This window comes from Colius striatus, chromosome 13 (genome assembly GCF_028858725.1).
Source record: "Colius striatus isolate bColStr4 chromosome 13, bColStr4.1.hap1, whole genome shotgun sequence".
Taxonomy (NCBI): domain Eukaryota; kingdom Metazoa; phylum Chordata; class Aves; order Coliiformes; family Coliidae; genus Colius; species Colius striatus.
The window spans coordinates 18840035-19092772 of NC_084771.1; the positions used below are offsets into that span (position 1 = coordinate 18840035).

Below are 252738 nucleotides of genomic sequence, written 5' to 3' on the forward strand. Positions count from 1 at the left end.
GGGGGTAAAGAAAATACTTTTTAAAATCAACAGAGAAAATACAACTTCTTATGTTGTGTGTAAATAACAATGTATTTTCCATTCATCAAGTGTAGGGCTCAGGTTTGATTCTCAGATGCGTGAGCACCAATTCCTAGAGAGCCTCAGCCACACAGCATGGTTTCCTCTGGCATAAGAGGTGTCCCCACAGTAGCCTGCCTGGAAAAGCTGCTCTGAGCCTCAGCTGTAATGAGGGAAGCGTTCTAGGAGAAAAAGAAGCCCAGGCAGGAGACATTTTTTACACAGAAACTGCAGCCCATGGGGGATCCAGGCTGAAGCAGTGTGTTCCTGAAGGACTGTACCCCATAGAAAAGACGCAAGCTAGAGCAGTTCTTGAAGAACTGCAGCCTAAGGGAGAGTCTCCAGGCTGGAGCAGGGGGAAAGTGTGAGGAATGAGCAGCACGAGATGAAGTTTTATGATCTGACTGCAACCCCCTATTCTTCATCTCTTTGCACCACTGAAGGGGGAAGGAGGTAGAAAAGCCGAGAATGAAGGAATGAAATTGAGCCTGGGAAGGAGGGAGGGAGAAAGGTGGTTTTAGTTTTGTCTGTTTCTCACCATGTAGCTGTATTTTTAATTGTCAATAAATTAATTTTCCCCAAGTCAAGTCTGTTTTGCCCGTGCCAGTCACTGGTAGGTAATCTGCCTGTCTTTATCTAAACCCATGATCTTTCCATCGTATTTTCTCTGCCTGTCCTGTTGAGGGAGTGAGGGCATTTGGTGGGCATCTGTTGGCCAGCCAAGGACAGGCTGCCACAACTGCCTTGTGGAGACTGAACTGAGAAAACAGGACACCTTCACCCAGATCCGGCTTTGGGAACAATTAAATCTCTTCCTGGATACTCGAACCTCAATTAGATAATGAGGGTTTTTTCTGACGTTATATTGAACTGTATGGATTTTACAGTTCATGATGAGAGACAACTAGGTTTATCTCGTGTAAAAATTATCAGTGAGTATCTGTGTTTTAAGTTAAATTATATCAGCTCTGTTCACATCCCCTTTGTTCTGCTTTCTAGAAATACTCTAGCAAGCATAGTCAAAATTGTGAATGAGTGTTTGACATGTGTGTTCAGTAGCATTCAGAGCAATCTTTGTGGTTTTCATTCTTTCTTTCTTTCTTTTTTTTTTTTTTCCCAAGAATACAAGTGTTTTCTCCCAAATCTGATTCTTAGAAGTCATTCTCCTCCAGGCAAAGAAGTGAAATACACTATGTGACTTGTGTGTCTTCCCAAACCAATCCATACAGATCAGCTTTCAAATGAGCAGCTGAGTAATGTCACTCCCTGCTGATGTACTACTAACAGTTAAAAATTATTGCCAGACACTATGTAACGTTTAATACTTTACTCAGCTCTAGATGTCAGTCTATTACAGAATTTCATTGATTAGTTCAGGATTTTTTAAAACTTATTCCTCATCCTTGAAGCATGCTTTTTGAATTTTGTGACTCACAGTCATGTGTCACTTAAATTCACAGTGAAGAAACTATGAAAACCTGCAGTGTGTACCATATCCAGCGCAGATATTTTTCTCTCACCATGAAATACTTGAAATCGTATTAAAATCAGTCTTAAGTTGCAGCATTAGTGAACAACCACCATTGTTCTACTCGTATCTTTACCTCTGTGCCGTACCTGCTTGCTCATGTTCATTCATTTGAAAGGCAGGCACAATATGTTACAACACAGTATCTAAATGGCATGTACAGTATGCCCATAGGGCCAGGTTGGGATCTATTTGCTTGATGTACAGTGTACATTTTAAGGCACACTATAGGGATTGAGTTTACATTTTAATAACTCTGTCCTTTTATTTGCAAAGATGGTCACTACCTGGAAATGTTGCAAAAATAAATGTCCATCTCTAAGAGTGGCCAATGTTTTATGTTTTCATTTTGTGTTTTTCTCAAGAAAAGAATGTGTGAAAACGTGAACTTTAGGGCATTTAAAAGTAAATGTCAATGACCTTCTGACATTTTATATACATAGATATGTCTTTATCTGTATCTAAATATATAAAATGATTGTAGGAGCTCATACTATAAGCTTAGTTTGAGTACAGTACTTTAAATATACTGGTATTTATTTTCAGTTACACTTCTGCACTGCTTCTTTCTAATGCAGAGCTTGATACGGACATCAGTTGATAACAGCAAACAAAAAAATGCATAAAGAATATTACTGTCTTATCATGCAATGTAGTAGGCATCCTGTGGCACTATTCTCTTACCCAACTTATTTACAGTACTGCTGAGTACATTATCAATAAATATTACACTGTTTGTCTTATTTGCTTTTTGTGGTACCCAGCAATTACTCAGGATACGAGTCCTGTCACACGTGAGTTTCAATAAACGAATGTGTGTGTTTCAGCATTGGCGCTGAGGTGGTGTGTTCAGAGGCTCCGTTTTGAGATTTCACAGCAGCACTGTACTCACAAATGTCCAGGAAAAACTCATAGTTCTTTAGTTTCCAATCTTTAAACTTCTTTGATGTTAAATTGGGATCATCCAGAAGGCTGTTGATAACTGTGAGGTCCCCTTCCTTCGCCTAGCAAATTCCAGAAAGACACAGTACATGTGAAAATGAAATTTATGTCCTGCTTTGTATTTCGGCACTTTATTTCTTCTTTCATTTTAGTGGAAAGTGCCAGGGAAACTGCTATGGGCACTGGAGTCTTTTACCAATATATCAGAACTATTACAGCTTAAACTGTTTGACAGCTCAATCTTTGGCACTTTCTACAATGTGACTGTAAAGAGTGCCAAATAATAGTCCTTTTTCCTTAAGCTGGAACATGTTTGCTTTAGAGTATTTTTCATTTCTTTGGAACTTAATTCTAAGGCTACAAATAAAGCCTTATTCATGGAAAATCTTAAGAGACCATACTTTTACTATTTTGCATTGCTTATACACAAAATTAATGATAAGGCCTTACTTTTAAAGTGCTCTTGAGAACTCTGATGTGGTGAAGCTTTTCATTGATAACTGGATCATTACATCGCTTTACAAAAGACTTGCGGAACTCCTGCTTGGTGGAAGGACGCTGCTCTCCAAAAGCTGACAAACTAGCTTGTTCCAGAGATTTGTATAGCTCTTGCAGACCATCTGTATTTTCTCCACTTTCTTTTATGTTTTCTGAAATAAAATAGATAAAAAAGCCTAACAACAAGTCTGACCATTCAGATGAAGTCTCTAAACCCAGCAAGCAATACTGGAAATTCCTGTATAAAGTAAATCCTGTAACTCAGTTTTCCACTTTTTGTTTTGGTGAGGCAGGAACATTTTGATCAGCCCCAAAGCTGTATTCTTAGCACTACATCCAAGCATTTCAAGTACACACTCCTGTGTAGTTACTCATGTGTTTGCCAACATATAAGAGTTCAACCACAAAAACCTTGCTGAGAATACTGGCAGTATTGCTCTCACTTTTAGCGGCAGTAGGGAGAGTCAGAACATCTCTGAAAGCTTACCTTCTGCACAGAAACTGTTATGCCTTCTAATAGGAACTTTCTCATCTAGCTTGTCATCTGTTTCTTCTATGGACTTTACATGTCCTTTAGCCCTGACATCTCTGTTTCGGGGAAGGCTTTGACTACGTTGCTTCTGTGGCCTGCTGTGAGGGCTGTGTCCCCTTTGGCATTCCACCAAAGGGAAAGGCCCATCCTGCTCATAATTGTGTCGCCTCTGTACTGGTAGCGTCGCTTGTCTTCTTCTGTCGGGTGACATTCCAGGACGGCCACTGGCATACTCTGTGTCAGGAGGGACAGTCTGAAGGAAATGGAGCCCTGAACTGGTTAATGGAGTCTCTATCAGATCCTGCCACGAGCGTCTTTCTCGGTAGGGAAGTCTGCATCCTGAGGAGTGTGTGCTTCCTGCTACATCTTGTCGAGAGTCCTCAGCAGAAGAATGAGAATATGTTGATTCACTTGAAAAGTGTCGACCATGTTGGGCTTCAGGGAATGGACTTGAAGAATTCACCTGAAAAGACACAAAAGCATCAGACTATGAGACAACATTTTGAACAGGCTCAAGAAAATGACTACAGCATAGAACATTATATGATATACACTAATAAATGGACTGATGTGTGTGTTTTGATATGTCATAACATGAACCTCTGTAAACAGAACATAATTAGTGAGAACTTTTATGTTATGTTTCAACCACTCCCTATTCTTGTTTTGCACGTTCTCTGCCCATGAGCAACTCCTGCTGAAAAGGACAGTATAATCCTGGTACAGGTTTCCTGAAGACCTGACCAGTCTATATTCAGTGCAGCAGTGTGCTGTGAAGACATGAAAGTCCCCCCAAAAAAACAAAAACAGGATTTCCTTTCTTTTTAAAGGGATAAGTATCCAGCCAAATGGAAAAAAAAAAACCAAACAACCAAACCAACTTCAGCACCCAGGAAGATTTTTGAATTTTGAGGGACTGATGAACTTCTCAAATTATTTTAATTAATTCTGCTGGGTCTGTGTATAATTGTAATTCAAAAACAAAGAGAAAGGCAAAAAAGTGGAAAAACAGAAAGGGAGGGGCTTAACCTGTATCCCAGTTGATAAAACAGCATCACATGGGTGAAAATCAGTCTGAACTTCACCCATGTGATGCTGTTGTCTCAGTCACTCTTTCTTTGGTTCTGGCTGTATGAGGATCGTGTCATTCACGCTGAAGAAAAATCTGAAAGAAAAATAAAGAACAGTCCTGTCTGCGCTTAGAAACACAGAGTAGTTATCACAGCCTATGTTCTGTAGCATAGAAATGTTATTTCTTATGAAATCGTTGTCATATGCAAAATGTGGGTTTTTTTTTTCCTCAGTCACCAAAACCTGTCTGTACACGATATACTAGAAGTAGTTTTATCAACTACTTAACATCTTACAGAAAATACTGTCACTACTGTGGTATTGCACACGATGTATCATATCCCTGCCTCTAATGATATGTTGTTACAAAAAGTGTTTGTACTGTTTTACTGCTTGAATGCGATCTATCAATCTGCAGCATCGGTATCCATCCAATACTCATCCTGGAAAAGCAGTCCTAGTTTATATGAGCAATCCCATCTACCACATTCTTTTCATATTCTGCATTAAAGTCAACATTCGAATATTCTGTTTGCATTATCAGGTGTAGCCTCCCAAATCCTACAAAGGGTGTCATATTTACAGTCTAGTGGCATATCTGTGTAAGGAGACATTTACCTCTCTTTCCTTTGTAATTAACTTGTTACACAAACACTCAGGTCTCAGCTCACTCTTGCAATGAGATCCATCTTTTTTTTTTTTGCTTTTATGGGGATTAAATATTTCTAAACCAGGAAAACACAAATCAAGGCATACAGATAAGTTTTGGTGACCTACTGTCAAATGCAACATTTATAACTCACTGAGGGCGTTCGATGATAGGTGTCACACAGTGTTGAGGAGCCTTCCTGCTTCAGGGTTAAAGAGCCATCGATGTCATCCTGGTCACTTTCACTCCAGTAATCTGCTAACAAAGTGTTCTGGGTTTCACTCATGTGCTTTCCCACAAGAAAGCGGGTCCCACATTTAAAAAATCGCATTAGCATGCCAAGGTAAACATTTCACAGTCTCCTGTGTGGCTTGGCAGTCACTAAGGAACAGACTCGTGAAAAGGTCTGGCACCAAAGATGGACAGGTATGTAGAAGAACCTTCAAATGTTTTAGGAGAGCATTACAGAAAGCAGCTTAGGTACTTCATTGCCACTCTGCATAAAAACCAGCTTCTGGTCAGGCTTTCAAAGAGAAAATTCTAGATGCCAAAGTAAAGCTGAGCCTCACAGCTTTAACTATGTTAACATTACAGCTTCCACCATGGGCAATGGTGAAAAACTGTCACCTGAGCTCAGGAGATGCAAAAACAGTTCTAAAGCACATACTGACCTGTGTTTGGTATCTGGGAGATCACTCCTAACCCTAATCTTGCATTATCTGTATCACTTGTTTTAGATGTTTTTTAAAATTATGACTCAGGATTTGATTTTCTTTGGTGATGGCACCAATAAATATAGTGCCTCAAGGATACAGATTCTTATGAAAATGGGTATTTTAAAAGATGTGGCATGTATGTTAATAAAGGAGTCAATTATGACACCTTTAGCTTTGTTCAAATAATGAACAGATATGTAGTCTTTGTTCTGTTCTCCTAATTATACTCTGAAGCATTACCTTCATCTGGGTGTATATCCTTGTCATCAGGTGTGTAACCGATTGCTGCGAGACCCAAACGATTCATCCATCTGATAGAAGAAGAAAAAACAAGAAAGAGAGATACATAAAAGAAACATCTAGTTTAAATCTGAGGGCATACACGTTCTTAACATCTGGAAAGGTCAGTTATAATGCTTAGTCCAAAAATTGAACGCTGTTCAGGCTGATAAAATCATGACTCAGATGTGTTCAGCAGTTAATAATTTTAAGTCAGTGAAGGATAATCCAGTTGATATACAATGCAGATGTGCTTCTAGACTTCACACCTGCTGGAAGAGGATGCTTGCTGAGTGGAGTATCAGACTCATTACATTTTATTCTGCTGCCTAGAAAAGTGAAGACTCATGACATCAAGTCTTCCTTATGTCATCAAGAAAGTGTGCTCCACACACACTAATATACTAACTTCTGCAGTGACTAAACGAATGTTTTATAATAGTTTGTGTAGAACAGAGAATGTCCGTCTTCATTTCCACCTTAAGCAGAATCAAATCCTCTCTAAGCCGCACCTGCAAACTATTTGTGTGAAATGGTTTCCAGAGGCTTTGTGTAAAGCAGCATATTGCATTTATTCTCATTTCTACTGCTATTAATTTCAAGGTCTTGCATGAATTGCTGAAGTACTATGCAATAAAAAAAGGAATTATGGTATTAATAGTATAAAAATCTGTATTAGGAAATAAATTGTGTTACATTTCTATCCTCAAAAAGCTAAACAAGACTATGGCAGTATTCTGCTGGTTATTTGGTAGTCTATATTCATGACAGTGGTAATGTAAATATTTTTGATTTTTTTCTTTTTAAATACATAATCTCAGGTTTCTAGAACAAGACTCAGTAAATTGAAAGTACTTCAATGCTTCCATTTTGCATTGGATGTTTTGGTTTCTGTCTTTGTCACAGAATTATTTAGTTTGATAAAAAATAAGAACCTTTGTTTCATTAGCAAAATATTATAGTTTATTTTGGGGAAGATACCTTTAGAGTTTTATTTATGTAAGATTATTGGATATCTATCATAGAATCATAGAGTGGTAGGGGTTGGAAGGGACCTTTAGAGATCATCCAGTCCAACCCTCCTGCAGAAGCAGGGTCACCTAGATCAGGTCGCATAGGAACATGTCCGGGTGGGTCTTGAAGACCTCCAAGGAAGGAGCCTCCACAACCCCTCTGGGCAGCCTGTGCCAGGGCTCCCTGAACCTGAACAGTGAATTAGTTTTTTCTTACATTTAAGTGGAACTTTTTGTGTTCCAGCTTCACCCCATTACCCCTTGTCTTGTTACTATCTACTATGGAAAAGAGGGATGTCTCAACCTCCTGACACCCACCCTTTAGATATTTATAAATGTTAATAAGATCACCCCTCAATCTCCTCTTCTGCAGACTAAACAGCCCCAGTTCCCGCAGCCTTTCCTCATATGAAAGATGTTCTATACCCTTGATCATCTTAGTGGCCCTGTGCTGGACTCTCCAGCAGTTCCCTGTCCCTCTTGAGCTGAGGAGCCCAGAACTGGACACAGGACAGAGTAGAGGGGGAGAAGAACCTCCCTCGACCTGCCGGCCACACTCCTCTTGATGCATGCCAGAATGCCATTGGCATTGTCTATACAATATAGAATCAAACTACAGGAAAAAAAGAGGAAAGCAATTTCTTAATGTTCAGCAAATGAAAAATCAAGAAACAGCTTATTTTCATCGACAAGGAAAGATAACCATGAAAAAAAGGCCCTGTTAATAAACATTTGTAACGATTGGGATGCATTCTTAAGTATTCCCTTACTCAGTGCTTAAATTATTTACCATGTCATTAATTTCCTAGCATATTGCACCTTAATTGTTTTCTAGAAGCAGCTCTTTATTCTTTTTTAATATTACAACATAAAATTTGTTAATAATTATGTTGTTGGTTAATAAATCATATAATGACAAAAACATATTTCAAAGACTTCATGAAAGACAAAGGTAAACAATATACACTACATCATGGGGATAAGTTTTTGCAGATTAAAACAAGAAAACTATTCAGTGTCATTCTTTGCAACTTGTGCTAAACCAGAAAATAGCTTCTGAGGCCATATGTGAATGTACTGCTGGTCTAATAGTACACAGAAGATGGTACACACAGCAAGGAGGCAAAAAATGAAGGAAAAGTGAACCCTCCACTAAAAATAACCACAGTTCAGCATGTATTGATCTCCGGATCTAGGCAACGCTCTGCAGCTCGTCAAAGCAATGATCTTAATCTGTAATATTGGATATAGCACTGACTCATTGCACGGCCTTCAGCAAATTGCTCTACATATCTTCTGTCTTTCGTAAGCATCCGGAGGGACAAAAACATTTACTTGTTACTCACTGGGAATTGTTAGAGGGCTTAATTTACTTGCAAAACTATGAAAATGTAAAGAATTGTACAATGATACTGCTTTGCCTTTCAGTACTGAACCAGAAGTGAGCAAATTGGAAATAAAAATAGAAATGATGATTTGTTTTTACAAGTATCAACTGCAGCTAGGACTGCTTACAGAAACATTGCCTATATCAGCGTGGCAATGACTCCTTTTTATCCTGAAGGAAGTAAATTCCAAATAGATTAGCAGTTTACACAAAAGCTTTTCTAGGGTGCTCAGCAGCATTGTTTCATTCAGCACATGGCATGCTGATCGCTTGACATTTGCTTCTCTTGAAAGGCATGTTCTTTATTGCAGTAATTGAAATGACATCATATCCTTGCTCATTATTAAGTATTTGTATTCACTATTTTATCAACAGTTGTTCCTGATTTTCTGAACTCATTAGAATTGGAGCAAAATAGTTTTAGTCATACTTTACCATATGCCTTTGGCAATTAAGCAGAATGCTTCAGCAACTACAACTAAGGTTCTGCTTAAGCACCAGTGATAAATTAGGACTCATTACCATTCCCAAAGCTAAAACACACTCAGCCATTTTGGTGGTCAGTGCATGAAAATTTATGGTGCCTTAAATTTCTTGCCAAATTTATCATTGTTAATTTGAGGGGTTCCAATTTTGGAAGCATATATAGGCAACAGTCAAAATGTTAGTATTAACTTTAAGGGAACACAGATTAAACAGAGTATCACCTTTACTCATATGGCCTCAATGTCCAAATCTGGATTTACCAGAAGGTAATCTTTCCTTTCTAAGGCTGATCATGTAAGAGCAAGAAGATCCCTAGCTATAGTTACAAGAACCATCCTACCTCATTTGTCATAATTTCGAGTTAGGTCTTTGTCAAGGCAACAAAAAGGGTTATCAGATGATATTCAATGGCTTATAATGATAAAATCTCTTTTCATCAAAGGAAAAGAACCTCAATTTTAGGTTTTGTGTTTTTAAAAGAGCGGGGGTGAATGATTTTGAAGTTAATCAGGAGTTATTGAAATGCTGAGATTGCAGATCCTTTTCTTACAGTTAACTTTTTTTTTCCCCAGGGAAATGCAAACTCAGTTCAAAAGGAATGCTGTGCAAACTGGATGAATTTACTTGATGAGCAAACCACTTTAATTTTTAAGAAAGCAAGCAAGCAAGGTTATAAAAAGTTCTCTGTGGAAAGCTTTGAAACAGCCATTTGGTTCTGCACTCTTCATTGAATGCCTTGTAGGCAAATGTCATCTTTTGGGAAGGCAACAAGGGTATGTGTCAAAACTGGACTCTCTAAGGGATAGATGGCTGCATGTTTATTTGAAGGTCACGCAGTGTAAGACTGTATGCTATACCTGAAAAGCAGCTAGAGTGAAAAAAACCCAGGAGATCATTTGTCTAAACTGGTTTCTATAGTTGTATCCCAATAGCCCTTTGAATTTCACATGACCCCAAAAAGACATGAGATACTGTCAAGGAACATGTATAGCCATCTTACATGTACATCTCTGAGGCTAAAAGTTGGACTCCTCTTTACCTCCAACCCCTACCTCGTTCATTTTTTTTTTAATGTCTCTTTTGATAATTTAACAACCTCAGCAGCGTGTTTCACTTCGTTTGAGTCTGGGACACTCAGTGAACCACATGGTTTATATTCTAGATAGAATACATGATGACGTGGAGCTGTACTAAATATCTCAAGGGTACTTTGCTACAACATTTTACCTTCAATATTGCACATCTTCATAAGATAAAATATCTACCTTTCTAAGGTACATTTTAACAACATGCAAAGGATCAAGAGTGTATTATTTTTTTATTGCCTTTACCTTAGTGAACCAAATGCAGGGAAGAGTAAGCCTCAAGTCATCTAAATACATATGTAAGGTTTGTACTTTGTCTCAATGGCTTAAAATTCTAAATAAATTGCACTTGGCTTTAATTAATTCTGTTGATTACAAACAAGCATTCTTGTCATTGCTTTGGGATAAAACAGAACTGCATTGTAGGAAGTGAAGTTAAATTTACTGAGATAATTCTGGTTAGTACCAGGGGATTACAGCCCAGGGCCTCTTCTGGGAGTCTGAGTCTACCCCCAAGCCTGGAAAGGGATGATTGCAAAGGCACTGAGGGCACTGATGAACTAAGCAGCTGTGACAATAATCAAAACTTGATGCTGAAAAGTGAGTCATGCTTGAAATGTCCTGAATTGTCAGGACTCGGGAGCACATTCGCTCACTGATCATTTAAGAAAAACACTGTAAAATGTTGAAGGGGACCAAACAACCGAGGAAACAATTTCACACAGCTTCAACTGTTCTAACACACTATATTAAACCCAAGAATATGCCATTACTCGTTGTACAAATGCAGTAAGTTTCTGTTTACTGACTGTTATAATTGACTCCTGCTGAGTATGATGATGAGCCAGTCGAGGGTCAATGTGAGGATCTGGGATTGAAGGCAAAAAGAGTTTTCACAGAAGCGTCACACTTCACTCGCCTGTTCCTTTCTACAGTCCAGACTAGAACAGCATAAGTAAAAAAACCCGAAACAACTTGTCAATGATAATAAATTTGGGACAACTATTATGTTTAGTGTAGGAGAATGAAAACCAAAGGCAAGAGGGTAAACAGTTTTTTTAAAAAAGAGGTGCAAAGCTATTATTTTTAGGGTTACAGCCAAAACAGTTCCATAAATCCATGGAGAACAAGTCAGGAAGTAACCTTCAAATAGGCTTTATTTGCTAATATCCTCAATGCTGGATACTGTTTATGCATATACAAGATGACAGATATATAAGAAACTATTTAATACAGGTGAAAAGGTTCTACGAAGAGCCTATCACTTTCACTATTTCCTTCTGGTTTGTGTTCCCTTAAAAATTAAACCAATGAAATACTGAGGCATTAGAGGATAGAATAAATAAATAGTTATATATTTCCCAAGTTTCTTGTGTCTTTTCATCAATTAAAACTTGAACTTCTCTGTCATCTTAGGTTTATATTATGTTTCAGTGCAGGACTATATCTGTCTTTGCTTTTGAGATTGCATCTACACTTAAGATTATTTAGTTAAAAGGAAAAACCAGAAGTAAAGTGCAAGTTAAATTTGACTAAGTTATCTTTAAGTCTATTAAAATACGCCTTGAACCATTTGTTTAATACATAAAAGTTATTCAGTGCAAATTATATTTAATTACTGATTAAAAAGTTTGCATTATGTTTTTTTACATCAGTAAGATTACAGATTACAGAATTCACTGTGAAATTCTCTGCAATACAGAATTAGATTTTAAAATTGATTTTGTACTTGTTATGCTGGCTTCTTCCTGAGCAGTCTTTGTTACTTTGACATCTGAAAAATCAATGTTTCTCATTTTAGTTCATAAGGTAGATTGTTTTCACTATTTTCTGAGGTCACACAGGTGATATATTCATTTAATAGAAAAAAAAGGCTCCTGTAATAGGTATGGCTAAAACGATGCCTTGATTTTCCTCAACACAAAGGAAGTCCGAAAGCATAACTGATGTCTCACAGTGAAATATATCATGGAAGAATATCATATATTCTTCTCAATAAGCTCATCTCTCCAAAAGTATCAACTCTCAGCAGTCCATATTTCTAATATTTTGTCACAGTTGCTGGAGTTTGTTAAGTAGAATCATTCATGGGATAAACTGTAAGTTCTCTCTGATTTGATAATTTGACATGACTCTGTTGATCTTGTTTCATGCATTGTCTTCTTAGATTTGTCAGGCTGGAAAAATATTAAAAAAGCCTCAGACAGCTTCAGAATTGACAAGTGAACCATGGCAATTTGTGCTCTCTTTGGATGTGCATCTATTTCGTACATTTAATGGGAATTTGCAATCTTTATTTTTTTTTAGCTTCACCTTGTCAACCAAATGCTCAGCTATGCCTTTGTAGTCAGATGTATGGTTTGGTGTTTTGTTTTTTTTTTCTCCTCCAGTGGATTGTAGACAAAAATATTTACTACTTCTGTAGCAAACAAATTACCCTTCTGGTAACAAATGAAATAGCCTCCTACTATATAAATATAGTTATTTATCACAGAGAATATTCACACAATAGTTCTATGATAGGCTATAATTTAAGATAAAACCAATAATAAAATCTAAGGAAATCTACCAAAGGAGTCACAAAAACACACTTAACTGGAGCTTCTCTTGCCAATTTTCAAACAGATTTACAAACGTGTTTGTGGCAGCACTAGCACCGCTTAGGCAAATCAAAAAGGAATAGTCATTGTTATGTCAAAGTTGGAGTTTCAAGTTGATACCTAAGGGAATATATGAAGATGACAGTGAGATATTTTCTTCATTAGTCAAGCTGCTGGCTTTCACCCTCCTGCAGCCTTGTCCTACTGGATTTACCATTACTCTGGATAATTCACAAAACTTCCTGGACATCCACTTAAAGGCAAGGATTAGCTGCTGCATGCATCTACTGCTTCCTACCCTGACCATGACATAAGATATATTTCGGCATGTGCAATCACATCGTATTCTCCAGATATTCCCATTCCTATGGAAGTACAGGTAAAGGATGAAAAACTATAAAAGTGAATCATAGCCAAGATTTTCTAACATTTGACACATGCTGTAATTTTACTGTTATTCAAGCTTTTACATTGGCTTTCACCAAATGACTGGCCCAAAAGAAAGCTTTGAAGAAATAAAACATTCTTTATGAGTGAGAGAACTGAATTTAGTATGACCTGAAAAGGTAAGGGGTTGTTGGGTTTTAGAAGGGAATGGTTTATTGTGAAATTATATAACTCTACTTCCAAATACTCTTAAAGAAATAAAATCAAATAGGTCAAGCAATACTGTTAAATGCACAACTTATTTAATTATGTCTATTACTTATTTCTATTACTAAAAACTTCAGACTTTGTAGCATTAACTTGTGTCTCCAGTATAACATCATAATATGTGACTGTACTGCACTGTAATCACCAAATCTGCTGTATTAAACACAGTTGAACTGTTTGACTCCTGGAAGAGCTACAGCAATTCACAATGGTGTTATTTACCACAGAATTTGATTAATTTAATTTTGTAATTTAAACTAGTACAGAAAGTCAATGCAAATCCTAATTCCTGTGCATTAGGGATACGTTCACACCTGAATGCTGATTTGCATTGCATTTTAGATCATTGCAGTTGTGTATTGTAGACTCCTTTGAACTCCTTTAGTATAATGCTATAAACCAGTGGCTCTTAAACTGTATTAAGGGGGAAATGGCAGGTCACACATCTATGGCAAGTAGTCTATAAACCATAGAGAGGAGAAGTTAGCTTCCTTTTGTAGTATTTACCCCAGATGGAGCACTGCAGCTCTACTATTGCACTGTTCAATCCCATGTACGTCATGGTTTCATCCAGTCCCCAGAGCCTGCAGCTAATTCTGATCAGAAAATTGTTTCACTTGTGCTGCAACTTATGAGTTTTTATGTGAGAACAATAAATTAGATGACTGAATTGGCCTTAGGTATGGACTATTTTTCCTGGATATGAAACAAGTTTATAGGAACATATAGGAAGAAGGGGGAAACCTGCTGTTTATTTTTACTTAAAACACCACTGAGAATCCTTTTCAGGGATTTCTATTTGAAAAGTAGTTCTTATATTCTACAGAACTATCTTCTTGCTTTTCATCAGGGAGGGGACTGAGGAGTAAGAGCTGTTTAATATTTTACCTCTATTTGTTAAATAATTGTTAAATTAGTACAGACAGATATGTCATGGTTCCTCTCCTGCTCACTTCTCCAGGAAATCTTATTTAAGATGACAATGCCTAATAGGGGAGTATGTCTGGATTTTTTAGTTGTCAAGACCTTCACTTAGGTTTTAGCTTATTTGTAAGTGAAGACTGAAGTGAAGTAAATTAAAACTGTAAAAGATGCATTAATACTTGTCCACCATCTGATTTGGCCAAGATCTGTCAAGGAAACTAACACACCCCAAATTTATGGAAGATACCTGAATGAACTTTGGTAATAAGAGAAACATGTTAGAGTCTTTCAGATCTTTAGTTGGAAAATATTGTGACTCCTTCAATTAATCATCATTCTGTTTCAGTGGGCAACAGATATTTGTTATATTTTTTGATGAATGCAAAAGATTTATGGAAGTTATTAAAATTGCAAAGTTAACCCAGTTATACAAATCAAATATGATCAAATTATTCAGCCTAAAATAGGAACTTTCTAAAAGTTTAATATTTGGAGCCTGTTTGGAGGAGATCCAATGCACTGCATCACGTATTTCAATCACATGAAAGTTTAAAGTAAAGTAGATATTGCAAAATAACAGAATATTAAATTCAATGCTAATTTCCTTAGGAGTATTAAAGCCATAAACAGGTTATGCATAATATGGTAATAGATGAAGCACTTCTGGGAAATAAGGCCTTTAACAAGCTTGGAGTACCCTGTGGCCGTGGCAAGCAAAAGATGAGCTCAACGATTTCATTATTAATTCATTTCTAAGAACACAACTGTGCTCATGTAAGCCCTGACAAAACAGCATGAGCATTAATTTTGCAAACCAAAGTCTGTCTGCACCATGCAACACAGCAGGCAAAATTCATCTGCAACAGAGGAACTCTCTCTGCTACATACAAATCAATTACTGTCCATTGGTATACAAATCTTTCAAGAGCAATGCAGTATTACAAGTGGATTAAAATATTCTGGAGCAGAAAAAAGAGAGACTAAACAGTGAACCAGAAATAAACTGTAAAAAATCAGCTGTCAAAACAGAAGATGGTGGTAAATGCAGTTGAAGAAAGGGTACACATTCCCCACATAGCAAATACAGAAATGCTATGCTCCTCTCCATATTAGAATGCCCTCACTTTTCAGCATGAAAGATCTACCTTTCTGTCAGCATAGAAAATCCAGTTATATTTTGTGGTGACAGCAGGAGTGTGTGACACCATGCAGAATATTTGCCCTATTTCCTCAGATTACACAGTTAGCAATTTGCTGGGAAGACAGAGATTTGTGAAATCAGTATTTTAAATGCATCTATGAATCTTGCTTACTCTTTTCAAATTTCACACAGGACATCTGGGAGAAGGAATTCCAGGAAGCATGTAAAAGCTGCAGGGGATGTCCAGGGATTTTACAGAGGTAGCATAGTAATCCATCATTTGGGTCAGGGAGTGAATTCCAATTACTCTACAGCATTTCTGAAGGAAAAACCCTGCCAAAATATTTCAAGTGAAAGTTCACCCCTTGTCTTCTCTCGTAGGAAGCACACCCAAAAAGTCAGGGAAAAGGCTTTCAGATTCCAAAATAACATGGCAGTGTGGTATGAAAATCTATCCTGGCACCTTTCCAAATGATCCTTGCCACAAAGGCTTAAAGACGGCATCGTTGGGTCCCCAGTGTAGAAAAATCAATGAATACTGTAAGAGCAGTTTAATGAATGTATGTCAAGACTTCTTGGTTTTCCTTAAGTCAGAGAATTTTATGGTATAATAGAAAGATATGATCAATGACACTTCACCAAATCATAGCTTCACAGTAGCTAAAATCAAGAGAGAGACCATACTTAGTTAAAAATAGCACAAGATCCTCACTTCTGCTTTGGATCAAACAAATCTCATTCATGTTACATAACTGAGCAATGGAACATTAACAACAGTAGAAAAAATATTTTTCAGCCAATTTATATCCCAAAAATGACAACTAAGCACAGTGAGAGGCTCATGAGAACTGGACATCATCATCATCCTCCTCCGTGGATGTTTCATTATACATTGATTATACATCAATATGTTATTTCTTCAAGGGCCAGGTAAACCACAGAATATAAATGTTCAATTTAAAAATCATTTGAGGATATTAGTATTCCAAAGGAAAAAACAAATGCAGCTGTATCCTGAGGGAGTTGTGTCTTTCTAAGTCTATGAACAGAAAGAAATAACTACATCTCAAAGTTTTAGCAGCCTATGCCAGGAAAGATTTAATACTTCAAAATATGGTAACATTGTCCCAAATACGGTAGCATTGTCCCATGTGTCCTTGGTTTTTACCTCAGCTGGGAATAAACAAATTACTGAAGTAACAGGAGGAGGTAGAACATTTGACTCTGACTTTGAGGATCAAAGGTACTGGTTCACCTTTTTCTAACCCCTGCCTTCATCACCAAATCGCAGAAGAGATTGAGTGATTGAGGTTAGAGGAGAGCTCAGGAGGTCATCTGTTCCCACACCCCACCCATGGAGGAGCCAACTTTAATGTTGGATCAAGGTGTTCAGGGACTTGTCCAATCAAGTCTTTAATGCCTTTTGAGCACAGCCAAGGACATTTAAACACAGACAGCAATGCCAAAGATTGAACTTTGCTAGTCTCTGTTCCTTGTTGGGGTAATGATGTGATGAATAAAATTAATGACCACTGGGTTTGTTGTTGTTTCTTTCTTGAGAGGAGAGGTTTGTTTTTTTGAGAGGTTTTTTGTTCAGATTTTGGTATGAAAAATAACTGCATCTCATTAATTCAATCCCACTGCTGTTAAAAAAATTACTTCAAATTACTTTTCTCTGGTTTTGGTAATGTTACGTCACTCTGGACTGTCACTAACTTTAAAATATCTTCTCCCATCATGTGACTATACTCTGAAGTATGAGCTTTCATATGGATGCTTTGTGTTTATATACCAGAAGCATTTATCCCACATTAATATTTCCAACCTAAATCAGCAAAATATTAGAAGTGTGATAAATGTTATGTCTATTAACAAACAAAAATTCGAATGAGCATACACGAGACCAACACAGCTTTCCTAAAACACCTTTGCAGAACTGTGACATGTGGCATGACAGAAAATTTCAGCAAAGTGAGCCACACAATATAATGTAAGTACTAAAATTAATGGATGACTAAGTGGATTAGGTACTGAGAACACTATCAATCAGCATTACATCATGCTCCAAGAGCATATTTCTGTGTGAGATGAAATATTATTTCCAATTATTAGAGTACCATGATAAAGAGGAAATGTAACTTACCTATTCATTTCTTCTAAGCAGTCTGTTGCAAAGTAGAAGCTCTTTATTTTGGGGTGGCATGCTTTGAAGGCACTATAAAATAAACATAAAGAATAAAAAATACCTTTTCTCTCCAAAGGTTTGTCTGCAAATACACAAGGCTGACCTGCTCTGAGATTCTTCAGTGTGTTACAGGTCTCGTAGACATTTTGAGTCTTGAGATTGAATCTTGCTGGATAAACTTGTAGATGGATTCTTACTGGTCTGATTATATTTACATTTCCAAGCCTAACTGATATTTTCTAAGCATGTCAATAGGCCTATCCTTCCAGTGACCACTGATGTTATATGTACAAAAAATTCTTGGGTGAGTGTGCAAATTACATTTGAGTATGTTGAGTATAAATCTTAGTTACACTCCAAAGATCAACTAAAGGAATAAGAGTTTGATCCCACCATCACTTCTTGTATATTTAAATGACTGGGGATTGGACTGGATGATCTCTAAAGGTCCCTTCCAACCCCTACCATTCTATGACCGTGTTTTATGTCCTACTCAAAGAAATACAGAGGCCTGCCAACTTATGTTGCAACTTTCTTGGATCTTTAGTGTAATTTCAGTTCAGAAGATATGCATGTATTTATCCAATTTTTATTTGATGCTGACAAATGAGAAGGAATATAAAGATGAATAATCAGCCAGTAACTGCACTCAACTGGAGACATTTAAAATACAGCACATCCAAAATTTCTTTCTTTAGCCTTAGACTGTAAGATTTCTAGACTAAATTTAAATAAAGGAATGTTTTCTAAATTTGCTACAATATTTTTTCAGTCACAGAAACACAGAATCACAGTATCTCAGTATTTTAATTGCAGCGTGTTCTCATAGACAGCTCTTGATTCAAGAAATCCTAGATCCTAGTTGCTTGCAATCTCCTCCTTTTGGTGATATTAAGGTTAACTTAGAGAATGAAGGTATTTGAAAAGTGCAAGTTAAATTAGAAATCACTGGAATAGTTCCAAAAGCATATTACAACAGGTTTAACTTAATTTTAAAAGTCTGTACTGTTTTATTTGTGTAACTACTACAATATTAGTAGTAAAGTACGCTGTATTCTTGGCTGCACTGCCCGGAGGTACTGAATAGTACCCTGACAACAGCTGGCTGTTAAAACTGACTTTGCTCTGTGCATTGCTAATATTCCCTTTCTTTCTAAATATGTCAGTTCCTTCACCAGCCACTTGGCCAGTGAAATTCAATTCCATCTGACTGATTTCATGGGCCAGGTTCTGATTCTCACTTCAGGCTGTCAATATAAACATCACTACATTGCATTGCCATCTCTTCAGACTATATGCACAAGGTACTAAAGCTCAGTCTCTGACAGTATGGGTGATAATAGTTCACTTGAAAAGGCTTTTTATTGATGCTTTTCTGTGGTACAATCACTAAGCTCTCCCTTGGCTGAGCAATTATTTGAAAACTGCTGAGAACAATAATAATATATTTTACAAACTTTGTGAATATAATTGAAAAGAGTGTTGCTATCAAGGAAACTACAAACTCTAAGCATTAAAAACTGTCATTGTGATTCATTGGCAAATGCAGATGTAAGAATTAGATTAGGAATCATTACACTTGGCATTGTGAAGAACCTGTGATGCAACATTTCCACTATTAGTTGTTTAAATGCAAATTAATGTTTTATTAATTACTATGATTTATTGCAGTTTATAGAGACTAAAACAAAAGCTGAAGAAACTTCTATTGGGCCTACTGATTTCCTTATGTATATTATTAATACAAATGCATACAGTGACAGGTTTTCCTAACAAAAGTTCTACAGAAGAAGGAGATAATGGCAGAATAATATTTCTGTGCAATTTCCTTTTTCATGAGATGTGAGGTACATTAGGAGTAAGTTTACCTTTGCACAGAGGGTCATAAAGCATCTTCATTCCATAAAAGAAGGTTTGTGGGGTATTTAAGCGTTGTTTTGGCATCTGTACATTGATAATTTCAGCTGCAAATCCTCATTGCCTTAGCTACTTGTATTTTCCCAATGAAAATAGTGGCCGCTTTTCTGAGGCCACTAGATGGCATGTGCCCGTTAATGATATGTACTACACGTTAAGATTTAATGTAAGAGATTTTGATCACTGTATAAATACAGTTTTAACTATGGTGAAATTTATGATTTCTTTGACCTGATTAGTATAATGTGATTTTAATGTCAAATATTCTTATCATTCTTAGTCTCCTACTTCTTAATGAGGAACTTTTTACTCCCCTTATTCCAGCTGACAACCATCAATTCCAACTCCTCTAGTGAAAGAGATGATATCTGTCTGTGAGTAAGAAATGTGAAGTACCTTTGTATATGAAAGAGATGATATCTGTCTGTGAGTAAGAAATGTGAAGTACTTTTGTACATATCCTTATACACACACAACACATCAGTGGTATGATACACATTGTTAATTACATAGTAATTAAGAAATACTATACCTCCATACAGATGTTCCTTACAGAACTTCAATTTTAATACTCAAAATAGTCATTACTAACCAACTACTGCACTGTTACACAATTTAAGCATGACCTGCTGTTTTCACGGGTGTATCTTGTCAGCATGTGGTTATCTGTTGTTCTGAACCCTGTGCAACACCTCAGCCTTCTACTGCTCCATTTGCACAACTGTCTTCCAGTTCTGGGCTCTGAGTATTTGCTCAAATTGGGGAGGATTACATGGTAGATCTAAAGAAAATAATCCTCTTGATTAATCCTGTTAGAACGTCACATGATGGAGATTCTGCTTGTAAATAGGATTCTTTTCCTAGACAGTAAATTTACACATATAAAATTGTTAAAATGTCAATTTTGGGGTTTCAAAGTCAACCTCTGAAAAATTAGAATATGTCAGAATTAGTGTGATAAACAGGACTTAAATTTGACTCCACTATGCCCTTGTAGTGTGATACAACCTATGATTACATGTTTAAATATTACATTCTCACAGAAAACCACCTCAATGAAGGGACAAAGAGAGGGCTTGTTAGAGAGGTGAATCAGGATCATGCTACAGATAAGGCTACTTGCTGTAGGACTCCTGTCTCAGTTGTTATGGAATTTGTAAATGTGTCATAAAATGCAGAAAGAGCAAGAATTTTTTCAAGGGTAAATCAGTGAAACGCTGCAGGACTTCCTGCTTATGCAAAAGAGTTCTCAGTGCCAAATCACAGCAAACAGACTTAATAATTGGTTACCATATGAATGTTCCTTAATATCTTTTTGCCTGATTTTCTGACAATTTACTGAAATGGTGAGTACTTACAGCTGTGATGATGTATTGTACTGTTACATATTCACATACAATGAAGAAAACAGGTCGTTATTGTTATGAAATGGAGATCTCAATTCTGTGGAAATTTTTGATTTAAATGTTTTGCAGTTCTATTTCTGGGCTGCAAAACATGACAATAAATCCATCTTCATCTCCCAGAAGTGTCACAAAGATTATCGTTAGAGAAGCATTTAGGTACACCAGCATTAAAAACTGCAGAAAAGTCTCCAGGGAAACAATTCTAGATGTATAAATAAATATGAATAATATAGAAGAACAATACCTATATTTATACCTTTGTCTTGTGTTTTGGAGGACTCAGAACTAGATGCATTAATCCAGATGTGGTGCAATGACTACCAAGTACAAGAGGATAATCCCTTCCTTCCTCTGTTGGCTGCACTCCAGTTAAAGCAGCCTGGGAAGCCATGAGCCCTGTTTGCTGTGGGGGCCCACAGGGTCCAGTTTGGTTTGCTGTTGGTCAAGTTTATTTCAGAAGTAATAAAAATTACTGAAACTGTAGCACCTTCATGTCTACCTATACAATATTAATGACATTTATATAGAATCCTGACTGCACAGTTTCAATATGAAGTGCCAAGGGTATGGCATATGCTCCTAAAAGCAGTGGAAAGTTTTTCAGTGTAAATGCATGAGACCTCCTCTTGCAGGAACAAGGTCATTCTACATCCAAATATAGCCTGGAGAGCTAAACCAGTCTGAGATAATGCCATGATTCGTATAATAATCAGGGTACCTTCATTAAATGCATTAGAGAGGCAAATCATCAAACCATACACAATAATGCATTCAATAACTACATATTCCTGTGAAAGCTTTCTTAAGGCTGTTTCATTCAATGTGTACTATAGACATCAGTAAGAGTAATTCTTTAAAAAAGCATTCTCCAGCTGACTGAACAGTAGAAAAGACAAATCTATTAATTATTCTAGTAAGACTACAAGTTCTTTTGTTCAGTAAGGTTTGAACATCTCACATGAATGGCTCTGAAGATAACAGAAATTTTGAGGAGAAATCCAAGCCTAGTCCCCAAACGTTCTTAATTTTGCTTTTTGAGAGCTGAAAGAAAATTAACACTGAGAAGTTAGCTGGACTCTTTTATGCACTAAATACTAAGTGTACTTTCCAAGTAATTTTAATTTCAGCCTATCAAAGGGGAAAAAAAAAAAGGAAAGAACCTTTCTCCTGTCCTTATTAACTGTCAAGGTAACTGCTCTGCTAGCTTTTGGATTGATGTTATATAGAAGTGAGGAGGAACAGAACCAGATTTATGTTTTCAGATTACAAGCTTGCAATGAATTTTAAGTTACATTCCAGCACCTACTAAAAACCCATCATTAAATGAAAAAGGCATCCTAAAGTGGAAAGAAATGAGAACTAATCCTGTAAAATCTGTCTTTAGCTCTCTGAAAAGGAGGCAAGAAAATCCCAACTGAAATGTTTCCCTCTAGTCTAGTAGAAAGAATGTGAGTTAGAACTTTTCCAGAATATGTTGGGTCAAAATGGGTCACCATCACAATTTCATTTGTAGAAGAAATGCAGGAGAATCAAACCACAGGCAGTTATCCCTAGGCTCAGCAGAACCATTAGCTGTCCAGTGTAATCAAGGAACAGCAGTCAGGCTCAGTCCTGCCCTTGGTCAGAGAGCCGGGAAGAGGACAGGTAAGTGCTTTAGAAGGGCAGTTGTAGGGTCTGTGGATTCGAGCAGGGCCCACCAATCACATCTGCTGGATGTAAGGAAATGTCAGTGAGGGCACCACTGGACTTATTGTCATTGCAGTTTTTGGAGAAGCAGGTAAAATGGTGGCAAATGTAAGGTGTGTTTTTTATGATGGATGAAACATATACATGACAGTGTATGAGGGAAGAAATCAAAGGCAAATTCAGCTCAGTGAACAAAGGGAATACTATTAATGTCTTCATTATCCTTTTACTCCTGGACCTACCTCTTTTTGAACATACCCAAAGCCTGAAGGTACTCAGTTTGCAGTATTGTGCAAAGTTTTAGTTAATCAGACTTTTTTCTGTGCATATACCCTACAGAAATTATTCTCTAAGAAGTGTTTTGTGGAAATATGTTCTAATGCTTAGAGCAAAGCTCTGGGAGCTATTTCTAGCTGTGCACAATGACCTTCTGTTTGATCTTGGTTAATTCATTGAAATTTGTTAAGTGTTTTATACTCCAACAAAAGCATATTACTTTTCCAATATTTTTGTTCAATATCATTATTAATATCTACTCATTCCTCAGAGGAATTTATAGTGCTCAGTTCATGTTTAATTTCTATAGTGATACCCTCAGCTGAAAGGAGTAATAGAAATATAAATACAGTCTTCTAATTCTCAGATAGATAGTGATAATACCTCCAGACAAGAACAAGCAATTGAAGAGGATTGATTTTCTGATGAGTAGTCTCTATTGTAATTCATACCTTCAGTATTTTTATTGTAAACACGTTCATAGTTGTTGGACTTGTATTTCTCAGACCAAAACTGCATTTAGTCATTGGAAAAGCACATAAAAATTCAGGATACTGTTATAAATAGGAAAGCTTTAGTAAAATAATGTGTTTAATGCTATTCTATGTAGCTCCTCATGGTAGCAAGCTTTAAAAATCCAGATGCAGCATACAGAAGACAGATGCAAATAAATCAGGAGATACCAGCAAAGTACTAGTCTCAGAGCATTGGAGTTGTTCTGTTAAACCTGTTGTTTGACAGAAAAAAATCCCAGCAGTGTTTGCAAACGATTTCCAATGAATGTCTGTTTTTAAATATGCCTTAAGGGTGGCAAAGCTCAGCATATGCTTTTTACTGGGAGCATAATGCAGTGCTAGCAATATGCACATAAGCAATAACACAATGTTCATTTTGCATATGGAACCTAAATATTTTAGCAGTAGAGAATAACACAATATTGGCTCAGTAAGCTTCCTCCATAAAGGAGAAAATGGAGACTATATTCACCATCTCTTGCTATTGTATTTCTAATGCTATTTCCTACAGTATTTATTTCTTGCACACTTGATTCTTATCAAGGTTATCATACTGACCCTAAACAAGTTTTATCTCTTGGGTAACATATTCATTATTTTTGCTTTATTTATTTAACTGAAGCTGTAACTGCACGTTCTGGAAAGCTGACCAATGACTTATCCAATTCTTTCTAAGACATTGTACAGAATTTACATTAAGTTGCATCTCTTATAATAAAGAGAAGCACTAAAGCTTAAGTGCATCTATTACGTATGACTTCAAGATTTTCTGTGTAACTTCCTTCTCTGGGCTTTGCAAATTTTCAGTACTATATACAGTACACCTCAAATTGATTCCATAATTGATAAACATAATTGATATATTACTTACTGTTTTCTTCTGCACTCAGTTGCTCTATCTATTCTGAACTCGGGTAAACTAATGAATCCTTCTGCCTTTTCATCCTACCAAAAGAGAAAAGAAAGTGACGGTGAAGAACAGAGCTAAGGAAGAGAGAAGTGAGCAGTAGCTATTTGGGTCTTAGACTAAAACTAAGCACCTAATCAACTGAAATACTGACCATATTTTCCCCACACTTTTTTAATTTAAAAATGTATTTAGCTCATGATACAATGTCATTAACTTCTATGAAGCAACGAAACCGACAGTTTCTTAATGGAGTTGTGGTCATCCTAAATCCCCCCAGCTGAAAATACAGGAAACCTTTCAACACCAAATACAGCACTTAAAATAGCATTCAAGACATCAGCAATGAAAGAGAAGGAATTTTCTGATTCTTCATCATATATTCTACATTTTAAGCTCTTTTGTGGCTGCCTCCTTTAAAAGTTGTGATTGTGCAGACCATCTGCCCTGCTAATAATTATGTGGAGGTTCCCACAGTGAGCTCACCAGTGATTAAATGGAAAAGTAATAACTAGAGAGTATCTCTTGTCACTTCTTGCTTCTTTTGAAGTAATTTACCAGGAAAAGCAAGGAGACATGTTAACAGCAGACAGATTTTTGAAAAGTATTAGCAAGTGCACTAGGAATTATATCCTGACTGTAAACAACAGACCGAAAATCAGTGGGGGACATAGTGACTACCACCTTGCATGTAACAGTGGCAAACAGACAAAACATGCAACACAGAACCTGAAGGCTTTTCTCATCCACAGCCTGAAACAATATTGTTTTGGGCTGACAGGAAAATACTAAAAGTCAGCAATCAAAGTAGGCTATATGCAGACAGACCAGGCACTGAGGCTCAGTGCATGCAAATGGAAGAAGAGCAGTTTAACGATTTTTAGCTTTCCCCTCAAGTGTTTTTTCCCTACATATATGCAGATGGCACAAGTGTAGGCCCAGTGGTTCTCAATAACATTTCGCCAAGAACAGCGTTTTACAGATGAGAAACTGCAAACTCCAGACTAATTCAGCAAAAAGCAAGAGGAACATCTATTTAAGAATAACTTCCAGATAAAGAGATCTACAAATTCAAATTTTCACATCTGCTTCACATAATGTCTAACAAAATTGAATGGTTACTTTGTATACATCCCTCAACACAACTGAAATTAAGGAGAGCAGAGAGTGAACACTGTGTTAGTCTGAATAAATACTATCGGCAGAGAAGTGTTAACTCCCGGTGTATTGGTATCTTTAACAGTGCCATGAACATCTGCTATTTTATTGAGCTTAGACATGGACTTGGAGACTAAAAACCAATTTCAGTTGAAATATTGCCTTCTAGAATGACCCAGACCTGGCAATGAAAGTGGCAGTTCACTAACATATCCTACCAAATAGTAAAAATCAAAAGAACCATAAAGCTTCAGGTTTAATTTTGCCTTTCTCTATGCATCGAGTATACTTACATTCTGATTTGTGTACCAGTACAAGGATGAATCCTTCAGAATAAACCAGTACTTTTTCCATTTCTGTGTGAAATAACCTTTGGCATCCTTTTTCTTCCATAGCCACCCTTCACAATCTCCATGCCCCAAGTCTTTGCAGGAAATCCGTCTTCTGCTCCCAGTTGTTAGAGAGCTCCCTGGTAACGTGACAGTTGTGTGAGACATCTCAGTGAATGAAAGAGTGAAAGAACTAGTCTTCTCAATATAAACACACTACTAATTTTTTTTTCTCCAGTTTCAGGGAGAGGAGATTGAATGAACAATTTCCAAATTCAACAATGCTCTGTAATATTGGTTAAGCTAAAATTAAAAAGGCTTCATTTCTGTAATTGTTTGTTTAATCTCTAGAGGGTTCATTCCTCTTAGGGATATATTTTTTTAGGATGGACATCATCATTCCAAAGTAAGAAAGCATCCACTTAACCCTCAACCTGAAACTCAAGAGTATGACATAATCTGAATACAGCTGTAAACACCACTTCTTCCATATACCTTCTGTTACTACTTTTAGCTACAGAAAGTCTGTGAAATTCTGAGATTTTTTAAGTCAATTTTTATAGTCAATAAAAAAGAATGATCATCCACTTCCATAAAAATGCACAAGCTTACATTTCTTCTGTCCTGAATTTAAGTGAATAACAATATTTTAACTTTACCCCGTTGCAAGGCACAGCACCAGGAAAAGAGTTTTTTTGTCGTTATTTCAATGCTTCCTAATTGGAAGGCTTAAAATTTTAGTGTGCCTTGTAAATATCAATGAGAGCAGCTTTTTTTTTTCTTAAGTATGGTATCATTTTTCATGAAAAAGAGTCTGTAGGTAATTTCATTAAAATAGTAGACACTTTTCTGACAAAAATCAAGGTTTACACTGCTACAAGAATTATATTTGTCCTACAGATATGAAACAGTGAAGAAATTTAACATCAAAACACCATCCTTTGCTCTACAACATTCCTCAGCTAAGTTCTTAACATCTTTCCTCTGTTTAGAATAAGTTACTGTGTTGTGTCCTGATCAGGATTAGAAATATTAAAAATGTGTAGTACAAGAAAAGGAAAGTGTTCAAAGAAAAGGAGAATAAACAAACAAATAGAATAGAAAGAGGTTACTGGCCATATATTTTCATATGAATTCATTATAATGTAACTTTTGTTCATATGTTATAATAATAAACAGTCTCAAATAGGCCATGAATAGTAGAGAAAGAGTGCAGAAGGAAATGGCAAAATGTATAAATACTACCTTTCTTCTGCTTAAGTCAGGGGAAATCTTACCAGCAAGTCCAACAATATTATACCTGATAACACACGTATTTAGTGTTTTAATTTGGTATTTTATTTTGGTGTTTACTACCTCATTTAGAAATATTTGATTTCAGATAAATTATCCAGATCCCTTATCATCAGAGAAGCCTGTTTTTCTAGTTTCAAAATGTTAACTTAAACAAGTTACCTTTTGACCATTTTCTGCTTTTTACCCTGAGGGAAGCGTAATGGAATGACTGTAAGGGAAAAAAAAATATGAGAAAACAGAGTAGTAACTTGAAACAGCTGGAGTTCACTTCCATCTGCATGGCTATCTTTGGGTTAGTTATCATAGGAACAGTTGTCATAGGATCTCATTTTTGTTATTTTTCTGTTACTGCTGTTATAACATAAACCAAGGTGCTAAATCTGCAAATTAAAATCCTGTTTGTTTATTCAGTTATTAATTACAATTGGAATAAAATAATTAAGGACTCTTTGCATGAATGGTTATGTGGTAGTTTGAAAACAAAGGATGTAAACTCATCTGAATGACCTAATAAATAAATAATACTTGAAGATTATTCTGAGTATATATGAGATATTTACAGAAATATTCATTCAAAAATAAACATCCACCACAAGTTAATGTAAAGTCATGTCTTCCATGATGTGTTGAAGTCACGGTCTTTAGTTGTTTCCAACCACAGGAAACAATGAGGTTTGTTAGGTTGGTAGCTTGTCAGAATAACTCTGAGGAGAAAATAATTCTTTCTTTTGTGGCTGCATTATAAAATCATTACAAATTCCTGTGAAAAACCTAAAGCATCTCATTTAAACCTTTTCAAAACAGAACTGCTGCTCAAAAGATGGTAAGGATTTACCTCAAACATGTAAATGCTAGATCAAGTAGAGGAATTTTACTAGCAGTAGAAAACCCAGTAGATATTCACAGTGTGATAAACCAGCAGATCCAGGCAGAGAGGAGCATAGAAAGAGACATGCTTTTAATTTTCTTGTTTTTTCCTTTGTGATAGATAACACTCAGCTCAGTAGAGGGCCTAGAAGAAGGGCATCTCAGTCACTGACAGAGATATCTCCATGCTGCCTGAACTACTGGTGTAGCTGCAAGTAATTACATTCTCCATAGATCATCTGACTGCTTACGCTACCTTATGGCACCTCCACATCCTGTGGTAAAATGCAGCTACATGCTGCAAAAAACTTTATTAACAACTGTGGTACAACATGTTAAATAAGTGTTTAAATGTCACAATATTAAAATCTGAAACAACTGAGGATTAGAATTGAAATTTAAAAGAATTGAAATTAATATTTAGGATAATGAGGGATTAGAGTTTAAGCATTATAGAAAAGCAAGAGGTGAAAACAGGACTCCAATTGTTGGACATGCAAACTTTTATGTTAAATAAAAGTGGAGAAGGGAGGAGTTTTTCACATGCACAGGCTGATTTGTAACCTTTCTGCAATTTAGGATTTCTAGTGACTACAGAAATCAGCATTCTTTACTCCTGAGAGAACTGGCACAGAGAACACCAGCTTTTTGTGTTCTGTTATATCAGACTGCTCTCCCAGTCAGTCACAGTATATGAATGCATGACAAAAGTATTGTAATGCTGTCAGGTGACAAACTCTGTAAGTGTGTGTGTGTCATATCACTCTAAGACAGTACATAGTCTCCACTCAAAGTGATAGCTGCAAATTTATCTCTTTGTTTCAAGCACTAGAGAAGACAAAGATTAATGCTTGCTCCTGTGCTACAGGAAATGAAGTAAAAACCAGTCAGAAAATAAAAAAAACCAAAAGTAAGTCTGTAAGAAAGTATTAAAAGTTCACAGGAACATTGAGGTTTTATTGATGGATTGCAAGGTGCAACAGCAGTATTGATCAGTTATATTGTGACAACTGGAGTTCTGTGGTGACTGACTGCAACAATTGGTTCAATGTTCCTCTTTCTGCATAAAAGTGCATTAGGATAGAGCAAGTATCTGTTTCTGAAAAGAAGATCACCAAATTTGTCCTCAATTTAGGCTAAAAAATATAGCGATGGAATCAAACCCTGTAATTAAATTGCAGTTTTCATTTGTGATTAAATTGAAAGAACTAAAAAAAATGGAACAACTGGAGGATATACACATTAGGATACTCAACAGCAACTCATATGCATCATTCAGTATAAAAGTTTCAAAAATAGTGAAGATGCTAGCACAACAAATCAAGGAGAACTGAAAACATTAGCTCTTCTAGAAATCTAAGTTAGTCTTATGTTTTGTTTACACACACATACAATGTTTTCAAAGCAAGAAAGCTAGAGAAAGTGAAAAGTTTACAATATCTTGGGAATCAGTATTTAATCAGCACTGCTAACTTACGAAATTTGAGCTTCATATTCTAAGAGACAGAGTAACTACTATGTAATTAAAGTTGTGGTAAACACTGTAAGAAAGCAGGCAGAACTTGCAACTTCAAAATGACTCAGAGTTGCTATGGGAAACAGATAGATGATGTGAAAACATACTGTGATTGTCAGCATTTAAGTTCTCATCTCAAAACCATAAGACAAAATAGAATGTTAAACCAAATGCAATGCCTTCCCACCCCAACCCAAAAAGAAGCACGTCATGGGAAAAAAACCAACGAAAAGTGATAGAATTGAATCTGTGCTATATGAAGCTATATGTGCTAAATTAACGAGACCTCAACATAATCAGAGTGTTGTAGTAGGAGCACTGACACAGAATGAACAAATGAAAACTTACACTATGCTTAAAAAATGCCCTGGAGAATAGCCATTCAGTTACCTGTCAGGACTAAGGGATCCAAGGCTATTAATGCAACACTGGTTATATGTACTTCTACTATTTTGAACCTCAGGAGTTTTTAAGGAAAACCATTAACAAGTTCTAAGTAGCCATAAGAGCATTTACCAGCAAAGACTCAAATCACAGAGGACATAGTGCTGATTTGCTCAGATTATGTGTGTTAGTTTCTTTGCAGCAGCAGGATCTCAGGGAACAGCCACAAATCCAAGTGTCTACCAGCAGAGGCAGAGGGAAGGTATGGATCGGCAGCTCACAAACTGTCAAAAATGTAGTCATACATCTTCTGCTATTGTCACTGCTCTTTACTGTTACTTTATAAATATTTGGGAGGCAGAACAATTTTCAAAAGTTATATAGCATCTACTTAGTGAAAAAAGTGCTAAGTCAAAATGAAGAAACAAGCATTCTGTAAATCAAGGTTCACATTTTTTTCCTTTGTATGAAATTTATGCAAAATAAGAATAAATTAATGTCCAGCTATTTTCCATCAAAGATCTTCAATTGGTACCAGAAAAATCTTTGAAAACCTAAATCCTGTATCTGCCTATCATAGTATTCATAAATATTTTAAGAGTTTTAAAATTTTGCTTTACCTTCAGAGCAGCCTTCCCTCCAGAGTTCCCTCTCAACCTAGACATAGTCTATGATTCTCCTCCCAGAACTGGTATATAATTTAGAACACATGCTAAGGTTCCTCCTAAACTTAAAGTACTACACACACAATGATTTGCTGTGGATGCAGTATTCAGTTTTCTGAATATGAAAATTATTCCTGGCTTTTTATTGTCAGATGTTTTATAATATAGACAAATTTCAAAGTGTGTGATATCTTAAGCTTTTTTTACAAATACAACAATGAATTGAGTAGTTCGGGGTTTTGTTACTTCTTTATTTAAAAATATATTTATAAATCATTACCTTCCTCATGGATGTGCTTCCTTGGTGGTCAATGGCACAACTTGCATACCTAGGATAGAGAGAAATTAAAGATGTCAAATAACCACAGGAAAAAAAAAAGGAATCTGAATAAATAGTGCACATACACACAGAGTCTGTGAATTTCCAAATGTATGCCTATAGATGGAATCATTTATCAAACTTGTTTAAAGTACAGCTCTTAAAAACAGGATGCTCTTTGGGAATTTACCCATATTTTTCAATGATAGTAAGAAACACAAAACCATTCTTAATATTCTGATTTGAGAGCACACAGATCATCTGGAATATTTGGTTCTAATTCAGTCACTGGCCTAAAAATCTCAACCCTGATCCACTAAGATTCAAAAGCAACCAACACATTTCTTCCCTCCAAGGGACAACTAAACGTTCTATTTAATTCCTTGGTTCTTTGTTGTAGAGCTCACTCTTATTTTAGCCTTTGTTTCAGGTATAATGGATTCTTAGTGTCCAGACTAAAATGGGAAAAAATGAAGTATTTTAAACAAGAAAAAAAGTAAAAATACAAATAAATAATTTATCAATTTTGTTTTAAGTATAATTTGCATTTTAAAATGTAACAGCTTACAGATCAGTATTTGAACTGCTACTCTGATCTTTTGGGAAAGACTTGTATGTGTTCCGTATTTTGCAGAGTTGGTTCCTTTACCTATCATTTCAGAATCAGATCAAGGGTACCCAAATTACTTAGTATTTGTCTTCCTTTGAATTATTTTTGGGGTATCTTAACTGTAGCAGTATGTAAGCATGTGTATAAACACCCAGACATTAATAAGAATGTAAGTATCAGGCCAAATTTGACATGAATATAGATATGTTTGTCAGGTACAAAGAAAGTTTAATATTCCTTCTCTACCACCTCCTCTTTCATATTCTGGAAGCACTTAAAGACAGGAAATTCATAAAGACCATAGCTATCTAATACTTGATTAGATCATTTATATCATCAGGAAAACAGTAGTATTTTTGCAATGTACTAGAGAAACTGGTATGCTGCTTAGTTCTCAGAAAGGCTCCTGCAGAGCACAGCTTGAAGTTCTAAATCCCTGGAGAAGGTCCAAGGCAAAGTTTTGCTTTGCTGAAACTATGTGATTAGTGTCCTGACAAAATCATATTGCAAAACATTTTATGTTAGGAGGGAAAATTCCTGAGACAGTCCCTGTTAAGTAGGCCTGTCTGTGAATTTTTCACTTATTAACGGGACATTATCTGCATATCTTTCTCATAGAAAGACTGTGTATACAATAATTTGTCTCTACATAGTTAGTAGCACTTGCATTCCTAAATCCTTTGAAACACTGCAATATTGAAGGTGGTTAGATAGGTACAAACATAGCAGTAATCTTCCAAAGTTCTCAATAGCATACAGTTCTAATTCCTTAGCATCAAAGAGGACAGAGGGAAGCTGAAAAGAAACTCATCTACTGTGTCTCAAGGCAATTGAAGGCAATGCTGTGGACCTTTATGAGCTCAGGAGTGTTCTGAAGAGAATAGAGAGGAAATAAATATTCAATATCTCCTTGAATAAAGGTGTTATTTAAGTTATATAAAATTAACAGCTTATTTTATTTTGAAGCTTCATTCATTAACACACAATTAAAATGTTTGGTGTTCACAGCATTCTGCAGCAAAGAATTCCATAACATTTTCTACAGGATACTGTGGGTACCAAAAATCTACATAGACTTTAAAATGCAAAACCACTATTTATGGTACAGGTGACTTTTTCTCCCAGAGTTCACAGCACAGCAGGGAAACTTCACTAGAGGCTTTTACTTACAAACAATATTGGCCATTGATGGAAACAGGACACTGAATCAGGGTCAGCTTTGTTTGATCTAGCACAGAAATCCTTAGACACACAATTCCCCCTCGTGTTTTCAAAAATAAGAAAAAGGAGAAGTGAGAAAACCTTAAAAATGTAAATGTTTTGGTGTACGTTGTATAAATAGAAGTGTAAGAATGGGAAAGAAATTGAGGGGACAAATTAAAAAGGACTAAATGGATTGTGGACGTTTTTAACATATTCCCAAATTCTGTTGGTCATAATAATATGTCTTAAGCCAGCAAGACAGGAAGGGGGTATTTCCTCATTTGATGATATCCATTGTTAGGAGAAATAAAATTTGGCATTTATCAGTCCTGAGTGAAAGGAAATTTCCAGGCTGCAGTGAAAACATGGGATGCATAACACCAAAATCAAACTCATAAAAGTTAATAGGCAAGAATTAGAAGTTCTGAGCTCTCTTCACATTATGAGGATTGAAAGAAACAACTGAAACCCCAAAAAGTTCTGCTCACAACATTTGGTAAAGGAATGGACAGATGCCCAAACCGCTGCAAGGCAGATTTTGTCATTAATGCTCCATTTCTGTCTGCCCATGAGAAAGCCATAAATGCACTCCAGTCCCGCTGGGCATTTCCCCCCGGATTTCTGGTCTGTTTCTTTAATCATGTCTTTGACCCATCTGGGAAGTGTCAGTTTCAATGCTTCCATTCTTTCCCTCAGCCAATATACAAGACAAATAATACATCTGTGGTTTTATCTAGAAAGCCCTTTGTCGAGTTTCATTTGCTTCCATGCAAACACAGTAATGTGCCTCCTTACAGCAATCTCACATCTTACAGCAGAAGTTTTATAAAGTTAGAGGAATCTGCAATCAAGCTTTTGAAAGCTCTTCAGAAGCTGAGATCTTAAGAGGCTCAGAAATAGGTGTTCTAATGTACAATGAGCTTAATTTTTTTATTGGAGAAGGGTTTTCAGTCTGCAGAAGTTTTGAGGTCTTTTAAAAAAAGATTTTTATGCCTGTCAAATACTTCTCCCCAAATCCAAATATTCCTCAAATATTGAGATGTACAGATTGTAGAATAAGAAATGCTGATCTTTTCTACTCCTTAGACGAGTAAATTGTCTGTGTGAAAGTGACAGAAACAATTAGTTTTGACATAGCAGAACCACAATGTGTTGTCTATTCTGGTTGAAATACTGTGTCATATTTGGTTGAGTTATTCCTCACTTTTATTTTTTTGAAAATAGTTGTTAGTAGAAGGGTGACAGGGAGAGGAAAGGCCTGTGTAGTGATATGGTTATAATGGCCTGGACTGATATGTCTCAAATCAATTTAAAATGGTTATCTGCTACTAAATGCTTGCTTTCTTGTTCATGAATAATGCTGTTTTTGAAACAAACTGCAGAATATAAAAAAAGGAGAAGCAACCACTTATGAGTAACTTATATAAATTAAAAAAATACCAAACAAAAGAGTAAGTGTAATAAAGCACACTCTAAAACATAAATTCCATCCTACAGCCTAGCATTTTGTCATATACTGGAATTTCTATGAGTAAGAAGGTTGCCTCCTTCCTTATGCATTCTTCAGAACTTTGACTAAATTATGTTGTGAGCAAACTGAAACAAATATGGAATGGGAAGAAAAATTAGAGAAATACAAGTAATAAGAAGCAAACACAGATCAAGGTTAAATGCAAGCTGTCTTTGGTCTCAGGACTAGATACATATTGAAAAAAAAGATGGAAATTGCTTCGACCTAGGTGGGGAGAATTTGCCAAATGACTGCTTGGTGCTTAGTTCTCAGCTGGGGTTGAGCCACAACAAATATCTAGTGCAAATAAAACAAATATCTACTGAAAACAAGGACCAGTTTAAACCATCTGCATGTAAATGACACATCCCTTGATCACACAAGCAATGCTTAGAAAGAAGAGTAAATAACGTGGCTCTGTCAGTGCTCTTAATTACAACATTCTCATCCACAGAAGCTATAAACAACTAGAAAATGGCATCTATCATGCTACTCTTTTTCATGTGACAAATACTTGGGAGATGTAAGTTTCTAGATGAAAAGGGCAAGCAAAGCTCTCATCAGCTTTCACACCTCACATTCTGAGTTACTTCAAGTGCAATCTGGTTGCAAGTCAGGGTCAAGGACAAGTAACTTGAGCAAGAGAAATATAAAATTCAGGGTATTAGAAAACATATTTGTGCAGGAAAGTATTGTGGGCACAAAGTGAAACTGCCTTATGGCTCATTCACAAGAACATGTACGTAGCAATTTGGATTTATTTACCTGGTCATAGGGATGCATTTTTAATCACCTTGCCTGGATTCATGACTCAAATTCAGGTTTTTAGAACCTCCATAGCATATGTAACATATTTCTGTCACAACAAACAAATTCTCATTGCAAATGAATTATTGAGTATTTTGTAGTGAAATTTCAAAACCCTTCTCAGTTCCATGCTGGCACAGCTCCTGGCTCAGAATTATGCCACAGGCTATTATTTGATACTTCAAGTAACAGCCAGCTAGCTCAGTGCATCTGTGCTATCCTGCAGTCACTACAATAGAGGTGTAACTGTACAGGCAAATTTGACATAATAATGTCAAGACTAAAAGTTGTTTTCCAAATATTTACCTCTTCATACCTCTTCACCACAACTGAGCAAAACATACTTTACAAAGCATGCATCTGTGGGCACTATTCAAACAGTTTTTTAACCATTGATATTGACAAAGACAAAATGTGTTATGAAAAAGAGCCTGAACAGTATTTTCACAGGGAAACTAAATGAAAATGTTCAGAAAACATTGGTTATTCAACTAGCAGTTGGATAAGGAATGAATTATACACTTCTGCCTTCTCTTTCCCTATCAGGCCTGTGTGGTTAGCTAAGCAGAGTTAAGATCTTCAAACTCAAGGCCTCTGGAATGAAGTCATGGTTACAGTACACGTGCATATCTAGAACCCACAGATGTCACGGTTTCCTGTTAAGATGAAGAACTAAGAGCAAGTGAACCCTCATAAGCATATAGTCAGATGTCTGCTTGCAAAAAACCTGCAGCAGTGACTGCATGTTAGGTCCACATTACTCCTTTCTCATCTGTGAAACAGTAACAAAGAAGGTAAACTGCTTTCAGTAAAAAGGAAAACAAATAGGCTGCTTTCTCAGGAAGCATTTAATTTAGCTTGCTTTCCTAAAACCTCAGAACACTCACATATTTAGTGATTCCACTTCCAATTGCAGACTGTAATTTCCTAAATCATGACACCTGCTCAGAAGTGAAGTCACAACTTGCCTGGGGCTGCCCTACTTTTATAGCCACAAGATTGCCTAAAAAGTAGAGCTCAGTTTTTTCTGCATTATCTGGCAAAGAGTGGTAGTGTTTAAAGTGTGAATGAGCAGTATCTGATAATGAGGGGTGTGAGTGCTCTGCATGGACAGTGAAGTCCTGCTCTGTGCATAGTTTGGACTGAATGGAATGTGTGATCTACATGTGCTAAAAGTTTGGAAGAAACCAGCATCATAATGCAGAAATATCAAGCTTTTATTTTGCTCAAGGCTACAAAAGCTGCTAGACTTGCTTTGCATTCTAACTGTCCGATGAGTTAAAAAAGCTAGATATTCATAGTAATGTTCTGTACTCTCATATTTCTCACGTAGTATGCCAGTGATTTTGGTACATATTCCCTACAACCTTTCAACTATGTACAAGAAGCAAGTCTTCTGTTTTTTAGCTTTCCATTCTTTTTTTTAAACAAAGGATGCTACCAGATCTCAAAAACTCAATAGGCAACTGTACAATTAATGAAGAGAATGTTCTTTCATCCAAATACGTGAATCTAGCCACACAGTTTATCTCCCATTACCCAAAATCTAACTATATGGGATAAGCATCTGAAATGTTTAAATCACTCTAAAGAAAGTTATTAGGAGAAAGAAGATAAAATTCTGCCTCTTTTAAAATATTTTTCAACACATTAGAAAGATATAATATGGTCATGTTTTGGACCTGAAATTTAAATTGTGTGAGAGAAGGATTAGGAAAGGGAAAGTCGTTCTATGAGAAAATATAAAATAATAGCCTTTTGCTCTGAAAGTTTGCCAAAATTTCATCAAATCATATGTCCCTGGAAAATATCTCTTGGCAGATGTCCAGTAGAGACTTGTGTCCTGTACACCAAGGATTTTCCATCTGGATTGTTATGTCCCTGCCAAAGTGAGCATGTGCAATCCACTTAGGATAATTAGACATGCTTTACTCTGTGAAGAATAAAATTCCTTTGCAATTCTTGTGGCTGCAAGAAAGGATAAGTATGGAGAAGGAAGACAAAAAAGAAGTATGACTTTTGTTTTGGGAGGGGTCTGCAACGTCTTTCTGTTGTAGGAAGTCAGGTAAGAAGGGCCTGAGAGATGGAGCAGCCATACTGGAAGGAAGAAGAGTGCGAAAAGAGAGTAACAAAAAAGGAGAAAATATATGAGGGAAGGACAGGACAATAGCAGCTGTTGTGAAAGAGTCAGGAAGCTGTGTGAAAATGGTAAACATGCAAGGCTGAGGAAAACAATAAGCTCCGAAAGCTCCAATATAAAAGGTAAAGGTAAAAGGAGAAATACAACTGTTACTTAAAAGGCAACTGAGAATTACAGTTTTTCCCTCTATGTAACCCCTTTTACAAGATGGATGCTTCTTTGGCTTTGAATTGGAGCAAAATACTAAGTGGCACTACACTGAAATTACTGTAAAAATAAGCATCTACATTAAGCTGAGGTAATGGATGGTGAGGTAATGGACTACTACAGTGGTGGCAATGGAGAGATAAGACTGTCATAATATAAAACAGGATTTTACCCTAGAAAAGGTCATTTGAACTCCATCTTTGCCTCACTTTCATCTGTGATAATGGTGCTGCTCAGTTTAGCCGAATGACATTTTAAACATGCACAGCACCCTACAACTGGGGAAACATCAGTAAGTTCTTACCATTACAACTGTCTTTTAAATGAACTATGATTCATATATAAAGAGGTAAAAGTGATGGTAAGGCTGAAAAAACCAGGCATGAAGTGATTTGTGTTTGGTGAATAACTAATATTGTTGTACCTCAGACTCTGAGCTGTAATGTAGTGGTACTTATGTCATTAAAAAAATCATCATCAATTGTAAATCCCTTAGAAAGCACTCTAAAGGTAATGAATTATTTTATATTCAGTGCATCATTTAGTTTCTTAAAGCTAAATGTAATTAAGTAGGTTTGGGCTATATACAGAATGAAAAAAAAAGTGAAAAAGAAGAATTATCTATATGAAGAGATTCAATTAAGTTTAATTATGGCATACTACGATACCCAAGTATCTGTTATTTCAAATTTATTCTTCTAATATGACTTGGATGGAACTAGAATATGAACATTCTCAGAAAAACTGAAAAGTAAAGGAGGACAAAATCACTATTTTATATTAGTTGATTAAATTGAAACCTAAGGGATAAAGTGAAGTCTCCATTCTTGGTATTTATCACATATAAGCCACAAATATAAACAGTAATTTTTATACTGCCTGTTATTTCTGAAAATCATGCTAGGCATGCATTATGCTTTTCATCACAGAGTGATTCCAAAACATTGCATTTCTCAATCAAAAAAATCCAAAACAAAGAAAAGGACAGAGTAAAACATCTACTTTAGAGCAGAATAATTTTTCCCCTCAGTAATCTTTAATAAACTTGTATGTGAAGCATTTTTTCAGTCTCTGTAATTGGTATTTATATTTGATGTTAGCAAATCAAAGTTAAGAGATTTACCAAGTGATATTCATACTAATATAACTAAATCCCCCAAATTTATTCCTCAAACATTGCAACTGAATTTCTAAAAGTAAACTAGTAAATATAATTGATAATGTGTGTGTATACAGATACATATTTATCTGTATATGTGTATAGCTAAATACAGAATTATGGAAGTAATTACCTTTCAGTATCTCCACTGACCACGTCCCCTGCTCTCTGTAGAAGAAAAACAAAAAGTGTTAAGTGCGACTGTGCTTCTTTGGTGCACTCAACATAGTGACATCTGCAGCAAAAGAAATCACAGAAGTAAACCACAGTAGTCATTCTGTAACTCTAAGGAAAAGGAAATGGAAAATATATTTCAATTTCTAACTAAATGTTATTTCACAATGAAGATCATGTTTAAAGCAACTTGTATCTCTACTTATTTAATAGTTGCGATATAATTGTCATCAAACTTCTTTAAAAGAAGGGAGCTAAAAATTTGTTACAATTTGTGATGATGACAATATTTGAAAGGCAGTTTAAATGTATTCACAAGTATTACAATTTATAATACAGAATTCCAGGAGAATGAACTGTGATAAAACTTTTCTTAATACCATTCTTAGATAACTTTACATAAATGGATTTACTACACTGGTTATTCTTCTGAGGTTTCAAATGAATGTGTCTTTTAGTAATAAGTGATATAGTATGAAAAATAAAATCTTCAGACTTTTTGTTAGTTTAAACCAAGCTTTATGATGGAGAAGTTCTTCCTACAGATAAGGAACAGTTTTTAATATTGAAATTACAAAAATTTATGTTTGAAAACTAATGCATATTTGTTTATAAGTGCAGAAATCTACCCTTGAAAAATCTTGTAGTATGTTTTCTGAATAAACAAATAGGGAACAGATTATTAAGTATAATGTTTGTGGTTTAATATCACTACGTTAGGCATATTCAATAAGATATTTAATCACACATGACTTCAGAGAAGAGTTACAAGACTGAAACGAATGTTGCAGACTTAAGAGGCAGGAAGCCTGCTGGTTTTGTGTAACCACATGGGCTGTAACACAGGCATATTAAAACAGTGTGCATTTCTAAGAAAAGTTTGAAATGTTCAAGGCACAAGCTTGCATTTTGCCACCTCCCCCCACATTTCCCCCCCAGTGTATCCATATACAGAATCATTTCTTTTACCATACTATTTCTACTACGGGCTCTAGATGATTTGCTACGTGAAGCAAGCAAAAAACCCTGAAGTTATCAAGTTATCTTGGGATTGATGACAACACAATAATAATAAAATACCTCAGGAATCTTGTTTGTCACCTGCTTGCATCTGATCAGACCAGTTATTTAACCTAAGATCTCAAAGGTATTTTTCCTGCAGCAGGACCAAGTAGATCTACACAACTACGTTTTCTTCTTTCCTCTTAAACATTCTTATTATCCAAAGTACTCGTCATATTCAAAGGAGAATCAGCCTGCTGCAGGAACATGGTGAACATACAGTAGCATTATTAATGGCAAATATTTATTTTCAAACTATCAAGCAAATGAGGGTACTGGCAGCCTATATAAAGTCAAAAGTAGATCACTAAATCACTACGTGGAGTTTCATAATGATCACTGTAATGATCATAGGGCTGAAAATTAACGAAAGGTGAGCACTCTTCCTGATTTTGCAGCTGATACAGTCTGTGGCATGTTCCTATTTTGAATAAGACGTTGCCACAGTCAACCCACACTCAAGACAGACAATGTATCGTGGCAAAACTGTCTACAATGCAACATAAATTACACATACTCTAAAGTTTTCACTTAGGTTTTTCTGTCTCTTACTCTCCACAATAATTAGGATGTCACAAATTTTACAAGGAACTTTTCATTTTCTCTTGTTGCTACATTAAATATCAGCCTTTTCTTTGTTCTGGTAATTGATTCAGCTAAAACATTCCAGGAAATGCTAGTATCAAAGATGGTTACCATTCAAATAAGAGAACTTAACTAATAAAAAGTAATGAAATGATGCCCTTAAACTTCAAAGCAGATTTCTACATATCTTATTGAAACCAGGCGAAGGTAGGAGCTCCCCATTGAGTAACAGTACAGAAAACTATAACAGACTTTTCTGAGTGCTATAAACAACTGAATTCTCTTTAGAGTACACTGAAATTTTGCCTAAAGGTCGTACAAAAATGAAAATATATTGTCTAGAAATATTTCTATTTTCTTGAAGCTGACTGTAAGAGATACCAGCATACAAATATGCATTTGAAGAGCTTCAGTGAAGTGCTGCATAATAAAAGTCAGATTTCTGCTGCTGTTAAGGCTTTCTGATAGCATATATGGAAAAAGTCACAAGCTGGTATTTCTATAAATGTGTATGTATAGCTACAATTAATTTCCTTGTGTAATTGTAATTACATACACAGATACAATACTGACAATGACTTATATGTGGGTAAATTTCTATCTGCAATTTCAGCAACCTTATATACTTCTTTTTTCCCCAGCAGCTGCTTCTTAACGTTTCCGGGTATCAGGAAAAGAAATTGTCTTATCCTAGTTCCCAATCTAGAACTTTGACTTACTAAAGGGCTACTTTCATGACTTGTAAACATGTGGGAGGCTCAGGAGGCACAAATCTTGTCATGCTGTCACAGATGATAAGGTACAAATCCTGTGAAATTCAGGTCACTGGCACCTATCAGCCTTCTTTAGTCAGCTTCACATTTGTATAGCTCTAGGGATTTCAGTGGATCTACTTCTGACTTGCACAAGTAGAAATGAAAGGACAATAAAGGCCGGTATGACCTAAGAAGAAGATCTGATGATCCTCTCACAAAGCAAATCCTGTAGAAACCCCCATTTGCCTGAAATGTCTATAAATAATTGATAACAAAAAAAAAAGGTTTTCCCAAATCAGGATTTCATAAGGAAAATAAATATTTTCTCCAAAGAAGTAAAAGAAATGACATAAACTACAGAAAACAAAAGAACCCTGAACTTCAGTGATAACGTGAAAACATTCAGTTCATAGATTAATGAAGAGTGTTGTTTAGAGAATCATGTCTGAACAGAACCGTAAAGAAACAGATTATTGGATACTGATACTGAAGGACCCCTCTTATAGTACCAGCTAGTTACTTGTCAGCTCAAGCCTTCATGGGCACAAATATGGTACAGTACAAATGCAAAACAGTCTTACAGTCAAAACAACTGGACAGAAGCAACTCGAAGCTACAGAAGTTAGAAAGATTTATATTAGATCCTCTGAGCAGCTAGATTCCACACAACTGCCCTCTTAGTGATTTCTCAACATGCCTGCACGTTAGAGAAAGGTGTTCCACAGTACAAATACTTAAATAAAGAGCAAAAATAGAATGTACTCTGCAATTCAGAAAGGAAATAAAACTCTGAGGAAAAGAATTCTCATTCTTGACTGTTAGCACAGTTCTGCTTCTTCTTGCAAAACCAGGAAGGAAAAAATAAAATATGAGCAGTTTTCCTACAAAATTGGCAATAACAGACTTTTTCAGTCATATGGAGCTGAATACATATGATTCTCCCAGACTATCTTAATTATTATACTTATCATAGGAGCATTCAGACTGCTATCATCCAAAAAAAGTGTCTGGAACATCTGGCACATCTCAGCATGCATGCGTTACAGAACAAGCAGATCTTCATTGTTTTTGCACACATTTAGTTCTCAGTATGTACCATTAAACTTTATATCATTTGTCAAGCTTCCTTCTGCAGCTCCAAGAACAGTTAAATAGCATTTACATCATTCTGTGCTAAAAGGCATGCATTGCCAACTTCCTATGATCAGCAGGAAGTTCTATGAAACACTGACTAACCCTAAACTATGGTAATGCTTCAAATTATCTTTAAAATAAAAAGCAAGTGCTGTAGTAACATTCTCAGTAACTACCCTACAGCAGTCATTAGTTCTGTGAAATATATAATATTGAAATGAAAGAATCTCTCTTAAAATTTGTTAAACCTGAAGTCTCTTCTATACACTGAATTCTGATTCACAAAAAATTTAGACGATTCAAATACGTTATAATCCAATATCTTAATATAGGATATCACAAAATAAAATATCCAATCAATTTGTAGACAACAGGTCCAGAACATTTATTGCCAAGTAAAACCAGATGAGAGATCATTATCTGCTTTGAGAATTTAATGTAGTGACCAGCAGATTAAATTTCAGAGCTTCAAAATCTAGTGTAAATCTGAGACAGGGAAACTATGAAGTTGAATACCTTGTGGATTTTCAGAATGGATCTGGAATAAGAACTGCAATACTCCTTTTAGACAGAAGCTGATTCCCATAGTGCAAATGAAACTGAGCGTCAGAAAACGTACAATTCACAAGGGTTTTTAAATCCTGGACATCAGTTTAAAGGTGGAAAGTGTTTTCCATTCAAGACTTTCTGTGGTTTATGAGGAAAAATGCAAAATAAAAATTTCTCATGTACATCTGGTCTACTGTGTCAGAGTCCTACTTTATAGGTTCATTTTCCTCAGCATGAGCTCTGGTAATACAAAATAAAAACATATTTGGATTTTGGCTCTATTTTGTAAGCACAAGGTCTACTCCAATAGTGTACTTCAGCAATGCTATTATGGAGACACTTTTGTGATATTGACATATGCCCCACTAGTTAGGCTTAATCTAGTAAACAATATTACTTCAGTCAGAAGTGAAACATTAGTAAACATAGGCATTCATGTTCTCAGAAATACTCTATTGATTAATATAATTTATAACAGCCTTGTTAATTGTAATTGACTCTTTTTCAGATTCTGTGACATGCATTGCAGAATTGCATATCAATTATATTAGTTCTATAAATACATCCTGGAAGGGCAGACTTTCTTGAGAGTGATATTTGACTACAATATAGCTTTAGCCATCATTTTATATCCTGGGCACACTGCCAGTAGTACATTACCTAAATATCCATTTTATACAGTAACTCTGCATCCTCAAAGCAACTTATGAAATCAGTCTAATTGTTTAATTTTAGGTTCCAAATCAACATACCCTCCAAAGCATGAATTATAGAATCATAGAATCGTTTCAGCTGGAAGAGACCTTTAAGATCATTGAGTCCAGCCTTTGTCCCAGCCCTATCAACCACTAGACCGTTTCCCTAAGTGCAGCATCCACCCATCTCTTAAACACCTCCAGGGCCAGTGACCCCAGCACTTCCCTGGGCAGCCCATTCCAATGCCTGACAACCCTAATTCCTCCTAACTGGTGAATCTAGTGAATTTATGCAATTACCAATTAGATAAAACTTACATCAATGCCTGGTAATCTAAATACTGCTAAGTGCCTTGCTTTTGGTATGTATTTAGGTAGCTATGCTTAGAAAACAAAGCAATGACTAAGTGCCACTGCCATTGTGTGTCTCAGTTTCTCTTTACAGTATGCTACACTTGTTTGCTTACAAGGCACTATCACCTTGCCTTTACTAAAGATAGTTAAGATCCCATTTAACATTATAATTTACTTTTTCCAAAACATTTATCTGCATTGAAATTTTTATCTATATCCAGAAGTTGTTCTAGGCATTCATGGAAATTTGATTTTAATAGTTCTGCAGTTTCAATTTCTGTATAAACAAACAAAAAAATCCAACAAAACATGAAACTAGTTTTGTCATCTAACAGTGCAATGTCCAGACAACTGAGAAAAAAGAGAATACAGACAGAAGTCCCCTTCAGACAGTTTTTTTTCCTTTTTTTTTTTTAATAGAAAAGTAGCAAAAGTGTGTTTATAGTGATTTGGTTACGTGAAGTGTAGTAAAATTTTTTATTAACCTTAGTCTTGATACAGAATGAATTCTTGATAGAATAAGATCTCACTATCCAAATAAGTAAATACATTAAAATGCTTATGAAAATCCTGGTAACATCTCTAAAGGAAAAGCGATGATCTACTTAAAACCTAAATTTCAATATTTTTTGGTATCAAAAGCTGACAAGTGCTCTTTGATTTTTCATTCTAGAGATATATGTTTCAGGACAGAAACAAAAAAGGTTTTGTTTCACTTTTCAGAATTCTTCAATGGTGGAAAGACACTGTTAATATGAAGGATTCTCTGCTGACAAGAACCCACAAAACTTGTTTCAGCAACTCTTGGATAGCTGTCAACTCAGTTCCCCTTGTACATTTATACGGCAGTTGACTAGGTGCCTGAGATATTCCGATTCTTATGACTATCTTGTGAAAGACTGCAAGGTCTGTCTCTAATATGGTTGAGAAAATTGATGGTGATAAAAAAAATTATTCTACTCTGTCAGTGCATGAATAATCATTTCGTATATGTAATTAAGAGCATTATTTTAATTAAAACATCTGATATCAAATGGTCCTTGGCTTACATTTTTTCATTCTGTCTAAAGTGTTCTCATATGAAAGCCGTGACTATACTGATGTTAAGCAACTTTCTCGGACTATAAAATACAACATTGTAACATGAAATATAAGAATATACCTTTTTTACCTGTATCAATCCTAAAGGATATAGGATAAAGGATTGAGTGTTTTCCATGTACTTTATGCAATAAGGGGTTTTGTTATGTACTTACGTGATAAAGTGGAACTGTATTATTTTCTGCTAGTGAGAAGTTCAAGGCATCTTGCTGTCCCGGTTCAAGCCTAACATTAATAGTAGAAGTCAATACAGATGGACTAATAGGGTAGTTTGGATTGAATGTGGTTTTGCCCTTTTTTCTTGACCTATGACCTGTGTCTCTTTTGTTGTCTTTTTGTGTCAAAGGCTCTTCTTGGATAACCAGTATCTTGTCGTCACTCAGATACCGCAAGAGTGAATTCTCAGAGTCAGTTGTTGGAGGAAAAAAAGGAAAAAAGAAACATTAGTAGGAGGAAAGAAAGAGAGAACCATTTTGGCTGCATCTGTATTATCAGCTTAGTTAATTCTGCACTTCATCTGAGGCTCTTTCCTCTGAAAACAAACTTATTTGTACCAGGGTCCCAATCAAGATCTATCTAAATAGTTGGCATAAGGCGTATGAAAAGGTCGTGGTGCACAACCACATCCTTCACAAGAGACTGTATGAAGCTAGTCCACATGATATGGCTTGTGCAACAAAGGGAATATAAATAGAGCCAAAATGTTTCTGCAAAATGTCAAAGACCATCACGTAGCACTATTAAACTTGAAAGAGTTCTATGAATGTCACATTGACATTTGAGGTTAAAGTGAGCTACACATAAGATATTTGTAAATTGCATCAGGAGGGGATCATCTCTATGATCATTCCAGAGACAAGGGCTGTGATTTCTGATAAACTGCAATAATGGTCTTAGGGAGATATGAAGTATACTTGGGCACAATTTCAAAATGGGAATCATCCAAGCAACAATTCTTAGGAAAGGAATCTGTAACAGTGAAATACAAGCTAAACATAAATCAACAGATTTCGAATAAATCAGAAGAATCTTGTGTTTTAAATGAAAGTACTTTTCCCTTGCAACAGAAGATTACTGAAAAAGGTAGTTTAAAATCCTGTATTAATTTTCAAGAATATAATTCAATTTGTCACGTTAGAAGCAGTAAAGTTGAACCCCTCCCAGCTACTTGCACTCTACCTGAAAGATTCATTAGTATTTATTTAAGAATCTTTAACAATTGGTGTAACAATACAAATATTTGTGCATTTGAACAATATTCTTTTGCATGATATAATTGCTTTTTAGAAAAGTAAAAAATGCAAGAAAGGAACTTTGCAATTATTATGCTTTCAAATTCATAATTCCCACTGGAATCAATGGAAATTTATATGATTAGGAATGCTAGTGTGAACACTGGCAGTACAATTGCTGATTCTGGTTTCAAATATTCGTTCATGCTAATCAAAATACATCTCAAAGGACATTACCTTACATCTATATCATCACATATTGTTTTCTAGAACCATGAAGATTAAGACGTGATTGCTATTAATTTATATCTGAATCTTATAAATCTATTTTCCTTTAGTGATTATCTATCTATATACTAGAACTGAATGGAGTAAATATTTCCTCCTGATACCAAATTTTAATTTTCCTGAAACTAGCCAAACTCTTTTCTATTCTCTATGGCACTCAAGAAAAATGGATTTAATTTCTGTGATGATATCTTCATGCTTCTTGAGTAACAAAGAAAAAAAATCCTGGAGAACAGCAGAGAAAAAAAAATACTCACCTCTGCTTCCCCTCTTGTACATGTTTTGTTCTTTTGACTCCCCTATCCAACTGTACTCAGTAGGCATAGAAACAGGCCTTAAATCTCCTGGAAACAAGTCAAGAGAAACCAATATAATTTTTGAAGAGTAAATGTAGAAAGCTGCAGGGTAAGTAATGCCTATAAATTACAGGCATGATACAACCCTCAGAGAAATCCTTTTCATCACCACCTATAAGTTGTCAAAGCTGTAGCATTCAGGATCAATTAAACACCATATATACTGGGTTCTCTTCTTCATGATATCAATCTGAAGGAAAGTGCCACTGACTTTGGTGAAATTACTTATAAATGTAAAGCAGATGACAAATTTATTCTGTAAATTATTCTGTAAAAACTTGCTCATTCATTAAATAGGTGTTTTGGAATAAAGAGAAAAGCAGTTTTCAAATGTACTAATATGCTTTAGCAAGACTAGAAAGACTACAAATACAGATATGATTTTACATATCTGTCAGTTAAATAGTAAAACCTATTTGACCTGGGAAATCACCTGGAGAGTAATGAGTGGATCTCATTTCAAGGAACATTCATTTCAAATACCTTAAAAAGAAAAACAGCTTGTGCAGTTTGGTAATAACAACAGACAAAAAAGGAGATTCAGACACCAGGGTTTTAATTAACACAATGGCTGTAAGATATTAATGTGCATTAATCGTTCCATACCAGGGTATCAGTGGAACCTTGACAGCAGGCCATTAAATGAGGAATACTACAAAACTGACTATAAAGCATTATAACTTTGGCCTTGTCAGTGTGCATTACTGTCACAGAACACAGAAACACACCCTTTAGATTATGGGTTAAGTTCTGTCTGACCCATAAAGCCAACGATTCCTTTTTTCCTTATGCCAGCTGACTAAATTTAGTGTGTTTTTTTGGCACTCAAGCAAATTTTTTAGTTTCCCACTGTTCTAGTATAATTACAGAATTTAAATGTAAACAAGTTTTGTTTTCATTATCAATTTCCTCAGATTCATTAGAGTGACAAAGTATTTTCTGTAGATGATTTGTTTGCTAATATAGGTTTTTTTTATTAACCATTCTTCCAAAACACAGCTTTTTAGCTACTAAAATGTTACAAGGATTTAAGAACAAACAGCTGTATAAGGCAAACATGCCTCTGGATAACATGATTTTCTAAAAACTGAAGGGGTAACATATACACGGAATACCGACATTTTCCCATGTTACACCTTTGCTCGTACCTTAAAAGTTAGTGCATAACTAATTGTATGGAAAATATATGTAATTTTGCCTGTCTACCTAATGGTTGAAATTACCTATAACTACAAATGTATTATTCAACTCCTCAAATTTCCCCCTAGAAGAGTAATATTGAGGAAAAAAACCCCCTCAATATGACAAAGTGATGTTCAGTAATATAGAAAAGAACAAGTAAAGATTACAAATGAAACCCCCAAAATATGAAAATAAGAATGAATATAACAAATGAAGATCAACATAATAAAACTTAGCAGTATTTCTGTAAAGAAAAGTCTGGAGCTCTGAAGAGATTTTTAACACAAATGCCAGATGCCACTGCACAGTTGACACCAAAAGTAGAAACTTAGGACAGGAAACAAAGGAACTAGTGATTTTGTGTAGTGCTTATTTTACTTCCTAGTTATTTTCCAAACAAATATAACTTATAAACCAATTCAGCATTGCAACTTGGATGCTTTTCTGAGGAGCAGAAAATTGTTGTGTATGAGTTTAGCAGTATAAATTGAAAGACAGAAAAATATGCTTATTTATGGTGGTTTTGCCTCTTTAACACATAAAGAGAAGAGATTTGATATGAATCGCCACATGAACTCTAAATAATATACCATATTGGAGTCAGACTAACACTCGTAATAGAAAAAAAATTGCACCGCAGGATTGATAAACACAAGCTTAACTTTCACAAATGGTTTGAGAAAATGGGCTGATTATTTGCTGTCTTGGAGTCTGTATATATTATCTGTAGTAAGAGTCTCATCTGCCTGAGCATCCTTCCACCTAACAGCTGCAACACAGATTGTTTTCGAACAATTGCTTTAATTCTGTTAATTCTGTGGTGGGAATCTCTGAACTGTGGTTCATGTGAATCCTAGTAATAACGAAAGTGTCCGCTCAACCATAAAAGACTTTAGAAGTTTTATTTTCCTTCCTTTGCCCATGGCTATCTGGTTCCAGCATCAGATACACGTTTATTGGATCTACCATAAATGCCATCTTTCCACTGAAAGACGTAGTGTCACTTTGCTAGTTCAAATGTACATCCTGAAGTCAAGAAGCGTGAAGCACTCTACTAAAGTAAAACAAAATCTGAATTTGAAAGTCTGTTAATTGACAGATTAATTTTATCTGTAGTAAAAAAATGTGGTTTAAAAATTGTTTTTGAAACAAAGGTGTTTTCCTGAGACTTTGAAATCAAATTCCTTCTAGATTTTCAAAGTTACAGAAAATCAGAACTGTTCTTCATGAACACAAGAAAAACCTTGCATGACACTGGGATTGGGCACAGAGCCCAACACTTTAAGTCATCATAAAGCATAAATTGATGAAAGTAAGCCAAATACATCCATCTGGCTCTAATTTTAATCACAGTTAAGATTTATCTTTTATTCTAATTTTATTATAAAATGATGTCACTTATCGGGGAGATAAAGACTGAGTATTACTAGTCTTAAGATGGAATCCCGTTCTTCAGCGTTACAGTTTTTTCAAGCATCAAGTATGTGATGGTACAAGTTACCAAAAATATCCTATATGTGACAAAGGTCTATGAATATTTCTCTGTTCTGAAAAGGCAGTGTATATATATACATGATCCTGTCCATTTTACAACTGATATTTTCCCATTTTTTTACCATAAATAGATCTGTAGTTATTAAAATAAAAACCAAATGGACAAAAGTTCTTTTTAAATGATAAAGATAAAATCAGATTGCTTTGAAACTGTTAGAATGATAAAATCAGAACAACCTTTGGAAAGCTGGATGATCTTTGTTGGGCAAGTCTAGCTACAGTGAAGTACCACTCCCTAGCTGCAGTGAGCCACCACTACCGTGAAGTACCACTGCAGCTTGAAGGCTTTTAAAGTTGTTTAAAGGAGCCTTTTAAAGTTGCAGCTGTCCATTTCAGACTTGAATTCTACGCTCTCAGTGCTCACAACAGCAGGTGAAAAACCTTAACCCAGGGTAAGTTGTATAAATTATGCCATAGATATATAAAGTAACAAAACCTCCGGAAATATTTACTGACAGAGGAAAATGCTTGTACATCTTAACTATCCAAATCTGTTTTGGCTGCTGGGGTTGTCAATTACCCTCTCTTAACATCTATGGTATAAAGAAAACCTCAGTCTCAGAACAGGGAAGAGAAAGCCACATCTCTAACAACTGAAAGAAGCACAGGAAAATATAGTTAAACGTATCCATGGTATCAACTACTGCACCAGACTAATCAGTTCTGTTGCAGATCAACAGAATCAGTGCCTGGAGGGCTTAAAGATTTTTTTTTTCCCCAACTGTGTTCCACTTCAGTTGCTGTTGGATCTTCCACTGTAACTGCCTTTCCTATCATCTCCAATGAACTGCAGCATGTTTGTGTTACTCATGTTCTTCACAGATACATTTTTCTTTAGTACTCTAGGCTTGTGAGAGGTTTTCCCTGTCATAAATACCAAAAGAAAAGGAATAAAATGAGTGAAAGGAAAAAACCTTGGTCTCAGAGAAAGTGAATGAAGTACTTACTAATAGCATCACATATATATATTTCACATTATATATAGCTCAAAGGATAGCACCTATCCATATAGAATGCTATGATCAGAAGGATTTCTCCGAGGCTCAGAAATAATGTCACTTTCAAAATCAGATAGAATGACAGTTTTAAAAATAAATAGTTTATCTTAAGTCTGTAAACGTCACAAAAACTACTTGAAAATAAAACTGCTTTAAAGATATAGAGAATATACTGCTGTATTTCAATAGTATTCTTCTAAAATTCACCAAACATCAAGAAAATCAGGTAATAGGCAAGCAAAAGAAAATTTCATTTTCAGCAATACCTTTCATACAGTTACATATCGACAAGCACATGAGTTTATATGCCTATACACTTGTGTGGATTTACATATAAAAATATTCTATATAAACTAAGAGTTAATTGTTAATTTATTTGCATGTTATATATTTAAGCAGTTCTCATTCTAAGACTGTGAAATAGGAGACCACTCATGTAATTATATCCCCTTAATACAGCACTGAATTTTGGAGTGCCTTACATGTTACAGACTCTTTCATATCACAAGTAAGTCTTTTCAGGCCCTCCATTGAATCTTAACAGCCCAGAACCTTGCAACTAGAGTAGTCTCCAAGAGTCTGTGAATGAAATTCACTAAATCAAGATGCTGGATATCCAAATAAGAGGAGCTTAAGTATCATTCAAAATTATGATTATGGAATGCAGAGTAAAATTATAAATAACTTGCATGCTTTTGATAATGAATGTTAGTTAATTATTGCTTCACATAAACTTTTGTCTACTATTCAGAGCCAATAGGTCATAGCCTAACAACCAATCATAGGTATTTGGGGGTGTTGCAGTGTTAGTAGCACTATCTGTAAACTCAATCAATTTAAAAACATTAAGGAAATCAAGCCTACCATGAGTGGGTGTTTTTTCTCTTCTTCGCACTCCTCTGTTTCTCTCATACTCAGAGCCCACAGGGTGGCCTTCACCTTCAATTAAGGTGTAGTATTTCCCACTTTCATGCTCCAGAAAATAGCTTGGAGACTCAGAGCCTTTCATTCCAGACTTTCCAAATTTGCTGATATCATCACAAGACATTATTCCAATTTCATCCCTAAAAACAGTAAACCAGAAGATTATGGAGAAATGAAATATTTTATGATAAAGCTAAAGCATACAACAGTCTCTACTAAACACTGCAAATAAAAACCCCTGTCGTTGAAATGCTAGATGTGAGAGCTTTCACAAAAGTGGTTCAATTTAACAAATGCAAATTAATGAAATCATCTTTAACCAGAAGATATAGTTCATGAGTTTTCTAGGGTAAGGGAGCATAAGGAATTGCTATAATGTGAGGAGGTAAGGGTTACTCATACAGAAATGCATGTTTTACAATAAGATACAAGTGGTCACATAAAAGTAAATAAAACTAAATTATTAAAGTCTTGTTTAAATGCTTTCTTGGTTGAAAGTGTAAAACTTAGTTTTTCAAAACCTGAAATTCATTAGGATGTAAATACCTGGGGCCATAAAGTCCTGACATAGGAGACAGAATGAAAACATCCTGGAGTGCAGAATTCTCTATTTTTGAGGATATGCCCATTGTACTTGTTGGTGTTGTAGAACTGCTTGTTGGACTGGTTGGAATTACAGGCTGTAAAAAAAAAAACGACCACATGAAGAATAAATTAATGGTTTTTTGTGCTACAAGGAACAGAAAAGTAAATATGCATCATTTTAAGAATATAATGTATTATTAGTCTTTTTATTTGAATTACTGGTTTCTTCCAAAAACACTGTTTTACCAGAGTTCAAGAGTAGTTTTGCAAGAAATTGATAAAATACCAGTGACATAAATTTAAAAGCATCTTCATGGGAAAATCTGACACAAATAAAAACATGGTTTTTAATCAGTGTAGAAAATCAGTTAAATGGAGAGGAAGGACATATACCATTAAATATATACTATTAAATGTCATTAAACAAAAATTAATTACAGAACTGTGGAATCTGTGCACTGAATGAAAGTGTTCATAACCATAACGTTGGTTTCAGTAGAAGTTTTATGGTTAGCAAGGAGAGAATATTTAGTTTTTTAAAACAAAACAGGATTCATGGTAATCTATTTTATCTTACTTTTTTAATGAAACCATATCCTGATGTCTGCATCAGGGTGATTCAAATACAGATTCTATAGTGACTAGCAATGAAATGTAAATTAAACTAAGCAATAAACATGAGTAACACCAGTATTAAAAGTAATGATAAAGTATGGGGGCGTCTCTGGTTTTTTGTTTTTTAAAATTTTTAAATGAAGTTAAACATAATTTTTTTTACCCAAATGGCAACGAGAAGCTGAAGTCAATGGCTATAAGGGCTGTAACCAGGTGTTTTGTGCAGGATGTGAAGATACATACACAAAGAATATTTTCCAACCAAGTACAGTCTGTATTGTATTCAAGAATAGAAAATATTTTTATTTAATATTATAGTTTAGATTATTTACATGAAAATTCTCGTTCAAATACAAAATTGTGCTTCAATAGACACAGCTAGTTTTTTACAGGTGGAATAAAAACACATTGACCTAGACATTGGACAAAAGCTGTGAACCTTTTTCTAAATACAGACTTTCTAACTTCTAAACATTTAAATTCTTTTTCTGGAAGGCAACAAGTAAAAGCAAACCTTTTCAAAAAAGGATTTTTTTTTAATGAGAATATCAGTCTGTATAGAGGTCGAAATGATACTACTCTTTTGTGCTTGTTAAGCCTCTACATTCTGATCAAATGTTTTAGGTTTCTTTTGTATTATCAATATAAATAAGAAGTGACTGCTAGACACAAGAATCATTCTCTACTCACTTTCTCATACCTTTCAAAATTAGGACCTACCACCTTATGCACAGTACTAACCACTACATTTAGAACGCTGTGGTTATTTCTGCAGTTTTAGTGTGGTGGTATTAGTAAGGAGACTAAATAGAAGATGTTCTAGTAATCCTCCCAACTTAACTGCAGCTGGGTACAGTTTCCCATGGCATAAATTGTCACCATCACAGAAAGACAAGCAGACACTTCATTTCAGAATCAGAAATTATCTATACTGAGAGTCTTGTGCTAATGTCTTTTTAGTGATTGTACATTCAGCAGCCATCAAGGTTACACAGTTTAGTCAATGAAGCTGACATCAGGAAAAAGGGTAAGGACAGCTAGTACAACAGTTCAATTTGCCCTGAAGAGGCTCACAGCCATGCTGTTCCTGATGGATTTTTAAAAAATCTAACCATATATCAATGTAATCTTCTTTTTCCTTCAATTACTGTTCTACCTACCCCAGAAAGGGAGAATTTTCATTTTCACTCTTCTTTAACTTTGACATTTTTTTCATTCTGGGTACTATCTGTTTCCTCTTATTTTGGCTAGAAAACAAGAAAAAAATCCTAATGCTTCTCTTACAGGGCTTGTTTTCTCAAACAGTAACAAATCATAGTGGGCTCTGTACTTTCTCCAACTGATTGAACTGTGAGTACTCAGTGTATACTACGTGTATTCAACACTCAGATGAGATTGTACTAATACTGAATATTAGTGCTCATGAACTGTTCGTGCATATTGACTGACTTAAAATTCCCTGGCTTTTTTATTTCCCCTTTCTGAAGACAAGCATGATACTACTTATTTTTCTACCCTTACTCTAATGTTTGCATGTCTCACAATTCCACAAAAAAGATGTTGAAAAACAATAGTCAAAGAATGCCCCCTGCCCCGAAATACCAGCTCATTTTATCTTCTCGATTGGCACACTGTAAGAGCTTATCCACTGAGTTTACAGAAACACATGCTCTTGTTCACTTTCCCTATACAAGGACTGTAAGTTTTTAAGAAGCACTACTTGATTTCTCTCAGATAAGCTGTCTCCTGCCTTCTCCCTCTCAGCTTTATGTATATTCTCCATATTCTTCATCAAAAAATACCATCAGTGCTTTCCAAGAACCTGCCAGCCAGTGTGTCTTTGGAAAAATGGCTGTTAGTCCTTTCTCAAAGGATGCACCCCATCCGTATACACTGGATTGGGTGATTCTGCTAGTGCTCACAATACACCTTTTTCGGTCATCTGGTCTAGGAGCCATTAAGGAAGAGAAGAGAGCATCTGCTTTCTCCTTCTCTATTATCACTCAAATCATTTCAGCAAACATAATCCTTCTGCAATCTGGAGTTTAGAATGAAGGTAGCAGAGATGTATACCTTCACTCTGAGCTCCAGACATGTCTGTGAAATCAGACATGGAATTTCAGTGGGTTTAGGTATCTAAAATAGCACAGGGATCTTTTAATATTAATAAAACACTATTTTAATTAAATACCAGAGTATTTAATATAATATTTTAGTATTATACTAAATTTAAGAAGTTAATTTTAATAAATAGTGAATATCATCCCAACCAGGACTACCAATTAAACAGACATAATCAAGTCTTTATGTCTTATACCTCAGTTCCAATCAAAGTGCTTAAAGAGATTATGCTGACTATGTGTTCACAAATGAAAGTTTGATGAAGTGCATGCAAATACATGCACAGGAGAAAAAAGCCCCCAGGAAAACACAGTTGTTTATAGACGACTTCCAAAAGGTGACACGTTAGGTGCCTGCTGTTGTTATGAAAAGTTTTTAATGAGTGGCTAATTATCAGTAAAATAATTAAACAATGTTGAAATACCAGAATAAAAATGAAAGACAAACATTAAATTTCACACTCATCAGAAACAAACAATTGTTTACCAAATAGAAAAATTCAAACTGTTTAAGAAACAAGATACACTGCTGTGATTCTAATTATGTTTTGAAAATAGTTGGGATAGTTAAATATTGTATCTATTTTTAAAGTGCTGTTCAAAACAACATGACCCCAGTACATCCTGCAAAAGCCAGAAGGACAAGATGCAGAAAGGTGGTAAAGCCCCATGGCAGAGCAATGAGAGGCTTGAACAGGGACATCCCTTACCTTTTGAGGGGGCATGAAGACTAAGGAGGGGGTATTGCTTTCTCCCTTGAAGGAATAAACTCAGTCCCCAGAATTCCCCTGATGGGTGAATTCACAGAAAACACACAGGTGTCACTCTTCTACATGGATTGCCTGTGGTGAGGGAAAATGGGGCTTTGTAACTGCAGATTACCCTATAAATTCCTATAGTGTGTAATTTTTGTCAGAATAGATTAATTCACACCAGTGATACAGATGACAAACTGGACAAGCTGCTATTCAGAAAAATTAAATGTTTAATAGTATAAATACAACTCATAGTAAGAAGCAGAACTCAGTATGGTTGAGTATCTCCCAGGTGGGTAAATTGGTATAGTTGTGCTGTAAAGTAGCAGGTATGTCACAGTGTTTTCAAGACTTGTAGACTTTTTCTTTTCTGAAACTTCAAATATATATCTTTTTCACGCCCCCAGAGCAAGAGATTACAATGAAATACATAGGAAAACAACAAAAATAAATAAAAACATGAGTGGCATTAGGATGAGAAGGAAATAACTCTTCACCATCTCCTCTACTATAAGATGTTTAAGAGTACAGAACACAACTTTCTTGCTGCATTTTCTTTGTCTGGAGTGTTACAAGTCTTTCCTTGCCCAAGATATTTCTCATCAAGATAATAAAGTAAAAAGACAGCACATGAGTTCATCTGAGTCAGGGTAAAGTGCCTGAATTATAAACTGCAAGCCAACTTGAGTGGTATACAAGAAGTGTTATACACCTACTTGTTATTTTCCTTTTTCTTTCATTCTAGAAGCACCTGTTCTCATAAGGCTTTAGAATTTCTCTTTTGTACAAAGCAACATCTCTTCAAATTAAATTGGTTTTCGAAATCTGAAATAAGGTACCTAGCTAGAATTATTCTGAAGATACAAAGTTGCAGAGCATAACATGGATTTTCAAGTACACAAGAATTATTACAGAATTGTCACTGTTGACATAAGCTTTGCCATTCATATCGCCTGACAGATTCTATAGCTCAAGCTAAATAATAAAAAGTGTAATGCTCTGGATCAAGCAGTTGTAACAGGGATGAGTATTAAAATTAGAAAATGTCTGCAAACAAAAAGAAAAAAATACAATAAATGTTGTATTTTATTTGAATAAAGTGGCTGGTGTGCTCACATTTGTAAAGAACAGAGCACTATTTGCCATTGCAGACAAAAGAAACATTTTATATTGAGTGGGAAGATAATCACAGAGTTTAAAAAAGAAAGTAGTCTTCTAATATCACATAATGCCAACTAGAGACAAAATGAGGAAATTAAATGACTGACATGTTGTCTCACAAAAAGATAATTGTAACATAGAACTTCTTTGTATGTTGACATTCAGCTGTCATTAATTAGGCATCAAGAGAAACTACATATAGTAAAGGAATACTACAGCGAGACCAGAAAAAATTTTACAAAGATTTACAGGTTCTGCATTATTAATAATTAATAAATTAAATATATGGCATAATTTTAAACAAAATGATTGTGGAAACATTAACACCACCACATAGAGGGGCTTTGGCATAATATAAATCATGACAAATTTTATGTAAAAAATTCTTGCTGCACACCAACCCGAGTTAACAAATATTATTTCTAGCCTCTGAATTTCAAGTTAAATCCTACTTCCTTTGTTCCTTCTCTAACTCTGTACAGATTCTGTTTCTTCTTTTAAAAACAGTAAATAAGAATGGAAGAATTGCTCTGCATGTGTTATTTGTCATGGTCCTTTACATATAGCCATGTATGTAAACATATATGTAACACCCTATGAAACATAGCACATCTATATACACTGTCCTATTTTGTGACACTCTGACATCTGCTGAATTGTTTTCAGTTTTGAGCTACTTTAGCTGAGATTTTTTTCTACTGATTGTCGTTTAACTGGTCATTCCAAATACTACATTGGTTACTTTCATCCAAATTGGAAACCTCCAATCTGTGCTGAGTGTCTTCTGCTTATTTCTGAAAGTTTGTCAATAACCTCTGACAGCACCAATGTAATTCATTAGTGGTAGAAAACTCTAGAAAAATAAATAAAACTAGAAGCCTTCCTACCAATTCAACAAATTAAACTGATCTAGAGAGTTTAAAACAATGCCAAAGTCATACAAAGGCGGGGACATTCTGCAGCCAAGAACAGGGAGAGGGAAGTGAGATCACTGCTTTCCAGCAGCATCAAGCTGTTATGTCAGCTGTCCAGGAAACATAACCTTTAGTATCATCTTGAAATTGAATTCTAGTAGTTCCAAGTCATTAATCACAATAATAAATTCTACTAGATCCAGGTGAGAACTGTAGGAAACAGACAAACTCCAAAACAGTGTCCTTAAATATATACAGGTCCTAACACTTGAACTTGCCTCTGTGGCATGAAGACTAAAGATGCTAAAGATGACCTAAAGTTGGTTTTAAATATATTGTTACAAAATCTACTATTAAGAAGTAACAGTGTCAGTACTCTTTTTGTTTTCCAGAGTGATTTATATTCTCTGATGTAGAAGAAACACATCCTAGTGAGGATAACACTTCAAGCATTCTTTGATACTCAGGGGTTCTTGTGTTCTGGGGCATCAGAAGAGGACACATTACCAAAACAGAATCTGTTGATTCACACAAAACCAGTTCCGTGTATTTTCACTTACTTTATTACCTTATTCTTTTTTCAGTAATAAATATGCAGAAAATAACAGGGGTCCTATTAGCACTGTTATCAAAAACTCAAACTGGGTTAGAGATGTGGAACAGAAGCAAATTTTTCCTGAAATTTAAGGTATGACACCCTTGATTACAAAGAAGTAGTTCTAATAGACTGTGAAATAATGGAAACTGAGCCAATGTTGCCTCTATCAGTTAAAACAAGCTACTGAATTTTAAACTGTCTTTTTGTTTGGTAACCCCATCTCTAAATTTTCTTTCCTTCTATGAATTCCTGTGGCTCGCAACTTCACAAAAGATACAGAGAAAATCAATCTATTTACACATATAGTATTGCCACACATACTTATCTCAGCACCTGTTTCAAAGGGATTTGGGACTTTTTACAGGATTCTTTTAACTGGAAGGAAAAATTCTAGTGTTTTCTCTTAAACAGAGTAACAGAGTTGCCGTGACACCAGCTTTGTGACAGCTTTCTTACCTGAAGTGCAAGAGGCTTCCACCTCACATTCTTCAGAAGGGCAGGAGCAGAAACCAGGGTATTCTGAGGACGTTTTTTCAAGGTTAAAATCACTCCATTTGGGTCTTCCCTCAAGGCATTCACTAGGTTCTTTAACTGCCAACCAACCTAAGGAAAAATTCCATAATTGAATTTTGAAAGCTTTCTGTTTAACTTTGAATGTGAGGGAAGTCTTCTGTTAACCAAAATAAAGGTCTATTACATCCCACTCTTTGCAAACATAAGCAGTTTTTATGAGCTGTGTCTGATTGCTTCTATTGCATTGAAATGATGCTGCTGAAGTTTCTTTTTTTTAAGCTATGTTTCTCAATAAAATAAAGTGTCAGTGAACACTCTCTACCTTTTAAGAATTTGTGAGATCACTTTACATTTTAATTCAAATGATGAGGATGAGAAGTCATGAAATAATTTCAACTTGGATCCTGATTTGAAACATTTGCTGCCAAAGAGGAAGACAGGCTATGTTATAGCAACATATGTAATGTACATGTAACAGCTTTAAGGTCCTAACAGAAGACAAATGATCATTTATTTGATATATCTATACAGTCCCTGCTAGAACTGAGTAGTTCAGGTCCCTGTAAATTGTAAACAGACATAAAAAGAACATCACTAGCGCTGCAAGGTTTTTATATGTACGACTCAAAAAAAGCTCTTGAGATTCTGTGATTCTTGATTGTTTAAACATGAATTTAGCATGAACCATTTATTTATGAAAACAAAAAATGTATTTTTATAGGAGTTTTATAAAAAAAGAATGTTTACACTATCCTATTGTCCTGAATGGTTGAGATTTTTAAAAAACAGAGCAATAATTTAAATAACAGCATATAAAGATGTTGAGGATAAATAACTTCTTACACATTGAAGTGCTGCTGAATTTCTATCCATATTTGCATAGGTACACAAGAAAAAACAAACAATAAAAAAGGCATCAAAACAGTCAGATATGTACCTTCATAAGAGAAAGTAAATCAATAAAAATTCACATTTTTCTTAACCTCAGTCACTCTTTCTTCAAGTTACATCCCTGAAATCAGTGAAATTGCTTGAAAGGAATTACTTGAAGGAGTCACCACTTGCAAGTGACAGTTAGGCTCCTGGTTCACATTTAGATCTTGGGAACAGTAAGACATGAATAACTATTTATAGAGAGGACGTATAGGATTTTCCTAGCCTTATTTATTGACACTTTCTTCTATTCACTCATGATTTCTAGATTTGCCATTCAAGGAAATTGAATAGGTGTGGGATAGACCCTCTCCTTACCTTTTTAGGTATTGCAGCCTTTTTAAAACATACTTAGGTGAATCAGGTTTTAATTTGAACACTGATGGTTACTTCCTACCAACAGTTCTGCTTAACCAACAGTTCTGAATCTTTTTTTCAAAAGTCAGTTTATTTTACAGAAAAGCTGAGCCCTCAGCATCTCTAAAAGTGCTGCATGAAACTATTCCCTCCATTTTCTGTTCCAAAAATGGCTGATTTTTATAGTAGTAATAAATGACCACAGTAAAGACCTGTCATAAATGTTATAGCTACCACAAGTCTTAAAGCCCTAGTGTCAAGCAGAATTGTACTGAACAGGAATTAGAATGCTGTGTTGGTACAGCACTTCCACAGACACAAACTTTCTAAGGCCAAATTGCAGCAGCCTTCAGGTGAATATTTAGGAATGAAAAGCTTAGGGAGTAGAAGAGTAGTAACTGAACAAGTATATGCAAGCATTATATGCCGTTATATTTGCAATGCTTTTTGACTATGTTTGACTTGTCAGAGTTCACTATAACATCTTAATTATAATTGCCTTTCTGACCAAAGTTTGTATTCCCATTGCTATTAAAAACACAAGGAAAAACAACCCAAGCAAACAAGAGAAGGATTTCGGTGCCAGAATCAGAGCAGTCTAGATATATCACCATGTTATATCAGGTATAATTAATAATTAATCTTCCTCTTTTAGGGGAAGATAATATCTGATTATACATAAAGGTAGAGAGAAAATAATAAAGGCAACCTTGAAGAGATTTCCATCAAAATCCTCTTACAAGGGCTGAGGAGAAGCTAAGATAAAACCTGTAAGGTACTAGCCTGTCTCCACAGTGGGCCAAAGCCAGGCTTCCAAGTGTGAACATTCAGCTTGGAAAGCACTGCAATATGTGTTGTGATTCTAAAAAGGATTTTAATTGCTTTTTAAAGTCCTATTGTTAATATTGCTGCTCTATTGAAAACTTACTAAAAATGTACTGGCCACAGGAAACCGGAAAATAGTAGGAATTAGAAACAGGCCACAGCCAAACAAATGCAAATATGTCAACTTGCATTCCAAACAACCTCTTCTCATTTATTCTTTGTTCATAAAATGACAGAGGCTATATCTTTTGATTCAATTATAGAATTAAAAAGGAACTATTTTTTATTTTTGTAGATCGATGTCATTTTCAGAATGCTGAAATCTTTAAAGTTCCATGAGCTTCTTTTAGAAAAAAATGATAAATAATTAAGTTAATGATAAATTATTCCAATGAGAACCTTAATGACAAAACCATTAAATAGCAAGATCTATTAGAGAACAGTCTGCAGTCATTACTACTAAGCGATGATAAAATGCTCTTAGGAATTTGGACATGTTATTATAAATTGTATTACTAAAAATATCTTTGAAAAAATAGAAGTCATTACAGTGGATTAAAGATCTTAGTTGAAAACCAATCCTTGAGATGGATTTTGACATTCATTCTTAAAGATTCAGTCTTTAATAGCAATTACTGGCTTCTAGCTATGGTAAGATACATTAAAGAAAAGGGTATGGCACTCCTTTAAGATTTTTAACATATACAATCAGTTAATCAGATTCTATGTTTCAGATATTTCACTCATCAGTGAAAGTTAACATTAAAATTAGACTAATGAATAGAAAAAAATACCCTATTTTGGTACTTTTGAAATTTTCCTGAAGAAATTAAATTGGAACAATTAGGATAGAGATTTCATTGCAATCCATAAATTCAGGACACCACTAGGTCAAATTTACACATCATAGTAAGGCTCTAGACATGGGGTAGTGTTCTTTGCTAAACATATTTTCAAAATAAGGTGCCTTTTTTGTTATCTCTTTATAAACTGGGCCTATGAAACCTAAAATGTGGAAAGCTACTTGCCTCTATGGTCTTACTTCATAACTCAAAGAACATACAAAACACAGTCAGGTGCCAGCAATAAGAGTTGCTACCACAGGGATATGCACATAGTTGATTAGAATCATAGCAACTTTGATATTTACTGGTTTAAAATGTTAGGCTTCTTAATTTTAGCCTTTAAATAAAAAGTTAAATGCCAAATATGGAAGAAATTGGAAGAATGCAAAACATCTCACTGAAGAGGATTAAAGGCAGGCTGAAACTTGGGAGTCCTGATTGATAATAAGCTAAACGTGAGCCAGCAATGTGCCCTTGTGGCCAAGAAGGCCAATGGCATCCTGGACTGTTGAAAATGATGGTACTTACCTAAGAATTCCAGTAGTCAGAATTACCTAACAGCTGTTCACCTCCATGCCACTTTCTTAAAAAAATCATACAGATTTGTTATGGTACCAATTTAGAAGACACAGCTCTGACGGTGTAGAACACCTATATTCCTTCCCCTGCTTTTCCTGAAAACTCTGGGCATGAAGCAGAAATGTGGTTCCTCAGTTCCTTCACTGCCTTATCAAACTCTAAATATCTATCAGGACTCTGAATAATTAAAAAGTTCCTAAAAATGCAAAAATACAGAGTGTACCTCCCAGGAGAGAGGGAGGTTACCCCTTAATCTGTGAGATTTGTGCATTTTCTACTCACTGTATCCTATGACAGCTTTAATGTTACCTAGGATGGGGAGAGAGACAGAGAACTAACTAAACAGGAACTTAAGAACTACCTTGTGAGGCATTTGATCCAAAAATCACTAGTACAGAATATTTTCTAAATATTTAGAACACACTATATTGCATACCACCTGAAAACAAGTAATTCTGCCTTAACTGCAATAACCCTTACGTGAACCAGGACAGATGTTTCCCCTCAAGGCTCTTCAGATACATAAGCAAAGCCATCTGGATACTGACTTGAATCTCAAGAGTATGACCTCTCTTCACACTTGTATTAAAAAAAATAAAGGGCGGCTTGTGCAAACTACTTTTTGTTAAGGAAACAGACTATCATGCTTTCTTATTTTAAGTCTATAATTCACTTAGGGAATTAATCAAGGGAATTGCTTTGATTAACATGGAAATAAGAAATTATTATTAGACAAAAATGTGCTGGAAGATCATAAGACTACTTTCTGTCGCTGAATGGGAAGCTCATCATTAATACCTGTAGCAAATTGACTCCTAACAGTTACTAACAATAAATGATCATGGAAAAACAAATGTTCTCCCACTATCTTACATAATTATTTTCATTACCTAATGGAGAAATACAGCAGGATTCCAAGAAGATGAAAAATCTGCTACTGGAAGACATGCATTATTAAACCTTTTTGAAAGGCAAATTCCTGAGAATAAGTAATATGGCAATTTGGTTGGAAACAGAATGACATCTTTTGTCTTTCCATTTCATTCAAAAGAATAACATTGAGTATAAAAATACAACTACATTAGTTAAAAACAACAGCTATTTAGAGATAACGTAACAAAACCTTTACACAGCAAAGTAATAGTGTTAGAACTGAAAGAGGCATTCTAGGTTACTGTATCTATTTGTTTACTCCTTTACACAACTGCAGACAACTATGATGTAAACACTTTCATCAGTTCTTCAAACACCATCATAGTCAGATCTCTTAAATTACATCACAGATTTACTTACAGATATTTGTATGGAGGCTTGCTCTTGCACAACATAGTTTTTTATCTTAAAGAGTTCTTTCTCTTTCTAGTCTTTATAGCATCTGTCTAAAAAAAGAAAGAGGAATTCTACCTCAGACCTAGCTGGCTGAGTTAAGTAAATGGAGATCCTTAACAAAATTCTCTTCATATGAGACAGATGATGCATTTTTCTTTTTACCCATTACATTTCTAAATATTCTGCACACCTTTGATGACTGTAAATGACCTGAATGTCACACAGTATTTCAGACAAGGTATTACCAATGTCAAGACAATGGCATAAAAACTATTTCTCCCAGAAACCTCTTCCTGCTTAATTCCAAATTCATCTTTGCCATTTTCAGTCACATCACCTTTATGATACTCAGTTGATTTGGGATTAATTGCTACATTCTGACTTCTGGAGTCTTGCCAGTTGCTCCTGAGTAACATCTATCTTTCATCAGGAATTACTAAAAGCACTGTTATTGCTCTCTGTCCTATCAAATAACTTTCATATTCTAATCCTCAAAAAAACCCAATTTTCATTTTTCTGAAAAGTCAGCTTTCCTTAGTTTATCAAACACATTTCAATACAGAAGTACACCAAATACTTTACAGATGATCAGGCAGCTAGATCAATATTTGTTTGGATCTTTAATATTTCTGTTTGAAGAATTGTGAAAGGTAGAACATTAAGACAATTAAATTTTCATAAATTGATGTTGCATTTCACCTAACATTCCATTTTCCTTCGTAACTTTACTTATCCTTTCCTCTCTAAATCACCTACAAATTTTTGCAAAGGGTTGAGTAGTAAATTTTGCCTTTTTATATCTAAGGTGTAATGGTTAATTTGCAAACACATATATGTATAGTGACATATTCAGCACTTCCGTATAGTTTTATAAAAGACAAAGTAAGCATCTCCACAGCACTAGCAGACAAAAATAAATACTACAGAGCAAAATAAATACTACAGAGCAAAATAAAGTTAGTGTGACAGCAATTTAGCATGTAAAATTTTAAAAATAAGTTTCTTACCCTGTTTTCTTAAAATCTAATAAGCAAGAAAGACAAGCAGAAAAGCAAATAGGGAAACTGGATAATGATTGAATTATTTTAACAGCAAGTGGTGAATCCCCTGATTTAATTAATTTCTTGCTTAAAGTACTATTATTTTTTCTTTGATCTTTATAATTGTATTACAGAATGTTCCTTGGTTAGACCAGATTGCACATAGTAAATCTTTTATTTCTAACACTTCCAATTGTTATGTTATATAATGACTGTTATATCCTGACTCCAGTTAAATGTGGGGATGGTACAACTATTTCCAAGTCTGCATCATCTTAAATTTGTTTAAAAGATTATTTCTCTCATAGTTTCAAAACTGGGAATGAATCTTTTCTTAAAATGGACTTCCTGGTGGAAAGTAAAAATTAAATTTAAATGAAGAAACCAAAGTCCTCTTGGTTTTATTTTTGCCTATGTATGAATGAAAACTGAACACAAGCCTTTTAAAAGGAGAAAATGTCTAGTTGGTAATGGGAACACCGATGTGGTCTCATTTATACTATTTTAACACCAGATTACTGCACTACCCATGAATGAATGCTTTCATTGGCCAGCTCTGTAACTCAGCGTTAAATATGCAAAGTATTAGAGCTGGGAATGTAAAGAGGGTATTGAGAAAGGTCATGCATTAGGATGACAGACTGAAAGTGCTCAAATTATCTAGCTTACAAAAAAAAAGTGAAGAGGAAATGTGATTGCATCCTGAAAATAGCTAAATGAGAAACCTACTCTCCAATCTAATAGATAAAAATATATCAAGATCAAAAGACTGGAAGCTTGTGCCAGACAAATGTAGACTACAAATAAAAAGACTTTTTTTTTCCTCCAGCAATGAGAATAATTAACTACCAGAAGAATTTATTACAGGTTGTGTGAACATCAATGAAAATTTTAAAACTGAAATAATCTCACTAAATGAGTGAATGTGAATTTATCTAGGAAATACATTGGCCTAGTTCAGTCAAAATCAGATAAAAAGATGCCAGGAGTCAGTTATAGGATTAGAATCTATTAAAAGAGAACTATACTTTCTCTAATCAGGAAAGTATTCTCACTAGTGGCAATACAAAATTACTATATCTAGTCATTTTCAGAACTAGATTCTTTCAAAACACTTTGTGTTGAATGGGATTTATATTTGATACATTGCGAAAATGCTACAGAAGCTTCAGTCTTAATAAAATGTCTTCATTAGGTCAAAGATAAAATCTATTGGAAGTAGAATCTCTGAAGCATACAAATATCTGAAGAAAGTATATTTCTGCATCTTTACATTGTATAACAACCTGTGAATACATTTTATGAAAGCATGGAGCCTGGCTTACCAATGAAAGGTAAAAGCAGGAATAACACCAACACCTCCATTTTTATCACCTAGGTTTTTAATGTTTTAAGCATAATCTGTATGGAAAACAATCATGAGACTGAACATCATAGATTCCATCAGATAGATATATGGTAAATAATATTTTAACTATCAATGTTGAAAATTCTGTAATATAAGTAAAATTCTGGGAAGTACTTAGGGTATGAAACGTAAGAATTTTCTTCTTCACAGGGCAATGCCAAATGATTCATATGAAATAAATTGAATAAAAGAATACATTAGAGAAATAAAGAAACACTCTACCTGTTTTACCTCCAGAACAAAGCAAAGGGAAAAATCAAGCCTGGTTACAAACCAGTGCAAACTTTTGTTGCACTTTTATTTAAAAAGTGAATAAAATATTGAATAAAAGAAAGAGAGAGAAAGGAAGAAAAAAAAGATAAAAAGAAGCAAGAATTTAATCTCTAGTCTAGAAATCAAATTAATGGCAAAAATGGCATTACTAATTAGGCAAGAGAAACACCTTGAGAACATGGTGAGAGAAGTACAAAGTAGGTGAGCTGAACAACGGCTAAGTAGAATTTTCAACTGCTTTGTATCTCTCTTTTACAATTTTACATCTACTAGTACTCGTTTTCACTAGTCTGTGGAGACAAAGGCTAGTAGGAGGAAATGGTGGATTGTAGGGAAGACTTTATGCACACATAAACCCATGATCCTCTTAACTAGGTGAGCAAGACAGTTTTTAGCTCTGGAAACCCTGCAAGAGTACCACAGGTATGCAAGACTTTCTTTTGTAAGGTTACTACCTTCCACCCCTCCACTCTCAGTCATTAATTGAAAATGCCTTACACCTCATTTTATCATCTAGTCTTGCTAATATTAAAAAATCGACTGCCTGGAAATTCAATGACCTGTTGCCTCTGAATTATTCTAGTCCACTAATGGAAATAATAATTATGAGCATGATATTGATCATCACAATTTGTGATAACTTGAGTGAAAAGGGAACACAGCTAAGTGTAGTTCACAGCAAGACATACCAGAACTGACTTAAAGAGCACTCTGAATATCAAAGAGATCCTTAAAATATTAAAACTTCCCCAAGAGGATTGGACATATACCTTTGAAACATGCAAACAATATTACTGTCTGACTTTCCAAATCCACGGCGAAGACAGAATGAGACTTTCCCAGCCATTTCAAAGGCAGAATACGTTTCTGCCATTTCCCTTTTAGCCTGTTATAAACTTCAGAATGAATAATGAATACTGATTTATTTTTTTTAGAAAAAGATGTTTCATTACCCTTGACTCAGATGCTGGTGATGTACCCTTAGCTGGAAAGGGATTACAAGTATCAAACACCTTGGGCCTGTTGTAATAACACACATGAAAAGAGTTGCTATTCAGAAAGCCAATTCTTGAATAGGTGAATAAGAGTATTTCATGGGAAGAAAGATTAAATCAGGTTTGTCACTTGAAGAGTAGATTTGATAGAGGAAGCGTATTTCAACTTGTAACTATGACAACTTATAGAACCTCTCTAGTATAGATGAGATGCATGTTCCATTAACATTTAAAGTGTGAATGAATAAATTATACTTCTTTTCAAGAAAAAAGAAATTCTCTCTAATCATAAGATTTTAATATACTTTTATATTTCCATCTCACACAAACGACAGAAACTTTGCTGCTGCTGAGTTTGGAGATGTGGTTAAGCAAGGCAAAGGTACATGGCTAAATTATGAGCACTTTGTCATTGTCGCAACACTACTCATGCCTGAGAAACAAATACAAATGGTCTTTTCACCTGTAGTTCCAGCAGCACTGCTTCTATCCTTCTGCAACATGAAATTGTATTTCTTTTAAAAGAGACAGTCTCTATGACATAAGATAGTACTGGGACAAAATATAATTGCTTTTTTTTCAGTCATCATCAACATTGGAACTAACATCACTTATAAGGAAGCAGCTTGTGTCACCACAAAATAGAAAGAAAAATATAATCATTCCACCTTGGATGAGGCTCTGATAGGCTTTTACAGCTCGATTAAAAAGAATTTGATCTAATAAATAAATAAATAAGTCCTTCACATGAAGTCATGTGTGTTTTAAGTCAGGACAAAATTTCGTGAATGCTGCAGAAACATGCTGGTCCAAAATTTTTACATAAAATGAAATGTAGTTTTGTATACATACAGTAAACAGTGCATCTGTGAACAAAATGCAATGGTAGGCACATTTAACTGTACCCAAATAATTTATTGGAATGCACTAGGCTCAGTATACACTTCATATACATGCTTATGTGACTTTAAACAGATTAATAGTTTCACTAATTATATATATATAAAGAAATTTATGTAATATATATATTTATGTATATAAAGTCTGCATGCAAGAAAGCACAAAAGCAAAATCGGTCAGATATCTATCAACACTTTAATCATTATGGTCCTTTTTCCCCAACAGATTTCAAATGTTATGGAAAAAATGGAAAATTATGGCTGGTACAGCACTTCTACATTTTAAATCTGAATCCTGTATTAAAAAGAAAGCAGCACTCTGTTTCAGAGAAAAAGTTAAAGTAGCTGGCATATTTGTAATGAGAAGTCTAAGAACTTCAATGAAATATTCTGGGATCTCCTCGTATAAAGAGTATCACATTGAAACAGCAGCTGTGCAAAATGTAAATTTGGCTTAATCATTCTGGGCTGGTTATTGATTCAACTTGTGCCTTTTCTTGTTAAGCATAAGCAGTGGTTATTACATTTTAATAATTTAGGTTGGCAAAGTTACCTTCCAACGAAAATGATTACCTTTTTAGCAATGGGAATAGGCAAAGCCTGCAGAATAGAATTTCCAAAATACTTACCACAGTCTGATGGTTGACCTGGATCACCTCATCACCAGCATGGATTTTCTTACACTGGTCAGCAGGAGACTAAAACAAGAGATAATAATTAACTTTACATGGCAAGTGTGGAGGGGGAAGAGTAGCAATTTAAGCAATGAACGTTGAAGGAGGCAAGAAAGCTGTGCCCAAAGTATTATGGCTATCAAATACCAATAAGTGCTCATATTTATAAAATTTGCATCTATAAGGAACTATTTTTTCTCGTGACAGATGGTAATTTGATGAAGTAATATAAAATCCCGCTTCCATTGGCTATGAACAATCCTTTTGACTAGTTGAACTATTCTACCTTTACCTCTCTGTGGGGAGTGTAAGCAGTCACAGTCTTGCTGGGAATACATAGTGAATTTACATCACATAGAAGTAAATCTGTTAAATCAAGAAATACTTAGTTTAGTACATGGCCAGGGACAGGGCCAGACCAGCCATGCATGTAGGAGCAAAGCAGGGCTCTGAGTCCTTTATAGAGCAGTTTTACTGCTTAAGTGCACTGAAGATACTCTGCAAATACACTACAGCTCCAGCACTTCCACAACAGAACTGTATTAACCATTTGAAGACAAGAAGTGGTGATTTACAAATGGGTAATGATGGTAACAGACTAGCTCTTTAGATTTTATTTTTATATACATGTATACTCACACTGTTCTATATATATCATCCACATACTTTTGGGATTGATGAGCTGAAACTCCTTTATCCTAGATTTAGGCATTTCAGGTCACATTAAAATGGATTAAAACCCATTACAAAGCCGCTTGAACATGGTTAACTGCTATTTAGCAAAACATTTTCAAATGCTTAAATGAAAACAGATCTGATAAGATATACAGGACACCGACTATCATACTCAGAAGCAAAGAACTGAGAATTCAAGACACCTTATTTGGAGAAGGTTGAATGTTTACTCTACTTGTTAGATATGGAGTCAGAGAGAGGGTAAGAAAGATTGTCCCATCTCAAAATGCAGTAACATTTAAAGCAAAATACTCTTTCAGTAACAGTTCAAGCTCTCTGTCCAAGTAAGCAGACTCCTAGGCAAGCCAGAAAAAGAGCCACTAGCAGCTAGGGATTGATCTAGCTCTAATACATTTGAAGGAGTTCCTCTTTTGGATGTCTTTTGGAGCTAGCCTATAACATAAATTGCTTGTGGCATGAGAGCCAGGTGTCAAATGAGAAAGAAGAAAAGATTTATCTAAACTCAAGGTGACTTGTAAAAGATTATTTTCATGACCTCACTGTGTACCAATCAATACTTGCAGTAAAGTCCTTTAGTAAGGGCTTCTGTGTCTTCTGTAGCGGAGAGTCCAGGCCTTAAGCTAAACTACCTGGTCACTACAGCCAGATACCAACTCCTGCCATCTGAGTCCTTCTGCAGTAACATAAACAGGCTTTTACCTATATACTTTATAGGATGCTGTGAAAATCTACCTGGCTCCAGTGTTACCTTCTCCTTCTAGTGGAAACTCGCAGCATTTTGGGAGATAGCTCTTTTACACAGGACTAAACTTGTAGCAAATACATTTCTAGAAGTCAAATACAAACTTGATTGTTTTATACAGTGAATGAAGGGTAAGCAGGAAACTGAAGTAAACATTACTATTCATAATGTTTATCTCTAGTTGACATTGGCTGGAAAAATAGAGGCCTGATTCTTTCTTCTTAGTTGCTTGTATGATTTTGATGAGGCTGAGCTAATTGTTATCTTTTAAAATTAAACATTGGCTCTGAGGTCAATTATCCCTTCAAAAAGAATGAAAAATCAATTTGCTGAAATGCCAGAAATTAAACATCTTTGAAACTGGTCTATCTGCTCCTGTGATTACACTTTTAGTAAAAACAAAGAAGCAACCTCTTCTAGTGGTGTCTTATCAAAAAGTTTTGATGTCTGAGGTTTAGTCAAAATGAAAAGAAACATTTTAGTGGCTGGCACTTTGGTAATTCCTCTTGTGAATTTCAATTATAAAAATATAGAAATATTTTCCCTACAGACTGCTTTATATTTCTAAAATGAATTAGAATTACAGTAGAAAATGTATTAATTATAGCATGAGTAATTCAATCTACGAACAAAATATGTTCCAATGTAATCATGATGGATCATTCACACATTTCAAGACCCAGATACACATATAGTTATTTTAAGACTTCTTACTGCCGCCAGTGGCATTAACATAAACAAGCAAATAAAATTTAAGTGTAATTTGCATTAGGCTTATCTTCACAAATTGTGACACAAAACATAAGAATTTCCATGGGTTTGCAGTGTCTAAACAAAAACTATATGATGCAATACTACTCAATATATATGTATAAATCAAATAGAATAAATATCAAACATGAAGCTCCCCATTATAGGCCAGCATACCACTGATGTATGCCAGCAAGTATCTGCATGTTTGGCTAACTACTTAGGGCTGATTTTATGTTCCTTGAGTGTCAGCATTACATAATTTCAGTATTAGCTGTATAAAAATCTACACATGTAATTTATCCAGCTATACAATGTCAGACAGATCCAAGACTGAACAAAAACAGCTATGAAAACACTATGAACAACAGAAGGGATGGATCCTATTACAAAGTCTGTCAGAGTAATTAGATTGCAGCAGTTCAAATCAATTTGGTTTTTTTTACATACATATAATATCTTTTTCTTGGTTTCTTCTGTATTTTTAACACAGTTGATGGAAAATATGAAAATACAATAGTGCTTGACTCTTCCTAATACAATTCTTTCAGGAATGGTTATTCATATAAAATAACTTTTTATACATGCTCACACAAGAATCATTTGGATTGTTAACTAACATGTCAAATCATCAGTCTCCTTCTATTCATGGACCAACATCTGTTTGTTGACTTCCAGTTTCCCCTTTCTTAATGATAGTCAGGTCAGTAATTGCTGTTAGCTTTGACAACTTCCTGGTTTATTGAAGATAATTCCATATTCTGTCTGATACCAAATATTACTTTTTAAGCTTTCTTCAGTACTTGTGTTTTTTTACATCCACTCATATTGCTGATAATGCAACTATTTTAAAATCTCTTGTTTTACAGTTTATTTTACTGAATTACTTATACATGCAGAAGCTACTGTTTTTCTATGACCTAATTCTAGGGCAGACATAATCTCTAAAAATATTATTTTTCTGACATTATTTTAAAATTAATTTGATAATTAAACCAAACAAATTCATAAGAAAAATCCCATCAAGGAGAAAACAAAAAATTCTTGGCAAAATACATTAATTTTTGTATGGCCATATTTACTCATTGCATAAATTAAGCTGTCTGCACATACTAAGGGCTGCTCAGAGAAAAGCTACTCTGGTCAATATAAACACCTGAGGCAGATTCTTTTTTGTCCTGTTACATTATTTCTAGTGTTCCACTGACAGGAAAATACTGCTATATTTTTATGAACCTGAACTGTCCCATATTCTGAGAGATTTGTCTGAAGTAGGGAAGAAAAATTAAATACTGCAGGTATTATTTTAAACTAATGATGATGTTGTTACATGAAAAAAAAGTACTTAAAGGGAAAGAAAAACTCCAGTGCCAGAGAGAACATATACATGAACACTATTAGAGAGGTGTATTTGAAGAGCGATTGAGGACAGAAGATCAAGATTTTCATTTCATTATATTGTTAGTTATTAGTCACTTATTCATAGATATTTTTATATGTCTATTTTCAAGGGTTCCAACTTTTTACAAAGGTAATATATGTACAGAAAAGTATTGACAAAGAGCAGCTTGATTTAAAACAACTTTCCATATTACAAAATGCACTGCTGATGTACAGAAAATGGTAAAACTCTGTTAGAATAAAGAAGCTTACATTTTCAGTTGTTCCTGTGATTACATGTAGTCCATCATATGTTGATTTGATATACATTCCCTGAAAAAAGAGCAAGAAAAGCAATTCATATTTCCAGGAAACAAATAAAAGGTGTTTGCATGATAATTAAAATAGTATGTTTATTCCAGTTTAAGGACCACAACATTTGAACAGACTGGAAAGAACCACAGTCAATTAACACATGTAAATCTAAGTCAAACAATTATGTATCAAGATCCATTATAAACAGGATAGTTTTTTCACTTCAGGCTTTTTAATATTTCAAAAAAGTGTTTTTTGAACAGAATTCAACACTGAGCATCATCATAAAAGCCTGTGTCTTTTCACTACTTGAAATATTTAACATGGCCTCTTTTTAATACTAGTGACATAAAAGAAGTATTGAAATGGAAATCACAAACAGGAATAGTGTTTAAACTTAAATGCCCTGTCTTTAGAGAGCTACTGGTTCAAAAAAAAAATGAACCTATAGCCTAACTCAGAAAAGACGTGAGCCAGTGCTCATATTTCCAGTTTATGGAGAAGAATGAGCTTGGTGAACTAGCAGGATCTTTTTAATTAGTCCAGCAAGAATTTTACTTCAAGGAGACAATTGACAAGATATAAAGAGGCAACCTAAGTAGGTATCTATCTACTGCACACACACATACACACACACACACACACATACACACACGCACACACACACACGTCAGTGATATTCAATTGCTTGAATTCTTGCCTCTCAAGTATAAGGTCATAGCTTCATATCTCTCCATATAATATGGCTATCCATCAAATTTTGAAATCTAATTAATCTAATTGGTACATTGCACTGCTGATTCATTATTCTTTCTGCATCACCTTGGCAGTCAAAATGAAGTTTAGAGCCCCTAGAAATAAGAAAGAACATTTTGTTCAGAGAAATCAATTTCAAGATTCCTGAACAGTAATGAAGATCTTCAGTCTGGATGTTTACACAAACACACTCCCCTCCTCTCTCCCAACCCCCTCACACACAAAAGGGAAAAATACTACTAAGGTAAGATCATATTGCTCTCTACAACTACCTAAATTGTAGGGGTATAGAGAAGACAGAGCCAAACTCTTCTTGAAAGTGCACAGTGGGAGGATTAGAAGCAAGAGACACCCGTTGGAACTCAATAAAAAAGAATATTTTCTTGAACCCAATTTTATCATGAGGATGATAAAGTCAGCAAGGCTGTGGAATGTGTGAATTGGGATGATCCAAACTTGACTGGACAAGGCTCTGAGCAACCTGCTTTAGTTTAATCTGGCTTGATTTTTCATCATGAGAAAATGTGACTTCTACCTTAATGTAAACTAATTCCATTTCAGAAAATTTATTTAAATCTTAACAGTAAAGTCTGGCTAAAATGAATAAGATTGCTTAACTCTTCTGCATTCAAACTCCATTTTAGGTTTGACTCACTGTGAATACTTGTTCTCTTAAACAAGACTGATTTATAAGCTATTTCATTTGTAAAAACCAAAAAAATGCATATTAATTTTTACAAGTATTAACATTCCTTTCATAAAATGTGGTTAGATGGAAGAGAGAAGTTTCTGGGGAGTCTTCCCCTATTTCCCGCCATACAGTTGGCTTAATTTTGTCAGTGTTCGCGATTCTATTGTCTCTGTAGATCCTTCAGCTGTTACTGACAAATATCAGACTCTCTCTTTGCCAACTGAAAGACCTAAGCAAGAGCACTAAATCATGAAAAACACTGAAGGTTCTTATTGAAAATGCCATTGAGTCTCTATTAAATATCTTAAATAGATGTTTAAATCCATATAGTATGTGTTATACTGGTTTTCCACAGTGAACTTTTAGCCAGAAGGTTACACAACATTGTTGCATCCATCTCAGAAGTCCATTATTTTAACACATAACAGACTTCAGTAACACATTTCCACCCACACTTTTAATATCAAATTTAATATCACATTTCTAACACCCTGCTTACTTTGACTTTGCTTACTTTACTTTCCCCACTTAACAAAGATTTTTAAGGCCAAAACAGAAGTGCTACATTTTTCACTAAGTTTTATCACTTTTGTTTCTTTGTAAAGTCTTTATCCTCTTGCTAAGCTATGTGTATTTTTGGAAAAAATCAAATTACAATTTTATCTCTTAGTATGTCATCTAAGAGACTTAAAAACTGACTGATTACTAAGAATTACCCTACATATTGTTATCTGATCTTTCATCTTAGTTATTAAACTTTAAGAACAAACTACATAAAAATAAACACATTTAGTGAACGACTCACAGTCTTCATATTATCTATCTATAGATAGAACTTTCATCCTTGTTTTTCTCAAAGGAAAATAATGAAAGTGTTGGTTTCTTGTTGATCATTACAGTGGCACTGTATCTCCCTGACATATCTGTTAACTGAAACCCTTGAAAGACTACATTCTATGAAAAAAAAAATTGAAAATTGTTTTATTAATTTTTCATTTTATATATTTCAGAAGATTTTTAAAGGACAATGTTTTTTTCAACATGAAAATACACTGACATTTAGAAATATATTGTTTCTGAACGACAATTTGTGTCAATCCTGCTTTAGTGACTTGTATGTTTCACCCTCATCCTCATTTTCATTTTTAAAGCTAGAATATTTTAAGCAATAGGGGCACAGGTTAGCAGAACATCTCAAAAGTTTAATTGCTCATAAACACACAAAATACTGTGATGTAAATTAAAGACTTTAAGTGAATAAGTTTCATCAGACTTCCAGAGAAAAACAAAAATAATCTACTGTGGTTTATGAAACATCTCTGGGCAAGAGTTGAGTATTCCCCATCACTGTGAAGATGGCTCAGACTATTCAACAGCTAACACCCTGACAATTTTGGGACAGTCATGTGTATTTCCACAAAAAATCTGCCTTCATATTCTACTTTTTCTTCTTGCACTATCTTGCAAGTCCTTCAATATAAAAATAGAATAAATTGTCTTCCATCACTTTAAGTTACAACTCCACATAAATATTATTTGAAAAGGTAGCTGTATATTAGATAGATGAATAATCCTTAACAAAGGGTCTTTGCCTCTGGTAGCTTGTCTTTTTGATTTCTTTTTCTTCAATGATATATAGCTGGTCTTATAAAAACATTTATTCCCACAGCCTTTGCTACCCTTAAATTCCTAAAAGAAACAGTAAAAGTTCTCTTTGCAGAAAAAGATAATAAAGCACTGTATATCTTAATTGAAGAGTGACAGATTACACTGTTTCTATCAGGAGATAGCAAAAGCTCAGATACAAGAGAGATTAGCAACAACAACAACAACAACAAAAAAAGTGAAAGGAACAACAATAAAAGCAAAATATTAAAAATCCAACAGTCTGTTTATGTAGAATCCTCTGCTTAAGAGTAATCATTGATCTCATCAAGGAAGATTAAGTTGTGTGTTACACAGAAGTATCTTCAGATATACATACAGCACATCAAGTTCAGAAGATTAAAATAATAATAAAAGAGTTTAGCCCAAAATAATACTGCCTTTAATTAAAAAAAAAATCTTTTCTGCTGACAGTCCCTGATTATTCAAGAGCAAGAGGAGGGAAAAAAACCCCAAGCATCAAAAATCCATGCGTGTTCCTATCTTATGGACAGTCTCCATATACATTATCTCAAATAAAACAGTGGTTCCCCTAGCCTGCCTTTGCTTATCTGACAGCAAAACTGCTCTAAAGGTGGCTGTGAGCTTAGCCTGACATAATTAATAGGAAAGGCATAGCCTTTCTCTTACCCTCACCCTCAAGCATTTTAGCAAGACATTTGGGACCTACACCTCTTCCCCTGCAAACAGAAACACAAACACATCTCTTAAAGGCTTTTTGCTTATGCCAGCTCTGTGAAGCCAATGGAAGAGGATGCTGCTGCATCAGATCTGTCTAGTCAATAAACAGAAATTTTGTGACTCCTAGGTATAGAACTTGGTCTACAGACTTCTGAAACACAATAAATTCTGGAGACTAGATTTTTCAGATATAACATTTTGAGTTAAATCTTGCCTGGTACAGAGTTATGTGCAGGGACTAAAAATTAAAATCATGCCGCGGTTTTATTTACCACAAGTTATTGTAACTTCACATGGGAGTTTATCATGAGATGCAATGAAACCTATGTTTCTCTAAGCAGAAAGAAAAGTAATTTGTTAGTAGTGGTTGTAGGTATAAAATGATCTAATTTCCTGTTATCCTACAGTTGACACCATACATAAAAAATTTTATAAAAAAGCCAAGGAAGGGAATCTTCTTAAGTCTTGAAGTGAAAGTTATTTTATTCTATCCCATTTCATAAAAATTTAATGTATGCATGCTCAGAGCTGACAGTGGTTTTCACACTCTAATGCTTTTTCAGTACTGGAGTTTATCTCAAGTTTGTCAAATTGGTAGTTTGAAATAGTTTTGCCTTCCAGACATCTTATTCAGGCTGATCATGCAGTGCACTCCAGATGTAAATGGTATTATCATACTCAGCACCACAATTCAGGAGAAAAAGTGTTTGGAAAATTTTAAAGCTATTTTAAAATGCAATAGGAACTGTGTGGAGAGTGCCTTAGTATTTACCACTGATAATTCAGTGGATAAACAGGGAAAAGGAGGAAGAAATTTGTCTGGGAAGGAATAGAAAGAGAGAGAAAAAACCCAGTATGTTTTTGGAGGCCAGCAAATGGCTACAGAGATCAGGAGACAAACACATTCATCAGCAATTGGAATAGTGCTCACACAATGTGCTTCCCAAAGCAAATGCTTTTGTCCAGTAAACTGCCATGAAACTACCAGCAGAGAGCATGTTCTGGGGAATGCATGAAGTAAGACTATTTTTCAAATAAAGCAGACTGAAAAAAAAGATAGAAAGGGAAAAATAAGGAAAAATACTATTAAGTTCATAAAAGCATGGACAGAAAGTTAGCAAATGCTGTAAGTGAAGATACACATGCAAATTACATATGGTCCCTTTGTGAAAATGCTTTATGATTCAGAATTTATTTAAACAATTAAACAAACAGACACTGCTCTGCAGGAGTTCTGAATCCGGGCACCAACTGTATGGACTTGGACCTGGAAATTCATTCTGTTTATATGTAAGCTCATGCAATGTCTGTAGGTTTTCTGGCTCATTTCTTGAAGAAATTAGAAGGCATATAATAAAAGCAGTTTTGCAAAATAGAGGAAGACCAATAATTATGTCAACTGAATGTCATTCCAGATAATGGAATTCTCCTATATATCTGAGTAATTTACAACACATTTTTCACCAATGGCAAATAATTGTGTGCACTCTCTAGATAGCAATGCTGTATGAAGCTGAAGCTGGAGTTCTCAGAAGCTCTGAAAACCTTAGCTACATTTAAAACCAAGAGAGACTGTATTTTAACTTCTGCTATAAAAGTAGCAAGTGTTGTGAAAAATTGTATGGCAAGCTTCTCGTGAAAAATAGCTTTTTTGTGATTTTGACACAAATGCTCTGTGCATAAGATTTTTACCTATAAAACTGAAATTAAAGTATCATTTTCACAAGTGTGTTGTGAGGATGCACCTCTGAAGCCATATAGAGAATCCTATCCAATTCACAGTGAAATTAGTAACTCCAGGGAACACAGAGCTTAGTTGAAGTGTGGTAAATAAGACCTCAACCCCTACACTGAATGATATGGATAAAAATGGAACTCTGAATACTTTCCATTCAATGAATAGTGCTCATTTTTCTCTTGAATGGAGCAGAGATCCTGTGGAAAAAAACTGCTATACAATCATGAGAAAGTCATTTGTAATTCATTACTCTGTTCTATATTTGATTCTGATTAATGTTTTCTTTTCCATTTCACATGATTTTTCTTTTATTCCCATTTATAGTCCATTTTCGTATTTTGTTCTAAACAGAACATAGTGTCAGCAAAATTGATTATAAGGAAATTTCCAACCTAACATGTCATAGTGTCTTCACAATTAAGCACTGAAAACTCACTCATTCACTGTGATTTCATCTAAAAAAGAAAAAAAGAAAAAAACCTGATGGGCATTTTTGATTGCAGTATTTCTCTCATGCTCTCTGTCACCACTGACTGCTCACTGTAGTTTTGTTAAATGCAAGCTGACAGATATACTGTGGATGAAGAAGTACACCATGGTTCTTCCACCCACTGCCAGAATCCAGCTTGCAGCATTTTTACAGCCCAGGATCTATCTGTCTGAAGTTTTATTAGAAGACAGAGTGATCCAAAGGAAAGTATGGACCATGTGATAGGCTGCAACAATACAGCCAAAACTCACCATCTTGGTCACTCACACCTTAAAGATTTGAATTGCACTTTGACACTTAATGATAAACTGCTTAGGAAGTATAAAATTCACATCCAGGAACTCCTGAAGTAAACCTAGGTTGCACATCATTAAATCTTCAGCTCACTACAGGACGTGCCATTTTTGAAGCAGGTTACACTGTTCTACATCCTGGTCCTAGATCTAGAGCTGTCACTGCATGGGAAACACCAGCAATGCCAAGCCCTGCATGCTATGTTCCATCATCTCTCAGGAAAGTGCATCCTATCTGTGTTCATGTTCCCTTCAGCACTGACAGTCAACTCTCCTCTAAGTGGACCAGCAGAAACACATTTCTGGATAGAAAGGAAAGCTATAAAGAGATGCAGACTGCTAGCATGCAGGATGCAGTAGTCTTAATGCAAGCCAAAAGCACTGACAGATTCACAACATATATACTACACAAGCTATAAATGATACTGAGCTGACAGTTCCTGAAAATCTCTACACTAATTCAGAAACCAGACCCTGAGTGGAAACTAGGCTCCAAAGGGAACAAATTTAGCCATTTGGATGTGGCAGCACAACAAGTAAATAGTGTCTGTCTTCAGGATTACACACTGGGCTAAGCACCTGTAACACCACAGAATTAAAATGAAATGTTTTATGCTGTTGTAATGTTCTTTGTTGTCTAAATTGGTCGAAGAATAAAGGAAACTCTAAGTAGTTCAACAAAACCTCCTTATATTATTAAAATACATTATTCTCAAATTAATATGCATACCTCAAAATAATTATGCTCTTGTAACTGACAGGATTTGCATAAGATGTTCACTGCTATTCAACACCAGAAGAAAGAGTAACATATTGAAATAATACAAAACATCTCTACTAGCAGAAATTTGAAATAAATCTGTCAATCATGCTGAATTCCAAACAAGAAACGTGCTACAACGTGTGTAATGACACTCAAACGTGCTTTAATTCATCAGTTCTGGCATTGTCAGCAGATAAGCCTCAAGGATACCAATTTCTATACCCTCTTCCCGCATTTTTCCTCCTTCAACAGTGTTCTTTAACCCAGGAGCAACATTCCTGAGTTGTTATTCTTGTAGGGGAAAAAAGGAATCCTGAGAATGTAGCTGAAGGCAGTGTAAGAGATGGTACTGGGAAAAGTAGTCTGTCTCTTGAAGAGAATGTGCATGAACATCCCAGTGCCTGCAGTTCTACCTCACGCTTGAGCTTTTATTAGGATCCTAGATTCCCAAGTAAGACCCATATTCTCCTACAGCCCACCAATGTCAGTCTGGTTGTAAGTGAGGAACTACCGAGGGAGACGGAAAACTTTATCACTGACACCTAAAACTTCACAAAAACCTCTTGTTCAAAAAATCCAACAGTACATCAATATTTAAAAGTGATAGGTAAATAATTATCAAACTATCATGTCTGCAGAAAATGGTAATGGTGGGATTCATTACTAATGCAGAGCTACTGGGATGTTCAGAAGACACCTAACTAGTCTGCTCAGTGAACAACAATCTACAAATAATAAGAGATTTATTTTGTTTCCAGGATGATACTTCTGAAAGTTTTATTTGAGCTGAATCATTAGGAAGGCATATAACTCTTTTTATGCAAGCCCAAGACACACACTTTCCACTAATAATTTTCAAAGCACATTAATTGTATTTAGTTGTTTTTGTTTGTATATGTATGTATATGAATGTACTTTAGTACATTCCAAAAACTGCAATATTACTATGAAGAGACTACAACTTTTCTTTAGCTGCTCATATAGTTTCCAGTTGCACATGAAGCTGTGGCTAAAACAGGTTTTAACAGTTTTTTTAAAATAGTACAATCTCTTTATTAAGATAAATATTAATTAAATTACTTTCAGATATGTGATTCAGCTTACCAAAAAAGCAAGACTCTGAATGAAAATACTTTTTGATTTCTTGATAAGTTAAAAAAGAAACCACCCTAAAGAACTGAGGCTTATATTCTGTATTCTAACGGTTAAACTTTGAACTGCTTTGCTACTTACCAAACCCTCACTGGGCATAATGCTGGTGAGATGAACTACCTCAAGATGTGCCGACTGTGACACCAGAGAATCAGATGAGAGCGAAATGATGTGGTCACAAATCCCAGACAAGGTTTTACACTACAAAGAAAAACAAATGAATATAATTCCTCATATTAAACTGGATCTACTATCAAAGAAGTTCTTTTTCTGAGAACTAAATGAGACTAAACAGATCATTTTACTTAGCATTGTAAAAACTACAGGTATACAAAAACCAGGGATAAGAGATTAAAGGAACAGAAAATACCCACAAACATCAAGAAAATGTACATGCATGTACAATTCTTCTGATAAAATGTTTTATTGTGCAATGAGAACATCTGCATATCCAAGTGATCTTCTCCATTCCAACTATATGCACTTTTATTAAAAAAAAAAAGCCTGATGAACTCCATCTTATCTGTCATAGCATTAAATAAATAGAGTGCAAGCTCAAAAAAATTGGGCTTTTCAAGAAGTCCAGTACCTGTTGCAGAGGAACTCTACATCCAGTTTTACAAGCCTTCCAATATCTGAACCCATCTATTGTATTTGTCTGAATGGGCCACAACAACCAGAAGAGAATTTCCAGGAAACCACTAAGTACTGAACAAACCATATAAACTTATACATCACAAAGAGTGTTTTTAGTATGGCGACTACTGCTGGGTTGATAAAATAGAAGTTAATAATCTGTATTTACTGCTGAGAGGAAGAACAACTAGTAGGCTGCAATTTTTAATTATCATGGGTATACTATGTTAGTCTAAAGAGTGGCCACAGTCCTGACAATCACGTTTTGCCGAGCAGGTATCCAAAACCCCCTGAGTCAGAATTGCAGTATAAATGATCTTGAAGATCACTCTCTCACAGTGCATCTTTTCCCACAGTAACCAGAGTTGCAGAGTAGACACAATCTATTATATGACTAGTGAGGGAATGGAAACTGGGCACCTGTAATCACATATGAGCATGTTGCCTACGGATCACCATTTTATAAATCCACCTTTGCTTCTATCTTTCCTAATATCTTTCAGAAATAAAACAAAACACCATCTGATTAGGAGTTATAGATTCTACCTGTTAGAAAAGTAAAATTTTACTTTAGGGAACCATAATTATTTTTCTTGAGCATTATTCTTTATTTTTCCAATATTTTTATAAAGAGACCATGAAAGAAATTAACAATTTACAAGGCTTATTCCTGAATTCAGTATCCTTGAAGACAGAGGATATCCCTGTTTTTTTGTAGGATGCTGTAAGAAGGAAGGTGATTCTTCTCACTTCACACAGAGTTACAATGATAAACAGGTTGATTCTGAGAGCCTGAATGCTCTGAATCAGGTAGTCTGATGTTATTCTGTTCAGGCTAAGATGGTATCTACTGCCTTGGAATCCAGGTTTCTTAAGGTTCATCCCACTTTCACTGATGAGTCTGGAGAATTATTTGGAAACTTTTTCTATCTTTTTAAACTTCCGTTCAGAGCAGATAGTCAAAAGTAACATTCCTGTTAAAGATGTCTTTCTAGAACTTACAGGCAGTTACAATTGTGGGTCACCAAATGTGTATATGTTTATATATATATATAGATATATACACACCCCAAATCCCAGAAGATTTCAGGTAATTTTAGAAGTTATTTTTAGAATCAGGTTTGCAATAGTAAGCTTTTTTTTCTAAAAGTCACTGCATGCTTTCTGAATTTAACAACACATCAATGTTTTACAGCAAATTTTAATCCTTGCTGGAAGCAGAGTATGTATAAAGAGCTTAAAAAAAAAGAAAAGAAAAAGTCAGGCACTTGGCTAGAGCTTGTCAAAAGCTTATCTGAACTTGTAAATCCCTTGCGATTTCCCTTTCAGCATAGGCTTTAACTCTGTTTTGGTGTCAGTACAAGTTTTGAGTGCCAATACCAGAACAAGATAAAATATTTGAACTTAAAGGCCAGTATCTAATGAATAACTTCGTATAAGATTTTTTCCATTTCCCTTTGTCATTAGACTTTTTGAGTGCTCTGTCTGAACACCAGTGAACTTAGTAATGCAACAAGTCTGATAGATCTATTACTGGAATTCTGCACCAGTAATCTTAACAGGAATATTACAGTAGTAAAAGAACTTTGAAGCTTCTAAAACAACAATCATATATTTTTAATTAACTCTAAGTATAACAGTGATCATTACTGCAGTAAGCTTTGAGGACTGAAAGGAAGCTGACCTTGCCTGCTACATAAACAAGCATAAGTTAGGGAACACCAGAAGAAATCTGATTCATAAGCCTTTAAATCTGAAAGCCTTCCAATTTAGGAAAAAGTTAAAAGGCTTGGTAGGAACATTTCTGAAGTGAATGACATCATAAGCCTCCAATCTTCAGAGAAACTGGAAGCACTGTCTTGGGTAAAAACCAATATTTATTAATACTCATGTAGCATCTCTCCATTGCTTTATGTTGATGCAAAAAAGACATTTTTGACTCTTAAATCTAGAGTACTGAGGAAGCCATTAAACTTGGTAGTAGAAGGCACAACTAATTTGTGCTGTCAATTTCAGTACAAGGCATGTAAACTGCTATCTCTCTTGCTTGTCTTGAAAATATTTTTTAACTTTTCAATTAGTTGAATATATTTATGAAAATATTAACTTTTAGCCACCAATATAATTCATCAGAAGTTGTGTCAAATAGGAAGGAAATTTATTTTCCTATAGTAGCCTTATTTTTTTTTAAACTATATAAGTGAATGAGGTAGGCTTACAGAATACTGAAGCAGAATACTTCAGATTACTTACCACATGAAGAATTTTATTTTCTGTTTCATACACTGTACAATCCTATGGTAAAATTAAATAAAGTCGATTAATGCACATTATTTTAAATTTCCTGTTAAGAAAGAAAAGAAAGCTTTACACTGATAACTATTTCTTAGACAGGTACATGTAAAGACAAATGATTGAGTTTTGCCATGACCAAAGGGTTACATTACAACCTTAGAAACTTCTCTTGTGGCTGGTTAACCTCAGTGATCTATATTCTCAGTACAGTCCTCTATAAAGCAAGACACAGTCAGGACAAGACAGGAGAGAGCCCAAGTGCACTAAGGCAGCTCTACCCCACATCCAGCCTGTCAGCACTCCAAATCAGGCTATTTTACTAAAACATAAAATTAAAAGGAAATTACAGAAGACTCATGTTTGATAGACACAGTGAGGTTAGAATAGACTTCCCAAAACACTCAGTGATCTCTGAGGCTTGTTGCAGCCAAGGTCGCAGCTCCAGGCTGCTTTTCCCCTCAGCCCGGGAGCTACACAACCTTTCACTACTCGCCTGAGGCAGGCACTACACTCCTACACAGTGAGCACCTACCTGCCATCAAAGAAGTGCTTTTCTGTAATAAAATCTGAGTAGAAAATATTTCTGAGGGAACCCAGCATCTCCCTGTATTTGGGGAGACTGACAGCTCGGCTCTGGGGCCAGTGGGCACCGTGACAGGGGCAATGAAGAGGGGGACGGCCACAAAACCTACTGAGGAGCAGGTAGAGTGGGATTCTCACCTCACCAGGGGCCTTGATTCTTGTAGGACTATTGTTTATAGTGCCATACTGGCACTGATTATTTACATTTAAGTAAAGGAATGGTTAATAACAAAAAAAATTGCTAAATACTTCTCCAAATGCTATATCAAATAGGAAAAAAAGCTTTCTACAAAGCAAAATAAGGACTTCAGAAGACATTTTTAAGGATGAAAATATGACAAGCAAAAAACACTGTTTTGTTCATTTGAGTTTTAAAGTAAAATTTAACCTATCAATATACCTAAAAGATCATCGTAAGTAATGCAAGATTCCCTATAGTTCTCAAGATTTCTTATTTCTTTGATCTTAACATGTTACCAACGAGTTAATTGCTCTAAACTTCCCATGAAATAGTGCCAACATCTTTTTCTCTAGAAGTAGATTAACTATGTGATCAGCTTAAGCTCTGGTACTCTTTGCAATAGAAATAGCTAACTGGCAGACCTCTGCTCTTCTTGTCCAGTAGCTCAAATCATCATCTATATCCCATCTACAGAGGCCTCATGTTCAGCTCTCAAATCTTCTTCCTTGGTTGCTGCCTTGAGAACCTTGTCCTTCAGCCTGTCTGGGGCTAAGGCAGAGCAGGTTTAGCCTGTCAGAGCCACCCAGTCCTGGACACAGGTAACTGTTGCTAAAGATCATGTTTATTTTGGAGGATTGTCACTTTTGTAGAGAAATTAATTTCTAAATACTGTTTAAAGAACATTATTACATAATAAAAAAGTTAAAATCAGAAGATTGAGAGTGCCAAGGAACACAGAGAAGAATTTATATTAGCATTTCATGCTCAAGTATCCCTTTGATGTTCTTTTTGTATTCATACTGTTATTTTCTACAGCACAAAAAAGAATTCTATTAGTCAGTTTGATTGGCAATGCACAAGGCAGTTTTTCCTACAAGTTTTACACCCTTCAAACAGCACATCCACAATCTCCTTTTAACCCTCCAAGTACCAAGAGAACAAAATGATCACAGTAGGTCTTACAGCTTGACTTCAGATCTAATGTTCCTTTCTAAATTATTCCTTTAATTTCTGTACTAGAAATACAATATGAGCTTCATTCTGAACAAACTTAATTACTTCAGGTCAAGGAATAAAAGCCTCATGTGTAGTAAAACTGAAATGTTACTGTTTTGTAGAGCAGAATTAATGTTAGCTATACTTATGTTGCACATTCAAGATTATATTAGCATTAAAAATGTTAATGGCTTTGGGATTCCTTCCAAAACAGATGCATATTGACTTTCTTAAAAAAATACATCAGACTAGTTTAACTGAGATGTTAAAAACACTTGCAATATTATACTAAAAATATTAATATCTATAGGTCACAATAATATTCTAATTTCTTTTTCTTTGATACATAGGAATGCACTAGGGAGCTAATTAAGAAAATATCTTTCAGGACTAACATTTACATAATTTTGATCTGTTTTTCTTAGAAAATAAATAATAATTATAGTGGTATCCTCTCTACATCCTCCACAAGCAAGATGACTCATTAAAAACGTTTGTTCTTAAGAGTTTAAAAATATATTTAAAAATCAGTAGCTGCATTCTATTTCCCTTTGTAGTTACTATTGTAAAATACAGAAATTACTAAAAGTCATGGCAGCAGTGTTGCATACAAGCCACTTTCTGCATTATCCAGAACATCCTACCTTTCCAAGGTATAGTACACCTTCATAACTGACTGAATAAAACAGCATAAACCAGCATTCTTTTGAATATTCATAAAGGGGAAAGGTCAGTGTGACTTGTGCTCACTCATATTATAATTTTACTTTCTAATCCTCACAAAAAATGCAAGTACTACTTAAATTTTCAGATACCATAAAGAACATTTTATGATAGGTCTTGAGGACAGTTAAATAACATATAAAAATACTAATATACATAAAATATTTAGTTTATTACCTTAGCACAATAAAACAGTATGAGTTAAGTCAACTACTGAAAAGAAACAGAGATCCTATAAAGGAGCAGCTTGGAAGTGAACTTAAAACTTTGATGTTTACCAGTTGAATGCCTTTTCCCAATATAACACTGCAGTAAAGATCTCCTGCAGTTTTTGAGTGGTGCATACGAAAAAATGATACTTAAAAAGATATTGCTTGCATACACATGGTTTATATTTAGAAAACAGTGAACAGATGTTTGATAACAAGATGTTCTTTAGCAAATGCAAGCAAAACGAGATTGAGGGTCTGAAACCTGAAGTCTGCAAAGTTCAAACTGAAAATAACACCCGGGTTTTTTGTGGCAGTTGCTGAATCACAGAATAATTCAGGTGGAAGGGACCTCTGGAGGTTATCTAGTCCAACCACCTGCTCAGAGGAGCACTAATCTAAAAGTTATACCAAGTACAGTAAACTGCTGAGAAACAACGATTTCCATCAATTGCAGTACAAACTAGATAGCTTTAAAAAAACACAGGATTAATCCTAAACACCAAGTATTTGACTAAAACTAGGGTAAAAATCTGTGATATGGTCTCTGATGAGAGCTAGTCTATCTTGAAGCTAGAGCTATACTTCAAAATGAAGTCAGAAGATAATTCAAATGTTTCCATACTCTGTTCCAACATGCTTTTTGCACATTATCATCAAGACATTTTGATGGGACATTTCACCTAAAATCAGGATGTTTCTGTAGCTTTCTCCATAATGCTATTCTTTTATAGTTTCCCTACTTGTTTTAGTGATGTCAGGTAAGAAAACTGAGTAGAATAAAGTACATTGCCAAGTATAAATATAGAGAAATAAAACTCCTCTTAAACCACAGAATAAAGATGAGTGTTCTTATAAAGAGTAGGAGAAAATATTGTTTACAGATAAACAAGTGACTGTTCATTCATCATAACATTTACATGGTATGTAAATAATAATGCCCAACATTGCAATTCACCTTTAGGATTAAATTTCAAGTAAAGATCTCATCTTCACACAGAGAAAGTATATGACCTAAAAGCTGAAAAAGCTGCTTCCTGATCAGATGTCGAAGTACACCAGTCAGATATGTACAGTGCATCCTAGAAAGGAGATCCATAAGCAGTGTCTATACAAAACTAAGGTTACATAGCAATGCCCTCTATTTAGAAGGAAATTCACCTTGAGTGGCAGTTGGAAGTTATGCACACAAAGCATGATCATTTTCCACAAAATAAATCTTCAAGTTGAAGACATTCCTCACTTAATGTGCCAAACCTTGACTGCTACTGTCACACTGACTACATTAAATGTCTAAAATTTATATCATTCATAAAACAAGGAGTATCTGAAAGGATCTGAGACCTAGGTTCCTATTAGTTATGCCTTTCAATTCGTATTTTAGCCTACAGCTAAGACTGCAATACTGGTTTAGGTGAGACATTTCTGCTTTCATACATTAAGATCAATTTTCCTCAGATTTAGTAATAGCAAAACTGTCTCCCTACGGATGATTTTGTTTTATCTACTCTCTCTGGTCTTAAGCTTAGTATACTGTAAAAAGATCTTAATAACTAACTGTCAGACAACTCAGATCTGACAATAACATAAGCCAAATCAATGATCTTAAGTGTCTTTTCCAACCTAAACGATAATATGATTTTGTGAAAAGACAAAACTTGATTTGTAGCCAATCTGAATACAATTGTAAACAATCTATAGCCAATCAACTTGACATTTTTAATCTTGGAATATCTTGGATTTTATGCCAATAGATACATGATTTTTAAGTTGTCAAAAGGAAGACAGATTTGAGAGTGCAGTTGAAGAGTTAAAAAAAAAAAGCACCAAACTGTTTCTGGCAGAGGACAACTGAATTTTATCCACTAAAGCAGTGAAATGAACAAGAGAACAGGAGACAGCAATTCATAATTATACTATTTTCACCTAGACCACAGGGAAAAATCAAACTCACACAAACAAAGTGCAGTATCAACTGAAGGGCAGAATCAGTATCTGAACTTTTTATACTGTAGAAAAGTTCATTTTGCTTAGTCTGTAAATCAAAAATAGCCTAGTGCTATAAACACCTTGTAAGAGAAAGCTTAATAAAGACACATAAATAATTAAGTGTCTACATAGGAAGTTTCAAACCAAGAAAAGAAAAAAAGGTCATTGTTTTGCACAAATGACAAAATTTCTAAAAGGAATAAAGTTGACTATTATAAATTAAAATAGTGTAAAACACAAGGATTTACATTTATAAGCCTTAGTGCTTTTTTTAAAGAACTAAAGTGAAATTGAAGACAAAAAAAAAAAGAGTCTGCTGAATGTTCCTGCTCCAGAAAGCTTTTTAAATTAAATGAATTCTATGATTGGTCTGCTGTGAGGTTACATGGAAAACTGTGCCAGCATTCTGGGTATATTAGTAAGTATTGTAAGAACTTATCCCTGAAAGACTTTTGATCATTTATATTTTGATCTGTAATAAACTGTTAGCAGTAGTTAAGCTGTTTCCTAGTGTGGCTTTGGTCTTCTGTTTAACACTTCCATGGTGGTAGATAACCTGACATGAAATTGTCTGCTCAAAAGCAAAATGGATTATTTTTAGCTTCACATTGTCCTTCAATCTATACAGGCATACGAGAATAATCAAAGCCCAAGGATCTTCCTGTCACACACAGAGAAAGAGAATATGCAAAGAACAGAGAGGTAATGCTCAAACAATTGTACTGGTGATGTGAAAGTTTAGCAGTGTTTTTATTATTGCAATTTTTAGGCAATAGTAGGAAGAAGAAGCAGAACAGAAGCTAACTACCCCTACCTGTTGCACAATGGTTGTTAGTTCCAGGCACAGTTGAACAATGTTGTTTTTCAGCAGTGAATATTCTGTCACGCTGACAAATGGAGACCTGTGACAAAGGTTTATGCAGCATTAAAGATTATAAGTTCTGTTTACAGTATAAGCAGATGTGTCACACAGAGATCAGTTCTACTGCACAGAAACACCTAATCATGACAATCTCCAGAAACATGTCACACAAATTTTGTAAAGTATGCCTCAGAAACAAAAAGCAATGTAGGCTGGAAGGATGTTAATTGGAATTTGTCCAGAACATTAAAAGTTATCACTCTTGGGGAAGGTGGGAGTAGGACCTTACAAATAATTTTAAGTAGTCCAGATTTCTTTTGCACAGCTCATTAAAAAGACAGCATTTCTAATATGACATCACTCTTCAGTAGCAGTTCGCACCTCCATTCAGAGAACAAAGTAATGCTTACTTAATCACTAACAGCTTCCTCACACTTGGATTTTCTTCAGGCTTTAGAAATTCTAGCTGAATCTGGCCTCATGTGAATTTATAAGAACTGACAAGGTCATAGCCTGAGAGGATATGACTGCTAGCATTAGGTTAGGAAGATGTCACCAGGATTATACAAATCCTGTAAAGGGAGTGATTCACTCACACTGTGATTTCTAAGGTGTCATTTACACAGTCAAGAGCATTCAGATTCAAGATACAGCTATCCATTGCTGAAACTCCAAAGGAAGGGAAATAAAAAAAATGCTCTGAAGCTATTTTATGTTTCAGTTTCTGCCTTTCCACAGCCAAAATTTTAACTACATTTATTCAGAGAGTTACTTTTAATCAAATTCTCAACCGATAGATGAAAAAAACCCTAGCAGTTGATTGCTGAGCATTATCCATGCCCTTGATGAAACTCTAAAAAGAAAATTTAACTCTCAGACTAAGAAAGTACTATCATTTATTCCAAATAATCATAATTAATTTACTTAACTCCAGATTTTTTGTGTCTTTTTGATAGCTGAAGTACAGTTAAACCACTACAATCTTCTCTTCCTTGCCCTTCTTTCACAAATTACTGATGATGTTACCACTTGTGGCAGTGAGATGTCAAATTGGAATAGCCTAAAAGTATTCATTTCACACAAAATACTATCACACTGAATGAATCTGAAAAATTAACTAGAGACAACTTTACACTCTCCTGACAGAAAAGGGCACTACATTTTGCCTCCAATGTTTAAGAAATTTGAAAAACAAAGTTTAGAGCTAGAATTCCTTTATAACATTAGACTAAGGGAGTGCAAGAGAAAAAGAACAAATATAAAACAACTCAGAGAATTATTCTCATGCATTAAAGATCAAGGAATAGTAAATTACCTGTCCAGCCAGGCTAGTAAGTTCTTGGCAGCACCAATCAAGTCAACTACAGAGGTAAGAAAATCATTTGGCAGTCGTCTGGAGGCCCTGCCATCATAATGGCCACTCCTCCTTCTACCCGTTATAAAGTTCTGGAGATTTTTGGCTGAGGCATTCAGCTTGTGAGACAGAGTTCTCAGGTTTTCGGTCTCCAAACCATAATTCTGAGGGAAAAGAAGATACACAAATAAGTGAAACATAGTGTCTTCTGCTAGAGCAAAATGGTGAGGTTAAACATTCCGAATGGCTGAAAAGATAGGTAGGTATAGATGCTTGGTATTAGACTAAATAACAGACTACTTTATTCAGAACATATAAGATATATTCATCCTGTTAGCATGACAACCGCTGCTGTCATCAACACATATGCTAGAGTCCCCAGACACAATGTCCAACTAGGTCATTGTGGGGAAAGCAAAAAGTCCCCATGTGCTGAGTTGTAGGGTCTTCCCCACTTCCAAAAAGTGAAGATATGTCAGCCAATGATTGCCTGTCTGCTACAGTGCAGTGTTGAACAACTCTTTGGTGTATTTGTTACCCAGGAGAGCAGGTCTTTAGCAGTCCCGCTGCACTGGATGGCTTTCACTCAGGTTTGTGTTAGTCCTACTAACTTGTAAAAAAATTAGCCTTAGCAGAAGTTATGCTGTGATTAAGGTATTAAATCTTACATGGCCTTGGTGACAGGCATATTTGGTACATACATTTCAGTTTGAACTTCTGTTTTTAAAAGAAAGTGGGAAAACAGAGAAATTTCATTATCCATCTGAGAATACAACACATATGTTCTTTACATATTCAAAGGAGCAGAATGAAAAAATCTTCAACTATGGCTTAAGCTGTTCATATCTTATTAGGTATGTAATAACATCACAAACTGCTATTTTATGCTAAAAAGGATATGCATGAAAATTTTGGATAGTAAGATAAAGTAGGCTAAATTATTGTAGCAAATGTTAAGATAGAAAATAACAAGGATAATGGAAAATGAAAGATAAGTGCTAATCATTTTTTTGTAAACACTAACCCCTGAAGATCAAAAGCAGAGTAAGAAACATCTGCTATATAAAGAGAGTTTATTTCTCCTGTGGAAAAGAACTCTACCATTATATACTCAAAGGTACTAATAAAATTAAATTGCTTTGCTATAATGTGACAGAGGTAAAAAAATGTATACACATCAAAGGTCATTTGACACAGGGTATAATTTTAGCTAAATAGTTTGTATTGCACAAGTAATGACTTTAACTTGCCTTAAAACCCGATTTATTTTTAATTACAGTTTCCCTTGATGTTGCCATTCATATAAGTAGTTGGTGTAGTATCTTTATAAATATAAACTCTTCAATGCATATCCAGCTTTTTGTGTAGGTGATATTTTGAGACTGCTACAATTTCCATTGAACTGTAGGGTTCAGAGAAATAAAAGTGTGGAGCAGTAGATCTGACTGAGGAGATTAAAGGAAACAACCTTGACTGAAATTCAAGCACCTTACGTGACATTCACCATGTTAAGGCATTTAAAATACCACAACCTAAATATTGTGCTATACTTCCATTTCTGTGTTTCATGCACAAACTTAAAAGCATCCCCACTGTTTATGAGTCAAGAAGAGCCACATCCCAGCTGGCTGCAGAGGTGCAGGCCCAGGGCTACCACTGGCTATATGGCTGACACCTCTCCCCAAGGGTCAAGTGCATGTTCTCTCACAAAGTCACTGGTTTGGGATACATCCCTCTAGAGACCTACTGACTACCACAATGCCTGCAGGAATCCTTGTGCATTTACTCTTCTGCTGAGTTTGCCTAAAACTTTCAAAATTTACTAGAGGTGCTACAGGAATGAATTGGTACAGACATGGGAAAGACAATCCCCAAAAATTCCTCTGCTTTGAGAGTCATTCACATTTGAATGGTTCTCAACACTCAAATATGAATGTTAATTCAAATAGCTTTGGCATAGAATTTTAATAAAACATGCTAAGTCGAAATTATCGATTTCAGCTGGCAAATGGATTTAAATTATATATTAAGATGTTTAATGCAATAGTGTACAATTAAGCATTATGTAGCAATACACCAAAAACATGTTAATTTCTGACAGAAAGGATAAAAGCCCTCTATGCTGCAAGTCATAAGCACAGAAAAGAAATGCTTTTCTTCCTGGTACCCTGCTTAAAGTATTATTTCTGTGTTTGCAATAAAAGATCAGAATGGAAGAGATACCACTGAGTACTCCAGGATTTAGAACTTCAAATCACTGAGTTTAACTATTGTACAAAAGGATGGTGTTTTAGTTGCATTTTTTTGTGAAAACATACAAGATTTGTATTTTTATGCTTTACTGAATACAGCACTAACTTCCAAAATCTCATGATGGCAATAGACAAAAAATTTCCAATCGAGTTTCTTGTGACAATGATTTGAAGTCAACAGTAAGAAATATTTAATGTGAAGCACATATCTATAGTGGTCTTATAAGTATGTATAAGACAACAAAACATAGAACTGGAAAGTAACTAGTATTGAATGAGCACTTTTTTTGCCACTGCTAGTTTTCTCTTTCTTGTAAATGAAGAATTCAAACAAGATGGATAAAGACTATCTAAGTCATTGCCATGAGACTTATAAGTCAGTGCACACATAGACGTCTGAGCACAGTAAATTAAGGTGGATTTGCATCAGCAACCAGTAATTATGCTTTATATCAGCCAGTAAAGAGCAGAACAATGAATTCCTACTGTCAGAGCTGCATTATATTCAATTGCATAAAAGTTGTACCTATTCAAAAATTAGATGAGCCAACTAAAATATTTTTAAAAGCCTTTAATGTAGTTCACAGTCATATCACAAAACAACATGCCTGATATTTCCATAGCTCTCAAAAGCTAGGGTACTCACCCAAACTCCTGTGGCCAAGATTCAGTTATTTGAGCCAATTTTCATAGAAGTTTCACTGTACTTAATTTTACTGTATACATTTTAAAAAATCATGACATTTTGGCTATACAGTCCTAAAAAGTGACCAATCAATACCCCCCTTTCACAAAAAAAGAAGACTCAGTTGCTTAGTGTTAAGCACAGCATAACGTAACACTTCTCTGAGAAGTACATTTACCACAGACATATTCTGCAGCCTGTGGTATTCCATATGAAAGCAGAGACTCTTAAAATAAGAGGCTATGACAGTTGACCATTTTGTATATGTGTTTCTGTATGACATTACTATTAGTATTGTAACTAAACATTAAAAAACTAAAGCAATCTAAAAAGTTTAACCTGACTTGCATCAGTTCCCACACTACAGCTTAGAGCTTCATCCCTCCATGGTGGTTAGAACTTGGCTCTTATTCCTGTAATTAGTCTTGCAAAAAATTAAATGCCCACTTTCCTCAAGGCCTTGTGAAAAAAAATGTATTCTCAGGTCAAAATGCCTCACAAATGTCATCTAGAAATGGAAAAAGGAAAGTGTTAAAGCACTACTTTATCTCCTTTATCTTTCTGTTTAATCCCTTCAGTCTAGAAAGAAAAAGAAAAGAAAATTGGGGTCTTCTGCTGCACAATGGGAGTCCTCTGCTCCACAACTTATTCATAGGTTGCTAGCAGGCTATTCTGTACACTTCACATTGAAATTCTAGGGAAAGTAGTAATTCATATAAATTAATTTGGTCTGGATGATCTCTAAAGGTCCCTTCCAACTCCTACCATTCTATGATTCTATGATTAATTGGATACGTCAATTCTAAGTAGTCCACAAAGGATAGGTAAGTATCCTTAGGAGACCACAGGGTACCTCTACATTGCTGCACACAAATCAAGTATCCAAATCTTGGCTAGTCTGTGGTTTGGAACACAGGAGAGCTGACACAGGGCAATTCAGAATATTGGAGCAAGGCAGCAGAGGTTGTGTAGAGGCTGGCCTCCTGCTTTCTGCTAGTCATTGGTTTTGACAAACTAGACTACTACACAGAAAAGGATGCTTTCAGAAACACACAGAAATCAAAGCAAAAGAAGCAATAAACATTCCCTTCACACTGTAACATGTAACGTTACTGCAGCTGGTTTCAAGGGAAACAACCATAAAGTGAAACTGTTTACCATATATGTTTTTCTTTTATCACTGTGCAGGGAAAATGTCCATTCCTTTCTCTTTAGCAGTAAATGTAATCACTGTCCTCAGCCTTGAAGAAATTGAAGGGCTGAAATTATAGACAAAAACATTGTCTTCCAAATATAAACCTTGTTGTCAGAAATTAAGGTACCACTAGCATCCCCCACACCAGGGGTAGAAGAAGGTATACAAATGAGAATGCACACAAACACTATTGGATTGAATTTCAGGTGGTATTTTCCCTTCAGTGCCCTCATCTATAGCACTGGACATGTGTGATTTTTCAGCACCATATCATTAGTTTACCTCTTCATTTGCATAAATTTCTACTACTGTATTGGCCTAATAAGTAGCAATACAATTTAATTGCACATATTACAATGCTGTTCTCTACCAAGGAGTGACAGTAACTCATAATATGAAGAGGAAGAAGCTATCAAGAATAGACTGACTGAAACCCCCACTCCCTCCTCCCCTGGGCCATTCAGGGGGTGAGGAGGTAAAAACACCGGGATCAGGACTCTGAGCCTGGGAAAAGGGGAGGGGTGGGGAGAAGGTGGTCTTAAAGGGCTGGTTGGTTCATCATTGTACCACTCTGTGTTTTATGTTTGTTATGTTTTGGGGTTTTATGGTTATGCTTTAGTTGGTGTTGCATTAAATTATTTTCTGTTTTCTTCCCCAAACAGAGTAGCCTGCTCTGTTTTGTCCTGGACCATAAGTGGCAATTAAGCTCTCCCTGTCCTTTGGCAATCATCAGGTCTTTGGTACTTGAGGATAATTGTGGTCTTTTGTCCCCTGATGGGCCTAAACCAAGGCAGATCCTCATTCTCACTAGTGCTTAAGAAGATGCTTTTTTCAGAAGAAAATGACAAGTTTAGGAACAGATTTAACAGTCCAAATAGAACAGGTTGCTCCCTATTTTCTGAAAAATAATTATTGTGTGAAAAGAGGAAACCTGTCAGCCATGTCAAAATACAAGTAAAACAAATCTGTTTCCTCTTGTTAGTCTGTTGCCTTGCTCTACAGACAACTAATATACACAAATGCATGGAATTAAAATAGGAGTTTATACAGTAAACTTTTGCTTTTTCTGATTTTTTTAACATGAATTCATCCTTAAGTAAAAAGAAATATAGCATGAAGCAATTGATCTGAAATACCTACAGCCTAAAGTAATGTGTCTGAAGTTTGATAGCCTAATACCACAAACATTGGATGCATTATTTATGGGAAAGAATTAGATATGATCTACTGGAATTCACCTGACCTGCAGTCCACTCTTTTCTCTCTCTTCCCCTAATGGACTGTATGCAGGTGGCTGAAATTTAAGTAAATTACATCCAAACTCCATTCTATTTCTACTATATGTACCTCATCTTATGATAACAGACCACATACACACTGGAATAAGTGAATAGGATCAATTCCAATCCGTGTTTGGATACATGATATGCAGACATCATATAACCAAAGCCTTGTGTGCATTCATCAGAGGCTATGTGGCCTTGATGGCTGAGGCATAGTTGCTGTACATGAATGATAAATTTTTATGGGATAAAGTTTTGAAAAGAGCTCAAGGCCAAGTTTCTAATATGTGGAATAACCAACTAGTCCATTCAATACTATTAATTCAATGGTTTGGCACAGCATAATAAAGATCAGTGGACTGCTGAAAGTTGAACTTCCTTTCCAGCTCAGAGAAATAAAGCTCTCCAGATGTTTATACATTTGTAGAGCAAAAAATATATATTTGTGTCAAGCTCCACATTATACTGAGGAGATAGAGTACTTCTTTATCTCTCAACAAGAAAGATGGCATTCCATTTCAAAGAAAGATGATTTTTTCCATTTATTTAAGCATCTATATATGTGTATATAATGAAGATTGTAGTCTAGGATAATTACCTTTGAATAACTTCTGAAATAGAGGGGGAAAATAAGTATCTGACTTTTAAAAACAAAACTCTTACATATCAGGTTAAGCAAGAAAGAATACTTCACAATACATTCACAGTATTGACAAATCAAGAGCATATCAGCAAAATGAAACATGAAAAGGATCTCAAGACAGATCATTGCAGTTATGGTATTTCAAAAGTAGTATTAACTTAAGCAAAATCTGAATAATTTTAGCTCAGAAGAAACAGCCTTGTCAATAGATACAGAGACAGATGTGAAACACTGGCTGCCTCATCTTTAGCATAGCATACATCAAAAGAAATTATTTCAAACTGTGTTCCATCTGAATGAAATAGTAACTATTCCTGCTGCAATTTTGTTACAGGGATGTCTAATAACGAAATAAATTGGAAAAATGTTATTTTAAAAAAAGAGAATATTTGGTAATTGTGTTCCATATATTGTTTCAAAAACAAGTAGTAAATATGGAAGCAAATTAAACTGATGCCAGTTGTTACAAACACATTGACCCACAGGTGACTTTATTTTGCCTTCTAGCAGGGCTATCATGCTTGGATTGCCAGCTATTGCAGTTACTGCAGAGAGAGAATTTTTCTAATCTTTATTTCTCCTTGAATGCTATCACAGCACAGTGACTAATTTCTCAAGCTGAATGTCTATGAATTAACGGTACTTTTAATTACTTTAGATACAATCTATATTTGACCATGCTTTTCATTTTACATTCATTTTTCTTCCATTCATTATCAGAGTTTTTCTTCCTGCTAGACTGTTTATATTTAATTTGTACAGGCTTGAACAATATACTGACTCCAATGCTGTCCTAATTAAATTAAATTTACTTGCATAGATTTGAACAGCAATCCATGTTGACCTCAAAAGTATTCCCTCTGTCTTCTTTCCAATATATTTTAGTGTCTATCAAAAAATTATTTTCCTCAGGCCCTACTACTTTTTCAGAGTCAGCCTTTGTGTAACTAGTCCTCAAATACTTATCCAGATTACTATTTCAGCTTTAAAAAAATTACAGTTCAAATCCTAAATGGCCTGCACTTTTTAATCCATAGATGTTTTTTAGGTAATTTAAAATAAATAATTGCAGAGCAGCTTTTGACCACACTACTAAGAAAGGACTTTGTTGTTAACATAGGATCTTTTCCCCATAGCCATCATTCCCAATTTTCTTCATAATTAAAACACTACTCAAAAATGTCTTTCTAGAATGGTCAAAGAACTGAAGCTGAGAGTGTGGCTCACCTATGACTTTACCTTTCAAAGCACATACATTCCACCCCAAGCAATCCCAAGACAGTACTTTCTCTACTACGATGAAAGATACCTTCATCTTTTTCACCTCAATGTTATCCTTTCAAAAGTCAGATTATTCTAATATTTAAAGTTATTTCATTTTTAAAGTGAAATACATTATATCTCTATATCACAGTGTTGCCATCTGTGTAATGCAGAGGTGGCAATTACTTTTATTTTTCCCTGTTTGCATGTCTTACATCTCCTTTCTACTGCAGGTCATCCTCTTCCAGTGTATAATCTTTTCTAGATAGGATTCTCATATATAATGTCTAGTCAAATAAAGCTCTGAATTCAGTGTTTTTACACAAGAAAAATTATAATCTGTGATTGTACATGTTAGGAATATCTCTTCTGATTTTATTCAGAAATAATGTGATGGTTTGAATCAATTCAACAGGAAATAATATCAGGAAAGAAAAAAATAACACAGGAGGTGCCTCTTTGATTTGTTGTTTTCTCTTGTACTTAGAAGTCTCATTATGGGTCAGTATTTAGTTATATATGTACTGTGTAAAGGTTTACACCCCATCCCTCCAAAAGCTAGCTGACTGATGGAAAACATGTAGAAAATATGGCATCACAACATGCACTTTTAATGTATTCCAAGAGCTTAAGACAGCCACATTTCTCTTGGTTTCCCAAAGCAGCATAGCTGTTCAGCAGCTAAACTCATGACCAATGTGCAGGTGAATTCTTGATGCATCACTGAACCGAAGCCTACCTCAGAGATTTCTACAATACATTGGAGATGCTTCTTTTTAAAGCGTTACACAACCCATCTAGCTAATATGAAGTGGAACATCCTGCTAATACTGCCTGGAAGAAATAGGTCATGCAACTTGGATGCTGCCAATTGCCAAACTGAAATCAATTAAGAAATCCATGTATGGGAAAAAAAATCAATGCTCATTGACATGGCCCAATGAGTAGATGATATGCAGAGTACAAAGTAGTGATGACATATATTGATATAAACAGGAATGCAGTGCTCTAATCCAGACAGGAAGAAAACACAGTGTACATAGCATTGTGGATGCTCTGCCAGCACAGGACTGGGAACACAGACCATTTTGAATGAGATGAATGGAGATGAATGGAGAGACAGAGAGAACAAATTATTGCACCTGCCGTTGCCACCCCTCCACACGTGGAATTTTATACCAGAGTGTTTGAATTTATGTTTCCACCCAACTTTGTCATAACAAACTTTGGAAAAAAAAAATTTAAGTACACATAAATACAAATCTACAAATATACTCACCATATGTTCTATGCACCTTGTCTGTATATACAAATACACACAATGCATAAATATATTGGCATCTTACTTACTGAGGCTGCATCATAGCTGCCCATAAACTGTGTGAAGTTTTCTTATAATGAAACTCAGGAAATCAGGGCTAAAATTACATGCTCCTTGAATATTTTGTTTAAAACAATTTCTCCTGTTTAGTGGCACAAGAAAAGCACAGATATCCCTTTTAAAAAATTACTCTTTAAATAAAGTTTTCCTTTTTTTTTTTAGACTAGCTAGTCTAAAAATCCATTAGGGTAATGAACTCCAAGTCACTTTTTTTTTCACTGATCACTTCACTAGCATTCAGATTTTAGTGCAATAATCTATTAACATTTCAATATTTTATACAGATTAAGACTACAATTTTAATATTTTATAATTCTGTTTCAGGTGTTGATAAAGGCAGCATCAGATCTTCACCTGTTTAATTATTATTGTTTTTTAAAAGAATTAGGATAAATTCTTAATGATGCTTTTAGGTTATATAGAATAAAACTAAATTACTACAGATTAGTATAGGTATTATACTTAGTCTTGTAAAACCTTTACTTCTGATCCTGGCTCAGTAAAGAGCTGTAAGAATTGAAGGTTGTATTATGCATAGCAGCAAGACAGAAATGTCAGAAGCAAGAGAAAATCCCCAAGAGCAGAGCCTCAGGCATCAGATTCACTCAGCAGAAAGCACACAGAATGGGCAGGAAGAAGCTGGAGGGGATGTGTCTGTGTGTGTGTGTGTGTGCATGTGTATGTGTCTCTGTGTGTGTGTGTGTGGAAAGCAATCATTTTAGAGTCAAACAGAAAGGAAGGATAGGGGTTTAAAGGCAAGACACTAAATAAATGATACCAGGAGTTTGAAAACTCCCATCCAGCTTTAAAAAAAAAAGTCATGAGACAGCACAGTAAGAGATGAGCTGCACTGTTGGCCAGCAACAGGACCAGGATTTAGGAAGTACAGTTTCTTTGTTTAAAAAAAGAAAAGATAGCAATAATAACCATAATTCTAAAAGTAATGAAGGGTCCTCCTAATGGACTAGACTTTGTTCTTTTTCCAGAGGGAATTTATTGGGTCTGCAATTTTGGGCTACTGTCAGTGCACAGCACTGCAGTGTTGTTCAGATAACACAATGTAACATTGCGGGGTATTTAAGCTCTTTTTAGGTGGAAAATGGTATTTAAGATGAAAACCTTGTGGTTCCAAACCAGAAGTTTGTTGGATTATGCAGTGTGCACCACTTTACAGCTATGGCTACACCCAGGCTAAGCATTTCTCTGATTCAACATATATGTTATTTAGTTTCTAAGAGTAGATCTCAAGTTACATTGAATACATTTCATAATCAGAAGTACCTGCAAGAAGCATATTCTTAATAAGAGGTACTTCATACTGCTTTTTTCTTAGATCTAGTGTAGTTTTCTTGCTTCTTTTCTATTTTACAGTGAAGTGTCAGTTTCCCTGCTGGAGACAATTTATGTCACCAAAATCCCACATGATAACCTAGTTTGTGCAATAGCAGAAGTCCCGATAAAGTAGTAAAATATTGCAACTGTCATATGTAATTTACCTAAGCAATTTTACCCTTTTACTTTTTGTGTTTTCAACATCCTTTCCCCTGTTCACTTACACAAAGTTATATTTTCTTTAGAAGTAAATCCATATATTGTATTTTATTAGCTAGTAGAAGTTAAATAAAAACCCCAACTTTCTGATATAAAATAGTTTGTTAAGACGCTAACTGAATTAATAACCTATTACATGAAAAAAACAGTGTTATTCCAAATCTGGATGCTTGCAGGTTGCTAAAAATCCCTTAAATTGGCTTGTGTCTGTATGTTAGATAAAATCAATTTTATCATTCCAATTTGTCTTAAAGTTCATTTTAAACAATCTTCCACTCTAATTAGCATTAGCTTCTGGCTCCTTTATACCATTCTTTTGAATGCTGGCATGGTTAAAACACTCAGGTCTACTTGGTTTAGTATAGTGTGGCAAATGGCAGTGAAACATGAGGGCATATGGCATATAATTACAGAACCATATGGATGTCAGTAATAATAGTCAACAGTATTTGAATGCAAGACCAAGAAAGTTAGAAAAGCAGTAGAAGACCATCATACATAATCATAAAAGGGATATATACAGTTTCTTTACAGCTGAAAAAAGCCTGTATGTGTCTGTCTTTTAACAGATCAAAGCCACTGTGTGTGTACAAGTTTTAGAGTGCAGCCTCTACTATTTTCCTTTCAGTCTGGAAATTTATTAACCCACATTATTAAGGTGAGCAATGCAAGAAATCACTTACCAATGCACATAGAAGATCAACTGCTTCCAGTATCAGTTCTTGGTGACCAATGCGAGTGACTCCCAGTTCCTCAAGCTCTTGGTGAGTGATGTGCAGCAGCTGCTCGCCATTGATCTTTTCCCTTTCAAAATTTTTTATGTATTGTTGGAGGCAATCATCCAGGCCTATTTAAAAAAAAGCCAACAATGCATATTCAGAGACTGGAGACAAACAATCATAACTATATCATTCATAAATATAGAAACTTCTTGGGGATATGAATATAATCCCTGGTTTCTATCTATTATGGCAAAAGTGAAAAAAAAAATAACTCACATGGTAGAGCACATAATACCATAATACTTCCATCACTGATGTTATTTTCAAGATTCTTAACCATTTTAATACTGATTTTAAACCTTCATTAGGGAGACAGGGGGAAGGACAAGAAGCACAGTATGTGACATTGTAGAAAACCTTTTTCTTATGATGTCATGAAGATCTAAATATAACTTTAGCTTTTGATTAGCAGCATATTCTTCTGGTAGTCCTATTGTAGGACCCTTCAAAGTCATAAGGTGTGGCTATCCCTGACTAGAAAGAGTGTCTTCCAGGCTCAGTAACAACCTAACCTGAATTTGCTACCACCCAGTGCTATTTTTTTTTCCAAGCAAACCATCTAAAACTCTGAAACTCAATAACATACAAATGGTTGTGTCAATTAATAACATAATTCTGCCCATGCACAAACAGTCATTATATTTCACCCTGAAACTTGATATGGTAAGAGCAAGAGATTTGGTAACTGAGGAAAGGAACAGATTAATAACATAAACTGAAATATTTTTCATTCTTCCAAATCTGTTTCAGAGCCACACATGCTTTAAGTTTCCCGCTAGAACAAGCAGTTGAACACAAGACTTTTTATTCTTGAAAACTGTGAGGTTATGCAGAGTTTCCTCAAGAGATCAGTCTATAATTGCACTAGATTCAATGGTAACTGATATGCATACGATTTTCTGGAGACCTATTAAAATTCAACTTGAATAGTTTCATCTACTAAGTAAGTTAAGTAAAATACTTAAAAAAAATACAGATATCCAGAAAGCCCAGAAATAACCGACTTGGGCATTTAAGGAAGATAAGCTTTGAAAAATAATAATTTCTGCATGCAACCTTCTACTAAATACATATGAAGTCACCAGTAGGGTTAAATTAAGGAGAAACTGTGCATGCAAACACTAAGAAAACAAAATGTATACAAGGAAAAGGAAAGCAATAAGCATACAAACAATATTTCTCAGTTCAAAATTTCTCACCTATACAATATAAACAGAAATAAAGGAGAGGTTAATGTTGTCTTCCTGGATTATTAATGTATCTTTTCTAAAGATAAATTTGTAGTTGTTGTAACATTTTTTTAACCACAAAGGTCTTTTTAAGTAATCAGATGATACAGTTTGGCAATGACAAGCAGAAACATATTAAATTAGTACAAGAAGGTTAATTGAGTTAAACTGGAGGATGAAGGAAGTTCACCATGGACATACTAGAAAACGACATTACAATCTATTACTCCATTTATAAGCATATCTTCTTAGATAGTACTATGTGATTTAATTCAATCTAATAAAATTGGTCTATTCCATTGTAATAGAAAATATTAGCTAAACACACTACTAACATGCAATACCCCAGCCTGACTGAATGTCAGGATTAGTTAGCATCCAGAGATGGATTTCTGAAAGTTATAGGAGGACTTGGTCAGAATAACCAAACCACCTGCTGGGGAAGTGAAAGCTTGTAGAAACTGAAGTCATAAAACATGAAATTTAAAACTATTCTGTAGACAAAAATAGTTGGATATTGTCCATGTTTTTTTATTTTCAGGTTTTTAAACAAAGTGTCTGAGAGAGATTTGACACTTGATATTTGGCATGCTGACTATTACTACATTTTATCAATTAAGGCAACATAATTCAGGTGAATAAAAAAAAGTATTTGTCTTCTATTCTTTCAAAATTCTTCAATTATTTACTCTGTAAACTGATAGCTGCAAGTATGTTATAGGGTCCATTTATAATTTACCAATTATAAAGCACAACTTTATAGTCACTTATATGTATATCCTGTGCAAAACTAGATTAGTGGTGTAAAATGTCATCTTTTGTGTTGTAATCAGTATGAGGTAGCTTGGTTGTTGGGTTTGGTTTTCTAAACTCAAATCAGCAGTCTGTTTGTAAATATTACCCAAGCTTTTTCTCTATTCTTGAATACTCTGCAGACAAGATACTATTTATCTGTATATTAGTGGTTTAAAATGATTTAATGAGTGATTTTATGTAAGTGTATTTCAGTTTGGATTGGTTGAAAAGAGGTCACTGCAAGTTCTGAATGTATTATTTAACATTTGAAATTCAGAGCTGTTACACATTTCTGTTCCCTGCTTGTTCAAGAAGAGTTCTTAGAAACAATTTCAGCGTAAATTCCAAACCCCACGAGTTCCAGATTTTATTTTAGAGAATATTTGCCTAACATTATCAGAAAAAGTCACTGAAAGAGATACCAGAAATTAAATTATTTGGAAAAAAGTCAGGCAAATTAATTTAAAAAATGAATATCAGTGGCCACAAAAAAACATTTTCAGTATTCAGAAAGATTTAGAAAATATCAAATGAATGTGACTTCTTGCATCTTTCTGAAAACTGTATAGTCAGATGTATTAAATGAGCCTTTTTGCCAAAGTGAACATATGACAGAAGAGCAAAATGTGAAATTGGTATTATTCACACTGCTCTGTAATATCTCCCTAGGGCATCTTTAGAAGGTGTTTACTTAATGGTGCAAACAGTATGGCAGTTGAGAAGAGAGTTCAGAAATATATCATTAAAGGACCAAGCTGTCTCATAGCATGACAGCATTTAATAAATACACACTCAAAAAGATATGTTTGTCCATTGCTCTCTGCTTTTCTGTCTAGCCAGGAGCTAGATACTGTATTCCATGGTTCCTTTTCTTGCCATGTAAAATTTCAGGTTTGCTAAGCGTGAGGTATTACAAAGCAAGAGCTTCACTCTGTGTAGTTTCATTCTTTATTAGCATGGCTATAATTGTTTTTAGCTTGAAAATATCCAAGATGCAATTAGAAACAATACAGAATGAGATCATTTGACCCATCATAGACAAATGGAAAATTTATTTCCTCAAGCCACTTAGGTCTCATTAGTGCTCTTTTTGCAATTTTCTCAATATAATTTCTGTTTACATTTAAGACATAAATTAGTTAAGAATCATAACTACAAAGAAGTAAGGGACGTTAACTCTGTTTTATATGTAAGTAAACATAATTAAACTACTGTTTCCAAGTTACACAATGTTAGTGTCAGAGTTAGGCAAGAAACACAGAGACTGGCAGTTCTGTTTGTACATTTCTATCTTTTTTGGGTACGGTTTGTAACTAACATACATCCTTTATAGTACAACGGATCATTTAAAGGAAAAGGATTGAAGCATGTATGCTTTGTTTTAAAGCTGAGACTTAACATCCATGACCAGAAATTTGCTATATTGCCTTTTTCCATTTTTAGGTTAAAGAACTCTTACTCTGTTCACATGGATTAGGAAAACTTTATCCAAAGAGTAGAGGAAAACAACATTCTCTCATATGTTTACTGCAAACTATGATCATGCAAATGCATCATGTAGTAAATTGCTTAAGTCAAGGAGGCTTGAAAAAGAAAGGTGGAAAAAAGTTAGGGAGAAAAGGCAGGAAGACAAGTTAGTTAGCTTCAGAGTGTCTATTTCTTGAACTGCATAATTAAGAAAAGAGGGATCATTAAAACAACATGTTATGAAAAAATTCTCTGTAGATATAGCTAAAATCAGATTTAAGTATTAAATACAAAAGAGATGTTACACACTGTGGGAAATAAGACCCACTGAGATTAAAACGAATCTTTCCATTGATGTCAACAAGCAACAGGTTTGGTTACATTAAGAGCACAAACATAGCTGCCATGTTACATAAAGATCTGTCACTTTCTCTCTGACATTAGAAAGGGATATTGAAAAAAATTACTATACAACTAAATGAAGGGAAAAGCACAGGTTGTTGCTCTCTATGCAGGACGTCAAATTATACAGAGAGGGCAGCTCTCAGGGGAGAAGTGTGATGACAATAACTTTGCCAAGTGTGGTCTGTCACAAAAGAAAAGTAATTCCTAAGTCAAAAGTCTGTAATTTCCAATTTTTCAGAAATCTCACAATAAATTACATTTATTCTCTTCTCCTTTTCTGAGTATTAATGGATTTTTATTACTTATTGTAAAATATGCTGACTTTGCAATTTATCCTACAAATTCCTGACCAAATGATGGTTTTGTTCATACTACATCATTATTCCCAAAGGAAACTATATGGCAGCTGGTGAGAGCAACAGAACACTGGCTATAAAACAGAGGGGTTACAGGGAGGGCAGACAGGAAGGGTCCTTGCCAGTTCGCCTTGTCACAAACATGACTGCTCTCACACAGTGATTCTTCTGACAGAAGAGGGTATACAAGAAGATACACTCTGTTATAAAAATGCAACATTGATCATTCTGCTTTTAGGGTCTAGGATGAAAGGGAAGGAAAACAGCTCAGTGGAAATGCATTACCACAACTGACTTGAGCAGTTTAGCGCTGGTGCCAGTTTGGCACAAAATGTCAATCCCACTTTGATTAAGGATCTGAGAAAGTATTTAACACTTTTCCTAATTAAGATAATTTTAAAAATAAAAAGCACATAGCAGAATAGTAAAATCATAATTACAGAAAAGCTTACACACAACAGAAAAATTGAAGTATAGATAGAAGTGTCTGTGAAATCTGACAAAACCTGAGTCAGTGGAATGATCTCAGTTTCTTCAGAAGGATTACAATTTGGCCTGCCAAGAGCAAATTAATATTCCTATTAATGTATCTCATTTGACTAATAAAAGCTTTGCAACAATCACATCTGGTTTTGCAGAATGATGACTTGTGGGAATAAAAATAATAAATCAAAGTGAAACAGACGAAATAAATTTTCACACAATGTTGTGCTAGATGTTGGAGATCCACTAAAGCTGCTGTGTCCTTCAGTGAAGATAAACACAAACAGGGACTGCACTTGTTTGTGAGGGCAGATATCTTGTATAATATGACCACAATGCACAACAGGAACAAGCTCGCACCAACACATTCATCTCAGGAGTTGGACCTGAATTGTGGGCCACCAGGGTCATCTAATAACTCAAAAGAAAACTGATTGTACTAAAACTACCTCTGGGTGAAAAGGATAAAGGACAGAAACAATGCAAGGAAAGGAACAGAAACGGTAAAGGGCAGCCAGAAACGGTGTGTGCCTTAAGAAAAAGTGCAGAGAAGACTGCTGAAGTAGATTTGGAACCATAAAAAAAGAAACATATTGATTCCCACTCATTTTTGCAAGTAATCTCATACATGACCTGCCAAATAAACAGGTCTGTACCTCAGATACCTTGCCTAATTCCAGCAGTGCCATCACTTCCTAGGCAAAGCAACTTGCAAGTTCAGAAAACTAGCTGTTCACTATTAGAAAAAAGAGAATTGTTGCTTCTGTGCTACAAATTATTTAATGAATTAGGGAAGGCAGCACAAACTTCTGCTCCTGTTACAACCTTCAGTTTACATAGGAAGATCTGCTTAAGTGTATGAAGAATTTAACAGCATGTACAGGCTCCCTCCACGTAGTAGTTGTCATAGAAAGCAAAAGTTGGGTTTTAGTCTTTTGAAAACAAGTGATATATTCTAGATAAAGCAATATTTAGCAGCTAGCTAGAAGATCTGAAGAAATTGACTGGCTAACATAGTAGGTAGCAAATGTATGTCTTTTTCTAAATGTCATTTTACTAAGTGCACATATCAATTCATGGGTATTCTTGATCAAAATCCCCTTTGATTTATTCTATTGGTCTTAGGCACAACAGATCTTTTCCAGTTCTTATATAGCACGTAATAATGAAAATTGTCAAATGGGGTTTTTTTGTCAGTGACGTTCAAAGCTTTTTAAGAATTATTCAGTCCAAGTAAAGTAAAGGAATAATCCTCAGGACCATGTTCACACTAAGCTGTTTAGAATGGCTGGAATCTTCATACTCATACAATTCAGGAAGAAACAAATGGAATGTGTTTGAAAACATTTTAAAACATCAAGAATGGAGAGTTTCCAAACTGAATTTTCCTAAAGTTTGGAATCTATGTGAAAGTTAGAGGGTGTCATGCAGCATTTTGTATCTTTAAGCCTGTTTATTACAAACCTGATCTATAGCCATGTAGTAGCTAGATTATAAAATTTCATACAGAAACTACATTAAAAATGGTAAGTCATAGCATGAGTGTACAAACACACAATATCAAAAGCATTAAGATTATTCTGAAAAAACCTAATCCCTCAATTCTGGCATTAGCTGACCTTTAAATGCTTGACTGTGCAAGTAAAATGTGTTTAAATGTTGCTTCCCGGATGAGTCTCCTCTGCGTCACTATAATATTCACACAGATACAGATGGATGTTTTAGATGCAAATATAGGCAGACTCCTGCTACTTGAATGTACAGATCCATCATCTGCATGAACAGGAACTAGAGTGGGATGAGTGTTTGGAATGAATCTCTCCCCAACACCAACAGACACCAAAAATGTTGACTTCCATTCCAGGCTTCAAAGTGGATTGAACTTTACTACACAAACTCTTCCATCTCTCATACCACCAGCTAAGACTTTGAAAGCCCACAAGTTTGGTCATATTCTCCTCTCCACATCTGCCCCATCAGAGCCCGTTGCTGGCGTTGGAGCACCAGCATCCATCCAGAACTAATGGGCTCTAGTCCAGCCACACCAAGTCTCTGTTCCTTGCTTTTCTTTCTGAGGGCTTCCTTCTCCTCAGTCTCTTCCATCCTCATTCTTCAGCTACATTCCACACACCATAAAGCAGCACTGTCTCCATAGTCCTAGTTACAAGTATCCTCTCACTCTCCTTATCAAAAATTACCAGTTTTTCCCCTTGGCAAAATCCTATACAACACCAGCTCCCATCATTTATTGCCAGCTGCCACTTCCAGATGTCATATTTTTTTGTCCATCCACACTGTCCCTATTCTTGTATTTTCTATGTGTGAAGTAGAAGCTCCATCTCTCCTGTACCAGCAGGGAAGCAGTGTTGTGAGAACACTGACGGAGGGAGACAGAAGCTTCTGACCTCAGCTTCTCTTCTCTCCAGAGCTTCACTTGCAACAACCAATCTCCACAGACACAAGCATCTTTTGCGAAATGGATGTGATCCTTAAGAAATTTAAAACTCCATAACAATTTCCTGAGTATGTGAATACTCCTTTTTTTTCCCCCTCCAAAGTGTCCTACTCTAAACAACGGCAAACATCACAGTCACTTCACCATGTGCATGCCTGAGACACAAAACAGCCTCCAAATCCTATGTCATTTGCAAAATCAGTGTTAATACTACCTCTTCACTGTAAATATTTTTTTTCATGGTTAATGCAATGAGCTTTCACCATAACCTCAGTGTCTACAATTAAAGCTCTTCTAGCAACAATTTTCCATAATAATTGTATTATTAAGACAAAAGCTGTGCTGAAATTATTAATATTTTAAGAGTTCAGAGCATCTGAGAAGGTTTTGTAAGGAGATGTGTCAAACAATATTAATAACAAATGAACAAATTGCTGCACTTATAAAATTTGATTCAATGATACACTATCACCCTTAAACTGACATCCATATGTATGAGGTAAAGGACTTCATATAATTCTGCCTTCATTACCTATGACTGAGTAATAGGAAGAGAAGACACTCTAACTCTTTCCTCAAAAATTGACAGGTGGTGTTGAGCTGTGGTATTATCATGGAAGTAATAAACAGCATTTTCACAAAGCTTGCTGGAACTAGATCTGACATTAAAGACGTTTCTGGAAGAAAAGTGTCATGCTCAGGGAATGTATCACATTTTCAGGCACAAGACCATGCTCCTTGCTGTCACTTTTCACAAATATTTTAACCTCGAGCTATGTCACTGGTGAGTTTCCTATAAAAGTGATAAAAACCAGACGTGTCTTTAATAACTCTCTGTGCTAATGAAAATTTAAGTCTTTCCTAGCCTTATTAATTTTCTCCTTGATAAAGATATAACAACAGCCTCCAGTCATGTTTAGGGGAGCATGGCTGAAGAATGACCTGAAGGTGCTAGCAAGTCTCTGAAAGCCAGCACACTTATACTTCCCATTTACTTGATTATATGCTTCCACATTCCAGTGTGACTAAGCTGAGAACACTTGAACTCTCAATCTGCCTCATTACATTTATTTTAAAAGACAAATGCTTTGGCCAAATATTAGACAAGTACTCCTACCTATTCCCTGCACTGCACTCATGTAACACATTACCTTTCTTTTTTGAGATGGATTTTGATGAGAATCTATTCTGGCAGAAGCACTGGTTCCAACTCCAAGTGGTACCCTTGTACATTCTGCTCCTTGTGCTTCACATGGCTCTGTGCAACTACACAGTGAATTGGGTCAGAAACTGAGGTTAACTTCACTCTTTTTTTGTTAAGGGCTCTTTTGAACTGGCCCAATCAAAGTGGAATACGCCAGTAAATGAAAGAGTAGATATTTAAGCTGACACAACTGCTAACATCCATCCTTTTCAAGATACATCATAAGAAAGTCAGATTTGATAATTCTTTACTTTGTTTTCTCTTCTGTTACCTGAGATGGCAAAATTATGATCACCATCCCAGCTATTGTTCCAGATACCCTGAAATACATAACAAAAGTCTGAGAAACTTCTAGGATTAGCTAGAAAGTCAAAATAAAATAAATTAACAAGGCCAAACATAGATTAATATGTAGAAGAATCTTCAGCTACTCTTTTGATTTATACTCAAACCAAAATGTAGAACCAGCTTAATTAAATCCTCAAATGTACCCAGTTAGGAAAGAGCAATCATTACAGCTCTGGTGATAATGAGAAATTAGCAATAATAGTTAAAAGAAATAACATCTACCCTGCATACATCAGGGCAGCATTGCTTAGAAGTGGAGAATCAATGTGATCAGGTTTTGTATTCCTCCTTTTTGCAGTAAGTGCCAAAGATTGTTTTTTCATATTCCCAGACTGTAGTGGTGTAGGTGATCCAGTCTGTTCTAGTTCTCTATTTCCAAGGTGTTGTTTTTGCAGTAACCATTAACCTGCTGCCAAAGATGACAGGGAAAAGTAAATTCAACAAAGCAAAAACAAGGACGACAAACCGAACCAAAAACCACCAACAAAAAGGAACCATTTTTAGGTGTAAAGAAAAAAACTAGGAAATATAGTATCATTTCCTTTGCTAGAGCCTAAGAACATTGAGGTGAGTTTATTTCAGACCCCCGTTGTCTCCATTTCAGAAAGGTCAGCACTTCTAATCAGGAAAGAACAGCATTAACCATGTTCTCATATATAGGACTAATCTTAAAAGCAAAAGTACTAGAACAAATAATATAACTGAAAGCTCCTTTCTCCAGCTTCTGATGATTTATCCACTCTGCACTCCCCACAGGCAAGTCCTAATCACAGACTGACCTTCAGAAAACTACCTTGGTATCCTGCAAGCACAGAACTATTATGCCAAATGAGGCTTTTGTACAGAGATACACTTCACTTGTCCTTGTCTTAAACATGACAAAAAAAATCAAAACCAAACCTGAAGAAACAGATAACATGTCTGAGCTGATCAACAGAGACAAAAAAGGTAACTTGTTGGACACACTTCATAAGACAAATGTTTAAACTTGGGTGAAATGAATCCTGTGCTAAAAGTATCTTTGATGAGGTTGCAGTAGGGGTCTAAATTAAATGCAGTTTGTAATCATTCAAAGACATCCAGGTATAGTGTCACAGATATTTAGAACAGTGACTTCCTGGCCAAAACCTGTATAAAGAGACTGAAATTTTCTGAGGTGTATATATATTGCTGCAAAATGCTATCAAAGTAGACTTGTAGAAAGTGGGCTTGGCAATTCCTCACAAAGTTCTTTCACCCAGTTGCCAGAAATCACTGTGAAGTTGCTTTCAGATTGCTGCAAGAAATAAAGGCTAGGATTCCTTTTTTTTCCCCCCCCAGAATATACAGAACCTTTTTTTGATAGCATCTCTTGATCAATTGCTTGGCAAAAACTGTGCATCAAGTGATCTGCAGTTGATATGTTCCTCTCTCTTTTTCCTTTTATTCCAAGGAAACATTGGGGATCGTATGCACAGCACCGTAGCTCTTGTTTATGTTGTCCTGTTGGCTCCATAGATCTGGATGATCTTAAATTAGGTTCTTTATTTAAGAAGTTTGGAGGAATTAGCTCTAGCAAGCTGTGATTAGCTCAGTTAAGTCAGGTAGCTGTCAGGAATTGTCAATTAATATTCAGGAAATTCCCAAGCTAGGAATTAGTATTTTAACAATACAAAGTATGTGAAACTAGGGAAAGTACGCAAATGGGAAGAAGTCATAAAAGAAGGAGAATCAAGCTGTAAATCTTACTGAAGTAAGAAGCTTTTAAATTTCCTTACATTTGCCCATTTTTATTATAAATATTTGTGTTACATGATGATGTCAGATAATTTATTATGGTTGTTAGTCAACAGAATGAGAGAATTTTTTTACTCACTACCGCTTTTCATTCAGATTAAGACAGATTAAGTCTCTGACTTCAACTACATGATTAAAAAATCTTACTACATGTTAAATCAGTATTATTTCTAAATGTTTTGCAATACTTCAGGAAAAAACTCACATTCTTAATTTTTATCTCTTAAAAATTAAATGATAAGTGAGTTATTTCTGTGGAAAAAACACAAAACATTGGCAATTTTCAATTTGAGAATGCATGTAATTATTTCATGTATTTTACATATAAGGGTATATTATGACTTGTGATTTTAAAATGCTATAAAGACATCTAGTTGATGTAAGATATCTTTATCATCATACTCCCCACACCATGGTCTCTGTAATAAAGAATTTAGAGAGTTTTAGAACCAAAAATGGTAGCATTTTGTTTTCAAATACAGTAGCTGTTTAAGATAGAAATTTTATTTTCCTATTGCTATCCTTTTGTCAGGTAAACTATATTTGAAAATGAACAAATAACTTGATAACATAGATTAACTGAAAGTACTATTCACAGTGTTTTTCCCTAAAAATGTATAACTGAGTCTGGAAAATTTGGATTATGACGACCTTTAATACACATCTAATGATGCTATTTACTCACTATGATCAATTTGAAAAAAATCAAATCAAGTACCTGCAAAATTGCTAAAGATGACTTACAAAAACTGAATGCCCTTGACTTACTTTAGTCATTTCCAGGGACAGGATGAAAAATTAGTATTTCCTCTAGAGGGCTTCAGGGTCTATATTATTTCACAAGTCATCTAAGTTATATTATACCAAGTGACTGCACTACTAAGGGTCAGAAAGACTCATTGCTATTTTGATTGCTCCTGCTTTGGAAAAAAAACCAAAACAAAACAACCCAAAAGTATGATTACTTAAGGGCAGAGATAATGCACTGATGTTCCTATCATGGCTTGCATCTTCATTTTCCAATACCACTATAAGAAACAAAAAAATAAGATGGAGAGTGAATATATGATTATTTTTCCTAGAAATGCTGAAGCTAATCAAATTTGTCTTTGTTTTCTTGGAATGTTGCTCCCTATGGAGAACCAGTCCTTTCTTTAAAGATTCTTTTAATACCACACTAATATTATTTTAGACTTTATCAAGACATTCTAAAGTAATGCATACACAAAACTCATATACTAAACAAACCATTATTTTCATTTTTCTCTATGCCTGTACTGTGCAAATCTTGCTAACCAAGTTCCTGATTCAAAGAAAATATACACTAATTAAAAAACTAACTAAACTCCTGGACTTCAAATTTAATCACCTTATTGTGTCAGTTTCCTTATTTGCCTCCAGAAACTCCAGGCTTGATCAGCCAACATAGTTTTTCACTATATGCAGTCTTTGTTTCTCTATTCCTTCACAAAACTTGTACTCCATATGCCTACATTTACTACAGAGTCACTATTCTATTCACCACCTCTCAGCAGCTCTTACTCTTCAAGTATCTTATGTGTCAATTGTACTTCTAAAGATGATACATTTCTTACCTTTTCAGAAATGGAAATGTTACTAAAAGTGCAGTTCCATAATGGGCTTAAGCCAACTTCAGACCATGTTGCTGCTGAAAGAGGGAACAACTTTTCCTCCCCCTCTTATACTGGCATTAGTAATCTCATGGTGGCACAGTGAATCAGATCAGCCTGTTTCAGCAAACTGAAGGTGAAGCACACAGAAGGTGAAGAGCAGCTCAATCTTTTTTGTCACTAGCCTATGAAACAACTTTGTTTTGAAAATTTAGCAACTAAAGCAGCCATTTTCTGCTCTTCTCTGCCTCTGGCCACTTGCTGCTGCCTCCAAATGTCTTTGTGGCTGTGTGTTGAGCTGACCTGACTGATTCATCTGAACAGTAGCCCAGAAAAAAATCAAAGAAAAAATCCTAGTTGTTTGGCAGATAAATATTCTCTGATCTAGTTGACAATACAGACACAGAAACCAGGGCCATCATTCAGAGGAGACAAGGCAAGGAGGAGCTGAAGTGGCATAAGAGGTATGGAGGTAGAAGCGAGTGGATGGAGCAATAGCCATTTAAAACAGGCTTGCCACAAAGAAAGCTGCCTGAGTGACCACATCTATGTAAAAAAGCTTGGAAAGGAAACATAATTCTGATGCACAAGACAGCTACAACTTATCATAGGAAAATTTTTTAAAGGTATTACAAGCATAGGGCACAAAAGCATAAAGTCCAACAGCTACGAATTGGGTTAGACTCAATTCTTTCTGGTGAGACTGGTGGTCCTTATTTTATAAATATGATGAAGGAAAGGAGAAGTGAATTGAATACTATGTCAATGAAATGGTAAGATGGTAGGAAGATAATTTTTATATGTTGGACTAGGAATTAAATCATCAGTTAAATCCTTGACAGTTACAGGAAGTTTTCTTAACAGCAGTCAAACAGTATAACTCAACAAATCAAGCACATTTCCTTTTAAAATAGCAATCTAATTAGACTTATATCCTGTTTGATGTTTGTTAGATAATTGCTGTCTGTGGAAACTGTAGTACTGAAGTTCCCACTAGAACATCCTCCCTTTAAAAAAAAAGATTACTGGGCACACAGCTGTTAGAAAAATATTTTTTTAATGAATTCTTCTCTGATGGTGGAAAGTCCTGTTCCAGTCATTGCTTAGTACAGGAAGCACTACAGTGATGACTCGTGTGAGCATGGCCTTGCTTCAACAAAGAACTTAAGTGCCTACCTCACTTCCCTGTATATTGCTAATCCAACAATTGATTTGCACAGGATTATTTACATGATTTAAATCAAACTTAAGTGCATTGCTGGAGCAGAGCCAGAGTGAACTGAACACTGCATGACCAAGTCCATGATAGCCCAAGGTTTGGAAATGGTCCCATTCAATTTCATAGATCAAAATTCATGTCTCTGTAGAAGGACATCACACAGAAAATTTGTACCTCACTTAAAACTCCTTACATTTTGGAAAAAATCCTCTACAAGCACTGATGTATACTAGTAAGGAGCATGGGACACACGTGTGCTAATTTCCACAGCAGAGGTCCATTTTGGTAGCATATTAGCATTTGCCAGTACTTAAAATTGCACTTGATGTCTCCTCCACTCTAGGCTGTGCAGTGGCATGACTTAACATCTACCTGTAAAGAGATTATATTTCTTTGCATAGCAGTAGGTTGTTGGTTCCAGAAAGAGGTAGCCACTAAACAAAATTTCTCATTCTGTCTCATCATCTATATATTGTCTGCCTCTGTCATAACCTTGTAATAATACTTCAGTAAATTTAATATAAAACTATTTAAAAATGTAAATTGATATTAATTTTATCAATTAAATACTATGCAACCTCTTTGGGGTTGAAGTCATGGTTTTTCACTTGACTGAGAAAAATATCAGGAGATGGGAAACATGAGGACACTGGTCACATTCAACAAAGCTAAGCTGTACTGATCACAAGACAATGAGAAATAAATCTCCCCAGTCAGATCAGCTCTGAACAACAACAATCAGTGAGGGGCCCATTGGAAGTGGCCCATTCTGCACTTTTAAGTGCTCTACCAAGGGACATAAGCACGAGATACAGAGATGAAGGAAATTACTATTTCCATTTACCCTAGACTAGTCTCTCTTTGTAAGGTCAGGTTGATATGTACACTGAGTTTGACTTGAAATCAAAGAGATTAGATTCTACACACTGAAAGACAAAGGGTCAAAATAAAGCCTCTTTTCAGAGACTGGAGGAAAAATCTTTGGAAACAAGAGTTATAACTGATGGCACTTAAATGAGTGTTCTCTTCATCAATTTTATTATTAAGCACAGTCAGACTTTCAAAAACCACATGCTCAGCTATATCTCCCTCTCCTTTCAGACCCAGAATGACACCATTTTAAAACCACCGGTGGTTATTGTGAGTACCTCTGTACAGTTTGGAATATTAAATTCTGTCACAAAACTGTCCAACAGAGACATACACATACACAGTCCACAAAACCAATCTTCTAGCTTCAGCTTTAGAGCCTTGGTAAATACCTTCACCTCAGGGTCACCAGTGTCTTGTGTTGAGCTACAGAGCACATTGAGCTGTACATACATTTTAGATGAGGATTTAACTTGACACATGGATATTGCTTATGAGAGAAGATGATCCATTTCCAGTTGTCTGTGACACCTAGATATCCAAATTGTAACAGATATGAGCTCTTGCTTATGCCTGCTCAATGGTGTTCACTGTGGTGGCAGCAAAGGTTTCTCACAATAGCTGATACTTTCACTAGCTCTTTTAGATCTGATAGACCCATTGAAGCTGTCAAACACATTTGAACTAGCAATCAGTGGTATATCTTATCAGGGTACAAGTTAAGGCATTTTTTCCCCTCTTTCCAGCTATAAATGCCTAATCAAACCCTAAATTTTATTGGAATGGTCTTGTAAGAACTATATGCCACTTCAGTTTTCTTAAAAGTAATTTCTTTTTTAAAAGGTGTGATAACTAGGCTGGAAAAAAACCATGTAATGAGTTTATTTTGCATGTTGAGAAATTTTCATGTTTCATTCTGAAACAGGTTGTTACATCTTGCTACTACAAAGTTGGCAGTTGTGTTATATTTTGGATATACTGTGAACACATTTCGATTTGATTCTGGCAGGCTCCCAGTTAAGCTGAATTACATTGAATGCCAACACATTACAATCTCTTTCAGTAAACACAAGCCACAGTTTCTTAGGCAAACAGCCATATGCCATGCTCTCACACTATTCATTTTTAACCCAAAGAGCTGAATTTAGCCATTGCTGACAAAGACAGTTATTGTAACTTCTCTGGTAAAAAAAAAAAAGCTGAATTTGTTTCAGTGTCAGATAAAGTACTGTATAAAACTGCACTCTACAGCTATATCAGCTGGAGAAAGGTAATTCCATTTTCAAGGACTAGAAACATGAATGATAGCAGGAAGGTGACACCTCCCTTTCTATTTCTCTCTTTGCTGGAGTGGGGAGGAACAGCTTCTACGGTCATGCACGTTTCAAAGTTACTGCAAACCATTGATTGCTGCTGCATCAAGCATGCCAGTTTGAGGAGTGTTTCCAGACTGAAGCACATTCCCTTTAAGAATATCTACATTTATTTTAGAGAGAGCCCTAGAATTTTAGTTAAAAATGCATAAAGATGAATCAAGCTAGGTAGGGGGATAGCCAGAATTCAGAGCTTACCTTTTGTTACGGGCCTCATTTCTAAAAATGAACATATGTGCAACATGAACTTCCAGCCAACTAAATATGTAGTTCCACAAGCTTTCAGAAAAAAAATTGCCATTCAGTCTAATATTGATCAAAACATTCCCAAGAGAGTTCTGACAAAACTCATAAGTCAGCAACAGGCAGTAGCATTGTGAGTGGAAGTCTCTTCTGTTAATGTTTTTAAACCCAGGAGGAACAACAATTCTTTTCTTTGAAGCCTGCCCAACAGACAAAATGCAATGGAGGAGTTCAAACTCACCTAAAGGAAAGAAAAAAAAAACCCAAAATTTCTAGACACAATTCCACAGTTACAATCACCTTCCTACTCGAAAGGGAGGTGGGGTGGTGGTCTCCAACTCTTGTCTGCACATTCCGACCCCCTCTCCTGCTATCACACTCACAATTGCTAAGCTGTGCAGCAAGTTGTAAGAGCTCACCTGCACAAGTTTTTTTACCCTGTTATATGGTGGCATTTTGCCAGGATAACGACAGAACCACTGTTATCTGTGACAATACAGAGTTGGATCATCTTAAACTGATGGAAACCGGCATCACTGGTTTGCAGTCTGACACAAAGCTGGTAAATTTGCAGCCTACTTTCCAGAGAAACTCCAAGGTTACCTCTGGCTTCTTAGTATACAAATCTGCAAGGAGCCCAGATATATGAAAATAAAGCATGTAGTAGTATTAGTATATATAATTATATGTATTATTAGTAATAATACTAGTTTATCCTTATGTAGCACTTTTTTTTTTGTTAGCAAAGCTCAGAGCTCATTAGAATTCTATATTTCACAGGCAGAAAAACTGAATCAAAGACATGTAAAGTAATTTTCATGAAATCACAGCAAAGAGCAGTGGGAGAACTAAAAAAACACCCCATGACTTTTCACAGTTTTCGTGCCTGGGCTTAATTAGCTGGGAAAAATTAAAATCTTCTCTAGTTGAAAGTCAAAGGGACTACACACACACTACCTTATCCACCACGAAAATTTTCATGTTCTCTGAGAGAATAAAGAAAATTTTGAGGCATACACTGTTTTTTGAAAATAAATCTTAAATGTTTGCATTGGGCATTTTCTGATAATGCATTTTAGTTCACATGAGTTCATTATCAAAATAAGCTCTAGCAAATATTGTAAATGAGAGATATAAAATTGCATCCACTTGGTCTACTACATTTTTATCACATTCTTCATGCCAAAAAATTCAAATGACTATGTATTATGTATTCACACATTCTGTCGCTTGCTCTTTAACTCTACTTGTTTTCCCACACATCTCTTGTTCATTTTGCAAATGCTATCTTAACATCCTTGTCTTTTTTGCTTTAGTCCTCTGTACTCCTATTTCTTAATCTCATTACCTCCGTTTTTAAACTACTCTTCTGTCAATTCCATTTGACTCCTAACTTCCATTTCCTAACACACAATTTCTGTTACCACTTCCACTAATGTGTAGATGAGTGGTTGCTGACAGTATAGCAGTGATGCAGATATATTACATACTCCATTCCTTTTTGTAATCCACTCTATTCCCTTCTAAACATTTGTAATATCACTCTGAAAGTATGTCGTTCATATTTTTCTCCCTCCAAAACAGCATGTTACTACTATGTCAAAATTAATTTCTTTCAGAAGCTTTATTAACAAGTTAGTAAAACAAAAATAACCTCTACGTTTCTCCTACATTTAGTTGTGTCCCAACACAACTTCATAATTTTCTCAGTCCTTCATTTTCAACAATTTTAATCCAAGTGTTGTCATAATTCTCCTACAATCAATTCTCTTACTGCAGTAAATCTGCAGGACTTGGTATCTCTGCATGGTTTTGATCTGTACTTGCTAGATGGGTCAATAAGAGTCAGGTTCCAACTGCAGCAAAAATTATTTGAGAAATTTCAGGAGGAAGCATAACTATGGCCTCTTGAAAATTGTTTCCATAACTAAAAGCAAAACTCGATGACAGTGTGAGCAAACTCTAGTTTCTGTCTCATTTCAGTAAGCAGAAAAGATATAAGCCTATTCAGCTCCAGTGCCTTGTTAACCATGCACATTGATGAGGAACAGCTCATTTTCAAATTGCTACACCCACCTCTAGTGTAAGTGTAATCTTTTCAGAAGTGCAGGTGAGAACATGTCTGTTGATGTGAAAGGTCACTGTAATGTGTTTAAAAGCATCAGACCTCAGCTGAAAGGCCCTTTATTCAATGTTCATCCATCAGGAAAACTTGCAACATTTCATCCTCCTCACCTGACAGACACCAAATGGTAAAAGTATGCACAAGGGCTGCTTATAACTTTTAAAATTAATTTTATTTATACGCTGCTGGATTTGCTGCTGTACTTTCAGTTCAAGGTAGGAACCGATTAAAAAAAAGTTCCCTTATCTCCCAGTTCCAGTTCCATTTTGTAGTCTAATTATCTCTCTCACACAAATACCTTTTCTCTTTCACTGTTGCTCTCAGCATCCTTCAATTACTCTGTCCATTTTGAACTTAAGCACTCTTTGCTTCCCTCTCTCTTGAAAAACCTCATGGCTTTCTGGGAACTAACCTCCAAGCTCTTTATAACTCCTCTACCGATTTACCTTCCAAGTCTCATGACAAATTTTCTCTTCCTCCTGCACACATTTCCCTTCTGGTTTGTTTTTTTTCTTTCCTTTTAATTGATTTCTTTCACATTCTATCAAAACTGCTCCCTTTCATTTTCACAGTCATAGCAGGCAGCGTGCACATGGAACGTGTTAACAATAAACTTAAAAGGCTATGTCAATAAAAAAGACTGAAATACCATCTGAATAGAACTGTAAGACTTTGAGAACACCACTAGAAATTGAATGACATATAGTAATACAACAGGTCTTCCCATCTGGGAGCTATTAACAGATTACTGCTACTGTGTGGAGAGTTATCAGAGGAAAAAGAAAAAGAAAGGAAGAAAGACAAAAAAGAAGTGGAAAGGGAAGAACCCAAGTACTCTAGGGCCCGAGAGGTGACTTCCTGACAGCAATAAGATGGGGCTGTGAGGAAGACAAATAGAAATCTCAAATGAATTGGGAAATTAAATTTCAATACTTTTATTTATTCTTGCCCAAATCAGTCAAAGGTATGCGGTGATTTCATTCTTTTCTGATAAAGTTTCCCTAAAAAGCAGCTTTCTTCCTGCTAAGCAAAACCATGCATCTCGGATTTTGTAACAAATGTCAGTGACTTGAAATGCACTTTAAAAGCTGATTGCCTTCATTATTTTCTTATCTGAAATGTCTACAATGCTATATTGTATTTTCTTTAAACTCAAAACCTAGAAGATATGTTACCCATCCACATTTTGTTTGCCTATTCTAGTAGCTCTTCCCTAAGCAATAATAGCATCTTTACATGACAATTAAGATTTTAAAGTTTGAAATCAAATCCACAGAACAGCTTTATCACAGCACAACTCAGAAAAATTACAGGTATTGCTTCTAGGTGCTTAAAGCAGTGCATCCTCCTCCATCAGCATTTTTCACTTTCTCATTTTCCAGAAAAAAAAGTCACAAAATTCAGACGATTATACTGAGTATGGTCTCATTTTCTGCTCAACCCATTGCAATCCTGCTTTCAATTCCAGGTTTATCAGAAATTTCTGCTTCTAAGAAAGAACTTTGAAAGTTCTTTGGGGAAAAAAAAAGGAGCAGCACCGAGGACATGATAACAGAATCTCAAGTGTTACTGATCAGCACGTTTTTCCTTATGACAGACTTGTACACAAGAAAATAATAAAGTGGAGTTGTATATAACAAGTGAGGTATCCCATAGGGACAGTTCTCTATTCTGACTCCATCTGCTCACACAAGCTTTCATAAGAATCATCCTTTGCCTTGTCAAGTTTCAAGTGCCTTAGGATATCTTTAATTCAGTACCACTGAATTTAGCATATATGCAACTACTAGTGTAAGTTCCTAGCTTAATTTCTGGGTTAACCAGGCACTTTTCACATCATATTGTATTAATACAATGTAAATTTGAGCATTACCACATTTATCAATTTTATCAGCTTACCCAAGTTATTGCATTTTTTTTCTAACAAGTATGCAGTGCTTGTTATATAATACAAAATGATCTACTATTACCTCAGACTCTATTTAACTTTATATTTTTTTTCAGGCCTCTGACACTTTGTGTGACACTAAGACTAGAAATGTCACAAACATGCTAACAAAAGTAGACCTGAAAATGCAAAACCATTTACTCAATTGTACAGTTTTTCCATGGAAGGAAAAACATAGCAAGGCTTCTGAGTATAAAAAAACAAGAATTGGGGGAAGTAACTAACATTTAGAAGGGCCTTTTGGGGGTGGTTTATTGATTAAAAATATTAAGAGTTATATAAAGGTGATTTCAAAATTTAGTAGAAATCATTTTTTTTTTCTTTTTGAAAACTTGTTGATTCTCAGGTCTTACAGGCTAAAAAATAATCAGTACATGAACACTTATAGATTTACCTGCTGGATCATTTAACTGCTCCACAGTTAAACTGATGAATTTTTTTGGCTGCTTGTGAGATTTTTTTTTGCCCCCCATACACGATGAGTTAAAATCATAGTTGATAACTGTAACATTAAGACAGAATGCCCAGAGGAATTTTGGAAATGGTAACTCAAAGGTCTATATTGGTGAGAAGATTATGAAGCACTACTTGTAGAGACTCAACCATTATGTATGAGAGGCGTTCTACCATTACAAAGAGTGAAAGGTCATTAATGCTCATCTGTTATTGTGGCAGTCACGTCAGATTAATTTTGTCTGTAATACTGTCTTCATAGCAATCCCCTAACAGATATGTCAAAGCAGACAAAATGTTCTTTTACAACACACATCCTGAATTCTTTTATGTTCTTCTAAACCCAAAATCATTCATAGGCAGCACTCAACAATCCAGTAACAGCAAACCAAACTGGAGATCTTAGTCAGAAGGTGTACAAGAAGCAAGCAGATTTTCTTTTTAAGTATTTCTAAAGCCAAATGATTCCCAGAAACTTAACAGCATGGCCACTACAACTGTAGAAGACTCATCAATGTTGTCAAATCTAGCATTGGCATTATTGCATAAATCTGCTCATACAATCTGGGCAGATTTCCATCTATGCGTGCATTTTTCACCCATCAAAAGCATGAGAAGTTACACACTATGAATTCCAAACATGCATATACCTCAAGGAGTAAAGTGTTGATGTAATATTTTATGTAAGGTTTATAGCTACTCCATCTGAAAACAGTAAGAAATGAGAAAAGCAAAATTAAAATTCCAGACCTTCATTGCCTAGTTTTAATGAGTACTCATCCACAAAAGGATTTATCCTTTTTTCACACCTACAATATTCCACTGTTTTCTAAAGCCTTGCTAGAAGTGTACTGAAAATGTTCATGCAATACCATCAGCTAGATCAAAGGTGCCTTTATATGCTCACCAACTGCCACAAAGAACTCTGACACATTTAGAAGGCATGAGTCTATTTATATTTACAAAAACCATACTATTTCTTCCAAATGAACCCTTTTAAAGGTTTATATCTCATTTGCAATCTTCTATCCTTCTATATTAGGAATTATTAGAATAAATTATTATGTATCATTTATCTTACCTTAAGGTTTTGTTATCTTTTTGGCCATTTTGATAGTTTTGGTCTTTTAGAACTTTTTAAATTATTTTAAAATAGAACTTTTAGAATTATTTCAGTAAAATTGCTTGTAACAATTTCTTATTGTCCACCATTTTATTACACAAACTGCCTGCTAACACTTCCATTTCAGATAATGATCCAGAAGCATTTCATGGAATGAATATTCTCCTGATCTTCTCTGGTAAGGAGTTATTTATTTTATATTATATTTTCAACTCAGCAGATGAAAGACAAATTATGTTTAACAGAGGAGCATATAATGCTCAAATTAGGTAATTACTTGGAAAACAGTTATGATGAATACTGCAGTTAAACTCAATCATGTCCTTTTTCAATATTTTTCCTGTACTGTGTACAGGCCACAGCTTTCTAAATGGATATAGATACCCAAGTACCAAAATGAATCATTAGCAGTCAAATTAAACTTGTTATCAAAATGCATCTCTGTTGTTAACAGATGAATTATGAGTGGATCAAATGACTACAGCAGGAGAATCTAATAACAGCTCATCTGTGACCTGTCATCTCCTGAGACAGCACTTAATTCATGGTAACATATACTCACCAATTATTTTGTACCTGCATCTATTTTTTATATCTCAAGTAAATTCAGGGTTCAGCTATGTAACTTAAGTTCTGAATTAGTCAGTTTTGGGGATTGTGCAATCACAGTAACAGGTTGAAGTAAAAGAAGTGGAGAAGAGGTAAAATGGGAACCTTCTTGGCAAAATATGAGATAGATACTTTCAAGGTTTGAACATGAAAAGATATAGAAAATAGGAGAGCCTAAAATTCAGTCAAGACGTTCATATCCCTGTGCTGACATTATTTGTTCTAAGGACAGAACTAAGAGAGAAGGAGGAGACAGAGGGACTGAAGCAACAGCACATGGGTTCTCCATCTTGACAATTTCTGATCTCAGCTGGTAAAGATGTCCGAATTTTGCTTTACCCATCAAGAAACATGTACATTTCATACCAATACTTGATAGAGAGTAAGTCAATCTCCAGAGAGCACATCCAGTAATGACCTTACTAACAGTATTTTGCTTTTCACCAGTGTCTTGAGATTTGTTTTCCAGTAAGCAAGGAGAGAAACCTACTTTTCAACAGAAAATTTGTAAACCAAAGTATCGAGCTTTTTTGCTCACTAACTCCCAGACGTTTTACAGGTAATATTTTGAAGTAATACAAAACAGAAAAGAATGTGGAAATTGAGAGTCAGAAGGTGTATCACAGGACACAATTATAGCACACAGGCTGGAAAGGTGTGTGACTTTTCTGTTATCCCAGTTAATATATGAGAAGTAATGGTCTGTGCAAATATCTCGGAACTCTGCACATGTATGAAGATGTAGTCATCAGAGAATATGGCTTCAAATTAAATCTTCTACAGAGACTTTATTTATATACTACAACTTCCCTATACAGGCTACTCAACCTTTCTGAGGTAGATTCTCTATCTGCATGACATGACAAGCAAAGCAGCAAAGGGTAACATAGATAGTGGGTTGTATGATGACTGCATAACCTAGCACTGATGGCAGATAACATCTGCTGTAGTTCTTCTGCCAAGACAATGTAGTGTGCTGTGCTTGGAAAGAGGGTAAAAGAAATCCTCACCCCATAGAAGAAACATCATATAGTGCAGGAAGCAGTACAGCAAAGTGAAACTTCAGAGGGAACAGTCTGCTACTGATATGAACCTGGGATAATCCTTAAAATGTTGTTTTTAAAAAATATGCTTTCCTAAAAAGCAGAAGGCACCTAAAATATCTTTTCACTTCTAGCTGGCATTTATATGAATCATAGCACTGTGAAGCAAACATGTATTTGTCAGTTATATTCATTACTTGTCTTGTGTGTTGTGATGACTTGAATCAGCTCATCTGTAATCTTCAACATTTTAAGCAGTAACTGCAAGTGCTACAAAACTAGAGCTTCTTCCTGACTCAGATCTGTACCTCAATGTGACTTGTACTTATCCTAGGTGTCAGGGAGCAGTGAGAGCCCACAGCTGCCTAAAGGAAGGTCAGGTGGGAGCTAATAGTCACCCCAGCACTGACAAGCACCCTCACAAACAGGGTGCAGGTCCCAGCATCTGAACACAACAGGCAGAACTGGTTGTTGGTAACAGGGTCCATCAACAGTCACAGACAAAGCAAGTTGTGGAAAGTGCTGGAAAGCCAGTCAGTACTGCTGGCTGTGCATTCAGTATGCCTTCTTTAAAACAGAAGCAAAAGACACATACTCTCTGGGAAAGAGGGAACGCTATATGTCTGCAGTTTAATGCAAGTTCAGCACTCAAAGGAACACAGTGTCCAAGATGAATATTTTCATGTAGCCATGATGATCTAAGCATCATCTAAAGACATCTTTGCTAGAAATTTTGCCAGGCAACTGTTAATAGTAAAAAAAAAAAAAGATTAATGTGCAAATTTATGCTGTCATAATGAGAAATGTGTTCCTTCTTTGAAAATATATACATATATAAGAAGGATCTGATAATATATTAGTAGATATAAACATCACTTTGGTGAACCACAGCTGACAGAGGATATATAGAAGGAAGGAACTGACAAGTTGCAAGAGAATCACCAAGCAGTGGAGAGTAAAATATACAGGTATTAATAGGATAATAAATCCTCTGATACCGTCTGGGAGAGCCCTGCAGCTCTCACACAATTATTCAAAGTATTATTAATGTGAGTGAATTCTTCATAGAAAAATTATCCTGCCTGTAAAATACATGGCATTATGGGAGAAGAGCTCCAGAGTCTTCTGTCCTCATCTTTCTATCACAATCTCCTATTGATAACTTCTGCAAATCAGAGACATCTAGGACTCTAAAATGGCTTTTGCTTGAGCATTCTCAGATGGAAAGAAAGGAAATAACAAAAGTATTCCTTTCATTCCAGATTCACTTGAACCTTAGATTTACTCGTTTTTATGAGAGTTAAAATACATGAGTCAAAATGCAATGTTTACCTCAGTAAGAAAAGGGCACAACGAACTCCAGGCATATATCTTTAAGATAAAAATATTTGGAACCAATTTCCATAATCTATAATATTAGAAAGAATTTACAGCTTCGGTGAAGTAATCTTTAAACCTCTCCCAAGTATAAGGCCTGAAGTCACTGTCTTCAGAACATGCACAGAGAAAAATGTGCCAGAGCAAGAAGGTCACCAATTCTTTGCGTATATTATTTTCATAATGTTATTTTAAGCAAAGTATGTTTTAAAGTGACATTTCACAGCTTTTAATTTATTGTAAAAATACCAGCCAGTAATTGCTTTTACCAACAGACTAAGAGAAACCATTAGTATGATTTCAGTTCTGTAATCAACACACACTCTCAGCCACACAATTCAGTCTGACTCATTCCCTGCACAGACTCTAATTAACTTCTGAAGGAAAGCCAGGGGATTCCTGTTCGAGTAATAATGCTATTGAGACATTATGCAAAACTTCACCTCTAAGAAATGATCTTGTGTAACCGTGATTGCATCTCAACAACAGTGCAGAAAGCTTTCTAATTTGGTTGTGAAGAGAATATAATCAATCTGTTAGCAACAGTGAGAAAAGATTTTTTCTTCTTTTAAAATGAAAGTATATCAAGAAAACATATAGTGGAAAAAATACCATAGATATAAATTAGATCCTATATTACATTCTTTGAACCTACACAATGCATACTGTGATACTCATTTATCAAAATAGGAAGCTAGTGACTTCACACTCCAAGCTTCTAAGACCAAGCATTGTGCATTGCTGAGGCTGCCATCACCACAGGTTTCCTCCATTAATGGGGGGGCGAGGGAGGAAGGAGAGAAATCTAACATTACACAGCATCATGCAAATAGCACAACTGAGAAAAACAACCTAAAACTGTGATCCCTGAATTTTTTTTTTTAAATGTCACTAAGATGACATAGAAAATGATATGTAAAAGAGAAAAGCAGGACAAAGGATGTCTAGTTTCACTGTTTATTTGTCTGTCTTATGTAGATAAGAGATCAAAAACTATATGAGACACTGTAGTCTTTTCTCGTTTTCTAACTAGTTCCAACATTTTCTATTTAAGCTTGTGTCCTGCAACAGAGCAAACATTCTCATTTTCACATTGCAAGCCATTCTTGAACCCCATTTAATTCCCTTCCTGTATTATTAGAATCTTATCAATCTTCTTTTTTACATCATTCCACTGAACCAATTCTCATTATTCAAGTCTATTGGCAGGTGATTCATTTTTGATATGCAATTACCACAATTTCATTCTGTCCTACATGAAAACTTCTACTGGCATGAAATATAAGATCACTGCAAATAAAATGGACAGATTAGAGAGAGATTGGTAAAAAATGTAAATAATAACAACATTAGGACAATTGCACAGCACAATCTGGAATCATTTGATAAGTTTGACCCATACAGAGAAGTGCATTTTTTAAATGGCCAAATACATTTTACACATTCAAGAATAAAGACTGTGGGGCATACTTTCAGAATGAGGCCACACATCAGGAAAATTAGATATTCTGAAAAAGACTTGAGATGGTCCAGTAACTTAACATGAGCCTCAGGATATAATGTTATAGTGAAAGATATAACTTGATCCTTAGATAAATATGTAAGAATGTACTGACAGAAATAGGAGAGTGGTTTTACCTCTGGATGCACCATGGGTGAAGTGGTACTTAAGTACTGCACTCAGTTTTGATGCTTACAAATTTAGAATGTTAAAAAAAACCAGAGAGGATACATAAACGTAGTAAAAGATTTAGAGTAACGTCATGAGATAAACTCCCCGATTCATTTAACCAAAAGAAGACTTAGGTGATATAGGTACAATTTATTAGTACCTGTGCAAAGAAATAAAACATCAACAAATTCAGCACTTCAATTTTAGCATTGAAAGACTGGATGAAAGTTAAAGCTAGACAAAAAGATGGAAAATAGTCGCTTTAAAAAACAATCAACCAACCAACAAAACAATGAAAACCTGTCAGTGAACATTATTAAGCAGAAGATCAGGCATCCTCAAGAAGTGATGGAACTTCTGTTTCCTAATATTTTCAAGTCTACCTCTCTGGAAAAGTCTGCTTTAATAAAATAAGTTACCAGGGAGAGTACTTTGCAAAGAGTACCTCATTTATGTGGCATTCCATTACTGGAGCTGTCATCCCATTCAGTTGTACTTTTCATAATTTATCAATCATAACAATTTCTTTATTACCTCTATTACTATTTTTAAATACTATGTGTAGTTACCAGTTTTTCTCACTGCAGATCTGCAAGAAGATAAAATCAACTGCTGCAAATCTTCAGAAGAAAAAAAGTTTAGAAAACCAGAACTGGGAAAAGCCAAAAGAAGATGGAGAATTTATCAGGCATCTTTTAAAAAGAGCCAAACAGCGATTGTTGTGCTGCCACTAGTGTTCCATAGGTTCTATGGGGTTTTGATTTTATTTTTATGACCATTACCTTGCTCAGTCAAGAATCTTCAATTTTCTTCCTTGATTTCAGATTCAGTCTTTTGCCTTGGGTAGCGAGCTCTGAACTGTGCAAAACACACAGCATGCTAAGGTAGTTAGGTAAAACCTTCAGGAGTCTTAAATGTCAACAAGCAGCTTTGTGGATTGAAAAGGGTAAAATTAGAGGGACTGTATTACTCCATCATATTTATAACTACCAAATCAGATAATTTTCAAATGCCAGAATAACTATTATGACTCTGAGCAATGTGCTTATGCTGTTTACATGCAAGCAGATCTCAAGGTTTTAGTATCTAGGTAGATATGCTCCCGTTCAGCGCATTTTATAACATTATATAGACAAAGAATCTTAACAATCTGGCTTCTATTCAATATACTCTGTGGTTTATTTACAAATGAAACAAATGAAAAAGAGAGAAAGGAAAAATAACAGTAAGAGAATAAGGTTTTGTAAATCATCATAGTGTTAAAATGTGTGTGTAGAATTCAGATTTTCTTAATATTACAATAATAATACCTTCTTCATGGCTTTCCAATGCAATACAGATTTATTCTAAGATCTTTGGAACACTTTTTCTTCCCCTTAAATAAGACTCCCTTGAGACCAAAATGATGAACCATTGTTTCCAGAATGCAGAGTAAGGAAACATAAGGAAAAATAAGGTTTTTGGGATGAAGCAAGTTAGTTTTTTGTTTAGGTTCTTTGTTTGAATTTTTGTTGTTGGCATTTGGTTTTTGGTTTTAGGATTTTTTTTTTTTCTGAGTTGGTTTGGTTGGGTTTTTTAAAATCAAGTAGAAATCACTACAAATCCAGTTTTTGCTCAGAGTGATTTTAGGGCACTTTGAAATCAGTTTTCTGTCAGGGTCGGACTGGAGTTTTATTTTTAAAAACAGACTGTAACTTGAATTTTGATTTGCTGATGAAGTGCAAAATTTTACAGAATTCAGAGTTCTTAAAAATATGCAGAGTCTGCACTAATTAAGGTTGCAGGTATTCTGCAGAAATCAAGCTGACAAGCAGAACTGTGCAAGGCAATTCACGTCACTGGCAAAAAGCAGCAAACGTTACAGAGGTGTGAGATCAAAGCAAGTTTTGCTGTACTTCAAATTTGCAGACAGATGTACAGATCAAAACAACATGTCCACATAAGAAGTTTAATATTAAAAAAGCTCTAATATTTTATTAGAGTCAGTTTGCTTGCCTTTCCTGATGGTTTATGTTATACTAACCATATGCTCCAGAATTTGGGGATCTGTACAAACCTGAGTTGCCCATAGTCACCCAATTCAAACATAGAATAAAAAAATTAGATTATTAATTTAAATGCTCTGAGAGACATCTCCTCCAAGAGATTCTCTGCACCTTTTTCTCTTTTATCAGCAAAACCACACAAAAAGGTCCTCGTCCTCTTTGGGGGATTTATGACTCATCTGTTGAGTTGGTAAGAATATGCCTAGAACCATGCTGTAAACAGGATTAATGACATGATCTAGCTTAGAATTGACCCTGTAGAAAGCAAAGAAGACAGACATTTTTAGACATTGATTTCTTTCACAGCAATCCCTAAATACAGTTCTTACTAGGACAATAAGGGAGATAGGGACACACTGAGGTGGATTAATCTGAATTTAATTAATCTCGCTTAGATTTATCTAAATGTGTATGAAACTATATTGCATATGTTTATTAAGCAGTAAAATTATGATCTTTGCTCCTCAGTAGATTTGTGCATGTACATGCTCAAAATCTATACACTACAATAAGTACTAAATATGACAAAAATGGAATATAGCTATACTCTTGTTGCTGAGAGGGACGATAATTTTTGTTAAACATCTAAATTTTGAGGTTTGAATTATGGATCTAATTATTCCACTTAACTAAACAATAACTATTAAGTCCAACATTGTGTGAAAACTTGAATAACTAAATTTTTATCTGCAAGAGGATTGTTTACTATTCAGGCTCCTTAATTAAAACAACGATAACCATAAACTCCACCTGAAGTCTCATCATCTGTAAAAGCCACCATTATGTCATAGCCAAGATGCAGTAAAGCATATAAAATCAACCTCTTCTAGCATTATTTAGGCAGTAATACAAAAAACCCCAACAAAACAACAAAATCAAACTTTATTGGCAGATAATACTTAAATCTAAATTGTCAAAATAAAAGACAAATATCTAGAAAAGTTGCTTGCTCATTCTTTTAGCTGAATTCTTTGGCTGTCTCCAGTTGTAAACCAATCTCTTAAAAGTCTCACAGGTATACTTTCTTTGTTCAGGTATTTAATATCAAATGCATTGCCTTGGTTCTAAAAACAAACTGAAAGTATCTGCCAACAACATAAAAATGCAATAATGAATAGGAAAACCCTGTACAAAAAAACAGCAAACCCAAACAAACAAAACCACAGCATATATTTGCAGGCAGTGTTCTTTGGGATCACAGTATCTGATATTTCTGCATTATGTATTTGGCCTCACTGAGATTAAAAGGAAAACTTGCACATGAGAAATTTTAGACCTCCATTTCTATTACATCTGAAATGTTTCCAGCTGTTGTGATTGGAGGATTTTATCACTAGCACGTCATCTTTCATAATTAAACAGGATTTCAAAAATTATATTCAAACTTTTAATAGAAATGGGTACGTCAACCTGAGAATCAGCTTCCTGTTATGTTATTAGCAAGCTCATTATTTACACTTCCTGAATACATTTTCTTGTTAACAGAGATCTAAAACTGGCTTACTGCACTCATCTGAAATACTTGTAGCCACATCCCTAAAGCTAACTTCATGCCAACTTTAAAAAAAACCCACAAACAAATGAACAAAAAATACGTAGTCAACAGCTCAGCAGGAAAATGAGTTTACTGTATTCAAAATAAATCAAGGCTCGGTTCCATGTCTGAATAAGCACAGAAAAGAGTAATATAATATCTAATGAGGCACTTAGTAAATTATATATACTGCTCCTTATTTTGGAGGGAAATGTTGCATAAACATAAACACAGAATTCTCCAAAGTATAATGCTTTACAGCTTGTGCATTAAAACTAATGTCCAGCCAAATTCCTCAGATATAGAACACAAATGTCAGTAGAATTTGCCAAAATTGTCTGCAGATGCCTGCTGGCCATGCAATCAGGCAGTAAGTCAGAACCAAAGTGGTGTTTAGTGCAACCACGAAAAATCAATTACCCAGGACCCCTGGCTTTCTCTGGTTTTGAAAAGATGCCAAAGTTCCCCATACAATTTGATTTTCACTCATAACTTCCCATTAGCCTTGTAAAAAGCTATTTCTTTCTAAATTCTTTGATTATATCTGACTCCAATTCCCCACTTCTGCCTTCCTCTGACTCTTTGCTTATGTTCCACAAATCCTCAGAAATAATCAAATTGCCCACAGCAATCACACTAGTACAGTGATTTCCATTTCTTTTCAATATCCTAAAAAATTCCAAAGCTGCATGGTAAATTTAAGCATATTAATAACAGGCTTCCTTTCCTTAAAAAGCACTACCTGAAGTCAGCCTGAGTGCCTCCTACTCACAAACCCCTTCAGAAGGTGTCCAACTATAAAAAATTAATTTGGCAATTGATCTATTAATGGTTACAATTTGCTCCATTCATGTAAAATTAAATATAAATGCATGCATCAGCTTTTATATGCCAGCAATGAATTTTTTTTTCAAGACCATTCAACTTTCCAGTTCTTACATCTTGACTAGAAACAAGCAAATGTATTGATTGCAAATGCTCTGCACTGGTATATATCAATTCATAATTAAATAATTAAATTATTTTATTGTGTCAAAATACAGCATTGTATCACTTACACCTTACACATTAAAGGTAATCCATTTTTAATAACTATTTTTTTCTTCTTTAAAGTCAAAGTAGATCATTCCCAACAACAAAATTAAATCACCTAATTTTTCTATTTCCACAAGGTATTCAATAGTGTTCATTTATCAGGTCAATGATAAAAATGTGTTAAGACAAATTTTATATCCTAAAATTTTATTCTAAAATGAAAAGTATAACAAATAACTCTACACCTCAAAGACTTGGAGAGTAAGATGGTTTCTATCTCAACTGCTAAGGCAGCTGAACTCAAGGCGTCTTTGAACACATTTTTGACTAGCAATGCTTCTAAATTGGTTCCAACTGCTTGATGAATACCATTACAAGTGTTATCAGCAAAATAAATATATGGTTGTTTGTAGCAACAATAAATGCATAATCTTACATTCAGCCCTGACATTTCTGATCCACACTACATGTTTCACAGATAAACAGTCTGAAAAAATTAACCACTGTATCAGCAGACAGGCAAAACAATGTCTAGTATGAATAGTAGTTCATATTGGTTAAAATACATTATAGGTACGTAGAAAAAATGTATCAAATTAATGTGGTTAAGGAATATTTTCTCCTTCAGAGGTAAAAACATAGAATAGGTGCTAGGTTCATTTTCCTTTACTCCGATTCCAGGTTATTCAGGAACTCGTAATAGTGAAAGTATATGAATCTCTCTGAAATAAAAAAATAAGAAAGTCTTCTCCAGCCAACAACACTTTCAGCAAGACTGATTTTTGAGTTTTGACACTATAAAAACCACTTTTAAACAGTATTAATTTTTATGTGTTTTTCATTCAGCAACTGGCCAAGTAATTTGCTTTCCTTAACAAAACTCAGCAGTTTTCCATAGCTCTGCCAGAAATGGCTTGAATTAGAAAAACATGGAAAAGTAGAAATATTCTACTTGATATTCTGCATATCTTAGTACATTTTTTAATTCATATTTTATGTTCTGGATAAGTCTACTTACAGAAAATACATTGAAATGAGCAAATATCTGCTCATTACCCTTTCTAGCCTTTCCCATTCAAGCCAACACATATCTGAAATGGTTTGCAGTGTGCTTAAAAATTTACATTTTTTGGTTTTGAGTCAAGTTATTTTAACAGCCTGAAAATGTGCTCAAATAAGGAGCTAAAAGTAAAAAGAGATTAGGAGGAAATTACATTTTATTTAGCATTTCTTTGTAATTATAAAAATAACAACTAGAACAATGGCATGACTATTCAAAATTCAACCTTTTCCCTTGTTACTTTAACATACAGAGAAAAAAATCATAATTCATGAAACCAGAAGTTAATTTTGGGGTTCACTCTGCTCATATCTATTGAGAAATTAAAAAAAAAATACATCTTTCCTCCTGTTTAAGGCCTTGTAATAGAGCTCTGCTTCAAACACACCTACATTTATAAAAATACTGTTGTTCAAACCCCCCTTCAGAGAATACTAGTGCTACATTGCTGGCAAGAACACAGAGAAAAAAACTGGAGCATGAATAACTCTTAGAATCACAGAGCCATTAAGGCATTACCACCATCTACTAACTGGAAGCAAGTTTTAGAGATCTTTCAGAAAATATATAGGTCAGCATCTGTCATTCAGAGTCCTACTTGACAAAGCTTCTATGTTAATGTTTTAAAACAGGTTTGGCATTTGGGATTGTTGCTGTATGCATCAAGCAGTACAAAATATATATTTACATTCAGGCAAATCATCCTTCACTGAATAGATGGCAGATTATTGCACTTCTTCCTTCCATCAAAAAAATCCCTCCACCAAAAAAAAAACCAAACAGCAGGAATATAGTTTGTTTGCTCTTTGGGAATGTGTTTTGTCCAGCTTTACATACCTCATTTCTGAGCTAATGTGGCAAACTTTATTTACCACACAGGAATAAATTAGATACAACCCCTTATCCCACAAAACTAGGAAGTTTTGCAAAGTGCTATTTATTGGATTCAATTGGTTCTTAATATTAAAAAAGAAAAAGTTTTAGACTTCCAAACCGAGATGTAATTGAACCTCTTGGCATTCACTGAACCTCTTGAATAATTAAAGTGGGTTTAGTACTGCTAGGTATGACTGCAGAAACATGAGAATAGGATGCTAAGCAAATAAGAGAGATAAATTTGTTACCATCATGCTCTTCGAACTATTTTTTCATTCAGCATGAGAGATCACATGCTTTCTTTTTCCACACTGACAAGATTGGAACATTATGACTAGGACTCTATGATCTGGCAGTCATTTTTCAGGGCTGAGGCAAAAAGTGGCCATGGAGGAGAGCAATGACTTTCTGATTATAAAAAGTGAAATTACTCCCAAGAGATCAATCCACAGGGAAGATGTAAAATTACTACCATCATAAGATAATAAAACTTTTCACTACTTCAGGTGGTAGAAAACTGTACTTCAGGATTAAAGAAATGAAGTCTGCACTCATCATTCCCTACATCTGTATGTATGTGTAATTAATGTATTCTTGAAAATTGTTCACTCATGTCTGCATTGGAGGCTCAAAATAAAATGCATGAGCTTAAAAACTCTCTAGAACAACAGAACCAATCTGATTGTTGTGGGTCAGTTTACTGTGCTGGCTGTCAACCTATCTGGAGCTATTTTGAATTTGTGTGCACTATGCTGCAGTTTTCAGTACAGACCTTTCCTTTATTTACATTACACTGATTCCTTGCTGAATGCTAAAAACCAAAACAAGAACATTTTTTAAAAGTAACTAAAAAAAGACAAAGCAATCCCTAACACCAAGACCAGTCTTAGAAAAACTGCATGTTCAAGCTGAAATGATTAGAAGCAGATATTGTCAACAACACTCGTAGTGATTTAAACTGTTAAATGTGTCTATTTTAGCATTACAGTTTGTACACCATTTAAGACTGATTTGTAAGAGCTGTTTCTCTGAACATCATGGTTAGAGATTCAGTAAAAGAGTACTGCTTTATGTTGCATTTAGAAGATTTTCACCACAGCAAAATCTGGAAATACTTTCTGAACTACATTTAAATCCTATACAAATCTCATTCAGACCTATGATCTGTGAATTTTTGCAGACAAAGTCTGACCAGTTATTTGTTAAACACTTTCTCCAATAAAGAATAGCCCAATATAAATTCTTGGCAGAACTGCTGGCACATGTTCCAATAAAGACACAGCTTTTGCACTAATGTACCAATTTCAACAAAGAGCATGATTTTATGCTGAAAACACTTCTGCTGGTATAAGTCCTTGAGTAGGTTATTTTATTATAAAATGCTCACACTTGAGGTCCATATTCCTCTTTCTGTAGCAGAATAACAAAAAAAATTACATCCAGATAATTTTGTTCCTACAAAAAGGAATGACTTCCAGCTCTAACCAGGATGTAAACTGGGGCAATGTAATGTGTTCCTTTGAAATTCCAAGGGCAGTAAAATAGCCCCTTTTCCCTCATATGAATATTTGATTAATAGCTTGCCTATCAGGTCTTCCCTTTGCACATTTTGACCATTACTTCTTTGTTTACTTATAGAAGTATCTCTTTTTACTTACACAGAAAAATAATGGGTATATGATTAATATTTAAAAACTGATATACATATGCCATGGCTGCTCCTATTCAAACAATACATAATCAGGTCTTTGTTTGATCTCATTTCCTTTTTTTCCCATCCCGACACTCCTTTCAAGTGTTAGACAAATCTCCTCCAGTCTAACATCAAAACATACTGACAGGAATAAGACTGCGAGGCTGCTAGCTTCTCTCAAGCAATGCCACCCATTGATCCATGAATAAATGTTCCAGCTTCAAGGCACATCTAGGCTGTAAAGCTATCTCTTTTGAGATTCAAAGAAGAGCTCCTTGTCTGGTGCCCAGAGATCTGAAAACCTGCTGTAGTAACTGTGGAAGTCAGAAACTGACATCATGGTTTGCAGCATTTGGTAGGATTTACCATCTCATTATCTTACAAAATGACAGCTGAATTTTTAGAAGAATTACATGTAAGAGTTCAACATTTTATTTTCACATGCTTGCATTCTGCTGACTTTTTTTTAATACATTACATAATTGATTAAGATAAAAACACTGCTCATTTTCAAATTACAAAAACTATATATTATAACCCCAAACTGAAATGACAAAGGTTTCACTTTCATTTTGTTAATAGATACTTCTTAGTGATATTACACCAATAATTAACCCCCAAAATTACTAGATCATTGTATTGCCTACAATATGCCAGGAATATTGCAGCTGTAACTGAAGATGTTTAGAAATTTTGAATTTAGAAAATATTTTAGAAATCCTCCAATAATAGAAGTCTTCAGGTATGTGGTGTTGGTTTGACTTCCATATAATGAACAGAACTTAAACATGCAACTTCACTTATTTTCACAGAATCATAGAATGATAGGGTTGGAAGGGACTTCCAGAGATCATCCAGTCCAAACGCCCTGCAAAAGCTGGTCAACTTAGATCAGGTCGCACAGGAACACGTCCAGGCGGGTCTTGAAGACATCCAAGGAAGGAGACTCCACAAGCCCTCTGGGCAGCCTGTGCCAAGTCTCCATCATCCTCACAGTAAAATAGTTTCTTCTTATATTTAAATGGAACTTTTTATGTTCCAGCTTCATCCTATTACCCCTTGTTCTGTATGAAGCAGCAACCTAACTTCTTACCCAGACCTTGTTTTAAACCCCACTCCAGGATTAGTTCTTGGAAACCAGGTACATACAAGAGTACTAGTACAAGTGTTCCTCAACTGTATTCTGGATTTTAAATATGAAGTAAAATTATTTTCAATGTCTATGGCATTCACAGCTTCAAAAGCTCACTGCTACTGAAGTATATAGGCTGAAAAAAAAAAGCTAAAATGTACACACCTTAAGTGAGTATCTATCTATAACAACATTTTGCTGAGATTTCAAGGCATTGTTTCCATTCACGGCACTATTTCATTTCATGTCAAGTACTCCAGTTTGTAAATGAAGCTGAATGAGACAGTCTGGAAAAGAATGGGGGAGGGGGGAAGGAATAACAAATATAACTAGACTCCTGACTGAACTTTAACTGAAGAGTTGTGATGAATGCTGCTATAATATATCAAATGCCAGTTAACAATAGTCTACTGAAAAAGAGCTGGCTTTGGGATATATTTACTAACGTCATTCTTGGCAAGCATACAAAGTATGAGTCAGTCCTGGAACATTTATACTATTTGTTACATTTAAAAAAGAGATTCAGGTCTGACTGTTAATATTGAACTCACTGTCAAAAATATTCTTTTTCTATACAACTGTTTCCTAAATTTTGATGTTTAAAGTATATTTAATTTCATTCTAAGGAAAAATTGCTTCCTGTAAGCAAGAACCTATTCATGAAGTAAAAATCACAATATGTGCATTGACTGAACTGTATTCAAATTTGTCTGAAGTAAACAGTGAAATTGAAATATCAGTTTAAACTAAGATGTCAATCTGTTTCTGACAGAGGTTCTAGCTCAATTCCCTCAAATCTTCCACAACAGCTCTGTCATTAGTTTGCCAGAGGAAAATGACTGTAAAATCTGTTTCAAAATCACACCAAGTAGCCAGAACACCAAACATAATTACCTTCTAATTACCCAAAGTAATTGAGAGTTCTGGTAACACAAATGAACCAAAAAATCAGTAGTTACACAAGCATATGCATATTAAACTGCAGACAGAGCACCAAAGACTCAGGAACACTGCAGATTCTAAGACAGATATCTCACAGCAAGCACTGACCGAAGTCACGAAAGCCATGTATCACATCATTGCATCAAGTACAGCTACTCCACTTTCACGTCCACGCAGCTCAAGGGGAACCAGCTCCATGTTTCTGCACCTACAGCCCGAATAACTGTGAGGTGATTGCAGATGAAATCAAAGAAAATGAGCAAGCTTTTACTCTCTGCAGAGCTATTTATCACAAAAAACCTAACTGCAGTGCATATAGATTGTAAGAAACTAGAAAAGGAATGGAAGATAATGGACTAGTGCTTTCCTCAACAGCTAAAAACAATATAATTGTAACTTGAATACACCTCATAATTTTCTAGAAAATTATATATACAAAAATTTACAACAAATACAGAATACTAAATGATTCTATTAGGGCATTAGATAATTATGTAGTTATTTGTCTGTGATATATGAACAGACACATGCCAAATATACAAGGGCTGAATACAGGGGGTTTTGGGGTCAATAATATCCAAGATAGAAATTACAAGTATTTCAGTGAGTGTCTCCTGTTGGAAGAAGATATATAAAAATCCTGAGAAGAAGATTATAGTAGGAAATCAAGGTGCAGATGAGGTTAGAAGAGTGGGATTTCTGTTTACAACCAGTACTTACTCAATTTATACTCAATATAAGAAACTAAAGAAAGCAAGTGGCTGACTACGATGATTTTAGCAGCTCATCAATGTTTGGAAAAAAACAACAGTATCTCGTTCACACATATTTGCACAAATATATATTCAATCTCATCACATTGCATCTGTTTGTACTACTCACACCCACTCACGTCAGCAAGTGTTCTTCCCACATAAATGCTTGCTGGAATTATTTCATCCTAAGCAGGCTCCATCATAAATCTATTTAGCACAGTATACAAATAGACAGGCATGTGCATATACATTATTCACAGCAGTAGCTCATCCTCCCTCTCCAGGCCCACGTCCAAGCCTCCTCCACACAGCTCGTTACACTGCTCCCCTGACTCATTTTGTGTACAGTTCAGGCCCTTACACTTTGTTGGCGTTCTTTCTGCTAATGTATATACATACATCCTCCTTCTCAGATGCGAACCTGAATTTCCTCGCTCAGACCATGAGGAGGAAGCCTGAGGGAAGCTCGGGAAGAGCAGCAGGACGTCACTTGTCCCCAGGTCCTGCCATCCTGTTGTGCTGCCCATTGGGCCCACACTGTCACCAGAAACATGCCCTCCTCTCAGAGCATCAGTTCTCTGCTTCCATTCCACCATTCAGCATCCTCTGCCTTTCCCATCTGGAACCAGCCCTCCCCTCCTGAGGCACAGATGTTCTCCCCCATCCTGCCCTCCACTGCCTCAGGAGTGGCCTCATGCCTTCTTGAGCCTACCTTTGGGAGCAGAATCGACACTTCAACGAGGCAACTATTTTCTGAGGAGGCAATGCAGATCCCACAGGCCACCCTGAGGAGAATCGCCTTCTCATCCTCTTTTTTCCTCACAAACCACAGAGCTGCTTCAGAAACATGCAATTTGAGCAGGAAAGCACAGCTGTGACACTCCTCTCCAAGTCCGTGTGATGCCTCAATGACTGGGACCATCTGCATCACATCCTTGAGGCAGGCTTAGAGGTAAGAGAGCTCCAAATTTCACCTCAGCCTCTGCCTGAGAGCAGTCTGTCTGGTAAAACCACAAGCCTACATTTCCCCATGTCCCAGAAGGGATACAGCACAGAAATATTGCTGCATTTCAAGACCTGTATGCATTTGGCCTCATGGAATTGCTTCTTTGGGGTCTCTAACAGTCCCTTCCAACCCCTACCATTCTATGATTCTATGATTCAATGAATAGGAACATGAAATTCAAGGCGGGAATTGCTTATGGAGTGATCGAGTTTCTAAACAGCACCATGTTTTATTACTCACTACTGTATTTTCCATACCCTACACAGTATATTTTAGCACAGAAAAATGTATAGGAGATTGTATTGACCCGATCTAGGGCAACGTGCTTCTGCAGGGAGGTGGGACTAGATGATCTCCAAAGGTCCCTTCCAACACTACTATTCTATGATTATTTAGGAATGGAAACTTTAAGGAAAATCATCCTGAGGCCAGAGGAATTTACATTAGATTTACATATATTTGAAGTGTCCTTTCTTGACATCATTTTGTTGCAGTAAATAGAATGTGTGCTATTTGATGTACAATGCTATCTTATTTTTTAATGTAAATTATTTAATTAAAATTGCGGTTTATATACACACAAAAAGTCCGCTCTTATATACTTGACATTCATAAAAAAATCAGATGCAAGTTTTACTCAAGAGATTTTGTTTACCTTGGAGACCTAGACAATTAACTAAATGTCCAAGTGTGTTATTTAATCAGTGGTGAGTGCTGCTGCTTTTACAAAAAGAGATGAAGTTGGTAGTGAAAATCTTAAGAGTTTTACAGAATGATCTCTTCACAGGTTGCTCCACATATTGGAGATCAAAAAAACTTTTGAATCTTTTTCAGACCAGCTTTCTGGAAACTGCAGAGAGAATTGGTTCTTAATTTTCAGGCTCTCCATTGCTCTGAAATGTTTCTATGTACTCTGGATATTGGGTCTTTAAGGCACGTATACCTCAACAGCAGATTGCTTGTATTTCCTGCGTGCAGCTCAGTGTTAGTCTGGGACCTATTGTGTAACATAATCATTAAAATATGGTCTCTTGGAGCCAAGCAATTTTTGTTGTATATTTAAAATAGTACTATTGGCACACAGATGTATTGTTTTCAAAAGCCTGAGAGAATCAAAATGAAATCCATTTTTGAGAAGAAAATAAACACTGAAAAACTAAGAAGGCTTTTTTTCTGTGTCACACAAAATCACACACAGAATGGTAAGGGTTGGAAGAGACATCTAGAGATCATCTAGTTAAATCCTCCATCTAAAGCAGGTCCTCCTAGGTCAGGTCACACAGGAAAGCGTCCAGGTGGGTTTTGAAAACCTCCCGAGAAGGACACTCCATAACTTCCCTGGGCAGCCTGTGCCAGTGTGCTGTCACCCTCACAGTAATGAAGTTTTAGTTAAGTTTAAGCTTGAACTTTTTGTGTTCAAGCTTATGTCCATTGCCTCTAGTCCTTTCAGTGCACTCTATAGGAAAAAGTGTCACTCCATCCACTTGACATACACCTTTCAAATACTTATACATTAGTACCATGACTATAATGGGATTTGTGTTTTCCTACTTTAATTTCAAAACAATTTTACTGTAGAAAATGTGATATTTCTTGAACAAATAATTTTTATGAACTCTTACACAAGTATAAACTACTTTAGAGGGTGCAGACATACAGATTTACGCAACTAATGAAATATATGTGAGTTATGCCACCTTGAGCTCTGTTAACCAAAGATCTGTTCAAAAGAAGTATTGGGGATTTAGGCCCAAAACTAATGAAAAAATCTACTGTTAGAACCTGAGAGTCATTTTATTGCTACAAAAGGAAAGAAGTAACATTTCTTTTGAAAACTGTATTCTGTCAAACAATAGTAATTTTACAAGCTACTTAGCTGTATTGTAGAATATTTCTGGTTATCGTGGGTATAGAGAAAAATGGTTTTAAAAATTATTAAACAATTAACTATCTGTCCCTTACTTTTGTGATATCTTTATGAAATCAAATTGTTCTTTTGTTAACTGTTGCCTCAGTTTTGCAAAAAACATCTGCACAATATTGTCCACATATACAAAGTACCTCCCCTACTCTCTTTATTCACTGACTTAAAAACCAAGAGAAGCAAAGTTGAAGACAGTTGAAGTAGGAAAGAAAATAATTGACCCATTTATTTCCAGTAGACTTAATTTTGAAAAGTTAATTTGAATAACATCATAAATTAATAAATCGTGATCTGTCAGTGTAAATGCATAATGGTAGCATAGCCTGTGAAACACATTTCAGGCATATAGCCCTGATCAAGTTACCATTGTTAGCCACTGCCTTGTTTTGAGACTGGCTGCTGATCCACTGTGATGTGACAGAGCTGTTGCAAGCAATTTTCATGTGTAACCCATTGGACTGAATTTAAATAACCTGTGAAAGTTAGCTCAACAGATGCACTTTATCAAGTCAGACTGAAGGATCCAAATGGAGTTTAGTAGGTATGTCTTCATATAATTCGCGCATCTGTCATGGAAATATATTTGAAAAGCTAGCCTGTGTACTTTTCTTTCTGTAATCTTAAGAGAAGACAGCACAATGAGTTATTTCTCTGCTGATCTTGAGACTGCTCAGAATTCATTCACTCATCCTACCTGGAAAGCTAACAAAAAAAAAATCATCAGAGACTCTGTCAGCTCCACTTCCTCTCTTCCTCCTTTTGCAGGTTTCCACTCCTCCCTTTGATATTTTATGTAAATGTTACAGTTGCCTGGAATAGCTCACACTTTTGTGTCAGTGATGGCAAGAATTCCCCATTTCCACTAGTGTACTAAACAAACAAACAAAAAGACCGTATTGTTTCCCAGAGACTATTGTCAAACTGCAAGCTTTCACCACCAAGGTCAGATACCCTCAGTGTATTTAGAATCAGAAAGCTTCTAAACAGCCTTCAAACCCAAAGATTCATTAGAAGAACAAAGTAAAATTCCAAAGCCATCTAAATGAGTTAGGATCTGAGCTCACAGTCAGATATACAATTCTGGATATTTCAGTGGCACATTATGAGGCATCCACTCCACCCAACATACAGGTGGGTCATCATGTTTTCATCACATTTCTTGGTCCTCCTACAGAAGTTATTCATCTTTGCTCCATCAGATCTCTAGGTAGAAGCATACATGTAGTTTTTTCTTAACTGTACTGTCAAAATACCTCAGGTTAAAAAACATGTTATTAAGAGTGTTTAAACTAATCCAGATAATTTTCAGAATCGACTTTCCACAGGAAATGATCCCGAAGATAAGTAGTGGCTTGTGAAAACTGTAGTCTTCTTTAGCTAGTGTAAATCAGCATGCATTTACAGTTCATGGCATGTAAATCCTTGAAATATTAATGTATTTTTAACAAGTTGCCTCATTTTTTTTATGTTAATCACTGTGCCTGCTGGAAATAAAATATATCAATCTCATATTTCCTTAGTGAGTTAACTTTAGTTCTTCAGTTAATTTTTGAGTGTTAACTGAGTTAGGATAGCTTCTCCTGATGGCTCTGTATTTGTTCTAAGAAACAATGAACTGAAATGCTGGAAAGTTGTTTCTGTAAATTTTGTCTTGGTAGAGATTACCAATTTATGCAAGTAGACAGTGCTAGGTGCTATTATTGCTTTATTAAATACACTTGTCTCTTTGATTGCCTTTGGTATTATGCATGTAATTATTTTCTCAATTCAGGGGCTGATAACTTAATGCAGCACGATAATTTTAGGCATTAACTGCATGACCTTATAGGTATTCTTATGGAGTTTCAAATATGATCTTGTTAGAATCCCCTCAGTGCACTCTTGAGACCTTGCCCTTATGATGCAATCTTGCTTTTCCTGTACTTTACAGCCAATTCTTTCAGTATCTTGTTGATTACTGTTCCACTGTTTAAGCCTACCACCTTTCACAGTCATGCATTATGTATCTAATTCTCTTAATAGTCTTATACTTATCTAATATTCCCTTTTTTTGGGCAAATGTTATTGGTTTTACTAACTTTACTCCAGAAAAATGCCAGATACGTCTATCCCTGTAGTTTCTTTTTTTTACCCCCTTAAAACATGCAGGCATACAGTCTGGACAGTTTGCTTGCTGTAGTGATCTTAATGTGAACTGATTGTCCTTCATTAAGTACACTCTCTCTTGCTTCCAGCTTAAAAGTGAAAGGTGTTCACTTGCATGCAATTCAGGCTGGTGGGTGCCTGAGCTGAAGTTCATGTTTTCTGTATAAGCAAGATCCTTAACTGCACTAAGTTGCAGGGGACTCATACATCTTAAACCTATTTACAGCTTTTCCTATCTACAGATGGAAAACACTATCTAGCTCTCTGGCTTCTTGAAGTGTTTTAAAGAAAACTGTTGGAAAGGCTATGAGCTAAATCCTTTCTGTTTTGTAATTCAGATTTATGTTCTACCCTGACTGTATTTCCCAATGTCACTGACACTCATGTGCAAACCCATGGGATCCTTCCCTGCAGACACTAAGAAGCCTTTTCACTATTGTACGATAATAGACCTCTTTGGCAGCTGTAGACGCCTGTTATTAAGATAGACGATTTCCTGAATATTCCTATACATAGAGAGAGGTTTTGAAGTGGATGCAATTTACATAGCACGTGCTGATGTGCAGTTTGCTGTCAGAGGGAACGATGCTTCTTTATATATGGAAGAACACAGCTGAAAGTAATAGCAACGGCTGCAGTGAGCAGTAGTTGAATGACTTCCACAGGCATGCTATGGCAAATCCCCTGCCATTTTGAACTGTAAATCAACTTCAGTTTGGTTTAGTTTGCTTTTAATCAATATATGGATATATTTTTACAAAGTTACTGTATGGATCCAGTCCATTCTAGTCATCTTTTTTATATTGCCACAAGCTTCTAGGCATATCACTCTACTTAAGATTTGCTTTTATTTTACAAACAGATGTGGTATTAGAAGACACTATCTTCATGCACCATCTCCTATGACCTCATAGCTTAGTTTAGGTTTCATTTTCTTCTTTTAGAGAGCAAGTATAACACTTTCTGCCTACACAAAGTTAAATTGAATTGTTATTAGCTCATCTGGCTTCTGATTTTTTTTTCTTTATGATAACTATGACTTCCAATGTTGAGATATAGTAATTTTAGGCAAATTGACACATAGTACCATTACCCTGCAATAGTCCAATAACCATAGTGTAAATATTTCTATGAAAATATTTGAAATATTTGAAAATATTGGTCATTTCATCCATCAAGGGATCTTTCAGGTAATACTTTAGGGAAGTACAGACATTTTATTGAATCTATTTTACATTTTATTTCATCTATTTCTTATTATATTTATTAATTTGAAGCTATTCACACAAATATGGGAATCAAAGACAAGTAGATGAGCCAAATGCAGTTTATTCTCCTACAGAACAAGGTACCTATAGGTATAAACTAAATGTAACCCTGAGAACTGTCAAGACAAATTAACTGGTCAAGAACCATCTAAAAAAATTCAAATTTAAACTGCATAGAAGTAAAAAGAAACTCTTGGCTGTCATACTTAATGTTTAGACCTACAGTGTTTAAGGAACTAGGTGTACCTTCACAATTTTTTTCCTGAAGGACAAACTTTTTTAAAAAGTAAGCAGTAATGTCTGAAGCATTACTGAGTTCTTGCCAGCAGCCAGAACAAGATTAAAAAGTCACGAAAGAAGGCTCTTTTTTGTGATGGAAATTAATTCAGTACTGCCAAACTGGTAACATGATGACTGGGAATCTAAGTAGTAAGCAAAAACAGTCTTAATTTTCCAGGTAGATGAGCCAAATTCCACAAGAGAGTCCTAAATCACAGGTATTTATTAGGAGCAAGGCCCTTTTGGTGGGAAGGGTAATTCCTCACACAAAATATATAGTCTATATTGTGCAAATTGGCTAGATCATACTTGAGAGATTAAATCTGAACAAAAAAACATTAAACAGTCTAAAATGCTGAAGTTGGCTGTTAGGGAGAAAAAGTTTTGGTGATTATTGTTAGCTATGGGACAATTGGATAGAGACACTTATGCAAATTCCAATATAATTCTTGACCATGTACAACACATAACATTGATTGTATCAAAAGCGAGGCAATTAATATCCAGTTTACATTAAGATAAGCAGTCATAAAAACGTCTTGAATTTATTTCTCTTAGATGGCCCTAACCTGTTTTGAAGATCTCACCATTCATATTCTGCAGTAAATGTATTACTAAATAATAACCATGATCATTCTACAACTGCAGCAAATTCTGTAGTAACCAGATGCTCCACACGTAAGCTATCAAGTCAATCTGTGTAGGTGTGAAACACTTGAATGTTGCTGTGGGGACCTAGTTACTGGGCTTTGGTAATGCAGTTCCTCTTTGTCACTCAAGTACTTTTTTGAGCTGTAAGTGTTTGTAGGCAAGCCAAATTAATTCAATAATTAACACTGCAGTGAAGATGTTATAGACACACATTAAGAACTACTGACCACAACCATGTACTAGATGTATCTGAAGTAAATATTATTGTTATTCCAGTCAGTACTTCACAGAAAAGCATATGACTGGATTAGAATTGTACTGAAGGTTACCTTTAAATGTGTTTTTCTTCTGGAAGTGATAAATTTTATGGTCAGTGGAAGTCTTTAAGATTTAGGAAAATATGCATCTGGAAAACCTATACAGAAAAGCACATTTTATCATCTTTTGTGAGCTAGCCTTCCATGTATTTGACATCTATCAAAAGGGACAACCACAAACGTCCAACAGAACCACTGGAGAAGCTCATCTCCAGTGTGCCAGATCCTGTACTGTTTCTCAGAGGCATTGTTCTCTGATATTTGAAATCCACATTAGTCTGAGTCTCAGTACAGATAAATTATTTTGTACAGTAGTTGTTTATCTGTGCCTCCCCTCATAATCCTCTGTCATTTCTTTTAGCATTTTATTGCTCATAAAAGCCCACTTGCTGCATGTATTGATTTCTGCTCTAGTTGCTCCCTAGAGGTTTGTGCTATCAACTTTATGACAGTTATAATAGCAATCTCCTTTTACAAAGTGGAGATCACATGTATAATTTATGTATTTATCTATCAGAGCAACCACATACTTTAATTAGGTTCTGTTCTCAAACTTTGCCTTTGCTGATGTTACTTTTGCCTAGGTCCAAGAAAATGGGAAAATGGTATGACTTGGACTGGACTTTTGTGCATTTCTGAAGAACTTTAATGATGATTGCAAGAGTTGATTCAGCTGCAGCTGAACTCCAAAGACTGAATTCAGCTACTGAAGATGAGCAGGATCAGGCATTTTAGGAAGTGAACACTAACACTAGTCTGTGTTTAGGCAGTATTCTGGGATGCTGTTTTCTGTGTTTGAGGCAGTCAGCATTCTGAAACAAAATGAACTGAGAAATGAGCCCTTGCAACTCTATCTGTGTAAAATAAACAAAAATAATGTCATATTGAATCAAATTTGTTAAAATTTTATTCTTCCTCCCCATTACTTACATTCACTTGCCTGATGAAAAACTTAACTAGAGTGGTTGGTTAGAAATTTTAACCTGAAGTGTAACTAATGTAATGTGTTAGTGTTCCACATCCTAACCATGCCTTTTAATTTTGTAACAACCATTAGCGGAAGGGCTGACAAATGGCGAAAGCCTGAAAAAAAGTGACAGAGTAATTTCTTGCTCTTATTTTCCTTTCCCCCTGATACCTACAAAGAGCAAAGGAAGCATGTAAGATTACATCAGCAAGGAAAAAAAAAAACTGAGAGAGAGATGTGATGGAAATTCCTATAAAATCTGTTCTGTGGTTAGAGATATCATAAAGTGTATGAAGAAATAGGGAATTTCCTGGAGTTTTCTTATGAGTCAAAGGCATTTTCATATGGGAGGGCTGACAGCTGCACTCTCTGAAATGTCAATCTTTTCCAATATATTTGTTAGAGAAAAGGGAATAAAATCTTACATGCACTTCTTCAGTTGATAGAGGTAGGCTGGCTGGGTAGCCTGTTTTGAACTGAAACATAACAAAACCAGTGCCCTCTCTAGATTCATTAACTAATTAAACTCCCTAATGCAGAGAGTGCTGAGAGAAATGAATAAATTTTACTTATTCAGTTAATGACTAACACTGAGTATATTTTTTTTTCGTGAAGGTCTATGCAGTGCAGAACTGAAAAGAAATTAAGCATAGAATTTTTACTCTATTAAATTGCTATAACAAATATTTTTGAGTGTAGGGCTGCTTATGTATAGACATGTCACTGCTACCATGTTTTCAAATGGAAAATAAGAGAATGAGAAAAGTGACAAGTTTCTTACCAATATTAAGCAATATACCCCTGGAATCACTATGGTTTTGGACATTAACCATAGCTTTAGTTCTCCGTTTCCACACCTATAATTAATGCATAAAGGAACCATTATTTTCACCTTCTTGATTGTGATGAGAAATATAATTGACAAGAATTATGAAAGTGACACAATATTCTTGCCCTGAGAATGAAGTTTCCTGGTTCTGTTTTACCATCGGCATAACTGTGTCACTTCAAAAAAAGCATGCAGATCTTTTAGATGTCTCCTCTCCCACATTCACGTGGTCTGGGGCTTCAGGTCCTATTGTGATCTCAACCGTGGCATTCCAGGCAAAACACTGGAAAGTCTGTAATTAAATACCTGTTTAGGTTTCAGGATTCAAGGTTGGAATCAGTGATAAAGTGTTAGATTCTCAGTCTAAAAATGAATACTGGAAGTCTGGCTGAAGAGATGTGCTGTCCCATTAGAATCATTTTCTACCTAAAACTTCAGTATTTCTTTGCAAAAGAAGAATGTTGAAAAGGAAGACTAACTAGTTTTGACAGTGCTGATAACAGTTAGAACTTTTATGTGGTCCTTGGAGTTCTATGGCAGAAGAATTTGCCATTTTGCTGCATTTCTCCTTTGTGGTGCCTACACTTGTTGCCTTAGTGTACATGCTGGTTGAGAAAAGATTTTTTAATTTGTTTTGATGTTTATTTGATCTTCATTTCTTCTGGTTTTGAAAATGATGAACATTCTAGGCCAATGCTTTCTACAGCGTAACAAACTGTATTGCAAAGACTCAGTTATATTTTTCTGAAAGAGTTGGCTGTTCAAAGACAATGTTCCAGAATTGTCTGCCTCTCTTATGTGATGTCTTCCTCAACCTGCTCCTCCTCCTTTCTGAATTTCATGTTGATGTAAAATTGTTTTTAAGGATAACATCAAAGAAGGCTGTGTGCATGTCAATCCCACGGTTATATTTTAGCTCATCGCTAGCATTTCTGTTATGTAAATGCAAGAGAATCGCTGTTTGAGAAAAGCTGCTACAAAGCAGGTAGTGGTTTAATGAAAAGCAGAAAGATTGAAAGGGGGTTGCCAGAGCCCTGTGTGATGTGAATGTTAAGAAGCACATTTACGTCATCAGCTTCCCTGCTGTACTTTCTATTCTCCCTCCTTTTTCAAGCCAACTTGAATATAGGGAACTTCGTGCTAAGGGAAACCTTAAACTAAATTTGTAATCAGTCTAGCCACAATCAATGCAGCACAGTTAATCATTTTTTCTAACTAAATTAGCTTGTTTGTTTGTTTGTTTTGCTGTGTCTGCATTTCTTTTGAAATGGAAGCATGTAAGACTTATTTAGGATATAATTACTTTTTAAAAACTCCATTTGTACACCTAAAAGAAAAAAATCAAGGTTTTTCTTTCTAAGAGGAATATTCAGGTAGTATCTTTTTAAATAACAAAAATGTGTGTCTAATGTATAGTTTGAAAGTCTAGCTCTAAGGATCTCACTCTTCTCTTGGAGCAGTGAAAATGTGAAACAATGCAGCTGAAAAATAATTTACTAAAACCATAAAACTTGTTAACTGAGAGTTTGCTGGAGTCAAGGTATTTCTGCTCAAAACAGTTATGGGATTACAGCCAAGCTAAGCCTATAGGTATCTGGAGGTACAAAGGAACATACAAATAATCACCACAAGAAGTTTTTAGGTTCACAGAGGTAACACAGTTTTGGCTCAGCAAGTCTTCTAGTTTTACCTTAATTCCTTTGTTAAAAGATTAAAAAGTGCCTTTCCCATTAGGACACTTCAGTTCCACCAAATGCTATTGATTTGTTGAGTTATTTCTTCATAAATGCTGTAATATACTAAATAGTACCATATTCTAGTACTCTCATTGATTTAAGTGGACCATTCAGTGCACATGTTGTTGATGTCACCTGTGAGTGAATAAAGTAGCTTTAATTATCTGGTATGAAATTTAACGTCGATTTTCCTTTGCATCTTATAAGAGAGAATTCCTTTTGTTTCTAAACCAAATAGGTTTTGTAAGCTATGCAGCATAAATTGATTAATAGTTAGATGTAGTGATTCATAGTGAAAATTTGCCAGAGATTTACACTGATAGGATTGGTCAGAGAATGAGGCATCATATCTCTGTGAGTGGGTTTCTTTCCTATATATGTCCTGTCATTACTAAAAAGTCTGTTGCGACTGCTGCAAAGGAAAATTGTCTGACCTATTGCATTCTTCTAAATAAACAAAATATTGAGGCTAAGTATTTAACACTGAAAAAAAATACACTGGGTAGTAAAATGCTTCCCTTCATTAAAATTTATTTTGGCAGCACATGATACAGGAAATTCATGGGTTTTGAAAATTTTCTGAGCTTTTAGTCTAACAGTGTTTCTTTAACATAAGTAAATAGACTGTAGAATTTAAATGTCTTTGAATTCCAAGGGATTTGACACTCCCAAGTGTAATTTAAGCATTTTAAAATTAATAAATCATTTATAAAAATACAGAATGTATCATAGTAAAATTACTTATGATGTCTTGCCCAGTTTCTGAGAAGTTTTCTATAATTCTTATCCACTTTTCTCATAGAAAAACACTGTTATATTAAAAAAGAGGCTATCTATCCATACTTTTGATCTCTTATTCACATCTTCTTGCTTTCCTCACCATCCTTCTCAGCCTCATCCTAATGCAAATCAAGGAACTCAGTTTCATGCAATACTTTAATTTCAAACTTGATAAGATGATGTTGTTAAATATTGTCAATATGTATTTTTACCAGTGGATAGTTTTTGAGCCACATATTTCTGCAGTGGCAAATTTCAGCTAAAGTCAGTGGACATCGATTTCCTACCACTATGTAGAATTTACGTTTTCCTCCTGACTGGCCTGCTTAAAAGAATTAGCTTTTTCCTTATGCTGAAGTGACAGCTACCTGAGGAGCAGCAAGCATTCTCAATGTTAATAATGTTATGCAGCCCAAGGCTTTTTTTCTTAAATTACTAGCATAAAGAAGATTGCATCAAGTCATATTCATTGAACAAATTGTGAAGAGGTTTTAGCTTAACAGAATCGATGAAACCAAAACATACAGAAAAAGGAACAGAGAATTAATATTATATTTTCCACAGGCTCTGGTTCACAATGTACTTGCCTTATGACCACCAGACTATACGATGGTGTTTCTGTAAATGTTTCATGGTAAATGCTTTGGCCTGAATTAGTACGTGACCTGTCAAAAATATCTGTAAGGTTCTTTGTCACAGTTTGGGGCTAACACAGCATCATTACATGAAAAATCCTCAGATATATACATTACTGAATCAAGATATATTATGTTCGTGCTGCACATATTCATGTGGTAGTCCCTTTAGCAAAACAGGTTCCTCTCTAAGTACTCAAGGTGGGTAGTTAGTGAATGGGGAAGACAGCCATAGGACTGACTCTGAAGTTAGATGGTAGGCTCAGAGATCATGCCAGGATGATCAGCTCCTTTGTCTTTTCCCCAGTCCACTATACTGGACCATATAAAATACAGCTGTTGCTCTTTCTCTAGCTTACATTACATCATGTGCCTCCTTACATCTTCTAAGTATACACCCAAGCACTTGTACCAAATTTTACATCAGTATCTCTGTACTGAGCCTTGACCTTGCAGTGCAATATGAATCCACAACACTTGCACATTTAGAAGAGAAGATCATTTACCACACAAAAATCAGTGCAATATACAACAGTTCCTGAAAATTGTTTTTGACAATAGATTTGTTTGAACATGTTTTAAAATGAGTAAACTCAGTAACTTGACGAACATTGCATATGCTTTCAGAGAGCTGTGAGGCATGCAGGGACTGTAAGGAGCTTTCATTCAAGACAAAAGTGCATGCAGCAGTCCTCCTGAAGGCCTCAATTCTATCATTAAAAAGACATTTTTGTTGTGTTTTTGTAACAATTAGGTAATGATTCCCAACCCATATGCTTGTACCAGATGTCTAAACCTTCACAGGACAAATTGAATTTACTCCTTCAGACAAACCATTTCATACTACTTAATAATAGCCAAGATCATTATTTTAATTCTTATCACTTCAAATCCAAACACAGCAAAGATTATGAATAATATGCCTCATTTTTTTTTTGCCTTGATTAATGAGCTATATGTGTGCAAAATAAGGCTTCACTCCTGAAGACAAGATCTCCCCTATGAAGCCACCGCCAGCCAGATTCTCTTTTCTAGAGCAGTTTCCCTGCACTGTGGAACAATGATTGTAATCCCAAAGTGCAAGCACCCGAAATGAAACTTTTGTGTGCTACAGATGCAAACCATAATAACTGCTATTTTTTTCTGCATTTCACCGTGTCTCCCTGTCACTATTAAGAGTTGCTGCTCTTGAAATATATATGACCTGTAAAGCTCAGAACCTTTATTTGCATCATACTTGGTCTGAACTTCTCACATCTTTCTGTCCCTAACAGCTCTGCCTGTTACTGTGGACACTGTCTTTAGCAATCCAAAAATGTCCTGAACTGTGCAACAGCAGAACTTTGTTTTTAAATACTGCTACATGAGAGATGCCAGAACTTAAATAAAAACAAGTTAATAGTCAATAACGTATGAAAGGTTGTCATTAGTCTTTGACAGTAAATATTGCATTACCCCAGGTTACCTGATCTGAAAAAGCCTTGTAAAAACTGCACGAGACAGTGTTATCTTTAACTGAAATGTTGGCTGGGGACTCAAATGCCATTGTTTAAAACAGGAGTGAACCACACGATACAGTGAGAATGGACAATGCCATTTACCACCTAGCTTTCAATTTATCTTCTTTCAATGGATTTTTAGGTAGGGTTTTTTTCAACTCCTGTTAGTATCTTCCTTGACTGTAAGCATTTATTGATTTTTAGAATTCAATCAATGAATTAAAACACAGGAGTGGGAAATAGAAATTGTACAGAGGCAAAATGGAAGGTAACGAGCATTGGAAATAAGGACATCTTCACTAAACATTCTTTGCCAGTTGCTAGCTGGTTCTGTAAGATCTTGGTAGATCACAACAAATTTTAAATTAAGAAAGTAAGAGCATACCAGTGCATGACTGTACTGTGACCTAAAGAATCCCTCAATAATTTCTCCTAATTATACTGTTTGATCCATTTTACTACATTACCCAGAACATCCAGTCTGCAAGATACACTGACATTAGTGTGTAAAGAATGCTACACAGCAATAGTGGATTTATTTTTACGTAGTTGTCTCTCATTTACTAGATTGACTTGTGGATCAAGTTTACTTGTATGCAAGATTCACTAACAGAAGTCCAACTTTAGTAAGCTTTAAGATATCTATTGCAGAAAACTTGATAAGAAAACATGATGTTTTCGTGTTTTTACTGTACAAGTAGTACTGACAGTCATTCAGATTGAAAGCAACACAGATGATTTTGCAGCCATAGCCTATAAATGCTATTGATTTTCTAATTTTTCAGTAAAAATCTCAGGTAGAGATAGTGGGATGGCTCTTAGGGAATACCATGTGCTTTCTTCAAATACACAATTTCCAATAGTTTGGGAGCATCGTGAATTTATCTCAGAGTACAATTGATCATCTGGACATGTAAATAATCTCCCTGAATAATCTTGTGTACAGAAATTGGTAAAATGATCTTCAGACTGATATAATGTGAAATAAGTCTACCTTCAAACTCCTCTGTACTTTTTGGATGTAATATAGAAACCTTTTTGATTCTTTAACTCTCCAAAGAATCATAGTTCCTGCTTCAAAAGGTATGTTTTTAGAGTAAAAAATTGGACAATACTCTAACATATCCACTAAATTATTCTGTTTTTCTGAGAAATATGTGTTGTTTCTCTGTATCAAAACAAAAAACCAAATTCTGTTATCATTTAGAGAATGCTTAGTCATGGAGCTTCATTACTGTGTTTTGGGGATGGTAGCTGTGGAGTAGAGACAGTCATTGGCTCCATAAGAATTAGTGATGGTCTAATAGCCACATATAATTCATTCTGTAATATCTTAAACTGCTACAAAGTTATAATGATTATGTCAGTACTTTATGTAATTTATTAATCTTGTCTACGATTGTGGCTTTCTCCTAATTGTCTTCCTGAAACTTTCTTAACAATACGAAGACTGTAGTCCAAGGTGTGGCTTGCACAGATAATGTTAACTTAGGCTTGCACAAATGTCTACTGGAGTCAACTATAGATCAAATTTAATTGCTTCTACTCTTTCCCCATTGTTGTTTGCTTCATTATGAGAACAAATACAGATTGTTCCAGGATGACGTTAATATGGCTTAACAGTATGCTATAGGGTTTAATTTTGCTAGTAACGTCATCCTTTTGTGACAGTTTACCACAGTTTAGAAGCAACAATTGAACTGTTGTCTATCATTTCCCCTCAAAAGATGGGATATTAATGAGATTTGAAAGAATAAATTTTATGAGAATTTCAGCAATTCAAACCAAGTATGACATTAGCTGTTAAAAGAAAAAAAAAGCACTGGAGTGAATCATTTTGTAAGCCTTGCAATCTGCAGGCAGGCTGACATTACAAGGAAGAGCTAGACAGCTTTGATTCACATGGAATTTCTGCCTGGACATATGACATGGAAGCTGGAGACCTATCAAAGTCATTAATGGAATACTTAAATAGCTTTGAAAACCAACACTTTGAAAAAATGCCAAGGGTTATGTGGAATTAATTCATTCCAAACACCAGGGTTCCTCATGCACCAACATCCTTTTACTGAAAAAGTTGATCATAAAAGAAAATGGAAATATGCAAAATATTTTAAGGAAAAAACATGCTATTTGACACTAGAGGACCTTCTAAAGGAGATCTTACTAATAAAATAACTACAGAACTACCTTTAGATATGTAAAATCTATAGAACTTTACAGTGGAGTGAACATGCAAAGAGCAGCCCACAATAGATAGGGAATAGGAAAGATTTTTTTACATTCTAAGTGATATTGATGATTTTTTGAATGATTCAGAGATTGAATTAAAATAATCATTGATTTCATTACATGATCATTTGAGCAATTTAATTTCTATTTAAAGCATTTCCTCATAGCTGATATGTGAATAATGATTTCTGCTTCTACCACAAAATCTATTTATAATTTCTCATGAAAATTATCAGGGAAACAAGACAGAGCTAATAAGATGTCCCAGTGTATCTTTCTTTCAGTGAGTGATGGCTTCTTTAGCACATTTCCAAGCATTTTTAAGTCCACTTTTGAAAGTCTTGAGAAGTGTTTTCCTCCATTTTCCTAAGAAAAATATAATTATGTAAAGTTTTGCTTTAACTTTGTCTGTCTTTTTATTTCCTATGTGGAAATGTATTGACTATTTATTGTTATAACTTCTCCAGTTTATTACTTAGATAATTGTTTGCTGTGTTTTTAATGTCTTCATCACTAGCTCTCATCATTTCCCAAAATCTATGTCTGGAAAAACAGTATCTTTAAGCTACTGCACTACATGACATTCAAGAAGTGAATATTCTAAACTTCTGTATTAATTCTGAACTTCTCTTACATTGCTCTACCTATTCAACTCAACTACATGGTTCAAATGCAAGTTTCAGTGTTCTTTATCTTTTGCTTATATAAACCATAAAGTTGTTTTCTGTATAACTGAAGAAAATTCTCAGTGTGGCTTGGCAATGAATGGTTAAAATCTCTTGACAATGGGCAATTAAAACACCTTCTTAGTGTTCTATAATTTAAGACATTTTCATTATTACTTCATTGTTCATGCTGAGTGATCAATAACAGATGCCTACATATGTCTTTTAGGAATGTGTCCACTGTAGCACATTCCTATCTAGTATAGGTTATTCTCCCATCCATTGCAAAGAATTTCATAAATTGATACCATTGTTGAACTACCTTCCCGATGTCTTCCAGGGAAGAAACATTTCATAGCCTGAAAGAGAAGTCAGCAGTAACCTTGATATCAACAGTAGATTTTAATGTAGAATCAATGAAACAGCCATGCCCTCTTCCAACCGCACCTTAAAGCTACTAGAAGCTGTGGTAGGGTTCTCTAGAGGCTGTCAAAATGGTAGGTATCTATAAAAGAATATTTGGATGGAAATGCACATATTTGGAACATAAAAAAGCACTCTCAGTTTTCCAAGTTTGAGATTTAAACTTGCTGTTGTTTCACTTGGTACATAATGCTTTATATATAATGCTTTAATATGGACACATCTTTGTTATTTAAAAACAAAAAAAAGTAGAAATCTTTGCATTTCAGGACAGACAGCATGGTACACCAGCTGAACTTTCTGTTTAGCATATCTCCTCAACTCTGTAATACAGGACAGTAAAAATTCCCACACCGGACCAGACACCGATTGAGAATACGGGATGGAGGGGAGAACGGGAATTTATCATCCTCACACCGTTTCTTCCACTCTTTTCTTCCATCACTCTCCCTTTATTAACTTCCTCTGGATTTTGAATGCAATTCACTTCCAAATCACTGCAGGTCAGAGATAAATTCTTTTAAAATGTTAAATGAGTGAATGACTTCACAATCTGATGCTTACTCTCCATCTGATTATGAGAAAAGAAAGAAACATACCACTGGAGAGTTATATGAATAAACAACAGGAGAGAGAGGAAAGAGAACAGGGCAAGCTGGTGGAGAGAGAGAGCTATAACATGCTCTTCATTCAAGTGATAATTGCTCTGTCTGAGCTGTCAGGCTGATGACACTACTGTCTGTCTCAACTCAAGCAGAGGTAGTTTTCCCTGTAAACTAAAAAACAGGTGTGTCAAATTAATCCTTTCTATAGTTGTAGTAGTTTCAGTACAGTTACAGAAAGAAGAATTCTGCCTTAAGAACAACTGAAATAAGTAGAGTTTTTCCAGGCTTTGCACAGAGTTTAGAATCAAAAGGGTGGACACATTTGTAGGGTATAAATCTGAATGCATTTTGTAAAATTAATATCTGCTACATCTTTATTTTAAATATGTCACCTACATTATCACTAAAATGCACTGCAGTCTTTCTATAATTCATTTTTACTGGAAAATTGATGGTAGAGAATTTGAGTAGGAAAAACCAAACTTTGCATTGGCCTTGAATACTTCTGAGTGCATCTCTAAAGAAGGTCAACAAGGATACTTGCTGGGAGCTGTTTGAGTATTAGTTAATCAGAAATAATTGCATTTTGATTCATCACTAGAGCTCTTGACAAATGCAACCTTACCATTTTTTAATCTCCCTGAATTTGATAACTCATGAAGCTTCATCTCTTCATTTCCTTTCATCCCTACAAGGGCAGAAGGGACTAGGGGAAAGTTTCATGTTTAATAAAAATCCTAAACTACAAAAGTAGTGTTAGAAGACATCTACATTTTTTTTCTGAAGGAATAGGATGAATGTATATTATTGCTTAGCAACATTCTATACTATTGCAGTTTATTAAGTACAGTGTTTCATTTAATATCAACAGAGGCACTAATTTCACCAGCAGAACCACACCTATTTCTGCCAGCATGGCAGGACAGAAAGAATGTTCTCAGAAAGAATGACATTAAAAGCATAAGTTTTCTTTTTTAGCTTTAAAACCTTTGTAGGTGTTAAAACAATTATGCAAAACACTTCAGAACAAATTGTAACGTATTTTACCTTCCTGGCACATGCAAGTGTGGCAAAATTTGTGGTGCCTCTTCCACTTTTTCCTTCATTACAAATAGAAATGCAAGACATTAAACCATCACAGGGAGATGTATGGAAACTTCATTAGGTAGGACTATTTCTTTAATCAAGCACGTGAAGCATCCATCTGACCCAGATGGATAGGAGACTGTCTTAAGGACAGACTCAGAAAGCCTGCAGCTGCCTTCCCACTGGTTTTGAGACACATGAATTGGAATAAAACTTTGCTTGACACTCCACCATCTAGACAGTACATAAATATGCTCTTCATAATGGATTTTTTTCTGTATAATGTCTTACAAACAGCTTTGCAATTGAAGTAGACAGAAATGCTTTAACACTGGTATGTTTTGCTATTTTTCTAAGAAATACACATGTTATTAACTTGTAAAAGTAACTCTTAAGTGTTACACACACACAGTTCTCAATTTCATGTTACATGTGCTGGTTTCATTCCTACCAAAGCAAGGAAAAAATTAGAATTATGAATTAGGAGGACAAGAAAGTCTTGTCAGGATTATGTCTGGGAAGAAACCAGGAAAGTGTATTATCACTCAGCAAGATTCAGTATCTTTGCAGTTTCTTGACATACACTGACTCATTTAATGTGATCTGAAAATGTCATCCACAGGATTCAATTTATTCTGAATTTTGCTTCCAATATAATATATTGTGAAAGAACAAAGGTCTGGAGAATGTTGACCTCTTCGAATTTGCATTGCCATCCTGTTCTCCCCATAGTGGTCAGAATTTGAAGGTGAGGATTTTGCATAATGTGTCTTAAGAACATATGGTAAGGTTACAAGACATAGCAATGCATGACAATTGTGTCCGGCAGCCTATACAAAGGTTCAAGACAATGAAGTACATTTCTTTACATAATGACCTGGAAGATTAGTTACGCTTGATAAATGTGACTTGAGAGGCATTCATTCAACTCAGACTTTTCTCTGCAAGCAGTATTACATTTCTTTAATATATTCCTAAATCTAAATATAGACCATTAAATTGCTAAATGTTGCTGAAATCTGTTATGGAGATAGTGCTAATCCAGTCAGTTCTCAGAAGATATATAGACCAGTTTCTAATTGCTCTCAGAAAGTAAAAGTGAGGTAATAGTGATAAGAACACAGAAACAACTCTGCCAAATAATTTCCATAGAATATTACAGCTAGACTTGATATATGGAGTTCTTTGTACAACACTGCTCAGCTTGTAGGTCAGCTTGCCATGACACTAAATATGGCTGTGTGGTTACTAGGAAGGCCGAAAATAGAGTAAGGGACTCAGCAAAGGGTTTCATTATCTGTCCAGGCTGCCAGTGATACACAGATTGAATTAAAAGTGATGATACTTAAAGCCTTGAGGGTTATGGGTCTTAGTCATCCTGTCAGTCTTCTGAGCTCTGTGTATCCTAACTTCTTAGGTTGGAAGGAAAGGGTCTTCTGTAAAGTGTTACTAAAAGTGGAATTGGCATATATTTGTTTCTAATGATGAAACTCTTATAGCATTTTATAAGATATAACATTAAGATTTTTCAACTTTAGACATTTGGAACCGAGTATTGACTTGTTCTTGAATACTTTGTCTCTCACTTGGTTTTGCTGGGCTTTCACTAGAGTTAAATATTTTTCCTGCTATGTCTAAACATTATACATATATCTCTTTTACTGATCATTTATAATCAATATTAACTTCATCTTTTTGTATTTCCTATGTTTACAATAGATGACAACAAAAACATGACATGCTTGCCACGTCTTTTGGCCAGTAACTTTTACAAATACTATTCTCAGGGACATGGACATATTTTAGAAGAAAATGAGAATTAAAAATAATTTTAAGAAAATCAAGACAACAGAAGATAAGTTCCTCTGTGACCTACTCTAGGTGGTCCTGCTCTGGCAGGGGAGTTGGACTAGATGATTATTTGAGATCCCTTCCAGCCCTTAAGATTCTGTGATTCTGTAAAATCTGATCTTAACCACTTATACTGCAAAGTAGTAAACTCTGAGGTGTGCTCTGCAGACGCCTTTAAAGTGAGTAGTTTACAACATTCAACAGAGCAGTTGTTGCCAAAATTTATTCCTAAAATGTGTTACAGGAGGTCCCTTCCAGCCCCTGGGATTCTGTGATTTTGTGATTCTGTGAATCAGAGAGGAATTGCAGACAATTCTGGTTCAGTGACTTCCTAGCGACAACTGGAAACATGGTATTAGTGGAACACAGTAATCCAAGGGGGAGCCACAACAGGGAATTGTTTGTCTCGGTTTTGAAATTGGTGAGAGTAGAAGGAAAATTATGAAACCTTTAGTTCAGAACTGCTTGAAAATTCAATGCTGATTCTGAAGGCATCTCTATCTGTGGCCCTCAGTTTTCCTCCAAACCTCTTTGTCTTCAGAAAGAATTGAAAAGGTGTTTTTAAACCTGCATTTTTCTAAATAAGATATGACCTGGTTTATCTAGTCAAGTTTCAAATTGCATCTTGTGAAGTCAAGTTCTTGCATTATGGGATTCTAAGGTCAGAAAAGGAGATCAAAGAAGCCGAGTATCATCCAGCTCAGTACCTATAAGGCTGCTTTTGCAGTACATTGTAATATTTAGTTGTGTCTTCAGTACAGTCTAAGATTTTATATATGAAATTCTGTAAATAGAGGAGACTCCCTGGATATGACATACTGCTACAGAACAGGTAGTGATCTAATAAAAAGCAAAAGAGGAGAAGGGGTTTGCCAGGGCTCTGCGTGACATGAATGCTAACAAGTCCACTCACGTCATCAGCTTCCCTGCTCTCAGCTCCCCGCTCCCTCCCTTCCTTTCTCTTTTATGAGCCAGCTTGAAATCAGGGAATTACATGCTAAGGAAAACCCTTCAGCTAAACATATAATTATTCTGCACAGGATCAGTGCAGCACAGTTAATCAGTTTACCAACTGAATTAATTTTTATTTTTTCATGTCTGCATCTCCTGTTGAGAGTGAAGAAATTCTAGATTTAAAGGGGAAAAAATGGCTTGTAGTTGTGAAATGAGTCCCCAAAGCTGGGCATTCATTATGAGAGAAACCTCCACTGCAGGCTGTCTTTGGAGACAAACCTTATTGTCAATCCCCAAGACTTTGAGTAACTGACTCCATGTGGAGTTATTACTTACAGGTATTTAAGAAATAACTGGTTTCTTATTTCAATTTTCAGCAGCTTAATAACATTCTGTTCTCTGAAAGTCACAGCTGTATTTCATTGCATTGTATTTCATTTCACTTCACTGGATTGTTTTGAAAGACTGGCATTTATTTGGACAGCACTGTCACTTCACTGTAAATGAGTTCACATTTTAAATGACCTACTTGTAAGCTTCTTCACTTAGGAAGTATAAAATCTTTAAAAGTACAGAGAATACCTTTTAGATTCCACTTACAATGAAAACACAAATTATCATGGTTTTACTAATTCTAAGTGCAAATAAGAGTCGACAGTAAGACATCATACCTCCCCTTTGTGCCTCGGATTCTGAACAGGGTTATTTTCCATAGTGCCTGCATGTATATTGAAATTGGTAGCCTTTGGTTTAGGAGTGCTCCTGCTGAAAACCTGTTTGCAGCTGCAAAGTGTCACTGAGTTTCGCAGCACACTCAGAGGCCAAAAAGCAATCAAAATCTCCAGGTAGAAGCATTATAGAATAAATAGTGTAGTGTAGTTTGTCATTTACTCACATTAATATGTTAATCAAAAGAAAAACTGACCAAGTTACTCTGATTCTCAATGTACCTGTGAGCTTTATGGGTAATAATTCTTTTCCCAACAGTGCCAAAATAGAATTTGAACAAGGCAAAGTTCTTTCACTTAAAATAACTTTGAGGTCCAGAGTATATACACCCAAGAAAATGTTTAAATTATGTAAGAAATGGCTACATATCAGGAGAAATTCTGGCTCATTTTCTGGAAGGAAAACCACTTAAGGAAATCCAAAATTTTGGAAAATTTGACAAAAAATAATAAAGTTGTAAATAATACCTTCCCAAGCAATGCTTTCTGCTCCTTTGGAAATTTTCTTTTTCAACACAGTGCCTTCTGATGTGTATTTGCTAAACTTTAAAAAATATTTTTGCATACAGACAATTTCTTTAACACAAAGTTGGCTAGAGTCTTAACTTTTGAATTCTCTATAAGCCTCGAGAATCCATTTCTAAAGACTTGCATGGCCTTTTCAGGTTGTCCACACCATCAGATGCAGTTCCTAAGTTAAATTCCAGTTGAGTGCATTCTCAAGAAAGGAACTGTGGATAAATACAAGATGCCAACCTGTCATAATAATGTTCCTTAAAGCTTACCAATTCTTACTTTTTTGGCAAGTAACATTTCCTTAAGGAAACAAACAGAAGGGTGTCTCCTCTTGGTTGGGGCTTAGACTACACTTTCTTCTGATAATAGCACACTGTAATCAGGACACATTCTGTGTAGCCAGGTCTCAAATGATTAACATCATTTTTGTGGCTTTCTTCCATCTTCCCTTCAATTATTTGACTCTGCTGGTACTTACTCCTAGTTAATTTCAAACCACTCACTTTGCTAACAATTTGTAAAAATAAGTTATTACAGCTTAAGTAATTATGGTAAATTCAAGTTAAGAAGACATATGACTATAATTTCCCTATGAAATGTTACAATTTACAACCTTTACAAATAAAACAAATCCACTACAGAGTTTTCAGGGAAAAAAAAGTATATTACACTTGCAATATTTGTTACATTGTTTATTGACACGTTGCTTTCTATAGCAAAGATAATATTCTACATTCATAGGATGATATGTTTTCTAAAATGTCTTTATCTTTTAATGCTGTGAAAGTGTACCTTTCACTATAGAAAACACACATAGCTGCTACCTTATCCCTTGAATATTACTACCCATGCAGACCTTCGACTTCTCTAATGTATTAATAGCTATTTAGCAGAATGACTATAGCTAATGGAGCTGACAGACAGGAGATAAGTAAATGGCAGTGGCCACAACTGGGCAATTTTTTTAAAGGAAAGGATTTACAAGTAGCTTTAAAAAAAAAATCAGGTATACTTCCATTTGTGTGTATAAGGTCTTTGGCTACAATGAATTATGCATTTATAAAGCTAAACATTGGGATTTTTAAAAAAGGGATAATTAATATTAGCCTGGTAAAAATGAAGAAATGTTCAACTTCGCAGTTTGTGAATCTGTAGCACTTGAGTTACCAAGGAAAAGACCTTTCTTGTGAATATTTCAATGTTCATTGCACTCTACTTATTTATGCTTAAGCCCAGAGGCACACAACTGATAACACTGCCTACTCCAAACGTCCCTATGGATGTAGTCTGCAGTCTTTGTGTAGAAATTTAACCGTTGGGCAACTCCATACATTTAAAAACCTTTTGTTGGTAGCATCTCCTTGCTTCCTATGATATGCACTACACATGTTATCCAAGATTTAAGTACTTTACATCAAAAAGGATGAAAAGTAGCAGGAAGTATCTTTCAATTTAGCAACAAGTATTATACACACTTTGACGTTTAACTTACATTATAAATCAAGTAATGAGTTAAAACAGCATAACAGTCGGTTAACTTTTAAAATCTTTTAAGTTCTAAAAATAAAGGTGTAGATTGGAAAACTCTTCTCTGCATGTACATTAGGAATTGATTTCAAGACATGACAATAGAGTATGGGAAACAATCCTGTACCTAATAGTTTCAGGATCCATCCCAATGACCTGCTTAAGACTTGTCAATTAACCTGAGTTTGAAAACACCTGAGAAAAAAACTACATATACTCCCTTAGATGCCATTAGCTTCCTAATACGTGTGCTTGTAAAAGAATAGTTTGCTCATAACTGTAATGTGTCTGAGGAGCACCTAAATAGCCCAGTTTCAGTTAAGTTTGGAGACGTCAGCAAAGTGAAATCAAACCCATTCTCTTATTAATGGTAATACTTAAATACTTTAAAGATCTTATGGTGGGCATCCAATTCAGCATTCCAATAAGTTCAGTAATCATATTACAGAACTTCTTTCCATGAGTAACGTACAAACAAAATTTGTATCTCTTCTCCTTATATAATGGGGGTCCCTTGTAGCAGAAACTGTCTCTAAGACAAACAGTCCATCAGAAGCTATGTGTGATAATACTATTTCATCCTACTGTGGAAATACATTTTTCCTCACTTAGGAGAAATTTAAAGTGCTTATCAGCACAAACATTTCTTCACCCTCCCATCCAAACCAGTCTGTTTGCAGCACAGAAGAGCATTATCAGGCAAAACATGTCACAGCTTATGGCTGTGTTGTGAAACTGCGAACGTGGGGGGAAATCATTGTTTCTGACAAGTTATCGGGAAGAGTTTCCCTAACGAAGCGATGCCCGGCGCTGCACGTCCCCTGCTCGCCCTGCGGGCTGCACTGTCCGCGGTGCCTGAAGGGACGGGGCCGCGGGTGCGACTGGCACCACGGCAGCACGAGTAACAGCGGCTGGGAAGCCTGGAGAAATCAGGACGTGTCCCTAAGGGAGCAGAATCCCTCCGTCCAGCCACCGGCACCTTATGCTCCTTGTGGTACCCTAAACTACATGCAAGTGCTGCACAGCCACTGCATCAGATCACCTGATATGAGCAAAACAGACCTAATCAGGGCAAATTTAAAGCAACAAAACATAATAACGTTACACTGTGCAGTGCATGATGGAGTCATGAGACACAAACACTTTATGTCTGCATTTGCCACAAACGCATTTGATCCCAGCTCAGGTCTCGGCAGAAATCCCAACAACATGCTGCACAGCTTAAACAGCCTCTCTCCTCAGTCGTGTCTTAAAAACTATTGTGCCTAGCAGCATACAGATTATTATAACTGAATAAACTCTTCCCAAAACAAAGAATACAAAAGCAGACATGTAAATTGCAAGGATCCAAAGTACAGACAATACATGGTAATAAATGATCATACCTTTCATCCAATCCACTACTTGCTTGGGCGTCCACTTGCTAATAGGTTCCATAACGAGAGCCATCATCAGATCACTTTATCATTCGCACCAAAATCAGAAAAAGGAGAGGAAAATAATGTATCAAAGCATGGCTGGGCTAAGAGAGCTGTATGTTTTTACAGTGCAGTCCAAAGAGAAGATGATGCTTTGTCCCTCCAGGTTTCTCCTGCACTGATTCAGTAATGTATAAAATTACACTGCTTGATCAGCTCTGGCACCTCCCCCACTGCACACAGCCTGCAACACGCTGGAGCACAGAGCCAGGAAATGGTGCAGTACGTATAGACTTACTTACAAAAGCTTCTACCCAGTGATCTACTTATTAGACTGGCACAAATATAAAATTATATTGCACAGAGAGCAATTCAAGCTGGAGCTATTCCAGACAGTGAGTTTCAAGGAGCTTTATTCCAACAAGCACTGGGATCTTCATCAGGGAAAATATCACTACTGTAACTTGATAGCAGATTGTCTTGGCTTCATTGTGAATATGCTGACTGTCACTCAGTTTAAAGTGAAGATAGAAATATCAGAATATCACTTGGCATCTGGCAAAATGCTGAGCATCTCCATCTTTACAATACAAAATATTGCTGGAGTCTTATACTATATAATCATGCAATTCAGAATGTCAAACACAGTATAAAAAGTCTTATCCAAGAAAAAACTGGTGGAAGAAAACTCTTTTTTCTAGCCACATTCAGAGCCAATATATTTCCTCCTGCTGCTCATTTTGCAGTGAAAGAATGACAGCATCAGAGAGTCATTTTTTACTACTACAGCACTTCAGTGTAGACAAGTATAGCAAGTATTTTGATTCAAAGCACTGGGACCATTAGTCAATTTCTTCCTGTTGTTAGGGAGAAAAAAAAAATCCTAATCCTGAAGTTTACTACTCTTCCATAAAATGAAGGTGAAACGTTTTAATGAGATGTGCCAAACTGCTTTTTGGACCCATATGTGACTCTGCACCTCGTTCAGCACAAGTTCTGCATCATGTGGTTGAAGAGGTGTATGCTTTCTGTTTGATCCATTGTCTGAGATATGCAGTCTCACTATTTTATCTTAAGGGAAGAAACTCAGATGCTGGAAGAAAAAAAAGAAAAACAGACAGAACAAAGCAGTTCCACCTTTCTTTTCAGCAGTCTCTCATCTGTGCCTTTCCTTCCTGCGCTGCTCCAAGTTCCACCAGCATGTTAGTGTAAGACAATGATATTGTTACCATGTCTGCCTCACCCGACTAGCGCTCTGTTAATTTACCCAGGCTGAGGACTATCCTCTCTTTCTCATATGGGGAAATAGAAAATGAAAATGAAATATTTAAGCTATACTGTTTCAAGGTTCTGCTTTTAATCTATGTAGATGATGATGCAGACAGGCATCCTTTCCCCGCCCTCACCACTCCCACCACCCTTGCCGAAATGACTCCAAAGACATGTACCACTCCCAGCTCAGTGAGGCACTCTATCCTTTTTTATTTTTCTTTTATTTTGGGAAGTAGGATGATTAGTATTCTATGATGTATTTGGAGTGCTCAGAGCACAGATCTTCTTTGCAAAAGGATTCACATCAATTCTCCTTCAAGAAGGCTGTTTCCAGCTGAACAGCATACCAGCTTTTTCTATGAGTTTTGGAAGATCACTTCCAGCATCTTTAGTTCTGTCTAAATAGCTGTTTACAATAGATATAATAATGCCAAACATTTCAAATGCATAATACTTCTCTTTTTAGGCAATAGGGGACTAGATAGACATGCAGAATAAATATTTGTGTTAGCTGTTGGAAACTGTACAAGCTGTTTGTTTTGGGGCTATGCATTCTTAAAATTATTTTCACCCAATGATCACCCCTCTGAAATTCTTTCAAGTTCAATACAAGGATGGAAGAATTTGAGATAAGTTATGTTTTGTATGAATTTAGTATTAGGATGCAATTACATTAAGTGATCTTAGTTCGTGATTGTTTGGACTATTTCCCTAATTTCTGTAATTTGACAGATGCTCTGTCAATGTCGTTTTGTCTCACATCTCTTACTCATGCTTGACTGGGCAGACTTTTTATTTCTAGTTTGACATATTTGTGAAAGAGGATAGAGTCTGAATTCAAAGCCCGACAATGTCAGTGGGCAAACTTCCATTCATTTTAATTGTCCTTGGATAACAAAATAGCCCCTGAACTATTATTTTAGAATCAGTACTTCCATTTTCCAATCAGAACTTTTTGAAACTTTTTTCATGTCCTGTTACTGAGGATTTCACCACTAAGATGGTTTGCTTTTGTATTTATTCACACTGTTATTTGCCATCACGATGCTAGTTCAGACGGTAACTGTAATTTATCCGAAAGACTTTGACTTTTAGATAATCTCTTGTCTTTTTCTTTATTATTACTAGGCACAGTGTGTCTATGTTTTGGGATTGTACAACCTTCTGGACAGCTGTCTACTTTTTGTTCTACTTCTTGGAATAAAATATTTGAAGTTGTTAAAAAGGGTATATCTTTTTCTCTCCTGAGTAGATGATTTATTCAGCTTCATTATCCATGTCATAGATTGGTATGCATAGGTATAGTTTGTCATGAATCATCTCAAACCCAGACAAATGTTCCTTTGAGTTACCTCAGGAGTATGTTCATTGTGCCAGCCCATCGATGATTGTATGTGGATATTTCCTCTGCTTCTTGCTTTGTTATTTCAAGAAAGATTTATTTCTCACACCTTGTCATGTAAGAGTACCACAGAAACATGGGAAGTCTTGTCTAGATCAGGAAAGGAGCCTGTGACAAACCAAAGATCTCAGTTATGGCTACAACTGAGCAATAGCTAAGGTCAAATGGAGTCATGATGCATTCAGACTATTTCTGTAACCACTGTCCACACCAGTTCATAGCACTTTTTAATATAGGTTTTCCAGTATGCCAGCTGAGGTAGTGACTGAAATGAGTAATCATGGAATAAGCCACCTATTACACTGAGCTATCATCCTCATTACAGACATGATTCTAAACATAGCTGTGGTAGAGTTAAATTGCCTACCTTACAGTTATTGTCAGCTATAGGTCACTGTAGTAACATTAAGTTTGAAAAGCCAAAACAAGGAACTTTTTTTTACATAAGAAAAATTGTGTAATCCTAAAGCTATTCCTTGTGGTTTTCCATCCATTTGTTGCAAGGCTTCTGCCTAGATCTATCCTATAATCTACCTTGCATTGCTTCCTAATACCAACATAAAAGAAACAATGCTTTCCCATGATTATGTTTTTCTTACAGGCTGAATATAGCAAACCACTAGGAAAAAAAAAAAAGATCAAGGAACATCTTTCTCACCATTATTCTATCTAGGTCATGTAAATGAGAAATACTTCTTACTGAAGTCTGCATAGATACTGGAGCAGAGTAAAGCACTTGAAACAGAGAAAGGAAACAGACCTTTCACTATATGATGCAGTGTTGTTGTCTAAGGCCTATATAAAATAATCTGGCAATTTCAGGCCATAATCACTGCTATCATCTTTGACAGTCAGGGCCTGAGGCTAAGTAGACAGGTTGAAAGGTTTTGAGTCCCTCCTTCCCAGTAATAATGCTGGTAGTTCTTTAGTTTTTCAGCACAGACTGGTATCTCTGGGATTACTAATTAGACCATCATTCTCTGTGTTTTGATGGTCACTGTGGGAGGCAGTTAAATGTTCCTGTGTATTTCATGGCCAGTGATAACTTTCCAAGTAAGGACTATGCTCAAACCTGTTAACATAGTATAACACATAGAACAATTGTGTATTTCTTGCAGTTTTCATTTGGGAACAATTATTTTTGCAAGCTGTGCATTTGACAGTGTATTTGATAGCCATTATGAAAAACATAAGCATGCAGATTTAGATTAAATAACTCACAAATGCTCTGAAAAAGTGGTATGTAATGTTAGAACCTAAGGCATTTAGAATTTATATTATTAAAGGAAATATAAGCAAAATATCTAAGGAAATTACTGTTGAAATCTTGGTTATTGTTAGTTTTTTATCATGAAATATTCATGTACTATACAGCTTCTTTTTGTGGAAAATATCATTTAAAAAACCCCAAAATGTAGCTAGTTGTTAGTTTTTGAGTGTTTTTGTTTCAAAATGGGTTCTGACTGTTGCTGTTTCCACGTAATCACTTCTCTGCATCATAAGTCTTGAGACTCTATGTTTCAAAGGTGGAGGGTAAGAAAACTGCTTTTGGTCAATTTGCATGAGAGCAATAAAGCTTGTGCTGTGAGGAACAGAAACCCCAGCTTACATTTGTGATAGGGATCAACAAGCATACCTATTGAATTAGAGACTTTTGCCTTACCTGAATTTAAGAGCTGAAGGGCTGGATTTTGGCTGTCCTCACAGAAGAGCTGGAGGAGGCTTCCCAAGCTTTGAACAGCCCATACAAGGACTGTAAGGAAAAAGTAAGACCACTCCCAGCTCTCAACAAGAAAGTGCTACACAATAGATCATGTATTATAGCTTTTGAAAAGTAGGTTGGATATACTAAGTATGTTGCATCTTGTCCAATATATGTACCAGCTAGTGCTGGGAGGTATTTTCTTTCTGTGGCAGCATCAGCCCTTTCTCCTCTCCTCTTCTCTTATCTCCCCTCCCCTCCCCTCTCCAGGTGCCCTGACTCTACTCCAGCTGCGGGCCATGTCCCGCGGAGCTCAGGTTGCCCGTTCTGGAGTGCCATCTACCGGCACCGCGCCCCGCTCCACTCCGCTCCGCACGCCAGGACCTGCCGCCAGCCAGCCCAGAGCTGGGCGAGCCCGGCAGCCCCTTGCCCTGTGCAGTCAGGAGGTTCTTTCCCCTGCAAGACTTTTCTCCACCGGTTAAGCTGTAAAGCTGAGTGGAAGCATTCCCCTGGGACTTCGCCTGCGCCGGTCCGCTGCAAACTTTTGAACTTGGAAAGCAAGACACTTTTTGGCTTCTAAAATAGAAAGCAAGCAGTTAATTTGTAAAGCTGATGTTTATTGGTACTCCCTTTTACAGTTTGGGTTTTTTTCATAAGAACCCACTGCAGTCTCTACTATTCAGTCAGAGATATTGTATTAATATTGCAGTTTTTACATAGAGCTTCATTAGAAATTTACATTTTCATGCTCTGTTAGTTGATATAACTGTTTTATTAATGTATGTTAGTGACAATATATGATACCTTACATTAATCTGGTATTAAAACACTCTTAAAAAATGGTTAAAAGGCTAATATTGCAAAAATGCAGGAAATACTCCATATTTTGAGAATATAAAGAACACATTTCATAATCACTCATTAGACATTGCTGAGATCCTTCTGTACAGTGTTTTTTTCTTAGGATACTTCAGCATTCACACAAGCTCCTACTCTGTCATCTCTTGAGACTGAAGTCCTCTACTTAGCCACAAGACACGTACAGTATGGACAAAGGCAGTGCAAGTTTCATCAGATCTTATTATCATTTTAATCATAATATCATCTGGTTTTTTTTCTTACCCTTCAGGTATGTTACAATTCCTCAACATCAATAGAGGTTTATATAAGATTCTAAAGATTGCATAATCTCTGGTAAAAAAAAAAAAATCACTTTCTGCAGTGATACTCAGAGTTTTAAATTTACCTTAAGTGTATTCATGTCGAAGGTGTCTAAAGCCATACACAAAAGTTAACATAAGGAATATAGTTCTTCTCTAGTAGAAATGCATTGACTTCAGTGAAGAGACTGCTAAGTTACAACAGGAATAAATCTTTCCCATAGAAGATGAACTATAAGTTGTTTGACTAGGACTGCAAGTGTTTTTCTGAGCAGAGAGTACTGAAATGTTTTCATATTAATGGAAACAGGATCGTCTGGTTTTAGTCTGCTTGCTAATACTGCCAACATGTTTACAGTCTTCCAAACAGTTCCAAAGAAGAGAGCATGCTCAAATCTGTGAATCACTGTGACAATCTTCAAAGCAAAGCTACAAGAAGAGAGCATCTTTAAGAAGGGCCTGTCAAATATGCTTCTACCTAGCCAAGGAAAAGGATGCTTTCATATAGAGACTCATAATACTAGAACTAGTTACAGCTCCCTCCCCACAGAAGAGCAAACTTTGTGAAGACACAGATATTTGGGTAAGGCTTAACTCTGAGCTGCTGGAAAACAGAGAGGATTGGTAATTTAGGTGCATCATCTGCATAATTTATCTCTTCAGTTTGCCATCATCAATTTGGTAAACAGGGAACATGTACAGAAAGATCCTTTGTTGTCATTTTTCTATGCAGAATTCCTCTGGGAATGACTACAAAGTTCTTCTAAATTCAGAATTGACTGGATGGTGCAACTAAATTATGGAGGAACAGGAAAATATCTTGGCAGTAAGTCTATTTGAGTCTCAGATGTGACTTGTTACCTTCAGAGGGGATCCTGTTGCATTGGACAGAGGATTCTATGCTCAGAATGGATTCTTAATTCGGTTTGCAAAACATAAAGCTTATAGTGTCAACAGTCACAGAGTCAACAGAAGAATTTCCAAAGGCAGAAGTGGACAACCTCTTTCCAAAATATGTCCACCTTAACAGAAATTGTCACTGTGATGCCAAAATTATCACATGTGTTTTGACGACCTGTATTATGTAGTTATTACGTAGATTAAACTACATCTTCATAACTCTTCTTTTTGGCCCTAAAATCTTTGCATTTATGAACTTTAAAATTTGAGTGGCTGTTAATTTTAGCTTTTATTCTTTTAAGAAAACAAAATATTAGAATATTTATTGCTACTGTATGCTTCATTTCCTGTCAATATATCCATACTACTCGCAGACAATATAATTTATATTTGCCTTTCCCCTTCTTACAGTAGATAAATGAAAAATATTCATTTGATAAAAGCAGAACAAGTGTTCAATATACCTCCTCTGCAAGATTCATACAACCACTTAGAAGCAATAAACCATCTGCTTTTCACTACATTAGGTAAACTATATTACTTTGGAAAAAACCAATAATAAAGGGAAACTTGACAACAGCAATAAAACTTCCAAACTATTGATACCAGATCCCCTTGTTATTCATTATTTGCTGGCTGGAAAGTAGGCTTTGAAACAAAATTGCCTGATGATTTTCCTAATGCTTTCTGGGAACTTGATCTCTATATTCTGTGTTAACATTTATTGCTTGAAGAAAACGGTCTAGTAGTACCACAAGTGAGACTTGTTTTGCTCTTTAGGCTCACTCACTCTGAGGCAGAGACAAGCACAAGTTCAAAAGTCCAGGAGAGCACTGGGGTGTAATCCAGGCAATGATGTGGAGAAGTATTCCACTGAGAAAACACATCTTATTCTTTTGCACTTCATCATCATCTTCTTCTCTGTCATCCCATGATAAAATTTGCCTTACAGAAATATTTGAACATGGGCTTAAATATTAAAAGAGTCATTTTGCCTTGCAGAGATATCTGATGGGGTCACTCAGGATGCACTGGCAAGGAGAATGTCAGATTCATAAAATTATAACAATTATTACAATGCCATCTTAATTTTTCTGTGTGTTTTTTTGTCCAAACTTGTCTTTCATGTTTCGAAGTGACGAGTGACAGGCAAAGCTTTTCTTGAAGGCATTCTCAAGATGACTTTTTCTTTATCTTAGCATCTCTGCAAAGCCCTGCTATTATTAGGTCTTTCTAATGCCTTGGTTAAAACCTCAGAGATTATGCTCCTACTTTATACTCCAATAACCTCTTCATTCATGATGTTTAGTTAGACTAAATATTTGCTTGGAGGACTGGCTGCACAGTGACTACAGAGATATTCCCAGCGCATGACTACAGACACTTTTTTTTGTTGCCTTAATATTGTGAATAGAAAAAGAGATATAATAATCTGAAAGCTCGGAAAAGAAAATTCATGGAGGCTGCTAATACCTACCAGCCTACCATAACACCAAAATATTTACTGCAGCCTTCACCATGTTTACTTCCAAGAATTTAATACATGAAGCTCCCTATACTGCCCTTGAAAAGTCTGTGAAGGACTGGTGGATTAAATCCAGTTTAAATGAAAAGCTGGAAGTTGTTCATCTTCTCTGTAGTAATACACTGACACGGGTAAAACACTAATACAAAAGAAGGATGCAAAATAAAAATGTCTGTTCCCTCCAGCCTGCCTCCCCAAATTAACATGCTTTGACATTTAAAGAGACCAAAAAGATGATGCTGATATGTCCTGTCATGTTTTCTGCTATATCGCAGCAGCATGCTCTTTGCTCTTAACCAAGAACCTTTGCATTAGCAAACAGTTTTTCTCCTGTAATTCACTTGTCAGGACTCTTCCTTTATTCTTGCATGCAATGGTAGCTTTATTTTTAAAGGCCTCATTTCAGGGGTCTTAACAGTTAAAGCAATTCTTTAAACACTCTCTAATTTCTGATTATAGCCAAGCTACTGAGCATTTCCTTAGGAGCCATGTTCTCCAAGTCTCTATAACAGCTTTTTTCTTTTCAGGTTTCCATAAGGAGTGTGTCTTGTTTTTCAGACTCTTCAGAGAAACGTGTCTTTCTAGCTCTCCTCTTAAAGGTGCTTTCTTTTCTATGAGAATAATTAGAAATGCTCCCTAATGACTGCAAGCATCAAAATATCAAATCCTAAAAAAAGAGGCAAGATTCTTTTAACACAGATATGACCATGACCAAGCCCTGCCCTTGGAGTCCCACTACATGTCTATCACCAATTCCTCATATCACTGAGTTTTACTAGTTTTGTTCCTCAGGCTTCTGTTACTCTCTCAGTTGAATTCAGTCCATCAGCTGCAAGACAAAGGTTTTCTCTGAAGGAAAACATCTCCTGCAGTTCAAGTTGTTGTGTTTTTATTTTTAAGCTCAGTGCAGTGGCAGCCACAGCAGCAATTTTTGGCTACAAAACCTCTCAATAGGCGGTTAGCGCTGTGAGCAGTGCTGTAAAAAGGTGAGACAGACATGAAAGCTGTTGAGAACGTGACTCATTTCACAGTGCCTTTAGACAGCCCCATGTCTTCTGTCTGGAAGATGAGTATAATGACTATTTCATTCTATTCAGACTGGATCCAACTTCCAGTCCTCTTGCTGTCTGGGTTCTGCTTTTTATTATTAGGAAGATTAAAATAAAACTTCATAAATGTAACTCAAAAACTTCTCCCTAGGTTTAGCTGAGACCAGGGCTCCAGGTGCTCATATTCAGCTCATATTCCACCTCCCTGCTCACTTTGAACTTGTTGCCAAATTCCTCGTTACTTGGGACAGATGATGTGAGTCTGGGGACAGTGCTGTAGCATGCAAGCAGTCACAGCAGCAGAGGGACTAAAACATCGTTGCTCACACCTGTTCACACCTTTTTTTTTTCATTTTTAAATAAAAATCTAAACCTTATGTTGCAATATTCTCTCCCTTTTCATCATAGTTCTTCCAAGGCTAATCTCAGGATAATAACTTTTCATTATCTAAGCTACCATTTTATTAACTCTTTAATGAAGGAGATCTGTGCAGCTGTCTCTAATTTGAAAGAGTTAGAAGAAATACTGAGAGCATTTATATACATGTAAAACTATTAATACTAGTTCAATCTATTTTTACAAATCCATTTTGCATTCTAAACTCAACTACACATCATTACTTACGTTTAAGGCTGCCTGTATGTTTTACTGATGAAGTGTCACACTCGTCACATTTCTGCATCATATCTTTCTAATAAATATCTCTGTCTCTATAATCATGGATCTTTCTAAGAAAATATCAACTTTAAAATATATTAATTTATTGCAAATAGCCATGTAATCTGCTTTCTAATTCATCTTTTATGAACTTTTTTTGGTAGGAAACACACTGGAATGTAAAAGTTAATTATTTTGCTGTTAAAACAGTCCCTTTTCAGAAATTGTGACTCATTTTTTTCCTATCTTTCCAGTTTAGACCTCAAGAAAACAGGATTCTTTGGTGATTTAAAAGTTTCCTAGTTTCCCATTTGCCATGCTTTTGTCTCCAAATGCTCAGAGTTTCTTTGCAAATCTTGGTTTTTCAAGTGCTTCATTGAAGTTGACTGGAGGATATTTATCCTGGGCTTCTTTCACATTTCTTCAAATGCTTAAATAAATTTTGTGGGCAGATTAATCAGGGGCAGTTTTCAGAAATATAATATGAATCCTTTGTTTCAGTTCCAAAACTCCAAATAAAACACAATTAAAATGTCTGAAAAGAACTCTTCAGAGTCTTTGAGAGTTAGTAGTTGGAATTGTTTAATGAAAAGGAAAATTTTATATGGCAATTAATTTTGTCAGTGCAATTATTTTTTAATTGCACTCTTTATTATCTATGTATTTTATCTAAACAATGTCCAAGCATTTTGAATAGATAATTGGTGAGATGGAAGCATGGTTTTCTATCTAATTTTTTAACACCTTTGTTGTAAGCCACGGATACCAGTGCAAGTGGCTATGGAGGATATTCTCAACAAGGACAGCTGGACAAAGATATTTGAACATTCTGGCTTTGGACATTTACTCGTCTGGAGCAGTGCTGTAGGACACAGTGTCTGCCTTGAAGAATCTGGAAATGCCACTGGTTGGCCACCCAGCTGGTGCCTGTTTTTTCAGGCACATGATCTGACTTTAATCTAGTGTTTTGCCAGGATTTGTCATAGAAAAGAATTTTTTTAAAGGGTGCTGTATCCTGCTTTAATGGTATTTTCTAAAAATAGCAAACCACTCTTATTTTCCAAAGACTTCATAGAATGGTAGACTTGCTCATAGACTTGCTCATCTTCACTCTTACTATGCCAGCACAAGCAAGCTGCATTCTCCTGTGATTTAAATGAGGAAGCCATTTGGTTAACTCCTTCCTTTAAGAATAATTTGAAACTTTTCCATATATCTCAACATGAATGCATTCAGTAACTATAAAATGAGACTGTAAGTACATGTATGCACAAGTATTGTGGCTTATAAGAAGAGTCTGGTGACAGGTTCCCTAAACTGAAGAGGTCTTTTGGCAGCTGGCAATGATCCCACCATGTTGTTCTCTAGAATAGAATCATAGAATCATTTTGGTTGGAAAAGACCTTTCATATCATCGAGTCCAACCACTAACCTAACACTGCCAAGCCCATCACTAAACCATGTCCCTCAGCAATACCTGAGAGAAGAATTTTGTCTTTTTCTACCAAATCCAGATTTGTGGTGTTGATTAGATTTGCACAGGTCACTCTGCACAGGCCGTGACTCTGTTCAGATAGCATTTTCAGAAATATATGTTTTTGACAGAAAAATGTTCCCCAGACAAATAATTTTAATGCTAAAAATAATCATTCCCCTTTGTACAGTTTTAGCTGTATCAGGCTCTAAGGTACAGCTTTATTTTCATCTCAATTTCCCTGCACTTTTTGCCAGTGTAGCACCTAGAAAGTAACGAAAAATCGGGGCAGGCTTTCATGGCCTTCTACCAGCTTACCCAGTGCTTAAGTTTATTAAGTTTGAGAGTTTGAGACTCTGACTTAGTAATACTCTTAGTAAGTCCTGAGAGTTTGTCCCTTCAGTGACCAAGAGGAAAGCTTTTAACAAGAGCACAAAGCTCAACAATTAAAGGGGCCACCTCTGCAGCACACAGATGGGAGAGGGAGAGGACTGATATTAGAAAACAATACAGAATTCCATTTCCATTTTCTAGAAACCATGTGTTCACCTTTTATGGGCCTGTTGTGCCAATCTTGTGCTTAAAGAACAAAAATTACTATTTGAGTATTGCTTCCTAGTCAGTTGTGTTCCTTTTCTTACAGTCAGTTCAGCTGGATCATGTTTACTAGTTGGCTTAGGAAACACATAACAATATATTAAAAATTTGCATTGTAAAGTTATATTTCTGTCCACAAATAATTTTGTTGCCAGGAATAAAAAATCCTTTGGGTCCATAACCTCCCCTTTTCTTCCTATAGCTGTGAAAATGATGAGCTATGTCAATCAGAATGTATTCACGTGTTAATGCCACTTAAGCAAAACATAAGGGCACGTTTTTACTTGGAAAGTTGTAATGCTAATTAGCTTAAATTTGCAAGAATTTGACTGGATAGGAACAACTTGACATTTAGCTTGAAAGGTCTAAATGTTTCTGTAGAGTTCAGATAACAATATTACTGCTAAGATGCTCCTTTCTCTCCTTTTCCCAGATGAAGCTACAAATACAAAAAGTCCACTTGCAAATGTTTACCTAAAATAAAATGACTTCCATGAAGGCCTATCAATGCAGTTGACATAGATCTTGGTTAAGCTGAATCCCTGGCAATAGAGCCTGCCACAGAAGTTGGGCTATTTGCTTTTCTTGAATCCTCCCTGGCTTTAGATGCTTTTAAATCTTTTCTAATCCTCGCTGAAGGGCATAGCTAATTAACCTGGGAATAGTACTATGCTACCGATTTTGCAAACTGCAATGACATACCTGCACAATATTGAACCATGCTGGTACATATATCAAGTAGCTCAGGGGAAAATATGTTTGTGGTATGGCACAAAGCCACCTTTCTCTCCCCTTTTTCAAGAGATACAAAGGAGATCTCTCCTACTGCTAAGCATCACAAACAGGTCGTTTGCTCAGCCTAGGACTTCTGACTGATGACAACAATTATGAATGTATTTCCTTCCATACTTTATACTTCCAAAGCACATTAGTTCTTCAGGGTATTCATTGCCCTGTTTCACTGCCCTGTTTTCCCTTAGCAAACAAAGTGATATTTGGCATGTCCTTTACAGTTCAGTTTTTACACTGATGTTAAAAACTGCTCTGAAGTATTGCTTTCTCTGAAAGCATGATAGTGTGTTGACCACTGCTTCACTCTCCTTTTTTTAATTCCCAGAGTCAGAAATTGATTAGTTAATGGAGCTTAAGCTCCATGGCTTGCAGCATGCTGCACCCTTTCATTAGCTGTGAATCCAAGATAAACACAGTGATTTAGGTCTGTTAAGCAAATCCATCAGCTATGTAGCATGACGAGTTGCTGCTGCTTTTGCATTAGGATCTTTATTGAAATAGACTAACAGCTACTATTTTTTCCCCCCCACATTATACCAAAAAGCTTGTTTTACTTTAAATATGATGTATTAGGGCAGAGTGGAAGTGGCTGCTCTCTGAAGGCCAGGAGTAATGGGTGCTCCCCATGGGGCAGAGACTCAGAGCCAGGACTGAGGTGCCCCAGGAGGGGCTCACAGAGTGTCCTGTGCTATGGGGTTGAGAGAAGAAAGATGTCAGAAAGACAAGAGTGTGAATCTGCCTGCTCTTTCCAGATGCCATGGCACTCTTTTGGATCCAAAATGTCAATTTCAATGATTTTTTACTCATTCCAGGTGAGCTAAGACATGCTTACAAATCCATGCTATCCATCTAGCCACATATCTACTCAAATTGTTTGGTGCTTAGTTACAAATACACAATGGTTTTGAGTTTTCTCTGAGTACTTTCAGAGGAAAACAGTGATTAATACAAAACTGACAAGCTGACTAACCAGCAGATCATAAGTGTTGGTCATGCAAACCTTATTCTGACTCAAAATTGTTGCATTTTGAATGTATACTGGAAGGGCAACATAGTGCAAACCACAGGTCTTAGTTGCTTTGACAAGGGTGGTCTGACCACACACGTCACTCTGAGGACCAGTTTACACACCATTCTCCACATATTACCAGCTGTTTGTGGCAGTGCAATTTTTGCAGTTTTGGATTTATTAAGGTTTGAGACCAAAGTACTTGTTAAATATAACTCTCTTTAATGCAACACAGAGTTGCCCTGGTTTTCTTCACTGCAGAACAAAGGAGCACAACTCACACTGTGGCTGACACTGACATATCCACTAAGGTAATGCAGCTTGCATTTACTCATAGACATCTCAAATAATACAAAAATAGTCTCATAAAATATATCTGATAATAAAAAGGACATATTGATACTGATGAACACCGATGATTAATGTTAATTAAGGTTTCATAGCTGGAAATTCCCTCATCAGCAATATATTGATACGGCCAGGAAGCTCAAATTCCCTCAGGACATCTTTGGTGCATTAAAACATGATAAACACAGTATTTCTACCATCTAAAGTACTGATTGCTGAATTACAAACGAGCAGATCATTTTATATGTGAGTTGCTCCTGTTTAACACAAAATATCTCCCATCAGCCATTGTCAGGGACAGGATATTAGGCTAAAAAGGCTTTTGATATAATCCAACACATTAGTCCTGCATTCCTGTATTCTTATCATGCTTCAAAGAGGAGACAACTCTATTTCTGCACCAAATGCTGCTTTCAAGTGCATCACCACAGCAGCATTGCCTTATGATAACATAGGTGACAGCGGCTAGGCCTCTATCTGAAAAAGATTTGGCATCCTGTCTTAACTCCAAAGAGATAAAAGGGCGTTTTCCAGATATGGGTGTTCAAGAAGAAGCATCCATTAGGAATCCAACAGTACAAACTATATTACCAGTAGATAGAGGCAATGATTGGGAAAACTACATAACATTTGTCTCTTAAAAAACCCTTCCTTTTAATGTTGCATTGTTCCATTTTATCTGGGCTGAGATTAAACAAGATTATATATATAGAGGAAGTAAATCAGGCTGAAAACCACAATGCAGTCCTACCACAAGTAGGACTTGATTTAATGAAATTGTTTAAACAAACAGTGATTAATACAAAAGTCCCTGCAAAGCTTTGAAATTACTATCTTCTTTCATGAAACCAGAGATTTGCATTTAAAGAAATTCTTTGGTATGTAGATAAAATAAGGGCTAGTATAGAGGAAAAATTGTTTGGCACCAAACCATCAATACTTCAATGTTATTGTTATCTCAAAGGCAGAGATGGAAGATTACTTTGTAAACATATTTCTTAATAGGATAATTTTCTAATGAGCAATAGTAGTTTGTGATAAGATTTAATCTTACACAGTCTTTTTGCAGAATATATGTGATGCTATGGAATTGAACAAAGTAGGATATTTCATCTACAAAAGACAACATCTCTCTCCAAAGGAGGACACTTCACCTGATATACTTGGTCTCACCAAACCTCAGGAATCATGTTGTGCTTTTAGAAATATTCCCAAGAAAATAATTTCTGTGAAATAGTTATGAATGGAAATGTGTTTTACTATAGACCAGAAAATTAAAACCCCAACCCAAACCCTTGCTGCTCTCACATTAAAAAAAAACCAAACCAACTAAACTGAGAAGCTGACAGTTCAGGAGCACAACTGATTTTCCACTTCCAAAAATGTCAAGAGGCATATCAGTGTGACATACAGCCAGCCTTTTGAAGATGGCAGATGGTGGAGTTAATTGTGATACTGAATGAAAGGTGAGGAAGAATTTAAACACTTTGATTTTGCAGCCTAAACCCTTGAAGACGGTAGTGCACTTTCATTGTGTGGAAGGAGCGCTTTGTAGGACAGTCGTGGTGCAATTGCATTATGAATTATAGGATTATGCAGTAAAGGCTGCTGCTCTTTGCCTTCTCTTAAACTCTCACCTTCAAATTGATACATGGATCAATCAAGCATGGAGGGAAAGTGTCTCAAGGAGTTCCTTACCTTCTTAAATCCAGTAGTGCCAGAACTGGCATTTTTGGCTGATCTTGCTCTTGTGGAAACCATTGAAGGTCATGTGAAGGCGATGGGTTCAGCATGATGGTCTAAAGAGTCTAAAGAGCTTATAGAGGGGTTTATCTTTTTCTAGTAGCTCCATGCTGTCCCTTCAGGAAGTGTTTATGTTAAATATGTTTACCATTTGCTATTCAAGATTAAAGAATTTCCTCTGAATCCTTCAGATTTTCACACTTCTTTAAGATTAACATCAAGCTAGTGAGGAACATGAGATGCTTCTGCTATTTTACTTGTGTACTTGATCTCACAGCATTTGCCTTCATCTTTTTTTTTATGATACTGTATCCTTTGGAATTAAAAGCAGCAGTTGTTTTTTGCATACTAGCATAAAGGACATATTTGCAGATTCAGTTTATGGGAGGTTTGTTTATGCACTGGATGAGGATTAACAACGGATTTTAATTAATGTGGCAAAACCAAGTTCAAATGACATGGAAAAATTGTAAATATTGTAAGACTACTAATTCTGCCTGTGTCCTTAGATGCACAAAAGGTGCTGCATAGAATTTTCCATATGAATAAGGTTTACAGTCACTATTTCACAAGGAACCTCCTGATTTAGCAGATCTTTAATTACACCCTTGAGCTTCCTAATCTTTAGTGTGTCTTTACGATCTTTCTGTAAAACAGACAAATATCCCTGTTGTCATTTCAAGTGTTCATCAAGCAGGGAACCTCTGAAAGAGCCAAAGGATTTGTTTTTCAGAGCAAGTCAGACCTGTGCAAAGTCAGTGATGCTGATACAAAAAAGAAAGGCATACATATTTTGATGGAAACACATAAATGAATAACAGGTAACTTGGATTTTGCAAGGATAAAGCATGTCAAACCAATCTAACTTTCCTCTGTGATAGAATAATGAGTCTTGTGGAGATGTGAAGCAGTAAATGTTATATATCTGACTTTAGCAAGGCACTTGGCATGCTCAGATGTAGTGTTCTTATGAGGAAACAAAGCCTCAGAACTGACTGAGGAGCTGCTCAGAAAACTGTTGTCACAATTTTCCAATAAAGTGAAAGGAGCAAGTAGAGTTTTGCTGTAGTTACTCTCAAACTTGGAGTGTAATAAATCTCTTCTGAGGGTTTATCTTACCAAAGATACAGGACCTAATGACTTACAGCAATGTAATATGCAAATTACTCATTTGTGACCAGGAATCATCACATCAAATTACAACACAAGATGTTGGTGAAACATTCTTGTACTCTTCTCTCCCTGCTTTTGCCTTTCCCTGAGCAGTCCCTGACTCTATTGGATCACCCTCAGATCTGCCTTAGAGGTTATGGCCTTTTAGGGTTCACCAGAATAATGGCATAAGGAATAGAGTAAAGCTGTCCTAAGAAAAGTTTCTGTTGAGTGGGTGAGTTTTGCCTTGTTGGTTTTCTCAGCATTTTCTAGAGCTGACAGAAAACCAAGGAATGAACGTAGCAGCCATTGCTCTAGACTGCATGGGCAAAAATGTTCAGGTGGATCATCTGTGGGTCACACACCAGCTTCTCTCTCTGGGATGCCCCTGGGGCATCATTACAGAGTCTTCTCTTACCTGCACGATCTGCTAGAAAACTGAATGCAGTATGAGCTGCTAGAAAAGGGAGAAAATCTTGGGATGGGGGAAAAGAAGATTGATGTGAATTTACAGTCAGGTTTTTGACTGTGGAATAAAAAATTGGGCTTTTGACCTGTTCCATACCCCCTGAGGCAATGATGGGACAGCTGTGCCCCGCGGCTGCTGTTAGAGCAGCAAATACCTACACACAGCCCCTAGAAACCAGCGCAAGGCTGTCTGAGAAATGCTTTCTCTGCCACGTAAAAGCAGTAATCCATACTGAGCTAAGTAACTAATAGTAAGCTGAGCTAATTAGTTTAATGAGCTAATACAAAGCAGCTACATCAGAGAGTCTCACTTTGATGCTAATTCCCTCACGTAAAGAGTCCTTTTATGTGCTGGGCTCCTGTTTAAACCACTGGCCTGATTTGCCAGCCCCAGTTAATTTAAATCTGTTATTAGTGAATGAGAAAGCATGTGGATCTGGTTGCAGTAGAAGAATATTTGTTTTATTTCATCCTGCCATAGATTTTTCCTCAAGGTTTGTCTCACTGAGAGGCAGTAACAGGCAACAAAGTAAACAGCATGAAGTTCTTTCTGGAGCTTGTCACTCCACTGCTGCAAACAACAGCAGCCTCCTTAGCCTATCGTTGAGTTTATTCTGATGTTGTAAAGTGTGTATTGTTGAACACACCTCTTCTACCCTACTCCTAACACTAGCATGAAGGTATTTTTTCTGTTTTACAGCAAAGGTATATTATTTACAGGTATTTGTCTGTTTTACATGTCCTTCCATCTCTTTTTTCCTTTGATATTCTGTTGCTGGACGTAAGACTTTTCTACTTAAACCTTTTATACCTTTTATGTACAAGTCTACATACTGGTTTCTCTGACAACTTAAATACACAGCTGATGTCTCCTTTGAGAATGATTCTACAACTTTTTAAAATAAATTATAGAAAATGCACCTGTGATCTCACTGTTAGTCAGATAAGAGCCCTCTAAATATTACTATTATTGAATGTTTTAGAAGAGTTTGATAAGCTGCATCTTATCAAACACCACTATATCTTCTTCAAAGGGTTTTAGACAGACTATCTCATGACTTTTGTTTCCTAAGCCTGAGATAATGTGAAAAGAACATATGTGAAAAGAATCATTCCATAGTGTTCCATCAAACCCATGTTTTCTATAAAAGTGGTGTAGGGATTTTATGGTTGTTCTATTTAATTTTTACAAGGTGAATCCTGATGGCACATAGAAGAAAAGAATCTATCTAGGGGAAGAAGCAGCATAATACAAGCTTTAGGGTTTTAAATATATGGGGTATTCCCAACAGATCGTGTTACTAAACTCAGGGTGTTTACTACTGCATCTAATCCACTACAGTTGGGGGCTGCTACCCAAAGGGATACCTCCTGCCCCGTCCCTGTCCTCAGCTGCTTCCTCACACAGGCTTTCTGTGGTGGATCAAGATGCTGTGCTGCTGTGTTATCAACGAGCTAAGACAGGAGGTAACCAATCCAACCTGGAAATACACCTTCTTCTCAGTTGGCTGATGTCATTCATACAGTTTCATCACAAAATCATTGGCTGTAAATCAAAGGAAATATCACATCAATTTACCTGGTAAATGAGCCTAATTTGTTGGAAGTACGCTGAGCTCTCAACACGAGTTCCACCAGCAACGATGTGCATTACAAGAGGAAAGGCAGCTTGATATGTCCTCTGCTTTATAAAGCAGGAAAGGTGAAGATGAGCACTTTACTCAAAGAATTCAAGTAATATAACATCTTTAGCTCACAATAAGCTTTATTAATTGGTTGACTCTCCAGACTGGTAAAAGACATGCAATTATAATGTGGACAGAACATAAACTACTATTCAACTCTCAAAGGATCCTCTAGAAGGATGTATTTTACTTGCGGATGAGTGAATGCTCAACACATCCAGCTGCTGCACTGAAAAACAGACAAAACTTTAAGTGGCCAGAAACAGCTGTCAGAAGTTGGTATTAAAATTTCTAAGAATAACTAACTTACTCTAATTTTAAAATAAACATAGACATTGACTGTTTTTCTACTCCCTGCCTACAAATAACTAGTAGCAATTAATTTCTTTCAACCCTGGAGAAATGTTTGCCAATAGTTCTGATTAACATCACTGCACATTTAATATTTCAGCACCGTGACTTACAGCATACTCTATTCAGGATAGGGTCATGGCATACCTAGAGCCTTTGCAATTAACACAGGGTCTCAGATCTGATTCAAAGCCAGTAAACAATAACTTCACATGAGCTCTGGCCCATCATCCATCAGGATGGATGAGCAGTATCAGACTTCCCACCTGCTTGTGGAGCAGTTGTCCTTTCAGATGGGAAGCTGGGGCTGAAAGAGGGATGGCATCTACACACCTGGTTGTGCTATGGACTCCTGTAATGATACAGCCTTACAAGTGTCTGTAGTTTGTGCTGCGCTCAGTCACCAAGGCACAGATGAGGCTCCCAGCCAGCCCTGTGCTGGCCACCTGCAGAGACCAATGTTTCTTTTCAGACGTTATCCACCCCAAGCAACAAAAAGTTTACTTCTCAACTGCCATACTATCCACATCTTTGAATGGGTCCTTCGTGAGGCTTCTCAGGCTTTACTAGCCACACCTACTCATCTGCCCAGAGCGGTGCAACAAAAAGGTTGTGAAACGAGTAAATTGTATTTAGGCAGCTATTCACTATTCATTTCTCTGGAACCGCTGGCATCCCTCACAGGCGCTCCACAGGCATTTCCATGGCACCCACCGTTACCTGGCCGAAGGCCGGGCTGCCAGACGAGCCGAGGAACTCGGAGGCGGCCAAGTCCCCGCGCAGGTAAGCCGAGGGGCAGCGCAGCCCCGGCCTGCGGGCGGCGCCGGCGGACCGGCTGGTGGCCGTGAGGGAGCGCGGGGCTGCGCGCTGGGGGAGCGAGCGCCGGGCCGGCTGCCGCCCCCCTCCCCCCGCGCGGCGCGGCGGCTGCCGCTCCCCGCAGAGGCCCCTCGGCCCGGCGGAGCCCGCACCGCGCTCCCCCCGGGCGAGGGGCGGGGGCGAGCACCGTCCCGGCCGGCGCTGATCTTACGCTCCCATTGGCCGCTGTCTGCGCTGACGTCACGATCATGATGAGAATTAATGATCGGAGGCGCTGATTTCATTGTGTGACGCCGGGACCGACCCAGCCGAAACCGGCTGAATCCGGAGCCCCGCGCCAGCCCCGCACAGCACGGTAAGCCCGGCGCGCCGCGCAGGGGCGGTGGGCGGGCGCGACTGAATCCCGGGGGGGCAGCCGGGTCCCCGCCCGGGAGGGGCGCGGCGGGCGGGCGGGGAGGAGGAGGATGAGGAGGAGGAGGCGGCCGCCGCTGATGCGGCTGGGCCGGCGGCCTGGCGGTGGGGGAGGGCGGCCGCGCGGGCCCGCGCTCGCAGCTCCGCCCGGGGCGCGCAGGCGCGCTGCCCCTCCCACGGCGCCCCCGCCGCGCCAGCGCGAGCCGCCGCCGCCGGGCACGGGCGCACGCGCACAGCCGCTGGGCGCGCGGGGGCGGCCGCTTGCGCGTGCGCGGGGCGGGGATGGCGCCTGCGCCCCAGCGGCCCGGCCGCCGCCGCCCCGGGGGGATGGGGGTCCAGCGGGAGGTTGGCGTGGCGGTCTGTCGTTTCCCACCGCCTCGCCTCTGTGCAGGGGCCGCTCCTCGGGGCGGGGCGGGGGCAGCCGAACGCTCTGCGGGCGGTTGGGAAGGGGTGAGAAGCAAGGCTACCGCTGCCTCGCAGTGTGAGCCCGTCCAGGGCAGATGGTCTCCCGAGCACGAGTGAGGCAGGAGGTGGTCAGCAGCACGGGGTCATCACAGAGCAGCTCGCACCTTGCTCCCTTTAAACACATCTCAGAGGCTGCACTGGTCCTGTTCTGGTGCTGAAGATGGTCAGTCACAGTGGCAGATGATCAGTGTGTCCTTTTGCTGTCACCCTGAAGTGTTTGGATGTGAAGGAGGGGCAAGAAGTGCGCTGTTTGTGCAGTCTGGAGTGTTCTGGAGGGATGATGGTGCTACGAGGGGTCTTGCCTGTGAAAGTGCTTGTGTTGCACATAGGATTGCCCTCTCTCGGGGCATAATAATCCTCACCCTTTCCCCCCACATTGTTAGGCTAGGGCTTTTGATATTATGGCCAATATAATACATCACTGACCAAAAGTTGTCCGCTGGACTCCTGAATCAGTTTGCATCTTTAGTGTAAAACTGCATCTTAGTATTCCTTTCCTATTTTCTGACGTAGGTCTTACAGATGCTTGTGTGTATCATTTAAATGATTGGCTGATGCAGTTGAAGTCAGAAGTCTTTAATTTGCATGAGTAAAGTGGGATGGGATGCATAAACATGCAGAGCTGCGTTCATAGCTTATGTTATTAAGTTACTGAGCACTGCCTAATTTGTCTCTAAAAGGGCTGAATTTCATAGATAGAACCATACTACAAATGCTGTACTTAGCAGAGAACAGAGCAATTGTGATGCGAGTCTGACATTAAACGTTGTTTTACAAGCTGGTTGGTGTGTTACACTTATCCAACCACAAGCATAATCTACTGCACTTAGAGTTGTGTAGTTGTAGCTTTTTTGGCCTGTGTAGGAAAGGCAGTAACCCACAAATTGCAATTACTAAAACATTGTTGCTTGGTGTGCGACCTGTGTCTCCACGGGTAGTGTGCAGGTTAGCTGATTGGATTTCTTTTCCTTCCAGCTGTGCAAGAAATAGGGAGATTTTGACAGATGTGGAAAGTGAAGTAGGTAACTGTTGGGGCAGTTCAGGTTTCTGAAGTGCTACTAACGGTGTCCCCACTGCAGTCTTGTATTATTTATGTATGTAGGAGCTTTGTTATTGTAGTTGCAGTTTTGTCTCGGATTTATATCTATACCAACTGTAAATTCACATCTGAGACTGGCTTCTGTAACTATTTGAAGTGAAAGGGGTATCATTGAGTTTTCCTATTTTTCAAACTAATTACTATGAACGTATTCCATAAATACTTACCTTATAAGTAAGTTTACTTGGTTCAGCAGTCTTAATAATTTTGAGGCTTTTTGCCACTAAGACTCTAATGCTATATATTGGAGGCAGTCTTTAGGCCACAGAATTTTTTTTCCTCCTTCTTATGTTTCTGCATTTTTCATTTTTTTTATGCCTGCAGATCTTCCAAGTAGTCTTTGCAGAATAGCTCAGTGACTCTTGAATTCATTTTTCATCTAAGCAGAGGATCATTGATACCATATTATTTCCATTTCCTTATGGTTGTTCTTTCTTTTTTGGTACTTGTTGCACAAAGGTTTTTTCATTAGTATCTAAATACATCTCTGGGCTTCATGTGGTCTCCCTGGAGAGATTCTTAATTTTGGATGTTAAATAAAGCAACCAGAGGGGAAAGACATTTGCAACAAACTGTGGGAGATAACTGTTACATTAAGTAGTTTTCATGAAGTATGACTTCAGAAGCAAACTCTGCTTCAGTTTGTTCCTGTTCTGCACTCTCCACCCATGTTTGCCCTTCCCACAGAAGGGGAGGAAGGTGGATGCTGTGGAAAGGGAAAGGGGGATGGATACTGTAGAAGGCTGTAAGAATAACTTTAATCTGGCCTGACAAGGAACTGATGTGACAGGTCACAGTGTGTTAGTGGGTTTGTTCTTTGTGAGGCTCCTACTCAGCATTTTTGGAGATTGGAGCTCGTGTCTTCGCTCTTACTACCTACCAGCCTTAGACCTCTCAGGTGTCCCACTGTCTGACTGAGCAGGAAACCCGCTTTTTCATTTGTCATAGATATTTTCTATGCTGTCACATAGACAGCAACATACATGGCCAAGGCTACTTAGTTTTATTAGCAGAGCAGGCAGATATTGAACCTTTAAAATTACTGCTTTGCTACCTCTGTCTTTTGTTCACGTGAAAATATACCTTATGGTAATTGAATTTCTGTTAGCGTAATGCTTTGCCTAGATTTTATTAAATTACACAGAGTTCTGTAACAACCTCTATTTTCAGTGCTAATATGTTTCCCAACCAGCTGGACACCTGGCTTCCCAAAAGCTCAAACGCATGTTTTCTAAGCTTGGCAAGTCAGGATCAAAATGAAACTGATAAAAATCTATGTGGATTTCTAACTTGGAGTCTGAGTTTCAGACAAAGGTAAGAAATCCTGGAGACACTGTAGTGCTTCTTAGGTACACAACTTGAGCAAAGGCTCTATGTCCTTTGAAGTCACTGAAACTTTTTGAACAACACCGAGTCTGTTGTGAAGGCTGTGACCTGCTGATTCCTTTCATAGTGATGTGGCTGCATAAATGCTTAGTAATATCAGCACAAGTGTTTAGGAATCTCAGCACTTAGGAAGTTATTTCCCATGTTCAAGAAAACGTAAGAATTAATATCTTGTTCTGTATAAACTAGGGAAACTGGTGTTAAACAAGTAATAATTCTCAAAAAAACCCCACCAAACCCAAAATCAGTGTAATCCTTTGATGAATATATCCTATAGACAGTAATGTTATATATAGACAGTGTATTATAGACTGTCTATATTATGTATAGAGAGTAACAGTATGTTCTTACAGATGTTTGAATGCTCATTGTGCTTAATGTAGGTGAGTTGCTAGGTCTGACCGGGATGGAAGGGGAACAAAACTTGTTGCCTGTGAAATGGGATATGCAGAGACAGCACTTTGTAGCATGTGATGGCTTTGGACTTTGTGGTTTTCTAATGGAGTGTCCAAACATTCAGTAACTTGTTTTTTGAGTTGTTTTTATTTCAACACAGGATACTGTTTTAGATATTCCAAATAAGCACTTTAGAACCTCTGATAGCACAGATCCTCTGAGCTGTACTTGACTGGATTCCAAGCAGAACTTATTAAGGAATCTTACAGTGTTTTGATTGGCAGGAGTCAGTTACAAGTGAATTTAAAGAAACTGCAAAACTTAATTAGTTTGTTAAACCAGACCGTGACCTCTCTTAAGCTTAGCTTGGCAAAGTCTGCTGCTCAATGCCCATAGGTTTTATCTGAAGAGCAAGAGATCTTGTTAAAATGCTCCACCTTGTCCTTATCAGATGTCAAATACAACAGTGAAAGTATTTTAACACAGAAGTGATTTTGTATACAGAAATCCACATAATTAAAAGATGTGTCAAGGGCCTGAGATGGGTCTTCACTTGCAGCACATCAGATCTGGTTCTAAACACTTACCTGGCAACTGGGGGGGTCTTCATCGCAGTTGATCTATTTGGAGAGCATGCTGCTTTTTGATGAGCCTGGGTATGGAAAAGCTGGATGACAGACTTTGTCTGGATCTGGAAAGACAGAAGGCTCAGAACTATTTCTGATGGAGTCATGTGTGGGAACTGATCTCAACTAAACACAACAGGACCTCTGTTCCTGAAAGAGCAGCAGACACAGCTGACTTGCTGAACTTGCAAGAAGAAAAAGAATCATCGTGCATATCCATGTGGGAGATCTGAAAATGGTTCTTAACTTTATAAAGTAGATTTTTATGAACTTTATTGATTTGTTAATGGGCTAATAATTGTCTTCTCTGTTGCTTGTTATAAATGAGTACATATTCTAGGGAGATGTAACCCAGGCAAAGCCTGGTTTGTAACACAGGGGATGATGCTGTATTTAATAATGGACTAGATTGAGAGGGTAAGTAAGAATTTGGAACAGAGGTAAAAATGTTACTGAAAAATCATCTTCTGTTTTAAGTAGTACTGAAAACAGGATTTTTTACAAATCGGTAGTTAGTGATATTTCTATTTTCAGTTGACATACAGAGGAAAGTAAACTGGAGTCAGGACTGTGGTCTACAAGCATTTTACTACAAGTACTGATATTAATCTCTATTTATAGACGCCTGTTGAACTCTAATATCTATTAAGATTACATAGTGTAATCATCTTGATTAATAATGTGAAATGAGTTGTGTATCTGCTTATGCTTTTGAGCCCTTAGTAATTGTATTTCCCTGAAATAAGAAGCAGTTCTTGTGCAAAGATTCAGTGTGTTGCTGCTCTCTTCCTTTCTACCCAAAAGTTCCAAAACCAATAATAGGCCGCTTAGTAGCTACAAAGGTTTCCCTCATCCCTTCTATTTTCCTACAAGATGATGGTATGGTTTCTTATCCTTTAGGTTGTTCTGCATTAATTTGATACATGTACTGAAAGTATTAAAAATACCTTGTGGCTGGTGACTTCTTTGCTTTCTGGGACACGAAGTCAGATGTGGGTTGTTCCTGGCCAGCGACTGCAGTGTCTCAGCTGGTGACCTCCTCTTTGGGACAAAATAAAGGCCCTCTTCTGGAAATCCTGGTATGCTGGATGGGACTCTTCTTACATGTAACCAGAAGATTATATTATTTGCCTGTGTAGACTGTATAACAAGAGTGTAAAACTTCAGTTTGCCATCAGGGAGTTTGTTCTGTACTTGGTAACTTTCAGCCTTTTTCCTTTTCCAAGCTAAGCCATGAATTTTCAGGCCAACAAAGCTGTAAAACAACCCTATAATGTTCTTAAAAAGGCTGATTCATAGCCTCAGGGTAGAGTGTCACAGCAGCTTGAACCTTTCTAAATGAAGGCTGTGATTTGGGTGGCCCCTCCTTCGTGTTAATATTAGAGCATTAGGATTGCAGTCAACTGGATCAGAACTGCCTAAAGCCTCTCTCTTTGGGTTTTCTTGCCCTGAGTTCGTCTTCAGTTCTGATTCTTGATCTCTGACTTTGCAGCTGGGAAGAGCCAGTGCTGGTACAGCAGCAGAAGCAGCATGATGAACCATAATGGAGTGTAGGGTTGTCTGAAGGTGGAGACAGTGGAAACTTTACTTGTGCCAAACAGCCACCTTTATTTTATCTCAGATTTTGTCTTTTTTTGTTGTTGTTGTTTTGGTAGGGGAGAGGAAACAGACTTGCCTTGTTGGACCTGCTGGTGTTCCTCTGTTTTGCCTGATGCCTTTACTTTTTCTTCTTTTTTTTTCTTTAAAGGATAAACTTTTTCTTGGAAACTAGAGGCTCTTGGAGCTAGCAGCACAATGTAATATTTATTTGTTCATAAAAGGCTGTCAGTGTTGTTCCAAACATGTAGTTCACTCCTTCAACTTGAGTCTGTCACAAAGGAATCAATCTCTAATGCTTGACTATAACAGGTTTTTTTGGAAAGTAAGTAAAAGTACTGGTAAAGGACTCTGTAAAGAAAAGATCTCAACACTTAGTGTTATCACAAGCATAAATGAGAGCCTGTGCATTCTGCAAGTATTACAGTTTTTATTCCAACTTTCAGAGTATCTTCTTTTATTTTTAGATGAATCTGCGTTCTGTATTTACTGTAGAACAACAAAGGATATTGCAGCGTTATTATGAAAATGGAATGACAAATCAAAGTAAAAATTGCTTTCAGCTCATATTACAGTGTGCACAAGAAACTAAACTGGACTTCAGTGTAGTCAGGGTAAGTACTGAGGCCTTCCAAATTTTGTATGTTAAATTATACACATTCATTTCTTTACATAAAATATCTGTAGAGGACTGGAGTCTCTCACTTCGTACTTGTCTTAGACTTCAGTATGCCTGCGTGACATGCTCATTTGTATCCAGAGAGCCTGTTTATAGCTTGTTTTTGCTGAAATGCCTTCACATGATTGCTGTATTTAAGCCTGGATTGCACAAGGAGTGAATCTGTTTGCTTGTTTGTTTGGGGTTGGTTGTCTTTTGTTGATGGTGTTTTGGTTTGGGTTTTAAAAAATTATTTATTAAATTGCAAATTAGTTTGCCCTATGGAAACCTTGTGCAATGTATCATATCAAAGAAAGGTCATGTTATAAGGAAACTATTCTTAAGTTAAACAAATTTCTATAACCTAATGTATCTGGAGGAATAATTGTGAAAGTATTTCTTTCAACATGCTCTCACACTTGTGTTCCATGTCACAATCATAAATATTGTGGTCCCTCGTGGTTATTTACAGTGAATACATTCTTTCCTTATGAAAGAGGAATGTCACTACTGCTAACAGGAGCTCTTGCAAAGTCTATGAATTCCATGGGAAGGGAAATAATAATCCCTTTATGAAACACTAGACAACAAAATGGCTGTTGTCTAAGAGCAGAAATAGAAAACATGAAGCACTGGCTGAAAAATAACAGGGGTAGTGCAGCTACCAGGAGTTGCTGCAACACTAGACGCTGATGAGGAAGAACACAGATCAGTTTAGGGGTTTTTTAAGTGGTGTACCAGTAGTGTATTGACAACAACCCTTCCTGCCCCCTAATTACGACCTGGATTCCCTTCCCTCAAAGTACTTTTTTGTGGTGCAAAGTTCTGAAAGTCAGCCAGAAATTCAAACTTCCTGAAGACAAACACTTGTAACAGGAACCTGGTTGCTGATGATGCAGTCAGGGCCTGTTTTTCTATTTTTATTCTGATTGAAGGACCTAAAGGAAGCAACCAGTCTCTCCTCTCCTTGCAGTCCTCTCTCAGTCTTCATTTCCCTGACCATTTCCCCTACTGCACTGATGTATCGTGGCCGGTTTCCTTTAATTTTCCACTCTTACTGAGCCCTTATTTGCAAGACTTAAACTTCTTTCCTGCTTGTGAAGTGTGCTGGAAACAGACCCAGCATTGTCCTGCATTTGTCATATTTCTGCATGATCTTACCTTTCTTTTCTTCACCTCCCCCTCCTTTCTGCTTTCCATAACTCCAAGAATATATTCTTTCCCTGAATCAGGATTTCTGTAGCTGTGTCCTATACAACTACATCCAGTCTTTCCAGTTGTGAGCTGGGTTGGAAAAAAGAAAAGCCCTATTTATGATTAGATGTAAACCTCTACAGATTTTATTACTGCGATATGTAAAAATATGTTCACCCTTTCAAAATTAGGGCATGGGGGAGAGTTACTCCTGGCAAAAATGCTTGGCCCCTCTTCAAATTTAATAGAGAAGTACTCTAGCCTGTGTCTGGTTTGAATGGCCTGGTTTTGTTCATTAATATTAGCACGATTGTGCTGGTTGCTTTTTGTCTTCACATGAAACATGAGCAATGTGACTTCGTAAAGTCCTAAAGTTCTCCAAGTCTGATTTTCGTAGTATCACTGAGTGCTGGGTGCAGTGACCAGGGAGTTGGTGTGGGATTTTGCCCATAGTGCAACAGCAAGTATCAAAAGAGTTACAACTTTGTTATTCTTTTACACCTCTTAAAAGATTGTGATCAGGTTTAAGATTGACTTTCTGGTCAAAACTAACAGCAAGGCACTCCTGACAGTCCCTCTGTGGTGTATATCTGGTTTGGCGGACAGTCTGAAGTTCCAGCTCTGCCTTATCCAAAGTGGCAATATAAAGTCAGGGTCTCTTAAATTCCAGGTAGTTTTCTTAACAGCTGGACTTTTGATGTGGCATCTCTTCTGGAAGCTTCCAGTAATGCTTCCAGTGTTAGTGAAAGTGCTTCTGAAACTTATTAGTTGGGAAGCTTGTTTGAAACCAAGATCCATGTCCTTTTCCTTAAGATATTTTTTACTTAACAGCTCCTTTGTCACATCCCAAATCAATACTATAGCTATCAAGCTAGTAACAGTGTGGAGCTTCCCTTTCAGTCCAAATATATAGCTTTACATAATTCTTCTCGGTGCTAAAAATGGGAGCATTTGTAGCCTTTCCTTTCTCCCAGCAGTGCAATTCTTTCTTCTTGTGCTGATAGTATCTCACATTTATCCAGTTTCAGAGCAACCCAGTTAAATTTGCTAATCTTACCAAAACCTCTGTTCTTTTCTGATTTGGCTAATTCAGTTGTGTGCTTTTTGAGGGGAATTATGCTCCTTGATCCTTCAGGTGGATGCTTCGGTGGGAGCAACAAGCTAGGGATATAGTCAGGAGAACGGGACTCTGTCAGCAGTGGCAAATTTGACTTATGCTGTCTCATGAAACTGTACTTTAATCCCAAGTGAGTAGTAGTGCCACTAAGTTATTTACACTTCTTAAAAATAATTTCTTTTTAGGAAAATTATGAGGGAAAACTTTGGAAAAATTTGACATGAAATCTTTTCCTGGTTCAAAATTTGCAGTGTCTCTAGTCATAGTTTCTATCTTGACAGTTTACTGACTGAACAGAAATTACAGAAAAATAAAATTTATCTTCAAAGTTTGTTTTGTGGAATAAAAGAAATGGCTTGAGGTCTGTGGCTATACTTTCTGTATTGAAACGTGCTTTTGAGAAGGAAAATTTTATCACTGGGTAACTGAGATTTTAGTGCATGCAACACATCATGCCTCAAATTAGGCATTTTGTAAAACTGGGCAACAAAAATGAGTAGTATGGAATGGAGACTTCAGCATAGTTCTGCATGGCAGGGCTGTAGAAAGTTCTGTTTACTTCCTTAGCAGGTATTGGTATGTGAAGAAAACTTTCCTCCTTTCCTGTGATGAGGTGGAAACCCAAGACAGGTACTTAGTGCGGTTCAGTTGTTATGAGGTTAGGGTATTTATTGATTAAATCAACTGGTTTAGGTCGCTGAATGCTGAGGTTTTGCTTTGGTTTGGGTTCAGGTGTACAGCAGATGATGTCCAGAGTGGTGCAGAAAACTGTTCTACCATATCGCTGGATGCCTATCAGATCCATTGAACAGCTAACATAAGCAGATGCAAGAGCTTTTTGTGCTTTGGCTCTTGTATCCTGCTCGTTTATGCCTTCACATTCACTGGAGACACACTGTGGTGCAGGAATTGAGCAAGTCTTGTCTCTCTGATCATGGAAATTGCCAGAAATACTTAGATGATGCTTACACTTCCAGTGTTAGAGCTGAGGCTTCTATCAGATTAATTCTATCTTAAAGTAATGGAGTTAATGTTTCCCCTTCAGTTCTTTTAGCTGTCTCTTAACATGTTGATTGCAGGGCAGGCTTTCCTGTGTGCTTTAAAATAGCAATACATTTTTTGCCATTTTAAGTGAACAACAGCCATAGTACCTGTGTTTCTTAAATACTTTTTTCCTCTACTGTCTTTTATACAAAACCATTACTGTCATTGTCACTTTAGGAAATGTCCATAATGACAAACTTCTGTTGGAATCTAATCCTGATCATCCTGATCTTGTCTATCAATGTCTTTCAAAAACAGGTTTTGACACCAGGTCTTGATTTGTGCAGGTAGCAGAGGAGGATTAGTCCATAGGTCTGAATACTGCACAAAATTGTTTTGTAGTTGTCTAAAGGAGTTCTTCTTTTTCTTCCTCTCATCTAAATTCAGGACTTGTCAGTTTTCTGTTCAAGCAGTTTTGAAGGTTCTATCTCTCAGTTATGTGGTTACAAAAGTTTAACTGTGTCCCTCAGTGATGGTTCTGCATCCCAAGGTGCTAGATATTAAAAACTTTTATTTTGGAGAGTTATTCAGAGTGGTGTCAATGAAGTAAGTTTTCAAGGTGATTTTGAGACAGGAGGCATGATATAGTCTCGGGATTTTTGAGACTCTGGGGCTTTAATATTGAGAATAGGGTTCTCACCTGTATTAGTAAGTGAATCCCAAGCAGGAGAGGGATGGATTTCTACCCTGTATTGTTCAGATGCTACATAATCAGTAAATGATTTACATATTTGTAAACTTAGGTCTCAACTTGAACACTGAACGTTTCATCAGATCTACTTAAAAAAAATGGAACTGCCATTTTTTTCTGCTTATTTAATGCTTTGTTTTGTGTTTGTTGTCGTTGTTGTTTGTTGTTTGCAGACGTGGGTTGGCAATAAACGAAGAAAGATGAGCAGCAAGAGTGCTGTAGAGTCTGGTGGCACTCCCCCAGGGACTGTCCCTACTACTCCCTCAGTACCTCCAGAAGCAGCAGTTAGAAATGTGGTAAATATTGCTCGATCCCAAAGCCAGCAGTCTTCTTGGACCTCTTCTAATAACGATGTAATAGTAACTGGTATATACAGTCCTGCTAGTTCGTCCAGTAGGCAAGGAGCCACCAAACAGACAAGTGCTTCGATGGCAGAAATACATAAAACCTCTATTCCACGATTACCAGGAAAAAGTGATACAGAGTTTCAGCAGCAGCACATCCCTATAGGACGACAAGTACCACACTGTAAAAATGCTTCCCTATTAGTAGGGGAAAAGACTATTATTTTATCTAGGCAAACCAGTGTACTGAACTCTGCCAACTCCATATATAGTCACACTAAGAAGAGCTATGGTGGCTCCTCGGTGCAGACCGCAGAGTTGGTGTTACCTCAGAAACCGATGATATGCCACCGGCCCTGTAAAGCTGAACCTCTGGGATGTCAAAGGTTACAAAAACCAGACCACACAGCTCTTACATCCCACATGCCCCCTGGACAAAGGGCTAATACCAGGGACCCTTCCTGTAGCACGCAAAACCTGGAAATCCGCGAAGTGTTTTCGCTGGCGGTTACGGATCAACCTCCAAGAGTGGTGGGAGGAAGTGCCGCGCCAAAGCACTGCTCGGGGGAGGGCAGCTGTCTGTCCATCGCCATGGAGACTGGAGACGTGGATGATGAGTATGCTAGAGAAGAAGAGCTGGCATCCATGGGAGCACAAATACAAAGCTATTCAAGATACTGTGAAAGCAGCAGTTCTATTCGGGTAGAGAACCAAAGTGCAGCCTTGTCTGGGCCAGGAAGAAATGTGAGCTGTAGTTCACAGATGGTGAATGCCAGGGACATGCCTGACAGTATTCTGTATCATAACAGAGACTACCACTTGCCTGCACGGACCTCATTACATACCACATCCAGTACATTATATAACAGTGCTAATCCATCGAGAAGTTCCTTTTCTCCACATTTCACATCTTCAAGTCAACTGAGGCTGTCACAAAACCAAAATAATTACCAGGTAATCTGTCAATGTATCTCTGTCTTCAAACCTTGAAGACAAGATTGTAGATTAAGTATGAAGACAAAGTTGTAGATTAAGTATTGTTTTCTTTGGAAGTTGGTAGCTAGTTAGCAATAGGTTCACCTTTCTTCAGGTGATACTCTGTTCATGTCTTTCAGCAGAGGTAATTCCTTCTTAACCAAAAGTGCAGACAGGACTATGGTATGGTAGGGATCTTACCACTATAGCCAAGCCTGTGGCTGCAGAGCGTAGCTGTATATTAAAGATCAGTGTGAGCTTCATAGGTTCAGTAGCTAAACTTTGGTTTACAACAGGATCACACTGACAACTGCTAATACATGCTCCAGCCTGTGCCAGCACGTCACAGCCAGGCCTTTGGTTGTTCCTCTGTAGACACCCTTCACATGTGGCTGTGTGCAGACGTGGGATTCTGCCATCGTTTGTGTGCTGTACAGTTCCTTGCCCTGATTAGTGTCAGCTCAGATTAGCTCTTCAATCAGCACTGCCTGTACTCCCTGTGCAGCTGCCAGTCTCATGGACTTGCTTTCTGTTAGGGATTAGGATCTCCTGCGAGGTAGTTAAGATGATGTGAGGCACTAAGTGAACAAATATTCTTCCTCTCCACATCATCTAATTCTAATGTCAGGTTTACATTCAGTTCCATTATTTCCTCATCCTCTAATGGGAGTCCCTCAGTGACACTGTGAGGGGAAAATCAAATGCAGATAATTGAAGAATTAAAAGATGTTAGAAGCTACAGCACTGACACACTTAGTTTTTTATTGTTGTAGCTAGAGTAGAGGTAGTTGTGCAGGAAACATACAAATTGATTTTTTTAATGGATTTTTATACCACTTGGCATGAAAAAGTCTAGAGGCACCGAGATAGAAGTCTTAAGAGTGACATGAGAAGTCTTAAGAGTTCCCTTTGTGCATTTGCCTGCTATTACCTTTTTATTTTATCCTGAAACTGAACCATGTGAACTACATACCACCTTCTTTTGTGCATTGTTCCCTGGCACAGGGAACGATACTTTGTGAAGTGTTTTTGCGGGGGGGTTGTGTTTTTCTTTTTTCTGACTTCTTCCTATCTCATGTAAGGATTGGAAAAAAAGCTCTTGAGTCCAAGTAAGTGCCACTTTTCATCAGAATTAGTGCTTTTCTTGATAAACCTGAGATTTAAGGAGCATATTTACTTTGGAATGGGTTCTGTGTAGTCGATGGGACGGACATCTGCAATGCTTACTTATGGCCTTTTCTAAGCTGAGCACTTTAGACAAACTGTTCTGTCCTTTTCTCCCTTCTCTCTGACAGTCTGCTGGTATTATATTACTGTTCTTCCTTGAAGTTATACAATTCATTAAATGCTCTTTACTTTTGACATTGCAGTTTCATAGAAGAAAAGCTGGAAATGTGCACATCTGTTCAATAAATTTTTCCTTAGCTTTCATGACGTGAAATACTTCTTTGATACCTCCAGCTGTGTGCTCTTGGTACTTGTTTGAGGCATCAGAGAGATATATTTCTTACAGCTTTTAAAAATGTTTTAATGAAATTTGAAATAACTTTCATTTGTGTTTTTTCGTGGGTAGAGACAGGGTCTTTTTAAACAGCTAGAACAGGTGACACTTTATATGTTCATGTGGCATGATATGGATCAGAACAAGGAGATCTCCGTATCTTTGGGGGATTCTTTTTCCTTTTTTTCCCATTTATAATAGCATACCTATTTTTTTTTTATAAACAAGGAATTCATCTGCACCCTATTTGATTTCCATGCCTGTCCCACAGAAACCCTGTTCTTGGGATTTGGGAATGCAGCTTAGATTGAGGAAACTCTTGTTCCCTATATTATCCCTTACCCTTATAGAGTTTTAAACCTTGGAAAAATTGAACAGGTTGTTATTAATTCACTTATTGCTGCACACACGCACACTGTGAACCTCTGAGATGACAGTCTTCAGTATTAGAGACTTTTTAAGGGAGGGCAAGAGCTGTGGGGTCAGGGCATGTAGCATCATGACCCTGTGCAAGCTGCAGAAGAATAGTGTCCTACAGCCTGGCCAGATCTGTAGTACCTTGTAAAAATGGATGGTGCTGATTTCCCCAGATCATTGCGTTCCTTGCTGAGAGTTTTTTAGCACATTCCAGAACAATGCAGAAGTAAGTCCTGTATCTTAAGAGGTGTTAGTGTATGACAGTAACACTTCCAACACTCATTTATCACGTTGACAAGAAAATTTTACCTACTGCTTTCAAAGTCATGTGTAACAAATACTGTACCCTGCCAGGCTGATAACCTATTTTGTCAAAATCATCGGTTCTGCACCAGTTTAACTCCCTCTGTCAAATCCTCCCCTTAAGTCCAGCGTGACTGCTATTTCATGTAGACATAACCCTTATAGCTTAATAGTATTTATGCACTAAACTTCCTGAGATGTAGATTTTGTAACAGATGCTGTCAGAATTCTTTTAGACTTATGCAGGATGACACTTTTGTGTGTTGTCAGTTTCTGTTAATGTTATTGCCCATGTTTAGCCAATTTCTCCATCAGCAAAGGAAAACAAACCCTTAAACTTGGGGAAATCTTCCTAAACTTAAAAACAGATTAAACCTGAGCAACATGATTTTTGGAGCAGTTAAACATCCAAGCAGATGCTTCTTCAAAGTCAAAGCTGTGTGATTTGTGTTTTGATGAAGTAATTACTGTTGTACATTGGTGGGGTATCTAATTAGCAATTAGTTATAGCTTCCTTACTGGTTCAATTAATCAAATTCATGTTAGTGTAACTTAAGAGTAAATTTAATAAAGTAATTTTAATGCCTGAGCAGTTTCAGTAAACAAATTGTTCAACCTACTTACTTCTCTTCGTTTGGCTTTAAGCATATTGAACTAGAGAGACTCTTGTGACTGGTCCTCCAGGCTGAGTCGTGGTCTAGGCTTGGTTTCCTCCCTCTAGCTCTAAGGGACAAAAATGCTGTTGAAAGTATGTCTATTTTAATTACTTTGTTAGATAACTGTGCTTCAGTGTGTATAGTTTAGCCTGCCTTCTTCAAGGGAAATCCTAAGCCTTGCAGCCATGACATCAGAATAAGACAGAGATATGTTTAAGATTCACGTAAGGATACTGCTTTATGGGAATGAACTGCAAGTTTGCGTTATTTCAGGAAGTGAGACTTTATCTTTTCCAATATGTCCAAGTGATTACTTCCCTAGAGACTTTTGAAGACAAGAGGAGGGCTTTCTTGCTAACTTTGGGCAGCACAGCTTTTTGCTAGGGCAAGCAACGTTGTCTTCGCTGAAGAGACTTGCACAAAGGGTTTCCTGACACTCAAAGAGCAGCAGTTACCTTTGTCACAGGAGTTCCTCTGCTTTATTTCTCAGTTGAAGCGCTTCTAGCTGCGTAACGGGGGGGAACTTCTGGTGCTCTGGGGAGGACAACAGCTGTGAGCAGGCTGAAAAGGCACTGTGTAAGGCCTCAAGTAATGCTGGGGCACAGAGCACCCAGGACTGGGTTGGGGCTTTTGGTTTGCTCCAATGCACTGTATTTGGGACAGGGAATCTACAGGTCAGTTGAGAAAAGATCAGGTAGGGACCTCGTACAGTCTAGCTGCTTTATTTAAGGTACAGCATTGGCAGTATCCAATAACCTCCTCTAGCATGTGCCAGAGTTACCATTTCTGAGACAGTATCTTTTCCAAGACAATCTGAAAGATTGTCATTTTTTTGGAACTCACAGCAGCTGTCCCAGTGGGGCTAGGACTGGAGTTACACCTATGGATGCAGGATAACTGTTCATTTCACTCAAAAAAATAAACATCCACTCCTTGTGCCTTTTTCATAAAGTCAGTTGTCAATGCTCTCATGCATGTTATCTTTCAGGTATCTACACCGAGATAAACTTGATTGTATTTGGCATCATACCTGACAGAACTTGTGTGCATTTGTCTTCCAAGTAACCATTTATACTCTGCCAGACTGATTGCTTCATTCACATAGAAGAACACTTTTTTTCTGTAGCCTCTCTTTAAGTTTGTGGAGAGAAGGTGTCTGGGTGGATACTGAGGATGCATTTACAGTGGATTCTGTGGTGGGAAGCTGTTGGTTGGATATAGAATTGTAATAGACATAACTTGTGTATAACTCGTGTGTGAAACTGAGCTTAATGTTTTAGACACAAAAGATGATGTAGACTTGCCCTTAGGAGAGAAAGGTGTTTATTTCTAGCCCCCCTCAATCTGCTTTGTGCTGTCATGAGAAGCTGTCTGACCTTAGGTAACCTCCAAGCACTTCCAGCTAAAAGCTTGGAGAACAAAAGTATCTTATATGCTTGTACACTAGACAAACTGTACCAGGTAGTCTATATTTGGTTATGCTCATGCTGCAAGATTCATTAGCAGAGCACTTTGCAAATACAAAAGCTATTAGTGTAGTTTGATACAGTCAGCAGAAGTGTGTAGATCTTTCTTCCTCACATATATAGTGTGTGTAATGACTTCAGGTTGATTAATCTCTCAAGAGCTGTGTTTAGTCTCTCAAGCATTGCTCGTCTGCAGCAGAAGATGAACACAGAATTCTAAAGAAGCCTAAAATATTGCAGACTGTGACACATGTCGGAAGGCCAGGAAAAATAGTCCAAGATGGACGTTTAATAAAGTCTTACCTCTGGGAATGAGGGAGAGGCGATGGGAATCCAAGCAGCTAACCTTTGCCTTCATAGCCCTTCCCCTTCCTCCTCCAACCTGATATCCCTAGTGTTTCTGTTTCTAAGCAAGTCCTTAACATCTGGCACTACCAGCTCAGTTACTAATGGGACAGTATGTTTTTCTGAAAGTCTTAACTGATGTAATTGGAAAATACATGGTGGCAGTTCTGTCAGGAACTGGCCCTTCTCTGACTCCACTCTGCTTGATCTTACCAGTTTTGTGACAGATTGAAAGTGAAAACTTGTGTTCTGAAACATAAATTTTCAGATAGCAAAAGTACAGAAACACCCAAGTTGCCATTATGTTATCTTACCTTCTCACAAAGAAATGGTGGGGTTTTTAGCCTCACAACATTAAAGCTAAATGTGACTGTTTAGCTTTTAAGTCTGGACCAGTTTTAAAGACATTCTATCAGAACTGAATGCATGATATTTAAGTATTGTGAAAGCTAGTCATATTAGGTATAGCAACCTAAGCTGTTACTGTTTTCTTTTCTGTTTTCTCCTTCCCCCCTGCAGATTTCAGGAAACCTTACTGTGCCTTGGATTACAGGTTGTTCCAGAAAAAGAGCAGTAAGTATGTTTCCATTTAAGTATCTAACCTATCAAGTGAAGGAATGGAAAGTTTATAAACATACATTTTCTTTACATTTCAGTTCTGGTTACCTTTTGTGGTGGTTTTTTCTCCTTTATGCATTTGCTATTACAAACATTGTCTGCAGATAAGATGTTCCAGTTAATGTAAAATTGATTAATATCTTTAAAAGCAGGTCAAAGTCATAATCCTGTGTCAAGTAATGGCCTAGGTGCATGAATTGTGCTATTAGCTGAAATGTAACATCTGGATTTATAAGGATTGAGAGTTAGAGCTCAGAATATGTTTTTATACTGAGAATAAAACGACTGTTGAGGGAACCGAATACTTAAGAGTAACTCTCTCTTCAGTTACTTTGCCAATGCACAGAATCAGTCCATGCTATCTGTGGCAACTTTATCAAGTCTAATTTTATCCACATATCTGTCATTTCACATTAGGCAGAATCAGGCAGGTTGGTGTCCTCAATTCACAAATGACTCCAAACCAGCCAGGCTTTCCAGAGACTGTCGTGTATTAGTCTGACTGTACTGGAAGCAATACCTAGGGAGATGGCTACTGTGATAGCTAAACTTATCTCCCCAGACCACTGACTGTCAGTGTCTGTGCTGCTTTGGCAATGATGGCTAGGTAATGGAAAAACCTTTCCTTGCCTTCTCCTCTCTGCTGTGCCACATACTTTTTTCCTTTTTTTGTTGTTTTTGTTTGTTCTGTTTAGTCTGCAAAAGGTAGGAGTTTGGTAGCATTGCCTATGTAAGTAGGGTTCTAAAGACTGTCACATTAGTTGTGTTTTCCTTTAGACATTTGCTAGTCTCAACTGTGTCACACTTCTAGTTTCTGCAGCCTTTGGTAGTATCACTTATTTCAGTTTATATGGAGAGCACTTCATAAGAGCATCTCCCAGAGGAGCCAGTACTGTGATACAAATCCTGTTGTTGCTCAATCCACTTGTTTTTTTCTCCAAATCCTAGTTCTCTTGAGTAGCCTTTTTAAAATGTAGCCCTTTTCTGGAAGACACCTTCCCTCTGCCACTTAATGACCTTTTCAGGCACTAAGCAGCTGGTGAGTGTCCTAGAGTACAGTTTCACTGTTTGGCTGAGCTGATTTCTCAGCACATCAGTATTGAAAGGGAGAGGTTCCCCCCCTCTCCCTGCTGGTGCCCTGCCCATCTGGAGTACTGCTGCTAGCATCTAATTGCAAGGTAATCCAGGTCAAGCATCTGATCTGTCAGTATGTCAGATACATATTCCTCTGCTGAGTTTGTCTTTAGTGAGTTGAATGTACTTACTGAGGGTCAGATGAGTGTTGGAGCCAGCTCCAAGTAGGCATCAGGAACAGTGAAGGGAGTGGGGCATGATGCTGTCGCCAACTTTCCAACACTGAGTTAGGTTGTGGAGGCATGGTGGTCATGCTGGATAGCTGACACAAGCTGTCAAAGAAATTTCTGCAGTAACTTTAAGATCTATTTATTAGGGAGTTCTTTTTCCTTAGAACTTCACTCCTGTCTCTTTTTTAATCAATAAAATGCATAAAGCCCATTGGGTAATAGAGTCCACTTTGGCAACATCAGTTTCCAGATTCGTGGATGCACTTTCTCCGATTTCAGTGCATAATTAGTTTTCTTAAGGAGACAGGTTTAGGAGCTGACACTCTAAAACTGCTGTATACACACAGGTGTGAGACAATAAAAAGAGAGAAAAACCTCTTACGTCCTAGGAAACTTCAGTTTAAATGTGAAATTCTTTTGAAGAAAGAATGTGAGGGAACAGAAATAGAATGGATATTGCTGTAGAACTGTGATTATGGCAATTACTGCCATTCAAACAGTATAAAGGCTAATCTGTGTTTTGTTTAAAATGAAGAAGATTGTCTTTTAGATGCTCTGAATTTTTAATCTTTTGCCTTGATGTTTTGTTTTCCTTGCCCTGTCCTTCAACTGCATCAAGAGACAAATAAAAACTGTGCATTTCTGCAGAAACTCTTTTCTAGTCTGCTCAGCTATGCTATAAAGTGACGTAATCCCTACTGTTAATGAATATTAGTCTAGAAATATCACTCAGTTATTCATGAGACTATCTCTGGAAATTACAGAGTTCTGTATTCTGTCATGGTGCATGTGCAGTGCATTGGCCTTTACAAATCCATTGATTTTTGGTTTTTCACAGGGTGATGGAAGGATAACAAGGATTCAAAAATAGCAGTGAAGATACTTTCCTCCTTTTAATTCTCTTTAACCAGTAGCTTCACTTTTGTCCTTGCAATAAAGTCTTGAATATCCTAACTGTGCATAAGTTGTGTATCATCTGATGTGTTAGCAGCATGGTTAGTGTTTATGGTAGTAATATGATATTCTAACTATGACAAACATTTGTCAGGTAGGTGTTGACTCTTGGTAAGCTGTGCCAGGCTTAGTTGTGAAGTTTCAGTCTGAGGGGAGAGCATGGATTTGATTTTGCTTCTTTTTCTTAATTTATAATTACAAATGGTTCTAATGGTCTTAATATTGAGTCTCCAACACAAAGTCTTTAAGGTAGCAGATTATGGTCTTAGAATTTTTTGTGCCCTTTACCCTTCAGAACCATTCCCAGTAAATCATATGGTATGTAGTGTGTGTATTTTGGATGGTATTTGAAGTGAAACTTGTGTTTCGTGTTAACATCTGGGCCAATTCACAGAGTTTTGAGGGATCACTGCCCTCAGTGGAGACACTCACAGAGAAGCTGGTCTTGTATTTCCTCCCTGCCTGGAGCAACACTGCACTGTAATGATGTCTTTGATACCTTTTTAAATAGTACATTTGTGCACTTTGATGGAACCTCTGCTATGGCCAGATTATCTGAATTTGCCTAAGGCTTTGGCTTGGGTTCTCTGGCCTCAGTCTGGCATGAAATAAGTGGAGCATTCCTGTCCTGAATTTTGATTTTTCAATTGTTCTTTCAACATTGCCCCTTTGAATAAAATTCTGGAGATAATGTTTTTTAAGTGTTCCCCTCTAAGTCCTGTCTGTCACAGAAAGAATACAGTAGGCAAACTTGGAATCAGGTAAAGGAGTTCTCATCCAAGTTCAGTGTGAGAACTGCCACCAGTTTTGCTGGTACATCTCTTGGCATGGGAAACACAGCTGGGTTGAGTGCAGAGGAGCAGGGAGGAGAGATACATCAACAGAACTACTAAAGAAAATACCTCATTGGACTGTGGTCTAAAAGTCTCATGGAAAATGCTGGCTGCCACAGTAAGCCTATGTGTGCTGGAGAAAAAATATCTTCGAGTGGCTTTGAAGGTAAAACAAGCACCTATAGGGATTAAATCTACTTAAAGTCAAAGTGCACCTCAGTTGTACCTTTTGTTTTAGAACTATACCACACAATCTTGTGAAGGTCTCTTCACCTGTCTGTGTTCCTCTCCTCAAAGGACAGAAGGAAGAAAACTATTTTAGTCAAGTTGCTTAGAACATGTCTGAGGAAGATAGCCTTCAGCAAGAAAGACAGATGAGCCAACCTGAAGATCTCCACAGGACTGAGCTGTGAATGCTGTCCTTGTTTGTACCTTCTACGTCATTTAGATAACTGGTTAATGTTTTTCTTCTCCTGTGAAATATCTCACTGCATAACTTCACTTTAGCAGCAAATGTAAATATTAACAATAACACACATAGCATTTCGTGATCTTGCTGAGAACAGCACCTCTTCACTGCTCCAAACAGCAATCCTGCAGTTAGTGCAAAGAGAAGACAAGTCTTAGCATAGTTTCAGACAAAAACGAGTCTTTTTATTACATGAAATGCTGCACCTAAATTCTACAGATCTCCTAGACTTAGTGGATGCTGTGATCTGCAAGCTGGTAATAGGTCATAACTGGACAGAAATTGGAATAACAGACTTCCTGGTCAAGTACAAGGAAAACCTTTAAAGATTAAGTAAGAGTCATGATAATTACTGTCTACAAATCAGTTTCCTTTGAGGCCAAACGTTCACTATTTAACAAACTAGTTCACAATCTCAAGACAAAAGGTGAGTTGTCAGTTTGTGTGGAGGTTGCTTTTGGAAATTGTGGACTGAGATGGCTGGGGTTTAAGAGTGTAATTGTTGGCTAGACTATTCTATCACAATGATATCTCTTTTTTTCTCTCTCTTTTTTAATTCTTAACTGTGCTTGGTTTAGAAACACATATTTACAGAATGTGTGTAGTTTTGGCTGAGTGCTGAAGCAGTTACAACTCTTTTCAAGCTGTGGTACTATGAAATATTTCAGTCCTGGTTCCATCATAGCAAACTTCAGTCTTACTGCACCAGCAGGAAAAGATGCAAAAAGTCTCTCTCCAGAAACCTAACTGTTTGTGCACTATTGTTAGCAGTGGTAGTTTAAGGGTGCCTTCAGATGCTGTTTGGCTTGCAGTCCTTCTCCAGACACCTTTCTGCCTCAAGGCTGTGCAGTTTGCTACTATGTCTTCTACTCTGAAGCTGGCAGTAGCGACTCTCTCCTAGTCATTTGCTTTTTTAGGGGCTTCCAGGTGCATTTCTTCATCCTAAACAGATTGAAGGTATCTTGTGATGGGTGCTTATATGCTCATGGGCTGAGAGGACAACTCTCAAGACCCAGGGAAAGGCAGTATCTAGATATTAGCTCTCTGAATCACCCTGGTCATTGTGGCCACCAGCTGCCTTTCCTCTTTTTATTTTCCCTGGGGAGAATCATGTATGGCCTGGGTGTCTTCAGGGCTTTACTGTGAGGAGATCCATACAGTGTGCCCATCTTCAGAAAGTACAGTTCTTTCAAAGGTGCTTCCAATTGCACTGTTCCTGCATGGGCAACATAAACTGTGTGTGAGCATCAGTGTCCAGCCAAAGCAGCAGGATTACTGGTTCTGGGGCAGCAGACTGGTTGTCACTGAAATGGGAGACAGCTTTGTGACCATTGTGAAACCTCAATTTAAAACCTCAAACCAAAGGAACGTGTAATCTGGCGTAGATTTAAAGAGATTCAGTTTGTTGGTGGTGTTAAGGGAAAATGCACACCTTCAGAACTTCTGTACAGGAAATGAAATCAAGTAGTGAGCTGAGGAGTAAGAATGACATTAAATGGGGCTGATGGGAAAGGGGGAGCAAATGTAGAATGACTGATTTGGAAATAACTGTTATATTCCACAAATCAGATCTTGAGGTATGAATTGATAATTCTCTGGACAGATCAGTTAGATGTTAAGTGTGTCAGAGTTCAGAGAGCTGAATGCTGATGTCATTAGGAGTGGTGAACAAAGCAAAATAACACTGTGCTTGTACAGAAAAATCTTGGATTTGTTCATACTTTGAATGCTTTATGCACTTCTGATCTTCCAGTTCCTCCCAAAATAGAACAGAGAGGTAGTCCCAGTGATCAAAGGCACAGAACAGCCATATAGTGAACCACCAAATGAGCTGTATCTCTTAAGACTTGAAAAGAGATGACTGGGAAGGAGTGGAAGAGTGTGATGGAGAGCCTTAATATGGAAAGTCTGGAGACGCAGATATGGACTTGATTTGTTCCAGTATAAGAGTAGGTATCAAATCAAGCTAGCTTTAGATTGGCTTAAAAGGAGATTGGACACGTTATTTAGAGTAACCTAAAGTAAGAAACATCTTTGCCGGGCTTACTAGAGAGTGTTGGAAGAACCTTTAAAATATCCAAACAAGTATTACTCTCTGAGATTCCATGCTGTTTCTTCATGATAGAGTTTGTGAGTGGCACTGACAAAAAATTGTTGCTAGAGGTTTGTTTGCTAGAAACAACCATTACCTTAGAAATTCCATCACTAAGCATCACAACTTTTTAAATAAATTTTGTTAACAATGTACAGTGCTTAGCTGCTTACTACATTTATATTAAAGCTCTAGTTCTTTCATATTTTGACATGTCTTTTATTAGTAATCTGGAGATTGTGTGTAGCTTTTGTGCATGTGGCCTGTAACATTTTCAACTCATGCATAAAAACTGATCTAAAAAAGCAGGCTCTAATAAAAGCCAGGATAAGGATACTCCACTGCAATGCAATTATTCATACCAATTATAGACACCAGATTTGCACCACAAATATTGCATGCACAGTGGGTGTTATAAGAGGCTCGGCAGATTGCCAGGAACGTCTATAATAAACTGGGTCATCTCTTACAAGAATGTTGTTATTACACTTGAGAGGTCAGGGGATAAGCAGGGTTTAACCCTCTGCTCGGCAGAACTGCTGATTCAATTTGCTCACAAGGATTGCTTTTCATTGCAAGTTGATAGTCTCTTTTCTGCTGGAAGGAGCTTCTCTCTGCTTTTCAAACTATGGGAAACGGGACTGGTAAATGTAAGGAATTCAGCAAACAGTTAACACTGCCGAGGATAAAGCTGAGCCTTGAATCATCAAGCAGGGGATCTGAAGAGAGGAAATGAGAATTGCATTCATAATAGTTGTTACAATGAAGTAAAAATGAGAACTGAATTACTGACTTGTCTTCAGCTATGGGAAGTATTGTCCTAAATGTGAGGCTTTTCAGTATTATCTTTTGATATTTTTTCCCTATGCTAACTGATGCATAACTGTGAATGTTACGATATTTATAGGACTATGGGTTTTTCTTCTCGTTCCCTCAGTTCCTTTGACATTTAGCATGAGTTATTAACTAAAACGATGGAAGTATAGTGATGTATTCAGTGTAGAAGGTCTACCCTTTATTTTCTCACAAAAGACCTGGAGTTCTGTAAAAGCACTGTGTAATTTTTTTAGCAGCTTATAATGCAGGAGTTAACCTTAGGTATAATCTTTGTCGAGAGGATGATGTTGTAATTCAGAGTGGTTTGTGAGTTCCCTAAGAAATTGATGAAAATCATATCTAGTGAGCATAACGGCTGAGACTTATTATACAGTGACCTGCTGCCCTTTTAGAAACTTCTTTGTGAATCAGAACTCTTCAATGTTTAAAATCTGTCTTTTGTAGCACTGATAAAATTTGAGGTCCAGAAACCTGATGGATTCAGTCTTTCATGGCTGTAAAGACCAACCAGCTGTATTACAGTCCTCATGCTGCCAATATGTCCCTCTCTGAAGATGGTGCTTCCAGCTTCTCAGAGGCTCAATTCCTACCTGCTTGGCCGTGTTCAATAGGTTACTCAGTGGTGGTGGTGATGGAAAAAAAACAAAGGGAAAAATGAGGTGCAGGCTCCAAAGTAGAAAAGTCAAAGAGGGCTGAGAAGTGCCGAGAGTATGCGAAGTTTGGTAGGGTGGGTTGAGCCAGGCCTCTCAGTCAGGCTCTCCTCAGCCCTCAGGGGCACGTGGCATTTCATACCATTGCCTACTTACATGCACTTGGTTTTCCTCTCAGTTTTGTTCCTGCTTTCTGGATTCTTTCATGGAGGGGATGGATTCAGGAGCTCTTCGGAAAGGAGTGAAAGGATAAAGTACCTGGAGTGGCGATAGCTGCAGCAGCAACGAAAAAGCAAAAGTACACATTTTCATCTGAAACATTAGGGATTATTTCTGGCAAGGAGATAAAACAAAAACTCTATTTGTTTGGTTTTCCCTTTCCCTTGACACAATAAGTGGCTGAGGGAATGGGGCTACAGGAGAGTTACTTTGAAACCTCTCCTTTGATCTAAACTGTTGAGACTGACTCTACAACTCTGGTCTTGTGGCAAAATTACACAGCAGTTGTGAGGTGAAGGCCATTAAATAATGATTTATCTGATATTTTTTAATTAAAGCATTTGTAGTAGATCATCAGAATTAACATATATCCACCTGAACTGGAAAAGATATGGCACTGCTTTCTGAAGTAACATTTTCGAAGGCTGTGAACAATACTCTCTCCACTTAAAATCCTTAAAATCCTGCAGCACCATTGCTTTGGCAACTCTGTGTTTGGTTATTGTGTGTCTTTTGTCTAACATGGGATCTTTTTCATATCACAAATACAAAACTTTTTCATTAGCAACCTTTGTTGCCCTGTATCCTTTCAGTAGAAGCAGCACTTTCATGGATAATGAAGAAACCATGTGGCGAGCAGAAATCTGACCTCGCTCCAGCATTGGCTGCACTTTCTTTCATTTTTGTTCTCCTTTGGCTGTTGCAACAAATTAGGTGAGGGAAGACAATGCTAGCTGGGGTTGCTGCAGTAATATTAGGCAGATTTCCTTTCATGTCACTCCTCTGCTGAGGAGGGGGGATTTCTGTGGCATGCTCCAGGGGGGTTTTTTTAAGCTGTGCATATTAAATATGAAGAAATTTTCTGCTTTATTTTCCTGAGAAGTGCAGGTCACAGTAAGCCATGTGAGTGGTGGACTGCTACAGAAGTTGTGTCACTGTGAACTCTCTACATCTCTCTCTTTCTTTGTTTAAAAAAACCCTCCGTATACTTTAGGTTGTGAAGCATGGAGAAAAGCAGGAGAGGCCAGAGTGACTTGTTTGTCCATGTAGTCTGAGTGTTGCTATTATGCTCCTTTTTGCCTTTCCTTAGCTCTTGGCTGCTGCTCCCTGACTGCAGAGCAAAAGCTTTTCTCATCATGTTCAAAAGTTGCAAACTATTTTGCCAACAGCTCTAAGAGGAGACAGTGCTGCAGTGATTCAGGAGATAACTATATTTTTGTTCTTTGAAAATGGTTTGTGGATAAGAGGAGCTCAGGTCAGGCGTACAGGGAAAACCAGCATCTGCTAAGGGTGAATGGGCATCATGGATTTAGCTTTGCTCAGCAGGGTGCTCTTGAGGTGAAGTCCACTTACTGCACTTAGCTCATCCTAGAGCAGCCTTGAAATGTGCCAGCTGGATTCCTTTTGGATTAAAATAGACTGCAGTGTGCCTCTGGGAGTGCATCTCGTGTGCTGTGGCTGTGAATAGGTGCCTGGTGCAGAGGAGCAGAGGAGAGCTGAGCTGCTCCGGGCAGCGTGCATGGTGTGCCCGCTGGCCCTCCCCACCACCTGCCTTGCTCTGCTGATGGGCAGGATGGAAACAGCCTCTCTAATTCTGTACTTGAATGTATGACATGATAGCAAAGGAAAAATTGGGAGTGCCTGGTAGCAGTTTATGGACCATATTTGAATAAAACTGGTACATTTTTTTTGCTGGACCATCTGGGACTATTTTAAGGAGACAAAATTTTGATACTCCTGTCTTATATTCATACCTTAAGGAGATTCAAGTGCTTCTAAACAGTAATTTTTAAAAGAGGAAAAATGCAGGAGTTATTTTGAATGTGAACAAAAATTAAAATTGGTAGATGTTCAAGACTGTCAAATTGTTCTAGTTTTGCAAAATATATTTTTAATCCATTTTAAAGTTGTTTCTTTCTAACTTCTAACAGTTTAAATGTGAGCAAACACATATTTCAGCTACTGAAAGCATTATCATGTCTTGCAAAATATAACTGTAGACATAACGACGAATTTGACATGTGTCTGCAACTTCCTAGTGCAGACTTTATTGCTGCTTTTATGGAGAGATGACAAGCATGGCTTTGTATAAAGAAACTGTAGATTTTAGTTGAAATTCCAGACTTAAAGCTTTTGATAAACCCAAGTTCTGCTAGGAAATACTTGTGTATGCCTACAACAGCTCAAGAAGTGGTAGAATGTCTAGGATTTGTTTGTCAGTGTTACTCCTTTTATCAGTAATCCACTATCACATATTTTGATAAATGTACACAAAGAGTCAAGGAACTCACAAATAAACAGTGGAACCAATTTAAACTCTGAAGCTTACCAAATAAACATTAAAGTATTCCCTTTAGGAACTCAGAATCCTTTGAATTATGCATGTATTGTAGTTTGCAGTAAGATAAAAGAACTTTAGGTGGGGGAGGGTGAGAAACTTGAAAAGCCTTAAGGAATAATTTGCATAAATTGGGTGGAGAGTGTAAACAGCACAAGGGGGGGAAAAAAAAAGTTATTTTCAGTAAGGTCTTATAGAATGAGATAAAACATTAAAAAAATCAGGTAGAGTTGAAACAAAGCTGAAGTGCTTTAAACTTACATTAGCACTGCCATTGCCTCTAAAGCAAATCCCAGGGAACTCTGTACTGCCCTGGATAAAAACACAAACTTAAAAATAATTCTTGAGGAAGAGTTAAAAAGAGAAGAAAAGCCATGGAGACAGTATAACATGTGTGTGTTACTGTATGCAGGACCTCTGGAAATTAAATGAACAGCATGAGCAGAATTTGTTAAAATCTAACAGTATTTCTTTTATCTTACAGTTACAGGACCGCACACAATTTAGTGACCGAGACTTAGCTACCCTAAAGAAATACTGGGACAATGGCATGACCAGCCTGGGCTCAGTCTGCAGAGAGAAAATTGAAGCTGTGGCTGCAGAATTAAATGTTGACTGTGAAATAGTGCGGGTAAGAAATCTAGAGTCTTCCCTTATCTTGTCGCAGAAGCAAAAATAGGACAGATGAAAGCCTTTAAAAATTTCATGAGGAAGCTTGAAATAGATTTCACGTATTACATAATGAATGACCATGTTGGGAAGTGCTCTCTTGCTCTTTCTGCAGTCTATATATAGCAAAATCCCTCAGGTAAGAGTCTTATTGATTAGCAGCAGAAGCACCACTATGAGCTGTTTGACATTCTCTTTAGCGTTGAGTAAAATTTTAAGTAAAAGTGGTACATCTTTCAGGGATGTCCTAGAAGACTAAAAAGTGGTATTTAAGTTGCTATTAAGATTTTTTTAAAAGCCTTTCTAAAGATAGAGGGGAAATATTTCTCATTAATGCTTATAAGAAAAATTCATTGTGAACATATGAAAGAAAATGCTCAAAAATAGGAAAAACAAGTACAAGACTGTCTTGAGGTTGGGTTGAGGTGTGCTTGAGGGCAAAGGGCACTGCCAGGAATTCTGGCTCACTTCAGTCTGTTAGTCTGTAACAGGTATTGTTGAGGAAGGATTGCGTTAGAAAGTACAGATCTGGTGTATATAACCCGAGTCCCGAGAACCACTCCACATCATCTCTTCCAGAGGTTGGCAAGTTTGGTATAGCATCAGTTGTTGCCACTGTATTCCCAGTTACCAGATATACATCATCACTCTCAAACTGGGGAGGTATCATTTCTCAGAATGTTTCCATTCAGAAATTAGTCCAACTGTCTTTGCAGTCAGTACAAAACCAGGATTAGAGTCTTCCTTTCCCTCATAACAAGCATGACCCTTGTGTCGAGTCCTTTCAGCCCTCATCCTTGTTTTCTGCCTCTTACTTAGAATTTTGACATTGCTACAAAAGCAGAACTAGGAGCCCTTATTAAAAACTCTTCTTTTGTGTAGATCTCTTTTGGGTTGGTATATCCAAATGATCACAAAACTACTTTCACTATTGAACACTCATCTGGTTATTTACTTGCTTGTTTTCCTGACCACATGTGAATTATAAGAAAACAAATTGTACTTTTGGAGGCTGAAAAGAATTACTCTTCTCTTTGTAGAGTGCAAAGCTGCTCTGTATTTTCCAAGCTGTTCAGTTTACTTTGAGAGGTGACTCTGTTTCCACTTGAGCATTTCAAAATGGACTTGAGTATGATATACCTTATTCACGGGACAGTAAGACTGACAGCCATGCTTTACCTCTCTTACTTTGCCAGTAAGAATGTTAAGGGAACACAGACGGGATGACAGTGTAAAGTTTTGTATGTCTTTCAATAGCATCTGCTTGAAATGCAGTTGTCTTCAGGGCAGGTGCAATAGACTCTGATCAACAACCTAAGACTCTCTGGCATAACCTGTATTTAACACATACAAATGGACAAAAAGATTTACTTTCTTCATAGTAACTGGTGATGTTACCATCATCTTTCCTGCCTCATCTCCTCTGTGTGGCAGACTTGAGAATTGTAGCAAGAATTAGGTGGAGGTCAGTCCTGCACCATTCTGTACTATTTTTTTGTTTTACAAACAGCCCTTACAGGGCTGAACTAATGCTAGAGAATGTGTGAGATCTTCAGTGTTTCCTGCTGTCCTTTCTCTAAGGCACATTGTCTGTGTCCCAGCTGTAGGACAGGTATTTTCCATCATGTGCTCTAGAGGATCTGTCCTAAATTTATTTTGGGGATCTGTATAGGCATATCACATTGTGCCTCTCTCCTTGCCTGCCAACCTGCATTTTCTTCAGTTCGAAACACTGGTGTCTGGAGGTTAGTGTGCAGCGTGGTCTCTTTCTCCAAAGGAGTCAGGGCATAGCAATGATGTGTCAGCTACAAGGCATGAGTGAACCACAGCAGCTCTACTCTATACTCCATGCTCAGCCAAGAGGAGTCAGACTCAGGGATACTCATGGAAGAAGCTCTCCCCTTTCAATACTTGTACTTTGCTGCTTTGAATTCTAGGTAGTGTGCAATGAGCAACTGTTTCTCCTTTTGTGATGTAAAAAACCAAAACATGTAGCATATGTAAAATAGTACTAAGTGATATAACTATATAACACCAAATAAATAGATCAAATGATATCAAATGATACGTGTCCCAGAAGTATAAATGATTGATCCATGTGACCCATACTGGCTTGAAAGATTTCCAGTGCAAGGAAAGATAATGTTTGCCATGCTGCATAGTTCCACTGGATTTGATCTTTTAAGGCTGAACAGTTTGTTTTGTTCCATAGATTTTGTTTTTCTAGTAGGAGAGTGGACTTGAAAAGTGGCTGCTGGTTGTAACTTAGCATCCTGCACATTTGCACCCTCAAATGTCTTTCATGTGATCACAAGATACTAAAAGAGAGAAATAAAAGAAGTTAATTAAATATGTGAGCTCTGGCCAATACTTCATTACATTTACAATATTTCTTCTATTTACATTATAATTATTGCTGATCACATTTGGGTTTTTTTTGTGGGTACTTACACATTTTTGTTTATATTTCTCTTGGCTAATTTTACTCATTCATACTGAAACAACATCTGAAAGCAGAATAATAGCCTTCCTGGCAGTGAGATGTTAGATATTTGAGAGGGATGGGTGACAACTACTGAACTTCTCAGAAATATGAGGAATGTAAGAAAAATGCCTGACAACTTTTAATTTTCTTATTAATAAAATGTAAAGCTTTCATACATAAAGGTCAAAAGCTACTCCTAAGCACTCACCACAGGCTATAGGGACACTTCTTTCCCAGCAGCTCACAAGATAAAAGCTGGATTATTGAAGGTAGCGCTTCCGTCTGAGTTTAGTGGCAAAATCCACAGCTGCAGCAGAAAGGCCACTCAGTTTCTTGGCTGAGTACTGGCTCTCACTGGGAGCTCTGGGTGTAGTCTCACTGTAGTCTGGATCAGTTTATGATCAAGAGAGACATTGGGAAAACAGCTCTGAATCTTCTGTCTTTATTTTTTCAGTTAAGTGGGATTTCTGAAGGTTCCAGGCTAGAATATTTCTAGCATGTTGACACCCTAACCTCAATATCTGGAGAGCTGGAATTGTGCTTTTTAAGTGGCTCCCTGCCAGTCTCCTTACTTATAAGCTGCCTGAGGGCAGACATATGCTGACTCCTTCTGCCTGGGCTCCAGCCTTTCCTCCCTCATTCTTGCTGGTCATCTGTTCAGCTGAAGCAGGGGAAGTTGCTGCTGAGTTTGTTTCTTGCTGCTCTAAGGAGGCTTAATGAGTCTGATCTGGATAGGAAACCTTATTAGTTTTTGCTTCCCATTTCAATTTGAGACACTATAAAAATAAGTTAGTCTTCTATGACATATTCATTAGGTTGAATGAAAGATTTTCTGCTTTGAAAGGTATGTGAAAAGATCTGCCTTTACCAAGCGCCTCAGTTTTTGAAGCAGGTTCAGTTTTAAATTTTTTGGCTCTTAAAACTATTTATTACCATCAGATGATTATGAGAAAATTTAAGGAATGAAAATGTACCATTTGGAAAGAACTGACATAGGTCTGGAAGGGGCTGCTTGTGTTGGATTTTGTTCTTGTTTTACTTTTTTTCTCCCAAACTGTGTATAATTTACAAAAATATCTAGGTAACTCCCTGTACCAGTTTTGTACTCCTGAAAGAGGAAAATCATCAAGCTGGGAAAACAAATATTGGCTAACAGGAATGTTTTGCCAAAAATAGTGTTAAGCATGTCATCTTCTAGTTAATTAAAGGGACTCAACTGAAAAAATATTTCTTTTCAAGGCTGGTGCAGCACAACACTGTCTTTAGTAGCTGAGGACTGCTGTTTAAGAAATGAGAACTGTAGTTAAAGTTTAAAAAGAGAAGAGAGGCAATGCAAGTACTTCTGAATTAAGGCCAGACTAATGTATAGTGTATCTTTGAAGAAAAAAACCCATAATATTTCAGTGTGTTTGGTAAACTGTTGGAACACGGGCCTTATGGAATGATTGTGCATTTTGCCATGCTCTGATCCTATGCTTTCAGAAATAGGATCTGCCCATGCTTTCTGGAGATACGTTCGATTTCTAGTAATCCAGAAATTCCAGCACTAAGCATGATGCAGAACTTAGTAATGACCGTGCTGTGTGGACCTGGTTAGCACAGTGGTCAGGCACATCTGTGTGGTGACAGCTTACATGGCTGAACTCCACTGTTACTCATCCTGGGCCAGTGAGTGGTCAGGCCCTGGGTGGTCCCATGGGTAGTGTCAGTGCTGCTTCTGTTTGTTGTGGTTCAGATGGTGTGGAAGGGGGAGGGAGAGCCAGGTCAAGAAGACTTGAAGAGTTAGCAGTTGGCAAGGAAATTGATTCCTGTCTCTGAGAAGGATGCTGGTGGAGAACTGACTTGGATGGAACAGTGTCTGGGGTACAAGAGCTGTTAAGCAGAACTGAAATTAGGTGAGAAGTCAAAAGCCTGAGCAGTACTAGGGAAGGGAGAGAGTTAAGAGGTGAAGAGTTCAAGACAATTCTTATTTCATGATATTAAACTATTTTAAGTCTCTAATCTTTTTTGGTGTAGACTCTTGTTCATTAGAGGAAGCAAATTAACAATTACACAGATACATGGAGAATTATGAATGTGATTTTTTTACTTTTTGGAACTCAGTTTTATTGATGAGAAATGAACTCAAAGCATCCATACCCATCCAGTTGTGAATGGATTTCCAGGTTCCTTGGTCTTGGACGCACTTCATCTCCCAGTGCTGTTTATAGTACACTCTTACATACTGTACTGCAAGGACTGAAGGATGATATTGCTCTGAATTAAATTCAGCCAAGTTGAGTTCTGTCATCACAGTGACAGTGATGCCGAGCTATCACCTTGGACAATTTCCCCTATGCTGAAGGAAATCCTGGAGCTAGGTGGGCCATTTGGGTCATAAGATGCTTTAGTCCCCTTATGGAAGTTGCTGAGTGAGAGAACCTGGAACAAAGATCTTATGTTAAATCTGTTAAATAATGTAGTTGTGGAGGGACCTTACAAAGTCACTTAGTCCAATTTTATTTAGAGCAGGATTGCCTTCAGTTAGGTTAGGTTTCTCAGAATGTTGTCCAGTAAACTGCTGAGTACCTTCAAGGTTGGAGGTGCCAATACTCCTATGGACAAACTGTTCCTCTGCCTCACTGGAAAGCTGGTTTTTTTTTCCCTTCATTCCAGTCAGAACTTCCCTTGCTGTGACTTTCGGCTTTTGCTTCTGCTATGCACCTTCGTTTTCTTTTGTATTGGAGGGCTGAACCTGGACACAGCATTCCAGGAAGCAGCCTCATGAGGGTGAAACCTGGGGAAATAATCACCTCCTTTCAATTGCTGGCTACACTCTTGTTCCTATAGTGTAGATGTGCTGATTTCACTTGGTTGTGGGCCTGTTGCTTTTGTTATAGTTTCTGATATCACTCCTGTTTATTTCTCTTACAAGACTTGGATTGGGAATCGAAGACGGAAATATCGTTTAATGGGGATTGAGGTCCCACCCCCTAGAGGAGGTCCTGCTGATTTCTCTGATCAATCTGAATTTGTTTCTAAATCAGCACTTAATCCAGGAGAGGAAACTGCTACTGAAGTGGGGGATGATAATGATAGGAATGATGAAGTATCAATCTGCTTATCTGAAGGAAGCTCACAAGGTATTTGAAAATGCGGTTACTACTGTGCATATATTTTTACTTTGTGCAGTGTGCATGCTTTGGGTTCTCTGTTGTACACATTCAAAAACGGCTGAAAGAGTGTCATAAAAGTCACAGGTTGTCTACCTTGAAGGTCCTGTTTGGTCACTCTCTTCTACCTCTCCCTGTATGCATTTTGTTGGGTCTGTTACCACAATTTGCTGGGGCCACTGAGAAATGGACAGACAGCACAAATGCGTAAGCCTCACTTTCCTAGGAGGCCAGGTTTTAAAAAGTGCTCTGTTAACTGGCCAGTTCTACAGAGAATATCTGTTCCTGTTAGCCTGAATCACACCAACAGTGTTCACCTCAACAAGCACTAATGCGTGTCAACCTGCTGGCTTTTTGCTGAGCAGAATTACAGTCTGTGCTTACAGTTTCCTCAACATTAAATCCATGCTGATGAGATAGGTTCAGAAGATGTATCAGCTCAGATTTGGTCTTGAACTAAGAGAGCTTCACAGCATGTCAGAGCAGAGCAGCACTCCTGCATTAAGCTGTCTGCAGCGTGTGTATGGTCTCTGACAAGCAAATACAAAGCAAGAGAAAAGATCAAAGTCAGTAGCAGGGGAGTGCTCAGAGAGCCTCAGAACTGCATATATAGGGTGCCTGTGTGTTCTCAGTGTATTGCATCATCTTGAGTGATAAGTGTCTCGAACTTAATTCCCTTCTACCCCACCTCCCAGAACTGCATGACTACATTAAATCCATCTCTCCCTTTCCCTCTTGGACATTAGTGCTCTGGGCCTTGGGCAGAGAGACCGCTGCACGGCACATTCGGTGCCTTCACAAGCTCAACTAATTGCTCCCAGTGCTGCTGATTAGAAGAGATCAATAAAGCCTTTGCTCTCTAAACTAGAAGAAAGTCTGATCTAGTGCACGCTGTTGCAGCTTAATATGCCAGACTTGATCTTGTTATTTTGTCTAAACAATTTAAAGGAAAGAACTAGAAAAATGGAGAACTGCTGGGAATGAATTTGGGATAGCTTTCTCATATTCTGCTGTAAAGAGAACAGGATGATAAAGAAATGGGTCAAGTGATTGAAAGCCACATCTGATGCAGAATCTAAGAGTCCTTGATTTGCCTGAGGTGTGGAAGGAACTCGTTTAGTCAGATATGCTTGAAAGAAAATGGTGACAGGGAAGAGCCTGAATTCTCTGTAGCTTAAAGTGAGAAATAACAGCACATTTATTGAACGAGGCTCCCATAAAACGAGTTCAGGCTATGAGACTGAATAGGTTATTAGAGTCAAAGTTTAAGGAAGTGTAAGAGAACTATAGGATTTACACAGCACTCAGGAATCCCACTTTCATTCTTTTATTCTACCACAGAATGATTCCTGTTTGTTTCCCCAATTCAGAGGAGTACATTTTGTTGCTGCAGCTCAGCTTATTTTGAACTTTCCACCAACAGTCATGTGTACTGTTCAGTCACAGACTGTTTTAATGTTTGAGAACTCTAACCTTGGATCTTAATTTATTAAAAAAACCCAAAACCACAACAACAAAAAACCACTCTCAAAGACAGGAGAAAGATATTTTTAGTCCCCTGATTCGGATAAAAGTGTTGATGGCATTTGCTTCTAAAATGTAGTGTTTGAATAGGTTTTTTTTAAAAGCTGTACTGTGATGCAAAATTAAGCATTAAAGTTCTCATAATGCCTTACCTTTTTTAAATGTATGTTAATTGAATCCATACTTTGTGTAAATGAACACAACTCTGTAGAGGCCATTCTATCTGTGCCAGTTGATATTAGCTGAGGATGAATATTTAAAGAGTTGAGAGTGCTGCTGGGAGTTGCTTCATTCAGCTATCGACTCCAAGGAGTGACTGCCAGGGCTACCCAGTGACTGGTACTTGCTGTTTCAGAGTCCCTGAGGTGCCTCTTGCATGACTCTTGTTCCTCTGACCATAAGGATGGGTCATATCTCCCTGCTTCACAGTTCTCCCATTTGAAGCCATTTGCTTTTGCTGCTAGCAGAGCTTTTCCTCTGAAGTTGTGACCAGTGGCAGATTACATTTATTTGAAACAACTTCAAATTAAATTTGCTCAGTTTAGAGGTACTTAACTTGTAAAAAAGTTGTTTAGAACAACTGTCTCTGTATGGTCTGGTCTAAATCTTACGCTGTCTTTGGAAATGTTGGTATCCAGTTAAATCCTGTTACCTTTGTGTTTGAGGGGAAGTGACATGCTCCTGCATCATTATCTGCCCTCTTTCATCCCACAGTGAAGACTTGCAGCCCCATTTACTCACCATGCCTCTTTTCCTCTTTAGATGCTGTAGCTGAATTGTTTGACCCTTTAATGCAGGTTCTGTTCTTTGCAGAACTGTGTAATTTGCACTTGGAAGGAGTGTATTTCCAATTAATAGCCTGGCTGTTAATGACATCATTTAATGTTTTTATCATAGCTGTCTTGTTTCTGTGTTTTATTTCCTGATTGGCTGTTTCCATCAACCACTTTCTCCTTACAGTATATTAATATGGAGAATTAAAGTAAATCTGCAGAACAAACTTAATTATAGGTATGAAGAGGTTTATCTTTCTTCTTGTTTTATTCATGTTGGCCATAGCTAGGACTAAGAGAATCATCTAGTGCTTGTGGTTGAAACTGAAGGATAAGATTTGCTCAGTTTTCAAGGCTGTACTTTGCTTTAACATAAGAGAGCAGCTTAGGTTCACTAGCAATAGACACTTGCCATACAAGAATGAAGATCAGATTTTAGTTCAAAACTAATCACTGTCTGCAAGGAAGAGCTGGGATTCTGACATGTACCCTATAGTTCCAGGGCATGCAGGACTTTTCATGTAGTAATTAATTTTTAAACCAAGCTCTGCACACCTCTGATGTGAAAGTAGTCATCACTTCTGAATATTCCAACCTGAACCTAAAAAAAAGGAAGGATTTGGTACATTGCAAGAGAATAGCTGATAGTTTTTATGTTGTTTCAGGTAGCAGTTGACATGACATTGGCCTGAAATACTTGTGATATTATGTTCTTTTTGATAAGACATACAGTACTTTTTTTATGAACAGCCATAGATAATATGCCTTTGCTTTTGTTTGTAGCATGTGTGACATATTTAGTGATACAGCTTGCTAATGTTCTTTCAGCATAAAAATTGAATAAAATCTGAAAAATGTATTTATTTCTGCAGAAGAGGCTAATGAAGCTCTTCAAAATGAAGAAATTGGTCACAAAGATGATGACCAGAATCCAGTATCTACTGATAATGTGGTATGTATACCTTTCCTTTTCCACTGATGTGACCCTCCTTAATTGCTAAAGTCAAGGTGGTGGTCCAACACCAGTGTTTTTCATGAGACACAAGCTTCAGTTGAGTGTGTTAACAGCCCTTCTTAATTAGCTGAGCACTAAAAGAAACTGTACTAAAAGCACAAAAACATTGAGCTATGCACATTCAGTAGAAGTTGAGTTGTATGGCTTTTTCTGTATTCTAACAATCTAGTGGGTTTTTTTCTGGAGTGCATAGCACAGTGCTTGCAAGAACACAGTCGAGTAAAACAGTTAGAATAAAAACCCCAGAATAATAATTGAAAATGGGTTTTGGTAGCTTAAAGGCAGATAGGCTTTTTCTCCATAGCTCACCTTGTATATGTGAGCTCAGACTGGGGTGGGAATGTACTCTCTGTTCCCATACCCCTGACAAGGCATTATTAAGATGTTTCCTGTTTTCTCACTTGCATTCCTGTTGAGTCAAACACAGTTGTTCATGCTGGTTTTAATTGACTGCAGTGAGACAAGGAAAGAAAGAGGGAGGGAGGAGTCATGGCAAATAATGCAATATATCCCCTTTGTTTAGCCTGCCTTCTCTCAAATTAGAAGAAAGGAGAGGAGGAAGAGGAGAGAAGACCCCAAGTGGTAGGGTGATTTTTGTCTTCAAAGTTATCTGCAGAATGAACAGATGATGGTTCCAGTTCCCAGTTGCACTCTCACTGCAGACAGACATTAAACTCCAGTAGCTCAGACCAGGACAAGAACATTTCTGTATTCTCACACAGAACCTGAAGTGGGAAAGCAAACAGGATATTCCCTTCCCTCTCTTTGTATAGAGGAGAGGTTTTATTTCTTTTGTTAATATATGATCATCTTTTGTGTAAATTGAAATCCCACAGCTGCATTTTCTGTGGTTGCCTGAATAGAAACAGCTGCCTTTTTCCTTTCTGTTTACTTTAATGGCCTGCTGTGACCTTAGAGATAATCACTCTGAGTTTCAGGCTGGCGTGTTTGCCATGGAGATGCAGAATGTAAAATGGCAAAGGTAAAAGGATTGCAAAGATGCTGTCCGAGAGACTCAGCTCTCCAGTCTTCCTGAACTCCAGCATTATATGATTTGATATAATAAGAGGAGAAGGATAAAGAGGAGTAGGGTTTTTTTTCGTATGCTGCTCTGAAAACTCTGTAGCAAATTTTTGAAACATATGCAGTTAAAATTGGACTAACACACGTTGGACTTGCATAAGAGAGATGGTTTTCTTATTTGAAATTCTAATCTGTTCTTTCCCTTACTATCTCAAAACATATAAGAGAGAGAGTGTGAATGTTTGGTATTTATTTAGAGACTCTTTTCTCAAGCTGAGTCTAAAAACAAAAATATTTGAATCACAGTGTTACTTGGGGTATGATAGAGCAGCAGATCTTTGTGACATTAAGCCTTTGAAATGTTATCACTTCAACTGGGTTGTCAGACATTGGAGCACAGAAAATGTGGTTTACTCTCCCTGCCTTCATTCAGCACGTACTTGTGAGCTCGGTGAGTGCTACCAGTGAGAGACTGTTAACCTCTCTTGAAGGATTTCTCCTTGGTGATTAGAAGGAAATTTCTTCTGCAGGCAGACAGAAGACACACGTGCTGCTGAGAGGAAACCTCATCTAAAACAGCAGCTCAAAAACCAGCCAGCGAAGTGTTTTGTGTCAGAGTGGGTCCTTGTCTACATGGTATTAAACAGTATGCTAAAAAGATAGCAAAATTGCTTTAACTTACTGTATGCAGTCTGATAAATGTTTACAACTGTCAAAGCAATAAAAAATAGTAAAAAACACAAAACCCTTCTTCTTACACAGCAACTGCTTCCCTTTCAAAAATACAGTGAAATTTATAGCTTCATCTAGGCACTCATTCTTCTTTCTTGTTGAAAAATGCCATTGTTACCACTAATTCAAGTTCATTCAACCTGTTTGAGATCCAGCTCAGATAGAAACAGAAATTCAGATCTCATAGGGACACTAAAAATGTGAACATTTTGTCTTTTCTCCTGTTGAAATAACCTTTTAACACAATTTTCTTACATAAGAAGGTTTTCTACTGGGAACAAAAGCAGAACATGCAAGTGGTAAATAATGTACAAGTGAATCTTGTGAAACTTAGAAATATGCTCCAATTGTACTTTTAAGTTCAAAACAGTGTTAAGCACTAACAGTGGGCTTTAGGTATCTTTAGAAATATATTCTCCCAGGAATTTTCTTAAGTGAAAATGTCCATGTGTATGCATTTGGAACTGTCCTTTAGTGTTTAGGGTATTTGCACTATGGCCAAAGGAGACATCTTCATTTTGTTAGGCAGTCGGACAGGACTTGCCTGTCACTTGCCATAAAATCTGTTTTGCTCCAGAGGAATAAACTTCCATCATCCCCTTTGCCCTGCAGTACATCTTCAACAAAAGGCTCACAGAACAAAATGCAGGCTTGTGCAAGCTGCAGTCGATAGAAGATGCAAGTTAATGCCAACAGCCTGGTGACATTTAGCTCCTCCTCTGTAAACAGCCTGAGTCACCATGGCAGCAGCTTTGCCTACCACAGTTTCAGTTTGGATTCTTCCCGGATCTCGTGGCTGAGGTGCATGATTGCCATCTAATGGGGGCTGCACTGTTCAGGATTTCTTAAGAGCAAGAAGTCCTCTTATCTTCATGGCAATTTGAGATACAGATTGCTCTTTCTTTGCCTTCATCTGTGCATTCAGATATTTGGAATGAGCTGTTTACTTCTGTTTCAGAAAATAGAAATTATAGATGATGAAGAAAGCGATATGATAAGTAATTCTGAAGTGGATCAAATGAGTTCTCTTTTGGATTATAAGGTGAGTGATTGGACTATGTAATGTTAATTGGGATAATCCACAGAATGATCAAATGGATGTATCCATAAGGGAGTTCAGCAAAGGCATATGGGAGGCTGCAGCTCCTCTGCTTGTACCACACATCACTCCCCCAGTCACATCCCCTCATCCCATTTACAGACAGATTACCTGTACTCCAGCCCAGGGAGAGGCAGAAAAATCCCATTTCTACAGAGCAGTTAGGTTACTTCAGTTCCAGCCATCTGTAGCTCACACCACGTGTCCCAGACAAGCCATTTCTTTAGCCTCTCAACCAAAACTTTCTTTTTGGGCAAGAATTGTTCTATGGAGTGCTGAGACACACTTTTACATGCAGTGTGACACTGCCAGCTCTGGAAAGGCACAGAACAGCTGGAATCTTCTAATAACATGGGGGGGAACTGAGAAGTCATTCTCACAACGTAGTGCAGAACATGTCTGGAAGCAGTAGTTGTGGGAGGGAGGAAGAACAGTTGGAGACCTGACAGCTGCCATCTGCCAAATGGTAACGGCTCCACGTGGCAGAAGAGTTGCCACAGTTCTGTCTTGTGTATTAAGCATTTCTCTGTGTGTGACTGTTATTCTTACTTAGAAAACAGGTATGTTCTCCTAATGATTATCATTTACCAAAGTAATAAATGGATCGTCTTTTCAGAACAAAAATATCTCCTTTGAGCAGTGTTTTCTTGGTGAGGGCAGTGGAGAATGAATATGGAGAGGGAATGACCTTTTCTTAATGTCATCTGTCACCACAGTGAAAGGCTTGTTGTGACAGCATGCCCTGCAGAACCTTGGTGGTTGTTTGACATGAGTGATTAGTCTTTGTGCCTGTGTGTTTTCTGCGCTAAGTCTGAATTCCTTCTTTGGCTTGGCAAAGCTCATGGCTAAATGGGCAACTTCTGAGTTTCCATCTGAAAGAAATGCATTTGGCTAATTGTATTGGGAAAGCCTCAAACTTGCAGCCCAAGTACTTATCACTTATTCTCAGAGCTGCTATAACCTCAAACAGAATGAAGAGCAATATTTTAACTGGAGAAATGTGAATTCTCCAGGGGAAACAAAACCAAACCAACAGCCATTTTTAAAGGCTTGTTACGAACCTTCCAGTTCCTCACGTAGTCATACCTTGTCCTGTGAACTACAGCTGAATTCTATGAATTGCATACTTCTAAGCCTGGAGGGGAGGGAAAAACAAGTTGCTATTAAAACAAACAGCTAGCTTATTAATTCACTGTTGAAAATTGCTTATATAATTCTTTGCTGCTACCAAAACCAGCCATCAAGGAACATATTGTATGAAGAACTGCCAACCTAATTAATCATATGGTTGCATGAGCAAAGGTGGGATTTTTCTTGCCTCTGATATCCCTCAGTAAATGCATCATTTTGCAGGAATTATCTGTGAACCTAAGTGCTCATTGTCTCGTGTGCATTGCTTAAAATTTCTGTGTGTATGTTTGACCATCATTTCCTCACGGAGGATGCACATCCGATGCTCCTGTGCAGACACCTTTGCAAAAATGCACGACAACTTTGATCTTGATAAGTGAACTGTTTATTTAGGTGATGTGATCTTTGCAAAGGTAAATAACCAGGGAAAATTAATTTTACCTCTGCACTCATGCAGCATTTTGATCCTGCATACTGCTCAGTTGGTAAGTGCGAAGGAGAAGCGATACCTGGAATAAACTGAAGTACTTCCCAAATCTGGGGTTTTAATTGTTTGATATATTAAGTGATGTGCAGGTACAGTAACACCTGTTTAGGCAAAGGTTGGAAAAATGCTTTTTTAGCCACATTATTGCTATTTCTGCACTAGAGAATGCTATCTGTTCATTCAGGATAGCTTTGAGGAATTTTCAGGTTATTTTCCCTGGTCTTTGTGTCAAGCCTTCTGCTGCAATAATGGGATTTAGTTGCTGTCTCTTCTCACAGTCACCCTGTCTTCTCAAGGTCATCTTTCTCTGAAGAGACTTGGGCTTTGCTTTTCTTCAAGATGGAATTAGTGGTCATCCTTCTAAATAAAAAAGCAGCGCTTCTTTAAAAGATTCACGTAAACTCTGGCCTCAGTCACTAATGTGTTAGTGACAGTAACTCTGAGGTGCCCTGTCTGTGTGCTAAGTGGGACACTACTGACCATTCTTCAGAAACACGTTTGTCTCCAAAGTCTGAATGCACTGTTCTGTGTTTCTGTAACTATAGAACTTCTGACTGTATTTGTTTTTGGCAGGAATCCTAATAAAAACATTTTTACTTACTAAAAACATTAAGTTTTAACCCAACACAAGTATGTTTAGGCATCATTAAAAGGAGGCAGTGCTGTTTATTATTTCTAGAGCTCTATGTGATTTTCCCCCACAGAATGAAGAAGTCAGATTCATTGAGAGTGAGTTAGAGAACCACAAACAGAAGTATTTTGAACTCCAGACGTTTACTCGAAGTTTGATACTTGCTATTAAATCAGATGATAAAGAACAGCAGCAGGTAAGTCTTGAAGCAGATTCTAATAATGGAAGGTGTTTGTCATTTTGTGTTCTCACTGCCTCAGTTTTAGTGCCCAGAGGCTCAAATTGTGATTAGGGCAGTGTTGTGCTGAACATCATCTAGACAGAGAAAAGCTGAACTTTGAGCAAAAGAGAAACCTTGCAATCTACACAAGCAGTGACATAGACAAAGAAGGGTGACTTTTACAAAGGGACAGCCAGTGCACCAGTATGCACTGAGGGACTGAGATTTCTCTGTTGTGAGATCTAAGATACAAGATGTAGGAAAAGGGCCAGGCTCCTTCAGCGTGGTTGCACCACATTTAATACACAGTACTTCTTTCAATGCTCGGTTGGCTCATGTCTTGTGTGAGTAATATTTTGTGCTTTATTTAAGAAGAGATTTTGTTGTTTTTATTTTCCTCCTTTTGCCCTTCAGATGCATCATCTTGGGCAATGTTTTTCCTTTCAATATCTAACAATACTGACCTCTTCTTTCACCCAGCCAGTACCAACGCTGACTGAAAAGCTCAACGGTGTGTTTTTCACTAAATGTTTAAAAGATAATGTGAATGCTGATATAAAACATGTACATAATACTGCACTGTAATATTTCTTTACTTCTAGGCACTGCTCTCAGATTTACCTCCTGAATTAGAAGAAATGGATTTCAACCATGAATCCCCAGAGCCTGATGATACCTCATTCAGCTTGTCGTCTTTATCAGAGAAAAACGCCTCAGACAGTTTGTGATTAATTGGGGTTTTTTTAATTGACAAATAAGAAGCCCCACGTAATGTGGAGGTTTCAAGAGAATGGCATTTTGCTCTCCAGTGTCCTTCAGTCCAAAAAAGAAAGGCCAAGGTGAAGTAGACGTTCCTGAAGGATGACTGTAGTGTGTCATTGCTACAGTTTGCACTGTCACGAAATTTCGAATGTTGTTTTTAGTCAATGAAAGAACTGTGTGAGGAAAGGTTTGACTTTTGGCAGTTTTGCCTCAATTAGGATAACTTCTGATTTCCCAGAATAACTCTTGCTCTTTAGCAACATCTCTTTGAGGAGGGATCCAATAGAGGAAAACAAATGTCCTGTTTAACAGATAATTCTTCACAGTTGCTTGCCCACCAGTCCTGTTTGTTTATTTTTTTCCCCATTTTTACTCAGGTAGGTAGCCTAAAAATTGAGGATCCAAATAGAATAACAGGCTTTTTATGAGTTGTGCTTGAACCCTTTTAAAAATCTGAGATTAAACTAACATGTTTTTCATTATGTGACTTAAGATTTTCGAATCTTCCATTTTCTGACCAAAATAGCTGCAAACCTTTGAAAGGCTGACTGAAAAATCTACATTGTCATCAATAAATTCTCAATGTGAAGGAGCAGTCATGAGTGTTCTAACAAATTAAATGGATATGGGAAACCTGATAGCTGCAGAGCACAACTTTCTGATGCAGTAGCAATGGGAGTAGCTGTTTGCACTGCTCTTTAGAGATTTGTGAATGTAGTTACAGTTTTTATTTGCCAATGTGAATGCTGAAGTTCTGTTTGTTGTTTTCAGTATTGGTTGTATATTTTTCCACAAACTTGGCCCTATTTTATCAAGACACTGCCATAAATCCACAGCTGTCATTGCATCCTGAAAGTTACTCAAGTGTTTGGAATTGAGTTTTGCAGGTCTTCTAAATGTAACCTGGTTTAGAAGTACCTCTGATGTATTTTTTGGCAGGTGCTGTTTTTAAACTGTGAGCTTGATTTCAGACAGTGGCTCAAATGGATTTCTTCTTTCACAGCTGTTGCTGACATTGAGTCTCTTTACTCATCTGATTAAATGGATGTGTAGACACATTCAGAACAATTTAGTAGGGCATGTTAGGTGCATGCCCACCTTATTTACACTCTATAACTTCTAATCTGAATATTCTTCAGCAAGCATTTTTGAAACAGATACCTTCACAGTCTGGTAAAAATCCTGATCTTTCAATTTTATGACAAATAACATTTTTCTCTGGTGAGTCCCTGTTGATGCAGTACAGTAAGTAATCCTTGAATTTCAATGGGAAGTCAAAGGTGTAGCTCTGCAAATTCTGAGTGTTGGGGAAATAACTCTCTCTTTTTTTTTCCTTCCTTCCTTCCTTCCTTCCTTCCTTCCTTCCTTCCTTCCTTCCTTCCTCTTTCATACTGGGATTAACTCACAATTTTATTTTTTTCTCAGTCTGGTTGTGTTTCACCCCAATCACTTGCACAGGGTGGAGTATTTTTGGTATCAATAGAGTGCTCTGTTCTTTCTGGTTTTTTCCTGTCTCTGTGTTGTCCTTGGGCATGGGGAACTTTTAGCAGTACTGTTAAATGCCATCTGCACAAAGGCTACTAGCAGTCTGTAAATCTGTTTTAAAAGACAAAGCAGTTTCACAGTTGGTTCCCAAAAGACCTCTTACCATCTATTCTATAGAGTAAGAATGCCACATAAGCAAGTTGTTGGGCCTATTTGAGTTGAGGTATCAACTGAGTAGAGGGGGAAGGCACTCTGTGTGAACAGGAGGTAGGTGGTAGGTTACTGATCCTTTCGCTGCCTGAGCTGAGACGTCCCAGCCTGACTGGTAGACACAGCCTTGTAGCTTTACTTAAAGAAGGAAAAATGTTGTATATGCCTGTTGAAGTGACCACCAGTCTCAAATTGATGAAGGTGTGTAAGCAAAGACCACAGCACTGTCTTTCAGATGTAAGAGAGAGCTCAGCTGTAATTCTGCTCACTCCGAAAAAATCATTTACAAAGGGTTTTCTGTTCTGGGTTAACAATGCTTTCTGTTGCTGTTCTCTTTAGATAGGAAATTTGTGCCACTGACAATGAAACCTCTTGTTTTCTGTGAGCTTTTCTGAGATTCTAAAAAAAAGTACTGTGATTGGCCACTATTTGGATCTTATTTTCCTGCTTCTTCCACTTAAATTCACATGGCAAAAGGCAGGGTACTCTAAATGAGAGTTCTTGATTTCATGATCAATCAAGTCATCCACCTTCATACAAGAAAAACTTTCATTGATGATTCATATTTTGCTATGTCTTGCTTCTGTTTCATATGCCAGACAAATTGAAGGAATTAATGTTGAATGAACTACTGCCAGATTGAAGCAGTTATGTAAATCCCTTCTCTCCAGGAGGCTGAAATCCTCTTTGGGATGTGCAGCTGAAGCTGTAGCTGCAGGCAGCGCCCACAGCAGCCCCATGGGTATCTTGGGCTTCACTCTTTCTCTCTTGTTGGGTGACAAGACAAAACCTGGCAAAGCAGTCATGTGTTTATTGTCAAGTGTGTCAGGGTATAATACAGGATACTCAGGAAGAAAGAGTATGAATTATATTCCTGTATAAAAATGCTGTACAGGATAATACTGTACAGCTGTTCTGCAGAGGGCCTTTTCAATTGCAGTGTGTATTTCCTGCCATATGAAAACCAAATATTTTGATGGCATATTACCATGCTGGTGTTTTAAATCATTGCAGCAACAATAGCTCTGCAGTTGAGTGGCTGAAGAGCAGCTATTGAGGGTCCTGTAACATAACACCTCACTGTCCTTGGGAGTTCTGCAAAGACACATCTGAGAGTCACACTTCAGGCGAGTGCTGCAGCCGCGCTTTGTCTTGGAGGGGTGTTTGCTTGGGTGGTGTCCCCAATAGGCTGCCTAACGTGCTGAGTTTACAGATTACATCCCAATCAGTGTAACTTGTTCAACTGCATCCTAGGGCAATGTGAGAGCACATTCCTTTCCTTAGTAATTGCACTGACAAGCATCTTACAGACAGGTATCACATTCTGATAGTCACTGGGACGTGCCTTTCCCCATGGAACTGGGAAAGCTCTTCAGGTGATGGAAGTGATGGGTCTGGCTCTCTGGACCTATGGCATCTCAGGATTTGCTTTATGGTTATTTTCTCTGTTCACAGGATGATAATGACATCCCCCACTAAATGCTAGTTCATCATTTGCATAGATTTCCCATGACAGATCAAGCCAATACGTGTTGTGTTATGGTGACAGCAATCAGCCCCCTTTGGCATTTCAGTAGTTTGGCTCCATGATTCACATAACTGCTGCAGCAGTGCCATGTGGTGATGTTTTTAACTCTCTGCAAAGACTCTCATTTGCTTTGTCTCTGAAGGATGGCTTCCCCAGCTTTATTTATTCCTAATGTGTCTGTGGGAACACAAATGGTGAAATATGTCTGTCTGAAGGAACCCAAGTGGGAAAAGGCAGTTCAGAACAGACACTAAACCAGAGACAGGACATGTGCTCTCCTTGGGGAGCAATGAGTCTTTGATGCCAGCAAGCTTGCTTAGAGTTAAGAAAGCTGTTTCCTGAAGCTATGCCTCCTTTCATGTCCCTGCAGATGATACTTCTGTCAAGTCTATAGGTCTCACAGGAGTGAGTAATAGTGAATTTTCAGCAGATTCAAAAGTACACAGACAGATGTACCGTACATTGTTGGTTTCTGGAGTGCTTGGGTCTTGAAGCAGCACTGCACTTAAATCCTTCCAAGTATTTATTTTTTGCTAAGGCAATAAAAAGTCTGAAAATGACCCACAGATGTGGGCTTGGCAGTTCCCTGAAGTGAAGGAAAGGAATATATCAGTGTTATCTTCTTAAATTGGGAAGCAGCTTATCAAGTCCATTCACCAGAGACAGCTGTACTACTGTTGTGGTTATAGAGTTGAAATGATAGGACAAATCAACAGTATCGTGAACATCTTTATTGTGGAAGTGGAAATTGATGCTTAAAATGGGTCAGCAATCTAATTTGGGTTCTCTACTGCACTACCATGGTAGCAACATGAAAAAGCACTCCCTGCTTCCCAGGTACTCCACTGGTAGTGTTGGTCTCAGGATACCAGTAGCACGAGGAAAGACAATAATATGTAGAAGTGGAAAAGCACAGAATATCTGAAATGTGAAGAAGTCATTACTTGTAACGTTACAACCAAAAGTTTGATTTACTACCTCCAGCCCTGCTGCCTGGATCCTCTAGGCCAGCCAGGGAATTCTGAGGCTGCTTTCCCTGTCGGAGGGACTGGCAGCTCTGACCTTCCACTTACATCATGACATTCTGCCTTTTCTGTCCCAAATCATCGTAAGGTTGAGTAAGCTGCTCAGTTGTCAGATGCCTGATCAAAGTTAGAGGATGGTTAATGAGAAAACTCCAGTGAGTTATGACAGAAAAGAAATGCTGGTTTATGGTGTTTGACTTCTCTACACTCTTAATATTTTATCAGCTTGGCCAAATGTGAAATCTTAAAAGTTATAAACAAAAGAAGAGTCGGTGGTACCATAACACTGGGGTCTTCCATGGCAGAAGAAGGTTTTATTCTGACTAAAGAGTATTTCTTTGTCTCTGAAAGGCAACAGCTGACATTTTGGTCAGAAGATGACAGACACAAAATGGGGCAGAACCTTGGGCTTGTGGTGGGTGGTGTTTTTAAAGAAATGAGGAGTCCTCCTCGATTAAAAGATGTGCAAGAATGTTCCTGTAAGGAAAACAGTTTCAGGTCAGTGCTTCGGTTCTGGTGAACATTTTACTGTATTACTGAACTAAGTCAAGAATTCTTTTCAGATTCTGTATGAGATTTTACACACACTACCTCTGAAACGTGGCACCACCTTTCAAACCACACAGAAAATGTGAACTTAAACTTTTTTTCTTACCGTTTTTATAGGCAATAAATGATTTGCAACATGCATCCTTCAACTTTGTGCTGCTTTTTCAGTTGAGTGTGAGACATTCACTTTGCTTTTTATTTTTAGCACTATTTTTATGTATTTGTCTTGAGCACTGTCTATGGACAAGGAGATAATAAAGATGTGATGTTAGAAAAGATTAGTGTATGTTAAATGGTAGCATATATTTCCATGAAAGCTGAAGGATGATGGAGTGAATGGGCTAGCTGTGCTATTTTTGGTGCAGTTACTGAAAGGAATGGGTATTATCCTTTATTCTGGTGCTAAACAATTGTAACGTTTCTCAATACACGATAGATGGATTTAGCAGAGAGAACAGTCAATGAGTCTCAGCAAGGTAATGAAAAGGAGTAGGATTTCATGTTGGCTGAGTCATAATGGCTCATAAACATGTCCCCATATTTTTGTTTCAGCTGTCATTTCTATTTTGGGGGTTTTGCATATATAGAGACCTTGTAGAAACAATTTTGATTTGCTTGTAAGCAAGTGTTAACTGAAAATGAATCAGTAGCAAGCTGCAGTTAAATGTAAATGTGGGCCATGTTTTGTAGTTAGGTTTCATCTTAAAAGAGTCACTGTAATTTCCCCCATTGCATCTCTCTCCCTGCAGTACCCAAGGGAGGGCTGGCAGGAGGTATGAGCTGCCTCAGCCCAGGGCTGGGCAGGGGATGAGACACATGGGGACATTTCAGGTTTGTTGCAGAAAGGAAGATCCTGGGAGTTTAGTCAAGAAAACGATAAATTTCTACATCTTGGGAGACAGGAGCTGCTACTTTACCTTCAAATTCTCTGAAATAGTTCAAAGTGTTATTGGCAAGTCCACTGAACTGTGCTGGGAAAAACTGTCCCCATCTCCAATGGAAATTGTATCCTTTCTAGGATGTTTCTTAAAGTTACTGGGTATGTGTCGATACACGTAGGCATATTTATAATGTGCACAGGTATACTGAACCTGATATCTCACTAGCATCTGCAAAGGTGTTTTCAAATATTCCTGTACTACTTCTAAAAATATGTTTTATTTGCTTTCATTGTTATGTCTTGCTATATATTGACTACATAGTTTTGTAATTTACTCAAATACATCCATACAAATATTGTTTCTAGTTTAACTCCTTGCAAAACTGGTAACTTTTAGGCCTAGAAATTTATTAAACTCTCCTAACAATGGTGGGTTTGAGTGATCTTGGCAAATAAACAAACTGATGTATTTATGAAGAAACAATGAACTTTCTGCCATGATAATTTCTACTTCAGTTTCCTGAAAGGTTAAATCAGTTTGATTTTAAACTAGTCTGAAAGTTTAAATGTTATTTACCTTGTTTGCCTACAAAAGATGAAATAATCAACAATCTTAAAACTTGTGTCCTTCCTTTCTGGGCCCATCTGTGAAGCTTTGTAACCCGAGTGTATGACTGAGCTGCTCTGGGAAAATCAGGATTTATTGCTATTTGTATCAGGATGTGTAGCAAAGAAACTACAACAAATCTTCAACTGAAGTACCTCTGCTGTGGTCCAGGATGTACAGTCTTGGCGTATTTGAATGATGGATGCCTAGGGAAATATTCCATACATTTCTGTTGATTTTTTTCCCCCTATATGTATATAAGGGTATTTATAATGTTGTATTAACAGAGTCATCACGAGGAATGCTCATTTCCTTCCTTAGAAGCCTGCTCAGCTATTTTTATATACAATGTTGGTCTTCGCCTTAATTTTTTTTGTGTGAAAAGTTGTGCCATAGCAATTTTAACTTATCCACAGATAGTTTACACAACTTGCTTTGACTTGTCTTTAGTTAATTAATTTTTTTTCCTCTCAAATGGTTCTCAATGGTTTCCTCCTCCAAATGTGTCTCAAGGTTGGTTTGCTTTCTTATTTCTTACTTTAAGTTTTGGAAGACACCTTCGTCTGCATGCTTTGGTAGGTCAAGTTTTTTCTCTGTAGTTTATTGTTTCTAGTTTAGCAAAACCTTTCATTGAAAACAAACATAATAATAATTGAAGTAATGCTTGTACAAATGTATCCAGAATGGCCCAAATGGTCAGAGTAAAGGGCTATTTAGCGTTGGTAAATTTGTCTACTAGACTCAAGGATATTTTTCTACGTCTGTCAAGTTTGGGACTATGGAGAAATGAAATAAAGGTTAACTAACTCTTTTTCCTATACAGAGTTCTTATTTTCTGTATTTATTTTATTACCTTGTAAAAATTCAAGGTCCTGTTGAGGGTATCAGGAGTGGAGTTAACGTCAGGGCACAGCACGGGCACCTTTGCCTCCGCTTCCCTCATTCCGCCGCTTTCACGGTGCCACTGGGCAAAGGAAAGTCTGAAATGAGATCATTTTCCCATTCTCTCAGGATTTAAGAAGAGGCAGTTGATGTTCCTGGCAGCCACGTGGAAGCTGAGCACAGGCTGGGTGGGTTGGCTGCCGGTGGTTCCCTGCACAAGCCAACAGGCCATTGGCCACCCTGTGCCGGCCCTTAAGGAAACACAAGCTCTTTACCAATATAGCTTTGCAGCAGCTTCCACAGTTTTCATTGTCCATAACACCAACATAAGCTGCTGTAGTTTTGTAGCAGCCTGTGAGGTCCTGCGTTTACTTTGGCCTTTCTTTGTAAGGAGGGTTTGTTGGTTTGGAATGGAGTTGGTCTGTGCTGGGGGCAGGATGAAGCTTGGGGACACCCCTCTGTGGGAATCTCTGGGAGGAACAGATGCTCTAAGAGATCAACTGTTCACTGGGAGGAGTTAGGAACATCTTACATCAATTTGTTGCCATATTCAGGAGGGCCTTTTCAGCATCATATACAGAATTTGCAGCACTCAGTCCCAGAAACCCTTCTGAAATGTTCTTCCTTTCAAAGCAGTTACAGTCCGGCACCAACAACGGCTCAGACTCAGATGAATCATTAATGCCCAACTGTTTTGTGCCATGAGTTTTTAAAAGTTATTTAAAAGATAAATGTGAGCTATGTTGCTGTTAACTGTGATACAGTTTCTTAGCACTTACTGCCTTGAAAATCCACTGAGCCAAACACTGCAGCCTCTGACAGCAGCTGGCAAGGTAACCAAGTGGTCTGATGTGCTGATGGAAATCTGGCAGAAGTTCTTCGTGCCCATTCCTCGTTGTTCTTTGAGCAAATGGAGGTGATGAAAATAATAGCACAGGTGTCCTGCAGAGTTTCCAGCTGGGTACCGTGCCTAAGGGAAAGAATTTACCTTGTTGCCAGACCAGGAGCAGAGAACAGTGTGCTGGGGATAAGGATGTGTAAGTGAGGTTTCACCTGATCACTGTTTTATTCCAGGCTGCTTTTGTTCACAAACGCTGACAGATGGCACTGCAGCCACATCTGTAGCTATCGTTTGGCACACGTGCTCACCTGACTCTTCAAATGCAGATATGTATGAACCTGGTTACTGATAAAATTGCAGGGCTGTGAACTGATTCATCCCGAAGCTGGAGCTAAGACCACGTTCAGCTGCTTAAATGATGGCTGTAGAGGAGGAGGGTAAAAGAACAGAGAGAGACAGAGAGAGAAGCAGACAAATGGAGAGGAAGTAAATCTGTCTGACACCAAAGATTTGGTAACAAATTTATAGGTGACACCAAACTTTAATGTTTTCGGGGGGGAAACCAGCCAGGCATGGGGATGGTGGCTGGAGCTGCATTGCCACCTGGTGGCAAAACCCCCAGCAAGTGGGGGAAAGAAATGCCTTCAACTCTCCGTAATTCATGTTTCAGAATGAGCAACTATTTTTATCTAAACAAAATAAATCTAATACTAAAATAAGGAAGCTGGCATTCGTTACTGAGGAGATGGAGATCAGACAGAATGTGCTGCCTTAACTCTGCCCTTTCAGTTGTGAAAATGCCACTAATATGTGTGGAAAGGAACAAAGAGGAAGGTCTGATGGAGAGTTCTGTACCTAAACAGTATTTTCAGATTCGACTTTGGTTTTTAAGTTTTGCTGAGATCATCTGCAGAAGTTGAAGCAGTGCATTAAAGTAACCAGAGCAGTCCTAAGCTTGTTGGGTTTGTTGTTAATTCAGTGCTACACAGAAGTAATAACTGAACAGGATTTTCAGGACAATAGCTAAAGACATGAGTATTTCTGCGAATCTGATAAAGAACAAACAAGTATGTACCAAGTAAGCAAAATTTCCTGGGTCTGTTCAACCCTGAAGGAAATTGTTCCCAGAAATGAAAGTGAAGCATCAAGGGACTCGGGCTCTGACACGGAGCCTTCCAGCCCTCTGGTATTCACTCCCATCTGAACATTGTGTTTCTATGATGCCTGTCAAAGAAATGCTGTCAACAAGAAGATACAATATTGTCTAGAGTCATCTGAGGAGCCCTGCTGAGCTGGAAAATGGCTGAAAAACTTTCATAACTGATGGCTTCAGACAAAGGGAGGTTTTTTCACCGCAGGTACTGGGGAGTTGTTCTGGAAGACAGTGATACTCTGACCCCCCTCAGGCCACAATGCCAAATGCTGCTCAGGAGTAGTAAAAAGCCTCTGCACACGCTCTTCTCAGGTGGCTGGTGTGAAGGCAGGACAGCAGGGGTGGATAGGGCCCTGCTGCTGCCCCTGCCCCCAGACCAGATCACAGCGTCACGGGGGCTTTACCCTACACTATCTCTGCTCTGACCCTGTGGACTGAAGGCATGTTGGTGGCTGGAAACCCTCAGAAGGGTGTGTATTCTAGTTTAGTTTCCTTTCCAAGGAATAAGGTTTTGGGATACCAAAGCTGTTCGACGAGACGAGGAGCTGTGTTGAGAAGTGGCAGCTGGGGCAGCCACTCCTCCCAGTGCTCACCGGGCCGCAGTTAAACGTGGAGGAAGCAGACGACAGCTCTGCTGGTTGGTAAGATATCTTAGCTCTAAGAGACACGGGTTGGGGCAGAAGGGACTTCATACTTAATCATTTGTTCTTCTCATGTAGCAACTGCATCCACAGCCCAGATATCCCCCACGGGATGTTCCGCAGGTGCGTTGCTCCGTACAAGGCAGCATCGGCCGAGATGGCGCAAGCAGGGACACGGGAAGAGAAACAGACCTCTCATAATGAAGGATTGGACCGGCCAAACATGAGCTCTCCAGGACCTGCTCTCCATGGAAGAGTGAGGGGAAACAGAAATGGAACAAAAACCCACAAGAAAAAGATGTTTTCTGTTTATTTGCAGTCTGTTTCATTTTAGGGAGGAGGAAAGGAGGAGGAACGGAGAAGGTCTGTTGCTCCTGCCAAGGAGATGGGAACATTCTCGGAATGTAGCTATTACCTGATTCTCTGGCTATTCCTCTCTTTTGCTGGAAATCTTAAACTGCATAAAACCTTTCACAAAACAAACAAAAGAGCTCCTCTCTTCTGTTTAATGTGACATTTCCAATTCATGCTCTCTTACCTCTTCTTCCTGGAGGGTTTTGGGTACAGCAGGCCTCACTGTGTGGTGATGAGGGATAGGGAAGGATCGTGTACTGACACTTGCTTGAACCAGCCCTGCCTTTTGGTCTTGGAAGGCCTTAACAACAAGACTGCAGTGTTAGTTTTTGGGCAGCAGGCCAGCTGCATCATCTGCCTGCTCCCGAGGGGCCGAGGGCCATCGGAGTTGCTGCCTGTGCAGGCCCATCTCAGACAGCAGCATCGCCCATGTCTGGGAGGGACGTGCTGGATCTCATCTGTCGTGCTCACGTGAATCAAACATCAGGTGATCTTTCTTCCCCTTCTGTTGGTTCCTTGTTTCTCCCATATTGCTTAATTATATAGTTACTCTGATGTGCCACATACATCATGCAGGCAGCAGCAAATAAAAACACTGTTTACTTGGAGTGTGTGTGTTGTGGAGCCTCTGTCCCTGCAGCAGCCGGGCTCTGCTTCCCCCAGCAGCCCCTCACCAGCTGTAGATGGTTCTCAGCTCTGCCAAGGCAGAGAGCACTGAAGGCAGGGGCATCCTGTGCTGCTTGAACCAGGGGCAGGGACCTGCCAGGACTGAGCCTCTGCACAGGGTCTGGGAGGGTAACAGGGAGAGGTGTGCAGGCCCTGAGAGGGGAGATGAGGAAGGTGAGCTTGGGGGGAGCCCCTTTCCAAAGTAGCTTCTTAATTTCGAATCAGAGGATGTCTGGCTGTTTTCTGCTTAATCTGAGTTTGATCCAAATATTTGAAGCCCTTCTTTAAGCCTGGTTGGAGGCTTACAGACTGGAGCAGTCTAGAAGAAAGGTGGTAGCTGTGTCTCCCGCTGACTTGTCTGATCTTGGTTTCATCTTCCCAGGCGACCACTCGGTTCAGAAAAGCAAGGCTACGGCTGCCTCATGGGTGCTTCTTTCCCCTGATTATTTAATAAGTGATCCTGGTGTGAGGTTCTTTACCAGAGCACCTTTATCAGGCTGGTGTTGGGTTTCCCAGTAGTGCCTGGTGCAGATGGAGCTACCAGCCCTATGGCTGGGGCAGCAGCAGCTCCCAGGGTTTCCTCCTGGGGAGAACAGAGGGGTGAGAGAAGGACCAGTGGAGAAAACGGTAGTGAAGGCTGGAAGGAAAGGGAGTATTGATGGAATAAGAGAAAGGAAATGGAGCAAAGTGTGAAAGATGAGAAAGCTGGTGAGAGGAGGTAGAGATAAAGGGGTAGGAGGAAGAACAAAACCCCCACAGGAGTGTTTGGATCAGAGGGGAATTTCACCACGCAGTGAGTACCTCCTCCCCATCCCTGCCAAAGACAGACAGAGCCTGTAGCAAGAGAGTTCCCGCCACAGCAGGACCATGTCTTGGGTTGGCCAGGTCCTGGAAATGGCTCCTAGAGCAGCCAGGCACTGTGTGCAGCAGAGGTCTGCCCTTCCCAGGGACACTCTGCAGGACCCTGTCTCCCTCTGCAATATTCTGCTAAGGCTTTAAGCTCTGCCATAGCTGCAAACTCGTTGCAACCAAAATCTCTTAGGTCTTACATCCAATAACAGGAAGAAAATGGCTCACTGGGACCTGAACTATAAACAGATTCTGTGAATTCTGCCAGAAACTTAATATTGAATTATTTCTTTATGCCCACATGTCTTTCCTGGTTTTCTTAATTCTGCCAAATATTTAGCTCAGCAATCTCTCCTCTCAGCAACCCACACTCTCCTAGCTACATAATCCCATTTTTGGACCATTATTTAAAAGTTCTGCATTTTTACAGAGCTGGCCAAAGAAGCAAAACTGATGTGAGAGGAATTAAAACAATTGAACATGTTCAGCTCTTGTTTGTGGATCAGGTTATTGGCTCCTCGTGTGAAATCTGGGCTGCCATGCAACAGGGTTTGGAGGTAACCAGGTAGCCCTGGGCTAGCTGGCCCTTCTTTCCCTGGTTGGCACAGAACCTGGCACAAGGCCCTTGTTTTAGCCCTCTGTGGGGAAAATCTCCTCTGAGTGTGCCTTTTTATTCCCCATTTTGCTCAGGGACACGAGGATGGAGATATTTTCATGTGCTGTAGGATCACACCAGAAATGTTGGAGTTTCTGAGTGTCATTGCTCTTGCTCTAAAACATTAATTTATCTAAAATATCTTCTTGTAAAGCCTCCAGTGCTTGCCTGCAAACATCATTCCTTGCTGCCTTCGGTGGGCTCTGAGCTCATGCAATGCCAGCTCTATCTGTTTCCTCATCAAGGAACAGGGGGCACCCCCCATGGCCATCTTCAGAGTACATATTGCTTGTTGTCACAATGACATATCCAAAGGAGCACTGAGAAAATAAGCCTTGCTCAACAATCAGGTAAAAAACCCGCCAATTTTGTGCCAGCATTCGTATTAAGAGGGTCATATCCCCTTTGTATAGTATGTTTCAATGATTCCCCTCCCTTGAAATTGACGTTGAGCTGAAGAAACCATCAAAGACAACCAGGTATGAAATTGCTGGGTGCAGCTGCTCACTCGGTGCCCCAAGGTGTCCAGGAGCAGCTGAGGCCCTTCCCTCAAAGTGCTCCCACCAGCCTGGGGTTGGGGTTGGGGTCGGCCTCGCTGACTGCTCACTGCTCCCACGCTGAAGCCGTGTGTTGATTCACTCTCTAATTGATTTGGGCAACTTGAGGCAATCGGTTTCCAAGATACCACATCCTTCAGATATTTAAAAATCCTAACTCTGGCAGTATATTATATTTAAATGTCGATGTGTAATGTGTGTGTGTCTATATATACACTCATAGGTCTGTGTGAGCTGAGGACGGAGGGGTAGAAGGGCCGGGGGGCCAAAGCAGCTGCCAGGGTCCGTTCGGTGGGTGTCCCCTCTCTGAGTCACTGCACAATCAATACCTCAGCACGGCCTCAGAGGTTCCTGTTGTCTTTGCTGCTCTGGGCTTTCAGCACAGCTCCAATTAACACCCTGAGCACATGCAGTGATTAGAGGGATTTCAGATTTCTCAGTGACCAGTTCCAGCTCAGCAAGGTGTGTTTTGTTGGCTGTTTCTGCGGTTCCTCGCCATCGCCTCCCCATCTCCATGCTACTGAGCAGCTGCCACGGTCCACGTAGGGATTGCTTCCTCTAGAAAGGAAATGTATACAGAAGGGAGAGGAAACACTGCTGTAATCTCCCTCTGGCTTTCCAACAACAATAACAGATTAAATATTGGTTAAATTGGCTGAATATTACGAGTCCCTGGAGCTTCACACACATCTTTGTGAGCTCTGCTTTTCAATGCACGAAAAAAAAGCCCTCATGTACACAGAGGAAGAAACAGCAGGAGAGGGGGGATAACCTGGAAGAGGGATGGGAACATGAGTCCCCCCCACCTCACACTGGTTCTGCAGGTGCAGCATGGAGCAGGAATGAGGGGAAGCACCCAGAAAGGCTGAGCTCCCAGAGTTGCTGCCTTGGGCCTCCAGAGCAAGAGGAACACTTACTGACACCCAGAGCAAGTCAAGTAAGAGCTAGATTTGGGCAATGCAGGGTTTTTGCCTTGTTTTGAGACCAAGACGAGGTGTAAAATACGTTAAGAATGAAGATGAAAAGAAGGCTGTGGTTTGTGTCCTCCAGGTTTGTGACTGTTTAGATTTGAATGTCATCAGGATCCAAGATCACCCACATCCTCCTGTCATTCGCCTCTTGGGTAAAGGCAGCAGCAGGAGACCATGGAAGAGCTGTCAGGGAAAGGAACCAAAGCAGCTTGGGACTCCAGGGAACACAGAAAGATTAAGGTGATAGACAAAATGGAGAAAGGTAAGGCTGTGAAGGAGGGAGAAGCTGTGAGATGGGGCCACAAATATACCAGGTGCCAGCGCCAGACACACAGGTCTTGGGTGAGAAACAGAGAGTTGCAAGGAATGGGGGCCCAAGCCTTGACAGCCTCCTCGTTAGGATGTAAGGTATGTAAGGTGGGCTGCTCCTGGTTGCAGTAGGGTTGGAGAAGTCTGCAGAGGGTTGGGTTGGTGCGGGTTCAGCTCTCAGCCTCCGCGGCTGTGCAGGAGCCCGGGCCCGGAGCGTGCGCTGACGCCACTGCCCGTGGGTGTTCCCGTGGGATGAGATGACAGTGGATTTCTGGCTCAATGAGGAAAAAATAAACTCCAGCCTATTTTTTTGTTTGTTTGGTTGGTTGGTTATGTCCTTGCTATAAGCTACATGTTGTGGGATTTTCATTGAAGCATTTTAGGGCTGTATTACATGCAACAAATAAAACCTGTGCACAAAATCATAACTTGTATTAAAAGCAGGACAATGATCATGAGCAAAAGTTCAAATACAGCCTAGCAGCAAGTCTCCTGCTCAAGAGGTTTTAAAGGCTGTTTTTACCCTTACCCAGTAATAACATTGAGTTACTGATTATTTTTCATATCCTAAAAATTTTACAATGGGGAGTTATTTTGTTCTAGAAGTGTTTCTTAGTGCAAGGAAAGAGATCTTGAACTGAGTCAGCTTCTGCTCTGGAATCATCTGAGTCACTCCAGCTTTCTCCAGCACAGATATGACCTGAGGTTTTTTTTGGTGAGTCCTTCAATTGGTTAGTCATTTCAAATACAACTATAGGCTTATAGATCTCTATTTTCCATTGTTAGTCAAAGGAGAGGACTGTATTCCCAAGGGGCTCTGGTGGGAAGCTATGCTGACCATGCTCAGCCCCGACCCCGCACTGGAACCTTTCTCAGATGCTGTTTCTGAGAGATTTCTGAATGGTCCACACCAGGACTAGAATAACTTGTGTATGACTGCAGCTGGGGGTGTGAATCTCGCCAGAAATCTGAAGGATGATGCCAAAAGGTTTCCTCAGCTCTCTCTGAAGTGGATGCCAACTGAGAGATGGGCAGTCTGGAGGCAAAACAGCTGGTTCCTTAGCACTCAGTGTGCCTAATAATTTTCAGCAGACTCAAGAAGAAATTAAAGCACAAATTGAGAAGCACTGCACTCCTCTGGAAAGAACACAGAAGGAAGAGATGTTTTTACATGGAGAGTGGAGTGAAGATACAATCAAAGGGCTTGGGGCTTCATCAGAGCTGCACAACCTGCTTGTGGTTTCAGGGGTTAAGGACCCCTGTGAAAGGTCAAACCATTATTTCCTGCTCAAAAATATTTTGAGGGACTAAGGTCCTTGGAGTGTGTGTTGACAGAAAGTAATTTAGTACACGTGACTATTTGGATAACTATTTAGTACATGTGACTGTTTGAAATGAGATGCATTAGTGGTTGTTTTGGCAGGTGATTTTCAAGGAGAACCACCGACCTGTGCAGATGAACCACCCCCTTTTGAGCTGTGCCTCAGTAAGGAGCTGCTTGTCTGTGCTCAGCAGCCAAGGTGCTTTGGAGGTGAGCTCTTTTTTCCCCAACTATATGGAGTATAATGAAATGTAGGTGTCACTTTGACATGACAATAGCATTAAAAAAGCACTCCCAGAGTCTCAAAACGCCTTTGGAAGAAGGCAGAACTGTGGGGTTGAAGCTAAACAAACAAGCAGACAAACAAGAAATGACAATTTTCATTCCCCCTGAGCCTTCCACAGCTATCAGTGGGTTAAGCAGATCTATCAGTGTGACACGAGGGGAGTCAGAAGGAAATGCTGAGCACTCAGCACAACATTTTGTGGGAGAAAAATCCTTTATGAAGACAATATTTATAGGAAGATATTCTTCTGTATAGAAAAATGATACAACTTGTTTACCTCATTGAAATTCTAACTAAGTTTGTAATGGGACCTGGGTGTTTCAGGCATCTCCTGTGGGTTCTCCACTCAAATCAGCAGCATCCTTGCTCAAAAAGAAAATCTCGCAATATTGAATGGGTACATAGTTTTATTTGCAGCTGATAACACAGGTAGAATCACAGAATCACGGAATGGTGGGGGTTGGAGGGGACCTCCAGAGCCCATCCAGCCCAAGCCACTGCTAAAGCAGGTTCCCCTCAACCAGGGGGCATAGGAACGTGTCCAGATGGGTTTGGAAACCTCTCAAGGAGACTGCACACCCTCCCTGGGCAGCCTGGGCCAGGCTTCCTCACAGCAAAGAAGTTTCTCCTCGTGTTCCAGTGCAACTTCCTGTGTTCCAGCTTGTGCCCATTGCCCCTTGTCCTGTCACTGGCCACCACAGAACAAAGACTGGCCCCATCCTCTCAACACCCACCCTTTAGATATTTCTCAGCATTGGTAAGGGCCCCTCTCAGCCTTCTCTTCTCCAGCCTGAACAGCCGCAGGGCTCACAGCCTTTCTTCATAAGAGATAGCATCTCTGAGTGAAAACATCCTCTGTCTAGTAAGTTAAATAAGCATAAGCTGCATGTAAGAAGCCTGTAAAATCATAAAATACTTTCTAACTGTCTTATAAAAGCACATTAAGCAATGAGGACTTTGTCAAAACAGAAGAAATATGTTACTTCTGTTGCTGCAAGCTTAATAATTATGCTTAATCACCCATTGTTTAGTGATTCAAAATTTGGAAGGGTGTTTTGATTTAAATTTTTAAGAGTTCTTGGAGTTCATGTGCTTTAGAAAAGCATCCCTGGAAGCAGCTGTGGTAGCCTGAGCTGCTGGCTCCAGCAGCAAGCAGAGGCTGCGTGCTCACAGCCACACACTGCCCAGGCTCTCGCTGCCCGGCTCAGGGGCCCTTTCAGCTGTCACTCAGCGACTTCTTTCTTTGAGTCGACTTGAACTTCAGCCCTTTATCATCTGCCTGTGTTTATGTGCATTTATAGATACTTTAACATTTTCATATTTTCAATGTGAATATTTGAAGTGTTTTAATTCTGACTATCTCTTTCAATGGCTCCTGTAATTACAAGGTACATCATTCATTTTGGATTTAAATATGCTGCCTTCCCACACAAACCCAGCAGTATTGCTTTTTTTCTTTATATTACTGTTAGCATATTTTAAAAGTGAGTCTTTATTTCATACATATATATATCTTAAGAAATCAGATCTTCCTCTTAAGAGTGCTGGCCTGCTGCTTTTTGCTGTCCTTCCAAAGATGATACTAGATTATGTTGGTTGCATGAAAAAACATCAAGGGCTTTTTCTCCTCTTTTTATGAGATAAAGGTTGATGCTCAGCATTACATGTTTAAAAAACTCCCACAATATTTATTAAAAGTAGATCTTTTTTTCCCCCCAGCTACAAGACACTGCAGTGGTTCTAAACTCTCAGGTATGTAGCATCATCCCTTTATGTGATGTGCCAGGATCAGCTGGGCTACCTTTGTAGCTTACAAGAAAGAAGGTGCAAAACCAGCCCTGGAGCCCTTGCCAGGGCTGCAGCACAGAGACATCTGAAGGGTTTATTGGTGCAAGTAATTTCCTTGTGTATTGCCTACACTGCTAGAACAGGAGCCAGCCTGCTTATGAAGTCACCCACACTTTAAAGAGAGATCATGCTGCCAAGTCATTGCTGTAGGATTTCGTTCTGACGCAGCCCTTGCCTCTTCCTCTTTCCCATGATGAGTGCCTGAGTGACAGCAGCATTTCAACAGCCAGCTCTGGACCTTGTTCCTGCCTGCTGGATCCTTTCAAGCCCTGTCCTATCAGCTGTAGGGCTCATGTCCAATTTGCTGAAGCTCGGTGAAACACCACTGGCTGCTGAAATGTTGTCAACTTAGACCAGGCTGGAGCAGATCTTTCGTAGCATCGTTAGGGTTTCAGGGTATCCCCTACCAGCATTGTTCTTGCTGTTGACAGATTATTTGTTTACTCTGTAGTGGTCTGCTGATGTTCTGGTCTACTGGGTAACAGCCATTCTTTAAAAGTCTGACCTCATTCTATTAGATGCTTCCTCTGTTGAGTGCTCTCATTTCTCACTGAAACCAACACAAGATGTTTGCTAAAAACACTCCCATTAAAGCAGTGAGAATCTGCCTCTCAGATGGTATGCACTATGTTTTTACCTTATCATTAAGAAAGTGTCTGTCATTTTTTACTGCTTTCATCTGTTCTGCCATGGCTACTGATAGATGCCTGTGGCAGCTCATCATTAAAAGGAGGGGCAGCTCAGTGTCAAAGTCAACTTGTTGAAAACTCTTCAGAATCACTTGTCCTCATAGATTTATGGCAAAGGAGAAAACATTAGTAAGAGCTGGGAAGAGCCACAAACAAAGTCCTTTCTCAACTTGGCTTTTCAGCTGCCCCCTGACCACTGTCACTTATTAAAGCAGCAGAAGAAACAAGATAATGAAATGAACTGCAAAGCATTCGGCAGCATTTCCCTGTATGAAAGATTCTGTTTAAAGATAAGTGGCCATTGTAATTGCTGCTTCAGATTTGTCCCAGGAAAGCACAACGTGCCTGGGATAAATAGTGCTGACTTGAGTAGTGCTGTGGGATCAGATCGCGTTGACGGGACCAAACGGTTGAATCTCGCAGAGTGGCACGTTAAATGAGGAGCAACTCAGAGCTGTGGTACAGAGCTTCTGGTTTTAGCAGGTGTGGAATGCCCACTGTGAGCAGCGTGAGCTGGAGGAATGCTCCAAAGCAAACCTGCACTTTCCCTTAGGTTTTTCAACAAAAAGTTGTGTGTGACCAGGGAGGCTTCTCAGCCTGACACCCAGCCTCTTACAGAGCTTCAAGTAAGTTCTAATCACATACCTGCTCATCTGCATACCATACTGTTATTCCTCTAATTGTTTCTATTCTTGTATGTTTGGTAAGTAAAAATGCAGTAAAGCCCATTATGCAGGAAAAAGAAAAGGAAAGTAGTTGAGATGATTATTCTGTTATCAGTCATGACTAAGATGAAGAGAGATATACTAGCAAGACATTGTTCCTAAAATAGAGATCTTGCAAACAAGAAATGTCAGTCAAATGAGGTTTAAATTAAATTCCTGATAGCAATTACTTACAGGATGATCATGCTCCCATTGAAATCATTATGAATATTGTCACCATTTTTAATGGAAAAGAAGCTGGGCTTCAGATACTTCTTCTGAAATGTATTTCAGAACGTCCTCAGCTTTTACCACGTGCTTGTGTCCTGCTGAACCCAAAGTCACACTGCTACAAATTGCATAGTTGGCTGAGCAGTGGCTTTGAGCAAGGCTCCTTGCATAGGATAGTATGAAAATGAGTTAAACTGAGAAATGGGCACTTGCAGGAAGTATTGAATGGCCAAAACAAGTGACCTCACTGGGAGGAGAACTGATGAAGTGAAGAAATGTGATGTGCGTTCCAAATAAAGAACTGATGAGTCAAGTGGTGCCCCAACTGGAACAGAAGCAAAGTCAAGATGGCTTGAAAATAACCTTGATAACAGTGGAGAAGAAACAGCAATCAACCTACGTTGACCCTCAGAAGCCACGAGAATAGCAGTGGGCTAGGAAGGTAATGCTGGGAGTGGGGATTCTGCAATTGCTACTGCTACTGCAATTAGCTGAAGATCTAAACTAATATTGCTGAAGTGGTATTCAGCGACCTGCTCTCCCTTCCTGCTGATGTATCTGTTACTCATTGCAGTCGAGTCCTTTCATTCCACAATAAGGAGAAAACAATTTCTAACTATATTATTTTATCCTGCAAGACACAAACAGCTACTGCTGAATTATTTCTGACAGTCCCTATTTAATCTTCCAGGTTGAGATGTTTTTCTAAGCACGGCTCAGTAGGAAGTTAATTATAATCTTCCCAGATGAGAAGAATTTTTACCTGAGATGATTAGGATACTGGTTTGAGGCATGATATGTGGGCTTCTAGCTAAAGTTAGGAACTGGCAACATCTTTGGCTCTGTATCATTCCAGAAGTAACACCCTCTGCTGTCACAAAAACTTCCCGGACGATTGAGATCATGATGATTCTGGATGTAATCTACTCCTTAAGGCTTCAGCATTGTTGATACATTTGTATATTGGAACATCATAATGGTTTATTCAGTGCTCTGAGGTGAAATTCCCTGTTAATTCCAGTGAATTTTTTCAGGTTTGGTTGGTCTAGTGGTTGATAGGGCTAGGACAAAGGCTGGACTCTATGATCTCAAAGGTCTGTTCCAGAGAGAAGATCATCTTCTATGATTCTATGATTAAACAGGTTTGAATAAACATAATGAAGCAAGTTTGGGAAAAATACAGAAGTATGTGAAATTCAGGTTTGGGTTTTTTTTAGAAAAGCATCAATTGCCTGTGGTGGATTTGCCATCTGTTGGTGTATGCACACTGCTGCAGTAACTTACTGCAGTATTTAATCACTGTTTCTGACCTGCATTTGGCTCAGCTAACCTTAGAGATTGTATGAAAAACATAGGTGCTGAAGTTGTCAAGGAAATTCTTGTTGACAAGTACTTTGAACGAGGCTTGGGGCCTGGGCCTTTGGGTTTTTCACTGGATGTTATGATGTAGAGGATGGAGTATTACTGTGGTTCTCTGATGGGCTTTTCTAACACAGACTCTAAAACTGTATGCAAAGCCTTGATTATCCATCTCCACAATGCTGCTCAGGTATGTGTAACAAACTCCCTCCTTGCTCCATCACTGTTTGTGTATCCAGTCCTCCTGGTAGGCCTGTAACTTACTTGCTTGTCATTTCCCAAAGGACTTTTATAGCTAATGACTGCTCATTGCTTTCCTTTCTCCTTGTAATTTGTGCATGTTTTTGGTAGTTAGTGTGTATTTACTTCCAAATCACTAGCAAAAATGTGTAGAGACACTGCAATTTCCTCACATTCATTTACAAGGGTCTGAACAGCCCAGGAGCCTTCAGCTTGGGAAACAGAGCAGAGCACAGGAGGAGGGTGGAGGTGAGATACACACCATGTGTTAATTCACCAACAACATGGAGAGGGTAATTAGTCACTCTCCCTTACAATGCAAGGCTAAGGAACATAGATGAAACTAAGCAGTAGCTCAGAGTGAGATACTTTTGTCATAAGATTTAGTTGTGGCACATGTTCTGAGATGATCCAGTTGCCAAAAAGTTAAATATTCAAGAAGGCTTGAGAGAACTGGTGGAAAAAATATCCATCAAGACTATTCTGTGCAAGATGCCACCCTTGGCTCATGAAACTTGGATTGCTGGAAGTTGAAAACCCTGGAGAAGTATTTCTAGCTACTGCTTACCCTGTTTGTATTTTCTGTCTGGCATTTGCTTTTCTCACTAGCATTGGGGATAGGATACTTGATGTTCAGTTTGACTGCAAATAGCTTTTCATTTGATGATATAAAACTTCTGAGATGTGTCAGTTGGCTGGTCTGTAGAACTCAGTTCTGGGGGAAAAAAGAATACGCATTTTGAAATGAAGAACTAAAAACTTTTAAATGAAAGAAGTTCAGATAAACATCAAAAAATCTAGTAGGATCTTCATTCACTGTGCCTATCTGCAGTTTTCATCCTCCTCTGTCAAAGCAATGTGATCAGCAGGGATAAATTCATTGTATTTTCCATATGGCTGAGATTTCTTTAGCTCATTTTGGACAAATGTGGCAAAATTTGCTGCTAAGTTTTTCCTGTGGTTCTAAAATAGCCCAAAAGAAGAGGGTTTGCTTTGACAGTGAGAACGAAACAGTGACTATCAAGGATCTTTCTTAAGGTGTTGATCTAGGAGCATCATCTCTAACTGGCTTCCTTTTTTACCCACAAGTGAGTTTTTAAAAACTTGCTACAAAAGTATGAAAGACATAGATGGAAAAATATAATCATAAAGCTGAAGCAGGGATTCATTAAGGGCCTCTTCACTCGTGCCTCATGCACTCAACGTGACCAGAACTGAGTATAAAAGTGATTCTTAAGTGACTACTCTTGTCTTTGTAGGGTGATGCACAGTATACAATAATCTGTTTAATTATATCAAATGGTTTACAGGCCATCTTATAGCACATTTCTGTAAATATTCAAGCATACATGAGTGTGGTTCTATTTGCATGTTCAAAATATCAGTCTCTATAGGCTGGGATATTGACTCTCACACTTCTGTTTCCTGTTCAGACTAACACAGTATTAACTAAAGATTTCACCATGGTGCTCGTCCATAGCTTAATCTGAATACATACAGATGTTTGCTACCGTGATAATAATAGTTTCAGCATAATTATTATAAATAACTATTGCTATTATTTCTAACATTGTGAAAATCTTGCTGTAATACTTCTGAAGATCAGAGCAATTTCTGCTGTGTGTAGAGGATCTCCACAGCTTAGTAGCTGCAACTGTGCCACCGAATTTGAGAGCACACTCTCCAGAGCACCTCACTCTCTGCCAAAGCAGTTCCTCCTCTATAACAAGTCTGGTGTAGACACAAGCATCCAACTAGACATTTTTGATGCACCAGGACAGTTCTTTTTCCTTCTCATTCCTGCTAACAGAAGCATGCATTGTACCCACGTAAATTCATCCACACAATGGGGAAGAGTTGTCCTGCTCTGACTGTGCAGCTGTTGTTCAGTTGTATGGTACAAAAGATTAAAGGTGAAACGATGATGAACTTGATTAAACTTGCCCTGAGAAATTAACTGTATCCCCCCTCCAAAAAATAAACCCCACCCCACCCTCACAATCAGTACTAGGGTTTGCAGCCTGTCTTGAACTGAACCTGCAAAAGCTAAGTTTGTACCTGTTTTTTTCCAGGGGTTTTACCATCATGGTAAAAACAGAATGACAACATTTCTCAAACTTTACTCCTTGTATAGCTCCCTTTCTGAGATCTCACTGAACTAGATCCTATTCACATATTTCTATATCCACGCTGTTTTTTCTGCTTTGCTTTCCAGGGTGGAGCTGTGCTGTCCTGGCCATGGTTAGCGTGGGTTGGATTCCGGTATCATTAACTGGGGGGAGGAGGGGAACAAAAGGCACTGGCCTGATGATAATATTCTTGTTTTTCCTTTCTTGAGAAACCTTCTGGGTGAATGAACACAAAGTTTGCAGGATTGTTCTGAAACCATCTTGCTTAGGGACAAGGTTGATACAGACAGGCAGAGGACTTAAGAGGGAGTGCAGCTCTGTAACGTGCCTCTGTGACAAATGTCCTGCTAGGAGGGATACTCAGGGAATTTGCAGGGATTTTATTTTTTTTAAACCTCATAAATAATCTGTTGTTCACATTTGCAAGTGTATGACTGATAGTTTCAGGGAAATTGAATGAGCAAACAAAGTACGGCTGCAGCCCTGAGGTCCATGAAAGGGACAACTGAATGGAGTTCACATTACGACACTGAACATGTGGAATTTTGGCTGCAGATCTCCTTTACTATTCCTATTCTTAGTCTTATTTCTTTCCTGTTAGGGTTGGTAAAAGACCATTCTCATCAACTTTGCCAAGTGAATAAATATTTTGAAACTGGTTACTTTGAAACCTTCCATCTAATAAAAGCACCTGAACAAGAGGAAAAAGTGGTTATAATGTCATGCTGATCATACAATGACCTGCTGAGGAATGTAAGGGGCAGAACCTGCTGAACAAATTAAGGTACTGGAATGTAAAAATATTCAGCTGAAAACTGCACACTAAATGAGATCTGATATCCTCATCTGAAAACTGCACTCCAAATGAGACCTGATATCCACACAGTCATGGACACAGGCTGGATCACACATTCTAGAAAAGGTACAGAAATTATCCAAATGTGTAATACTTACATATTCATTTCAAACCCAAGACATGAAGCCTTTGTCTTCCTAAATTAATATCTTTATGATATTTTTATTTCTGTGCAAAAGGCCACTATGTGTGTGCAAGGGTCTTGCTAACTTTTAAATTTCAGTGACATATTGTTGCCTTTATATTGAAGACCTCAAGAAATTCTGAAATTACGTTTTCTTATTCAGTCTTTATTATAGCTACATATATTATCAGTCCCCTTTTAAAGCCTTTGACATGAACAACAATCCTAACTTCGGGTATTGCTTTTCTTTGCTCAATTGTCAAGACTTTGTCAACACTTGTTGGCAATCTCTTATTGTTTGAGGCAACAGGAAAATTCAGACCCAGGGAAAGGGCATCTACGATGCAAGTTTAAGACAAAAGTTCCTGTTGAGTGCTCAAAAGCACTTTCAAAAAGTCACTTATGATGTGGCCACTTGGCTTCTTGTGGTTGCACATCAGTTACATGAATCGGGGCACTGGGGTAGGCATGTGTGAACCCAAGGCCCACAAAGCTGGGTCTTGTTCCTTCCCCTCCTGTCAGTCACTTTAAAAAACTCCACATCTGCACAATCCTATTATAACAAAATGTTCACAAGTGACCTAGCCTAACCAGTTCTATATTTAAAATGTACATTTTCCCTCGATGGTAAGTAGCTGTAACTTTGGTCCTACATTTTCTTGCTTACTTTTTATTTTTAAAGGATGAACATTCCTGATAC

At 37.2% G+C, this 252738-nt stretch overlaps 2 protein-coding genes across 4 annotated transcripts; one reads left to right on the forward strand and one right to left on the reverse strand.

Annotated features, from left to right (window-relative positions):
• Positions 1 to 2061: 2061 nt before the first annotated feature.
• Positions 2062 to 165313, reverse strand: LOC104557395 (connector enhancer of kinase suppressor of ras 2). The gene is made up of 25 exons (XM_062006460.1): positions 165247 to 165313; positions 101864 to 102027; positions 90889 to 91091; positions 89526 to 89613; positions 83990 to 84031; positions 81182 to 81301; positions 72830 to 72889; positions 68944 to 69012; positions 58775 to 58921; positions 52117 to 52250; positions 51511 to 51710; positions 50456 to 50512; positions 46815 to 46900; positions 45192 to 45446; positions 38761 to 38795; positions 30953 to 31001; positions 27400 to 27448; positions 25909 to 26084; positions 24422 to 24495; positions 17709 to 17780; positions 6237 to 6307; positions 5435 to 5538; positions 3516 to 4023; positions 2981 to 3180; positions 2062 to 2592 (listed from the first exon to the last, which is right to left on the reverse strand). The coding sequence occupies exons 1-25, from the start codon at positions 165311 to 165313 to the stop codon at positions 2377 to 2379; spliced, it is 3246 nt and encodes a 1081-aa protein (XP_061862444.1). The 3' UTR covers positions 2062 to 2376.
• Positions 165314 to 185677: 20364 nt separating this feature from the next.
• Positions 185678 to 235164, forward strand: HDX (highly divergent homeobox). 3 transcript variants are annotated; one of them, XM_062006849.1, is made up of 10 exons: positions 185678 to 185737; positions 191829 to 191975; positions 196239 to 197363; positions 202592 to 202645; positions 212871 to 213017; positions 218455 to 218662; positions 221862 to 221941; positions 224718 to 224801; positions 227181 to 227303; positions 227930 to 235164. In XM_062006849.1, exons 2-10 carry the CDS (start codon positions 191829 to 191831, stop codon positions 228053 to 228055), a joined length of 2094 nt encoding a protein of 697 aa, XP_061862833.1. In that variant the 5' UTR covers positions 185678 to 185737; the 3' UTR covers positions 228056 to 235164. The 3 variants fall into 3 exon arrangements, with proteins under 3 accessions (XP_061862833.1, XP_061862832.1, XP_061862834.1); XM_062006848.1 differs by lacking the exon at positions 185678 to 185737 and adding an exon at positions 186337 to 186421; XM_062006850.1 differs by lacking the exon at positions 185678 to 185737 and adding an exon at positions 190789 to 190844.
• Positions 235165 to 252738: the final 17574 nt, after the last annotated feature.

Excerpts from the sequence above, each read along its gene's own strand:
- LOC104557395 (XM_062006460.1), bottom strand. The coding sequence starts at position 165,313 with ATGATGGCTCTCGTTATGGAACCTATTAGCAAGTGGACGCCCAAGCAA. Across the intron at positions 91,092-101,863 it reads TTGATCTTCTATGTGCATTG|AATTATGGTTTGGAGACCGA; the intron begins GTAAGTGATTTC and ends CTTTTCCCTCAG. Across the intron at positions 89,614-90,888 it reads TTACTAGCCTGGCTGGACAG|GTCTCCATTTGTCAGCGTGA; the intron begins GTAATTTACTAT and ends CCTTTGTCACAG.
- HDX (XM_062006848.1), top strand. Across the intron at positions 191,976-196,238 it reads TGGACTTCAGTGTAGTCAGG|ACGTGGGTTGGCAATAAACG; the intron begins GTAAGTACTGAG and ends TGTTGTTTGCAG. Across the intron at positions 221,942-224,717 it reads CAGTATCTACTGATAATGTG|AAAATAGAAATTATAGATGA; the intron begins GTATGTATACCT and ends CTTCTGTTTCAG.